Source organism: Triturus cristatus, chromosome 4_2 (assembly GCF_964204655.1).
Source record: "Triturus cristatus chromosome 4_2, aTriCri1.1, whole genome shotgun sequence".
Classification (NCBI taxonomy): Eukaryota; Metazoa; Chordata; class Amphibia; order Caudata; family Salamandridae; genus Triturus; species Triturus cristatus.
Window position 1 is genome coordinate 510,228,581 of NC_140586.1, and position 243,793 is coordinate 510,472,373.

The window sequence follows — 243,793 nt, forward strand, 5'->3', positions numbered from 1 at the left end:
GTTGGAGGAACTAATGGTCAGGGGGGGTCCACGCCACGAGGCCAGTCCCACACAACGCAAATTGGCACTCCCACAATGGATATGTGACACAACAAGACCAATCCATAGCCAAATAAGCATCCCAACACTCATTAGACAGGCCAAATAACCAGGAGTACATATCAATCTGACCCCCGCAACATACCCATCCACAAGTGCACTGTGAGAGGAATGCTAAACACATCCAACTACCCAGAGCAACTGTGCCAAATTGAATATGTATGAAACATGGATGACGCATGTAACACCATTACCATTGTCTCTCTCTCACACACAGGGCAACAACGTCGATCTCCCCCCAACACTGGGGGGGAAGACACACAGGACCAGGCTCGGCGTGGCAAGGATCCCACCGGCAGCGACGACTCTCACCACACCGTGGATGACTCCGACCAAGCTGGCCCCTCTGGTGCCCAAGCACCTGCAGCACCTGCGTCGGGTACAACTGTGCCAACCACCACCCCTATTCCTGCCACATCTGTGGTAAATAATTTAATTACCGGGACTTAATTTGATACAGAAACATAATAAAATAGCTCAGTAAATAAGAGGCAGAATCCGTGGTATTAGAGGTTCGGAATGGGCTTTATTCCAATGGTCGATTATAATCGGTTGCTCCAGGTTCCATCACCACGAAGGTTCAGGAAGTGAAGTACATACATTATTGATAATTATTCACTTTTATACAATAGGCATTACAGTGAGGCCAATGCAAGAGGCGTAACAATTGATAGCAAAGATAACATTTCACATGCGTAGCTGAAGGAGGCGTAATTGGGTGTAACAAGGAAAACGTCATTGGTTATGATGTCACATATGGGTGGACCTATGAAATAATTTCGCAATGTCAGCAGAAATACTTGGCAGAGATGCGCGCGCAGCAGTATGACGTGTGATTGACGTGCGACTAGGGGGTGAAGGGGACTTGACATTTAGCTCTACATGTGGCGACAGAAGTCTGGAGGGTCAAGTCAACCTAATCCACAAATCATATCTAACATCCTATGTTTAAAGAACCATGTTATCCAAAAGAGAGGTCTCTTAGAGTAGAATCTTATTCTATACTGACTATACTGACTGTTAGTGCGTGTACAAGCGTCTAAGTGTCTACACTAGATGCGAGGGCAGGAATCTTCCATAGTAACAGGGCTATGAATTACTTGCATGAAGACAGAGAAACCGGGCCTTTGCTCGGTAGCTGGAAGAATGTTTACTTAAACTACTAGACAGGAATGCATCGGGCAGGGAACGGAGCAGATAATTTCGAAGGTAAAATACAGTTTCTTGGCAGGCAACAGGCTGATGTCAGGCTTCGTGAGCCGCGCAGGGAATGAGACAAAGTTCATGGTCACAGATGCAGGCTCAGACTGGAGCTTCAGAGGCAGAAAGCAAGAAAAGCTTGATGACAGAATCCGGGCCTACTTGCCTGGACTGAAAAATGGCATAAGTGAACCATATAAAGCCGGTGGCCTTTCATACTTAGGAATGGAATATCCGGCCTATTCATGGCGGATCTGAAAGAGGACATGTTGACGGTGGACGCACATGGGTTTGCGTCTTCATAACTGGAACTGGAGGGAGCATACATGTACTTGTGATTCATACATGAAACCGTTGGGGTCCAAGATAGGGGACATAACTGATCAGAAAAATCCATATTTCCACATTCCCTCCTTGTCCCCTACTTGCCCGTCAAGAGATATCAATCTTTATCAATCCATTGATCTGTTCATATAGCATCATTTGTTCTTCTTTTTTCTTCTGGGACGAATGAAATCTTGGTGATGGGACACACGATGTGGCACACAGACCACAAATCGCTGGTCCACATTGTAGGCATAGACAGCAACTGAATAGTATGAGAAAGCCAATACCTAGGAAGGATAGGACCTTCCATCCAAAGGTAGATAATACATTCCAAAACCAACCGGACCAAGTCCAGGTGCCTGGATTCTGGTGTATCTGGCTTACAATCTTATGAAGGCGAGTTATGGCTTTATATACAGATGGCGAATTTTCTGGTATGAAAATGCAACAACTTGATCCGATGACCCTACAAGCTCCGCCCCTATCGGCCAGGATGACGTCAAGGACAAGACGATTTTGAAGCACAACAATCCGCATAGCAGACTGCTCTTCTGTTAAATTGCCTAAGGCGGAAATAGTTTCGTTCACTACTGCTTCAAGGGTTCTGGTTAATCTACGTATCAGCTTACTATTAGTAACTGTACCTATATAGGGAAAGAGACCTTTATTGAAATCTGTGTATTTTTCCCATGCTGTTTCAGTGTAATCGACTATCGGGAGATCTCTCCTTACTCTAGTATATACTAAATGAGTATTTCTGTGATAATCAGGAGGAGCTAGAAAAACAGGCGGCAAAAGAAATCCAATGTAGCAGGTACCATCCCAATCTAGAGGCAAACGTACATATGCCGTCTGACCACATATGAAATAGGAATGGCGGGAAGCTCTAAATGTAGACTTGCCTTGATCACTAAATTCTACTACAGTGGTGCATCTACTATGGCCCATATGTATGGAACCATTCTTTCTTACACATAATTCACCTTTTACTGGAAATATTGACATAGCGGGCAAAATTGGAGTAGCTTCGGATTCGACATTTAGGATCATAAGATTAAGCGTAAAATTACCTAATCCATACACTTCATTTTCGAGATCAGTTCCTGTTCTCTGGGGAAATCCCTCCTTGTTAGGATAGCAGACCTTAAGTAAAACTAAATTCAAATTTCCCCATACCCAGTTATCTTGATAAACTGCAGAATTCGAATCTAGGGAATTGATTAAGCTAAACCATGCTCCACAGGAGCCGTTGTGTGTGAACGGGTATGGAAAGAGAGGTAGAATTCCTTTATAATTCTGATAGGGAGGGAGTCGGCCACATATCCAACAATTTGTAGCATTGCTAACCTGATGGGAATGATGTAACATATTAATAAACGTGTTATTGCGCAGCGCAAATCTATAAGACAACTCAAGCGGAGGTAATTCACTAAAAGAATGTTCAGCAGTAACATTATAAACGTGTCTAAAAATAGGATAATATATATGCAACAATATACTTGCAGTAATTATTAAAAGACTTAAGGAAAACAAAATTAATAACGTCACTGTACAATGACTACGCAGTGATTTACAGTACGCCTGTCGTTTCAACATTTTTCGGGTGCATTCTCTATTCAGGTCCAAGGGATACATGTCAGAGACAATTCAACCGCTTCACCTCGGAGAGGACTTAAACAATCAAATTGCTTGACTGATTGGACCTGAGTTTTAGTTTATAAAGTTCGGAATTTCTCTTTTCAACAAAAGGAAGTTTTGAGTCAATGGGTGAAGACACACAAGGTGTGGTGTTTACGTCCGATGGTAGTCCATGAAATTTCTTGATATGACTTGAATGTATCCAGCCTTTTCTGCCCTCGATCTTCACGGCTGTCCTTGTGGTGAGCAAGACCAATTTCGGTGACTTCCACCTAGGATCCAGCTGAGTCTTTCGATCAAAGTTCCTCACTAAAACGAGATCCCCCGGAATTACGTCATGGGGTTTCACCTCAGTGTTGTCAGGAAAAGCTGCAGCTACCTGTGAACGACAAGATTGTAGTGCAGACATCAAGGAAGCCAAATAATCTGTCAGCATATTACAGTCAATATCAGTTATTTTGCGTGGTATAGGTGTCCCCCACATATTTGGTGGTCTGCCGAAGATCACTTCATACGGGGATAGCCCTGATCGAGAGTGTGCTACCATTCTTGTGTAAAAGAGTGCAACTGGTAACGCTACTACCCAGTCGACACCTTTCTCTCTGCATATTTTGGACAATCTAATTTTCAGGGTCTGATTATGTCTTTCTACGAGACCTGCTGCTTCGGGGTGTCGGACACAGTGGAATTTCCACTGATAGCCTAACAAAAGTGAAACGTGTTTCATTAATTCGGATGAGAACGGCTGGCCGTTATCTGAGTGAACAACACGTGGTAAACCGTATCGTGGGAAGAATTCTCGAACTAACTGTTTGGCAGTAGTCGGGGCCGTGTAATCTGAAACCGGGTATGCCTCCGTCCAACGGGAAAGAGCACAAACAACTACGAGAACATATTTGAATCCTCGACATCGTTCCATCTGGATATAATCCATCTGGAGGACTTCAAAAGGGTGATCAGGAGGCTGAAATCCACCCTGTTCTACGGGAACGCTTTTTCCTGGGTTGAACTGACAACAGATCATACAGGTACAAACTTTTTGTTTGGCTGCAGCTCGTAAATGTTTATTGAACCAAATGTGTTGAATGCTGTCTAGCATAGCTTTTTCTCCTAGATGTGCTGGACTATGTACAGTGTTAATTATAACCTGGACCATTGAATCAGGAAGGAACCACACAGACTTTTCCTTCATCAACCATCCTTGATCCGTTTGGATCCCTCCTAATTCAGTCCATTTCTTTATTTCTTCTGGTGTAGCATGTGTCTGTATATCAATTACGTCAAGAGTAGGATCTTTAACCGTCATACAATGTGTTGGCGTCGGGACTATTGTCTTTGTCATGTCGGATGTTTGAGTTTGAGCAGTCTGTTTAGCTGTTCTGTCAGCTAAATCATTGCCTTGAGAAATGATATCAGTAACTTTCGTATGAGCTTTACATTTCATAATTGATATTGCAGTGGGTAGATGTATTGCATCTAATAAAGCATGAATGAGGGGTCCGTGCTGAATGTGGGCACCGTGAGAAGTTAAATAACCTCTCTCTCGCCACAGCACGCCGAAGTCATGTACAACTCCGAATGCATAACGTGAATCAGTGTATATGTTGACTTTTTTATTTGTGGCTTGAATACAGGCTTGTGTCAGAGCGACGAGCTCTGCTGCTTGAGCGGACAAGGTATTTATGCAATTTGTTTCAATGATTTCAGTGTCTGTTGTGACTGCGTAAGCGGCCACTAGTTCTCCTGTACCTTTTCTCATACATGAACCATCTACATACAACGTCAGGTCTGGGTCTGACAATGGGACATCTGTCAAGTCTTGTCTGGGTTTCGTCGTGATTGTAATAACATCAATACAGTCATGAGCTAGTGGGTCTGTTCCATTTACAGGTAAAAGTGTGGCAGGATTCAATGTGTTACAACGTCTGATTTCTATATGTGGCTGAAACAGTGTTAGTTCGTACCCTGTAAGTCTTGCTATAGTCAAATGTTGTGTTTGCGTTCGATTCACAAGAACCTCCACTGCATGTGGTACTTGTACTGTCAATGGATGTCCTAACACTATGGCATCGCTTTGTCTGATTGCTAAAGCTGTCGCTGCCACTGATTTCAGGCACGCAGGCAGAGCCTGAGCTACGGGATCTAATGTACTAGAAAAATAAGCACACGGTTTGTGTGATCCTGCTTGTTCCTGTGTGAGTACTGACAAAGCAGTACCTTCCCGTTCTGTAACAAAGAGTGTAAAATGTTTTCTGTAACATGTGTTGCTAAAACAGGTGCTTGGCATAGAGCTTTCTTTAAGCTTTCAAAAGCTTGTGTATGTTCCTGAGTCCAAGGGAGAACAGTCGATGTGGCTGCCTCCTGTGTTGTCAACTGAATGAGTGGTTTTGCTAGAAATGCATACTGAGGGATCCACTGCCTACAATGTGAAGTGAGGCCTATAAAAGCCCGCACCTCCTTTTGTGTCTTGGGTATTGGCATGTTAGCTATTAACTGAATGCGGTCGGGTGTAAGCTGCCTTCCCTCCTTGGACAGCGAGTGTCCAAGATAAACAACTCGCTGGACACAGAATTGCAGCTTAGAAGGGGACACCTTGTGCCCCTTTTCGGCTAGAAATCGTAAAACTGTCAATGATGCTTTCTCACATTCGGGTTCGCTTCTAGCGGTGATCAGCAGATCATCGACATATTGAAGCAAGGCAGTGTTAACTGGCATGTGGATACTGTCGAGTTCTCGTTTCAGTGCTTGGCTATAGATGCTGGGGCTTTCTGTAAATCCTTGAGGTGCGCATGAGAATTTGAAGCTACGTCCATTTAAACTAAATCCGAACAAATATTGGCTTTCCGGATCTATTGGGACGCTGAAAAAGGCATTTTTGAGATCAATTACAGTAAAGAATGTTGCTTCGGAATCAATAGCTGTCAGTAATGACGAGATATCTGGGACCACAGGGAATTGTGGCACAATGCATTTGTTCAATTCGCGCAAATCAATAACCAATCGATATACTGGCGAGGCCTTCGGATCTGTTCGTTTAAGAATCGGAATTATCGGTGAATTACATACATTGGAGTCTGTTTCTACAACCACTCCTTGGGCAATGAGCTCGTCAATGATTTGTAGTAAAGCCACTACAGCATCTGGTGGTAACTTGTATTGTCGCATTCGTGGTAGTACCACTCCTGCCTTTAGTGTAACTCGATATGGTGTAATATTCATGCAACCAACATCAGTAGGGCCTTGTGCCCATAGATGTGTAGGTAAAGTCTGCAGTCAGGGATCCATGTCTCTAGACACATAGTGACCTTTGAAATCACGTAAAAACAATCTTACTCCTTCCGGAGAACAACATATTATAGCTCCTAGAGCTTTCAGTGTTTTTATACCTAACAAGTTTTCTGGACAGGATTTAGTGAGCAATAAATCTGTAGTTCGGGTCAAAGGTCCTATCGTAAGTGGAAGAGGCTGTGATACTTCATTAACAATAGGTTTTCCTGAAAAACCAAGGGAAATATTCTGTGAGCCTGAGAGGGGTGCCCCTGGAACTTCACTACGTTTTATGGTTGTTCGACTTGCCCCTGTATCAAGTAAAAATTTTCTATCTTGACCTAATAATTCACTATGTACATAAGGTCCTTCTTGGTCTACAGGGACCTCGATAAGGGGTAAGTCAACTTCCTTCTCTAGGCTGTTTCATGCATATCGTTGGTAATCAGGATAGTCATACTGTGCGGTCTGGTACAGCTGTCGTGTCGTGGTTTGCGTGGCAGCAACAGGCAGCGCAGGTGCAGCTGGCACAAACTGTATAGACTGTTGTGGAGCTGGCATGGACTGTGCATGCTGCAAGGCTCCTTGTTCATTCTGATCCTGTCTAAGTGGCCGTGGTCTTTCTTTTGTCATACCTGTGGCGATATTACGCTTCAGGACTGGACAATCGTGTACATAATGACCTGGTTGTTTACAATAGTTGCATGTCCCTTTTACAGGTCCTGCTGAATCACCGGAATGTGTCGTACCCTTTTTATGTCCTTCAGCTGGAACTGTCTGGGAGACTAGCATTTTCATTTTCGTGTCTTTCATGCGTCTTTGTTCATGATCTTGTTCCTCTCTAATTCTATTGTGATGATACTGTAACATTTGTAACATTTGTGATGGGGTGTTACCTTGCCAGGTACTCTCGAATTTTAATACTCTATTCTTCACTTGGGGCAAGGAATTTTCAACTAATTTTGTCACAAACAGATGTGGGTATGATTCGCTACTTGCTTTTATGCCACTATTTATACCAAAACATTTTTCAAATCGTGCATAGAAATCACTAGTGTCTTCATCTTGCTTTTGTTTACAGGCTGAAATTGCACCCCAGTCTTCCTTTTTCGTGGTTAATAAACGTGGCAGTACCTGTACTAGTAAACCTGGTAGTGCTTTAGTTTTGTCCCCAAGCCCCGAACCTGGACCTCGGGCCTTTTCTTCATTTTCTAATGCTGTCCAGTCTATCTTTTGGTCTCCCACCTGCCACTCTTTTTCCTTGAGTTTTTCATAAATGCCAGCAGGCATCAATACCTTTAATATGGTCATAATGTCGGGATAGGTATACTCTCCCATGAGTAACATGTCTTTAATTTCTCGGTGGAAACCCGCTGGGTCTTTGTCATGACTGGGTACCACTTTCTTCATTTCTAACAATTCTATTTTCGATATGGGCGTATATACAAATACACGTTTAAACTCATTGTCCTCGCCTTTTATTGGGTGTACTTCTCGTAAGGGATTCTGTCTGTCCATGTAATACGTGGTTCTTTCCTTAATGGGCAGTGAGACATGTTCTGGGCATATAAAAAGAATGTACTGCTTTCTTGATTCTAGTATTTCTTTAATTAGCTTAGTACCTGAACCTCTCCATCTATTCGTGAGTAATTCAGTCAATATATCAGGTAAGGGACCAGGATCTGAATGTTGGCTTTTATATAGTATAAGAAGTTGTTGAATCATATAAATCCCAGCTAAACGCTGTTCATCTGGGGTGAGATTCAAAATTGTGTGTGCTACTGTATCATCATCATACTTTCCGGGACTGTCAACCCAACGAACGGCTGACCTGGCTAATTCTTGTTCATCCATAGAATCGAGAAAATGATAACCCCTTCGTTCTCGCAGTAATTTGTCAGCGGCTTGGAACGAATGCTCGGGGGACCTTATATTTATTATAGGTGTTTGAAAATTCCTGTTATTTTCTAGACATATCGGACGTATCGGGTCAGTAAGACATCTAGTACTATTACAAGATCTTCCTCTACCTACATAGGCTATAGTTTCTGACTGTCCTGTGGGCAGTCCTGATCCTTCCTCCTCCTCATTTTGTTCAAACTGGTCTACCGCTAATCTTTCTTCGTGTAGGCGTTCTATTTCTTTACGGATCTTTCGGCACATGGCTATTATACAGTTTTGCTTATCATGTCTCCCTTCTGATATATTCTGGCTCCATCTGGTAAGAATTTGCATTGCTTCCGGGTCTACCCCCGGTCGGTCTTGATTTCTGATCACACAATTTATGAGGAAACGTAACAGTTCCCCCTGTATTTCCACTTTCTGGTATTCCATAGCTCTGTTAATACATTCAGAATCTCGCCCTGTTTGGACAAAATGGTATATATTATCTAGATGCATAGTCATTCCTGGTAACTTCCCTAAATACACCGCGGCTCGTCTGATACGTAATGATGCCAGGGTCATTTCGTCCTCTTTTCCGGGCACAGGGTCATATCTACAATCTATAAGAAGTTCCTTAAGCGTACGGGCATTTATGAGTTTGGGGGTACGTGAATGTGCAGACTCTTGAAAAGTAAGTTTATTTATTCTGGGTGGCGTAGAAAAAATGTTGGTAGCACCTCCCGTAGCCCCATCTGGGGTATCGGGCGTGAAAGGATTCGTTGAACGCGATACAGCAACTATAGGTGTGGACACAGCTATGGAAGTAGCTGTAGGAACAGATGTGGAAACAGATGTGCTTGCCGGAACTTGTGTCAGGATTTGGTGCTGTAGAGATACAGATACAGGATCTTGGCGTTGAACCTCCCCGGCCAACGGTCTATGTGGGGCGGGGTTAGCATACTCGGGAGCTGCGTCATCTAAATATGAGGAAAGAAAAACATCTTCTGCGGTTCTAGGATGCCCCTTGGGATGTATCTTTATTGGAAATAATGGGGGTGGCAAGTCTTTTGGTATCCCCGGAGTAGCCTTAGGTAATCCTTCGGCCAGAAGGGGATACATACCTTTCATAAGGGCATGTCTTTGTCTGTCTACTTGTTCTGATTTCACTCGTGCACCTTCTTCAATTAATAGATTTTCTCGGACTTCATTTGAATTCTCTTTACTCTTCTCTTCCTGTCTACGTGCTTTTTCTGTACGTCTATACGATTCTTTACGCCATAATTCAATGGCGTCTTTCTGTGATTGTCTAGCTTTCTTTTTCCATAATTCTTCCTCTACTTTCACGATGCACTCTGCATCCCAGGTCCCAGCCGCGGGCCACCTCTGACTTTCTGGTAATTCCTTAGTGTAGTCTACCCATAAATCAAGAAATAATATAGCGTCTAAGCCGTGTTTATGATACATGAAGTACCCTGGAGTGTCCCTAGGAGGAATAGGAACAGCTTCTTCGAGTACCCCTTTTCTAGTTGTGATCTGTCTTAATTTCGAAAAGAGCGGCATATTGAGAACTGATCTGATACTTGATCTTGAACAAACTTAATACAGTAATCACAATAATGAACAGTCATTCATACCACAATATGCAGAACGTACTAAAAACATTTAACATTTAACATTTAACTGAGCAACAATGATGATGACGATCTAAGGAAAACTTAATCACTAAACATAATACTCGACTTGAACTGAATTATTCTGAATTTATATACTTGATATACTAGATATACTGCTAAACAGTACAGATACACTGCTGAAACAGTGCAGACCGGATTTGTGTACCCAAACCCGTCTGGACCGGCACAACTTATGTGCACGCCAGAACGCCTCCCCAGTAATGGTACTCACCGGGTAGCTCGGAACGGAAGGCCTCGGAAACTGAACTGAACTTGAACCGGACTGGACTCGACTCGAACACTTCGGAAACTGGACTCGACTCGGGACTTCGGAAACTGGTGGGCCTCTGTATACCTCGGATCTTGCTCTCTCAGCTAGGCTCTGGTCGGGATACTTCGCACTTCTCACCGCCTCGTCTGGGTGTTGATCGCAGCCTCAGTCGCCCCCGCTTGACCGGAGGGAGATACAGGAAATCCTGCTGGTACGCGTTGTTGTCCGTCCAGCTGTGGCAGGAGACCGGGCCTGCAACGCACCACCGGCGCGTGAGATGAGAAAGAGTCCCTATTCGGGCGCCATTCATGTGGTAAATAATTTAATTACCGGGACTTAATTTGATACAGAAACATAATAAAATAGCTCAGTAAATAAGAGGCAGAATCCGTGGTATTAGAGGTTCGGAATGGGCTTTATTCCAATGGTCGATTATAATCGGTTGCTCCAGGTTCCATCACCACGAAGGTTCAGGAAGTGAAGTACATACATTATTGATAATTATTCACTTTTATACAATAGGCATTACAGTGAGGCCAATGCAAGAGGCGTAACAATTGATAGCAAAGATAACATTTCACATGCGTAGCTGAAGGAGGCGTAATTGGGTGTAACAAGGAAAACGTCATTGGTTATGATGTCACATATGGGTGGACCTATGAAATAATTTCGCAATGTCAGCAGAAATACTTGGCAGAGATGCGCGCGCAGCAGTATGACGTGTGATTGACGTGCGACTAGGGGGTGAAGGGGACTTGACATTTAGCTCTACATGTGGCGACAGAAGTCTGGAGGGTCAAGTCAACCTAATCCACAAATCATATCTAACATCCTATGTTTAAAGAACCATGTTATCCAAAAGAGAGGTCTCTTAGAGTAGAATCTTATTCTATACTGACTATACTGACTGTTAGTGCGTGTACAAGCGTCTAAGTGTCTACACTAGATGCGAGGGCAGGAATCTTCCATAGTAACAGGGCTATGAATTACTTGCATGAAGACAGAGAAACCGGGCCTTTGCTCGGTAGCTGGAAGAATGTTTACTTAAACTACTAGACAGGAATGCATCGGGCAGGGAACGGAGCAGATAATTTCGAAGGTAAAATACAGTTTCTTGGCAGGCAACAGGCTGATGTCAGGCTTCGTGAGCCGCGCAGGGAATGAGACAAAGTTCATGGTCACAGATGCAGGCTCAGACTGGAGCTTCAGAGGCAGAAAGCAAGAAAAGCTTGATGACAGAATCCGGGCCTACTTGCCTGGACTGAAAAATGGCATAAGTGAACCATATAAAGCCGGTGGCCTTTCATACTTAGGAATGGAATATCCGGCCTATTCATGGCGGATCTGAAAGAGGACATGTTGACGGTGGACGCACATGGGTTTGCGTCTTCATAACTGGAACTGGAGGGAGCATACATGTACTTGTGATTCATACATGAAACCGTTGGGGTCCAAGATAGGGGACATAACTGATCAGAAAAATCCATATTTCCACACATCCCAGGATACACACAGGAGCCCTGCTCGCACACAACGCAGCCAGTCTGACCAGGAGGGACGACGGACCCCGGGCACCCAGGAGGAGGCAGGCAACACCGCAAATGCCAATTCTCAGGGGTCCCGGAGACCCGACGTGCCCACAAGGGCAGGCCAGGCTCAAGTGGGCAGGGGTGGTGGGAGTGGAGGACGGCGGAGGCGCGAGCCTGACCAGGCAGCTGAGGAACCGGTTATGTCACACGTCCGCAACATCCTGGACTCATACCGGCGTGACACCAGAGGCATGGACCAGGTCGGGCCAGACTTTACGGGATGTAGGGGACCCTCGATGAGATCAAGAACCTGCAGATCGAGCATCATGCCAATCATCAACAACACCAAGGACGGATGGAGGCAAGACTGGCTGAGCTCCTGGCGGTGCACAGGGACGTGAGCCAATCACTCCGTCAGATCGCCCAAAGCCTGGCAAACCCTCCCTGTGCCACCAGGCGTAGACCAGCACCAGAAACAGGGAGGGAGGAGGAGGAGGTGGATTCATCTGACGGAGCGTCCCCAGCATCGTCAAGGCCTGCATCTGAGGGTCCCCGGAGGAAGGTGGGTCGTCCACGCAAAAGACCGTGAGAGTCAGCGGACCATCACCATCTCCCAGGTCACCTGGCCTGGCACCTGGCCCCCTGGCGCAACAGCAGCACCTCATCCAATGACTTTCTCTGCCACATGGACTTGCTGGTCACTGTCTGACCAATGTTGACAAAGACTGTGGCATGGACTCTGATGACTTCCAATAGCAAGGATACCATCTCCCCCTGTGAACTTTGGATTCCATACCCCCGGTACAGCACCTAATTGCATCCCCCCAAACACGTAGCCCACCACCAATAAAAATATTAGAAATCACGAGATGATGCCGTCATTTAGCATTATTCCATTACATGTGTGTGTTGGCAAGTCAAACCATGCCTGAGTTTTGAAGTAACCCCAACCATGCATATCCTGGGGTCTGAGTCTGGCACAGGACACACATGGGTCACAATGTATCATCCAATACAGACATGGAGCACCATACTCACCCGTGATGGGCCCAACCAGCTATGGGGATGCCTGCGCAACTGTGCGGACAGACCTATTTCGAAGAGCAACAGTCATGCGCAGAGGTCAGGGATCATGTGGAGTGTCCTAGGGTGGGAGTCCCAGGTATGTGTAGCCAGGTAGGAGAACTATGTCCTGCAAGCAGGAGTCAAGTGGATGTGGAGAATGGTGGCCAGGCCAAGATTGGATGCATGGAGATGGCACAATGGGGTCTTGGATGACAGTGCCACATGGTTGTGTTGGGGGCGTGGTCGTGGGCTGCATGCTGAGTGTGGACATGGATTGTGAAGGTCATCCTGCAGATGACAGTGATCCATTGCCGCTATCCCTGTTGGACGGTGATGTGGCTGGGTTGCCGGATGTTGAAGCAGAGCTGTGCAGATGCACCCTGGATGTGGACAAGTGTCATGGGAGTTGTAAGGTACTTCTCCCTAGAGTGCAGGGTAGGATTGGACATGGATGTCGAAGTTGACCTGGGGGATGGTCTGTCTTGCCTTGAGGTGGATCGAACAGTGGACCTTGTGCATAATGCAGAGTGTTCTGAGGCCTGAGGTACAGATGCTGGTGATCAGCATAGCACATGTGAGCAAGCTTTCCATGATGCACACCAGCTCGTGTGTGTGGACACTGTGTGCCTGTGGAGGGCCCTTGCGGGTGGGACACAAGCAGTTGACCCAGCTGTAAGGGGACAATCCGCAGATGAACACCTCAGTCGTGTACAAGTCCAGCATTAGGTGGCCAACGTGCAGCCATCTGACAATGGATACCATGAATTATTCAATATGGGAACTGGCAAGGACTGCGTCTTTGGGGAGGGTGAGGAGCACCTGCCTGACAATGGGACACCAGATGATGATGAGATGCAGTGCGCATGTCATGGTATAGAGGGGTATCCTGGACACATTGTAGACTGACACGCTGAGACATTATACCTGTGTCATGTGTCCCACAACGACACCATACTACATGCAGAGGCCTGGAGTACCACTCACATGGCCATGTTGGGGTACAGAGCCGGTGGGGAGTAGGAGGGACATGACCTGGTTGGTGTGACAGGGCCTGGAAGGCGTGCCAGCGCTGTGTAGGCAGTTGGAGTTGCACACTCATTATGCAAAGGTGTTGTGTGGGCGATGAGTGCATGCCTGAGTGCATGCAACAGATGTATTGGATGGACATTGCTTGGTGGGTGGCCTCAACATCATGGTGTAGCGTGATGTGGCACATGCAAGGACATGAGGCACGTGCAATGTGCACGTAGCATGTGCAGACGGTCCAGCCTTTGCCACCGCAACTGTGTCACACATAAGCAGATTACACCAAAATGAATGGGTGGAGGGAGGAAAGGGGTGCGTCTTAGAGGCGTGTGTGTGAGGGCAAATCTAGAAACTCTGTGTGCCCTTGCTGCAGGGCCTGCAGCAGCAGGCCCATGTCCTGGAAACCATGCCACAAGTTGCACACTAACACAAGCATGTCAGAAAGGACTACTGCAAAAGGTGTATGAGAAGGGAGGAGTGTCTGGTTCAACATGGCACACACACAGACCATGGATGCACATGCAGCAAAGTGGCCGTTGTGGGGACTGAGATGGCAAAATACCTACACAGCCATGTACATCGTGCACAATACATATCATAATCCCTGACAAACAGCTTGCATCTTGCTACTCTACACATAAACTCATATGCACAATCTGTGACAACTATGCCAGACATGCCGCATGCACAGTGGCAAGAGACCTGCATTGACAGAGATGAGGCACCTTGGAGGCTGAGGGACACCTTTATTAGTCATGTTTGCTGGAAGGCAAATGCATCTATATTAAAAGATGCACAGGTCATGTGGATGAACATGTGGAACCTACACTGGCACCCCCCTTTGCACCACAGATGCAGGAAACCCATAGAACTGGCACACAAGAGACAGGTTTGAGGCAAACACCCCGTGCTGCTCACGGAGAGGCTGCAATTCACCATTGAACCACTAATGGGGATGTCCCACACTATGCCAACCCGGTGCATCCCGTATGTGTCCGAGGGCAGTGTTACACACATTGATGCCTTCATCACAATCCACAATCACATTACTGATGATTGTCACCAAGTGTGACTATCAATTCAGGTGAATCCAGCTCCATGTCATGTGACCCATGGTGATTCTACATGTGTGCTAAGAAACCAAACATGAACAGGAGCAGTGCACACACATTCCAAACACATAGCACACCCAAAAAGCCGTGGCGCATCCCTTACCCTAAGGTGATTTTTTGACATGTCCGTGCATGTTACGCTGATTCAGCACACGTTGCTGTATTCATGAGGAATAGCAGGAGCACAACAATGCCACCAGCAGACAGCATGCGCAAATACCTGGGGATGAGAAACACGCAAGAAGTGAGCCAAAAGAAGCACATCCGCATGCATGGGCATGTACTCGACATGTATAAGGTTGTCAACATGCTAGCTGAAAATAGTGTCTCAGGTAAGAAATACTGTTATTACACCATCACTCGAGTGACACATCCAAACACACCTCTGACTCACTTGCCAAACATGCAGATGGACCCACACATTGCAACACATGCCACACAAGGCTCAATGCGTGCACACTCAGACACTGCAACTCACCACTAAGCATAGAAGTTGCGTATGAGCCGACTCCGGATGTCCTCCTCCTCCTCCTCAACATCACTTGCCTCGTCACCAAGCCCCTCGTCCTCCACGGGTGGATGTTCCTGCTCATCCGGATCCAGGATGAGTGGCACAGCTTTCTTCACTGCCATGTTGAGCAGCATGCAGTACACGAGGAAGATTTTGCAGACCTTCACCGGTGCATATGGGAGTGCGCCGCCGGTCTTGTCAAGGCACCGGAATCGGCTCTTCAGGAGGACAAAGGTCTTCTCTATCACTCGCCTGGTCTGCCCATGGGCGTTGTTGTACCGGTGATCGGCAGCCGTTCTGGGGTTGCGGAGAGGTGTGATCAGCCATGGCATGTTGGGATAGCCAGAGTCCCCTACATGGAAACATCATGGACAGAAGTGGGTCAGGAGAAGCAGTAAGACAGAAAGATGACGCTAAATATAGGAGTAACAGAGTATACCCACCAACAAGACATGCTCGTTCGTTGCGCAGCTGCAGCATCATTTCAGGCACCCTGCTACGCCTCATGATGTAGGCATCGTGTGCTGATAAGGAAAACGAGCAGACATGGGAAATCACCATGTTAGCAAGACACACCACAAGGGCATTAATGGAGTGGTAATGTTTCCTGTTCCTATAGGCTACCTCCTGTGCCTGTGGTGGTACCAAAGCCACATGTGTCCCATCAATAGACCCAATGACATGGGGCATCCCTCCCAGGGCATAGAAGTCACCCTTGACACCTGTCAACTGCTCAGGAGTTGGGAGATGTATAAACTCATCCAGGTGAACCAACATGGCCTCTAAAAAATCATGCAGGACATGGCTGAACATGGTCTGGGACATGCCACCAACATGAGCAACGGTATGTTGGAACTTACCCGTGGCAAAGAAATGTAGGGTGAAGTACTGGGTATTTTAAACCCAGCGGTGCAGGGGCACACACCCTATGACTTCTGGGTTCTCCCTGTTTCAGACCTACAGAAACACAGAGTCTTCTTGGTGAAGTCAAAGATTCATTTATTGGCTGCAGACCAATTACAGGTATCCTAGAAGTACAACAGCGTGTATGTTCTCAGGAGACTGCTAAAAATCATAGAAACGGACTTCTTCTTAAATACACTTTTTCCTGCTTCAGGCATACATTCCTAGGTTTATGATACGGCCATATACACGTGTACATTACAAACGAAAAGGCAGAGTCATGATGACCATCCCACATTCCAATTAAACCAGCCCACAATTATTCACACAGCAAGGTTCAGATCCCACATCAGATATCGATAGGCCCCAATAAAACACGGGCAGCTCCTGTTGATAGAAACAAGTCATAAAGCAGGAACAGTCAGGTGTGAAAGAGATTAGCCAGAGGCTTGTGTGGGATGAAAGGACTTTATGGTGTGTCAAGCCCTGATGCTAATCACAGGTGGCCGGAGGAAGGGGAGCTCGTGAGACCAGTTTGACCTGGGGCAGCAGAGCCAAGCTGCCCAGGTCACAGAAGAGTCATGGAAAGGCAAATGTGCTGTGAGGCCCGTATTTTCTTCATTATAGCCTATGTGAGGGCAATCACAAGATGGCCACCGCTTCCAAAATGGAACTCGCGTAGTGATGCAGAATAACGTGTACACAGTGCATTCATAGCTAGAACGGTATACAAAGCACTTGTACATACCGCATTAATCATTTGCGGTTCGCCAATACCAGGATAGACAGGGGTGGGGCCCTGTCCCCTACGCGGTTACAGAGATTAAAGTACGACAGACCCTCCTTTTGCCCTTACATAGGCAATCACTATACTCATCTTAATCCGAGTCTAGGTCAATGTTCACAAAGTCATGGAGATGTTGCTGTAGCATCATCCTATTACTTAGCTCGTCCCTCGATACAGGTTTCCTTACACATAAGGTAGCACAGAGGCCACATATCGCAGGAGCACACTGTATGCACAGACAGAACAGGAAAAGAATGGCTAAGATCATTCCAATGACCATCAGAACTTTCCAACCCCAGGCAGATATCAGTTCCCAGAACCACCCCACCAGTGACCAATCTCCTTTATCCACGTGTATGGACTCAGATATTTTATGGAGTCTGGAGATGGCTTGATAGACTGTTGGAGCGTTATCTGGTATGAAAATGCAACAACTGGACTGGATAACCTTGCATACCCCACCGCGGTCTGCAAGAATAACGTCTAGAACCATGCGGTTCTGCAAAGTCATAAGGCGATCCGCTTGGAGCTCAGCTGTCAAATTACCGAGGGCACCAGCCGTTACATTGACAGTGGATTCAACCACACGAGTCAGTTGTCTCAGGTTCCTACTATTTACCATAGGTCCCCAAAACGGCAGGAAACCCAAGAAGAAGTCTCCCGCTTCCTGACCGGCAGTATCCTCCTTACTAATTACGCCCCTCACAACTCTAGTCTTGTGATAGTCAGAGGCAGCAGTAAATGTTGGCGGTAGCAAGTTCGCAATATAACATGTGCCCGTGAAATCAGGGGGCAACCATGTATATGCTCGGTCTTTGCAGATGAAATATGTGCCCTTGGCAGCCAAAAACGCAGGAGAAAACTGTGATGGGAAAGTGTACGTTTCAGTACAGTCACTTTCCCCCAGTTGAGCCCAAGGATTCTGACCATTACCCTGTAAGCAGAACTGACCTATGTGGGGTACGACCCAGATTGGGGATGAGATTTTTCGCTGTCTTTCACCCAGACTAATACTATACCCCGTTGCGTTCCATCCTACATAAGGTCTCAATTCTTCCTTGGGTATGGACGAGTATGCATCGATATCTCTGCTCATATCGGCAACTCCTTGCATCAAAGCCTTATTATTGGTGATAGGTCTGATGGAACGCGGTTGTCGCGGGGAGTATGTATCTAGAGCATAAAGAAACATGGTCTGGAATGCCCATGACGATCCATTGTAACTAAATGGCAGCACCAAATAGGGAATACCCTTATTAATGGTATGTGGCATTAACCCACACACCCAGCAATTGGTTGTATTCATTACTAGTTGGTGTTGGTGCAAGAGCTGAATAAACGAGTTATTTACAAACTCTGATCGTCTGGTTTGTTCATGTTCAGGCAGAGGGTGAAAAGAGTGTGAGGAGGCAGTAGAAAGAGGTATAGGCTGTACAGTGGGTGCAATGGGCTCTTGAGAGGAGAAAAATACAAATCCAACGATGAACATTATTATACTACATAGTATAAATAGGCACAAAAATACAAAACATTTACTCTTTATAATTTTACACATCCTTGCTTTAAAGTTCATTTCCTCATCGGGTCTCTCCATCTTAAAAAACTCCATTCTCTAATCGGGCCGCTCGCGGCAGATGAGTTTCTTCTGCTAAGGAGTACGCCTGTCAGTCCAGGGAAACGCCCTAGACCAACCAGAACCGTTGACCTAACGTCTTCGGCCTGTCCCCCAAAGTCTTGGCACCGCGACCCTGCTGCTGAACCCGGATGGTGGTTCGAAAAACAAAAATCAAGAAAGTCCTTCAGATGGGAGAGCTTATAATGTCAAAAAAAGAAAAGATAGTAAGGAAATCTTTATTTGTCCATAGGCCTTGGTCTCAAATTATAGCGGAGACGGCCAGGTGCTGTTTGATCCTGGAACAAAAGTTCAGGCTCTGTGGTGTCCAATCGACTTGATGATGGCACAGCTTCTTGCAAAATATCGTTACTCTCTTGGTCTGAAACTGTGTCTTTTATGCGTGCATCACTGAATGGTACAAAACGAGGTACAGTGTCTGTTTCAGAGTCGGCGATACCCTCCTGGACCCACTGGTCATCTGGCAGGGGCAGGGGGACTACCTTGCAGTGGGTGCCATGGACCCAATTCTTTCTCCCTTTCACCCGGACCGCTGATCTCGTTGACAGGAGTACTAGGTGGGGGCCGATCCAACGAGGCTCGTCGTTGCTCTTGCGCTGGAAGTTTCTAATCAGCACCCATGTGCCAGGGTCGATAGGGTGTCCAGGAGTTTCAGAAGCTTGGGGAAGAGTATCATGCACCTGTTGATGTAAAACACGTAGTTTAACAGTCAAATCATACAAGTAATCGAGTAGTACTGGATGCTCGATCTCACTGAATTTCGTAGGCCTTGGTATACCCCATACGTTGGCCGGGCGGCCAAAAACCACTTCGTAAGGACTAAGTCCCACTCGTGAGTGTACGGTCATTCTGGTAGACAGGAGTGCTAAAGGCAGAGCGTCAGGCCATTTAAGACCGGTGCTCGCCTGGATTTTGGCCAGTTTAAGTTTTAGAGCGCCGTTGTAGCGCTCTACTAATCCAGCTGATTGGGGGTGATTTGCAGCGTGGAACTTCTGCCTAATACCTAGCCCCTCACACACATTCTTCATTACTTTACCCACAAACTCACTTCCGTTATCACACCACATCATTCTTGGCATTCCAAACCTAGGGAAGAACTCTTTCACAAGGGCTTTGGCTGTGGATAGGGCAGTGTTATCCTTTAGAGGATAGGCCTCTACCCATTTTGAAAAAGCGCAGACAACCACCAATACATATTTCAGGTTGTTGCACCTTTCCATGTGGATGAAGTCCAGCTGCAAAACTTCAAATGGATATGATGGGGGTGCAAAATGACCAGCTGGAGTTGGGGTTCCCCTACCAGGGTTATACTTCAGACATACCATACAATTCTTGACCACATTCTCTGCACACTTGGGAATTCCAGCATTCTGCCATACTGGAGCCAACAACTTACAAATTCCTTTCGTACTGATATGTGCCATTCCATGTGCCATTGTAACTACTGGAAGCACATATGCATCAGGCAACAACCATCGCCTATGTTCTGTCAGATCAATCCAACAACCATTCTCATCCAACTTACCCACACTTTCTCTCCACTTGCTTAATTCTTTCTCTGTAGCTTCAGCTTGAAGCGACTTCACACTCTCTATCGTGTTTTCACACATTCCAACATCATCAACCCATCTTGCGGGGCCTGCAACATACATTCTAGTCTTTACATTCTGTGCTGTTTCTTTCGCGATCTCATCAGCAAACGCATTCCCACGTCCAACATCATCTGTGATTTTCCTGTGCGCACTGCATTTCATAATCGCAACTTGCAACGGTAGGGTCAGTGACTCAAGGAGATCATTCACCAACTTGCCATTCTGAATTTTAGCTCCATGCGACGTCAGGAACCCACGTTCTTTCCACAATCGCCCAAAACTATGAGCCACGCCAAAGGCGTACTGGCTATCGGTGTATATATTCACTCTCATTCCTTCAGACAACACGCATGCTCTTGTGAGGGCGATTAATTCTGCTGCTTGGGCCGAATTATGTGGCACTCGTGCAGTTTCCACAACCGTGTGTAAAGTCGTGATAGCATATGCAGCAGTCGTGTCACCATTAGGGAGCTTGAAACACGAACCATCCACCCATAAAGTACCATCACACTCAGTCAGGGGAGTATCTTTTAGATCTACTCTCCCTTTCGTCTCTTCTTCTGTTCTGAACAGACAGTCATGTTGCTCATTCTCATCTAGGTCTGCTGGATTTGGCAATAACATAGCTGGATTCAGCGTGTTGCATCTCTTTATGTGTATGTGGTTTGCTAACAGTGTGAGCTCATAGCCTGATAATCGCGCACTAGTCAAGTGTTGTGTCTTGGTTCTGTTTAATAATGTGTCTACAGCATGTGGAACCATAACGATCAATGTGTTGTCCATTACCAAACCAGCAGATTGTCGGATAGACATAGCTGCAGCAGCTGTCGCTCTCAGACAGCTTGGCAATGCCCTCGCTACAGGGTCCAAGGTTGATGAAAAATATGCGCATGGGCGCGGTCTGTCACCAAAAGGCTGTGTTAACACTGATAATGCACAACCATCTTTCTCGTGAACATACAATGTAAAAGGCTTGCTGTAGTCAGGGGTACCCAACACAGGAGCTGAACATAATGCATTGCGCAATTCCACAAAACTTTTCTGGCACTCTTCAGACCATGGGATAGGATTCGGTGTGTCTTTGCATGTTAATGCTAACAAAGGTTTTGCCAACAGGGAAAAAATTTGGGATCCAGTGCCTACAGTATGAGGTAATGCGCAAGAAAGCACGCACTTCTCTCTGTGTTCTTGGCACACTCAACTGTGCAATGGCTTGAATTCTTTCTGGGGTCAGTTTCCTTCCCTCCTTCGACAAGAGATGACCTAAGTAGGTCACTTCTTGTCGACAATATTGCAGCTTTGAGAGAGACACTTTGTGATGGAAAGCAGATAAATGACGCAACAATGATAATGTGGCTTCTTTGCAGATCTTCTCAGTATCCGCGGCAATTAGTAAATCGTCAACGTACTGAATCAGGATAGCGCCACTAGGTAAAACAAGTGCATCAAGCTGCGCTTTCAAAGCTTGGCTGTATATTGATGGACTTTCACAGTAGCCCTGGGGAGCGCGTTTGAAGCGGAAGCTTCGGCCTCCCAGACTGAAGCCAAAAATGTCCCTGCTCTCCTCTGCAATTGGGATGCTAAAGAAAGCATTTTTTAAATCGATCACTGAAAACCATGCAGCAGAGGCTGGAATCATCGTTAACAAGGCAGTTATATCAGGGACAACTGGAAACTGTGGTACAACAATCTTATTAACCTCTCTAAGATCAATCACAAATCTGTAAACAGGTGGCTGTGAAGGGTCCGTTCGTTTTAAGACAGGTAAAATCGGACTATTGCAAACGTTGCCTCTTGTCTCTTCAATTACACCCTTATTAATCAAATCGCTGACAATGTCTAACAATGCTTTCTGGCCTTCATTAGAGATCTTGTACTGGGGAATACGTGGCAGTCTGACATTAGCCTTTAAAGTTACCACGTATGGCGGTATCTCCAAAAGGCCCACATCATTGGGACCAGTAGCCCAAAGGACATCCGGAAGGGATGACAATTCAGGCGGCATTGTATTTTTAGACAGGTACATCGGGGAAATAACTTTCCTGCCTAATGTAAGTTGTACTCCTGACGGTGAACAATACAGTGTAGCATGCAATCTTTTTAACAAATCTAACCCTAGCAAATTTTCATTACAACCTGTTGTTAGGATCAGGGGTGCTTTCAGCTCGCAAGGTCCAATAGAAAGTGACATGGGACTAGAAATCGGGTTTCTAACTGGGGCGCCAGAAAAACCTACTGAAACATTTATATCGCCAGACAAAGGTGCGCCAGGGAGTTTTGAATGCATGATTGAACTCTTTGCAGCACCAGTGTCTAGCAGAAAGGGCTCCGTTACATTTGCTGTAGTCACCTCAACATACGGTCCGCTCTGATCCACTGGCACTGAAACAACTCCCTCTCTCTATCTACGGCTGTCCTAGTAATCATTATTTTCTGCATCGCCGTCCTCTGCATAATAATCATTATTGTAGTACTGAGCTGTATTACTAATCGCGTTGGCTTGCTGATCAAAGCTATTGATGGTATTTTGAGGCGGAAGAGGACGCGCGTTCTGGGGAACATTCCCACGCCCTCTGCCTCTAGGAGCTTGCTGACCACCCCTCCCTCTTGCGCCATACATATTGCCGTTACGCTGCATCAATTTAGGGCAACTATATTTAAAATGACCTTCCTCTTTGCAGTATGAACATTGGTTGGGACCTACAGGGACACGTGGTTGATAATACCCGTTCATTTGCTGATTGCTCTGAAATTGTTGGGGTTGGTGATAGACACCTTGGGGTTGCCTATAATTATTCTGACCTCCACGTGGCGGATAGGCCTGCTGTAAAAGGACCTTTGTTTTTAGTTCTTTCGTTTTCCTTTCTGTTCTATCTTTCTTGTCTTTATCTCTGTTTTCATAATACTGTGCAGTAGCCAGTATTTGCGCTGAAGAAGAAACAGCCCAAGAACTTTCTGAATCTTTTAACTTTTTACACAGGTCAGGAAGTAAATTCTGCACAAATTTATCCACAAATAACCGTTGGCCACCCTCAGTACTCATATCTTGCCCACTGTGGTCAATAAACGTTTCTTCAAACCTGGTAAAGAAGTCTGACACTGTCTCATCTTTCTTCTGCTTGCATGCAGATAGCTTGTCCCAATTTACGCGCATCGCGGGCATTATAGTCTTCATATATGTGATGATTCTACCAGGGAGTTCTGCTATTAAAGGCTCTGATTTCGCGCCACCAATCTGTCTAGCGTCTGCAGCGATGATGTTAGCCCATGTGTCCCCTAGTTCTGCAGCATGATCCATATTACGAATGGATCCCCACAAAGGCTGTGGGACCACATTCCCAAACAGCATATCTATATCAGCCATATTCATTACACAGGATTCTGCAGTTTGTGACAACTCCTTATAATAACCGGTAGGGTTTTTACGGGGATCAGGCAACGTCTGCTTAAGTGCTAACACCTCAGATCTTTTCCATGGAACATGTACCCAAATACGCTGAAAATGTGCTAAGACAGGTGGATTAGCATTTGGTTCAGCAGGTCTCCAAACTGGGGGAACCTCACGCATCGGATATTGGCGTGCCTTTACCCTTTTTCCCACAGGGACATCAGGTTCAAACAACGACTGTTGACAATCATCATTCCTGAAGGATAATACAACCGCAACTGCTTTATCTACATCGCGATCCACGATGGTACCAGTTCCAAAATCAAATCTCACTCGACACAACTCCTGCGGGCTTGGGTCTTTACCACTATCATCCAATTCCTCACAGAGAATTTCGCACATTTTCTCAAAGACATACCTCTGTTTTGGGGCATCCCATTGATGGAAAACGTTGACAACTGATTCCACATCATATAGTGAAGGGAAAACAATCCATCTACGCGCCATGCGATCTATTACCTTTTTCTCATCGGGGTTAGGCAATTGACTGCGCAATTGCTTACGCTGTAAGCCAGGAGTCGCACCGGATGACTCAAAGAGAGGTGACATTAACGTAGTAACCACATTAGCTAAACGCTGTCGCGCTGAAGGAGAAGTTGAGGCGAAAACAGGGGGATAAACAGAGGGGAGAAAAGAGGATGCAGAAACAGGTACTGGAGTGGTGCAAGGAAGAGTGTCAGGGGAGGCAGCTGCTGAATTAGACAAAGTCGCAGGAAGCGCGGGGGCAGTTGGAAACACAACTGGCGGCCCTTGAGAGGGCTGCGCTATAGGGATTGGAGCCGGCTGCGAAGCAGCTGGCGGTAGCGGCAAAGCTTGCAGTATATTAACTGGAGGTGGCATATTCACAAGCTGGGGAGGCGCCGTGGCATTTTGAGCATACGGGGGTGGCGAACTCAACAAATGCGACATCAGGGGATCTTTCTCCTTTTCTTCGGACTCATTCTGTTTAGAGTGCGGTAAAGCTGGGTAACATTTGTCGATCCCTAACTTACGCTGTCTGTGCAATTGCTCATTCATCTGCTCCTCCTCATTGTCTTTGAATTGTACAGCTGCTTGCATTACCGTCATACCTTTTTCTCTCCTATCCTTTTTCGCTAGCTTAATTTCCTTCTGTTTGGCTTCCTTCCGCCATAAGCGGAAAGAATCAAACATCGCCGGCCGGGCTTTCTTTTTAAACAATTTAATTTCCAAATTATCTAAAATATCGGTATCGAAACTACCATTTTGGGGCCATTTTAAAACACCGTCTTTTCTGGTGTATTGGATCCATACTTCGTTATATGCAATGGGGCCTACGCCATGTTTTACATAGAGCTCATAAGTTGGAGTTCCAACCGGAGGAACCGGACATGATTCCTCCAGCTGGAAATCTCTTCCACAACCCAAACAAAACAATCTACCAAATATTCCAGAACCAGGCATCTTCGCTCACTAGTCTAGATCCAAACGTCAAAGGATTATCGATTATGATAGTCTCGTGAATACACGAGTCCTCTGGCTTTGGCGTTTGCAAACTCCAAATTTCCAAATCAAAACGATCCAGAGGGATACCAAACAAATGGGAGACGCTCAACTTATACTTAACTGAATATTGATGATCAATGGCGTCACCAGAAGACTCTCTCGATTGTTTCGCTCTATCAAAACTCGTCAAGGGTCCAAAACAGGTCGATTAATCAGGGCAGCAGTCCTTCGTAGCCGTCGGGACGCGGAGAACCTCGCAGAAAAGACTTTCGGACCACGTCGACATGCAGGGGTCGATGAAGTGGCGGCCTTCCTCCGGAATTTCCACACGAAGCTCCTCACGAACCTCTGGCTTGGACTGGTACCGCTGAAATCGTCCCGAGTTGGGCGCCAAACTGAAGTACTGGGTATTTTAAACCCAGCGGTGCAGGGGCACACACCCTATGACTTCTGGGTTCTCCCTGTTTCAGACCTACAGAAACACAGAGTCTTCTGGGTGAAGTCAAAGATTCATTTATTGGCTGCAGACCAATTACAGGTATCCTAGAAGTACAACAGCGTGTATGTTCTCAGGAGACTGCTAAAAATCATAGAAACGGACTTCTTCTTAAATACACTTTTTCCTGCTTCAGGCATACATTCCTAGGTTTATGATACGGCCATATACATGTGTACATTACAAACGAAAAGGCAGAGTCATGATGACCATCCCACATTCCAATTAAACCAGCCCACAATTATTTACACAGCAAGGTTCAGATCCCACATCAGATATCGATAGGCCCCAATAAAACACGGGCAGCTCCTGTTGATAGAAACAAGTCATAAAGCAGGAACAGTCAGGTGTGAAAGAGATTAGCCAGAGGCTTGTGTGGGATGAAAGGACTTTATGGCGTGTCAAGCCCTGATGCTAATCACAGGTGGCCGGAGGAAGGGGAGCTCGTGAGACCAGTTTGACCTGGGGCAGCAGAGCCAAGCTGCCCAGGTCACAGAAGAGTCATGGAAAGGCAAATGTGCTGTGAGGCCCGTATTTGCTTCATTATAGCCTATGTGAGGGCAATCACAAGATGGCCACCGCTTCCAAAATGGAACTCGCGTAGTGATGCAGAATAACGTGTACACAGTGCATTCATAGCAAGAACGGTATACAAAGCACTTGTACATACCGCATTAACCATTTGCGGTTCGCCAATACCAGGATAGACAGGGGTGGGGCCCTGTCCCCTACGCGGTTACAGAGATTAAAGTACGACAAGGGCTGCCATCACCTTCATCTTGGGTGTCAGTGCAGTAGGATACCTGTGTAGCGGTTGGAGGTGTGGTGCCAGCCTTGCTGTCAAGTTCAGAATCAACCGTTGGGTGAAGCGGTAGCGGCGTATACAGTCACGTTCCCTCAGGGCAGCCAAGTCTGGGATTGGTCGGGGGAGAGGTGGAGCCCTGCAGTAATTTGGAAGGGACAACGAAGAGTGATTACAGTACACCAACAATGTCAATGTACTGAGCACATGTTGAACAGCCAACACACATATGCTACATGCAGAGTCAGGTCTGTGCAATATATCCTGGACACGTATACCAGGCAGGTGACACTCCTACCAAGAGCCATCTACAAATGTGGATTCACAAGCTCAACATCACATGGCTTGAGACTAGCTGTGGGCCAGTGTAAGTGAACAGGCAGATGCATTACAGGAGTGACAGACATCCACATGTGTGCAGGAGAAGGATGTTTATCATACAGACAGGTTGCGGAACACTAGAGGCACAGGTCACATGTCCCTGAAAAAAGGACAGACCACACACCTTGCCATGAAGGGGTACATGTCAAAACTGATCACACATACATTGATACTACGCAGATATGTCCTTGTCTCGCAAGTCCATGTTTGATACATACATACACATGTTACGTCTGATTCCACATGTGTCCTGGTGTGCATAATAGTGTGCCATGCCCATCCACACACATGCACATGTTGGATGCAGCAACTGCAGATGCATTTGACGGAACACCAACAGCAAGCTTATGGGAACACATGACACACACATGACATACTCACATCGTACAAAGCCGGTTGTCACATGTCAGGTGTCATTATCCGTGTACCTGGCATCAGGGGACAGTTGCTGGTGTTGGCGACTGTGCCATGCCAGTGACGCAGTGCTCAACAAGTCTGTACTACATGCACACATGTCAAAGGTGTGAAGGGGATGTGTGGCACATAGTGCAGCTTGACACATGACATGTGTACACAGCTCATCACACATCTACTGGGTTCAAACATGAGGAGATTTGTGCCACATCACAGCCTGACACACCTAGGCCCGAGACATGTAGGACTGCACTGACAATGACTTGATGTCCAGCATCGGCCAAGTATGACAGCTCAATTCCTTTCTGTGTGTCGCCGGTCACCAGTGTAAGGTGTGAAACGCACCGTACACACGCTCTGAGGGCGTGTGTAGGGTCCTTATCACTATGGTTGTGTCGCCGTAGGCGTACGCCATAGGGATACGGTCCGTACACACGTGTGTAGGGTCCGTACCACTATAGTTGTGTCGCCGTAGGCGTACGCCATAGGGATACGGTCCGTACACGCGTGTGTAGGGTCCGTACCACTATGGTTGTGTCGCCGTAGGCGTACACCATACGGATACGGTCCGTACACGCGTGTGTAGGGTCCGTACCACTATGGTTGTGTCGCCGTAGGCGTACGCCAGAGGGATAAGGTCCATACACACGTGTGTAGGGTCCGTACCACTATGGTTGTGTCGCCGTAGGCGTACGCAATAGGGATACGGTCCGTACATGCGTGAGTAGGGTCCGTACCACTATGGTTGTGTCGCCGTAGGCGTACGCCATAGTGATACGGTCCGTACACGCGTGTGTAAGGTACACACTGGGGTAGGTTTAAAGGGATTGGAGGAAACGTAAGATGCAAATGAGATTGACCAATCACTCTGTACTCCTGTAAATGAAACAGGCCAGCAAGGCAAATATAAGGCAGCCAGGCCCCATGAGAGAGCACTTGCCTGCACAACCTTTCATTCCACACCACTGCTGCTGCTCGTGATTCCTCTGGCACCATGTCCAGGTCTGTGGAGAGGGCCCAGCCATTCACACAGGAGGAGAACCAGGCCCTGCTGGATGTGATCCTCCCACAGTACCCTTGCCTGTATGGGAGACCAGGGGAGCAGGTGAGTGCTGACTCCATTAGCTTAGACTGTGCCCCTTTTTTGTGACTGTCACTTCTGGCATTGTGTCCAGGTGTGACAGACATGCAATGTTCTTTAGAGTGGGTCCCAGGGGGGGAATGCCTCATGTCTCCCATGCAGAGCATGCTGTAGTGCATGTCTGCACTCCTCACTTGCATAGTGCTCACTGTGACAATCACTGCATGGTGCATGCCACATTCAGCCTGGCTAATCCTCTTGGGAATGTTGTTTCTACAGTCCTGATGTGATTCTGTGTTCCCCCCAGGGAGACAGGTGACTGTACCCACAGATGTGTGTGAGTTGAGTGTACCTGTGGTGAGAGTGTCCAAATCATGTGTTCGTCCCCTGGACATTGGTGGGTGTGTAAGTCCCCTGTCATGTGGGTGAGTGTCTATGTGGAGTGTTGCACCCCAGCTGCATGAGGGATGCATATACCCTACCCATCTGATGTGAGCAGGGAGCAGTGCTGTGTGTCTGACATGCTGAGCCTGCCCCACACCTGTGACACCCCCCGGTCTAGTGCCACATGTGCAGAGTGATGTTTGTACCTGCATTTGCCAATGGCAGGTGATTGTCCTGTGCCTGAGTGTGTCTGTGTACCCTGCTGAGGTTGCGCCAGAGGCATGGGGCATGTGACTGCTTTGAGGTGCTGTACATAATCATGGTGTAGCTTGTGATGCACAGTGTGAGCCGGGATCAGTGATTGTGTTGCACCCCTCATTCCACCTGTGTACTTTCAATGACACGTCGTGCATTTGGCCTTCCCCAGAGGATAATGTCCCTATGATGAAGGTGCAATGATTTTGCTGCATACTATGCCCTGTTCAAACCAGCCGAATTGTTCACATGTGTGTCTCTGTGACATGTAGCAGGTGTATTGATGTTGTCTCACTTTGTCATCCTCACAGGTAAGCGTCGATGCCAAGGGGGAGATCTGGAGGAGAGCCGTCAGTGCCGTGAGGTCGGTGGAGGGTCGGAGGCGGTGCCTGCCCCAGGTGAGGAAACGCTGGCAGGATATCCGGTGCTGGACCAGGAGGATCGCCCGGGTCCTGCTGGGGGACTCACCTGAGAGCCACAAGAACCGTGGGTGTCGGCGCCTGACCCACCAGATGAAGCGTGTGCTGGCGGTGGTCTTCCCTGACTTGGATAGGCGCCTAGCGGAGAAGCAGCAGCAGGAAGGGGGAAGGTACATGTGTGTTTGTTGTTTGTCACCAGCTTTTGGAAGTGCGCAGTTGCATGGATACACTGCCAGGGTTCATAGGTGCAGTACATATCCTGTTCCCCAAAGTAAACCGGTGCTGTTCTTCCTCCCTTCCCCTCCTTGACACGTGTTCCCTGGTCTGCGTGTAGTCACTCTTGCACAAGGTCATCTAGGCTGCCAGTTAATCCAAGTGCCCAATGCTTGCAGCATCATGTGTGGGGGTGGTGTGTAACATGTGTTGGGACCTTGCCTGTGCCCTAGCCAGTTCAGTCAATGTGGGGTCCATGTTAGTTGGCACTGATGCTGAGTCCCGACATAGGAGTGTGTCTGAAAAGTGTACTGCCTTACAGCATGCATGACCAATGTTGTGGCCTCAGACAGGATGTGCATGAGTGGGAGATATGCATAGTGCAGGGACGTTTACTTCTGTTGCAGTCATATCCATCCCGGACCATGGAGGAGTGTGGCCACTACAGTCCCCTGGGGCACCTTTTCCTAGGTATCATGTGTGTCATCCAACAATGTGGACATTCACTGTGTCTTCAGCATAGGTTGGGCTCTGTGGCATTGTACCCTGGCCTAATGTGTATATACGTAAAGTGTGCTACATGTGTCCATTGTACAGGGTGACCCAATTTGGCTTGTGCATACTCACAGTGGCCGGTGCCAGTGTGTTTTGGTACAACTATCTGATGATGGTTGTTAGTCAATTTTATGTGTGGACAGGCGCACAAGGGTTAGTTTGTGTACAATCAGGATTTATTGAAGGGCATTTTAGTAATCCCTGAGTAAGTACTTCTTCTGTGTCACTCAAATTGTCTCAGGTAGGGGGGGGTTTGTGCGGGAAAGGCCTACATGTCCAAACCGTATGTGTCCTTGCCAGGTCTGGCCTGTGTGTGATGATTGTCTGGACATACACTCAACATGCAGTGACCCAGTCATATTGGGCAGGGTTTAATGTATTTGTTAAGCTGCATGTGCCAAAAGTGACAAGACATGGTTCCTGCTCATCCCTTTTTTGGCTACGGTGTGTGGTCCAGATGCTGTACTCGACTGTCCCCAGAGACTTGCTCCTCTGTCTAATTTGATATCAAGTTATTTGCTGTTGTGTCATGCTCTCCATTGTTTCTCAGTGGCATGGTGGGTCAACCGACTGTGTGGTGCAGGGCCTACATATGTGCGTAGTATTGTAGATGTTACTCATGTTGCTTTTCATGCTATGCACTGTGACCTATGTAGTTTTGAATCATGTGTCATATGTATACAGGTGACTGATTATTTCCTGTCTCTTCACCTTGCCCACAGCATCGTCGGGGGAAACCGAGGGAGAAACTGGCACGGAAATTGAGGAGGGATCCAGCAGCGGTGCCACCAGTGCTGGTGAGTCTGTCTCAGCGAGTGGCACGGAGGTGGAGGGGAGTGCGGCGGAGGACCTGTCCAGTCCCACCACCGACTATGACGCTGACGGGTCAGGCTGAGCTCCCTGAGAGGGCGGACGCTGCTCCCAGAGCTGAGAGCAGCACTCCATCTGTCGCCGCCCCCTCCATTCCCATCACCCGCCTCCCACCTGCTCGGGTCCCTTCCCACCGTGCTAGGCGCCAACAGGTCTCCTTCGTGCCAGGCACCACACCCCCTGCCCCTGTCTCCCCTGCTGCCGTCAATGCTGAGTCTGTGGACATTCAGCGGCAGTTGCAGGTTGGTCAGGCATCGATGCTTACTGTCCTCCATGAGCACACCAGACTGCTGACACAGATGTTGTCATACATGGAGGGCATGTCAGCAGCGATGTCTGATCAACAGATTTTGCTGAAGTCCATAGACTCCTCACTGACTGCAGCAGTGGATCTCCAGCAGCGCTCTGTCCCCCCCCTACCCCAGTACCATCCACACTTCCTACTCCCATGCCTGTCCCATGCACACCCAGACGTCCCCATGCACGCACCCCACCAGACACAGGCAGCACACCACCAGGGAAGGCAAAGCGCACTCCTCCAGTCATGCACACACAGGGGGAAGTAGGCACATCCACTGGGTCTGGGGGCAAACGGCAGCCACGCAGCCACAGTGGGAGTCCACATTCCTCAAGACCCACTTCCTCCAAAACCACTCCCCTTAGCACTCTTGGCCAACTGTCACCGAATGAGTCCTTGGTGCCCAATGTGTCCCTCAGCCCCAGTGTGACACCACCCCGCAAGCGGTGGAGGCAGTGCCCGGCCACGGGAGTGGAGTCCCCCCCCCTGTCCACACCCCCCCCAGGAGCGCTGCAACCCATCCCTCCAACCCCCCCCCTCCTTGGGGCCTGTGGTTCATTCGGGTGCATGGGAGACGCTGGGCGACCTGGCAGTAGTGTGTAGCGCCGTGCTGGAATCCAGCTTTGGTGCTGCCCCACCCCCTGTGGTGGAGTCGTCCGTCCCTGCACCCACAACACCTACCCTTGCCCCTCCTGTCCCTGCGGTGCCTGGTCCTTCCCCCCCACATGATGCCCCCCCTTCTGTGGATGAAATGGACATGTGAACTGTGCAGGCAAGCTAGGGGACACACGTCCCAATGTGTACCCCCCCAGGACTTTGCTGATAGCCTGGCCCATGGGCCTTGTAAATAGTGGACATTTAAAACAATTTATTTTGAATGCTGAATAAAGCATTTGGTTTTCTTTTGCACACTTATGCTTTCCTGGACTTGCTGTTGGTGGTGCTGCTCCATGATTTGGGGTGGTGATAATGTGTTAGGTGTCTGGGAAATGTTGTAGTGTGCTGCTCCTGGGGTGGACCCTGGTATCTGTGTGCCACCACATGGGCTCTGCAAATAATCTTTGATCACGTGTGCTCTTACTGTATGGTGATATTGTCCCAAGGTGTGTTCCTTCCTCTGTGGACCCTGACATCTTCCCTGCAGGCTGTTTCCCAATTGTTGTGCTGAGCTGTGTCTACATATCCTGGATGTGTGACGGATCCCTTCAACTTTGGCCATGCCTGCTCAGCAATGTCTCCACCTGCATCATTTGTGGCATCCTTGGTGGTCACTGTACTAGTGTATGGAGTATATTGACATGACTTCATGTGGACATGTTCCCTTTTACGCCCTATGCATGTGTGTACTCCCAGACTTGCACACATGTGTTACGTGGTCTTCAGGGTCTTTGGTCACCTGACTGACAATTGTGGGCATTGTATCTGTGGGTACTCCACCCTTTTCCTTCCATGGGAGGCAACAACTTGTTGGCTGCCCCAGCACCTGTACATTCCTATCAGTCCTGGAATGTGCGTGACAGTGTGTGTTCCCTTTGGGTCTCTTAGTTTAGTAGGGTGGCACATGAGTATACAGTCTTGTTGCATGCTCTCATTGTGTGTATTGTGCTGCCAGCACCAGGGGCGGGTATGCATGTGACTCTGCACCCACCCCTCCTATGTCTGGGCACTGCTGGGAGGACTCTGCACCCACCCCTCCTATGTCTGGGCACTGCTGGGAGTGATAGACACACAGCCCTCCTGTGTCTGGGCACTGCTGGGAGTGATAGGCACCCACCCCTCCTATGTCTGGGCACTGCTGGGAGTGATAGGCACCCGCCCCTCCTATGTCTGGGTACTGCTGGGGGGGACTCTGCACCCCCACTCCTATGTCTGGGCACTGCTGAGAGGACTCTGCACCTACCCCTCCTATGTCTGGGCACTGCTGGGAGTGATAGGCACACACCCCTCCTGTGTCTGGGCACTGCTGGGAGGACTCTGCACCCACCCCTCATATGACTGGGCACTGCTGGGAGTGATAGGCACACACCCCTCCTGTGTCTGGGCACTGCTGGGAGGATTCTGCACCCACCACTCCTATGTCTGGGCACTGCTGGGAGTGATAGGCACCCACCCCTCCTATGTCTGGGCACTGCTGGGAGGACTCTGCACCCACCCCTCATATGTCTGGGCACTGCTGGGGGGACTCTGCACCCACCCCTCCTATGTCTGTGCACTGCTGGGAGGACTCTGCACCCACCCCTCCTATGTCTGGGCACTGCTGGGGGGACTCTGCACCCACCCCTCCTATGTCTGGGCACTGCTGAGAGTGATAGGCACACACCCCTCCTGTGTCTGGGCACTGCTGGAAGGACTCTGCACCCACCCCTCCTATGTCTGGGCAGTGCTGGGAGTGATAGGCACACACCCCTCCTGTGTCTGGGCACTGCTGGGAGGACTCTGCACCCACCCCTCCTATGTCTGGGCATTGCTGGGAGTGATAGGCACCCACCCCTCCTATGTCTGGGCACTGCTGGGGGGACTCTGCACCCACCCCTCCTATGTCTGGGCACTTCTGGGAGGACTCTGCACCCACCCCTCCTATGTCTGTGCATTGCTGGGGGGACTCTGCACCCACCCCTCCTATGTCTCGGCACTGCTGGGAGTGATAGGCACACACCCCTCCTGTGTATGGGCACTGCTGGGAGTAATAGGCACCCACCCCTCCTATGTCTGGGCACTGCTGGGAGTGATAGGCACCCACCCCTCCTATGTCTGGGCACTGCTGGGGGGACTCTGCACCCACCCCTCCTATGTCTGGGCACTGCTGGGAGGACTCTGCACCCACCCCTCCTATGTCTGGGCACTGCTGGGAGTGATAGGCACACACCCCTCCTGTGTCTGGGCACTGCTGGGAGGACTCTGCATCCACCCCTCATACGTCTGGGCACTGCTGGGAGTGATAGGCACACACCCCTCCTGTGTCTGGGCACTGCTGGGAGGACTCTGCACCCACCCCTCCTATGTCTGGGCACTGCTGGGAGTGATAGGCACCCACCCCTCCTATGTCTGGGCACTGCTGGGAGGACTCTGCACCCACCCCTCATATGTCTGGGCACTGCTGGGAGGACTCTGCACCCACCCCTCCTATGTCTGGGCCCTGCTGGGGGGACTCTGCACCCACCCCTCCTATGTCTGGGCACTGCTGGGGGGACTCTGCACCCACCCCTCCTATGTCTGGGCACTGCTGGGGGGACTCTGCACCCACCCCTCCTATGTTTGGGCACTGCTGGGGGGACTCTGCACCCACCCCTCCTATGTCTGGGCACTGCTGGGAGTGATAGGCACACACCCCTCCTGTGTCTGGGCACTGCTGGGAGGAATCTGCACCCATCCCTCCTATGTCTGGGCACTGCTAGGAGTGATAGGCACACACCCCTCCTGTGTCTGGGCACTGCTGGGAGGACTCTGCACCCACCCCTCCTATGTCTGGGCACTGCTGGGAGTGATAGGCACCCACCCCTCCTATGTCTGGGCACTGCTGGGGGGGACTCTGCACCCACCCCTCCTATGTCTGGGCACTGCTAGGAGGACTCTGCACCCACCCCTCCTATGTTTGGGCACTGCTGGGGGGACTCTGCACCCACCCCTTCTATGTCTGGGCACTGCTGGGAGGACTCGGCACCCACCCCTCCTATGTCTGGGCACTGCTGGGAGTGATAGGCACACACCCCTCTTGTGTCTGGGCACTGCTGGGAGGACTCTGCACCCACCCCTCCTATGTCTGGGCACTGGTGGGGAACTCTGCACCCACCCCTCCTATGTCTGGGCACTGCTGGGGGGACTCTGCACCCACCCCTCCTATGTCTGGGCACTGCTGGGAGTGATAGGCACACACCCCTCCTGTGTCTGGGCACTGCTGGGAGTGATAGGCACACACCCCTCCTATGTCTGGGCACTGCTGGGAGGACTCTGCACCCACCCCTCATATGTCTGGGCACTGCTGGGAGTGATAGGCACCCACCCCTCCTATGTCTGGGCACTGCTGGGAGGACTCTGCACCCACCCCTCCTATGTCTGGGCACTGCTGGGAGTGATAGGCACCCACCCCTCATATGTCTGAGCATTGCTGGGAGGACTCTGCACCCACCCCTCATATGTCTGGGCACTGCTAGGAGGACTCTGCACCCACCCCTCCTATGTCTGGGCACTGCTGGGAGTGATAGGCACCCACCCCTCCTATGTCTGGGCACTGCTGGGAGGACTCTGCACCCACCCCTCATATGTCTGGGCACCGCTGGGAGGACTCTGCACCCACCCCTCCTATGTCTGGGCACTGCTGGGAGTGATAGGCACACACCCCTCCTATGTCTGGGCACTGCTGGGAGTGATAGGCACCCACCCCTCCTATGTCTGGGCACTGCTGGGAGTGATAGGCACACACCCCTCCTATGTCTGGGCACTGTTGGGAGTGATAGGCACCCACCCCTCCTATGTCTGGGCACTGCTGGGAGGACTCTGCACCCACCCCTCCTATGTCTGGGCACTGCTGGGAGTGATAAGCACCCACCCCTCCTATGTCTGGGCACTGCTGGGAGGACTCTGCACCCACCCCTCATATGTCTGGGCACTGCTTGGAGGACTCTGCACCCACCCCTCCTATGTCTGGGCACTGCTGGGAGTGATAGGCACCCACCCCTCCTATGTCTGGGCACTGCTGGGAGTGACAGGCACACACCCCTCCTATGTCTGGGCACTGCTGGGAGTGATAGGCACCCACCCCTCCTATGTCTGGGCACTGCTGGGGCTGATGGCCACACACCCCTATGTGTCTGTCCACCGGCGTGGTACGACCCGTACCCACGTCCTCTGGCCTGGGTACGGCCCATACCACCATTGCAGTGGTGATGTAGGGGTACGCTTGGTATGAGCCGTACCCACGTCCTTGAGGCATGGGTACGGGTCATACCCCCATTGTTGGGGTGCCGTAGGGGTACGTACCGTACCCATGCCTTTAGGACGTGGGTACGGCCCGTACCAAACGTACCCCTACATCGCCACTGCAATGGTGGTATGGGCCGTACCCATGACTGTGGGATGTGGGTACGGCCCGTAACAAGCGTACCCCTACATCGCCACTGCAATGGTGGTACGGGCCGTACCCATGCCTGTGGGATGTGGGTACGGGCCGTACCAACATTGTGGCGGTGACGTAGGGGTACGCGTGGTATGGGCCGTACCCACGCTCTGGGGGCGTGGGTACGGGCCATACCACCATTGTTGGGGTGCCGTAGGGATACGCACCGTACCCACGCCTTAAGAGCGTGGGTACGGGTCGTACCACGCCCACCCCTACGTCACCCCAAGAATGGCGGTACGGCTCATACCCATGCCTTTGGGACGTGGGTAGGGGCCGTACCGCCATTGTTGGGGTTGAAGTAGTGGTGGGCGTGGTACGGCCCGTACCCACGCTCTTACGGCGCGGGTACGGTGCATACCACAATTGTTGAGTTGCCGGTTCGCGTCCATGTTGACTTCCGTTGTGGCGGACGCAGGCCTTGGTGGAGATGCCCCACCCCCGAAGTGACCAGGCCCTGGGGGTCAGGTATGTACAGGACATGTTTGATTTAGGACTTGGGTGGGGGTTATGTTTCCTGCCCCTGCCCCCCCCCTTTGACCCTGGGTGTTGTTCTGACCTTCTGCGGCGTCTGCGTCGGTTCCTGTACACCAGGTGGACTGCAATGAGGGCCGGGATGACACGTAGGTTTGGTTCCATGACTGTCCGTCACGTACAGGTGCTCCTTGTGCGCGTCGTCCTGATTTCCCGACCGTTTTTGGCTCCCGTAAAATATTGTCCGTGCGGAGTGACGTCGGTACGAATCGTACTTGTTGGTTCGTGAAACGCTGCCTGACTCCGTCTGGACGTCACGTCCGCGGTGTCCCGGATCGGAATTGTGGGTATTTTTTGTTCGGTCGGTGTTTTTTCCGATTTGTACGCAAATGGTGTTTGCGTACGAATCGTACTTGCATGTTTGTAAGGTATTTCGACCGGGTACGAGTCGGACTGAGAAAACGCTCCGTCCGACGGTTCGTACCCGGTTTATCCAGGATCGGAATCGGCCCCTAAATTAGACACATTCATGCCCCCCCTTCCGTGACAATCATAGGGCAAGTGAATTCTCATGTGCACCTACATGTTTATTATAACCAGTGCTTAATTAGAGCCGGTGGTTTCACACCACCACTTAATCATTGACACCAGTGCTTTTCATGAGAATCAGTTATGGACACATTCATTTATGGTAGGCACAGGGAAATGAAGTGATTTGCCCAGAATCACAGGATGTTGAGCCGATGCCAAGACCCGCACCTGGATTCCCAGCTCTGAAGTCGGCAGTAATAATCCACATTTGTAAAGCGCAAACCATCACCCGTAAGGGTCTCTAGGCGCTGGGGGCCGTCGGGAAGATTAAGCAAGCTATTGCCCAGACTCACATAGTGCTGGGCTAATCTGCCGCCGGTGCCGGGGTTCAAACCGTGATCCCCAGATTCCGGCGTCAGTCGCCCTGGCCGCGGTGCCACACCTCTTCCACTGTACTGCCCATTAGGCCACATCCTCTCCCCGCTTTCATGGTTAGTAGTTGGTTCTGTTTTAGGCGGCGCTAGCAGGAGAAATGGGCTGATGTGAGAGCCCGGCACTTCTTGTTTTACAAATTAACCACTGATTACACCTGGAGCAAGATTATAGTCTGATAAGTCAAATTCAAGAGGTTTGTGTATAGTGCACTTCCCAAGCTCACTATTTGAATACGTGATAGTTAGGAAAAAGCAGGTTCCATGAAATACAATATTTGTCAAAGATGGCATGATTTGATGAAGCACGGTTTTGTGGTTGCACTTTGTGCAGTTTAGCTATTAAATGCTTATCTGTGTTGTCTTTCTTTGCTCATGACGTTACACTGTCGACGGCATGGAGAAGCCATGTGAAAGCTCAGCTTCTTTTGAGCTTGAGAGTCCAAGAAGACCTCGACGTGAGCCAGAGACAGGCATCTGGCTTGAGCCTGTCTCAGTGTTTGAGGGGCTCACTCACCTCTACAAGCCACTGAAAACTCAAGCTAGATACTTGGCTCCGGCACCACTCGAGGTCCACTTTGACCCTCTAGCCCAAAATGAGACGAGATTTCATATGTTTTCTGCATCCCACCTACGCTCGTACATCATGTGGTATGAATTAAAAATAAAGCATAAACCTTTCATGTTAAAAAGCAGAGGAAGCAATACCTGATCAGTGGCTGAATTCCTTAAAGTGAATATAGAAATCCTGGGTCCAATCCTGGCTTCCCTGCTTGGCCAAATTGTGTGATCCAAGGCAAATATTTTATTTCACTGAGCCTCTTTTTTCTTCTTTATCACATATGTAAGCCCCTTCAAATTTGAGTTCAGGGCATGTGCTGTACAAAAACTTCTTTTGTCTGAGTTTATAGACTGTAATGTTCCAGTTATAATAAGAGACCAGGCCACAAACAGGGGAAAACTGACTATCCTCTTAGGTCACTAATGGCATTGTCGGCATGATGTTGGGCAGAAAAGACTATATATGCCCGTTCCCAACAGTCTTCTTTGTGAAACCTCTCAACAGTTGAATTCAACTTCCTAATTTGAGGGTGATTTTTCATACTTTTATCACTGGTTTGACAATTATCACAGTATTTTCCATTGGTAAGACAGCTGATAATAGAAATCCCTGCCACTAATGTGACAGGAGATTTGGGTTTGATCATAGACACAGGGGTGGAGATTGACTGAACGTCTTTCTGTTAAAATTCTAGCAGCAAAGCCTAAATAAAATACATGTAACATGGATGAATAAAAAGTAGTAAAAGAAGTAGAAACTGACATCAGAGTTCATTGTGCTGATAACCTCATGCCCTGTACACCAATCAGTGTCCATAGTGTACTATCATCAGCTCTGCAGGGAAGTAAATCTTCATCTTCTTGTGATAAAAGAAATAAACTATATGAACTGCATGGAGATGCAAACAAAAACAATTGTATCGTTGCCATATGATGAACCATGAAGCTGAAAATCCAGTCTTGAATTCGAAGATAATAAAAGGATGGAGGCAAAGAACAGATCTCCTGCAGAAGCGACTTGTACTGAAGTTAAACTGGAAGAAAAAGAATAATTGAAACACCTGGGAAAAGTGGGAGGAGATTTTCATTTGATTACAATACTGGAAGCTTAATTATGAGAAGTTTAAAGCTGTGCAATGGAATTTAAAAAGACATGATTGCTTGACTTGTAATAAAACGTTCTAAAAGTAGATTCTCTTGACCAATCTGCTGCTTCAAAAATGTCCTCCTAACTGCCAGCTGAAATATATGCTTTAGGCACTATTGCCCCTCTTACTGAGTGGGCCCTGAACAAAGAAGCATCTATTCCAGCTTCAGCCATAATCCATTTGACTCATCTAGCCAGAGAAGATGGAGAAACTGATGCAAAGGGTTTCTGGAATGAAATCAGTAATCAAGATCATGCAGAACGAAAAGCAGCAGTTTGGGCGTAATAACAATAGAGACATGAAACCACACATACCTTTTTACATTTGTGAAAAGCGTGATACATTATTGTGGGGGAATTGGATTTAGTGCGTTGTAGGAAAGAGCCCCTTTTTGCATGGTTACCCCCTAACTTTTTGCCAGCTGCCTGAAGCTAACTTGACAGAGTGTGTGCTGCTAACCAGGCTCCAACACCAGTGTTCTTTCCCAAAACTGTAATTTTGTTTCACAATTGCCATACCTCCGGACAACACATAAGTCCCTTGTAAACGGTACCCCTGGTACCAAGGGCCATGTGACCAGAGAAGCGCCCCTGAGGGCTGCAGCATGTGGTAAGCCAACCTCAGAAACCCCTCACCTTAACACCGAAACACTCCCATTGCAGGCTGCATGTTTGGTGCAGTCCAAACTGAGGAGTCAACAAGGCACTCATCCTTGTGTGTCATTCCCACCAACACTGCTTGTGGCATGGGTGAGTCACCCCTCTAGCAGACCTTACAGCCCTAAAGCAGAGTGATCCATACCACAAGTGAGGGCATACCTGCATGAGTAATATGCCCCTACAGTGTCTGTGCCATTCACAGACATTGTAAGTGCAGTGAAGCCATTTTGAGAACATGGCCTGGGAGGTTGTCATTACGAATGCCACAGCTCCATGATGGCTTTATTGAAAACTAGGAAGTTTGGTACCAAACTTCACAGTGTAATAAACCCACACTGATGCCAGTGTTGGATTTATTATAAAATGCACTCAGATGGTATCTCAGAGATACCCCCTGAAAAACTATAAACTTTTGGTCTATTGGCTGACTGGTCTTCGCCAGCCACCACCAGACAGGTTTCTCACCTCATGGGGTGAGAGCCTTTGTGCTATCGGAGGTCAAATACAAAGCCTGCTCTGAGTGAAGGTGCTTCACATCTCCCCCTGGAAGAAACAGACACACTTGGGGGTGAGCCTCAAAGGCTCTCACCTTGTGATGAGCTGATTTCGGCAGCGCCAACTAGTGGAGATGACCACCCCCTGTCCAGGCCCCACTTTTGGCAGCAGGACTGGCGGGAAAATTAGTAAGTAGAGTAGGAATTTCCACCTCAGCCTGGCACACCCCTAGGGTCGCCAGGAGCTGAGGTGAACCCCTCTCTTAGAAATTCTTCATCTTGAATTGGAGAATTAGGCCCAATAGGAACAGTGATGTGCCACTCTCCCCAAAGGGAGGGGGCACCCAAAGCATGTAGTCACCCTAGAGGACAGTAGCCATTGGCTACTGCACCGACCCCTAAACACCCTTAAATTTAGTATTTGAGGGCTCCCCTGAAGCTTGTTCCTCAGATTTGACAGACCAAAGAAGAAGACAGACCAGGACTGCAGCCTGACCAGGAACTGAACTGCTGCAGACTGAGCGTGCCAAAAACCCTACCACCTGCACCCGGTTCGACAACTGGAGCAGCTGTCCTTCTAGAAGCTCTGCCCAGCCTCCAAGAAATACCAGAGACCCTGCAACCTTGGCCAAAGTGCCAAGAACCTCCCTCCAGTCTAGAGGCTCTAATCTCCGGAGTCCACCGGTACAAGACCTACAAGAATCACCACAGGGAGGACCAACACTTGTGTTGATGCCACACCCTGCTACAAGAGAACTCCAAGAACCGCCGCAGTAGAGGCCTGACACACCTGTCAAATCTACTTACTGCTACCCGAGACCTCCAAAGGCGGCAGTGGTAGAGGACCAGCACTTGTGTCGACGCGACTGCCCTACCGGAAGAAAGCACCCCACCTGGATGGCCTCCAGGGCCTCGAGGGATCTTCCCAGCTCCACTATCTTAGCTGTTCACATCCCTATGCCTGAGAGCCATCACCCTCCTGCAAGTGGTCCTGGCAGCCTCCTCCTGCACCATCTGCCCCCGTGACCTCCCTAGGATGGTCCAACGATGGCAGAAACCCATCCGATCTGCAGAAACATACCACCAGCTTAGTCGGTCAACTTGAGCCACCCACAGCACCAGGAAACAAATTCATACTGGTAGTAGTAGATTATGCTACCAGGTATCCTGCAGCAATTTCCCTTGGTACTACTACAGCTCACACAGTAGCAAAAGCCCTCATTGGTAGCTTTACCAAAGAGGTTCCAACTTCATGTCTGCATACCTGAAGCACATTTGGTATGAGTGTGGAGTGAACCACAAACTTATCACCTACAAACCAATGGTCTTGCTGAAAGATTCAACAAGACATTCAAAGGCATGATCATGGGACTCACTGAGAAACTCAAAATGGGATGGGATGTTTATTTGCAATGCCTGCTTTTCGCTTACAGGGAAGTGCCTCAGAAGGGAGTAAGGTTTCCTCCTTTCGAACTTCTGTTTGGCCATCCTGTAAGCACTTCCTCTCCTTGAACCTAAACAAGATGTGGTGGACTATATACTAGATCTTTGCTCCAGGATAGCAGAGCACATGGAAAAGGCAACCAAAAATCTTGAGGCCAGCCAGCAGCTCTAGAAGCTGTGGTATGACCAGAAAGCTGTACTGGTAAAGTTCCAAACAAGGTAACAGGTGTGGTTTTGGAGTCTGTGGCACCAAGGGCCCTCCAGGACAAATGGAGTGGACCTCACCCTATCTTAGAGAAGAAAAGTGAGGTCACCTACTTGGTGGAATGAGGCCCTAGCAGGCATCCGAAGAGGGTGATCGATGTGAAGAGCCTGAAACTTTTCTGTGACAGGGCTCATGTGTCCATGCTGTGGGTCACTGATGAGGATCAGGAGTCAGAGAGGGAAGCTCTCCCTGACTTCCTCTCTTACAGTCCAAAAGATGGGCCACTTGATGGAGTTATCTACTCAGAAACCCAAGACTGGAACATGGTCTAAAATCCCTGGTACTATTGTACAGCAGAAGCTGTGTGAATTACAGTATTGATTGTGCCAAGGCTGATTCATCTTCATTGAAACATCTAATACTTGAAGAGTTAGGGAGATCTAAATACAGAGATACAGAATTGTATATTACATTGATTGGATTAGAATCTTACGATTTGCCTGACTTACAGGAGGTTGGGCAAATGACCGGATCTGTGCGAAAAAACGTAATTCGCAATACGCTTACTACTAAGCAATGGGCCCTAGACCTGCTACAAGCTGGAAAATACAATCATATGGATTTAGTGACTGATACTTATACCGTACAGTCAAGAATGCTTAGTAGTAAACCTACCTGGTCATATAAAAAGGACAATTTTAAGATTCAGACTATTTTATATAACGATTTGAGAGTTTGAAGGAAAATGGAACCAGGCATTTAAAGGCAGACCAACTTGCCGGCTTTGTGGAACTACTGTTGAATTTCTTGTACATTTAATATGTGCCTGTCCTAAACTGTTGCCCATATGGAGCATGTATTTACGTTCCTTGTTTAAAAATGCTAAAATAGGAACAAACACTGAGGCCGTTAGATACTGTTTTAGGCTCAAAGAAGACAGTGCAATAATAATGACTATAATATTTTTAGATCGTGCATATAAAGCACTAACAGTGTAAATGTCCCTTATAGTGGGAAGCAACACAGATTTTATCATCATAGAAATGAATTTTAAATTGTATAATTTTGCAAAAATTATGTATCTTGCACTTCTGGCACTTCAGCACTTCAGTATATTGCTGAAAGTAGTAAACTGATACAACAGAACATAACACAGAAGTAGATGGGTGAACAAATTTTGCACATCAGGCACATTAGCACTTTAATATATCTATGAAGTCATAGATTGAGCTAAAGAAGATTATAATACTGGCAAATGGTTAAATAATACATGTAAGTGGCTGTAGAAATAAGGAAAACAAATTGCATTCACACCTTGAAGGTGTACATATTGAATCTCTTATGGTAAACTAGATGCATATATTTTGCCTAATCAGCACATTAGCACTTTATCATTAAAAAAGGAATAGACTGAAGTAAATTATATTTTGATACAGTGGTAGATGGATGAATAATGAATGGAAGCCATTGTGGGAACTTATGGAATGGAATTTTGTATTAGGAAGTATTTGTACTGACCATGATAGAAAGTTTTAATCACTGTAATGTTAAACTATTGACAGTTTTTGTTTTAAATGTTTGCATTCTTATTGTAATTCACTGATTCATACAATAAAGTATTTTACTGCTACTACTACTACTCAGAAACCCTCACTGCACAACAACAGGTTGGCTGTAGCCATGTCCTGCAATAATTTGATAGGCTCTTTTCCTTAACCCCTGGACACACACACTGGTGTACCCATGTTGTGGACACTGTGGACAGCTTGCCTGTCAAAACAAAGATCTATGGGCAGTTTGACCAAATTAAGGAGAGCATCAAAGCTGAAATAAACAAGATTCTGGAGTTAGGGGTTATTGAACCCTCTGAAAGTCCCTGGGCCAGCTCAGTGGTCTTAGTATCCAAACCTCACCCCCAGGGTGCTAAAAGAGAGATGATGTTCTGTGTGTACTATAGAGGTCTCAATGCTGTCTCTAAGACAGATGCTTACCCCATACCCATGTCTGAAGAGCTGATGGATAAGCTAGGGGCTGCCAAACTTCTCAGCACCTTTGACTTAACTGTAGGGTAGTAGAAGATCGGCATGGCACCAGGAGTCAAAGAGAAAACCTTATTCTTCACACCTGATGGGCATTACCAATTTACTGTTATACCCTTTGATTTAAAGAATGCCCCTGCCACCTTCCAAAGGTTGGTGAATCAAGTCCCTTGCTGGGTTGGAGACCTTTAGTGCAGCCTATCTGGGTGATATTGTTGTCTTAGCTCCTCCTTGCGGGATCACCTGGTCCACCTGTGGAAGGTTTTACAGGCTCTGCAGTCTGCTGGCCTGGCTATCAAGGCATCCAGGTCCCAGATAGGGCAGGGTACTGTTGTATACTTGGGCCACCTTGGAGGTGGAGGCCAAGTGCAACCTTTCCAATCCAAGATCCAGACAATTCTGGACTGGGAAGCTCTAACAACCCAGACCCAACTCAGGGCATTCCTTGGCTTGACTGGATATTACAGGAGGTTTGTGAAGGGGTATTGATCCATTGTGACACCTCTCACAGAAATTACCTCCAAGAAAATGACAAAGAAAGTAAACTGGACAGTTGGTTGTCAAAAGGCTTTTTACACCCTGAAAGAGACAATGTGCTCAGCACCTATTCTCAAAGCTCCAGGCTACTCCAAGCAGTTCATTGTGCAGACTGATGCCTCTGAGCTAGGGATAGGAACAGCCCTATCCCAGACCATTGATGAGGGCCAGGACCAACCTGTTGCTTTTATGAGCAGGAGGCTACCCTTCCGCTTCCCACCAGGGATCAGCGTTGGAGTGTTATTGAGAGGCAGGACTTTGCTGTGGTTTGGTCCTCGAAGAAGCTGAGACCCTACCTGTTTGGGATTCATTTCCTAATCCAAACTGACCACAGACCTCTCCGATGGCTAATGCAAATGAAATGTGAAAATCCCAAACTGTTGAGGTGGTCCATCTCCCTACAGGGAATGGACTTTACAGTGGCACACAGTTTGGGACTGCCCCTGCCAATGCAGATGGACTTTCCAGGTGTTTCCACTTAGACAATGAAGACTTTCTTGGGAAAAGTTAGTCTCATCCTCTTTCATTCGGGGGGAGGGGTTGTTTAGGAAAGTGCCCCTTTTTGTATGGTTAGCCCCTAACATTTTGCCAGATACCTGTTGCCAACTTGACCGAGGGTGTGCTGGGACCCAGCTAACCAGGCCCAAGCACCAGTTTTCTTTCCCAAAACTGTACCTTTGTTTCCACAATTGGCACTCTTCTGGGCCACATGTAATTCCCTTCTAAAAGGTACACCTGGTACCAAGGGCTTGTGACCAGTGAAGTGCCTATGAGGGCTGCAGCATGTGGTATGCCACCCTCAGGGACCACTCACCTTAACACCCACACACTGACATTGCAGACTGTGTCTTTTGGTGCAGTCCAAACTAAAGGGTCGACATGACACACATGCCTGTGTGCCATGCCCACCAGCACTTCCTGTGGCAAGGGTAAGTAACCCCTCTAGCAAACCTAACAGCCCTAAGGCAGGGTGCACCATACCACAGGTGAGGGCATGGCTGCAGGAGCAGTATGCTCCTACAGTGTCTGTGCGATTGTTAGACTTGGCTTTTACAGCAGGTTTACCCCCAGACTTTTTGCTTTTTGGCCTCCTGTGTTTACCCTGTTTTTGTTGGTTTCAGAACTCTGGGCACTTTACCACTGCTATTCAGTGCTAAAGTGCATATGATCTCAATGTAAATTGTGTTCATGGATTGGTGATTCCATGATTGGTATATTTAATTTACTGGTAAATCAATAGTACAGTGCACTGTGTGTGCCCTGGGCCTGTAAATCAAAGGCTGCTAGTGGGCCTGCAGCACTGATTGTGCCACCCACATGAGCAGCCTGTAAATGTAACTCAGACCTGCCAATGTAGTGTATGTGCGTAATTTGGTACTGCCATGTCGAACTGGCAAGTACACCCACTTTCCCGGCCCTAACCTTCCCTTTTCTTATATGTAAGACATCCCTAAGGTAGGCCCAAGGTAGCCCCATGGGCAGGGTGCAGTGTATGTGAAAGGTAGGACATGTACTGAGATGTGTGACATGTCCTGATAGTGAAATACAGTGTATTTCATTTTTCACTATTGAAAGGCTATTTGTCCCATAGGATAGAATGGTAGTTTATTTATTACATCTTATAAATATAAATATAACTTCCTACTGGGACACGATAGAAAGATGGAGTTTAGTATGCCAGAACTCAGAATATAAAAATGCATCTTTTAGTAAAGATGATTCTTGTATTGTGTGTTTGAAAATACCACTTTTAGAAAGTGGGTTATTTTCTTGCTTAGCCATCCTGTGTGCCTCTGCTGGTTTGTGGATTGAATGTCTAGTTTTGGAGTGACAGGGGCTGCGGATGTGCATTCTCTCAGACGGACAGTGGGGGGGGGGGTGATGTGTATCCTGCCTTTCCTGAATGAGTCAGGGCTGGGCTGAATAGCCCTGGGCTGCATTCAGAGTAGTGGGAGGAGTTTTCACTAGCACCTGAATAGGTCTGGTCTGCATTTAGAGTGGTGGGAGGCGATTTCCTTTGCACCTGAATAGGCCATGTCTGCCTTGGACAATGCTGTCTCCGCCTCCTCCCGGGAAGCTAGGCCAGAGAGGACCAAACTGGTTTGGACTAAGCACAGACACTCTCTGCCTGAGAGAACAAAGGAATTTTGAGTATAAATATTGGGGCCCAGACCCCAGTACTTTAGAACTCTTTTCGAACTAATAAGACTGCCAAGAAGAAGAGCGTGGCCTGCAGTGGCTGCTTCTGCCTTGGGCAGTGAAAGGACTGGACTGAACTTTCTACAACTTCTTTGTGTGAGTGTCTCCAAGGGCTTGAGGTAGAGCTTGGCCCCTGTTCAAGAAGTCTCAGGAACAGCAAAGACTTCAAGTTCATCTGTTACCAGCACTAGCAACTGTGTGTTTTGTGCTGCAACAGAAGACAAAGCAACCCGACGTCGGCAGTGACGCCGTTGCCTACTCCATGTGCTTAAGGCACTGCAGAGGGCACCGCCGCACTTTGCACCGCAACCCTGCTCTCACCGACGATGCCACTCAACGCCGCCACCGAGCCGCTGCTTGCACTCGGACCTGTGGGCACCACACTCCGCACTGCCTTGCTTCATGCCACCACCCTGCAATCACCGACAACGTTGCTCCACGTCAACCTCGACGCCGCTGCTTGCACCGTGGTTCAAGGGCACCACTCGTAAGTTACACAACGCACCATCGTCATCCCGCACCGCAACCTTGGCCTACCGACACAGGCGCCATTGACTCCAGTTTGTCAGTCGACGACTACGCTGCTTGCGCCATGACCTGCCAGCACCACGACGAGCACCGTATCACTTCGCAATGCAGCCCTGGTCTCACTGACGCCACTAGATGACTGTCACCGTGCCGCTGCCTGCACTTCGACCTGAGGGCACCGCCCGCTGTACCTCTGCACTTTGCACCGCAGCCCGGACGCCTGCCGGCGCACCCAAATTCATCCACGACAAGATCGATCTGCCGCGGTCAGCCACAACTGTTTGGATTTGTTGTTCACAAGGCCATGATAGCCCTCGATGGAGGTATCAACTTCAATGAACTGTATTTTAAGTCTATTTTGATTAGTGAAGATTTCTGAGAACTGTATGGTGGATTTTTATCGTCTTGGTCTTGTTTTGGATATATAAAAATATTGGTTATGGTGTCCTTTTGTAGTATTTTCCTTGTATTACTGTTGGTTATATGCAAATGCTTTACACACTGCCTCTGAGATAAGCCTGACTGCTCATGCAAAGCTACCAAGGGGGTGAGCAGGGATTATTTTAGGAGTGTATTCCCCTTACCCTGACTAGGAAGAAGGGTCCCTACTTGGACAATGGTGCAAACCATTGCCAACTAGAGACCCCCATTTCTAACTGCCATTCACAGACATTGGAAATGCAATGAAGGCATTTTGAGTAAATGGGCTGGGAGGTTATAATTGCAAACTCCTCAGCTCCATGATGGCTTTACTGAAACCTGGGAAGTTTGGTATGGGCTCTCGGACACGGGGCTATGAGCAGCTACGGTCATGTGGCGGGTAGGATCCCTGAATGTCATGGAGACCATCCAGCTGCGGTGCTTTCTTCCGGCAGGGAAGAGTCACGTCAGCAAAAGTGCCGTTCCTCTACCACTGCGGCCTTTGGAGGTCTCGGGTAGCAGTGAGTCACGTCTTAGAGTCTCTGATGAACCTTAAGAATTGAATCATCTGGGAAGGAACTCAAATTGACTTCTTTTGATTAATCACAAAACTCAACCCTTGTGGAAGGGAAACCACCCATTGGGTCTGAGTGTGCAACACACCTTTAGATCTGGCCATTTATGACATGTTGTCTAAGCAGGTAAGTAATCAAACACCATGTAACCGAAGTAGTGGGACTTCTGGTTTAAAGATTTTGGTAAAGCAATAGGAAAAGGATGAGAGGTCGAAAGGTAACATTTTGAACTAGAACTTCTGTCCATTCCATAGAAACTATAAGTAATGAGTGTGAAAAGGATGTATTGGAAATGACAGATCTACATCTTTGAGCTCTGTCACCAACAGCCAATCCCTTCCATCTTGAAATGTCTGAATAGGATGAAACTATCCAGTGGTTTCAGATGTATCACAGAACAACACTCCTTGCCTACTTTCCTCACCAGGAAAAGGTTGCTGAGAGAACCGTTAGAATGTAGAGGTACTTTTTGAATTGCACCCTTGAAAAGCATCTCTTGGACCTCTTGTAATAACAGGTCTGTCTCTATTACATCGATTATCATTTGGTTGAGGAGGGATCAATTGCAGTGGAGGCGTGAAAAATGTATTTTGTACCCTTGCATTGCCTGTAAACCCCATTGATCCAATGTAATTTGTCTCCAATTGTTGTGAATGATGGCCAGTCTGCCACCAAACTTTTTTGGGTAAAACATTTACCTGTATTGACATGGTTCTACATCAGTCTTATTAAATTCTTCCTTTATTTTGAGTTCCCCTTTATGAAAGGTAAAGTGCATACCCCACTCTCTTGATGAACCTGGGGATATGCCCACCTCTGGGAGTATAGAACAATGGTTTAAATGAGTTTTTATGGGAAATGGCTGAAGCCACAAGTCAAGGATACCTTTTTTAGGTATTTTTTAGCCTTGTCCAGTCACTTAAATGTCTGTATATTTGAAGAGATGTCTTTCAATAAATCAATCAATCAGGGTTTTGTATAGTGCGGCTACTCACCCGTGAGGGTCTCAAGGCGCTATAACAAAATGATCTCCAAAAAGACGGCCCTCTGCAATTGAGTTTCTGATAGTTTAGGATTGATTCTCATAAGGTTGCTTTTCCTCCTTTCTTCTGATAACAATGCATAAGTATTACCTAGGAGGCAGATAACTCACTGGCTCCTACCTCTAGGTACTGAAAGGTTTACTGAAGAACCAGTAAGTGGTGCATTTTCAGTAATCTCCATTATTTGCACTATGTCCCGAGACATCTAAAAGCTTGTCCTGGCATAGTCATTGTGCTTTGTAGATTATGTTTTGGGCCCACTGCCTTTTGTGGAGGGAGAGGAAAGTCGCCACTGAAGGGCTCACATCTGGGGTGGATGAAAACCTAAGAGGGAGTAAAGGCCTGGGAAACTCGGCGCAAAGTTTGTTACGATTGGTCTTTTCCATTGATCTTATCCAATAAGATACACATGTGGAAATAGTTATTTAAGGGGCCCATTCATTTGACCTGTGATGAGTTATCACTTCAGGGTGAAAATAAGGGATATCTACAGAATCTAGGAGTGTTTGTGAGGAAGTAGGATTCTTGAAGAGTTTGCGGAACCCCCAAATTATCTTCATATGTGTGTTAAGGATTGGCAGTGTGGTTAGTGTCCAAATCAGACTGTTCTGGCTGGACCATCGAGTCATCTGACTGCTGTCTGTAAAAAAGAGATCGCCTGAAAAGGAAATTTTCCTCTATTTTATTAGGGAGATATTCACTAGAAGGGATGGAAAAAGAAGGGTATGGCACTTGTGCTTTAGCTGCCTTGCTCCTTTTTTCTATGAGGAAACCAGTTTTTGTTTTGCAGAATGGGAACTGTATCCCTAAGAGGTCTCTTGAGCAAAGATGAAGGTAATTAATTAATTTTAGAACAGCCTCAATGGACTGGCTTAGGACCTGAATCGATTGCATCAATTCTGTGACTGTTGATTGAATAACGTTCGTGACTGTAACTTGTGCCTCAGTGGCAGACTCCTGCTCAGTACGCCTTTCCCGTCACAAGGTTTTAAAACCAAGGCGGGCTTTGTAATGGCAAGCTTCTTTAGGCCCCGTTTGATGTACCCTCCAAACTACGCGTGTTTAGCATAAAATCTAATTGGTGAATAGAAAAAAAGTAGTATGAAAATATATCTATTTAAATAGGCTTCTTTACCCCTTTCTCTCTCTTTTTTATTAATGTTTAATATCCTCTTTGTCGCCTTCATCTTTATACTCATTTATTTAATATCCTTTTAAAAAAAGGATATGGTGTATTATCAACAATGCAAGTCTAAGAATGTAGAGAAAGCAGACACTAGCCAGCCACACTGTCCAAGGAATAAACGAGCTTGAGCACTCATCTGTTTAGTCAAAGAAAGTATAGGGCAACAATAAGCAATAATTTCCAGCAAATCAGCTTTGAGTGAATAGAAGTGCTTCTGCAAGGAAGCTTTCCCATAGCTTCTGAGAAGGAGCACCGCCTGAGGGGGGAATAAGCATTGAAATGATTGCCTGGTCCAGCTGTGACCAGAAAGACATGAACTTTCAAGAGCGAGCACTTGGCAAAAGCTGTGCACTGCCATTAGGCTTTCGGGGGCAGCCGACTGCAGGGAGGTTTGCCTCCCCCCCCAGCATATTGGTTGAATGGACCTTCCCAGGCTACAATTGGGCTATATTTGAGCTACAAGTATTTAGTAGGTAGCCCAATATTTATATATGGCCATTTTAAGGTTATTGTCAACACTTTAGGAAGGTGACACAGTGGCCAGAGCTCTAGTATTTTCAAGTTCACATTTCAAGTATATAGGCTGGGATGGAAGACGATGGAGTCTGTGAAGCCACCCGACTACTCACAGCGGCAGGTTACATGGACTTAATTGACTGGGCATTAGTGTCTTGACATGCCCAGGTTGTTGTGTGGCAGGCAGGTTTGCAGCAGCCGTTATGGCGTGTTCGCCATCCCACGGGTCATCATTGGAGGCTGTGCATGTAGGAACCAAGACCCTCTCGAGGAGACCCCAGGTCTGTGTGCACGGCACCCTAACTGTGGCACGTGTTGCAATTAATGGCCAGAAAGGGGGGCGGGTTTGAGTGTGACAGGAGCAGCCTGTCTGCAGTAGGCAGCGGGTTCCACTGAGAAAACAGCCCTTCTTGGAAAGAAAATAGCGGCATCAGTGCCAGTGGGCCCCAGGCCTATACATAAACTAAAAAGGGAGGCAAGTGGTGCTGGGGGCGTAGGTAGGGGCCACAAGGGGGCATGGGCGAGCGTGTTCATGGAGTCCCGGGCCACTCAAAAGGCAAATCCAGGCTTCAAGTGGCACTGGTGGAAAGGGGCAACAGTGGATTAATGGTCTAGGCGCCTCTTCAGGCCTTGGGCCCCTACAAAAGCTGATGAAGGCAGCAGGTGGTGACAGGGCAGGGGTCACAAGAACTACTTGCAACGATGGGACTGGAAGTCCCTGGCCCCTAAAAGGAGACACAGAAAGAGGAAATTGCCTCTGAGAATTGTTTTTGTGCAGGAAGGTGCACCTTTCTGCAAAAATCGATCCTGCTTAGAACACAGGCACCCTTGCACCACTGCATTGGCTATAGGCAGCACATTGTGCCCCAGCTCAAGGAAAAGACAGATGCACCATATAATGTTAAATACACCGCTTTCCTGCCCTTTCCCTGTCACACAGTGCAGAATGTTGCCCTGCTTGACAATTTCATAAATGTGCCCCCCAAGTATTTTCATTATGTGCGAATGGCACACTGGGGGCCTTGATTTTTGCACAGTAGTCAAGAACGCCATCTGCATTACACACTTTCAAACGAAGGTTGGCAATTTTTGTACAAATTTGTTAGATTTCTCTTGATAATTTTTTTAATTCTTAAAAGCTTCTACGTTTAGGAAGAGATAATAATATGGTCTCTTTATTTGACAGAAACGACAATATGTTAAATTGCGACTTCAGGACACACTCATATCACTTTGCTAGTTTCACGTTGTTTGCCAAAGGTCTGTTGGGGTCATCATCAGGTAGATAAGAAAAGAGCACGCTGCCAGGTCAGAATAACCAGACTAAAGTTATCATAACCTGTGACAAATACCGTATCTGTTAATGAGTCTTGTGGTTCAAACCCATTTTGCACGATCGTGTACAATGATGGCATTAATTGAACATTCTGCTTAGACGTCCCACATGAGCAGAGATACAGATTCTTTCTATCTTGGAAATCTATTTATCCAAGGTGAGAAGTAGATATGGGCATGAGTCTCGGAATAGGGGTGTTTTGTGATAAAGAGCAGAGCAAAAATCTACCAAAATGAAAAAAATAGCTGGAATGAGGTCTGTGAACTATGCAATGAAACATGTTGTAGTAATGTGGGCCCAGGATGGTCGTAATTCAGCCAGGACACACATAAATTATAAGGCCGTTGCTTTTCAACATACCCATATTTGATGCCATAGGAAAAAGAAAGGCAAGGTAATAAAATAACGAACTGAGCAATTAAAACAACCACAGGCCTTGGCATGTTCCAAGAAGACCCAGCACATGCGACTTGCCCATGTACTGTATTTGGTATGTCTTACACGCAGTACCCAGAAGGCATGGTGTCAAGTCATGGACTTCAATGCAGAGAAAGGGGCATGTCCTTTGGCCACATGCTCTGTTTAGTGTCTGCAGTACACATCCAAGGCTATGTCCTTTGAGTACATTCCAGATGGATATTGGGCATTCCCACAAGCCATGCCTCAGCGGGCAGGCGTACTGGGCACTGGTCATGTGAAGGGAGCCGTGACCAAATATCAGGGCTACCAACCAGGACCTGTGTGTTTCGTGGGCTGCTAACAATATATGCCATTACAAAACCCAAGGAGTTTACTGAACAAACTTTGGATATAGAATGTTCTCGCATTTTAATACCAACACTCACTAAACTAGAGCTAAACTTAAACATTCGCTGACAGGGTCATGTATCTAACATTGAGCCTTTGGCGTTTCTAGTAGATTTGTTTCAAGAGTGGCTAGATGTGGAAGGGTACCCAAACTTTTATTTCCAAGTCATTTTCCCATAGGTATTTGCTTCACATAAAGCACAGTGAGCACAATCGGGCGGCTTTAGACCGCACTCCAATCAGAAGGCAGCATTTGGTCCAATTTAGGTTACAGGTTTCTTTTTCTGTAAAGCTATATATTGAGTAAACATTTAGACATATGCTCATTTGGAAACTTCAACTAATAACCTATCCAAAATGTAAATGACAATAAAATATGGTTGCCAGAGATCTTGGGCAAGCACTTCTATTTTTAAATGTCGCTTTGGAAAATTATGCATATTTTGCTATTTACATATAACTCAGACCCACCTCAGCCTGGCTACCGCTCAGGAAGGGGGCACTGCTCTGAAAAGTGGTATAACGGTATAACATGCCATTAGCACAGACATGTTTGTGCTAATGGCATGTTATACCGTTTTTCAGAGGTGTGCCCCCTTCCTGAGCGGTAGCCAGGCTGAGGTGGGTCTGAGTACCCAGCAGTTGCGGATAAGATCTATTATGTTTATTATTTATTTTCTAAAGTATCACAGCAGACACTTATGTGTGCGATTTGGGGTTTTTTCACTGATTATTTTTCATTTTCATTGCTGTAGGTACACTCATCCTTGTTGTAACTGCCTTACAGAGGTTTGAGGATATATCCAAGAATACATTTATATCCTTTTTCGTTGCACTGATTTATTTTTATTTTCTCGCAGCAGCACCAATTTGAGGTCCTGAAGAAAGCCTAACTCACGTTTGGGTATGATGGCTGAAACATGTTGACCACTTTTTTGTTCCACCATAGCGGTTATAAACTCACACCGATGGTGCTCTGTTTTTAATCCTGGCAGTTTGGTGTCTAGGAATAAACTGAGTAGTTGATACCTCCTAGCTAGTTTTAAATGCACTTCTTTTCATCTCTTTTGCGCTGCGCCCTCACTCTTTAACAACTGTAGTGCTCTTCATAAGAGGATTTAGATTATCCTTTTTGATATAAAACATCCCTGAGCTCCTCTCTCCCTAAGAGAGGGTTGTAGCCCTCAAAGGAACTAGGTTTTTCCTTTGAGAGGAGAGTCCCTATGATGAAGCATGTCACCTTTTGGTGAGTGAGGGATTTTGTCCTAAAAAGGGAAATGCCCAACTTATTTTGGTGTTATCTGTGATGCTTTAGGTTTCCAATTTGCTATGTAGTTTTCACACATTTTTTGCACTAGTTTTTCGTTTAGACTCAGGGATTTCGTACTGTTAGGATAGTTGTGATTGGGGAATAAATCCCGGGTGGTCTTTAAAATTTCCTCAGGACCCTCTTGTTTTCCACTGTTGTTTGTTTGAGAGCACTTTTGGACTGTCATTGAATGTGTACTGGAAGTACAACACTTTATTCATTTTAACTTTTCAATTGTTGATTACTCACATACTGGGTTCCAGGTTCAATATGATCTGTTTGTAAACGTTTTGGAAAATTTTCCATAGACTGAAATGGATCTCAGTTCAAAACGTTTGCAAAATGCTATTCTGATGGACTTATCAATGAATACTGTATTTCTGCTGGCAATCGCAAACAGGCAGGCAGATGGACGGAGATAATGGGGAAAACCTATAGTCCCTCAGTTTTGCTTCATTTTAGTTTGTTCTCATATACATTCTGGAATTCTTAGTTTCCCACTTTCACTTCCACCAGAGAACTCAGTGATGTTGTTTTTAATGGATTTGAATAGTAATACTTCAATGTTAGATACAGCCTCTCAACTAAGGAAAGTAGCCTATGTAAGCAAATAGGTATGACGTTGCCCAAAAACTGTGAGATCAAAATTGAAGCCAAAATAATGTTTAACTAATGGACTATAAAGCTAATCATTGACCTGAGATATCTTTGCTGGCAATCACCTACCCTGCATCTGTGAACTATAAAAGCCGAAGCGTGCCCTTCGTTTTCATTCACCACCATCATGAGGGGGATCATCCTAGCCCTTGTGGTAGCCCTTGTGGGTAAGTTATTTCTTTACTTCTCTGGGATAGTTTTCTTTCCCCAAGATGTATCTCCAGTGGACTAGATGTTGTGTTGAGGAGGTGATGTGCTGTTTCTCACATATCCATTTCTTTTCTGTTCTGCAGGCAGTGAGCAGTACAACTATGGTAAGCCTACTTTGTGTGCACTTCTGTGAGGATATTAAAAACTGTGGGATTCACTATTTTGCCATTTTTCATGAATAGAGATTTTCAAATTTGCAAAAGTGAGACAGAGACTTTGGGCTGAAAGTAGCACAATGGGGCAGGTTGTGTGTTGTATGAAGAGGGAGTGACAAGCCACAATCACTAAAACCTATTTGTTTACTGTCTCTATTATGTTTTTTCTTACAAATGAAGCCATCTAGACTGTGAATTTAAAATTAACTTATTACTACAATGGATAGACGTAATGATTATATAGATTAAATCAAACGTGTATAAATATGCTGTAATTTACTCTCTTACGTGCCTAAGATTACGTTGCTTCTAATTTCTGTGGCCAGGTGTGTCAAATAGGGTGATTTTTTTCTTAATAGGATGAAGTTGGTAAAAGTAAGTCTAGAAATATTGGGGGGAAAGTGCTCTGAGTAAAGTTTAGCAAAGCCACAATGCAGGATCCAGTTAGTTGTCATCCTGAGTACATGGAAATATCATTTTCTTAAAGGCACATACATGAGTTGATGTTGCACAGAATTAATGCTGCTGGGTGCTGTGCCAGATACAGACATACTAGAGTATGTAATGAGTTTCTCTTCAGAGCTACTTGTAGAATTCAAGGTATATATTTATGTATGATATTCGGGAAACCGTGCCTCAAAAGGACCATGTGGTCCTAATATTAAAGCCAACTTCTTGGGAGACCACTTCATCCGACTCAAGCCTTCTTGAACGGGGTGAGACTCACTTGCTATGCCTATCAGTATATGCATAGTGGGAGTGGTGGTAAAACAATTTCCACAGCTGCTTTTAACGCCTCGTCTTGCCCCGCAGATAAGGAAGCATTGGAATAGACATGTCTCATCAGACGTGTGTGAAATTACATCTCAGTGGAGGTCATAGTAGGGAAGATTGGATATCCAAGCAATCTGGTTAGGATATGTTTGATTAATTAGCATATGGCATCAATCAGCCAATCCATCTTTCTTTTGGAATAGGCTCGAAAGCAAAACCTGCTGGGAAAGATGCCCCTAAGTGTCACCACTACTGGGAATCTCAGAAGAGAGCTTGAGTCTACATGTAAACCCAAGCATGCATTCCCTCTTTACAAGCCATTTGAAACGAAGTGGTTTGAAGGCCATGATCCTCCCCGCCGGCTTCAATTGGTCATTGGTGACAAGTCTACTGATCCTGCACATTTACACTAAAGTATATATTTGCAAAACCTGCTCTTTCTTTCTCGTTGTAGAGCCTACCTTCAGTGAAAGCAAGACCTATGTCTACAACTATGAGGCTCTGATTATGAACGGACTGCCCGAAAGTGGTTTCGCAAGAGCTGGGATAAAACTGAACTGCAAGGTCGAGATCAGCGGGTTTGCTCAGAAGGCCTATCTCCTCAAGGTAAGGGGCGCCCACCATTTTACAGGGTGATTCAGGAGCCCACAAAAAACAGAGCATCTCTGATGGAGATAGAAATTAACACTCATGATTTGAAACCAGGAACAGTAAAGAAGTCCTATTTCATGACAAACAAGTCACCTCTGCTTTAGGGATGTGCAACCTACTTGCACACGTGCAGATGACATTTGTTACTTTTATAGACTTATATTTCTGCAAACTACAAGCCTTTACATTATCCCTCAATAGAATGTGACCAATGGCCCATATGGGTATCAATTGACTGTTTGTGTGGGAACCTGTTCCTTTGGTTAATCAGAAGCAGGACTTAAAATCCTGAAGTCAAGTGACATCTGATGAACATTTGAACCTGAACTTCTTGTTTTGTAATTCACTGTACGTGAATATATGGTGACGTGTTACTTTCCATTCAATAACCGCGGGAAATAAGTACCTCGGGGTAGATAAACCGGAACAACTAAAATAACGCAAGTCTAAAGAAATATTGGCGAGGAAAATAAATAAACAGGGTTAAGGAGTAAAGTAAATAAATAGTGTAAATAATAAGGGATGGGAAAAGAGAGCAGGAAATAGTTTTAAATAAAAGGGTTGGTAAAACAGGTGATCCCTCCATCAAATGCATAAGTTAAATTAATAATCACACAGCATAAAATGGGCATTATACGTGGGTCATTCCTGTTTATAAAAAGATTAAATACAGGTTTGTAAAAAAAGAATATTATACTTGAAGCAGAAAAGCCCCACTTGAGGATGACTCAGTGCTGCCATCTCTCAGCACAAATGTAATAAACTCTGGATGAAGACGATTTAATTCGCCTGAATCACCAAAGCAGTTACAAATCAATAGAGATTAATTCCGATTAATACCGAAGTAATTCATGAAATGAATAATTGTAAACACGTCCTGCTGATTCTCTAGTTACTGGATATGCATACAACTGGGGTTAATTATTCGTAGCAAGTAACTGTTTAAAACGTCTTTGCACCGATAGGGCTATAAAAAATTATCTACAAAATCACGAAATGTAGAAATTAAAAATATGTAGTGAAGGGGCCCTTTGACTGAATTAACAGGTTTCTTTCGTAACGCAAGCAGATACCAATGCTGGCTCGAGGTGTGTTTCATTAACAGTAGCTCATCGCATGATTCCGTCATAAAGACAGCCTAACCAAAACTGAGAACTGTTTTTGGTACCTGAAATATTGCAAACCACCTAATTGGTAGATTGTCAGTCTCCATATTATCTGAAAAGATACTCTCATGTGAAGTCCTTTGTGTGAGGGAGCATCTCAGATCAGTGGCAACCAGTGGGCCATGCGGCTGCCGGCACTTTGTATTGACTGGTACACATAATCTCACCTCGAGAATGTAAACATTATGCATAGGCATACCATAAACCAACAATGCTACACGTCCTGCATGTGTCCTTATTTTATGAGGCTCAAGTAGTATTGATTATCAGACTTTGTGTACAAGGAAAAAAAACTACATGCAAAGTGAACGTATGGTTCGAATTGGTTAGAACACCTTACACTTAAAGTGGCAGATGCAATATAAGTGCCATATATAAATTAATAATCACAGACAAGAATACCCAACGCTTGCAAATTCAATATGTTTCTAGTATTAATTCATAAATATAACTGAAATTTAACTGTGTTTTTAAGTAACTACATGTTTGTATAAGTATACATATGAATATATATTTAGATATTTGTGTGTGTGTGTGTGTGTGTGCGCGTGTGTGCGTGCAATAAATATGTAATTGCATCTTTCACATCAAAGATTAAGGGTGTAAAATGCACATTTTACATGTTTGGGAGTGTTTATTGCATTAAATGTAGTTTACGAAAATCCAAATTTTAAAGGTACAGTAAAATACATAAAACAATTTACAGTTCAACTTGAAATATGAATTTCATCATCATAATATGAGCCCCCTAACCACTCTGCAGACATATACCATTGGTAGGGTTACTAGGAGTATGTGGCATGAAAGACGAAAATATTCAGCAAGGTTATTTAAATATTGTGGCCAACGGGTAGATTATGAAGCATATTCTTGGCAGTATTATTTACATCCATTTGGCACAGATTTTTTTTTAATGAAATCTGTAATTTATGTGGTAAATGCAAGATATCTACAATTAGCAAAACAAAAACAGTGATGGTAAAAATAGTTGAATTAATCTCAGCTACTGGTAATAAGTCGACCCCATGATAGTGCATATTTTTTTTGCCCACCATACTACCTTTCATAGGAACTAGCCATAAGCAACTCAACCTCGGTCTTGCTACAACAGGAACAGTCCAGCAATACTTCCCGACCAGGTCCACTGTGAAAGGGTACTAAGGCAGCCTCAGACCACTTTTTGACTATTTAGTCCTTGTTAGGTCTGCCCATCACTGGTCTTGTGCACACTGTGACACAAGACTAAAGCTACAACTCACAAATGAGGTCTGAGTAGGCAAAATTGGGTTTGGTGCTGCTTGTGATCACATCTAGAGGGTACCATGCCTGGCAGCTTGGGCGCAGGACCAAGGCTGATTTGTACATGACTAAGGTGTCATAATGGCGTGTCTTAAGTGGCATAGCGGGCACAAACCGATGGACAACAGCATGGCCTCGAATAATGACCAGTGGCTGAAATTAATTCAAGCATTCCTTCAATCAACTTGTTGTTTATTGCAGTAAACTCATAAATATGTGATAAACATTGCAGCCAAATTATCACATATGTCCTCTGCTCATCACCATTATTCATTAATTTATGAATAATTTATTTCTGATAGGTAAACAAAATCTAAATATTTTAATTTCAACCAGTGCCCTTCATTGGCTGCACTTTGAAGACAACAGCTTTTCAAATATAATTTGCCCAAATTAAATATTTGATATAAAAAATTCATAATCATCAACCTATGGTATGGTGACATTTACAAATCACCAGGCCTTTGACTTCATTGGTCATGATCTCACTACCCAGAGCCCCTAAACAATATTTGACCATATTTCACAGTTACTTGCTATGTATTCTCTCTTTCTTTTTTGTCTTTGTCTCTGTCTCTCTATTTGTCTTGCGCTCTCTCTCTCTCTCTCTCTCTCTTTCTCTCTGTCTCTGTGCTTGTTTGTGCATGTTTGTGTAATACCGCTACAATACCATCAAGTTTATTTATCATTACAATCCTTATTTTCTAAGTGTTTCTACAGCACTGTCATCTCCAAGCAATAGAAACCTTAATGCGATTTACATTTATTTGCAGATCACATCTCCTGAAATCAAAGAGTACAATGGCATCTTTCCCAAGGATCCATTCACTCGATCCTCAAAGCTGACCCAGGCTCTTGCAGCTCAGCTTACCAGACCGGTGAAGTTTGAGTACAGCAATGGGCGTGTTGGAACATTTTATGCCTCAGAAGATGTGTCTGAAACTGTGATCAACATTCAGAAAGGAATTGTCAACATGTTTCAACTCACCATCAAGAAGAACCAAAACGTCTATGACTTACAGGAGGTTTGCATCTACCAGTTTCTACTAAATCATAGGTTTAGTCCTAGTAGGAAGGAAATTATCTTTGTTATTTTTAACAATGGAAAACATTTTTGTAATCAAATGTACTGTTTTTCACAGGTCGGTGTCACTGGTGTTTGCCACACAAGGTATGTCATCCAGGAAGACAAGAAGGCTGATCGAATCATTGTCATCAAATCCAAGGATCTCAATAACTGTCAGGACAAAGTAGAGAAGAACATTGGCATGGCATACATGGAGACCTGCAGGACCTGCCAGCAGGTGGGCCTGTTTTAGTGTTTATTTATTAACATTCTAAATGCATTTTTTCAATGCTCACAACTTACCTTTTCTTGCCTTCCACAGAGAGGAAAGAACTTGAGGGGAACTGCTACCTTCACTTACAAGTTGAAGAACAAGGATATTGGTGCTCTTATCACTGAAGCTACCACTGAGCAGGTGTACCACTACTCCCCCTTCTATGAACTCTATGGTGCTGCAGTCATGAAAGCCAGGTAGGCATGCGGGGGCATTCGACCATCTTTTTAACATAAATTACATTCTTTAACCACAAGGTGAATAATTTGTATGGGAAATTAGCTTGAAGTAAATCAATAGTATGGATCAGTGTAAATCATAAACCGTTGTCAAAGAGTTGTAATTAATGCAACATCTGTGATGGAAGAACATGTTTTAGAAATGCTGTCAGAGTGGTAGGAAGTTCAGAATTGTGAACACACATGCTGGCAGGAACAGTACTTTTATAACTAAGATTGCAAGGGTGTTGAGGGAACCAAGACTGTAGTTAATATTCATTATTTCAAGAACTTTGGCATACTCAGTGGCCACTAATATATAGAAAGACACTAAAGCATGCCCCTAGGGTAACAACAGTTATGTATTACATTTCGATAGCAGTCACCTTGATCTTGCTTACTTCTTAATTTCTTTAATAACGTTCTGTGACGGTGTATCTTGACCCACTGGTCACTGGTATGGCCCTTCAGTGGTGCCATTCACTTCTCTCAAATCACAGCCATCAAGTCACCGTCGAAAGTAAAACATGTGGGGTCCTACTGTGATTTTTACTCGCTTCTCTTAATTTCAACTTTTTTATGAAACCACAATCCCAAGTTATTTTTCACCATCTCCTCCAGTTTTAAATGTATATGGAGAATATTTGGTCCTCTTTCATCTGGACATGCACAAATAAAAATTGGCAGTATAGCAATATCTGCCTGAAATACATACACCAATCAATCACTACCTCATTCTGAATTGTACTAAGATTGAAATCCTCTTTGTTGGTAACAGTCTACCATTCAATTGGCCGGTGAGATTAAGAAGTATCCCATTATCAAAAAAAGAAAACTTCTTTGAATCTGGCTGGATTCGAAATGCATTCCACACAAAATAACCCCACTGGTTAAAAATACCAACTTCTCCATCATGCTGCTGAAAAGAATTACCCTCCCCAACGAGTTATCACATTGCAATAGTTGTATCCTAGCCATCAATTCTCAAAAGAAAACTAAAGACTCTCCTTCCATCAATAAATCCTCTTAACCACTCATTCCCCATAAAAAGGAACATGGCCTCTCGGTATGCAGGTCTCATATCTTTGAAGCAAAATGTGTGAAGATCCAAAAGCAGTCACCTTTCCCTAAAGGCATACAATTGCCCAACATACTAGAATAGGGTTGCTAACATGACAGCGGCTATCAAAATATTCACCAGTTATACAGAGGCTCTCTATAACACTTTTACAAAACAATAAAAGCAATAAATAAACACAGAGAAAAGAGGGCCTGATTTAGAGTTTGGTGAATGGGATACTCTGTCACAAATGTGACGGATATGCCATCGGCCATAGTACAAGTGCATTATATCTCATGTCACTTGTAAAACTGCAGACAGGAGATTACATGTCAATAAATATGTAGAGTAAATACTCAATGAACTCTATGTTTTACAATAGGTTGTAAAAGGTCAAGGAAAGATAAACAAAATCCAGAGAGTCACCAGAACTCACCATTCAACAGGTTCATTTAATCATTCTCACATTTATGAGCAGAAGCAATTTAAACTCAGTCCTGCAATTCCTTTCCTCTGGTACCAGGAGGGCTGTGGCTCGGTAACTCCCTGGAGAATCTGCACGTGACTCTTTATGAGGTTAATATCAAACATGTCACGTGTTTGATTTTAATCAAATTCAGAATGTGAATACATACATTTAAAGGACTATGATTTATAGGTAGCTCATCAATCTATTGAAAATAGTAATATTTTAATTGGTACTTACTTCATTTATTCCTCATTGCTTTCTAGACAAGTGCTCACCCTGGTGGAGAGTAAAAGCAATAATGTGAAAGAGCCTCAGACTCAGCTGCAGAATCGTGGAGACCTTCAATACAACTTTGCTTCGGAACTGCTGCAGATGCCCATCCACTTGATAAAAAGCCAAAGCTCTGAAGCCCAGGTACACATAGTTTTTTGTATTCATCCTGAATGGGCTAGTATCCTAGGCTAACAAATCATGCTAATATTTTGGGTAACGTCTTTGTGTCAACTGTAGATTGTGGAGACTCTGCAGCATCTAGTGCAGAGCAACCAACAAGAGGTCCACCAAGATTCACCGGCCAGGTTCCTTCAACTCACCCAGTTTCTGCGCAGAGCAAGCACTGAAAATATCAATGCACTTTGGAAACAGTATGCTTCAAGACCCCAGTACAGGTGAGAACGTCTTTCTAAGTAATTGTCCTTCAACACATGTCTATGGTCGACACAGCCAATATAATGTCAAATCCTTCTCTTACCTTCAGGCGTTGGCTGCTGAATGCAATCCCTGTGGCGGGAACAGCTGAGTCCCTGAAGTTTATTAGGCAGTGCATTCACAACGAGGACATGACTCTTTATGAAGGCATTCAGGCCATTATGCTCGCCATGCAGTACACACAGGCCGATCACCGCACCCTTCAGACAGCTGCGGTAAGTACCTCATTTTGGGACTCCTTGCTCTAGCATTAATTGACATGCTGTATCTTGCACTTAGTATGTTTAGTCATATAGAATGTTCACCAAATAAGCAGATTTTTTAGCATGGGGACGTTTAACTTGGATTGGCTTTGCTTTGGGGGGTGATGAGTCAGGATCCCCATCTGTGAATGTCCTGGTCCCCCTTGTGCCCCAACAATGGCGACAGCAGCAGCCAGCAAAAATAGACACTGTCCTCTCAACCTGGGAACAGTGTTGCAGTTCCTGTTTCCATTTAACGTACTACTTACACTTGGATTCCCTGAGAGTATTTGCTATTTCCAGGAAGGGCTGTTTCTGTAGGTTTGTCAAGCAACATATTACTCATGTATAGTGTGTAGTGTGAAAAGTATATGAGTTCAGGAAGTGGAAGGGCCACAATTAAGAGCCGCAGACTGCAAGCAGAACACTGCAAATTTGTCTCAGTGCTAGTCAATGCATTATAAAGGGGTTCTTAATAAATGCTCATCCAATCCTTGGCCTCTCTGCAGAGCACACAGAGCAATGGTCAGGTGTGGCAATTATAATTGTGATTATATGTGAAAGCGTGTGAGGGAGGTACACAGCTGTCAAAATACTGACAGGCTGAAAGTTATAGGAAATGCAGTGTGTACAGGTGAGTGGGTGCATTGTGTAAAAGGGCACACTTTATGATGTGAAGGAGATGCAAGGAAGTATTAGCAGAAGAGAGTTAAAAGAGGGTGCTCAAGAGAAAAGATATGCAGAGTGAGTGTTTCTGAAAGATATTATGAGAAAAAGAATGTCAAATTCTAAGAAAGAGATTCCAGAAAAGAGTAGTGTGAAAAGTACAACAGGAGTGATTGAGACACTCAAAAGATCATGCACTTCCACAGACCATAGTAATGTTGAACTCACAGTCCGCTTCAACGCTTAAACTACTTGGTATGTGTGTGTGTATGGATGTAAAAATAACCCATGCACAAAATCTTCATGATCACCTGTTGTACGTGAAACCGCCAGTTTTATATGTGGCCTCTCTATTGTCCGTCTAAAATCACATCTAGAGACGTCACTGTGGATTTCTTTAGGGAGATTCTGATTCTTTGTCCATATACTTAAAGATTGTGAACAGGTGAGAATTACTTACAAATGTCAAATGAAATAAAGTTGTCATAAAAGTGAATATTATTTATATATTAAGGTCTCTGATGAAGAAACCCTCTGCTGTTGTGGAACAGTATTTTCTACCACAAATATGGGAAGTGTCAGTTGAGCAGATTTATAAATAATTTTCCTTTCTAGTGCCAGGGAGAAACAAGTGGCTCACGAAACCTTCCCCAATCATTAACACTGATACTCATTAGTTATATAATTACTTGTTTATGATATGATATGAGATTGTGAATAGTGAACTGTTAAGAATGGTTTAGATCAGAGCAAGACAACAGTCCTCTGAGATGCCATAGATCCAGGTTTTAAGTTCCTTCCTGAATGTAAGTTCAGTGTTACTAAGTTTGATCTGAGCTGGGAGTTTATTCCAGGCTCTGGCACCCAAGAAGGCCAGGGTTATTGCTCCTTTTGACTTGTATTTAAAGTGCGGCACTTTAAGAAGGTTAGCCGAAGATGATCTGAGCACTCTGGAAGTGGTATATGGGGTGAAACGTGCAGACAAGAATTTAGGCCCAATCGTCATCTTTGCCCTGTATGTGACAAGAAGAATCTTGAAAAGGATTCTTTTAGGAATCGGGAGCCAATAGAGTGCATTCAAAGCTGCCGAGGCTGAGGACTTTCTAGGGAGCTTAAGCACCAGGCGGGCTGCAGCGTGCTGCACCACCTGGAGCTTCTTGAGAGCTGATCTATTGACTCCAGCCAAGAGGCCGTTGCAGTAATCGATACAAGAGAGTATCAAGGCTACTGCTACGGACTTTCTTGCGGACAGGGGAAGAAACTTAAACATTTTTTTTAGAGATTTAATTAGAGTAAAACATGTGCCTGCAACTATTTTGACATGGGGAAGGAAACAGAGGGAATTGTCAAATTGAACTCCTAGGTTCCTGACAAACCTTCGCAACCTCAGGAGGGGGGGTTGCTCCCTCAGGGCACCATTTAGACAGCTGAAAAGAGACATCCGACCCTATCAGGAGAATCTCTGTTTTGTCCGTGTTACACTTCAAATGATTATTTCACATCCATTGGAGGACAGCAGTCAAACATAGTTTGAAATTTATTTCCGCCTGCATAGAGTCATTCTCCAAGGAGATAATCATTTGGGTGTCATCTGCATATGACATAACCTCAATCCCAAAAGAGTTGATCAAGGTGATGAGGAGAGCCATATACACATTGAAGAGTAACGGGCTAAGGAAAGATGACTCAAAAGAATGTCATGGGAGATCGTGTCGAATGCAGCCGACAGATCCAACAAAATCAGGACCGCTCTCCTACCTCCATCTGTGATCATTTTCAAAGAGTCAGAGACTTCAATGAGGGCTGACTCTGTCGAGTGTTTGGGCCGGAATCCGGTTTGACACGGATGGAGAGTATGTTGCTCTTCAAGAAATTTAGTTAACTCCTTTAGGACGAAAGTTTCCATGATTTTACCCAAGATTGGGAGAAGAGAGATAGGGCGAAGGTTAGAGAGTACAGTCGCGTCAATATATTGTTTTTTTTTTAGTGGTTTAACCAGTGCCAGCTTCCACTCCACTGGCACCACCCCCGTCTTGAGAGATGAGTTGACGATCTGGTTGATCATGGGGTTTACTACCACTAACAACTTCTGTAGGACTGACGGGGGGAAGGCATCCAATGGTGAACCAGATTTGCATTTTTCAATGGCTGATAGAGTCATGTCCAATGAGACAGGTTCAAATGTAGAGATGGAGGCCGAACTGTCCTTCCAAAGAGGATCGGAAATGAATTTACCTGCTGGAAAGTCTCTCTGAATCTTGAGGATCTTTTCCTGAAAGAACAGGGAGATCTGGTCACACAGTGACTGGGAAGCAGGAAGCCCGCTTGTTCTGCCATGGGTTTAAGAAAGGACCTCACAATTTGAGAGATAGTTTTCTGATTATCCTGTGCTATGTTAATTTTATTGGTAAAAAATTCCCTTTTTGCCAACTTTATGTGTTCATTTTTATTTATTTATTCGTATTTGCTTAAAAAGTGCCAAGTGCAGTCTAGAGAGACTTTGACTGCGGCACATAAAATAGGCAAAATAAATAGATAATAACTATACATATCACATAGACAGTATGAAGTTATAACACCAACAAGATCAGGCCAAACTGAAAATGCTAGACCGTGGTCAAGAGTATCAAATCACACAGTAAAACCACTGTGCAATATGAAGTGGTCCGGATACAAAACTATCGATCAGTGAAAGGTCTATCAATTCCCCAACAAGTGGTTGTCAAAAATTGCTTCCCCATAGACATCTGATTCAGGGGCAATTTGTATGAATTGGAAGTAGTGTGAAGTGACCTACCCTGCACCATTCCCACAATTGTCCTGTGCACCCACATATGTAATGTGCATCCAGGATGTGCACCCGCCCTGGTGCTTTGCTTCATCTGGTGCAAATACACAGATGGCTGCCTCAGAGATTTTGAGGAGGGACAATTTGACTGAGGTTTGAGGATCCGAGGAAAGATTGATGCAGTCATGGCGCAGTTTATGACTGCAACTTCCCTTACTGAGATACTCAGGCCCAAGGCCCTATCGTGAACCGATGCTCCCGTGAACCAGGTCTTGCTTAGGAAGAGGGGAGCAGAGATAGCACACAAAGCCACTCTGAGGAACAGCGAGTCCCCAAGGCAGGTTTGTAAAGTCAAATGTTGCAGGAGAAATGAGGGAACAACTAAACTAAACTGAGATTGGCATGAGGTGGATGAGGGATTCACCTTGTCGTGAGCACATATCGAGGATTTCTGTCAGCACCTTTTGAAAGAGCTACACAAATCTTTGCTCATAGTCCATTATTAAACAGAATTTAGTTCAAAACCTACTCAGCTGTCAGTTACGATCCAGCTTTTATTCAACCACAGTGTCAGCGTTCGAGTGTCCAGCCATTGCTTTTGTTTACAAACCTAATGCTTGTTTAAGAGAGGTGTTCTTGACTTCATTTCTCTGGACTAATGTGGCTAATCATTGCCTCCCTGTCTCCAGGAGTTTGTGACTGATGCCAGGATTCGGAAGTCTCCAGAACTTTACAAGATGGCAGTGCTCCATTACGGTTCCATGGTCAACAAGTACTGCGCATCCCGATCAGTGTGTCCTGAAGAAGCTCTTGAGGTGAGTGTCGGTAGCTCAGTGAAACGTATCTGCGTTTGGCAAAATGCAGCATTCTCTCATTCAGCACAGTTGTATCACTGTTTGGGGGAGAGGAGATTGGGGACAAGGGAAAGTGCTTGACAAATCAGTATATACGGGATGTCATATCCCCCAGTGGTGTGTAACCCAAAATGATAGGGCCCTCCTACAGAATGTGAAGAGGGGGCCCCGTACCCCCCTTCACGTTCACAGATATTCATTGACTGTTGGCTGAAAGCCCCTTTCAGAAGCTCTGGTAGGCCCCTGAACGAGTGGGGTCCCCCTGAACTGCAGGAGCTATGGGGGCCTGCTTTACGCCCCTTTTCTTCATCCTTGTGTTCTAAAAATTGGCATTATGGCCCAACTCACAAACGTTTTTGCACACCCACTAACATAGTAATTGTGCACAAAACATAATTTGTGAAAGCAAAATCCCATTCTAGTAGTCGCCTAATCAGAAATGTTAAGATTTTGCCATCACAAATGGGATTTGCTCACAAAACAATCCTGCCAGAGAGGTAGAAATTCATTGCCTGGAATTATAGTGTGTTGACATTTATTAGCAACTTACGGGTAGTGTCCTACCAGAAACATGCTCTGAAATTATTTTTGTCTAGAGCAGAAATAACTACAATTCAATGTGAATGAATCGTGAACTCTACCATCAATCATTAGGTTTGCTCCACAGAAAGGAAAATAGTTTCAACAGAAATGTTTTTGCTTCATACGTTTGGGTTCAGAAATGTACACCTGATACATTCCTCCATGTAAAAATTGTTATGTGTTTGAGCATTTAAATAGATCTAAAACTGTCATTAATATTCACAAGATTTCTTTCTTTCAAAATTCCGAAATGTCACTGTAAATATAGGACTAATCCTAGTAGAGAAAAATTCAGATTGTTTTTTTCAAAGTAGTTTTGCTAGTTGAACTCTAAATTAGAAGTGGAAATTAGTTTCCACCTTACCATTCCATACACATATATACCATAGCATTCCTCATTAGTCTGAAAATGTGTTAAATGCATCGTGTATTCTGTTACAGCCTCTGCATACTCTCGCTAATGAGGCAGCCAACAAGGCCCATGAAGAGGACATCTCCTTGGCTCTAAAGGCTCTTGCAAATGCGGGTCAGCCGGCCAGTATCAAGCGCATCCAGAAGTTCCTGCCAGTGTTCTCCTCCAGCGCGTTCCAGCTCCCGGTCAGGGTCCAGACTGATGCAGTGATGGCCCTCAGGAACATCGGCAAGGAGGATCCAAGGAGGGTAAGAAAGTACACGCTCCAGCCAGACCAGAACCTGGAGGGTCACCTCAATAGCCTACTTAGATGCTGAATGCGGTTGGAAGGTCCTGTTTGTGCTTTTTGGTGAACACCGTTAGCAACTGAAAATTAACTGAGGAAGTCTGTTTGCTGGTTCAATGACGTTTTCCATCCGCTAATACATTAATTATTACATCACTGGGACTTCCTTTGCTCTTGGATATGCATGTGTATGCTCAGATATGAGCAAGCTCCTTCAGGCACAGGGCCCTCACTTCTGCTAATTATTCTGTGTCTAAAGGTACATCAATTCACCACAACCACTTTTATAAGTCTGCACTGTTCCAAGTAGAAATTTGGGCCCTCATTGTGATTGACAAATTTCTATGTATACCGGAATTATGAGTCTGGCTGCTAACACCACTCTTCTGCTGAATTTTGCTTCTGATAAGGTTCGGCAGCTCAAGTTTGCTGAACTTTATCAGGGTAATAATGCCCAGTAATTTGGATTTTAGTGCAGTAAGCAGCAAAATGTGGTTAATATTCCCCATCACCAGGGACAGGGTGTTCTATATTTGCCCTGATGAATTCTGACCCCTACGGTGTCGGATTTCATTTCGTACAATAAATTTTGGCCAAACACTGTGGCAATCTTCATAGCAAAGTGGTGCAGTGCAGCATAGCACGTCACCTTGCTACTCTGCGTCACTGAGAAGGGGCAGGAATGTACCGTATTTAAGGCAAACAGCACATTCCTGTCCTTTACCCTAGCGCTGCCACACAGTGGGCTTCTTAGTGTCAATGCAGGCACCGTTGCAATATGGTGCAAGAGTGCCTAGGTTCATGCAGTATAGTTTTGTGCAGGAAGTGACATCGGCACAAAAACAATCCTTAGAGGCATATTCCTCTAGCTATGTGTGCCGCTGAATGCAGCACACCTAGAAAGAGGAAGTAACGGAGAGAAACACATTTCTCCTCGTTACGGCTCTAACTGGGAGGCGTATCTTTTTGGCACATTCTAAGGTTTACCACGGAACACCCATGGATTGCCTCCCTTACGCAGAGTAATGCTAAGCAGCGATTTTCACTGCATTGCATTACACCAGATTTTTTAAGCTGTTCAAAGCCACGCCAAGTGGTGTGGCTTCCCCACGATTTATGGTTTGCGTCACTCGGCACCATGTTGTGTGGTGCAAGAGCGATGCAAACGGGGTCATACATATAGCCCTGGGTCACTTGTATAATGCAAGCCAACTCCTTCAAAATTATACATTACAACAAAAATCTGAAATATAGCGTACAAAACTGAAGACCATAAAAACTTACCTGCCCCAAAATAGGGAACTGTTTAAAATTCGCAGATACAGCCTAGGACAAGGTACATTTTTGTCCTAATCTCAGCCCAAACATGTTTACTGGCAGTAGGATAGAATGCATTTCAGTATTTTATAAAGTATATACTGAAAGTGTTTATTTTTGAAACCAACATTGTTGAGTAGTCTATTTAGCTATAATTTCCCATAGAACACTGTGCACGGCTAGCTGTTGAAATCATATTTTATTTTTAAATCCATATTGCCAATTCTAAGCGGATTTTACCCTACCTACCTCACTGTTTATTAACTGTATTTTTTAATTTAGGGGACATGGCTGGACTGGAAATAAAAACAAACCCAGGCGAAAATGTTCCCACCACCCTCATACTCCTGGATGTCTCGTCCAGTGCGGGGCAACGGGGGCATGCTTGGGTCATGGCAGCCAATCTTGCTGAGAAAGCAGCCTTCTAGCAAACAGCCTATTGGCAAAGGGCAGAGTAGCAGAATGGCTAGCCCACCCCTATGGGAGGCCTTGAATTGCCTGTAATTGTTCGTCCTGATCACTCAAGCATGAGCAGGCCCCATTCATTAGTGGTCATGACAGGTGCCAGGAAGGATTCCTTTCAGGTCCAGAGGAGTCACAGTGTGTCGAAAGCATCATGAAGGGTGTGTCCTCAGTCTCCTTTGCTCTATGCATCTGGTTTAGTCTGTGTTGGAAAGTAAACAGCGGTGGTCAAAGGTTCCAGACCATTTTGGATAAGAGTGGTCCAATGAGATTTCAGGGCCGCTGTCCACTGAGGGTCATCCCTTTGTACCTCTTCATGTGGACCACAAATGGTAAACTCGAGCGTAATCCCACCTAACAGCTGGAGATTAAACCAAGCTGTCATCTACATTAAATTCCATATTTGTTGCTGAATATTTATGAGCAGCCGCAGTCCGTGCAGGTAACAGCGGTGGGGCGGTGGGGCTGCGTAAGGGGGGATTTCGAGGGACGATGCAGATGGAAAACTAAATAAATAATTTAAGAAGAAACAGGTCAAAGTATAAAATATGTCTCCATTGTCAAGATGTTTTTACAGCGTACTTGCTAGTAGCTATCCCTCTCTAATGGAAGTAACTACGTTGCAAGCTTTAGTTAAAACCTCTACTGAGCGTTAGTAGATCCGTAAGGCATGTTATAGCAGCAGCCCTAGGCTAAACCACTGTGTGGCACCAAAGTACAAGAGAAGCCTAAACAATTGCTTTTATGTTGGGGAACATACTCTCTCCTCTTGCAAAATATAATCTTGCCTTAAGCACTGAAAATCTTTACATGTTCCTGGCATGACATATTTGAGTGCCCACATTCTTTGATTTGCAAAAATATCTACTCATGGGTACAAGCATTTTAAATCAAACCCATTATGTCTGCTTTTTTGTGTTACTAATTAACCATCTTGTTCATCCAAAGACAACCAGGGCACTAACGACAGCTTCACCTTCTGAATTAAAGTCAATCTCTAGATGATACAATGCTTTCTGTCTACAGGTCCAGGACATTCTGCTCCAAATCTTCATGGACCGCAGGGTTCGTTCTGAAGTCCGCATGGTCGCCTGCGTGGTCCTGTTTGAAACTAAGCCTAGCCTTGCCTTGGTATCAACCATTGCTAGCGTTGCACTGAAGGAGAGCAAACTCAACCTGCAGCTCGCGAGTTTCACCTACTCACACATGAAGTCATTGTCCAAAAGCCGATCTCCAGAACTCCACCAACTGTAAGTTCGGCCAGATCTCTGCCTCTAAATTGGCTACTTATACTACACAGTATGTTACTGTGGCTGGCAAATCTGTTCCTGTAGTGACTAATTTGATGCTCCTTCTTTTAGGGCTGCTGCCTGTAATGTTGCTATTAAGATGCTCAACCCGGCGCTTGATCGCCTGAGCTATCGTTACAGCAAAGCTCTCTACACCGACACTTTCAAATGTGAGTAAACAAAAGGATTTGTTTTTTTAATGGATTATATATTTGCTTATGCATTTAGAATCAGTTTTGTTCATTGTGCCGTCACTAAAATAACATCAGTGTCACATCTGTTAATGTTTTTATGATATGTAACTTCACCTGATGGGGAATGAGCGGTTAGAGCACCGGTTACATACTGGCGCATGGATAGAATTTAGGACAATGTTAAGTGAAGCCTTGGGTGAGTTACAACAGGTTCCTACCTACTTCACTCTTTCACTAAACTGACAAACCTTATTTGGCAGCGTTTAGCATCTCTAATTATATGCAAGTGAAAGCATAGATGTGCGACATGGTTTGGAGGTAAACTTACTGCTTTAGGGAAAATATGTCATCAGGCTGTCTAACTGGTGTGTTACTTGGTATTCCATGGCATTTGTTGTCTGTAAATCTGCCCTAACCTCTAAAAGCATTGTTTAAAGCAAAAGGATTTTTTATGTCCATCAAGATTTCTTCTTCCGTGAACAAACCTTGTGCCCAATTATCGTTTACCATCAGGACTGCGAGAAAAATTGACTGCCTTGCCAGAAAAGGCAGAGCCTAGCAATGTCTTTTTTGATCCAGAAAATTACAGAATTCCAACTTTCCCGCTTCAGACTCCCCTTTATCTAAGGATTTAATTTCAAAGATTCTGGAAAGCGTAAGTCTTCTTTAATCTGTGAAGCCTAATTATAAATCTGGAACGTCCCTTTCAGCCAGACCAGCCAAAGCCCATTTTGAGATCCTTACCACAATTCTTCAAAAGCTGGACTATTGTTCTTTAGCTTCAGGCATACTTCTTAATAACCTGAGGATGGCTACAGTAGTAGATCTTTTAAATAAGCCACTTGGATCCAAAAGGTTTGGGAAACTTCATCCTTTAGTCAGTATCCCATGGCTGTATGAAGGAATCTTATACAAAACAACTTTTGGCTTTTGGAAGAAGATTGCATTATAGATCACTTCCACTTCAGTTTTTGACCCACCAATGCACTGAAGCAGCTTCTGAGGATCTTTGGGATGGCTTAGCTTGATGCTGCTGATCAGCGATGCATCTCTTCTCACATTGTTGTACTTCTTAGCACTTTCCAGCCTTGTTATTCACTTGCCTTTTTGAGGGCATTTGAGACACATGATTGAAGCCTCAGATTTAGCCAGTTCTATGATCTGAGGAGCCAGCTGTAAAACCATAAACATAGTAACTAAAGTGCCCAATGCCAATAAATTCATCCTTTAAATCACATTTTACAGCACACCAATAAGTAATGAAGCAATTCTAAAGATATCTATTAGGCTGAAGTGGTGGCCAATGAGTTCCAGTATTATTTAAAGGTAATATAAGAATATTTAATGATCAAAAAAGCTTAAGAAGCTGTTTACAATTAACAAATGAATCCACCAACCATGTTGATGATAAACCTGTGAACATTAGCATTCTAGCAGATGCCAACATTCTCTGGAACAGTCACTGGAGAATTATTGCTGCATAGCAGCCGCTCCGCTGTGTCCATAAATTTAATAAACCTAACAGTTACAGTTCGGAAATCATGCCTCATGGAGAAAATGTGCTTTTCGACAGGCCCTAATGCTGAATTGAATAAAGATCAGTCAAAACCAACATCTGCATTAGTTTAGAAGAGTGGAACAAATGCAGAGTACATGCAATATTCATTCTTTGTAAGGTAAGCACAGTCTTGCACAGTCTTGCTTAAATCTTGGGATGTGCTCAACCCAAATCATAGTTGCAACATTCTTAGTTTAAAATGCATTTATGACTTTCAGCCAGATAGGTCTGTATTGATTGTCATCCAAGCATTGCCAGTGGCATGCCATTGGTCCGCTGAGTCCCCTCTGTGTGGAGGGGGGCTAGCTCCAGGGGGCAACCTCAGAGCAGTACACTGCGTCTGGGACCAAAGTGGTAGGTGGTGGGCTGGGGGTATCGGAGGGGACCTCATGTACTTTGCAGGGGGTCCCCTCAAGTTTCATTACACCGCTGAGTATGGGTTCTTTTTCTTATTTTTTCCTTATCCTTGAGAAAGGTATTCCGATTCACTTGTTTATTCAACATTTTTTTAAAGATGGTATATGGGAGATTTCCCATAGAGTTTATGCCTACAAATCTCAGAGTAAATCATGTGCACTCACAGGTATCATTTAAAACACATATAAAGGATATATGTGGTAAAATACCACACATCATTTAATGCTATCTTCTTATAAATCTCAGCCCACCATAACAATTGTAATAATTTTTCTCAAGTTCATTCAAAAGGAGAAAATGGCAAAAGACATTTTAATCATATCATTGTGCATAAAAGCAAGTGCACACTGTCCCCATGAGCTTAAGAACCACAAAAATATACATCCAACAAATACACGTGTTTCTTTTAACAAACAACACAAATTTTTAAAAAACATTATAGTCCATAAGCCCGCTCAAGGCCATTATTTGTGTATGTTTGTTGGTTAATTGCATCAATGGCCTTTCAATCCAGAAAGGTAGCCAGGTCTGATCAGGACAAGAACAATGGGGGTAGACCTTGCGGCTGAGGAATCTTTTGCCGCCTTCTTTGGAGGAAGGAATGTAAAAAAGCATGACACCACCCCTGCCATTAGGAAAGTGTTAAAGGCTTTACCATGAATTATGAATAACAATGCCTTACCCAGGGACAGGATTTGAACCACTGGAAACACATCTCAATGGTCGAAGCCTGCCTTTAGCGGTGCTGTGTCTCTAGATGCAGCCAGCAGCAGGCTGAATAGTAAACAAAGCATAAAGCATTGCAAGTGCCACTGTTCAGTTTTGCAATTACTCCAAGGCCTCATGGGTTTATGGGTTGCTCGTGTAGCTTAGTGTCTGCAAATCTCAGCGGGCTGAGGCCATTGCTAACTCTCATACGTTCCTGCATCTCCTTCCAGATGTGAGATTTTAATGTCACCGCTTCTGCATGCCTCAAGGAGGATAAGCATTTGATCAGTGATGCCTTCTGGATCAAAAGTGCATCTTTATGTTGAGATACATTTAAAAAAGACCCACGTTTACCTGGGAAGGCTATAGAGCTAAATGATAGCACTGGAAAGAGCTTTGTCACACACACCAAGTCCAAATCATGGGTTACAGGAGTTTTTGTGATTGCTAGTCTATCTCCTTAAAGCAGAGGTGTTGCTGTCCTTCTGCAACGACTGGGAGTCCTGGCTTTTCAATTACCTGTTATCATGATCTTCTGATTGACTAATATATCCACAGCCATAATGAATCATGGGGTCTAGACACCACTTTTTTCATTTATCTGCACACTGTAATCGAACAAATGCAAAAATGCATATAGTCAGTACCCAGTGTCGTAAACATATCTGAAGGCACCTAATACAATCAAACCCAAACCTTAAGAATGCAAATATTTCGGAGTGGATACAAATCTAAGCAGATGAGCATTGAGACAAATTTGTTGAAAAACTGTACAAATCTCTAGGTGCATATCACAGGTGTTTGCCTGCTTGTTAACACTGCACAATCACAAATTAGAGGCAGCACCCAATTTTAATGGGCAATCATGAAAGGCCCTTAGTGATTTATTTTACTTTTCTGATTTAAATCTACATTAGCGGTCATTACTAGATCCATAAAATTAGACTGTTTCTCACAATAATCCCTATCAGCTATGTGCACTTAAAACCCCTTAGATATGTTTTGCGCAGCGCTGGCTACAAAACAAGGCTGGCAAGAGAGTTTAGTGAGTTAAACCCATGCCGTTATGAAAAGGGATCATCTGCAGGTGATAAGATTGAATCTGGAAAAGCCTGCTGAGCTTTCGAACCTTGTGAGGTTGGTATATTTAGTACCATTATGATGGGTACTACTAAAACTATTTGCAGTGCTTATAAGCAGCAGCAGCTTGGCATGAAGCACTACATGTAATGCAAGCCACGATTATTCAACTGAATTCTAGTGTTAGAAGCAACCTTTCTATGCTTGGCTGCTGAGATCTTACACAAGACCGATCAAGGGGCTTTTGGCTTTTTAGTGATGCATGCTTCTAGTATTGAATTAGCCCACAATTTTCTACAGGCTCATCCAAATTGATGAGCTTGGAATATTCATCTATCTAAGGCTTAACCTTGTAAGGGGAGTTGTTACACCTCAGAAAATGGTGTTCCTTTTAGATTTGTGCTTGAAATATTTGACTGTGGAAGATGCAGAACCATGATCAATCTGCTAAGACTATGTATGGTGGCTCAAAGTACTACCATTAACCTATTGGAGTAGCATTAAAAGGATAAATATTTTTCAATTATGTGACTTTGTTGTAGAGCAGCACTGTTAAGACAGTGCGCCAAGATTTCTTTGGATTTCTTTTCTCATGTTTCTAATAAGACTGGATGCTGCATTTTATAAGTCAGAGTATTGCGAGTGTGGGTCTTGCCACCTCGATGAACATGACCATGGGGTCAATCTCACCAACTTCCCAGTTCCAAGACATCATGGTAGAACGGGTAATCATTGTATAAGCGGAGCGGTATCAATGCAAAAGGAGCATGACCTAGAGAGGATGCACAGAGGAAGAGGTTCTACAGCATGAGTCCACCGTGGAAAGGTAGGCCCTTTATGGGTAGTATATGGGCGTTCCATGCAGTCACCCACGGACTTTGAAGCAAACCCATATTTACATAGGCTCAGATTTACAAAGATATTGAGTCTATGTACAGCTCCTTATGTTCATTTGATCTTCTTCTTCTTGCAAATGCACACCATTGTTGCAATTACCCATCAGCACATTCAGGCCCTGGTCATAGACTTGTAACCACAAACATATTTTAGTAGACCACAAGCAGTGAGACTATAGCAATTTGTAGCACTGAGAATGTCAGTCCATACAAACTAGTTACAGCTTTATCAACTCATCTTCTCCACTAAAGAAGTTGTTTTCATAGAGTAGCCATGGAAAAACCATGTCAATGAGCAAGTCCCAAGAAGATCTTTTGTGGGCCATTATTTATTATTTTATTGGATCTTCACCTGCATAATTATCTTTGAATTGTACTTTTAAAATGTCCCTAAGATTATGAATCTGTTACTTAAGATGCTTGAAAAATGTTTTCCAGTTGTATGTATGTATGTATGCAGTATTTGTCTATTGATACCCTAGCCAAATGGCTGCAAAGCGTCATCCTGAGTTTAGTTTTTTAATTTGCAGGAAATAATCTGTTGAATGTTACAAAGGCTGCTTTGCATTTATTTGACATACACTTGAAGTCAATATTCTCTGTAAGCATCAGAGGTTTAGTTTTATAGAAAAGTTGCATTTTTACCTGCAGATCCTCTAATGGCAGGAATTGGTGCTAATGCCTTCATGATCAACAGTGCAAGTACAATGTTGCCCGTACTTCTACTTGGGAAATTGAGAGGATACTTTTCTGGTGCAGAGGCCGATCTTCTTGAGGTATGGTAAAAACAAATCATTGTTCACTCACAAGACTTACAAAAATAAGGGGCTGTAGCACCATGTCACCCTGCTTTGCTTATCTCCACTGTGTTTGACCTTCATCTTCCCAAATCTATCCTACAGAACTATGCTAAACTAGTATTACCATCACTATCACTCTATCCTCAATCTTAACATGTAATAGGCAATAGTAGTCTCTTCTACATATCAATTCTTACTTATGAAATTCTGATCTAGCTAAACCTACTTCAGTGGATCCCACCCTACAAGGTCCTACCTTGACCTACAATTCTCTACTTCATTCTGTCTTTCAAATTATACACTATTCTCGACTCTACCCATTCCGGCAAAACCTTACAACAAGCTGCATGATCACCCCACCATCCAACCTCCCCAGTCTTAAGCGATCTGATTTATCCCTAGCCAACCCATCCCTATGTGTCCTAAACTCTATCTAAAGCGATCCCTAATGCAATCAAAATAGATTATACTCAACTCAGCTCTGGCCTTCCAAAACCTCTCCTCTTAAATCCATCCCTATCCAATTCAAGTTTACCAAATCCCACTTACTTGGTGCTATTTTATCACATTACAACATACCTAGTTTATATAATATCTGGCACACCTCTATGCTGTCCTTCTACATAGAATGCCATCCTACATGGCATTATACAATTCAAACATAAATGAGCCTACTATACCAGATATACTTTACCCATTTGTGCTTACCAAATCTGACTGACCATGAGCTAACATTTATTCTACCTGTTCTATTCCATCCAATCCCACCCTACACTACACAATCCTACTCTATCTTACAATGTTTTTGCTGCCTGATGTAACCTTCTTAGAGTATGCCCTATCAGAATCCACTAAGCCCAGTCCTAGGCTGCCAATTGTACGGTTTAAGATTCACCACTATAGAGCCTTCTCTGCATAATTCCACTCTATGCTACTCTGTACAATCATTAATCACCAAATTTTCCTCCGCAAGCCTCCCCTTAATTATTCCACACAAACCCAATCAACCAGTACCTGATTCCACCTATCACTACCATTATCGACCCAATTTACCCAACTTGATCTGACCATATCAGATCTACACCTATATCTACTGTTATCAGCTCACATTAAGTCAATCCAGTCAGACCATATCGGATATGACTCCTTACTAACATCTGGGGACCCATCCATTTGATGCCACTCTTTAAAATCCTAATGTACCCAATAATCATATATTGATTCTCTCTGTAACTAATCAAACCCAATCAAATTGTACACTACTTAAACCTACACAACCAGATCATTTAATACACAATTTAGCGCTTTTCAGATATAATGTACACAACCATTCACCCACCCATACCTTACCTTATTTAGTTCAACTCTTTCTAAACCTTTCCTATACAATTCTACATTGTCTTACACTACATGATCTCAGACTACCAGAACTTCATCTTAACAGATCCCTCCAGGGCTATCCTTCCCTCCTGCCCATGTCTTGTGTGAGATATTTCTCACAACCCAATAAGATGCAAATGTTGTTAGATAAGTTTCAGTCCCATCATTGAAGCCTCTTCAGTGTGTGCTAGTCTTTCAATAGCACAGACATTTTAATAAAACATGAGACATTTCTAATAGCATGCCTTGTACTTTCCAACATTTTATATTTTTAAAACTGTTCCATATGATATAGCCTTGGTAAATATATCGCTGATAAAGACTGCTTACATAACATCTCTGTATCTCAGTATGAATAATTTAACATAAACTTTATAAACATTTTTGCATTTATTTTCATATGTTTTCATAGATTGTTGTCAGAGCTGAAGGTCTGGAGGAAACGCTGAGAAAACAAAACATCCCATTTGCTGAATATCCCATGCACAAAAAGATAGGACAGATTGCAAAAACGGTAATTCATATTTTTGAAGTTTTCACTGAATATAAATCATACTATATACATTGTTATAGGTTCAGCCTAATTGTAAAGAGCGTGTGTGAATGGTCCAGTTATTCTTGAGCCAATAAACTGTGCACTGCATGTAGACAGACACCTGCTCTCAGATAGTCTATGCTAGGGCATATGAATATGGGATAATCAACCTTTCATGTAAATAGTCTTTGGTTATATGCATTAGGTAGAATTAAGTGTCATCTTAAACAAGCCAACTTGTAGAGACTGTCGCATTATTGTTGATTACCAGTGTAGCCGGTATTGAGTACAATGTTTCTCGCAGTAATGTGGGTACCTTTATTTGAAATTGTCCACTTACAAGTATGTGGCTCTTTTCTTCGCCTAATCGTCTTGCAATTTCAGGCTTGGCTGTCGTTCCTACTGGTCCAGTATTTGGGGGCAATAATACACCCAATAAATGACAGATCCCCTTGACACAGCCAAATAGCTTGTAAAGAAGCACTGCATGAGTATTTTTTATAAGGTATGGGAAACTGCAGGCAGTTGTGATTGCTACAGGCAAGCTATGTGATCATATCAGGGAAATCAATAGTAAACACCAGTCCACATGGTCATAAAACAGGCCCAAAAAACTGCTAGAAAAGTAGCTCACAGACTGATTTGTGAGACCAGCACATCAGGCACTGCCTGGTTGCCCCATAGACCAGTCCAACCCTGTAGATCCAGTAGGGTGTTTTTTTCTCCTCTACAGGACTATCCTTCTTTCTGAGCTTTTCAGGTTGGAATGGGGGATACCTTTTCAATATTACACCTTTTCCCACATGCTGAGCTCCAACATTCAGTATGGCGCAGTATACCTGCACAAATCTTGCCAGGTTGGTTTAAAATTTGGGAATGTTTTGTAATGTTGATTCAGATACAAAAACTTGTGCCCCAGTCAGTCCTACTGGCCAACTCAGACTCAAGCCCTAAGTAGTAATTCAGAGGCTCCTGAGAATCCCATTTTCAAAACTGCAACACCATAATAATTGCAGAGGTAATACTAGGATGTGCACCCATTAATACCATTAATAGTTCAATTAATGGTATTAAGGGTAGCTCCTGTAGATGACGTTTATTGACCCTTGTCAAATGCTAAAAGAAGAGGTTTCGATATCAAAATCACTGGAAGATCTCGCCAGAGACCCAGTAGTGCCAGGTTATGAGTGGTCCGGCGTTGGATCGCTATTTAGCGATTCCAATGGGGGACGTTAGCTGTTGGAGCAATAATTACTCTGATTACAAGATTCACTCAATAATGAAGCATCATAAGGGGTTTTCGGGCAAATGCACCAAAGTCCACACGTCCTTTCTGTGTCCCAGGTTATTTTCCCCCAGCAAACATTGGCAGGGTTGACTTGACAATATTTATCTGCTGAAAATGTTGAGAGTGCAGCCTTTGCCACCAAACTCTTAATTGGGATATGTTGGGTACCAGGAGGTACAGCACATATCACAAATAACCAGGATACTCCTAATCCGGCCTGTATAGTGCAGTGCAGAACTTTCTTGCAAATCAGCAAGAAATTGTGTGGTGGTATATTTATATCAACCAATATATACATGCCGGAAAAATACAAACATTGAGTTATGCACCTTTGTGACATGTTGCGAAAGTTAGCTCGCTGCCCAGATCATTTTCAGTTAAAAAATGCAACATTCAAGACATTTGTAAAGTTCTATTTATGAAAAATAACATCAAGATGGGGAATGTAGTCTCCACACGTATAAAAAACAGGTTGATATAGTTCTACATGATGGGTGTCCAAAATAGTTTCAGGTGGGCCTGATCCGCGCCAGAATAACAAATTCCCCAGTTACAATGTTCTATATTCCCTATAGATTAACTAAATCTACTTGTTGCCTACGTGGTTACCCGGAAAATCTAGAAAATGATTAAGGTCCGCATTACGATGAGATCCCCAGACTTACATGCGGGGATAGTGGGTGGCTGAAATATTTGATTCCATCCAGTATCCTTAAAATAAAATTCAGGTATTACAAGTTAATTTTACCCCGGAAAAGAAATTAACACATGGACCCAAGAATACAGAGTACCAATCTATGCCTTTTTTTCCCAGATCTGTATTTATTTACCACCTGGTTGGCGCAGGTGCAAAATGGATGCAGCTATTTTGGCTCACACTGTGCAGTTGAGCAGTTGGGATGGGAACGTGGGTAGCATGTTTAGCTCCTCCTGTTGTGCAGGTTGGGCAGGGGCCGGCACAGTAGTTACAAGCAGCCCCCAGGGATCCGCTTCCAATTCTGGTTTAGTGTTTTCATGTCTGGGGTAACTGGGGTAACTGGGCCCAGTATTTTCAGAAACAGTAATTCCAAGCCTGGAAATATCAGCTTCTCAGAAAAGTTCAAAGTGGTATCCCCCTACCCCTACCCTTCCCCCAGAACTCCATGATGGCCCATGTTGCAACCGAGAGCGACTTTCAGGGTTCTGAATAACAAGTCCACAAAGTTCACACAACAGAAAAAAGAAAAGGTGAAAGGTTAGTTACTAATTGAACTATACGTTTCAATCAGATAACAATTGATGAAAACAGGGAATGTTGACGGAAAATATTTTTCAGCTGACAGGTTGAAGCTTGTGAATACATTTGATTGATAAAATGCAATGTTTCCACAGTTGCTGGGCTGGAAGGCACTGCCATCAGAGGTCCCCTTGATATCAGGCAACATCAAGTTATTTGGCCAGGAGGTCGCCTATCTTGACATCAATAAGGAAGTGATCCAAAGTGCCATCAAGGTAAAATAAATGAAGTAGCTGGTTTTTCTCAACATCGTTTGCTTTCTCTTTGCTAACCCTCCAATCTGTTTGCCCCATCTTAGGCTCTGAATGAACCAGCAGAAAGGCATAGTATTGTGAAGAATGCCGTACACAAACTTCTGAATGGCGTCGCCGGACAATTCGCACAACCAGTGCTGGCCGCAGAAGTTCGACAACTTCTTCCCACCTGTGTTGGTTTGCCCATGGAGTTCAGCTTGTACTCCACGGCTGTGGCTAACGCGGTCATCAACAGTATGTCTCAATCTTTCTTACAGAGCTCTTAGCCCCAAATAATGCATTCACATTCATTAAATATATATTGTTTCTTTGACAGCTGATGTGAAAGTGACTCCAACTCCATCTTCAGATTTTAGTGTTGCACAGTTACTAGAATCAACTATTCAACTTCATGCGGATGTGGCACCAAGGTAAAGATACTTCCTTAATGTTGTCGGCATTCCACCAGAATAATGTTGTTGTTATCGGTATTCCACCAGAATATCAATTACAGACCATCGTGGGGTCAAAATATCATGGCAAAAATATCGATGACCAAAATATTGTGATGGTAAAGCTGCAAAGGTAAGAGCAGGTGTACTCTAATTCTCAACACAAAATCACACATATGTATATATAGATCTTCCATGTGCGTAGTTGTTGAGCTAAGAGTAATACAAATATTTTGTCTGACAATATTTTTGTCCTCGATATTCTGTTATATAATCAACCAGAAGCGGCCCGTACAGGTAAGAGTGGTGGGGCCGAGTGGGAGGGGGGGTTTCGACAGATGACGACGTGGTAAAATTAATTAGATAATTAATTTTCCCTCGTTGTCATCTGTCTAATCCCCACCACTGTTACCTGCATGGGCCGCTCCTGTAACCATCTATGATGTGTGCGCATGCATTTTTGCATGAGAAAAGTAGATGCAGAAACATATGCACTTTTATAAGTATTGGATGAGGAAACAAATTGTTGAACAAGACATCTTTTTTAATTTTAGGAGATCTATCTGCATAAGCCCATGAATTTTTAGCTTCTTGTTCCTTCATGTTGGAAACAAGCAATGATAATGTCTCGTTGCTCATTTACAAATTCTGTGTCCCTTATGCAAATGACAATCCTTGATAAATCTCGAACACTTCATCTTTGAGTCTAGTGCAAAGTTTGTAATCGACGACGTTTGCAGGCAGCCTGTTCCATTGTGATTAAGAAGGTAGGGTTCTGTTTCCAGCAGTGTGGATATTCTGATGTTTTGAAAGCCATTCATCACACAAAAGACCAAAGCTGCTAAATGTTTGCACGGGTGCTCAAGTGACGCAACTCCATGCAAAAGATAGCATCTTTTAACTTACCTTTGCACAGGCACGGTGTGCTGTGCTTAACTGTTTGCATGTGCAAACTTTATTAGATGTAGACCACATTGATAATTGAAAGTTAGCTGTATGCAGCTAAAGATAACCCCTCTGAATTTAGTACAAAGTTTGGAATTGTAAATACAATTTTAATTTCTTTTGAAGCTTTACAAGGCCATTATTGATAGCAGGTACTTGATGTTAGTATTTTGTTAACCTTTTTTCATTAAGTCCTCACTTTTCATCCAGATTCAGTGTTCGACTGACCTATAGGGCTTTCAGGCAGTGCTCGATGGGCTGGTTTTAACTGTTTGTGGCCTGTTTTATTGTCTGCTGGGCCGGTTTATACTGTGGATTTCCATGATATTATATACAAACATTGCCTGCAGCAAGCTCAAATCCATGCAGTGTTCCAAACCTTGCAGAACACTTCTAAAGTGTGTCTTCACTAATTCAAAAGTGCGCCAATTTAAAAACATCGTCTACTTTTTTGTTTACTAATTCATTAATGGTGGCCACTTTTAATTTGGTGCCTAGGCATATTTTCTGTCCCAGTCCGACCCTGTCTAGATCTGCACTTTGGCTCACTATAAAGCAGGCGTCCATCAGACTTAATGAAACGGGGAGTATCCGGACCCATAGGGTCCACCAGAGATTCCCGATGGATCAAGCTTTTGCTCGTTTTGCTCATTCCGGTTGACGCAATGGGACAATATCAGTCCCATGTCCAAGGAGTCATGACGCCTCCATATCAGGTGTCAACAATTATACAGAGAACACCTTGCATTGACAGGTACACATTGAAACACCAGCGATCATTCTGATGTCTTTCACTTTTCACAGGAATTTCCTGAGTGAAAAGATAACTGTCCAGTGGGCCAACCTCTGTGTGTAAAAATAAGGGTACCCCTGACACAATTTCCTAAATCAGGGTGTATTACTCGAATGTAAACAAAACACATTAGGAAAATTGAAGATAAACGTGAACCTAAACATCACATGTCCTAAACATACATATGCAACCTCTGTTAATCAGTATCAAAAATATTTTTTATTATTATTCATAAAAATGTTTTACTCTATGTACACATTAAGAGAAAACATATAGTCCGCTATAATCAATATTGCACTGTGGTATGGCACTAAGAATTCATGAAATAGTTATACTTCATATCTTGCATATGGCCACTACAAAAAACATTTCACAGTGTCAACAATAAATGTCTTTGAGGTTGAAAATATTTCCAATAATTCAATATTTGTCAAGACATATAAATGGTGCAAAAGTACACTTCAGTTTGTGTAGAGAACATTCATTTCTGGCATGACTCTTGAAAATCTGTGTTCTACGCGCGTTTAGGCTGTACGCCGTCATCAGGAAGCCATGTACATGAACAATGAAACCTAAACAGGGTGCATGTAAACAAAAAACATGTATCAATAATGAACAATGGTCCTAATATATTTTTTAATGCCCATGAAAAAACGGGGCTGAAGACATGATAAAACAGCAAGATTAAAAACACTAATCACAAATTCAGCATAGATACATTAGAGATGAAAGCATGTAAGCCAAAAATGAGTTACTCACCTGTGCTCAGATCCAATCACCAAGTGTCAAAAAGACTTGAGAATACAAGCATTTTTGTTGGGAAATAGAGTGTGATAAAAGACTAGAAAGGTGATGTCCAGAGTGAAAAGAAACTCAGATGCAGTTATAGAACACCAGGCTTGCAAGTGAGTGGAAGGTTTAAGATATTTACAAACATGGTCTCCCAGAACTATCTAACTCTCCCCAAGTGGGCTACTGTTGTATAGTGCTATAGAATGAAGGAGTTACCTCGTAAGGTGTAGCAGAAGATCTAACTTTTAAAATTGTGAGAGTGTGGAACTCAAACCTGATACGGAATGGTGAGTTCTATCAAGAGATGAAAAATAAATGTGTAAAGATGAAACAATGCGACTGCTCCGGCGATGTGTGCGTGGTAGTATCTGGATTACAACTATTAGGGGTATATTACCTCTCTTTTGATGCAACCAAGACTTGTATGGTCCTAAGCTGTAGGATTGATACGGTCCAAAATAGGCAACAAGATAATGGATGTTAAAAGTGCCAGGCCGGGCAGCGTATTAAATGTGATCCACTGCAATCAGAAACAGCATTAAGGAGTTGTGAGTATCATAGCTATACATATATATTAAGCAGATGATATGGCAAGTTTGATATCTATCTGAATCTACAAATCGCTACCATCAACTAAATAAGTGTGAATAGGTCAGGGGTTATTAATAACTAAATGAGTATGGTCGGGTATATTGCTATAGAACTGAAATGGTCGCATGCAATGAAAAAATACTCAAGATCGTGTGTAAAATAACATTGATTAATGCACACTAGCATACATCGTATACGGGTGTCTGTCATCGAATTACGAATAGAAATGCAGGTCCTTTAAAGTTGATACATAGATGGTAAATTGTATAAGAAAACAATGTACCTGCTTAGTTAAGCTGAAACATTTGCAGGTAACGGGTGTTCAACCAGGATGAGGGGAACAGGGTAAACTCACGATGTTACTAAGCGTAAAAAAATATATAGAGATGACTGGTTTCTAAAGGTATAACAATGGCACCATGTAAAGAAACCGGACTTGGCTAGGGTAGCAATGCATGTCGGTCAGTCAGTCAATAGGCTTTATTTCGATAAAATCTTATCTTAAAAAGCAGTACATACAATATGGTGAAAAAACAAACAAAAACAAAATAACAAAGCCATAACAATACAGTACAGTCGATAAAATATACCATAAACAAATGACATTAATAAGTTACCTTGAACACACAGATTTAAAATCCTCCAATTAAACAATTAATTTAAGCCTTCTTGATCTGATCACCCACGCCCAACTTAAAAACTTTGCCATGGCACACACAATTAGGGGCCGTGAATCTGACTTCAGTATTCTCAAGGCTACCATATAGTGCCTAGTACAATGCATGCAGGAATACTTACCGTGTATAATAGCAGGGCTGGAGAAAAAGTATTCTCACTGGGAAACCTGGGGACTCGAGAGCGGTTAGACGTTCCTCACCAGGCCTCTGGTTCGAAGAGCCGGTGGTAAACAGGGTCCCATGATCGTCGTATTTCGTTGCACAACAGGGAACAGGGTTTAGCCGATAATGGACACTTTCAAAACTAATGGGGCGCTCTGCTCAGCTCCTACTATATATACTATAACTCGCGCGACCGCCACTCTATCACAAGGATGATGTCATCAGTGATGTCATGAGTGATGCCACTGACCATGTCATGAGTGATGTAATATGTGACGTCATGAGCAGGATTGCGGGCGCGCGAGTTATAGTTATCTGAACTAACTATAACGGGGGAATTTCATTGGTTTTTTACGAGTGAAATATCCACCTAACTATAACATGTGTGAAACCTATGGTTTTTTAAGTGAATATAGATATATATATATATCCCTCCAAATTGCCCACAGTCGAGGGAGCACTCGGACTAAAGAAATCCCCAGTAGACCAAACACAGGGCAGGAGCAGCCTGACGCGTTTCGGAATGATCCTTATTCATAGGCTTAGTTCACCAAGTGCACAGCGTTTCTGACCGCACCCTTTATTTAAATATTACACTGCCTTCGGATAGGCTAATTAAGTAAGCATTTGACTCACGCCCCCCCCCCGGGATTATGGAACCTGTAGTGCAGCAATTCCACCCAAATGGGTGCCATGTACTCAGAGTTCCTGATGCATGCCCTTAGATGAGCCCCACAGTGTGCAGAGTATGGCGTTCTCTGGCGCTGTGTGTCCCATCTAGAGCTGAGCACGATTCACAGCTTCATGGCCCGCTTCCTTCCTCGCGGTGGTGACCCTCCACGGCCGGGCCGCCGTGTAAATATGTCGCGACAAATTGCCCACAGGCGAGGGAGCACTCGGACTACAGCAATCCCCAGTAGACCAAACACAGGGCAGGAGCAGCCTGAAACTCTAAGTCGAGCCTCTGAACACAAGCGAAGGCTCAGAAACGCGTCAGGCTTTTAATCGAGACATGAGAGCTGCAGACCCGTTTGAAACTACAGTGCTGCTGGATGAGTGCAACCTTGCCTGTGGGCACCTTGGAGCTTCTATTTACACGCGGCAGCCCAGACGCGAAGGTTTGCACCCCCTAAGAATTATGGGGGTCACGGGGGCCGGAATTCACCGAGCCTCTGAAGTGAAGAAGCAGCCGAGGGATTTATGGACACCTGCATCCCGGGGCCCATCCAGGGCTGTGAAATGGCAGAATGAGACGCACCCTTACAGGGAAGTGACATGGACTATCAGTCCCATAAAGCAGTGCGTTTAAACTCATAGGAGTTTGCCCATCTGAGGGCAGTTAATTGTTTAACCAGTGCTGCTGGGTGAGTGCAAATAGACAACACAAGAATATACGGTGTATCATGTTATCATGTAGAAACACTGGCATGTGTTACGGGGTGATGCAATCTTGGGCAAGAAATTAGGCAACAGACCTGTATCACCTTCCGTAAAGCAAGACCACTGCGACAGGCCCTAGTCACTAATACCCCAGGCAATGCACCCCAAAAAACTTGGCTTGGAGAGAGTAGAGGCTTCAGGAAGTGCCAGAAATGCAAGGTGTGCAAATATGGAGAAAACAACATGGAAGTGCCCTTGCCATTTTCTAATAATAAAAGCCAATTTGTGGTGTACATCCTGAGATGCAGTTGTTCTAAGATTTACATTGGCAGTACAATTCTACCGGTACACCAACGGAGTTTACAGCATATCCGAGCGATCAATAGCAATGATCAGGCATACCCCATGGCTAGGCATTTCCATGAATTTCAGAATGGCAAGTTGGAAGGTCTTAATATTTTGTGATCGATCAAGTCCATCAGAGACTACGAGGGGGTAGCAGAGAAAAATGCTTGAGACAACTTGAATCGCGTTATATTCTTAGATTCATATATTCTTAGATTCAACAGTAAGAGTTAATTTGGTCACAACACAGAATAAGATTTACATGTACATCTGTGACCAAGATAGGGCTCTTAAGAGACAAAGTACCCGTTTTGTATTCACCAGCATTAAGCTGTTATATTGCTCCTTTGCTTTGTAGATCTTTTAAGACCTTTTAAGATTTTGACGGGATTTTACAAAGATTGGTTTTAAGATGGCTTTTGAGCACTAATTAAATTTTCTTAACCTTGTTTTATCCTGTAATTTTGTAATACCCAGTAGTCTTTTGGTTTAAATTGAATCATGAATTGGTGCCACTCCAAGCCAATTTTTAATCACACAGTCGCACTCAGGCACATAAGCACAAGCATGTTTAGTTAGTAAGTGGAATAGCCTTAGCAATAGTTGTGAATACAAGGGCACTTGCCCGGTATTACCCAGAGGGGAGTCAGTGATGAAGGCTTTTAGTTGAGTATCTATACTCATAAAGTATGCGTAATGGATTTGCACATTAGCATACTTTGCATAAAGCACTTTACATTTTCCTCATAAACTGGGGACAGTTGTGTGGTAGAATGAATGGCAGATGATTAGTACATATATCATCACGTATGAACATTCTTGGTGATACTGTACTGTCATGTATTTAGCTGTTTGAGGTGTTTTATCGCTATTGTATGCGCAAAACTGGTAATATTTTATTATTGATTTTAAATACTTAAGCTTTTAAAATGCCATATTAAGAACACAAATGTTGTTGTTTTTTCACATGTTAACACAATTGCAGAGTTTGGAGATAATCTATTTGCACTGACACTTTGGCTTATATCAAATTGGTATTGCTTGTTGTTTTAAGATTTGCACTGTCACTTTAAATTTTTCACTAGTATAAAAAGAGAGAAAAATGGCAGCGACTCTAGGTTTGAAAAATACAGCGGAGGCTGTTGAAATGCGTCACCTACCAGATTTGTAGCCTTAAATAAACACACTTTGAAGTATCCCCGAGCGTGCTGGAGTCTGTATCAAATTTATGTACATATATATATTTATATATACCTATATACACACACACATATATACATATACATATATATATATATATATATAGTCAGGGTACATAGATGTGGAGTTGGCTATAGAAAATGAATACATACTAACCTTTAAATATGTTGTCCCACAATATTTTGTCCATGATATTAGTGTCCCATGCTATCCTGAGCTCGATGTTTAGGAGCCACCCCACTGCGATGCTACTCCTTTTTCCTTGCACCTCCACGAGCAGGAGCTTCACTCACTGGGCAACTAATGCAGGAAGAAGCAAACAATAATCACCCCTAGGCACAAGTTAAGGGTGCCAGCTGCTACACTTGGCATTCCCTTTGGTAATCCTTGCTCTCCTATTGCTACAACAGGTTACAGAGGTCATGAAGGCAGCAACAGGAGCAGAAAGTAAACGTCCATGAGATCCCTATTAACTGCATATAGACTCTGCTTTTTATGCAGCCTTGAGTCTCTCAGCAGGAAAAAGTCCCCTGCTGAAGAGGTAAAGGCATGACAAAGTGTCAACCTGCTAATGTCATGGGGGTCAAATGTTAAAAGCCATTCTCCACAGTTTTGGTTGCACACTAGACAATAATACGTTTGGAAAGCTGTTCTCCAATGGCATGAGCTCAATACTGCAGAAAGCACCTTAAGTGATCATTTACTATGTATGTGTAAAATGCTGACCAGATTATTCTCTCTGGGGATACATTTGAACTGATTGCTACTGATTGTATATGGCCCTGCTAACACAAGGCTTCTCTTTCAGCATGTCCATGCACACGGTGGCTGTGATGGGAATTAACACCCACCTCATCCAGGCTGGCATTGAATTCCATGCTAAGCTCCGCACAAACGCCCCGATGAAACTGACTGCCAAGATTGACATGAAAGAGAAGAACTTCAAGATAGAGACAACCCCATGCCAGCAGGAGAATGAACTCATTGTTGCCAGGTACAAGGCCTAGTGCTGAGAAAGGAATGAAAAGAGTTGTGGGTACTGCCATGGGGTTTGATTCTAAGGGTTCCAGTGACTGTAAAAAAAATATTGGCCAGATATATGATCAGTGAAGTGTCTTTGTTGAGCAGAGAATGACATAGATGTAGCTATTTTAGCCAGGGGGTTGACATTGGGAGCAAGGAGACCCGGACATCTTAAGGATTTTGGGGGCCCTGGGCTAACTGTATTTTGGGGCCTCCAGTTCGGAACAGCTTTGGATTTATGATCCAATTTCAGCTCTTTCATGCCCTCTTTGGTCAGGTCATTACAGTGCACAAGAAATCAGGCCAAATTCTAGATGTTATAGTGACTGGTGTTTCTACTATTGCAACACAGCCGCAGCTCACTAATATTACTGCAAATAATCTATGTGACACCCTACTGCCATTTATCATATGCTAGATCCTGTTTTGATCCAAAAGAAACTTTTTATGGATGTTGCATGGAACATAAAAACAACATTTGCCTGCAAAATGTCTGTAATAGATTCTCACACTTGACCCACATTAAAAATACATTGAAGGAAAACTGTACTTAAAATAATATGCTTAAGACATAGTCATGGCAATCAGGAAAATACTCTGCAGAACAAAACTGGCTCCATCAGGGCCCCCCCGAAAGGCTGAGGCCCTGGGCCATAGCCCACTTTGCCCATGCCTTAAAACATCTCTGACTGTAGGTCAAATTGTCAAAACATTGCTCTAGTGGAAGTGCGAGCAGGCAGCTTCTGTTTAGGAGGTACTTCTTAGCCATGTCAATAATACCTAACAATGTGACTGTAAATTGCTGAGGGATATTCTTTCATGTGTATAAAGGAGAGCACTTGGACATAAGGAACAGCCGGCTATAGCCAGCACAGGCCCCATTACAGATGATGGGCCAGTGACTGGGTGTCTCCCTCAAACAACTAGGCAACAAAATGCGATCACTTTTAGTTACCATCACATTAAAGACCCATGAATTGTGGATAACAGTGAGAATTGTACTGTATTGTATCGCCGTTAAGATAACATTGCCCTATTTCTTGAGGCGCTCAAAGAATTTAATGTAGGGCAGACAAATTCTTGCCAGTAAAGAGTCCGAGACACATTGTCCTTAGCTATGTTAGTAACACAATCATTCCCATACAGTATGGTTAACTGGCACATACCGTCAGTGACTGCAACTGCAATGCTTGATCAAACTACTTTTGAAGCACAAACCATTTGATTTGCTAATAAATTTGGTAAACAAACAGCAGCCCCTCTAATAATTTGAAACTGCTAATTTCATCCCAGTGTTTTGGGAGTGTTTCCTTCAGAACGTTTCAACAGTTTGGCCTTCTGGTTCAAAACACAGGCTTGTTAAACTGATTAAAACAGTGGTTTTGTCACCTCACACACCAATAATATTCATGCCAATCCCTTCCTTGTAAATACCCATCAGGCCTTGACCCTGGGTGCGTATGCATGATTGTTATGCTTTTACAAAGGTTTGAATAAATAATGCGTTGTGATCATGTTGCTAGGAAAAGTAAATTACAAGCAGTTTTTGTGTAATTGGCTGCTTCTCCATAGCTGGATCCGTAAATAGGACATCCAGTAAAGACTTACGTTTTTCATCTCACCTAGAAAACAAGAAAGGACATAAAACATGTAAAACAGGTTTCCAGAGTTGGGTAGGTACAGGGTGAGGGAAACTCAACAATGGCAGTTTGTTTTAAAATCTGAGCAAGTATACCAGGCAAAGGAATCAGATGATGGTGGACTGTGATGTGAGGGAAAGGGGACTGTGAGCATTGATACCATGGAAAGGTATATTTCGAATGCTGAGATTTTCTCAACTCGTTGTCGCCTTAATGACATGTAACGCAACACTGGAAGTATATTGACTCGCTGATTGTTGTGTGCTTTTTTTGTTTAAATAAAATTGTTTAAAGAAAACAATTTTAGAAAGTGACAAGAGAACTTGTGGTATACGCATTCCAGCTTTCAGTGTTGCGAGAATGGTAGAAAAGGATTTACATTTGATACGAATATAAACTGACAATCAGCGGTGCGTCTTCTTTAGCTGAGGGAGAATAAATGTTAGTTTGGGTGATACATGTGCCTGGTTACCAAGTGGCAACATATCAACATAAACCCCTTGCTCCATTCCAATGCTGCTTTACACGAACACAGTACCCTATAACTTTATTTTAATTGAGATGAACAACATTGCAACTCCCCCATTCCAATATGCTTTTCAGTGACTGCCCAGAGCTGTAAAGCAGTGTCCCTGGTGCTGTAAGTCAGAATAGAGCTGTGTCATATGCATAAGACCCAAAAACATCGTCCTTTGGTGTAAGTGTTCTGTTATTAATTCCAATGGGGACATATTTGTCATATTTATGACACAATATTTATGTTACACAATATTCTGACAATTTTAATGTGATACCATCAGCCACGGCCTGTGCAGTTAAGTGTGGTGGGGCGGTGGGATCCGGGGAAGGGGGGGGGGTCTCAACAGACGACGTGGGAAAAATAACTTTTTATTTAATCTTCCCTCATGGTCGTCTGTTGTATCCCCCCAACCCAGCCCCACCACCCCACACCTCTTTTTCTTGCACGGGCCGCGGCTGGGTACCATACTGTGTCCGGTGCCATGGAACCACCTGGCAGCCATACGTTTTAGGAAAAGTCCTACAAACCGAAAGAGTTGGTGGAAAACTATTTTTTTAAATCCCTTTCTGTGTGTTTGCTTAGGGCACAAGCATTTGCTGTAACAAGAAATATTGAAGAGCTGGAGGCAGCGAGGAAAACTCCAATTCTGCCCCGAGGAGCTGCGGCTAATATTCTAAAGAAGCATTTCGAGACAACAGGAAAGACTTCAGCTGAAGGCGCCAGCCTGATGGTAAATTGATAGCAAACATTTTAATTTTTGGATTACTTTACAGCTCAAAATAAGATCACACCCCTTGTGAGATATAGTAGTATGACAGCCGCGTGTTCTCACAATGCATTGCTAGCATGGTAGTTGCTTTATTGAAGGTATCACACAATTGAATAATCAACAGTAATAATGGCCTTTTTGCTCACAAAGGACATTAGTAGATTCTAGAATGCTTGCACAAATAAATGCCCCAAGTGGAAAGCAATATAAGATTCTTAGAATTCCTAATGCTTATATGGTTAAATATCATGTCTCTTGCACTTCACTAACTCCGCTGTGGATGATGCCATCTCCTTTTCCACCCTCAACAGTACGATATTTTTGTAAACAATGTTTATGACACTCTATTTCAGGAATACAGTATTTATGTACAGAATATTTTGACATCCAACCAAAATGATGCAGTGGGTTCCCCATTTTCAATTCTACTTCACAAGTTGCCATCTTTGTTTCTGTACAACAGCTACAATAAAGCTTTACAGAAAAGCTACCCGATTAGGTATAAGGTGGAGGCTGGATAGAATTTTTTAGTAATTCATCATCTGCAACACAAATCGTGCTTTGGTGAGATGACCCCTACTACATTCTTCCCTAGCCAAAATCACGCTGTGACTCACAAAATTAAGAAACAGGAGATCAAAAAGAAACCCAATATCCATTTAGCCTGCTGCAACAATGTGTGAAAATGGAAGTAGCATGAAAAATCTTTCCAAGTTTCAATCCTAAGGTTTTCTTTAACAAACATGTTTCAACAAATTTTAATGTGTTTCAATGAAGTGGACTGAATTGGTCCCCTCCCCATCTAGCAGCACTTCAAATCCATTGTTCCCTGCCAAATCTTCAACGTAGCTACCTGCTTTTGAACTACCTCAACAATACCATATCCTAGTATCCTAATCTCAAACAGCGATAGTTTGCAACTTGACAACTCTGTGGATTTTCGCCTTCTTGAAGACCAATCTACCAAGCTCCACAAACCCACAGCTCCATGGGTACCACACATCCTATATTGCTAGTCTTCTTGTTTCCACACTTCCTTATAATTCTACAGAAACTTTACCTGAACAATTCATTTGTACGTCTGGACACCAATGCTGAGGATCTCTCCCTCGATAGCTTCAAATCCCTAAGCTGGTTGACTTCCTGAACCTTAAAACAATCACAGCAGAGTTATAAATGTGTATTTGCATCCTCCCATACCTCATGAGTCCAATTCCCTCATCCACTAGCCACAAACCACCACAATTGATCACAATGCCAACAGTTTTTGTAAGTTCTAGACCTTTGCATCGAATCTGCCCCTGGATCCTGGACCCAAACAAGAACCCATAGTTCCAGAACAGCTCAACCTCTCGCTTACCCTAGGATTTTAGAATGGCAGGCACCAAGCCTTAGTCTGACAGATATCATAATCCATAAAAATAAATATATTCGTTAAAGATCTTTCAGAAGAGTTGATTGATAAAATGTGCATGTTTTGACATACTTTTAATATAGTTCCTGTCAAAGGACAAGGTGAATAAATGAAACCTGATTCAGACTAGCTGAAAATTTTCTCTAGGAATTTCTGACATGGAAAGTTTAGTCATCACATTGGATTGAGAGCAATAAAACAGGGTTCTATTTTTAGATTGATTGATTGATTGATGTACTTATAGAGCGCAGCTATCACCCTACGGGCATCTTGGCGCTTGCATTGGGAACCCGTCCTGGTTTTTCCCTGTAAGATAACCCGTACTGGGCATCCCCAAGGTGAAAGCCAGGCATCCCGCCGCGGGGGGCCGTTGTGGAGATTAAGCAGGCTTGTTGCCCAGAGCTGCATAGTGTGAACTCGTGCTTAGAGTGGGCACCGAAGCGAGAATTATCGAGTCCGTGGACAATTGGGCTCTGGACCCTGCCGCGTCGGGAATCGAACCCAGGTCCCGGGTCTGATCTCTGCTTCAGGGTATGCCTCCTCTAACCAGTGAGCTACACTTCTCAGATTGCTGGGGAGCCAACTTTTTTTACTTGTTTATCCCCTTATTTTTTGTTTACTTATCAACTTATCAACGTTGAATGTGATCCAATGGGCACGGATAACCATATGAAGGACGTACAGGATGCTAAATGCAGCTTCCATCTCCTTTCTTCTGTGCGCCTTCTCCATGAAAATCTATTACTTGGCACACTCTTATTCTACCAAAACAGAAATAAATTACAGTTGTAGTGACCAAGCCTTTTCAAAGAGAAAAAGAGAGAAGATGAAATGAAGGTGTTATGGGTGACAGTTTGCATTAATAGTGTTGATTCATTGATCATCCAAGACCGCTTGTCTTCCTTTAATTTAATTTGATCATCCAGAATTTGTCAAAAGTCAATCAGGTCAATGCTAGCCTCCAGAGCAACAATCTTAACTGTCTGCTCTGACTATTGAACCACACATCGCAGAGCATCATGGTATCCCTTTGTTTCTCTGCTCTATTCCCCAATCACCTGGGAGATGCATTACCATTTCTCATCTTCAACTTCCAACTCAGCATCTCAGAGTCATCCTTCCCTCCTCTAGATTCAATTATTATGTGCAAACTTAAAACAATGTCTTGCTATGGTTTCCCTTTTCTTGGGACAGTGATCAACTTGATGTGTACCAATAAGGTGAAACTGAATCCTTGCTCCTTAAAGTGAAGGGAATGACTGTAGCTCCATCTATGGGTACTTCCCTACTTTTTCCAAATGTTTGGAATATCTAGTTTTTATCATTGATTGAATATTTATCTGACACCCCAGGTGAGCAGTGTTAACAACTCCAGTTTATGCCAACTCACGTTTCTCCACCAGATATTTCAGTACCTCTAATTTGCAAGCAATTTAACATTCTTGTTTACCTCAATCTCTCCACACTACAACTATAGCAACATTCTATTCACAGTCCTTCACTGGGTGATTTCCAGCATCACTACCATCCCCAAATACTGTAGCAAGGCTTCCAATGCACATTGATTGTAAATAATATATCTTGATTGTCCTATCTGACTTTCAGTAACCCCACCAACAATGTGATCCAGTTTACGGCCATGTGCATTGTCTCTGAATAGGTCCTAAATCCCAGATCTCAAAAGTCCAACCCACACACCCCACCAAACTGTGTTTACAGGTGAGTCAAGACTCCTGTGCAACACTGCAAACCTCTTCAAACTCAGAGATAGATTAAAGACTGGAGGGCATATTATCAAGCATGGCGTTAACATTATCGCCGCCTTAGCGGCAGAAAACTGTCACTAAAGCAGCATTAATGGGCTTGATAATATGCCCTTGAGAATTCCAATAGAAGCCCATGTTGACACCAGAACATGGGCTTCTATTGAAATTCTCAGCAGCATATTATTGCAGCTTTAGCGGCAGATTTCTGCTGCTAAAGCGGCAATAATTTTAACGTCGTTTATTGATAATATGCCCCTTGGTTTTTGCAAACCCAAATCTCCAATCTGTCCTCCCTGCTCCCTCTTGATCTCTGTCCTTGTGGCTCAGTACAAGGAAATCTCTTGTGACATGTAGCATGTTATAAAAATAAAAATATGTTAACAATTAAATATGTACACAAAATGCAAATTCAACTATTGTGGGGAGAATATCAGAAGTGCAGGAGGTACCCAAACAGAAGAATGATCCATTGTTGTTTAAGATAACACTAGCATGACAAATCAGCAGGTGGAAAGATGGAATGTGAAGATGGAAGATCACAGGCTGACAAATAATTAAAATGTACTTTAGGTCACTGTAAGAAATTGGGGGTATTTACTAAGGGAGTAGTGACCCACCTTAAGTAATATGCACAATTCTTGTCAGGGTGAAACCCTTAACACTACATTAACCTGAGCTCAACCCTCTGTTAACTATGACTCAGAGCACACAGGCTTTACTTAGAAGCAATGTGTAAAGTATTTATTCAGTGCCAAAACAGTAATAAAGTCAAACCACTACATGAGACAAATCCTGCACTGATTGAGGTAAATAGAGTACATTTATTTTAACAAATAAAATGACACCAGAATTACAAAAATCAAATAAGGGAGACCATACTTATGATGTTTTAAGTTTAAGGGTCAAAATAGCACCAAAAAGAATTAAGCACCAACCAAGGCCATCTGGTTGCGTTTGACCAGTACCAAGGTGCAAGTGAAGAATGATCATAATAGATTGTTGGTTGAATATAGAAACTTGGTACGACCTGATCAGAAGCTGTTTCTATCGGACTTAGTTTCTGGAATGGAACGCAAAAATCCTCAGCACAGCAGGCTGTGGTTGAGGAGGGTTCCACGTCATCGGCTAGCCATTGGATGACCCGAATCAGATTTGGCAACGGTCTAGGACCTTGAGGATAGCACTTGGGAGACAAGACATTCTCCGGTAGAGGCCAGCAACAGGTTCAAGGGCTGATCCAGCTGGAACTGGTCAGCTTGATATTTGCAGAAAAGGCCTTTTGTAGTGTGTTGTGTCTCTGTAGCTTGAACAGGTGGCCAGCCTTAAGCCCAGTATTTTAGGCTCTTCTAAGGTCAGAGAGAGCAGGTCCACCCCCCTTCTGTTCTTCCACAGGTAAGTCCAGAATGTCTTCTGAGGTGGGTACTGTGGGTGCCACATTGATGCCTGGCACCAGCCTGTGTGAGGGGATAACACTTGGCCCCTCTTTAATCAATATGGTGAGATTTCCCAGGTCAACCCTACCCACTTTTGCAGCACTTCCAGTGTGCCCTACTTAAAACAATCCCCAAGTGGCCCTCTCCACCTAAACCCAAGATGATATTCCTTTGTCCCCTTCTGCAGAGCCTCTGTGCCCATCCCAGACGTGTAGACAAGGAAATGAGAAACCTTTTTCCTTTGGTCATTTCCCTGCAGCTCCTCTTCCACTGGGGCTGACTAGAGGAGCAAAAAAAAGCTGTGTCAAGGTTTCAGCTAACAACAGGTTAGACCTCTTTGAAGTTAATCAAGATCCTGGGCACATCCCGGAAGGTCATTCTGCCAGAGGAACAGAACACTGTCCACACCAAAGTCCTTTGTCTTAGCTCTATGAGCATTTCACACCTCATCAAGGGGGCTATTTAGCTGCCAGGTTACATCTTGGACTCATGCAAATGGTGCGCCTGATGCGTTAGATAGAGAAAAGGAAACTTTCTAAAAATGTTTTTTAGATATCCAACAGTGAATTGGTCTTGTAATAAATATTTCACAAAGTCCAAGAATAGAAATTGTAGCTGCTTCCTAGTCGGAGGTAACATAATTCAATTTAATAATGCCTCTCAGTGATTTCCTATGTAGCAGCTACCCTGCCACAGTGAAAATTGATTTAAGTGCATTTTCAAGGTAAGGACATATTTAACACTGAAATTTCACATGCCCTGCTTTTAAATTGTTTCCCTAATGCACACTTCCTTATGGGCAGTAAGGCCTACTTGGGGTGAGTTGTTAATATTCAAAATGAGGGTTTAGGCCTGCCAAATGCTTTGCCGGACAATTTTCAGTTCACAATTGCACAGTTAGGCTTCACATGGCAAGCTTGATGTTATGTTTAAATTGTCGCTGTAGTGGATGGGACAATGGGTGCTACAGTCCACTTGTAGCATTAAACTTGCATACCCTGGAGCACTTTTGGTAATAGGGACTTATAAGTAATTTACATATGGCAATCATTGCTATGCCAATTTCATCATGTTGAAAAGAGGAACCGAAGCATCTAACTACTGGTTAGCAGGGGTAAAGTGCACAGAAAATATTTAATTCCCAGCAAAGGCGAAACAAATCTGTAATGGCCCTGCAGAATGGACAGATTTTCAAATCATATTGTACAATTCATTGCTTATACATCAGCTGGAAGATTGTGTGTAGTTAGGGCATCAAGTCAGATGGGCACATTAAAGTGTGTGACAGTCTACAAGACCCACCTCAAGAGATGATACTCAAAGACAGAAATATCACAACATGGTAGATTTGTTCAAGAATATATATTGTTGACAAGAATTTACAGTTTGCATATATCACGCTTAACCTCACGTTCTATGTTTTGTTTATACAGGAAGTTTCCTCTGAACTGGTCTCCAAGAAATATTCAGAACAGTTTGACCATGGAGCAGCAGCAGAAAGCCAATTTACATATCAATCATGTGTCAAAGCAAGAAACTTTGGTTTCCAAGTCTGCTTTGAATCTCATTCACAAAATGCAGCATTTGTGAAAAATTCACCACTATACCAAGTCGTTGGAGAGCATGAAGCTAAAGTGGTGATGAAGCCAGGTACAGTGATGAGCGCAAATATTGTGGTTTCATAGGTAGGGAGTAGGAATGGATTTGGGATCAATGCACTTGAGCACTGATTTCTGAAGCCTTTCATGGTGAATGCATATCTGAGTGTGGTCATCATTGTCCAAAGCAGGCATCTTTTGTGATTTGATAAACATTCTTCCACAGGGTTCTCCATGATGATGTCACAAACCATGTCCCCATTTTGCCATCCTCTCACAACACTATTTCTGCTTCAGATCATCCACTCATTTCTGCTCTCTGATTTCCCTTCCCTTATTAGAGTCAGGATTAGAGCTGGTATGCACTTTATGTCACAACCGGAATAGTGGGAGCAGAATTTGCGGTTGGAAAATGTATTGGTGCATTTATGCAGGTGCTATTGTAAGGCAACAAATACCTCAAAGATCGTGAATCATCATAGTAATATAGTGGTATTGTGCCAGTTGAAATCAGGGGAGTAGTCAATACATAGTTCATCTTTGGACATGTGATGGTGCAGCTAATGTACAGACTGTACATTCTATTCCTGGGTCTTATTTGTGAATCCTTTCACCACGTGTTCATATTTGATGCCTATACAAAAAGCCAAAATGCCCTTATAATCACCGAAACATATACATGGTGTGTGGTGATCAGTGTGCACCTCACACATCTTTAGTTGCTCACTAGAGTGTCTCCAGTAAGTTGCCACAGTCACATAGAGGGCATGGGCATGCTGCCTAAGAAGGCTACAACCTACTACAATCTCCCTGATTGAGACATTTTTAAATTGTTGGTCAGGTTTGATGACCGGGATCTATCCTTCTACAAACATTTAAATCCATGTTATTCTTTGCTTAAAAGTAACTGTGCATCCTTTCAATGTGAAGGTTTCCTATATGAACCATAAAAGAAAGAAAACAACTGCAATGGGATCAAGATTTTCCTTCCAATCACTACTATGTTTTTATCGGTGTGGTAGTGTCAGAAGCAGCATATCCACTCCTTCAGTAGTATGCCCTTCCTGAGGTATTCTAACAACCTCAACTAACATCGGTTTCATGTGCTTGCAGCTCATACTGATGTGGCCATTGAAAAACTGCTTCTTGAGATCCAGGCTGGGCCAAAAGCAGCTTCAAAGATAATCGCCTTGGTAGCTCTGGAGGAAAATGAGGAACACGAAGACTCTATGGTGCAAATGAGACTGAAGAAAATTCTGGGAATAGACAAGCTATGGGTAATATACCTTATTGTGAAAATAACCGTGTGAATGTCTTCTGGTCTTTATATAAAAATCATCTTTTGAACGGAATTACTGTGCATTGTCTGATAAAGTTCTGCAAGATGTGGAACTTCACATCAGAGAATGATTCCACTGTTTACATTGTGGTCTCTTGAATATAACAAAAACTAGTGTCTAAAGACAGTGTCTAATTGCCAATATCAGATCATATTTTGTTTAAACTAAGTATCGCAGCCACTGCATTTCAAAATATCTAAACATGTCTTAAGTAAAGTTGCTTTTAAATGTACTTCCCTCTATTATTTACACACCCTATGGCAAGACTGGTTCTCTTGGTTAGACTAGTGATCTCTACTTATTGCATTTGTCCCTACTGTGAGGTTCTCATTGAGTTAATCTGGTCTTGCAACCTTCCCGAACAGCCTTATTGGCTCTTGCATGTCATTAGTTCTCATCTACAGACAGTTTCAGCTGTCTGTTGTGGAAGAAATACAGTCTCTAATAAATTAAAATACATATAGTGCATTTTGGACCCATGTTCATTATTAGGTGCCTATCTTATCTATCTCATTCCCCTGTTTCTTATTTGATGGCTTCCCCCCTGTTCTTTGATTGTTCTTGCCCTCTTGTGTTGTTTCTGATCTTAAATCTTACTCCAGGCTAGCATTTACTCCCTGACCCCTCCCCTTCCCTGTTCCAGATATGAGTTTACTCCTCAACCCACTCCTCCTTTGCTGTCCCACCTCTCCCTATCGCATTTTTACTTTTGTTTTTTTTTTGTGGACAGCCCAGCTGCTTCAATTAGCTGCCAGACCACTTCTTTTAATTGACAGTTCAAGGTTTGGTCATCCACTATTTTGGAATGGCAAATAAAAAAATGAAATGGCGGCCACAAAATGCTGCATGTGTGCACATGCATGATCATCATCCTAACCGCTGTCACATCATGAAACATATGTCCGTGATTATGCAGGCATACTTACATATCATTGTGGTTTTATTTCCATTGATGCAATTGAAACCTCAGCAAGCAAGCTTTTTTACTTTCTGCCGAAGCAGAACAGAATTGGTAAAAACATTGACAAAACCAATACACCTGCATTGCTTTAAAATGCAAGACAAATTGGCTTAGCCAGAGGGTGTTCTCTGTAGTTGTGCTATTAGTCACCTTATCCTTCCTCTAACTCATGAGTCCACTACCACCAGAACCAACTTCACCAACTGTATGATTAAGGTAGCAGACAGGATGAGATCTAACTGCCTGAAACTCAACTCCAACAAGACAAAAGTGATGATCTTTGGGAACAAGAACTCTCCTTGGGTCCTGGTGACAATCAGAGCTCAGACCCACACCTACATAAAAATGGCCACTCCAGAAATTTGAGAATCATTCTGGACAACAAGCTCAACATGGCAGCACAAGTCAATGCAGTCATCTCCCCCTGCTTCAATGTTCTCTGCTTGTTCTGCAAGATTTTTGAATGGCTACCCCTGTACACCAGACGTGCCATCATGCAATCCCTCTTCACAAGCAGATTAGACTGCGGCAACACACTCTATGCCGGGATCTTGAACCATCTCCTCCACCAACTCCAGATCACCCAAAATTCCCCAGCCAGACTCATCCTTGACCTCCCATGATGCCCTCACATCTCACCACACCTCAGAGAGCTCCACTGACACCCCATCTACAAACGCATTAAATTCAAACTCCTCACACACGCATACAAGACACAATATCAGACCAACTTACTTGAACAACTGCCTTCACTTTTACCAACCCACCAGAAACCTACGCTCAGCCTCACTTGAACAAACCACATGCCTCCAGAAAAGAAAGATGGGAAGTCGAGCATTCTCCTACATCACACCCAAAACCTGGAACGTCCTCCTTCAACACATCGGGGCATCCTCCTCATTACTTGAATTCCGCAAGAAGCTGAAGACCTGGCTCTTCAACTAACTCTGTGGGTCAGACACCCAACACCTTTTGTTGTATGCCTACACGCCTGCTCCAGCGCTTGGAGCCCCTCAAGAGTGATTAGTTGCACTATACTAATCCACATAACAAAAAATATTGCGTGTCTAAATCATGAGTCATGTTATCTGTAGTTGAAAGTGTCCTTATGATGGGGAAAACTACAAGGGTGTGTTTTTTTTAGCTACATATACTTAGAGTTTGGATGTGTGTCTAGATCATGAGTAGCCTTATGATTGGTACTTGGTGGTGGGGGGGGACTTGTGACTGATACACACTTTGTGTGTGTGTGCGTGTGTGTTTGACTGTTGGTGGGTGTGTGTGTGTGTGAGAGAGAGATGGAGAGCAAGGCAACCATGGGTTATGTATGTTGTATTTGTTTGTTCCCCCACCCTTTAAAGAAGGTTTTGTTAAGCCATTCAGCATTCCATAATGTTGCATATATGTTCGTTTCAGGCAATTTTTTACAATTCTTTCCTTTCTAAACATGAATCAAGTTAGAATTTAATGTTCTCTACATGTAAGTGCACATTTTTATGGCTCAGGTTTATTCTTTCATCTTATTGTGTATTGTAGACACATTCACACCGTGATGACAGCTCAAACTCAAGCTCCAGCTCCAGCTCCAGCTCCCGCTCACGCTCAAGGTCCAGCTCCAGCTCCAGATCTAGTTCCAGTTCCAGTTCCAGTTCCAGTTCCAGCTCCAGCAGCCGACGCAGCAAAAGCACTGACCAAGATAGGGGGAAAGTTACTGAAGCTCTGAAGAGCAGGGAGCACAAGCAGCCCAAGTCTGGCCAGAGGGCACATGATCTCAAACACCATGCCAAAAAGAGTTACTCTTCTTCTTCTTCATCTGCTCAGAATGCACATGGCCACAACAAGCACCATGCCAAGGAAAGCTCCTCTTCTTCTTCATCCTCTGCTCAGAGTGCAAAGGATCACAAGCATCGAGATCAAGACAAGGAGAAGGATCGCAAAGGAAACAAGAACAGGCACCAGAAGCAAAGTAGTAGCAGCAGCATCAGTTCAAGCAGTGGTAGCAGCAGCAGCAGTGCCCAACAATCCAAACATCATGGTGACAAGAAACGCAATCAGCACCATGCCTCGGGTCATGTACACAGGAAGAGTAGCAGCAGCAGTTCCAGCACCAGCCGTTCCAGCAGCTCCAGCAGCAGCAGCCAGGCGAGCCGCAAACATGCTAACCAACACCAGCATGAAAATAAGAACCAACACAAAACGCCAGGCCAGCAACACAGAAAGAGCAGCAGTAGCAGCAGCAGCAGCATCAGCAGCAGCAGTAGCAGCAGCCAGGATTCCAGACATCAGGTGACCCCCCCTTATGTTATGGTTTTTTTATGAATGTAGGGCTCAGGTTGGGACTGCATACACATCATAATTGTAGCACAACATAAATGCTATGATAATGCACAGTTTAACAACAAGCATTACAGCGTAGTAATATACCAGTATAATCATACCAAAGTATGGGTCGCTTTCTACATACACTACCTCTGCAATAGTCATGTGACATTAGTTTAAACACACAAGCTAGTCACAAAAGTAGGTATTATTTCCCTGTGGCCATGATCAGAATACTACCTATCATTAAAAGATTGTTAGGTGCACGCTGTGTTATTTATAAGTCATCCAAAAATGTAGCAGATTTGTGAGGGTTAAAATTAATCCTCGAAGTTGGCAAAAACTTGGGACCCCGTAAAGCCCCCCAAGATTCCCAAGTTCACCCATTTTCATTTTGGAAAACATTTTTGTGAGGCAATTCTCCTAATAATGTTTTTGCATACTTTTCCATCACCAAATCCACTTTTAGTGGAAGTCTTTTTTTCACTGTCTGTTTGAAAAGTAGAAAAAACTTTCTGAATTTGGAATAAGAAACCTTCACAACTCTGAAGTTGTGTATTTATCTATTTGATAAATATAAAAATGTTGAATGGGTAACTATGATATATATCAATGTCATGGTTGTTGTTCCTATTCAAGGGACATGCTCTAATCCAGATGTTAAATGATAAACACTGTGGCAGGGTTTGGAAGACAGCTCAGCTGGTTAAGGCAGCAACTGTCCCTGGGCCGTGGTCTGAATCCCGGCAACATTTAAATGGCTTTTTATTCTTCGTATGTTGTAGGCAAGCTAATTGTGGTTGGTATTACATTCATATTTGAGCCACAGTGATAAGGCCTTTGGGATGTCTCAATAGAAATTATAATCTGGAGACAAACAGTAGAGTTGGATCAAAGAAAGAATTAAAAAAAAACAACACAAAGAAACTCATGCCAAAACATACCGACCTGCAGGTGAAAGGCGATAGGCAGGAAGTGAAGATGGGGAGATACGGTGAGGAACATGGGGAGGAAACTGAGACGGGATTCGCAGGGCTTTTATCTAAGGTTTGTGAGAAGAAAGCGAGACAGGAGTTAAAAAGAGTACTCTCACAAAAAGAAGAACAGGTAGGCAGAGACACACGAGGGTATCCGAAAGGCTTGAATCACAAGATATACAGCTAATGCCCATTTTCACAGTATCAAAGTACCATCTTTAAAAAACAACGTAAAACATGACTCTCTTATCTTTTTTTCACCTTGCAGAGTCCAGCGATTTTTGAATATCGATTCAAACCAGCAAACAGGCGATCAGTAAGTATTTTAATCTATGCTTCTATGGCAGAGTTTTGTCAGATGTGCTCCGGCCCATTTTAGTATCTGGCAATTATCTACTAGAACCCACTCTGGTCGGATGGAACTTTTTACTTGCCCAATAGTGTAGAGGGAATAAACACAATTATCAAAATTACTGTCCACAAATTGCCATAATCAAGGACTCGAGACTTAATCTCTTGGCTCTCTGGTTTTTATTATCAGCATAAAGATTTGGAGATACAGAGTCCTCAGTACGAGGCACAACAAGTACATAGGCACTAACACAAATGCTACTCTACGAAGAATCCGCATACGGCTAAAAATAACTAAAAGCACAATCTCTAAAAGCATGAGGTAGAAAACCACCAAGCAAATGTCGATACTAGGGACACTGAACCATACAATCTCTGTCCCTACTCTGCACTAGATGACATCCCTACTTAGCAATCCCATGAGACCCTCAATCGAATAAAAGGTGTCAGAGTGAAACTTCCTAAGAAGTCTTCACTTAGAGAGCTTGGTCTAATTTGCCCCCTCTATCTCTTCGCCTAGCCTTCCTCTGCCCTGGGCTGCTCTGATCTGCCTCCACCCTCGGGGCGCTGTCCCTAATACAGAACCCCAAATCTCAGAACACGCCCTTTGCGCCTCCTCTTCTGCGGGGTCGACTTTCAGTAATTTTCCACAGAGCGCTGTCCAGTTCCATCGTCCATCGCTTGGCCTTGAGTCCCAGACGCCATCCGCACTAGGAGTTACGATTGGCACATTCCAATGCACTCCCATGTCTGGCTTTTACTACATAAGTCAATTTGTGAACAAAGAGCTTCTCTACTAACGAGCAACTGTCCTTGCACCTGGGGTGAGATCATGCAAGGCAGACATACTTCACATCTTTTAACTTGCAATTTACTACAGCCTAAAACCTCTACTGGAATAAATCCTTTTTGGCCTATTGCCCTTGGCTAACATAAGAAAATACCAGGCCTTTCGCCTCAACGATATATGCGAATTCTGGCCACTACTTCGGTTACACAAGCAGGTTTAAATCACAGTATTGACATTTACGTCTTTCTTTCATGTGTGGTCAAACTAAACAGTCTACAGACACGAATTCTAATCTACACGTTTAACATCACATTGTTCAAAAGGACTAAGCTCTATGCATTGCTTCAATATATACACAATATGCTTGTACATGGCTAACACTTCTATTGAAATCGACATAGGTTATACAATTCTTAATACATTGCACACAAAAATACCTGAGTACACATTTGATTATATGCGGGTGCCGACTAACAGTGAATATAACGCACCCCTACGATTTTCAACCTTCTAAGCGCTACATCAGTTCCCCCCTTTGATGACATCTGTCATCACACCATTACAATCCCCTCTTTCTGAACTGATTTAAACCGTACTAGTCATGGCTCCGCCATGTCGAATTCCCTCCATTCTTTTAAGACTCTCATATTGCTGCTCCTGGAGCTTCGCCACCCTCTTCTCGTTTGCCCTAAGAGCTCTCTCAACCTTGCCTCCTTGATACCACTTCCATGCTTTCACGCATCCCCACAAACAAATCACGCAAACTACAGCAATGATAATTGGCTTCAGCACTGATCCAAGAAATCCTCTTCCCAAATTCGCAAACCACGTTCCCACTCTTCCAAATCCTTTTCCAATCTTCTCCCATACATTCTCCTCCGTCAAGTCCATAATCTCCTTGTGAATAGTTATGATGTTATCTATGTACTTCCCTATCTCCTTCGTGTTGTCTGGAATATATGTGCAGCATTCTTGAACCTTCAATAATTTGCAGACTCCGCCTTCCTTGGCTAATAACACGTCTAATGCAAGGCGATTCTGCATAACCATATTTCGTATCGACAACATCTCTCCAGCCACCAACAACAAGGACCTCGCCGTGTTCATAGACAACTCATCAACTACAGTCGCCAACCTCCTGATCTTCACATCATTCAACACCACACCCATACTAGGTATCATTGCTCCGTATATGTCCCCAATCACTGCACCTGCGTTTGCAGCCCTCCGTCTTCTAGAATGTCGCTTCGTCTCTAACAACTCCAAGTCTTCTGTGTGATAAATCTTCGGGAATATGATAGCCAAATAGCATATGCCATACCAATTCGCGGGTAGCCTGACATAAGCATTCTTCCCACAGACATAATACACTGTCGGAATCACTTCTACTGGACCTTGCATAAAGCCCTTAACATAAGCGTCTAAAGTGAAAGTCTGTGAACAGGTACTATGTCCTACTGCGACCTTCTCCGTGGCCGATTGAGGCCGCCCAATGCACAAATTCCCTCTTTGCACTTCATCTAACGCTATTGGTCCATAACTTCCTTTTGACCTGTGAGCCCTCTCCTCGTCTTTCCAATCAACTGGACTATCTCCGGTGTGTCGTGTCTGGGTCAACTTTCTATACCTGTCCTCTACTTGATCAATGAATTTCTTCTCCGTCTCAGATAACGCACATGTCAGGTTATTCCTGTGAGCATGCGCCGTATCCAACTTCACAGTCGGTCTAAAATACTTCAGGAGTCTGTCCTCTTTCTTATAATAATCGTATTTGTTCAAATGCTTTATTGCTGGAACTTCAGGAAGTACTGTGTCAAAATTTGAAAAGAAGTACTCGAACTGTCTCCTGTCGTAAAATAAACTAAGCAATAAACTACAAGAAATCCCATATGTCAATGGGAGATGATGATACTTGATACCTTCATCCACTGAAGCAGGCAACTGCATACACACATAGCAATCCTTCACATCCATCGCATCAACATACTCATACAGCAGCTTTGCATACGCGTTAAGCTTAAAATCACCCCTCGACAAATCCATGTGGAGTCTACGATCATCCCTCAACTTCGATATTCCCTGCTCTCTGATACTGACACCTCCCTGTTCTGGGGTAATAGGTGTGGGTGCTCCCTGAACCTTTCCCTCTTGCCTGTGAGCCACCATGTACGAACTTATCACTACTGCAAATATGGTGACTATCACAACTCCTATCAATGTGCCTATTATCAATTTAGCCCTACGATGTGGGTTTGCAGGATCTGCCATCTTCGGAATATACTCAGTGTCCAATACAGTCTCTGGAAAGGTAAGTCTCTTTCTCATTAATGTCTCTTTCGTGAACTTAGGCAAACCTCCCTAACTTCTCTTCGTTCTATAACGGAAAAATCCCTAAATTTGTTCTTCTTCCGCTCGGGTCTAGGTTATCTTCTTCTCTGCTTGCAACCCTCTCAAATCAATCCAACATAACCGCTGGTCCCAACAGCTCCAGGACTCCCTGCAATATTTCGAGCTTAAGAATGATCAGTTCTTGTGGGTCTGGCACAGTCGTGAACGTCGGGAACTCCAAATTGTCCAAAATCATACCTCGAATGACACTCAGGAAGGGTGGACTCGGAATATGAATTGTCAGAATTCCTTCGATCTCCAATCCCGGAACTTTCAACAACACTTCCACTCTCTGGAGCGGGACACTGTTGACCAATGTCATCGACCTCAATCTTCCCGTGCTCGGTAACCCTGGCATCAGTCACTTGATATGCCCACTCTGGTGAAGCGTACTTCCGACTTGGCACTCTTGTTCTCTTTGATCTTCTCACACCTTGAGGATTCTCCTCGTCGCCTGATTCTTCTTCTGGCTCCTCCGAAACTGGTGCAAGATCTGTGTCCGGTACCGACCTCAGGTTTACCCGGTTCTGTCTTGTGGGCCAAACCCTTTCTGCTTCGGTGGCACCCCCAGTCTTCCCCTCGATACCCTGTGCACTGATCTCCTCCTCTTCGGCAGAACTCGATTCTGTACTACCCACTGCACCTCTTGCTCCTTCGCCTGTTTCTGGGTCAGTACTCCTTTCACGTCCTCCCCCAACTCGATTCAGTGCACCATCAGCCGCTTCAGCAACCCTTACAGCTTGACTGGCCCTCTCAGGTGATTCTATCGGCTCAGCTGGACTTTCGATCTCGAGAGGGGCTGTATCTTCTAAGGGTGCTGGGACTCGGCGGGTATGGGAAGCATGCACCCAGTTCGGTAAACCTCCACACTTGACAGCTGTGTTCGTAATGAGGATCACTTGAAATGGGCCGCGCCACCTTGCATCCAAGCAACTCTTCCTCACGTGCTTGCGAACTAGGACTCAGTCCCCTGGACACAGGTCGTGGCACATGTCACTCGCAGCTGGAACCGTTGCTGTCTGCACCTGCTGAGACACAGAACGGACCACGTCAGCAAGGCCTTTACAATAGTCCAGGATCATATCATCAGTGATATTTATCAGAGCAGTAGCAGGTATTGCAGGCAAACGCATCGCTCTTCCCATGAGGATTTCATGGGGTGACAACCCAGTCCTTCTATCAGGCACACTTCGAAGGCTCATGAGGACCAAGGGTAAGGCATCAGGCCATTTCAAAGACGTAGACGAACACACTTTCGCCATTCGAGCCTTCAGAGTTCCATTCACCTGCTCCACTATCCCTAAAGCTTCGGGCCTATAACTACAATGTAACCTCTGATCTATATTTAAGGCAGCACAAAGCAACTTCATAACTTCGCTGTGGAAGTGAGTTCCTCTGTCCGATTCAAAGGACGTCGGGAACCCGTACCTTGGAATGAGTTCTCTCAAGAGTAGTTTTGCTACCGTGAGTGTGTCACATCTGCGTGTAGGGTATGCCTCCACCCACCTGGAAAAGACACATACTATCACTAATATGTACCTCAACCCATTACACTTCGGCATTTCGACAAAATCCAGCTGCATCCTATTAAAAGGTCCCCCTGACCTCCCTATGTGACTCAATGTCACAGCTGTCCTCTTCCCTACATTCATCTGTTGGCAAGTGACACACCTCTGGCACACGGTTTCAGCCACTGACCGAAACTTCGGGTTATACCAAGTCTGACGAAACACTCTCATCATTGCGTCTCTCCCAAGGTGCACAGCACCATGTATCAGCTTTGCCATGGGGTTCAACAAACTCTCCGGCAACACTGCTCGTCCATCACTCGAAACCCATATATCCACCTCTCCTTTCTCACATCCAGCTCGTATCCAACTGTCTCGCTCCTGATCAGAAACTCCTTCCTGAAGCTGTTTCAGTTCCTCCCAAGAGTCTGCCATTGCTAACATTTGATCATACACCAATTCCTTCTCAGTTTCTTCAACGTGAGTCCCCGTAAAATTGCATCCCTGCTCTGCACAAAACCGAGCTACTTCATCAGCATAGTTGTTACCCAATGAAACAAAATCATTCCCCTTCGTATGTGCAGCACATTTAACAACGGCAATTTCATCAGGGCCTTGCAATGCTTCAAGCAATTTTCGTACGTGGTCACCATTTCTTATAGGTGATCCTGACGACGTCATAAACCCTCTCTGGGACCATAGCTGTCCGAAGTCATGAACCACACCAAACCCATACTGGCTGTCCGTGTAAATCGTTACACGGATCTTCTCAGCTGCCAAACAGGCACGAGTCAAAGCAATGAGCTCGGCCACCTGCGCGGAGTGTACTCCTTCTAGACAAGCGGCCTCAACCACACCCGTGATGGTGCATACAGCAAACGCTGCTCTCAGTCGACCGACACTGTCTCTTAAACATGAACCGTCCACAAAGAAAATCTCATCTGAAACTGGGAGTGGTTCATCGACAATGTCAGGTCTCGGTTTGGTGCATAGTTCCGTAACGTCGAGACAATCATGGTCCTCACAATCTTCATTATCATCTACTTTGGGAACAGGTAACAGTGTAGCAGGATTTAAAACAGCACACCTCTTCAATGTCACATTATCAGCTGCAAGGATGACTTGCTCATACCGAGTCAGCCTATTATTCGTGAGGTGCTGCGTTTTAGTCCTAGTCATTAACAATTCAACAGAATGTGGCACATGTACAGTAAGAGGATGACCCATCACAATGCTCTCACATCTCTCGATGCTGACACCTGTTGCTGCAACGGATCTGAGACATCCGGGCAACGCAGAAGCTACTGGATCTAAAGTAGCTGAGAAATAGGCAACTGGTCTACGGACACCTCCATGATTCTGAGTTAACACTGCTAATGCGCAACCTTCTCTTTCGCAGCAGAACAATGCAAATGCCTTGTTGTAATCCGGCATTCCCAACACAGGAGCGCTACATAAGGCTTCTCTCAGCCTCAGAAATGATTTCAAACAGTCGTCGTCCCATGGTACCGGATCACTTACATCCTTTCGCGTCAGCCGCTGTAAAGGCTTCGCTTCAAAGGAAAAGTTTGGGATCCACTGGCGGCAATAGCCCACCATTCCCAAAAACATTCTAACTTCCCTCTGGGTCGAGGGAACTGGCATTCTTAGGATCGCATCAATGCGATCCGGAGACACCTTCCTTTTACCCTTTTCAATTCTGTGCCCCAAATACTGTACCTCAGGTAAACAGTATTGCAACTTGCTTGGAGACACCTTGTGACCATTTTCTCCCAAGAAGTTCAGCAACGCAATTGTATCAGTCCTGCAAGCGTCTTCTGTTTCTGACGCAACAAGCAGGTCGTCAATGTATTGCACCAAAACAGAATTTCGCGGCAACACAAGACTTTCGAGATTCTTCTTTAAGAGCTGATTAAAAATCGATGGGCTCTCCGTATACCCCTGTGGGATACGACACCACGTTAATATCCGATTTTCTAGTCTAAATGCAAAAAGAAATCTGCTCTCTTCGTGTAGGGGAATCGAAAAAAATGCTTGACACAAGTCAATCACCGTGAACCATCCAGCTTCACATGGGATCTGAAACAGTATCACAGATGGATTCGGTACCACTGGACAACATGGAACGACTATGTCGTTTATTTTCCGCAGGTCCTGCACTATCCTGAACTTCCCACTTGGTTTCTGCAATCCCATAATGGGCGAATTACATGGACTACCCATAATCTCCACCAGTATTCCCTGCCTAATCATAGACTCGATCACAGGTTTGATCCCAGCAATCGTTTCAGGGGATAATTTATACTGAGGTGTTCTCGGGAATTCCGCGTTTGGCTTAACCTGAATCTTCACTGGTTCCACTCCCCTGACTAAGCCAATCTCCTCTCCACTTAGGTCCCACACGTCAGCCGATACTGACTCCCTCAAATCCTGTGGAAGCTCCTCCACCGTCAAAGCTGGGTACACTTCCACGCACACCTGCTGATTTGCAACCTTAAAGGTCGCATCCTCATCTCTTGTCTGCACCTCTACTCCTTTCGGGGTACAGTAAATTGTGCAATTGAGCTTGCACAATAAGTCTCTTCCCAACAAACAAACAGGGCTAGAATCGCACACCACGAACTGATGTCGATCCCTAAAGTTTCCTATCCTGACTGGAATTGGTTCTGTCAAAGGGCTAACTAGCCTTTTGTTCGCTACTCCAACCACTTGTATGCTTTCTCCAGAAAGGGCTACCCCCGGAACTACTGCTGATCTTATAGTTGACCTGGTAGCCCCCGTATCTACCAAAAAGGTAGTAGGGTGTCCATTAAGTTCTGCTTCCACAAAGGGTCCTCTCTGATCCACCTCTAGAATGGCCCTAAGTATGCAATCATCATCCTGGCCTAAACTTAACTGGGCCAGCAAATCCACATCTTTCTCCTCGCTTACTTCAAACATGGGCATCTGTAAATAAGTTCGAGCTCCCTGCTGTATGTTCTGTATTCTGGGTGGCTGGGGAACCTGCACTTGCGAGATGCCGGTCCCCCCTTGCATCATTCTCGGTACAGTCACCGTCTGTACCTGTTCCGCCCCAGGGACCTGACCCATTCCTCCCTCCATCTGTGGCTGATTATAGGGGTTCAAGGGACACTCGCGCCTCCAGTGCCCCACCTGATGACACTGGTGACAAGCTGTCGTCTTTTTCAATATTGCTACATCTATGCCTGTCCTAGGGTCTACGGGCCTCGGCCTTCCTTGACCCTGCACGTTCTGATTCCCTGTCTGATAGTTTCCCTGTCTCCTCACCACTGGACCCCCATTCGGCGGTCCCTGAGCAGCTTGCATCTGAATGAGCAATAGGTTATCCTTCATCTTCTTGTGTTTCGACTCAATCTCATCCGTGCAGTACCTGGCGTACCGCAAGATTTCATCTACGGGCTTATTCTGCCAACAAATTAAGTGCTGCTGTATCATGAGACTAACCTCGGGCTTCAAACCCAACACGAACTTAGACACAAACTGTCCCATATCTTTCGTTTCCAGCTCATCTAGGCCACTGTACTGCTTAAAAGCCTTCAAAAGTCTCTCATAAAACTCATGTACTGTCTCCTTAGACTCCTGCACCGTCCTGTCTATTTTCACCCAATCAATGTCTTGGGGTGAAACCTTTGATTTCAACCAGGTAATTACTTTCTCATACAGCCTCATCACCGCAGGCGACGGACCATTTGTAATCATATTCCTCTCAGGCTCATAGTCCGGCCAATCAACAGCAATTTTACATGCGTTCCACAGATCTCCTGGAACCACAATATCAAATAAGGTGTTCAGGTCTATCCACAATACCTTCGAAATCTTAACAAAACGCTCAACTTGCTTGTACCACTCTGCAGGCTTCTCCCTGAGCCTGGGAAAATCATTCGTAAATGATGCCAAATCCCCCCTGCTCCATGGTACATGCACATACCCTCCATTCGCCACTTCCCTCAGGGGAAAGGTCTTTGCTAGTAACAATCCTTCAGCCGGGGTCCCTCCTTCCGCTCCCCTAGAGGTCTTTTTCTTAGACCATTTCTCTTCCCATTTATCCAGCGTCAACCATGGCCGCATGGCTAGGACCAGTTCTCTGGCATGTGACCTCAATCCAACAACCCTCTTCTCCTCCAACTCTCGTTCAGTATAATGCATCCTATGACTTCCTTGCAACACCCTAGTCCGGGATAGATCCACATCATATTCCTTCGCCAATCCCCTCAATTTCTCGTGTGCCATTCGTGCTTTCCGCGCCACATCTTTCGCCACGAAAAACAGCTCATCCGGATTGTAAGATACTATCCTCTCAAGAGGTAGACTTCCATATATAATTTCATCCACCTCTGCCTTGAGCCTTACTATGTCTATCATCCCTGCCTTCAAGGCTCCTTTCAACACCTGACAACTTGCTCCACGTCCCTCATCATATTCGCATTCTGGTTCCTTCTCTCTCCTCTCTTCTGGTGTTTCTATGGGAGCAGAACGACTCTTAAAGCCGTCTTGAGCTTTCCCCGCTTGGCCCATATTCCAGCTCCGGTGCCTCTCTGGCGGTACCCATGACCTTAAATCTGATCTCGACTCCATCAGAGTCCTCGGCCTCTCCGATCTCTGGTCCTCTTCGCCCCTAGATGTATCTGACACTGCTGCCAATGGCGTACTCCATTGGACAGGGCTTGGAGGTCGGGCCGTTGCCCCTTCCAACCCACTTTCCCCGCTTTCTCTCCTCGTTCTTTCTGCCACTCGTTCTGACCTCTCTCTTTCCTCTGATTCCGGACTGTATATCGACACAATCGGTCCAATGGTGACCGGTACCCTTAATGCATCCGGTAACCTCATCTCTCTTTCAATCCTCCCACTAGCCTCAGACTGACCCTGTGACCTCGCTGTTTCAAACGAAACCAACCCTTCTACTCGGGTCTCGGGTTGGATCGTTACCCTTCTAGTTTCTCCCCTCTCACCCCACCTATCATCCCCTTCATCTGGATTATAAGGAGGTGGTCTCTCGTCTAACAGTCTTTGCAATACCCCATCATCGGAGTCACTCTCCTCTTCCTGTGCTTTCACATGCCTTATCCCGGTCGAGTCTATCAGCAAGGGATACAATTTCTCTTCCTCAATTGTCTGCACTCTCCATCTTTTCTCCGCTGCATCCCACTTGGCATCCTGAAATGCTCTAATCGACTTCCTCATCCTCTCCTGACTTCTTCCCTTTTCCTTATCATGCGCTGCTCTAATCCACGCATGTAATGCTTCGAACTGCGCCGGTCTTGGCAAGGCTCTTAAGGACCCCATCACCATCTTCAGTTGGTACAGCACTGCTAGTCTAAATGAGCCATACCTCGGGAAAGCTAATTCCCCTTCACCTTGTGTAATCTTGTGCCAATTCTCAATCCAAACTATAGTATGTAACCCCACATTCTTTGCCATATAATGTGCTGGGGTGTCCTCGGGAGGGGCTTCTTCTCCCTCTCGCACAACCACATGTTTATCGCCTCTACACAATTCTCGCAAAACCCTGAGACACTTCATGATGCGCGAATTCGATCTCACGCTCTGTTTACTTCTTATTCCTAAATCCTCCAATAACAGCGCGACTCACACCAACCGGCCTATCACAGCGCGACACCCTCTGACGTCACCTTCCTCTGTTCGCAGCAGTTCCCTTCCCCAAACACGTTTCACGCTTGCTCTCGTCCCATTCATACACTGAAATAACCAATTAAGTTACTTCTCTGGCTGTCCGTCCACAGCCTCTGACTGTTCGTCCACAGTCTCTCGACCTTGTTGACCTCGTTTGGCGCCCGTCTGCCCCCGTCCGGCCAGACAGATCGCCACTGATAGGTTACTAACACTCCGATCCGCACACAGCAGCCCACGACCAGCGTTAAGTTGCCATACACACACACGTTCGCTCCCCCTATCTCGGTCCAGGTGATCGATGGTACCTCACGATCTCCTTTGAGTGGTCAACAAAAATCTATCTCAGGTGTCTTCTACACCACAATTCCCGGGCTGCGCGCGCTCACAGCCTGATCTCACAATCACACGACATACACATCAACTCCGCAAGACATCACACAACAAATCAACACCGCAATCTACAACATCTCATTTTCATACTCACTCCTGGAACTGCTGCTTTCGGCCGCGCTGCTACTCGCCGTCGATGCTCATCTGCTGCCGTCTGCTGCTCGCCATCTGATGATTCGGCATCACTTATCGTCTTTTGGGCCTCGAGGATCACTTATCCTTATCTAATCTAATCGTCCCTCGCTATCGGAAGTAACCATCCGTTTCTGCTACCAACTGCTCCGGCCCATTTTAGTATCTGGCAATTATCTACTAGAACCCACTCTGGTCGGATGGAACTTTTTACTTGCCCAATAGCGTAGAGGGAATAAACACAATTATCAAAATTACTGTCCACAAATTGCCATAATCAAGGACTCGAGACTTAATCTCTTGGCTCTCTGGTTTTTATTATCAGCATAAAGATTTGGAGATACAGAGTCCTCAGTACGAGGCACAACAAGTACATAGGCACTAACACAAATGCTACTCTACGAAGAATCCGCATACGGCTAAAAATAACTAAAAGCACAATCTCTAAAAGCATGAGGTAGAAAACCACCAAGCAAATGTCGATACTAGGGACACTGAACCATACCATCTCTGTCCCTACTCTGCACTAGATGACATCCCTACTTAGCAATCCCATGAGACCCTCAATCGAATAAAAGGTGTCAGAGTGAAACTTCCTAAGAAGTCTTCACTTAGAGAGCTTGGTCTAATTTGCCCCCTCTATCTCTTCGCCTAGCCTTCCTCTGCCCTGGGCTGCTCTGATCTGCCTCCACCCTCGGGGCGCTGTCCCTAATACAGAACCCCAAATCTCAGAACACGCCCTTTGCGCCTCCTCTTCTGCGGGGTCGACTTTCAGTAATTTTCCACAGAGCGCTGTCCAGTTCCATCGTCCATCGCTTGGCCTTGAGTCCCAGACGCCATCCGCACTAGGAGTTACGATTGGCACATTCCAATGCACTCCCATGTCTGGCTTTTACTACATAAGTCAATTTGTGAACAAAGAGCTTCTCTACTAACGAGCAACTGTCCTTGCACCTGGGGTGAGATCATGCAAGGCAGACATACTTCACATCTTTTAACTTGCAATTTACTACAGCCTAAAACCTCTACTGGAATAAATCCTTTTTGGCCTATTGCCCTTGGCTAACATAAGAAAATACCAGGCCTTTCGCCTCAACGATATATGCGAATTCTGGCCACTACTTCGGTTACACAAGCAGGTTTAAATCACAGTATTGACATTTACGTCTTTCTTTCATGTGTGGTCAAACTAAACAGTCTACAGACACGAATTCTAATCTACACGTTTAACATCACATTGTTCAAAAGGACTAAGCTCTATGCATTGCTTCAATATATACACAATATGCTTGTACATGGCTAACACTTCTATTGAAATCGACATAGGTTATACAATTCTTAATACATTGCACACAAAAATACCTGAGTACACATTTGATTATATGCGGGTGCCGACTAACAGTGAATATAACGCACCCCTACGATTTTCAACCTTCTAAGCGCTACATCAGATGCACACTTTTATTTTCACCCTGGCCAGCAGTGAGCTGAAAAAGCAAAGACTCATACACACCAAGAAGCCTATCCCTTCATTTAAAAATGACTAAAATCATCATGCCATTCTGTGCATGATAGAATCATAACTTAATGGAAATACCTGATGGCCACTCCCATTTATTGCATCCAGGTGTAGGTTTAGGGTTTTAGACTATAAGCCTTGCATGTCTAGGGCAAATCCAACTGATTAAATACAAATAGCAACTGAACCTAAAGGGCTCACCAAGCACCAGTTATTAGTCTCAAGATGCATTTAGAATTGTCCACAGTACAGTTCATTAGATGCCCAAAACCCGTATGCAAACGATCAGATCCAGAAGAAATCATTAGGGTCTCATCTATATGAATTTCCACTTGGGTGTATATCTTAATCACCAATAACATATGTTAAATGCAGCATCCCATTATTATAAGAACTGCCTGGTAATGGTTGTAGAAATATCAAGAAAAATATTATTAAAAATAATGACTATAGAACGGCTGAATGTGTAGTGATGATTAGATATAGTTAGTATAGTTTTAGTTAAAGATGCAGACACTTGAAAACAGCAGAGCAGAAAGAGACGAGGTGAGTATAAAACAAATGTAAGTTTAGAGAGGCACGAATAACTTTCAGAGGGCGAGAAAAGAAAACATATCTTTCACCCTTGGGAAGAGGGGTGCTGGGGCATATGGAGATATGATTTTAACGTGATTATAAAGTTACACCAACCTCGCAAGCCCTTTTCTACTTCACTGTTTAATATAGTGATATGTCCACTTAAGGACTGGAAGGAGGGGCTTGCCATACGAAGTGGAATTTTCCATCTATACAAACAATCTCAGCACCCTCCTCTGAACAAAATTGAAACATATCTAGCTCGTGCATGTATCATGCATAAGCAGTGTGTTGGAGTCTATTTATCATGAAGATAGCAATGTCCTATATTGCTTCTAGCCGTGTAGCCAACGCGTTTCATTAAAAAAAAATCTTCAGGACACAGTAGGGGTAGTCATGTGTTCCTGTTTGAGTTCTTGTTGTATATAAGACAGTCTCTCCTACTTTTTTTACATTGATGTTGATCATGAAATAATTTACAGTTTTTTCGTAAGTCTAGTGCTTTATGTTTCATTTCTCATCTAATTATCTCGAAGTACTTTTATATCATTTTAAGTACATATTCTCATGAAAGTCTTTAGAAAACCAGATGGTTTCTGACATAATATTTCGAACTATCCTGCAACACCAAGCAACAATTCTGCTTTGGAAGAGTGGGATTTTCCCTACTAAAACACGTGCTCTAAGGGGATAAGCAGAAATAGCTCCAGGGTTCTATATCATAATTGTTAATATGTGGACCACTGTATTCTAAAGTGTACAATCCTCAGACAGCCTACAGATTTAGGGACATGCTCTAGATGGCAGAAGAGATTTGAAAACTTAGGGGCTGATTACGAGTTTGGCAGTAAGGGAACCTTTTTAGCAGTTTGACAGCCCGCTTCCCTGGAAGTCTGACCGCTGGATTTCGATCAGAGCAGGGAGACTGCCTCAAGACTGCCGCCACCGCCGACATGTCTGCGGCTGCGGCGGCGAGTCAGAGGTGGCCCATAGAAGTGGCCCAGGCATTGTTTCTGCCGGGCTTTTCACACACTACCTATCCGTTGACTTTTTAATGGTGGGCACACGGGCATGCAAGAGTTGGCGGAAAGGCATTTTAAGTAGCACGTTAATTTAGCGGAGGATGATGGTGCCCATGTGAAATGTCACTGGTTCACATGGAATACGCTACAGTACCTTTATGTCGGGCAACGCAATGCCAAAAAGCAGGCGGAATTGAAAAGCACACATACGCTCGACTGGTTGGTATCACGTTCCGGATGTGTCCAGCAGTCAGCAGTGCATGCAACATAAATATCCTCCGGCTCGTTTCCTGCATGAAGGGTACCACCGTCATTACTCTGCTGCCGTTCACCCACCAGCCTGATGGGAAACTCCTAATACAGCAGGCAGGGAGGCCAGCTGCTCAGCGGAGTGCTTGGTCCCGCTGCCGCAGCGGGATGTCTGTAAAATCGCCGAACTCGTAATCAGGCTCACAATAATGCAATGGGATTGGTCAGATTCTTCTGACCTCAGGTTTATCAGCACATCTAAGCTGCCTTTCCATATTTTCCATGCGATTCAAGAGGAAGGCTTAAGCTGACTGACTGCAACATTTGTTCGCAATAGAAGCAACATTGATAAAGCTGCCTAGCGCAGGTCTACAGACATTTGGCATTTTCTAATCTGTGCCCCCAATTTGAATGTTTTTCCTTCTTCCATTTTCATGCAAGAAGTATCTACTCACCACCATCCTTCAATTTTACAGATTCCTAACAGAAAATCTTCCAGCAGCAGTTCTTCCTCAAAATCGAGCTCTTCAAGCAGCAGAAGTGCTTCCTCTGCACATAAAACTCAGCACATGGTAAGTGCAACATTCACACAGAAATGCTTCCTTTGAGGAGCCCCAGATTAGTAGAATTTGAACTTCTCTTACCTAATGAGGACTAGTGTGTGATTTTCCTGCTAGGGTAACCACCTCTAAGGTGTTTCTTTTGTGCTCTCCTGTTTATCATTGTACTAACATTGCAACCTGCTCCTGCTCCTATGATTGCATGAACTGCAAGACCATACTCAAGCCTACACTATGTTATAGACATTTCTGTAGTCACAATATATGGATTCTTGACCCATACCTAGATGTATCTGCTATAGGATTGGCAAAAGAATGTGTATTGTCAAGCATGAGTAAATGTCTCGACATACTTTACACAAAGATGTAAAAACATTTATAAAAATGTGCATTAAGTGCTTCAAATCTTTAGATGTTCGATATTACAGAAGGATTTAGAAATATGTAGGAATAAGGAAAAGATGATCTTAGATAATGACTCTAACTACAATTAATACATTGCAATGCCAGGTGCATTAAACCCAAGTAAGGGGCTATCTGAGAACAAAGAATGGCAGCTAGGCACACACTACTGCACCACCCAGTATAGTCAAATACAAGTCACCACAAATTATGTATTGCCCACCTCTAATGGATAGCCGCCACAAGGCCATGAATTAAATACAAATTTAGGAACAGGATGAGAGGCAATATAATAATACTACAGTTAAGAAATTTCAAATTAAAAAAATTCCAATTTCCATGGTTCCCAATGTAAACAGGAAATTATTTATTCATTTTCTTCTGGAATAAATAAACAGGCGCAGTGAATGTGTTTCGCCCATCACAAAGGGCTTCTTCAGGGCCCTATAAATGATGTCTAATGAAAACTATTTACAATGACACACGCCATATCCCTAGGCCCACTCCAAAGATCCGTTTAATGTTTCCACCTCAATTATTACTCAAAAGCTGCAAGTATATTTATGAAATCGTCACAGTCCATGTCCATTCGAAATTGAATATTAATCAGCAGTCATTACGTAATGTAGATGAAGGAGCCACCATAATCCATGTGTCCATTGACCTGTGGACCTAGTTCACATATTCCTCAAACGTCGGAGATATTTTACTCCAGCATCTCTTCATAGGGGCTATCTCCCTGGGTGTAGATATAAAGGACTTTTCTGCAGGTCATTGCAAGCAGCTTCTCAGTCATCAGATTTTGATATAACAGCAACAAACTAAGTCGGTACAGCGGTACTCAACACAAACCCACTTGTCTTTGGTATGTTAATGTGAAAACAAATCCTCCTAAGTTTTTGATTTTGAATCCATTGACAGCAGAAAAAAGTTAGAGGATTTCAATTCAAAATCTCTTTTTTCTTAATGACATAGTTGGGCGGCAAAAGCACTAATCGAATTGAGCAGATGCCACCAAGGTGTGGCACATCAGCTTCCTCTTACTGTCTAAAAGAGAGACAATATAGACCCCCATGCACCTAAAAATATGGGTACACTCCAGGCAAACACTATCACCACTCTCCTACATTGACAGGTAAACTAGCAAAGACAGGATCTTTTCTATAAAAGCTTTTCTCCTGGGCATATCACGCTGATGTTAAAATATATCCAACAACTACAGCAATGCAGAATCTTCTGCAACAGATGCTGTTTTTCTTTGGTTTCCAGTGACTTAAGTTAAGCTTAATTTTAACTATATTTTGCCATGTTTTCCCCTTTGTTCTAGCCACACTTTATGGGAGACAACAAGCCCCCATGTCTGGCAGTTACTGCTCAAGCTGTGAGAAACGACAACAAGAAACAAGGATACCAGGTGATCGTGTATGCTGACTACCATGCCTCTAAGCCCCAGATCCAGGCCTATGCAGTCGAAATCACCGGCTCCAGCAGATGGCGCGCTTGTGCAAATGCTGTCATTGTCAACTCTCATGAGGCACAGGTGAGGCACAACAAACTCAGGTGAAAAGGCAAAGCCACTTTAAGCATGATTTCACTAAGCTTTATATACTGTGTTATAATGTCATGCCACTACTTGAGGCGATTGAACAGGGAAAGTAAAAAATGGTTATTCTTAGAAACTGAAACCCCATTAAAAACCTTACAAATCCAATACTGAACATTTTGAATAAAGGAATCGTGACACAAATTAATGTGCAAATGGACTCTTGAGCTACTGATGCAAAGCCAAAGAGTTTAGAAATCCATTCTGAGGATATACTGCAGTCTCTGACCAAAATATTTGTTATGAGTTTGTGTGTTTCCAACAGAAGCTGAATAGGTAGGTGATCTCGACCCTTATTGGACCCTTTTTAAATGTAAAGCAGAAGGCTTTGAAGACCATTATCTAACTTAGATATACAAAGCTTATTTTCTAATCCAAAAACATGACTGTGACAATCATTTATGGCTTGTCCAGTGAATTTTATAAGCTTTCGAGAGTACACTTCTTGCAGTATTGTATCTGTCGGATAAAGAAATTTGGAAAAACAATTGAAACTCCCAATAGCAGAGATATGGCAAATTTACATTCTTTCTAAAATAGGGCAAGGAACTAAAATTAAGAAACTCTTACTTTCAAATATCATTCTTAAAAGCATGAGCACAGAGATATTTATCCTCCATTACGACATATTTAATCAAAGCAAATTCTGTGCTTATTCTATGATGTTGCTTTCTGGGAATATGTCAGATTCATTGAAGTTAGTTTAATAGGGTAAAAAAAGGGTTCGCAGACTGGAGGGGGCCTTTCTCTGAGAGTCAATGAGAATGATGGGTTATAGCCAAATAAAACACAAGAATGAGGATGTTTAATAAGCAACCAAGTACCCTTGTTGACTGCACCACAATGCATTGTTACAAAACAGCGATAATGTGCGATCAAGGCAAGGTTTACCCCTGTTCTTGATTTTATTTAATAGTGGCCCAAGTTCTTCGATCGAGCGGGTTCTCTATTAACTTGACTCTATACACAGATAACCCAACAACGTAGTTTCACAGGTATCCCTAAGTTCAAATGCACTAAGCAACATATGGTTATGACAAATAGTGTACAAGAGTAAGCGCAAACCAGCAAGAATGGAATAAAATCGGGAGAGAGATTCAATGTAAACACGTTCTTTGGGTATTTGGGGTTAGGTCACTTCAAGCCTTTAAGAAAACTATGAGAAAATACTATTAAAAGTGAAAGTTGACTTAAAGAAGTGGGAAAACCTTCAAATGTCTCCTTTTGGAATGTGTTTATTTGCATACCTACAACAACTTCTAAGGACTAAATTACCTCCTTCTGAAAAGAACTTAAGCCACTTTGGGTTCGAAAGTGATGAGCACAAACCATCTTGCAATTTTTTGAAGATTATAAATGTTGTAAAAGACTGAATTAAATTTCTAATAATAAGTCCCGCTTTCGTAAGTACTAGTATCATATTTCTCTCTGATGCAATCAGTATTATGCAGGTTTACATAGGGTCTTCGCAAGTAAAACAACAAATTTGCAAGTCCTTATGTAAGGGATGATGGATCTTCGTGATCTAACTTTAGGCTTCACATTTGAGCATCATAGAAAAATCATCAGAGGTCATTCATCAGCCCTGCACTGGAACCAAGTGTATAATTTAACTCAATAAATGTCTAAGATTTATACAGATGTGCACCCTTGTAATTTCTTGTGATCTTCCCATTCTAAGTGGTTAAAAAGGTTTGTTACAAGATATTTTTGATCATCCACAGTGTCTGGTAGTAAGTTTCCATGAAATTTCTTTGTCTTCATATTTACACACAAGTTTGGAAAAATCCAAGTGTCCTCACGATTTTTATGGAGCTATGTCACAAAGAATTACCAGCACTCTGTGAAGCATATTACCCCTCAGCCTTGAATTACTTTTGAGGGTGCTCAATAACTAAGCTAATCTCCTAGAGGATCGGGATATGTTGGGGTCACTCTCAAAAACAGAACAACTTTGAAGTACTGACACTGATTTATAAATGGGTAATTCAGTCATAAAAAGAGGCGAGGCTTACTTTTTCAAGTATTAAGAAAGATTAGAGATCTAAATATTATTGGTAAATGGTGCAGTGATTTCAGGTCTAGGTCTCACGCCACAATACTGGACTGTTAAAAATAGCATAATTTAACAGATACTCCATCTTGCAAATTTAAAGAGGGTATATTGCTTTGTTAAGCCATACGATTAATTTGCTATGACAGGATAGCAATCATGAAAAGATGGGAGAAGCATTACTTGTTCATTTGCCCAATGCCAAGTACGCAGGTTCATTTGTAGCATGATGTCCATTCTCAACAGAGGTTATCAAAGGAAGTCTGCAGACATCCCAATCTTGCACTACTAGTCTGGAGCTCAAAATCAAATGAAATCAGCTCTCAAATTCATAAACTACTTGATAACAATTTCAAAGGAAGTAATAATGTGTTGGAAGAGACCAAAACCTCACATAAAGGAGCAATGGTGGAACGAGGTGAAGAAATATATATAACTATGCAAAGTATTAAAAACAAAGTAAGCATAAATAGGCTGTTTGGTACATGAGTACCTAAAAATGTACCTTACATAATAATACATTAAAATACCATGAGTTCAGCTGATTTAGATATTAACCACCAGTGCAATAATTTACCAAACGTCAAGCACATCAGCAATGCAAGACAGGTGTGGGCACTTAAGTATTTTCCTATTGGATTCAGCATGTTAAAAAGTTAAACTATGCGTACAGAATGATTTGATGAATTACTACAAAAAATAATCCAATTGCCATGGACTTATTTTCTGTCTGTTTCAGGCTCATTTGAAATGGGGGCGCAATTGTCAAGATTACAAAGTAACAGCTAAGGCTGAAATGGGTCACTTTGGTAGCCAGCCTGGCCTGAGGATAAAGCTAGAGTGGCCACGAATTCCTTCAAAGCTCAGAGATGCTCAGCAGTGGTAAGACTTCATTGCTTGCTTTAATCATTTATAATTAAATGCGGCAAAAATGTGCTCGTTTACTAAGTAATTAGTGTAGGAAGAGTATAGTCTGAACATAATTCTGACTCAAACATGAGAAACTTAATCATTGTGCAGATCAGATAAAATATTTTGTAGTGCTTGGTATTGGACAATAAAGAGTATACAGAAATAATGATGTGTGTTAGAATTCAAAGCTGAAATTAGATTGTCAAAGTTACAGTGAATTCAAAAGACATTATGTTTATGGTCTTAATTCTTTAGAAAAAGGACATTAATTTGTACACAAAGATTTACTCCTACATAAAACTCTAGTACTCCAGCAGTACTGCACCCGTGTTCTCCTTCGTAGACATTTGTGCATGCCTAAATGTAATATGTGTACTTCTACACGTGTAAATAAGCAGCAGAAGCTTATTTGCATTTTAAACCATGTTTTTCTTTCATTATGCTCATGGAGGACTGCCTTCCCTTGCACAGCCATCAGTTTTGTTGGTGTTCCCTCCATATTCCCATTCCATATGGAGATTTACTCCTGAGAACGACAGGATCAATTTTCAAACTATAAACAGGAAAGAATGTGCCTTACAAATGTCAGTCTGTGTTGTGAAAACACACAAGCTCACAAGTTCCCACTCCTCGTGTGAGAACATATGCTCCTGTATAGACTTTCACGATACAGCGGTGTATTCATCTGCAAGTGTAAATTCACATTTTGTAAAAGCAAACTAAATTACAGTCGTAAACGGGCCACTTTCTCACCATTCGTTCAACCAATGTGTTTGCATGTCTTCTAGACTCAGGCTCTACAACCCAGAGAAAGTGCCTTTGTGGAAGAGCAGATATAGAGTGGAAAGTAATGTTTTAAAGACATAACACCTTCATTTAGGTAACACAAAATATTTCAGATTGCAAGTTTTCAAGATTTCTATAATTCCCATACCTAGTTGCTATTTTAGAAAACATAACTATGGCCACATTTTACAGGCAGTGAGGTGAAGCTTTGGTCTTGCACTGTTGAGGTAGGCTTAAACATGTAGCCCATCTCAGCTGGACAAAAGAACTAGAACCAAATCTGAAAGCCAGGTAAATCATATGTACGTTCAGTAAGGTAAGATCAGCTATAAGTACTCCAGCATCCAACTTTTCACAAGTGGATAAAGTATGCAAGGGAGGAGAATATTGAGGGGTGCATTTAGTTTTATGTGGGGCATTTTCCTGATGGCAATTTCTCACTTAGCATCTTGACTAAACTTTCTTCCAAAGTTTTGTCACTAGTGGGATTTTTCTGTGTGAGGAAAACCCAGTATAAGTTCAAATTTAAATTTGGTGCACTAATACTTTTAAAATTGGTTCTTACACCTTGTACCAGTATGATTTCGTAGCCATCTAATTTTAAAGTTCCTGTCATGGGATTCTTACATTTCTCACAAATTGTGTGAGTTGTGTTAATACCGCCCCTCAGACCTGTTTTCATATCACCCACGTCACTGCCATTAAAGATAGCTGTTGGCTGACCAAAGAGGCATCTGAATGATTTATTGCTGTCTATTGCATTCTATGGTTTTCTTCAGCACTTTTCGCTGTTTTTTTCTAAGTCTAAAAGTGCCTACGTCTAAGTGTACAAATGAAGAAAACAGGACAATAATACGAAACATAGAAATAGGACTTTGTGAATAATACTAAAGTACTATAGTGTTGTCATGAAAGAAACACTGCTTCAGCTTTTGATACAGTGGGGCGATATTGCAGCACTGCTGCAAAACCGGCCCCCTGTACCAAAAACGACCCCCACCTGTCCAAAACCGGCCCCCACCCTTCCTGCCCACCGGCAAAACACCCGGTGCTGCTACAGCTAGTCCGACCCTGGAGCAACCCAGCCTCAAGGCACTCGACCCGAAGTGAGTCTAGTTTTCATATTCTGAAGCAGATGGAACGTAGCCAAGAAACGTTTGCCAGCACGAGCTGGAGCACACTGCTGTCATCCAGGCAGGAACAGATCACCTCCTGGATTGCTGTTTTGCAGCAATCAGTAGGTAAGACTGGATGATTTTGCAGAGTGTTCTAAGGCATGGAAAGCAGGCAAAGTTATGTTTGTTGACCTGCACCATCAGAGAAAGATTGCAATAAAAAAGAAGACCTGATGAAGCTCTGTTGGGGTAGGTTCAGGTTAGGAGGCCATCTCAGCAGGCCACCAAGTGTCGAACCAAGTGGAGGTGGAGACTCACTGGCACCTCTGTCTTGTTAGTGTTTAGATCCCTGAGCGCATTCACACATCAATAGGGAAAAATAATCTCATTATGTAGCCTGATAATGAGTTGGGTATCATACAGGTAACAGGAGAATATACATCTGGAAGAACTGATGAACTTCACCAAAGGAGGACAAGAAGAAGGATACACATTAAATAAAGTAGGGGTTATCAATGAAATTGATCAATATAATGATGATGATAAATCTTGCATACCTCACAGAGAAACTAATGGTGCACCAAATAAGGCATAACCGAATGTAGTTTGACATTCAATTGAATTACTTGTCAAACTATAACTAGTAACACATGCATGTTTTAACTAGCTAAAATCTATCTGCGGCGGACCATGTGATTCGTGTTGGTGATTGTCTTGCAGGGCTGCACAGTTTGTTCCAGGAGCTGCATATATGGCAGGATTTTCTGAAAGACATCAAAAGAATCCTTACCGGCAGGCAAAGATAATTCTGTCTCTAAGCTCTTCCAGGACCATTGATGCGGTTATACAAATACCCAGGGTAAAATGACTATAATAACATATAAGTAAAATGATCTTATATATTTTGCAAATGTAGGTATCCATGTAATATGACTTTGTGTCCCCTTGCACAGCTCACACTCTACTATAGAGCCATTCAGCTCCCGTTGGCGATCCCGGCTGCTCGACCTGCGCAGTCTACAGACCTTCAGGCCCCCGGGTGGAACATCTTTACTGAAGTCCCAACAATGCTCATGGACTCCCTCAAAGGTGAAGCATGTCTTTTATGGGTGCCACAGGAAGAGTTATCATTTTCTGGACTACATGCTAATGAAAATGAGTTCCTTGCTTATTTTCTTTTAAATATAAATGTTGTTTTCTCTTAGGTCATTGCACTGTTTCACACAATAGAGTCACCACCTTCAATGGTGTTACTTTTAACTATTCAATGCCTGCAAGTTGCTACCACGTCCTCGCCCAGGATTGTAGCCCTGAGCTGAAGTTTCTGGTGACGATGAAGAAAGAAGAAGGATCTCCTGAACAGAAGGCTATCAACGTCAAACTGGGCAGCTAGTAAGTAACTGCAGTAATACCAGTAGGCCTCAGTATAGGGGAATGCACACTGAGCAGCGAAGTGTTTGTAGTCCTAGACAGGCCCTCACCACAATGTGTTTACTGACCCATAAGTTGAGATCCCACTGTAGATACATCTAAATTTATACCTATTCCATTTCAATCCTTCCATTCTTCCCCCACTGGGCCTGTGTATCATTGCAACAGCTTCACTGCTATGTGCACATTTCCCATTTAAGCTTTTACTAAAGTTATTGTTTCTTTTAATGATTTGTTTTTTTTGCACTAATCTCACTTCCATCTTGCATCCAACACAGTAGAGTCTTGGTTCCCTAGATCTTTTGTTCATCTTGAGGGAGATTTTCAGTTTTGTGAGAATTTAAGAATAAAAGCTCATGTTGTGTCAAACTGGGATTCACCATACAGGGTTAGTCAAAATTCCTTCTACAAAAGAAAAGTGAGCTTCGTGAACCACAGATCTTGGGAGCACGGATTTTTCCAACAATGGTTACAGAGGAGGCTGTTGTGAGACATCAGATAATATGGGCATGGGATGTAAGAAGCATAATAAGACTCTTATAGCGTACAATGTTGTGGGGCAAAATCAGGATGACACCGCTTTCCTACAACTAAAGGGGCAAAAATACCTATAATAATCACAAACAATGACAGCTCTCTGAAAAGAAAAAGTGTTAAATGCTTAAACTTTGTAGGTACAAAAATAGATGTTTGTATTTTTTGACCAAAATTCTACCGTTGAAAGTATAATTTAGTGATGCTACTCAAATATGGAAATTTTCCCTTACAAGGAATTCTACGACGGACCCAAGGTTGTCAATGCGTGACTAAGACGTTGCATTGCAAGGTCACCATGGGCTAGAAAAATGGGCGGGAAAAATCTGCCCACACGCCTCTTGCTGGTTTTTAAAAAAAACATTAAAAACCCGTGTGATTTTGCAGCTATGACTGAAAACTGGTGCATTGACTCGTTAGAACCATGAGCGCTAATGCCAGTGCACCTGCTGCACTGATGATAGCCACACCCTCAGTGAACGAATGAGCTACAAATACGATTCAATATTCCACCAAAATAGCAGAGCCTATAATATCAGAGGAATCTTTCGAAGGGTGGCCTGGCAATGTATCCTGAAATATTCAACTAGCAACAGAACTGGTTGTAAATGATTATCTGGACTTTCAACGTTTGAGCGATTTAATTAAGGATTGTCCATGGTTTAAGACCATTTAAAGACTTTATTAAGTGAGCAAGGATACTGATAACATTGTCTTAAATCAGTATTAAACCTTCATAAATCAGGGCTTTTGGTTAAGGGCCTCAGGTACGTGAACTGTTATTACATAAGGAGATGCAAATACAGTGCAAAATTCGTCACTGTTCCTTATTTGTTTTTAAATTATAGAGAAAATTCACGTTATTAGATCATTGTAAATCTGACGAGTGATAAATTTGCCCTTTTGCCAGAATAAAATTATGACACTCTGGGGCACATCAGCAAGGGCCTGCGATAATTATCACTCAGCGCTTTTAGCGCGAGGATAATTATCACAGGCTAACGCTGGATTCTATCGCGGAGATAGTGTGCTATCAACAACGCTTATCTCCCAAGCGATAGGAATCCATGCGTTAGCTGGAAAACAGTGTGATTATCGTTGGAAATCCAGCGATAATCGCACTGCGACCTGCGATACCTTGCTGATAGGGCAGGGTGGTTTTAGCCATGTAATCCACCTCCCATTGGATTACATGGCTAAATCAGATTACAAGCAGGCGTAAGGAAAGTAGCGATAACATTGTATTGGCTCCTCCTAAACAAAAGAAGCCCATACAAAACACCTGCTGCACTAATGATAGCCACACCTTCAGTGAAGTAATGAGCTAAAAATGTATTGCACATGCCACCAAAATTGCAGAAAATATATTACCAGAGGAATCTTTGGAAGGGCGGCCTGGCAATGTATCCAGAAATATTCAACTAACAGCAGAACTGTAGCAAATGATTTTCAGGACGTTCGATGTTTGAGCCCATTTATTAAGGATTGTCTATGGTGTAAGACCGTTTAAAGACTGTATTAAGCGAGGAAGGATATTTATAACATTATCTTAAATCAGTTTCACACCTTCATCAATCAGGGATTTTAGTTTAAGGTATGAGGTGCGTGAACTGTTCTTACATAACTGGTTGCAAATACAGTACAATTCTTGTCACTGTTCCTTATTTGTATTAAATGATAGAGTTAATTGAGGTTATTAGATCATTGTAAATCTAAAGAGGGATACATTTGTCCTTTTGCCAGTGTAAAATTATGACACTCTATTCTTTGGTGACGTAAGTGATCCAGAAGCTGCAAATTGTTCAGGATTCGTCAGCTAGGCTGGCTCTGGGTCTGAGCCAAAGAACGAGCATGTCAGATCGGCTACGTACATTGTATGGGCACCTCCAAGAGTCCTAAACAAAAAAAGCCCAAGCAAAACTCTGAATTTGTCGCAATGCAATCTACAGTGATAAGACTGACAACTGCATCAGTGGCACAACGATAATTGAGGGTGCCCCATTGCAAGGTACGTGGAGGAGCCCCCTCCGGACTCTTATCAGGAGCTCCCCGGCCGAAGTGCAGTGCTGAGGGGACCCCTGGAGCTTGGGGACCCCCATGCACTGAGGGGGATGCGGGGGACTGTGTTACGCCTCTGAACTGCATGAAGGACACATTCCCCCCAGAACTCTGAGATCCGCATCTCAATCCTGCGTGAAGCCCCCGACTTTAAAAAGACCAGAATTGGTGAACGAATGCTCCTGGTGATATGTAACCAGCTTGGATCAAAGGTCCTATCCATTTGTGCTTTCAACCAGAGCTCCGGCACCTCAAAAAGAGCGTACAATATATCTGTTGTCGCCCATCTTGTCTAGTCTTGGTATTAAAAGAGCCATTTAAAAATCACAGTATCAGCGCTGAGATAGCTCTTTTTGAGGTCTAGTTTTGCGTTAATTATAATGAATAAATCGCTAAATCACTGCATTTTTATGCCATGCCTCTATATGATGTATGCAAAAAGAACAACTGATGGACAGAATGCAGAACAATGTCATACACTCACCCCAGTACAGAGATTTGGCCCTAAATCCATCGTTTTTTTTGCTCACCATGCCATTCCAGTTTGGACCCAGCAATATGCAAATCAATCTTGATCCCGCGCCCAATGGGAACAGTCCAGCCCGAACTGCCAGGCCATGATGTATGGCAAATGACATCAAAGGACTACCACACAGTATTTTGTATTAAACATTGAAGTAATATTTATAGCCTTGACTAATGCACAAAGAAATAGTTTTCACTGTGTTTTAAGGAAGCACACTGTCTTTAATTTGAACGGGTGGTCTCCAGTGCTGGCACCGGCACTTAATTGGTTTCCAGTGCTCGGCAGGGCACTCAATTGTCATCACTGCACTTATGGCACTCTGCCACATGGTGGCGCTGTCAATCTAATTTACAGATGAGTAGAACAAGTCTGTTTATGAATACAGATATACATTAAAAATACTAATATCTGCCTCCGGAGCCAATCCTTTAGCTTTGGGGACCTGGAATCATCTGAACTGTCGCACTTGCAGGGGAGAGAAATGGTTAGCAGTTGTTTTGATACTGTTATTGGCAGCGATGACGGGGAATTGGGTGGTGCAAGCTGCTGTGGCCTCCTGGCCAGAGCCCTGGCGCTTGTTATTTACAAATTAACTGCTGTGAAGCAGGCATTAATCCTTGTACATGCAGAACGCAGTACACAGCCTTAATCATGAGCGGCATGTGCTTCACTAGCCTGCCAAACCATTTATTTTCTAAGCACTGTAACAAAAGCGGCGAGGTCACCCTACCAAGACAACATGGCCACCTTAAAACCCTTCTCTTTCTTCCTTCCAGTGATATCGACATGTCTCCTTCCTCTGAGTTCCCGACAGTTACGATCAATGGAATAAAGGTGGACAATCTCCCTTATCATTCCCATTCTGGTAAGTCAAATAATTAAGCGAAATCAGTTGTGTATAACGATGGAAAAAAGGGCGGGGCTCCTTGACCCTGTTGAAAGGAAAACGGAGTCAGGTTTTCACAATATTCACAATGAGTATGCATGAGACAAATGTACAGAGAAAAGAAATAAGCAGAAAGTTACGATAATTTAAAGACCAAATGGAATGTTTTCACTTTTTGGGAATACTGTTTATGCACATAAATAGTCCACTTTTTCAAATCGGACAAATGAGTTGAATGAGAATTTCCTGGGGTAGTTTTATCAGTTTTTGAGTTGAGATGTTACTGTGGTATGCAGTAGGTTGCTCTGTCAGGCATAATGAGTTGTTTAACCCCTGAGTCAGAGCATACCCTGGTGTTATCATTCGGGATGGACATTTCTGAATGTATGATGTTGTGACAGTGGATTGTAAGAAGAGACTGTAAGAAGGGACAACTATCATACAATGAAGTAATCAGCACTGCAGTATACTGAAAAGTACAAGCTGTGTTACTTGTGATCAGAGGCAATGGGCTGTGCAGTATTCAATTAATATGGTAGTATTAACAATAGGTAGTAGAGTGTGTGCTTTATGTTTTACTGTAGGCAGGGGATGTGGGCATTTGCATAGTCTAGCCTAAACTGGATGTCTGCAACTCCATGGAGGGCCATGGAACAGTCCCACACCCTACAATAGATGCTATGGATGCCCTACCTCCCTTCCACCACCAACCCACAGTCGTCACCCCTCTCAAACTTTCCACCTAAAAGGAAGCAGGGGAGTGCCCGTCATGTGGCCTGAAATAGGACTGGGATTTCAGTTTTTGACTACGACGGCCTGATTTTGATCTCCGGTGGCGGGTCACTCCGTCACAATGGTGATGGATATCCCGTCTGCCGAAATATAAATCCCATTACATACTATGGGATTGATATTTCGGAGGGCAGGATATCTGTCACCTTTGTGGCAGAGTAACCCGTCCGCCAAGATCTAAATCAGGCCCAGGGGTCTGGGTGTTATTCACTACTCTCAGTGGAATCATCGCAGTAGCTGGGTTTGGGTACAGGAATGCCACCCGAAACTGGAAATTCGACCTCCTGGCATCTGTGCAACTGAATATTTTTTTTAATGGTGCCCTTGGAAAACGTTTTGATTAGATAATCTGAACACTTAGGGCCTAATTACAATGTCAGTCAGAAAGGCCTCGAATGACAGTCGGATTCTCCTAAACCGTGTCTTGAACCTATGTTTTCCAACTGGCTTGGAAACATTTCCGACCGATCGATTATGATGGAAAGGTAACTGTTCGGTCATTCCGAATTGGTTCTGACTGGCATTCGGAGACTCAGAGTCGGTCGCAGCCGAATCGGACAGCTCTATGGACCGCGTTTCCGACCAACGTATTATGATGTTGGATTCGGACAGCCTTTCCAAATCAGTCTGTCCAACACAGAACTGCTGTCGGAGACTGACTTTGGGGGCCCGTAGCATGCCCCCTTTCACCCATAGGCCTCCAGTTGGGGCCCGAGGGTGTACCCAAGGGAACCCCCTTTTAAACCATGCTCACTGTGGCACGCACCGTGCAACAGGGTGCAAGGGTTTCCGCAACCATCCCTTTTTCAATGGGAGCTTGTGTTGTCAGTCAGAACACAGGCTTCCATTGAAGTCAATGAGAGACTTACCGAACGGTGTTCGGAACCATCATAACCGGTCAGTCGGACTCGGCGGACATGAGTGTGTCAGAACTGATTCCGACAAGAAGTCGGTCGGATTGCTTGCCGACCAACATCGTAATGAGGCCCTAAACACAATGCCTTTAGTAATCCGGGTAATAACATCCGCACAGATGTATAGTGGTTAGCTCAAGAGATATAATTTAGTTGCAATGTATGTTTTCACCTCTGCTATTGGGTTTTATGTTTTGAAACTTCATGTAAAAGCTGCTGATCCAGCCTAGAATTGTATAATTTTAATAAAATATAAGAGAGCGAATTTGCAGCCCTATTTCTATCCCTCAACACAGAACCTTCGGTGCTGATTGAAAAGCACAGAGATGGACTGTCCCTGAGTGCACCAGACTATGGCATTGAAAGACTCTTCTATAATGGAATCACAAGCCAGGTACTCTTTTCTACTTCCGATTTAATCTGTTTATTCGGATGACGTTACCTACCTGCTGCATAGTTAACTTTATTTCTGTCCCACAAAGGTTGAGAAAGCGTTGTGGATGAAGGGGAAGATGTGTGGCATCTGTGGCCGCCATGATGATGAGCTGGAACAGGAATATCAGATGCCAGATGGAAATGTGGCTAAAGATGAGGAGAGCTTTGGACACTCGTGGATGTTGTCAGGAGAGGGGTGCTCTGAAGGTATCACATATTAAACAATAGCGAGCTATTGGAGGCTGACACTAAAATCATTCACATTTAAAAAAATTAAATACAGAGTTTTCAGACAAGTATTATTTTTTTCAGCCTGCAAACTGCAGCGCACACTTGTGAAACTTGAGAAACCGATACGTATTGATGGGGAGGAGTCAAAATGCTTCTCGCGAACACCAGTTTTACGATGTGCGAAAGGATGTTCACCAACCAGAACAGCTCCAGTTTCCATTGGCTTCCACTGTCTGCCAGCCGGTAAGATGCAATTACGTATTGTAAGACAACAACCCCTAGTGTCTGAAATAAGAGAGAAACAAAGAAGTGAGTGATGTGCAGTGCCTCCAGTGTGTGAGAGTTCATGGGGGTGTCGTCAGTGGTGTCTCCAGAAATGAATTTTCGGAGGGAGACACACACCGGTCACAGATTAAACTGGGGGAGCCACCTACAAAATTTTATATCTATCACTATGTATATATACACACACACACATATATATGTATATATATATACACGCTGACATTGTATGTATGTGTATATGTGTGTGTTATGATATAGTTACATACACACATATATACAAAGTTAGATTATAATATTTTAATCAACCATCAGTGATTTACAATTAAAGGTGGTTGGATAAATTAATGTGTGTGGTAACAGGAAGTATCTTAGTTTTTTCAGTGTCACTTCCTGGTACATTTAGCAGCTGTGGTGGGGACGGGAGGTCAGAATAAATACAGCGGGGCACGGGTCCCATCTGCCTCCCTTTAGAGACATCACTGGATGTTGTATGTGACTGTATGGATAGAAATAAAGAAGAATGATCGCAAGGTGAAGCATGTCGACATTGGTGGGGATATTGCAGAATAAAGCATGATGGTGGCGTTGTAGCAAGCTGGAATCAATGTGTACAGTGGACATTCACTTTCAATGATATTATAGACAGCACTAGTTGATATTTTGGAGGTCAAAGGACTCTGGATAATAGAAAAAGTTAATATGTACATGTAATATGTCGCACTTTGGTGGGTGAATACATAAATAAATAGAGCAGTGCACCCCCAGAATTACTGAGCACCAGGAGCAGCTTCTTGTATTTCAAGGTGGTAGGGTGATCAGGCGAACATTTTGACACTCTTTCAGGCACTGTATGAAACCAGAAATGCCCTTAGGCGCAACCTTAAAGCTCTCAATCGTGGTCCATTATAAATAGTGTTTATAACGGGCCATGACTAAATGCCCTGGAGTTGAGGCCGAAGGCAGTGCAAGTTTCTCACACTGCCTGATAGTGGGCAAAATAGTAACATTTTAAATTTTTAAAAAATAAAGTACTTACCTATTCCTGTCCGGTCCCACAGTCCAGACTCCAAGGCAGCAAGGGGTCTTAGAGACAACTCCCCTAACCAACCAAGACGCTCTTCTGATGTTGTCAACCAGCATGAGATAATCACCAGGATTGTTTGGAGCGGGCTGGCTCAGTGCTCTTACAGGCACTGCAGACCTGTGCCCGCTCTTCACCCAGTTGTCTAAGACAGCTCAGGTTGGAGAGTTTTAAAGTGTGCATGCCATTGCAAGACAGCCAGCCAAAGTGACATGTACACTTTAAATTGGAGTATGCACCACTCCTCCACTGCTGCCAATCAGCAGCAATGGCCCTGCCCCAACACTTGGCTGGGGCTGCCAGGACTGAAAGATAAAATGGTAATAAAATAATTTTATTGCATTTTATTTCTCATGGTCGCTGTGCTGGCACCAGGGTAGGTGATGCTCCTTCGCCCTCATGGAGGAACCCCCGCTGCTGAGGACTTGTAAATTATTCAAAATAAATAATTAAACCATATTTGCATTTGATATTGGTATTCCACCTTAGCAGAATATCATTGTAAAGGGATATTTTGAAAAAAATATTGAGGACCAAAATATTGACAACAAAAGTATAGAAAGATAAGTATAGAATTACATTACTTAGCTATATATATATATATATATATATATATATATATATATATATATATATATATATATATATATTACCTACTGGCGGTCGCCAGTAGGTAGTTATAGTTAGGACCACGTTTCCATAGGAAATCCGCAACATTCTATTTTGAATAACTTTTGCGCCGGTAGACGAATCCTTGCGAATTTTTCAAAATAGGTGGGGCGCTACGCTCCGCTCCTACCCTGAAAGTCTCGGGGGGATTCGTCAAGCGGGGGCTGAGATAAAAGGGGGGTCCCAAAACACGTTTTTCCCATGCATTTTTCCATAGGACCTTTAGACACAGCTACAGCCCGAACGGCTGAACAGAATTACTTGAAATTTGGCAGAGAGGTAGTCCTCAGGTCAAGGAAGTGCCTTTTGTAGGTTTGGTGTAAATCTGTTCAGTAGATTCTGAGAAAATAGCCTTTAAATCAATATATATATCTGAGCCAGCTTACGGTGCGCTTACGGTGCGCTTACCGTACGCGTACGGTGGCGTGCGCGAGCGCGATTCTGATTGGCCCTTAGATCTTAGTGAACATTCGAATCGGTCGAAACCAGGAAGCGGCGGCCGCCATTTTCTCTCTCGCACTCTGAGGGGGGAGCTGATAAACAAATGCCAAAAACATATAAAGGGGCTGTTTAGACAGCGCCCATGCACATAACCATGTTAGTTGAGTCTTCAAAGATCCCCCAAGGCAAAAAACGGTAATTTTTTATTTTTCGAAAATTTCGCCGATTACGCTTACCGTACGCTTACCGTACGCGTACGGTAAAAAATTATTAAAAAAAAAAAACCACTCTCTCCACCCCGTGCGCAAATGGTGGCCGTAGGCCACCATTTGTGCATGGCATATAAGAGCACAGCATTTCCCCAAAAAATTTCAACAGATTACCTATCACAAGGAAGCGCATAATATGTCCTCCATGTGCGCACGGTGCGCGAAGCGCATCGTGCGTACATGGCCCATCTAGCGTAACGTGGGCACGCGGTGCGCTACGCGCACCGCGTGCCCACGTGCGTGCACAGCACTAACTGCGTAAAGTGGGCGCGCGGTGCGCGAAGCGCACTGCGTGCTCACTGTGCGCGCACGGTGCGCAAAGCGCACCGTGCGCGCATGGAACGAACTGCGTTAAGTGGGCGCGCACGCCACGAATGGCGTAAAGTAACTTAGCATTTAAAAAACCGTACAAATTCACTGAAAAAACCATAGGTTTCACACACGTTATAGTTAGGAATTAGCATTTAAAAAACCTTGCAAATTCACTGAAAAAACCATAGGTTTCACACATGTTATAGTTAGCGGAAATTTTACTGATAAAAAACCAATGAAATTCCCCCGTTATAGTTAGTGCAGGAAACTATAACTCACGCGACCGCAATCTTCTGCTGATGACATATGTGTCTTTATGAAAAAAAAATATTTGTAATATATGTATAGCTAAAAATTTATGGAAGAAGACATGGGCAAATAAGTGTCTAAATACAGTATTAGCATCAGCAGAGGATTGCGGTCGCGTGAGTTATAGTTTCCTGCACTAACTATAACGGGGGAATTTCATTGGTTTTTTATCAGTAAAATTTCCGCTAACTATAACATGTGTGAAACCTATGGTTTTTTCAGTGAATTTGCAAGGTTTTTTAAATGCTAATTCCTAACTATAACGTGTGTGAAACCTATGGTTTTTTCAGTGAATATATATATATATATATATATATATATATATATATATATATATATATGTAGATACCTATCTGGGCAAGTTTTATATATATATATATATATATGTATTATACACATATATATATATAATATATATGTATGTATATATATCTATATATATATTCACTGAAAAAACCATAGGTTTCAGGGGCGTTATAGTTAGTTGGACATTTCACTGGTACAAAACCATAGAAATTCCCCCATTATAGTTAGTTCAGCTAACTATAACTCGCGCTCCCGCAATGCACTGCTGATGACGTCACATATTACATCACTCATGACATGGTCAGTGACATCACTCATGACATCACTGATGACATCTCAAATGACATCACTGATGACATCATCCTTGTGATAGAGTGGCAGACCTCCTCTCACCCTAATATAACCTTTGATACACACACTCAAAAATACAAACTAACATTTTCAAAACAATGGACATACCAATACCAGTTACAACTCACCTATTCAGTCAGTCAGTCAGTAGGCTTTATTTCGATAAAATCTTATCTTAAAAAGCAATACATACAATATGGTGAAAAAAACCAAAAACAAAAAAAACAAAGCCATAACAATACAGTACAGTCGATAAAATATACCATAAACAAATGACATTAATAAGTTACCTTGAACACATAGATTTAAAATCCTCCAATTAAACAATTAATTTAAGCCTTCTTGATCTGATCACCCACGCCCAACTTAAAAACTTTGCAATGGCACACACAATTAGGGGCCGTGAATCTGACTTCAATATTCTCAAGGCTACCATATAGTGCCTAGTACCCAACTCCTTACATAATGGTTTTAACCATCTAGATCTAGGTGCTTTGTAGGCAGGGCACTCAAACAATAGATGGGCAACCGGCTCAGTCCTCTGCGAACAAAAAACACACAAGGGACTAGTTTGAGCCGGGATTTTCCAGCGGGCAGTCAATTCTCCCACAGGTAGAACCCAATTTCTAAATTTGATATACAAGGCCCTGTCTCTGGATTTTGAGATTATGTCGAGATAGGGTTCCCGAGACGACACATCCTTAACCAAGAAGAATTCACTGGAAGATCTACATAAATTTGGGTTAGAATTGTTTCTACCCACTACCCAATTCCAAAAAATCTTCTTCAAGGCGGATTTGGGAGGGGCAGACCTGGAATACCATGACTTCCAGAGACCCAATTCCCCCAGCAAAAATGTAACATCCCTTAACCACCCAATTTTTGACCAGCCAGGCAGCGATAAAATCTCCCTCAGCCCATCTGCATAACTCACTAATTCAGGGACTCTCCATAGGCGAGCCCAGAGGAGCAAGGGGCGAAGCCTGGCCTGATCACTAATAGAGCGGCAGCCCATATCCATAAATAGAGGTAAGGACGGGGTACTATATGGGAGGGACAACAAATCTTTCAGAAATTTACTCTCTGAACATGCTAGCAGGTCAGTGTTCTGCAAACCCCAAAGCTCAGCACCATACAAGGCCGCACTAACCCCTCTGGCTGTGTAGATGTCCAACACAGGAGCGATGGGTTTTGAGGTGGATAATCGTTGCTCTTTAAGAAGAACCCCTATCACCATTTTATGACTCAGCAACATCTTCTGTAGATGGGAAGTCCACCGCATAGTATCAGTGAGACGGATACCAAGGTAATCAAACTCCTTGACCATTTCCAAAGGTACCCCATTTAAAATTGGAAATGTTCCAAGTTTCTTCGAGGGATTAAGGATCAGATATTTAGTTTTATCTGTATTAATTTGAAGACCCCTTTTCTCACAAAAAGTTTGGAAACTGTCAAGGAGGCTTTGTAAGCCCATCAGGGATTTGGAGATGAGCAGGGTGTCATCGGCGAATAGTAAGGTAGGTATACTCCTGCCCGCCAGGGATGGTGAATCGGTAGGATTTTCCAAAAGATGCTCCACCACACCGTTCACATACAGAGTGAACAGAGTGGGAGCAAGCACACACCCCTGTCGGACACCCCTATTCACCGGTATTCTAGTGGTCTTCTCCCCCTGCTTGCCCCACCTCACCTGTGCAAAATTTCCTGTGTGGAGCTTCATTACCAAGGATAATAAATATGCGGCTATTCCCATTTCCGACAGAACCTTCCACAAACAGCCCCGAGGGACAAGGTCAAATGCGGAACGTAAATCAATAAAGGCAAGATACAAACTGCCTTTACCCAGGACAACCACTTTCCAATACAAGAGCATCAATCTAAATGTCTGCTCAATAGTCCCGGTGCCTGATCTAAACCCAGCCTGTAGGTCTGAGAGAATTTTCATGTCATCCACCCACTGAAGCACTCTCCCCAGAACCACCTTCCCCACCACTTTCTGGGAAGAGTCAATTAGGCTTATGGGCCGGTAATTAGCTGGGTCGTCCCGGCCCCCCTTCTTGAAGATCAGAACGACCTCGGCACCCATCCAAGAATCAGGAAGTGCTGCACCACAATACGAAGCATTTAATAGTGAAGAGATAAGTAACCCCCATTCCGTTAAGTTAAGACGGAACAGATCCCCTGGTATCCCATCTGGGCCTGAAGCTTTGTTGGAGGCAAGAGAGTTAATAACCTTCTCCACCTCCTTAGGCGTAAAAGAAACATCTTCGCTCGAACCAGGAGGGCTCAGAGAAGGTAAGACAATCATCCCACTGGTATCATCCTGCGAGGGAGAGTAAAGTTTGGAGAAATGATTAAACCACAACTCCTCAGAGATTTTACAAGTTAACAGAGAGTCAACCGGCCTGTTCCTCGACTCACCTATTCAGTAATTCCAAGATCTACACACATCCACTCATTCACCAACAGTCCCTATACAGTCACTCATACTCATACATGTACTCACTCATCATATGTACTCATACACCTATACATCCTGTTACACACCGCCACTCATCCATAGAGTTACTCACACACATAGTCACACATGCAAACAAAGTATACAGTTATACACACACTACCACACTTACTTCTACAGAAAGTTACACATACTTACTCTCTTAAACAATCACTTATAGAAACACCTACTTATTCGTACAGGAACTCTTTCAATCTCTCACTCTCACATATACTCACTTATATACACCAATAATCACATATACTGGTTTAAAACATATGTAGTTACTCATAAAGACACTACTGAGACAGTTATTCACTCACTAACACACCCATATACACACTCATCCACCTATACAGTCCTGCACACATGCTGTCTTCAACACATACAGTGAGTCAATCATTCATGCATCTATGCACTAAGTAATACACCCCACCAAACCATACAGACACTCAGACACTCATACTGATACTCAAAAAAACAACTAATAACCCATATAGACACTCATGTAGCTACTCACCAACCCATTCAGCCACTTGTACACAAAGTGAGAGACTGAAACAGATATTTACATATTTAAACATTACTCACTAACCCATGTATTCACTAAGATACACTTAATCAGTCAGTTATACAATCAATTTTACACAAAAAAAATCATCCATTTAGACACTTATATACCCATTTATTCTTCCATCGACCTTGAGATATACATATATAAAACATATTTAATTTTCAGAAAAACACTCATTCACTGGATGATGTCATCAGTGATGTCATTTGAGATGTCATCAGTGATGTCATGAGTGATGTAATATGTGACGTCATCAGCAGTGCATTGTGGGGGCGTGAGTTATAGTTAGCTGAACTAACTATAACGGGGGAATTTCTATGGTTTTGTACGTGTAAAATGTCCAACTAACTATAACGCCCCTGAAACCTACGGTTTTTCAGTGAATTTCTAGGGTTTTTTAAATGCTAATTTCTAACTATAACGTGCCTGAAACCTATGGTTTTTTCAGTGAATATATATATATTTATTATACTATGTATACATGTGAAAATGTCTCAGTCTGCCTGTTTGCCTCGGTGGCACAGACAAAATTGGTGGAACTGATGTCAGCATGCCGACGAAGTCCTCTTATGGCTCCGATGACGTCATACGGTGTCACGAGCGGAGCCGTGCTATTATGATGTCCTCATTGACGTGGGAGAGGTAGGAAAGAATCTCCGTGGAATGCTGGTGCATGGGATATTCACCTAAGTGTTCAGGCTAGTCCTTTGGGAGCAACTGTTTATGTTGCCACTCCAGAAACCGAAGCCAGTGATCCGAGGGCAGAGGCCCTGCAGATGGCACACGAGGTGGAGTGCCCAGTCGTGTGCACCGGCGGGGCAGTGAAGTGACAAGCACCACAACCCACAAAAAAGGTAACGAGGGCACTGAATAACACAGGATCTTCTCTTTGTATCTGGCAGGAACAACAAAGTTAAAATGCCCTAGTACCAAAATGTAGAATTATTGCTACAACGGTCTTCAAGAGGACCTGCGATGCTGCTTCTGCCTCCCGTACCCCGGAGGAGGCACATGGGTCACGCGGTTCGGTCATACTGCGGTGGGACGCACACTCGTTCACCTCTCATGGCACTGCGCCACACTTCAGGGAGGACGTTTTCCATTAGCCATGTTTTCTAATGACGTGTCGCGCCGGCCCCATCCAACAACTGAACTCCTTTAGATCCAAACAGACTCTTCCACTTTCTCATCGGAAGTGAAACCAGGCCACGCGGACACTTTCACAATACAACAGGTAAACAGGTAAAAAAAACACATTCCTTCCTCCTAATTAATCAAATAAACATCTCACTGAAGGGCAGGGGCCAGCTTTGATCTGTAAACAGCCGTTACAATGACTTTTTTACTTCGTGATACCATTACAACGCAGGCATTACCACGCATACGTTGTACATGTACAAGTCATTACTACACATTTTTTTAGAATGCATGTTCATTTCCCATGCATGCCTTTACAACAAATTTTGCTGTAAAGGTATGTATGGTAAATGACCATGCGTTCTAAAAAACATGTGGATGATCCACATTGTTGTAAGGAAACAGAGACTGTTCCATTTCCTCACAACGACGTGCACCGCCCCTCAGAGACGACGTGAAGCAGGAACCACGAGGAGTGAGAGGTAAGGGGGATTGGGCATGGGGTGTTTTTTTTTTCTAGGGTTTAGGGTAGTGCAGTGGTGTATGGGTAGTGTAGGGGGTCGTGCTGGGGTAGTGTTTTAGGGTTTAGGGTAGTGCAGTGGTGTTTGAGTAGTGTAGGGGGTCATGCAGGTGGTAGTGTTTTAGGGTTTAGGGTAGTGGATTGGTGTTTGTGTAGTGGAGGGGGTCGTGCTGGGGGTAGATTTAGGGTTTAGGGTAGTGCAGTAGTGTTTGGGTAGTGTAGGGAGTCGTGCTGGGAGTAGTGTTTTAGGGTTTATGGTAGTGCAGTGGTGTTTGGGTAGTGTAGGGGGTAGTGTTGGGGTAGTGTTTTAGGGTTACGGTAGTGCAGTGGTGTTTGTGTAGTGTAGGGGGTAGTGTTTTAAGGTTTAGGGTAGTGCAGTGGTGTTTGTGTACTGTAGGGTGTTGTGCTGGGTTCTAGTGTTTAAGGGTTTACGGTAGTGCAGTGGTGTTTGTGTAGTGTAGGGGGTCATGTTTTAGGGTTTAGGGTCGTGCAGTGGTGTTTGGGTAGTGACGGGGGTCATGCTGGGGTAGTGTTTTAGGGTTTAGGGTAATGTAGTTGTGTTTAGGTAGTGAAGGGGGTCATGCTGGGGGTAGTGTTTTAGGATGTAGGGTAGTGCAGTGGTGTTTGTGTAGTGTAGGGGGTCATGCTGGGGGTAGATTTAGTGTTTAGGGTAGTGCAGTGGTATTTGTGTAATGTAGGGGGTCATTCTGGGGTAGTGTTTTAGGGTTTATGGCAATGCAGTGGTGTTTGTGTAGTGAAGGGGTCATACTGGGGGTAGTGTTTTAGGGTTTAGGGTAGCGCAGTGGTGTTTGTGTAGTGTAGGGGGTTGTGCTGGGGTAGATTTAGGGTTTAGGGTAGTGCAGTGGTGTTTGGGTAGTGTAGGGAGTTGTGCTGGTGGTAGTGTTTTAGGGTTTAGGGTAGTGCAGTTAAGTTTGGGTAGTATAGGGTGTCCTGCTGGGGTAGTGTTGTAGGGTTTACGGTATTGCAGTGGTGTTTGGGTAGTGGAGGGGGTAGTGTTTTAGGGTTTGGGTAGTGCACCCAACCAGCCACAATATCCATGGACAAAGGGGAGCCTGACTCTTTTGAACGCTCCGCCAATTGAATAATTTGGGTCAAGGGCCCTACCACGTCCAAGACCTATCAATTCCTTTCTTGGGATCCCTCATATACTTGCAGAAAAAGGTACATAGTTTCTCATCAATTTCAGGCATGTGTGCCACCTTCCCCTTCAGTGAGGGCTTGGGGCATTCTCCCCTCATCCTATTCCTGACCTCCCTTTCAAGGGGTTGATGGATTTTCCCCACCACATACTCTGCCACTTTGGTGTCAGGGGTCCACTCCACCGATCTAGGATGGTAAATGTGGGTAGGCTCGAACATGTCCGAGTGGACCCCATCCCCAACCCGGGACTGAGAGGAGTGGGACTCTGGATGCCAGGGACGCCCGAGTCCTTATCCTCATCGGAGGAGAAATTGTCCTCCGATACACCCTCTCCCTCTAAGGGATACCCGCCGTCGGGGTCTACAATAGTGGTGACAGCGTCTCAAATTTCTCCGGACTCCTCCTCCTCCCGGCAGGGTGCATGTTTTAGCTTTCCCGCATTCTTGAGGAAGGTCTCTGTAAGTTTATCAAATCCTTCCAAGTGACACGCGTTATGCTTAACAGCCCTTTAATTCCCAATCTCGGAGCTACTGGGGCCTGCCACCACCAGATCTGAGACACTGAACACCCCAGGGATGCTTTTCGCCAGCTTATCAACCTGATCCCTAAGAGGAGCCAGCGCCCGAGAAATAGCCAGTTAGAGGCCTTGGTCCACTGCTGGAGGGAGAAGTTGGGGGGCCATTCCTCCTCCACTTCCTATTAGGAGGAATAAAAATGGTCTTCTGGAGAAGACATGATAGCAGAGGGTGTGAGAACAGAACAAATGCCCTTAAAATCCTTAAGGCAGCCCCCTTGCCGGTGCTCCAACAGCTGGGCTTTCCACTAAGCTGTTGTAAGAATAGACTGAGGTGCAATATCCAATTACCACCATCAAGCGGCGCTGGTCACCAACGTGGCCATGTGGGGAAATCACCGCGTAGCGGTGTCAAAATTAGGCGAGGGTGGGTCAGGAATCAAGCGGACACTAAAGGAGTGACCGGATTCCCAAACACGCATAAAGACCAGCAGGAGCGCTCGACGGAGCTGCCTCACTCGGACCAGACGCGCCTGACAGGATCTCACCGCGCACAGAGCGCACAGCGGGAGAAACTGCGAGTTGGAGAACGCTCTCAGGCAAGAACCTGCTGTGCAGGGAATATGAAACAATACCAAGGCAATAATGCTAATAACGTGCACAAGCAACAGCTATACAAACAGCAGCAACGTCAGATTAAGTCAAGAATGTAAGGAATGCAGTTAACTGACGAGCGGTGAAGAAAGAGGAAGCAGAAGGGACGTCACGATATTATATACGATGGACTGTGATATGATTGGACTATAGTTGCCTTGGAGACTACCCCCCTAATCGTTCATGGGTTGTGTAGTCTTTTGTTTAATGATTGTTGTATTACGTTTTCTTTGAACTGCTATGCAAATAAAGTGAGGAAAGATATGCATAATCCTCGCCTCCGTCCTGCCATAGAATTCATTAAACTTTATTCGATCTGATTTAGAAACATAGATCATAAAAGTGTACATAAAAACAGTAAATCCTCTTTCCTTATACAATACAGTGAGAATTAATTAAAACCAGTAGGTAAAAACAGGTGTTTCAAAGCCTGGTTCAGAGCAACTTCAGGTTAACAGAATCGTAAAGTTCAATGTTTCGCAAGATCAATCTCATGTACTTCGTGCAAAATATGCAATAAGGGGTCCAAGTAAGATGTAACGCTCCAATAAATGACCAGTCTGCACTATATAAAACTGCAGAAAAACTAACAATAAAAAGTGTTTTGCACACTTCTGTCATTGGGCTATATGTGGGCTACATCTGGGTGATATTTGTGCTACATTTGGGCTCTTTATTTCTCTGGTGGCCATCTTGGGAGACTTATTTGTTATGAAGTTTCGTATTTCCTCATTTACTGCAGTCTCCTCAGAAGGAAATGCTTTCAGTTTTTTACTTTGATTCCATTAAGAAGGCAGTCAGATGTGTCACACATTTGCCAGAAATTCAGAATGTTAGCACTCTAGTTGTTCATTAGATCACTGTAGTAAAGCTACTGCTCACCAGGGAGTTAACTGGAAGTCTACTGCTGGTATTGAAAGTGATTGTTTCAGTCTGCATGTCAGAAATTTCTAATGAAATGGAAGAGGATTTCAGATCTCACTTAAAACATGCCCTAAATTTTGTTTCTGCAGCACTAACCATAATTTCTATGGCAAAATGAACCCCCTCATGTTGATCCTTTTTAAATTAAATGTTTTAAGTATTACCAGTCTATTCCAATCAAGATGGCTTCAGGTGTGTCATAATGTTGTCATAAGTAAGACTGTTAGCTTTCTAGTTGTTCTTTAGAACACTCTGGGAAGCTGCTGAAGAACACAAAGACATCAACTGACAGGCTGATCCTGTTGAAATATAACAGGAAGATATTTGAGATCACACTTGAAACATGTCCTAATTTTTCTTTCTGCAGCACTAACCATAATTTCTATGACAAAATGAACCCCCTCATTTTGTTCCTTTTTAAATTAAATGTATTAAGAGTTACCAGTTTATTCCAATCAAGATGGCTTCAGGTGTGCCATAATGTTGTCATAAGTAAGACTGTTAGTGCTCCAGTTGTTCTTTAGAACACTCTGGGAAGCTGCAGTAGAACACAAAGGCATCAATTGACAGGCTGCTCCTGTTGAAATATAACATGAAGACATTTGAGATCACACTTGAAACATGTCCTAATTTTTCTTTCTACAGCACTAACCATAATTTCTATGAAAAAATGAACCCCATCATTTTGTTCCTTTTTAAATTAAATGTTTTAAGTGTTACCAGTTTATTCCAATCAAGATGGCTTCAGGTGAGCCATACTTTTTTCATAAGTAAGGCTGTTAGCGCTCTAGTTGTTCTTTAGGACACTCTGGGAAGCTGCATTAGAACACAAAGGCATCAACTGACAGGCTGCTCCTGTTGAAATATAACAGGAGGATATTTGAGATCTCACTTAAAACATGTCCTAATTTTTCTTTCTACAGCACTAACCATAATTTCTATGACAAAATGAACCCCCTCATTTTGTTCCTTTTTAAATTGAATGTTTTAAGAATTACCAGTTTATTCCAATCAAGATGGCTTCAGGTGTGCCATCATTTTGTCATAAGTAAGACTGTTAGCACTGTAGTTGTTCTTTAGAACACTCTGGGAAGCTACAGTAGAACACAAAGGCATCAACTGACAGGCTGCTCCTGTTGAAATATAACAGGAAGATATTTGAGATCACACTTAAAACATGTCCTAATTTTTCTATCTACAGCACTAACCATAATTTCTATGACAAAATGAACCCCATCATTTTTTTCCTTTTTAAGTTAAATGTTTTAAGTGTTACCAGTTTTTTCCACTCAAGATGGCTTCAGGTGTGCCATACTTTTATCACAAGTAAGGCTGTTAGCACTCTAGTTGTTCTTTAGAACACTCTGGGAAGCTGCAGTAGAACACAAAGGCATCAACTGACAGGCTGCTCCCGTTGAAATATAACAGGAAGATATTTGAGATCTCTCTTAAAACATGTCCTAATTTTTCTCTCTACAGCACTAACCATAATTCCAATGACAAAATGAACCCCCTCATTTTGTTTTAAATTAAATGTTTTAAGAGTTACCAGTTTATTCCAATCAAGATGGCTTCAGGTGTGCCATAATTTTGTCATACGTAAGGCTGTTAGCGCTCTAGTTGTTCTTTCTCTGGGAAGCTGCAGTAGAACACAAAGGAATCAACTGACAGTCTATGCCCTTGTTGGATGTACATGATTTACTGAGAATAACAGACTTCATTCTCACATGACTGAGAAAGATAATGTGAAATTACAGAAAATATGCTCTCATTTTAGCTTCAGTTTTCTCCCAAACATGATATCCCAGCAGAAGGTTTTTCACAGGGTAAAATCACCTTAGAAAACACAATTCCTGAAATTAGTATGGTACCATCAACAAATGAATTCTAATGTAACTAAAGTCTGTTATCACCTTTTGGTAACCCTCAAAATCTTCACTACAATGCGTTTCAATGGGGTACTATCATGTATATTGGTCCCAAGATGGCTGCCAGGAATTCCAGGATGAAATGCCGACAGCCAATCAGATCTCACGATGAGATGTGTCATTAGGCTCCGCCCAGATATTGAAACTTTTTCTTTTTCTAATTTCTCATGAACTACTGAACGGATTTACACCATTTAACAAAAAGGGATCTTCCTATGGGAATTAACATGGAGAAAACACGTTTTGGGACCCCCCTTATTTCTCGGCCCCCGCTTGCCAAATCACCCCGAAACTTTTAAGATAGGAGCTGACCGGAGCACCCCACGAGTTTTGAAAATTTTGTGAAGATTCGTCAACCGACGCCAAAGTTATTGGGAAAAGAATGTTATATATATATATATATATATATATATATATATATATATATATATATATATATATACACATACATACATATATATATATATATACATATATAACATCCACAAGTACCGGTCCAACGAGTTACGGTCTGTCAGCGGCGGTCCGAGTCCGGAAACCGGTGTTCCGTAATTAATTCACACCCCAAATTCTCCTTATACTGAGAAAATACTCGGACTCCAAAGTCGAATGCAAAGAAGATTTAATCACAAGTGCAGAACGACGCGTTTCGCCATTACGGCTTGTTCACGCTCAAACTCGTAATACACTACTCCATGTTTAAAGTACATAAATTAAAAGATGGACTAAACACACCGAAGTGGGGAAGATGTTTGTCAAATTGGCGGCCATATTGTAACAGTAAAATACCGATACACAATAAGAAAATTAATTCAGCCTGTACATTGTATATGAATGTGGAGTATAAAGCAACTCGTCATTTGTTTATGATAATGCGCAGGATATCGTATAACACTTTTAAACAAAAATCGATAAACCTGAAATGTACTAAACAAATCATTGACATTATAGCCCAAGTGGGCCGAAATTCATAGATAATGCAAACTCCAAATCAGTACATAGGTTATAATACACCATAAAGTCACCAGGCTGTGCATGCTCAGGGTATAATAAAGTTTTCAAAATGTCAATGTTTTTTCAAATCGGCAACGTACGAGATAGCTAATGTTCGTAGTCTCGTGTGAATATCAAAAGACTAATGGAATCCATTAATCACAAACATCATCAAGCATCTTGCCCAAGTGGGCTTAGGTATATAAACACACCCAAAAAGCACACCTCTAAACAGGTTCTATTCTGCTTGCAATAGCCATCAACAGTGCCTGTATCTGGTATCCGATGAGGTTATCGGTTACCATGATACATCAACATTGTGTATACCCCAAAATTAGCAACCTCAGTGAGAATAAAAATTATATATTCATATACACGTATGAATTGCACATCACTCTTGGAATTCTGTCAGTACATTTGCAGCCACAGATAAGAAACATTACATCCTGAATTGTGCTTTTTGGGTGTGTTTATATACCTAAGCCCACTTGGGCAAGATGCTTGATGATGTTTGTGATTAATGGATTCCATTAGTCTTTTGATATTCACACGAGACTACGAACATTAGCTATCTCGTACGTTGCCGATTTGAAAAAACATTGACATTTTGAAAACTTTATTATACCCTGAGCATGCACAGCCTGGTGACTTTATGGTGTATTATAACCTATGTACTGATTTGGAGTTTGCATTATCTATGAATTTCGGCCCACTTGGGCTATAATGTCAATGATTTGTTTAGTACATTTCAGGTTTATCGATTTTTGTTTAAAAGTGTTATACGATATCCTGCGCATTATCATAAACAAATGACGAGTTGCTTTATACTCCACATTCATATACAATGTACAGGCTGAATTAATTTTCTTATTGTGTATCGGTATTTTACTGTTACAATATGGCCGCCAATTTGACAAACATCTTCCCCACTTCGGTGTGTTTAGTCCATCTTTTAATTTATGTACTTTAAACATGGAGTAGTGTATTACGAGTTTGAGCGTGAACAAGCCGTAATGGCGAAACACGTCGTTCTGCACTTGTGATTAAATCTTCTTTGCATTCGACTTTGGAGTCCGAGTATTTTCTCAGTATAAGGAGAATTTGGGGAGTGAATATATACATATATATATATATATATATATATACCTTGACAATTGACAATATATATATATATATATATATATATATATACACAGCAGATAGATGTTGAGTTAAGAATAAAAAATGTATACTTAAACCCATATGCACTTACCTTCTCAATATTTAGACCATTAATATTTTGACCAAAATATTTTTGTAACTCAATGTTTCTGTATTCAACATTTTAGTATGCAAGTTTTACACTTAGTGCTGTTCACTAAATGGCTATAGGCAAATGTACTCTCTGTAGGACAGCTCTGTGTTTTGAATTTAGGCTTTGCTGCTCAGTTTAAGTGGTTATTGACTGCGCTAACTCACAGTAGTTCTATAAACTTCCAGTCCCTTTATCTCACGTTTGCAGATTAGGATTTATTATTTCATCCCCGTTATCTTCCATTGCTATCGTTTTTTTATCGTTCGCTCCCTCTTATTTCTCCCTTGCCAAGGCACAAATTTGAATTAATGAAAAATAGGGCCGCGCAAAAAAATGAGTGCCTGTGCCCACCCCCTACAACCACTGACACAAATTAAGCACTGCCCGGAGGTATTCCAGGAAGAGTTCTTCTATTTAAAGACAGTTGCATCTATTTTCCCTTTCAACATCGCTTCCAAGTGTTTCTGGCTTTGGTTCAATTAATTGGACAATACTAGCAGTGTGCACCAAGGCTAAGAAACCACGATTTCTAGCCTCTAAAGGTTGGAGAATGAAGCCGCTCATAGTCTGAGCAAATCAAGAGAGGCCATTTCTCATCCAGCTCTGGCGAGGCTTCACTGGCTGCCAGTGATAAACATTATATTCCTTAATGGCCTATTCATTAACCAATGGTGAATTTATCGGAAGATAGGAAGGTTCAATGTTACATCACAGAAAATGTAAGATTTCGTGCACCAAAAGGAACCTTGAGAGCATGGAATATTGCAGTGTTAATTATGTCAACATAAAAAGAATCTAGCTGTTGGAGGTGCACCTTTTTGGATCTACCGCAAAAGCATGGTATGATCTATCCTGGGGTGTAAGAATAGAAGATAGCCACCTCAAGTTCGTAAAACACCACACATCTTGTTGTTTTGTGGCTAGGTATAGTCTTCCTGCTGTTGAGAGAAAGCTTATGTCTGCTTGATGAGCTGGCTTGAGCGCCAGTATGCCGCATGAATCTACACGGTCTGCTTTAAAAACATTGCATAACATAGAAGAGGTGGGATACATGGACAATACCAGAAAGGGCACCAGATCCTGCATTTTTTGGTAACTGTGACTGTAGATACTTAACATGAAATATTCACAATATTGAGAAAGTTGTTATAGACTGTGTACTCGGATAACTGAAGTACTCATGCTATTTAATTTATGTGAATCCATTTACCCTGCTGATAACAGCTGTTTCTTTCTTGCAGACTCTACCCTGGACCTGGCTAATGGACAGATTAAGATGGATAAGTCTGAAGATTTAGTTGACACAGTCGATGCCCATACATCTTGCTCCTGTGCAAGTCAGCTGTGTTGAGTGTGGCACAACTTCACATATGAAAACATTAGTGATTGACCTATAGTATTAAGTGACATGCTAAATTAGATGTCTACTACCAAATACTTAATCAAACTGCAGTGATCAATTTTTCAAATGTAGTTTGTTATAAACTATAAAAATATCACTGCACACTTTTGTAAATGCATAAACTGCTAATAAAACTTTGCATTCAAAACGTTTTCGTTGATGTCAAAATATTTTGTAAAGTGGTGAAACTTAGTCACAGGCACAACTGATTATTACACTCCCTCAACTGAGTCTCCCTTCATCCCTACGCTAAGTGTTGTGCTGGGCATGGATGGCATTGACCTACTCCTTCATAGCCACATCCATGGAATGGAGGACCCAGCATCATGGAGTCTCAACCAGAACAACCACATCTCTTTCCTACTGGAGAGTGACTGTACCAGCGCCTTGTGAAACTAGTCCACTGGTGATCCTGCATGGGTCTCTATGCAGGGTGAGGCTATGGGCAGGTTAAAGAGGCTGGTAACATTAAGTTGTTGTTATGTTTGGCCCACAAATGCACATCAAGGTATCCTATAAACCTATTGCCTAAAGACTCAGAATGTAGGTCACAACAAAGCATCTGATAATTGACACATATAAACCAAAAACGCTCTGTTTTTTTTTATTTTATGACCCTCACCTACTCTAGTTGTGGCATGCTTTAACATTGGGTTGCATCCTGGTCCTAAAAACCAGGATGGGCTCAACCATATTCCAGTGAGCACTTTGTCATATATGCCCAGCGGGATCTTCAAAAGGATAAAAATACTTCAAAACACCCAGGTATCCCTTCTTAATCATGGATGTATGTGGTGTGATGCAGGGGTATTATGGCCCTACAGGCTAATTTGCATTACCTTGTTTTAGCACCGGCTAGAAAAGAAACCGTAGGTGTTCTGGGCTTTCATCAGGAGGAAGTGTGTGCCATGGACATAGCTGGCCTGTTGTCTACTCTAATCTGTCAGTTGACCTAACTCAGTCCGTCTAGACATACAAAATAAATCATTGCAAATGCAAATGTGTACTCGCCCCAGTGTTGAGTTCCCCATGAGTAATAGGAGACAACATTTTAGTAGCCAATCCCTATCTGTTGCCACCATTTCCTCCATCCTCCTACCTATTATTGCCTGTCACTCTGTTGGGAGGGCCACTGCAAGCTGTCATCCTATCTTTTAGTGGAATGGGTACATCTTATCCATTAGCCTTTGCTACAACATCACTAGGGGCTCTCTAAGGAGGGCAATTATGTATGCCCTGTCTATTACATCCAATACCTCTTTCCAATATCTGTCCAATTTGTGGCAGCTCGAAAAGATGCAAAGAAGTGTTTCCTCACCAGTACAGCGGTGGCAGCATCTTTTGGGTTTTCTGCCCATTATACATCTTGCCAATGTATTGGCCACTGACCATCTGTCATCTCCGATTTGAGCTCTTTTTCCTGTCCTCTTTGTAGAGAGGTCGTATGCACAAACCATATGTCCTTCAACAAAACAGCTCAGACAGATTAGATGTTAAATCCATGTGCCCTTCCTTGAACTATATTAATTTCTCAAAATATGTAAGGGCCCTTGTATCCTGTTTCCATATATCCATATATCCATATATCCAGCTGCAGAACCAAAAGTCATATCTGGGTATATCAAAATGTCTCAGTTTCCAGATATCTGAAATCCTTTTAAACTGATCAAAGGGCTTGACATTTCCAGTATTAAACATTCTCCAAACTATGCGCGTTTATTTACCCTCCAATTCTTAACACTTGTACTAATCTAGCTGGGGTAAAGAAAATTAAACTGAAGAGTTAACTTTATGTTCATATGAATTCCATAAAACTCATAATTTCAATTTTCTGCAATTTCAAAGTGTCACATTTACAAACAGCAGGCAACTTGCGTCCAGTGGCCAGTAGAGACAGAGCCATAACAATAAGAGAAAAATACTGGCATTTGTTTCATGGTAGAAATTTAAAGTGATGAAACATGCTTCATAAAACTCTAAGATGTAATTGGCTTAATTAAAAGTGGAGAATAACATTGGGTGAATTAATCTTTCGTAGAAATATGTTTCACTTTAAATTTCTCCCATTTAAAAGCAAATGATTGTATTTTGCAGTTATGAATATGGCACAGTCTATTTGCCACTGGGAGCAAGAGGCCAGCTGTTTGTAAATATGAAACTTTGAAATGGGAGAAAATTAAAACGAAGAGTTAACTTATTCATTAATGTAACTTTGCATTTTAATTTTCTCTCATTTAAAAGAATTCAGAAACATCACTATATTTTCACATTCAAATATTGATTTGACAAAGTCTTTATTTTAAGATTGAACTACCTCAGTGCTTCAGTTCTTCAGTTCTTCACAACTGTGTCCGAGCCTTGGTCATAAATCTGACTGAGCACTGCTCAGTATCATGCCCTGCTAACTGTGGCCTGATGAGAATGATGTAATATAAAGACAGCCTTCAATGGGATCCTGTGCTTATTCAAAAATGAACACAAGGCTGGAAGCTACTCTGAAGCGGTCTGCAAGAAAAAGGTAGCTCACGGTCAACTAGTTGGAGACACCTGATCTAAACGTTTTGGTGCCCATTTTCAATGCATTTGTGATATCTATACAGTTAACAGCCAGACCTAGCATACCGGCCAATTTCAGGAGAGTATTCTCCAAATCATATCTTCCATATTCTGTAAAGATTTTATAAAAATCTCCAATCTTGACATTATATTGATCGGAATACAATAGAGTTAGCAATTTGTTTGGTTCCAGTTGAAGAGTAGACCAAAACTTCATTAAGTAATCCCAAACCTGCAAATATTTTAAAAACTTTTCTTTTCAAATATGATACATGTCCTGCATTTCTGTAAATGACCACAGTGTCCCCTTACAAAATAATTGTCCCATAATTACAAGTCGTAATTCAGCCCAGTTCTTTATAATCTAATCAGAAAAATGCTATGGAGAAGAGGATGACAACAGATAAAATACTGATTTAATTGCAAATGACCTAACCCACTGATTCCATACATCTATAGTACAAGTTATAGTCTTAAAACAGACCATTTTGTGATAGTTTGGATCAAAGCTAGCCATAAGGGTTTCCTAAAATTCTGACCTAACCCTATATGAAACATCATGTCAAACTTATTGTTTACTTCTGTACAATAATTTGAAATCTGCCGTACCATTATAGCCTAATGACATAGCTGAAAGTCTGGTAAGGCTAATCCACCCCTCACAATATGCAGGGTGATAAATCTAAATGCTCTTCTAGCCTTATTATACACCATATAAAACTATTAATTGGTGATTCAAGTTGTCGAAAAAATGTATTAGGAATATGAGGGAGAAACAACCTTGAAAGGCAGCTAAATGTAGAGCTGTTGTCTTTGTGTTTGTTTACTCCAATATTGAACTTCAAAAATGTAACAGCCTATTTTTGTAACCTTTTCGTTAACATAATTTAGCATTAATAAAGCCTTTCATTAAGTTGCAATGTTTAGCAAAAATACATGCAAAACAAGTCACAGAGCATCGACCAACATTTATCTGAAGCCGTTGTCAAATCGCACAATGAATGTGAGTCCAGTTCTCAGTAGCTCAAAGGTTGCATTAATTACTCTCCAATGATAAAGGCAGACTTTAATTTGGTCCGCTGGGAGTGTTCAGACAGTTTGGTTGCTAAGGTGATTGAGAGAGTTCAGTGCTGTGAAACTTCATCTCCTGAGGATATATAAACAATGCACAAATCTAAACCGTTCCATATACATACAATCATGGTATTATTTAGGAGCATTCAAATATACCAGCTAATAATAGGGTTTTAGTCAGACCTGTCTGCCCGCCTGATTCAGAAACAATGCTGTTCATATCTTGACTGTATACTGTATATATATATATATTTATATATATATATATATATATAATTTTTTTTTTCACTAAAAAAAACAAAGGTTACAGTGACGTTATAGTTAGGCTCAGATTTCACTTGTACAAAACCAGTGAAATTTAGCAGTTATAGTTACCTGAGCTATAACTTATGTCCCCGCAATGCACTGCTTATGACCTCACATATTATATCACTCATGACATGGTCAGTGACATCACTGAACACATACCAAATGACAACAATGGTGACATCATCAAGTGAGTGTAAGTGTTTTTAAGACTTAATGGATGTTAAACATAAATAACCTACTACAAAAGCTAAATTAGTATACTAGGTGCACTACTATTGAGTAATACTACTTCTAAGATATATTAGCTGAGTAGCTGTGTGACTATGTATCCTTGTGTTTATGGGTGTGTAAGTGCCCGTATGGGTGTATAAGGGTGTGTGTGAGTAGCTGTCTGGGTGAGTGAGATGCTGTGTGAGTGACGATAATGGTAAGTGAGTGAGTGAGTGAGAGAGTTAGTGAGTGAGTGGGTGTGTCAGTGGCTTAATGGGTGAGTGAGTGGTGGTGTGAGTGGTTCTATTGGTGGGTACGTGGGTATGTAGTGACTGCATGGGTGAGAGTGTGTGTCTGAATGTCTGTGTGAGTGAGTGACTGTGTGTAAGTGGCTGCATGAGTGAAAGAGTGGCTGTTTGAGTGGGTGTTTGGTTAAGTAGTATGAATGTGAGTAGCTGTAATGGAGAATAACTGTCTGTGTGAATGGCTGTATGGGTGACTGAGTGGATATGTGAGTACTTGTATGTATGTATGTGTGAATGGGTATGGAAGTGGTTGTGTGAGTGAGTGTGGTGGTGCTTGTATGGGTGAGTGGCTGTGTTGAGAGGCTGCATGGATGAGTGAGTGGAATGTGAGTGACTGTGTAGGCAAATAAGTGAGCGTCTTTGAGTAGCTGTATGGGTGAATGTATGGATATGTGAGTGGCTGTATGCATGGGTGACTGGTTGTTTGAGTGAGTGAATGGTTATGTGAGTGGCTGTACAAGTGAGGGAGTGGGTGTGTAAGTGCCACTACAGAGGAGTGAGGGGGGTGTTAGTACTGGTATGGGTATGTGAATGGGTATGTGAGTAGTTGTGTAGGAGTGGGCATATGAGAGGCTGTATGGGGTATAAATGGTTGTGTGAGTGGTGCAGTGGATGATGTCATGAGTGATGCCATGAGTGATGTCATCAGTAGCATCATCAGTGGCATCATCAGTGGTGTCATGAGTGATGTTATAGTTCAGGTGACTGCTGAATTTCACTGGTTTTGCATGAATGAAATCTGAGACTAACTATAACGTCCTTTTTTTCAGTGAATCGCCACGTTTTTAGAAAATCTACTTCCTAACTATATTGCCCTGAAACCTTTGGATTTTTCAGTGAATTTCTAAGGTTTTATAATTAGTAGTCGTGTTTGCAGAGTGATGGAGAAAGGGGGGGCCTCCAGACAGCTTTCAGGAATCCTGTGGTGTTGGACTTACTGGACGTAACAGGAGGGCTTCTGAATCCCAAGAACCTTCAACATCCAAGAGGACCTAATCCCCCAACCAGCAGCATGCCAGGAGGCGCATTTGGAGAGTGGTCGGCAGAGGGGGTGTGGCCTCCAAAGACCTCAGAGCAATCCATTGTGTGGGAGTTACTGGAGGTAACAGGAGGCCTTGCTGGCCCCTAAGTACACTCTAGAGCCAAGGGGACTTTATCCCCCAACCAGCATTGCGCCAGGAGGTGCATTTGCAGAGTGCTTGAGAAAGAGGGCATGGCTTGTAAAGTCCTCTCAGCAATCAAGCAAATACAAGTATCTCTTACTGTAGGTAACAGGAGGGCTTGTTGTTGCCCTAGGAGCCTCAGCATCCAAGGGGGCTTCATTCTCCAACCAGCAGTGTGCCAGGAGGCATGTTTGCAGAGTGGTGAAGAAAGGGGGCGTGGCCTACGAAGACCTTGCAGCAATCCCGTTGTGTGGAGCTTCCTCGAGGTAATAGGAGGGGTTGTTGTTCCCAAAGGACCCCCTGCAGCCAAGGGGGCATCTTCCAGCAGTGTGCTGAGAGGTGCATTTGCAGAGTGGTAAGAAAAGGGGCAGGGCCTTCGGTGACTTACCGGTCCCACAACTTCTTAAACCTTTATTAAGGGATGGGGGCGCGTGGCCCTCCTTCCCTGGGCCAAATTGGACCCTGGGGACCCAATCGCCCAGGCCGATTACAGCCCAAGAGACCCCATCCCCCGGGGCCCAGCCTTTTCTTTTTTACAAATAATTATTTTAATAAAGGAAGGGGGCCGCGTGGCCTGCCCTTTATCTTTTTTCAATGTCTTATTTTAAAACATGGCACAGCCCTCCCTGGACCATTTTGGCCATCGGGACCCCATCCCCTGGGGCCTGCCCACAGTACTGGCTATCCTGGTCCCACCCAGGGCACCCAGTTTTTCACATTTGGGACTGCGTTGGAGCTGAAGGACACCATGGTCCCTGGAGGCTCCCCGCATCCTACAGGAGCCGGCATTGCTTTTGGACAGAGGGAGCTGCTGAACATGCAGCTCCCTCTGTCCACTTTCAGCAAGCAAGAGCATATTTGATGCCCTTGCTTGCTGAAAGCGGAGCAGCGTTTGCTATGGCTTAGTTGGAGCAGTTAAGCTCCTGCCAAGCCATAGCAAACAGCTACTGCCTGAGGGTGGGCACATTGGGAGGTAGCAGGAGCCAGCCCTAGGGGGTGGCAGTCCCAGGAACATCTATGGCTCCAGGAAGGGGACTGCGTGGCCTCCTTCCTTTGCAGATGACAGCCCAGGGGAGGTTGTGGTTGCCAGGGATGTGGGGGCCATGTGGCCCCAACTTTCATTTTTACCAGTTGCCCAGGGAAGGAGGCAGGCCCCAGGGCTGTAGGGGAGACTGACCCTCCCCAGCATTAATATTACATTTTGCCCGAGGGAGGTGGCAGTCCTCTGGGCTGCAGGGGCTGCATGGCCCATGGCACCCCACATTTCTATTATCTTTTGCCTCAGGGAGGTGGCAATCCCTGGGGCTGTGGGGTGGCACACGGTTCTCCCCACATTAATAAAAACATTTCCTTTGGGGTCCCAGGGGCTTTAGGGATCTTAGGAGGGGTAGCCCATGCACACCCTCCTACATATTCGGATATGCCCCAGGACATGGCCCACCCGGGGGCCGATTAGAAATGAAGCGCAGTAGACCATGCTTCATTATTTTGTTTTTTGTCCTGATTCACAGATCCAGTATGACTCCCGCTGAACTAGTTTTTTAATGATGTTTTGACGCTGCCCCCTTTTCTTTTTTTTTACTCTTTTTTCTGTGACTAAGAAAAAAATTTCACATAGTTTAATACTGCAAATTAGTGCCATCTTAGAGTGGCCTTCCATGCATGGATTTCTTTGGCTTTACTAGCAATCGTTCAAAAGTGTGCATGTAACAAAATAGCATTCCACTTTTGTTATTCACAATATTCATTTTTTATACTATATAAATTCAAATTCGGGCCTCATTTGAACACATTTAATAGTTCCGCCCCAGTGGGGTTATGTAAACCTAATAAAAAATAATAAAAAGACTGCCCCTGGCAATATCAATCATCTTCTCACTGTGACCTTCAGTACAAGATTCAATAAAAATTCATAGTTTTACATAAAACTATTTCCGTCATTGTATAATAGTTTTCACACTGGTATTAACAGATTGCTACTGTATTGGCCACCGTAATCATTTAAAATCTTAGGTATTCTACATGGATACACACTGTATCGTTTCACCCAAGTGGGCTTTTCTCTTATAAACCATAATATAGTACTTTTGTTACTCAGTTTTATCATAGTATTAAAACTATTCAATTATTATCCATATATAATCAAAGCAGTATTGCTGGTTTGATTATATATGGATACTAGTTGATTGGTTTTAATACTATGGTAAAATTGAGGTAACGAAACTGACACTCCAGTAGAAGTAGTCTCTATGTGTGGCTATTAAATAGTATTCCATGCTGCCAAAATACTTTATAATACACAGCGTGCTGTAAACATGCACCACCGGCGATAGAGTCGCTCGTGAATAACTCGACGAACACAGAGGAATATATATATCAAGGGGAGAGAGGAGGCAATACGTAATGCCTGAGTAAAGGAATCCACGAAAGGCTTTTAAACACTCTTCAGGGCACCCGAGCTGGCATGTGGCCCGTGTCCATACAGTTGGGACATCACTGGATGTTTGGAGTGTGTCTATCACAGTATAGACCCCCAACTGGACCACAACTACCAGCATGCATCTGCTCAGGACAGAGACTGCGTAAGGACAGTATACCGTTCATTGGAGGAGGGGCGTAACAGCATTTAACCAGGGACGGAATTCACATCACCTGTACCCTGTCTGACCCCCTGAAGGAGCGTGGAACCCGTGAAATCCGGCACTGATGAAAGCCAATGAAGGCTGAAATACGTATGCCAATCGTTTCATGGACTGCCAGCACCACGCAAGATACTATCATTAAAGCCTTTCAAAAGATCCCGGAGGTGTCGTGCCTTTTCTTCATTTGGGTACAGGCGTTGGTTCAAGATATATATATATATATATATATATATATATATATATATATATTATCTACTGGCGGTCGCCAGTAGATAGTTATAGTTAGGACCGTGTTTCCATAGGAAATCCGCAACATTCTATTTGGAATAACTTTGGCGCCGGTTGACGAATCCTCGCGAAATTTTCAAAATAGGTGGGGCGCTCCGCTCCGCTCCTACCCTGAAAGTCTCGGGGGGATTCGTCAAGCGGGGGCTGAGAAAAAAGGGGGGTCCCAAAACGCATTTTTCCCATGCAATTTTCCATAGGGACCTTTAGTCCGAGGTACAGCCCGAACGGCTGAACAGAATTACTTGAAATTTGGCAGAGAGGTAGTCCTCAGCTCAGGGATGGGCCTTTTGCATATATGGTGTCAATCTGTTCAGTAGTTCCTGAGAAAATCAAAAGTAAAATCACATATATATCTGGGCGGAGCCTAATGACACATCTCATCGTGAGATCTGATTGGCTGTCAGTACTTCATCCAAGAAGTGTTGGCAGCCATCTTGGGACCAATATACATGATAGCACCTCATTAAAAAGCATTGCAGTTAATAGAAGGTTTTAAGACTTTAGTTACATTATAAATCATTTGGTGATGGTACCATACTCATTTTAGGAATTGTGGTGTCTTCTAAGGTGATTTTACCATGTGAAAAAGCCTTCTGCTGTGATATCATGAACCATGTTTGAGAGAAAACTATTTTCTCATGCTTTTCCCACAGAGGTTTGGAAGGTGATCTATAAGCTAAACTGAGAGCATATTTTCTGTAAATTCACATTATCTTTCTCAGTCATGTAAGAATGAAGTCTGACATTCTCAGTAAAACATGTACATCCAACAAGGGCAGAGACTGTCAGTTGATTCCTTTGTGTTCTACTGCAGCTTCCCAGAGTGCTCCAAAGAACAACTAGAGCGCTAACAGTCTTACTTATGACAAAAGTATGGCACACCTGAAGCCATCTTGATTGGAATAAAGTGGTAACACTTAAAACATTTAATTTACAAAGGAACAAAATGAGGGGGTTCATTTTGCCATATAAATTATGATTAGTGCTGCAGAAAGAAAAACTAGGGCACATTTTGACTTCTGAACTCCTCTTTTATTTCATAAAAAAATTCTGACATGCAGACTGAAACATGCACTTTGAATACCAGCAGCAGACTTGCCTGGTGAGCAGTAGCTTTACTACAGTGATCTAATGAGCAACTAGAGTGCTAACATTCAGAATTTATGGAAAATGTGTGACACATCTGAATGTCTTCTTGATGGAATCAAAGTAAAAAACTGAAAGTATTTCCTACTGAGGAGACTGTAGTAAATGAGGAAATTAGGAAACTTCATAACAAATAAATCTCCCAAGATGGCCCCCAGAGACAAAAGAGCCCAAATGTAGCCCAAATATCACCCAGAAGTATAGCCCAATGACAGAATGTCCCAGAGTGTTCTTAAGAACAACTAGAGCGCTTACTGTCTTACTTATGACAAAAGTATGGCACACCTGAAGCCATCTTGATTGGAATAAACTGGTAACACTTAAAACATTTAATGTAAAAAGGAACACAATGAGGGGGTTCATTTTGCCATAGAAATGATGATTAGTGCTGAAGAAAGAAAAATTAGGGCACATTTTGAGTGACTTCTCAAATCCTCTTCTATTTCATTAAAAAATTCTGATATGCAGACTGAAACATGCACTTCTAATACTAGCAGCAGACTTCCGTTGTGAGCAGTAGCTTTACTACAGTGATCTAATGAGCAACTAGAGTGCTAACATTCAGATTTTATGGCAAATGTGTGACATATCTGAATACCTTCTTGATGGAATCAAAGTAAAAAACTGAAAGCATTTCCTACTGAGGAGACTGCAGTAAATGAGGAAATTAGGAAACTTCATAACAAATAAATCTCCTAAAATGGCCACCAGAGACAAAAGAGCCCAAATGTAGCCCAAATATCACCCAGATGTAGCCCAAATGTAGCCCAATGACAGAAGTGTGCAAAACCCTTATTTGTTGTGTATTTGCAGTTTTATATAGTGCAGACTTGTCAGGTATTGGAGTGCTTTACATGAGCATCGGTTACATCACACAAGATCAAATTCATTTTGGTTGTAGACATGGGGAGCTTAACTGTTTTGACCAGAATCACAGAATGTTGAGCTGAAGCAGAAACTCCAACCTGGTTCCCCATTTGCAAAGTCTGCAGCTCTGGAAGTAACACCACACCCTCTCCCCTTGGATGCAACATTTAATCAAGTGGTCAACTGGATAAAAAAACTAAGATTACAAATAATTTAAAAGTTCTTTGTCGCTATTTGAAAACTCAGAAAATATGTCCTCATTTTAGTTTTTTAGAGCACTAACCATAATTTTGATGCAAATAAGACCCTCTCATATATGTAATTTCTAAAGGAAATGCTCTAGGCATTACAGTTTTGATTACATCAAGATGACGTCAGGCGTTCCACACTTTTGTAATAAATATAGAATGTTAGCAATCTAGTTGTTCATTGGGATACTGTTGAGAGGCAGAGGCCAGGGGCACGGACTCTGAAAATTGAAGGAAGGTAGGAGAGTGCAGAGGCAACAATTTGACCACACCGGGCAGGCAGGAAGGGCAGTGGCAGCACAACAGACTATGGAGGGCAGTGGAAAGGGGGGCAGGGGCAACAAACCAACAATACAGGACTGGCAAGAGAGGCTGTGGCAATATAATAGACCATTGTGGGCAGAAGGAAGAGGCAGCGGTCATACAACCATACATGCCAACAGACCCGTTTCAGCCAGGAAACGTCCAATGTGGTTAAGCTCAAATGGGCTTTACTTGATCTGTTTCCTGTCTACAATCTTCTCTTTTTCAATGTAACTCAAAGGGGAAAATCAATACCCGAGTTTTATTTCAAAATCTCCCTCTTACCAAGTTCAAAATGTTCGCAAGTATGGTACATTGGATCATGGTAGGCAGGAGGAATTGGGGTAGGGACATGGACTTGGATAACAGAGGACAGGAGGGACATTGAGAGGTGCACCAAACTGACCCTACAGGGCAGGCATCAGGGTTTGCAGCAGCACAATACACCACACAGGGCATGCGGGACGGGAGTGCAGCACAACAATCCATAGAAAGCAATAAAGAGGGGACAGGACCATGCACATGGACAACAGACAACAGAGGGGAAAGAGGCAATGGTAGCTAGCTGACCATAATGGACAGACAGGAGAGAAAGCAGCAGCATAACAGACCATAAAGGGCAGGAGGGACGGATCAGGGGCATTACAATGGAATCGACAAGCCAGGAGGGAGGGAATAGGGGTCTGCACATGGAAACAGAGGGCTGGGGGCAAGGGGGCAGGGCAGGAGCAGCAAGATGACCATGGAGGTCAGGCAGGATGGGCACTAGAAACAAGACACACCATGGAGAGCAACAGTGAGACTATGATGGCATACACACAGACCATGGAGGGAAGGTGGGAGGGGGTCAGGAGCAGCTAGCTGACCACACAGGGAAGGTGGGAGGGGCCATGGCAGCACAGACGACCATGCATGGCAAGCGGGAGGGTAAGTGGCAGCACAATGGCTATGATGGGCAAGAAGGAGGGTGCAGGGGCATGCACAAAGGACCATGGAGGATAGAAAGGAGGGTCAGGACCTGGGCACAGACAAGAGAGTTCAGGGGAAGGGGCCTCACAACAGACTGCGCTGGGCAGGCAGGAGGAGCAGTTGCAGCACAACAGACCAGGGAAGGCAGAAGGGTGTGGCAGTAAAATGGACAATGGAGGACAGGAGGAAGGGGATAGGGGCATGGCATGTGGACAGGCAGGGTGGAGGTGGCAGGGACAGGTTACAGTCATCTGACAATGCTAGGCAGGTGGGAGGGGAGCTCAACAGAACACTCAGAGTAGATAGGAGTGGCAGGTCCATGGAACATGGTAGTCAAAAAGGATGGAGCAGGGGCATGCACAAAGACATCGGAGGGCAGGGGGAAGGGGAATGGGGGCAGCAAGCTAAGCACAGAGGCTAAGCAGGAGGTCAATGATGGGCCATAGAATTGGGCAATGGAGGGCAGGAGGAGTGGACTGGTACATCATGCTAAATGGAGGGCAGTGGCAGCTCATCAGACCATGCATGGCAGGAGGGAGGAGGCTAGTCCATGGATTCAGACAACAGAGGATAGGGAGGAGGTGGATGGGGCAGCAAGCTAACTGTTCATAGAAGGTGGCTATTAGGAACTTTATTGTTTTTAAAATGTGTGTCTGTGCGAACTACTTAAAATATGAACAAGTATGCAGCATAATCTCACTTTCATTCAGGAAGAAGAGGACGTTTGGGACTGTGACTCCAGGCTCACTTGGAAGAAACATCCCCTGACCCTCCACCCCCCATCGCAAAATCTAATGCCCGTGAATAGGGTAGGTGGACGCAGTGTTATATAGAACATGGTCCTGAGAGCACGATTGAAAATGAAACTAGATATAGTATATGGTATAAACTATGCACCAAAAAGTGTGATATAAGATGAACCGGGCCTTGAAATATAATATGCAATACATTGAGCGCAATGACAGATTCATTGGAGAGCGTGAGATAGCACAGGCACTAGCGCTTGCTATATGATATGCGCCTTGGAGTGTAATATGCACAGGGCAGTGTTGTGTAACCTAAGTAGTCTTTAAAGTTGTAATATAAAATATGTGCTGGGTAGTGTAACATTGCATATGCACTGTGACAAAGATATGGATCCCAGATTATAATATGTATGGCATAGCGCTGTGCTTTTAACATAGGCATCGAGGAAGGCACGTTAGATGGGGCAATATAACCCGTGCGAAGGCAAGTGTGGCATGACATATTCACGGGGTGGTGTTACAGTGCACATGGGCTAGAGAGTGTCATAGCATACGCACTAGCTGGTGGAATACAACACAGAGGTGTGTGGCACTCGGCGGGCACTGGTGGGTGTAACACAGCATTGGGCTCAGCCAGGAGCACGCTGTGACTCTCAAGTGAGGTTTGTCTCCTTTCCAGAGAGTAAAATAAAAAGTATTACACATCCGGCGGTGGATGTGTGTTTTATTAACCGTGAGGGGGTTTCTTGCATAGTTTGGTCAAATTTTTGTCGAATCCCCTTTGAATGGCTTGGTGTGCATGTGTATTAAATGTGCCCGTCAATAGCTACCCATATTTGTATAAATAAACAACAAGGGTGTCTACTTGGAGAGTACCCACCAGCGGGTGCGCCGGGATTAGGCACGGTAGGGTGTCAGACATGTCGGAGCTTCACTAGCGGTGTGAATACATTCTACGTGGATTAATTGTATGCATAGTCGCCTTTTTTTAATGAATATCACGCAAATCGTCATGGTGATAGGTACATACGGTTTGTCCAGCATGTCCTAGGTGTTTCTATAAATATATATTTTTTTAAAATAATAAAAATCAAAGGCCGGCCCCGGGGCCATAAGTGGCCTGAGGAGGGGGGCAGCACAGCCCCCCTCCTAAAGAATAAAAAACAAAAAATAGGCCATGACCCAGGGGTTGGGGGTCCGATTAAGGCCTTGGGAGGGCCAAATTAATTTTTTTCAATAAAAAAAATTAGGGTGCAGGCCCTGGGGGATGGGGTCCCCAGGGCTAATAAATTAGAAAAAGAAAGGGGGCCACACAGCCCTCCTTCTAAAAAAATAAATAAATAAAAGACCGGCATCACGCCGGAGGCCACGCCCCCTCCTTGCAGCACTCTGCAAACGCGCCCCCTGGCCAGTTGTAAGTTGAGGAATTAATTCCGTTCAATACTGAGGGTCCCTGAGGGCCAACTAGCCCAACAGGTATCTCCAGTATGCGCCAGGGAGCTGCGTTGCAGACAGGTGTTCTGAGGCCATGCCCCTTTTTACACCTCCATGCAACGCAGCTCTGTGGCGCTTACTGGAGGTACCTAGTGGGCTAGTTTGACCCTAGGGACCCTTAGGATTCAAGGGGACTTAATCTCTCAACTCAGAACGGCCACAGGGCGTGTTTACACAGTGGTGAAGGGAGGGGACGGGGCCTGAGGTGACGTGTGCAAACACGCCCTGTGGCACATTTTTAAGTTGGGGAAATAATTCCCTTCCAATCCTGAGGGATCCTGGGGTCCAACTAGCCCACCAGGTGCTTCCAGTAAGCACCACTGCTCTGCGTTGCAGAGAGGTGGTGCAGGCCGTGCCACTTTTTATACCTCTCTGCAACGCAGCTCTGTGGCGCTTACTGGACGTACCTAGTGGTCTAGTTGGACCCTAGGGACCCTCAGGATTCAAGGGGACTTAATCTCCCAACTTAAAACGGCTACAGGGCGTGTTTACACAGTGGGGAAGGGAGGGGACGGGGCATGAGGTGACATGTTCGAACACGCCCTGTGGTGCGTTTTAAGAGGTAGTTTTAATCCCCTGCCCTATTATATACTAGGGGCTTACAGAGGAGGTCATGTTAATCACAGGGGGACCCCAACGCATAGTGTGCCCTAGTGTATTGTGGTGTTTTCACTGTATTCTGAGGGTCTTTTAACATAGCACTGGCTCTAGGACTGGTTAGTCAGACTCAGTTACCACCAGTATCCGTCTGAATAAGTTGAGGGTACAGGATGATTGTGCAACAAGGCTTGTTTCTGCTCTTCTTTTTGTTCTTTCTGCACGTTATACTTCTTCCTGCACTTTTCTTCGTCTTTGATGACTTCTGTTGCTTCTTTCTGCATTTCTTTTTTTTCTTTCTGTGCGTTTTTCCTTCTTTCTTCACATGTCCTATCTCTGTAGGCATAGCTAGAAATTAGCATTTAAAAAACCTTTGAAATTCACTGAAAAAAACATAGGTTTCAGGCACGTTATAGCTAGGAATTAGCATTTAAAAAACCTTAGAAATTCACTGAAAAAACCGATTAAGGCCTTGGGAGGGCCAAATTAATTTTTTTCAATAAAAAAAATTAGGGTGCAGGCCCTGGGGGATGGGGTCCCCAGGGCTAATAAATTAGAAAAAGAAAGGGGGCCACACAGCCCTCCTTCTAAAAAAATAAATAAATAAAAGACCGGCATCACGCCGGAGGCCACGCCCCCTCCTTGCAGCACTCTGCAAACGCGCCCCCTGGCCAGTTGTAAGTTGAGGAATTAATTCCGTTCAATACTGAGGGTCCCTGAGGGCCAACTAGCCCAACAGGTATCTCCAGTATGCGCCAGGGAGCTGCGTTGCAGACAGGTGTTCTGAGGCCATGCCCCTTTTTACACCTCCATGCAACGCAGCTCTGTGGCGCTTACTGGAGGTACCTAGTGGGCTAGTTTGACCCTAGGGACCCTTAGGATTCAAGGGGACTTAATCTCTCAACTCAGAACGGCCACAGGGCGTGTTTACACAGTGGTGAAGGGAGGGGACGGGGCCTGAGGTGACGTGTGCAAACACGCCCTGTGGCACATTTTTAAGTTGGGGAAATAATTCCCTTCCAATCCTGAGGGATCCTGGGGTCCAACTAGCCCACCAGGTGCTTCCAGTAAGCACCACTGCTCTGCGTTGCAGAGAGGTGGTGCAGGCCGTGCCACTTTTTATACCTCTCTGCAACGCAGCTCTGTGGCGCTTACTGGACGTACCTAGTGGTCTAGTTGGACCCTAGGGACCCTCAGGATTCAAGGGGACTTAATCTCCCAACTTAAAACGGCTACAGGGCGTGTTTACACAGTGGGGAAGGGAGGGGACGGGGCATGAGGTGACATGTTCGAACACGCCCTGTGGTGCGTTTTAAGAGGTAGTTTTAATCCCCTGCCCTATTATATACGAGGGGCTTACAGAGGAGGTCATGTTAATCACAGGGGGACCCCAACGCATAGTGTGCCCTAGTGTATTGTGGTGTTTTCACTGTATTCTGAGGGTCTTTTAACATAGCACTGGCTCTAGGACTGGTTAGTCAGACTCAGTTACCACCAGTATCCGTCTGAATAAGTTGAGGGTACAGGATGATTGTGCAACAAGGCTTGTTTCTGCTCTTCTTTTTGTTCTTTCTGCACGTTATACTTCTTCCTGCACTTTTCTTCGTCTTTGATGACTTCTGTTGCTTCTTTCTGCATTTCTTTTTTTTCTTTCTGTGCGTTTTTCCTTCTTTCTTCACATGTCCTATCTCTGTAGGCATAGCTAGAAATTAGCATTTAAAAAACCTTTGAAATTCACTGAAAAAAACATAGGTTTCAGGCACGTTATAGCTAGGAATTAGCATTTAAAAAACCTTAGAAATTCACTGAAAAAACCATAGGTTTCAGGGGCGTTATAGTTAGCTGGACTTTTCACTCATACAAAACCATAGAAATTCCCCCGTTATAGTTAGTTCAGCTAACTATAACTCGAGCGCCCGCAATGCACTGCTGATGACGTCACATATTACATCACTCATGACATGGTCAGTGACATCACTCATGACATCACTCATGACATCACTGATGACATCATCCTTGTGATAGAGTGGCAGACCTCCTCTCCCCCTAATATAACCTTTGATACACACATTCAAAAATAGAAATTAAAAATTTCAAAACAATGGACATACCAATACCAGTTACAACAACCTACTCAGTAATTATAAGATCCACATCCACATCCACTCATTCACCAACAGTCCTATACACTCACTCATACATGTACTCACTCATCATATGTACTCATACACCTATACATCCTGTTACACAACGCCACTCATCCATAAAGTTACTCACACACATAGTCACTCATGCTAATAAAGAATCAAACATCTGTTTACCTGCATATACAGTTAGACACACACCACCACACTTGCTTGTACAGAAACTTACACATACTTAGTCTTTTAAACAATCACTTATAGAAACACATACTTATTCATACAGTAACTCTTTCAATCTCTCACTCTCACATATACTCACTTATATACACCAATAGTCACATATACTAGTTTAAAACATATGTAGTTACTCATAGAGACACTATTTAGACAGTCATTCACTCACTAACACACCCATGCACACACTCATCCACCCATACAGTCCTGCACACATGCTGTCTTCAACACATACAAACAGTGAGTCACTCATTCATGCACCTATGCACTATGTAATACCCCCCACCGAACCATACAGACATCAGGCACTTATACTGATACTCAAAAACCAACTAATAACCTATATAGACACTCATGTAGCTACTCACCAACCCATGCAGCCACTTATACACAAAGTGAGAGACTGATACAGATATTTACATATTTAAACATTACTCACTAAACCATGTATTCAATAAGATACACTTAATCAGTCAGTTATACAATCAATTTTTCAAAAACAAATCATCCATTTAGACACTTATATACCCATTTATTCTTCCATCGACCTTGAGATATACATATATAAAACATATGTAATTTTCAGAAATACACATTCACTGGATGATGACATCAGTGATGTCATCAGTGATGTCATTTGAGATGTCATCAGTGATGTCATGAGTGATGTCACTGACCATGTCATGAGTGATGTAATATGTGACGTCATCAGCAGTGCATTGCGGGCGCGCGAGTTATAGTTAGCTGAACTAACTATAACGGGGGAATTTCTATGGTTTTGTACGAGTGAAAATTCAAGCTAACTATAACGCCCCTGAAACCTATGGTTTTTTCAGTGAATTACTAAGGTTTTTTAAATGCTAATTCCTAGCTATAACGTGCCTGAAACCTATGTTTTTTTCAGTGAATATATATATATATATATATATAGTACCTACTGGCAGTCGCCAGTAGGTAGTTATAGTTAGGACCGTGTTTCCATAGGAAATCTCAAAATTCTATTTTGAATAACTTTGGCGCCGGTTGACGAATCCTCGCAAAAGTTTCAAAACTAATGGAGCGCTCCGCTCAGCTCCTACCCTGAAAGTTTCGGGGTGATTCGTCAAGCGGGGGCAGAGAAAAAGGGGGGGTCCCAAAACGCGTTTTCCCCATGGATTTTTCCATAGGGACTTTAGTCGCAGCTACAGTCCGAACGGCTGAACAGAATTATGTGAAATTTGGCAGAGAGGTAGCTATAAGGTCCATGAAGTGCCTTTTGCAGGTTTGGTGTAAATCTGTTCAGTATTTCCTGAGAAATTAGCATTTAAATCAATATATATATCTATATGCGTGCAGCGTGCGCGCAATGAGCAAGTCCTGTGCGCGCACCCTGCCGTGCGCGAGCGCACTTCTGATTGGTTGTTAGATGTCAGTAAACAATCGAATCGGTGGAAATCAGGAAGCGGCGGCCGCCATTTTGTCTCTCGCATAAAGAGGGGGTGAAAAACAAAGGGGGAAAACGTGAAAAGGGGGCAGAGTGGGGAGATATTGACCCACTAGGCATTGTAAGGGGGTCACAGTAGGACCTTGTAGGGCAAAAAAAAAGATTTATATTTTTTTTTTAAATATCGCCGAGTGCGCGCACCCAGCGCGCACCCGAAAAAAAACTTTAAAAGAAAAAGAATAAAAAATCGCATTTAAGTGTTTAGATATAAGGTGGCTCTAAAAAGAGCCCTTCTGTTCATTGTGTGTTTTTTGGTACCTACAAGTAAGTACCGATGCAGAGTCTAAAGTTCAAGAGGAAGACTCTGTTGCCTTCATCAGTGAAGTGTACACCATCTCCTCTATAAATGTCTTGCATGTTGTAACGCAAGTTGTTGTGGTATATAGAACCCATACCATAGTCTCTGAGGAAAGCAGAAATAGATTTGTTGACGTGCTTCCTTGCTTTGTCAATCTGTGGACAAAATTGGTTGGACCAGTTCCACTTTTGCCTTTGGCATATGTTAGAATATACAAAGGCAGTTTGTGGAAAAAGCGACATCAATTGCACAAAGGTGTCCTTAATAAGCATTTCCAGACCTACCCCAGTTAAAGTGCCTAGGTCATTACCACCACAGTGCACAATAAAAAGGTTAGGCCGTGGGAGATGTAGAAAGGTTTTCACCAAAGGCATTAATTGGTGCCACTTTAACCCTCTCTGACCAATCCATTTAATGTCTACATTTGGCAAAGCAAGGTCTCTCACCATACCTCTTTTTTCTGCAAACTTTTCACTCCAGAAGACATAGCTGTGACCTACAATCCACACTGTGAACATCTTCCAAGGAGATCTGGATGCACTCAGGAGGTGTCTTTCAGTAGAAAGGCAATATGAAATAAAAGACAGTTGAAATATGGAGGCACACATACTTTTTTTTATAAAAAGAACTCATTGGCAGATTCAAACCATTTTACAGTTAAAACTAGGCTGTATGTTTAAATTTTTAGAAGCATGTTTTGTATTGGTTCAGAAAAATGTGTTACCACAGAACATTAATATGGATTTGCTGTTAGGTTTGAAAAGTCAAGCACTCTTGCTCTTTGGATATGAAACATTGTCTGCTGAACTTCTGACCTCTCTCCTCACAGCAGTGTTCCATGAGCTGTTGCTATGGAAGCAGGCAGAAGTCAAGTTGGGGGAAGGGTACATTTGGAAAGGGGTTGAAGTTTTCAACCAATAGAAATGTGTGATTTCATTTGAAAAAAAGTGGGAAGCAGTGAGATTTGAAATTAACATGTATATGTGTGAAAAAAGAGAGGGAAACATTGCCATTTACTGGTTCTGGAGAGAGGAGAGAGGTGTGAAACTCTGATATTCTGACTCTGATAGTCTGCTGTTTGAGTGGCACATTTCTTTCTCAACTAACTATTTTTAAAGGTGAGTTATGAGTTTGAGAGGGGATGTATGTGGTGATTTTTGAGATAAATATTAGAATTGTGAATCTTCTTCAAAAGTTATGTTTTATATTTTGAGGTTTGGGAGATATTTAACTGTTTTGAACTTGTAAGATATTATGGAGTATGTTTTCACCATAAGTTAATGTGTACTGGTAACAATGAGGAATACTGTTTTGTGCCTACCATCAAACCATGAGTCTGTGTGCAGAGAAGAATTGTTGACAGAGATTTAATTTGTGTTGCTGTTGAAAAGTAAGACTTGCAGTTGAAAGGAAAGGACAGCTTCTTTTTAATTGTGATGGTTAGGATTTATCAGAAATCACTTTGAAAGAAAAGAGAGGAAAATGGCAACACATTTGAAATTAGCATTAGTTCTGTCCGAATTGCAGACCCAGGAAAGGGGCAGCCTGTGTTTTGTGCCTACCAACACAGCATGAGTCTGTGTGCATATAGGAATTGTTGTCTGAGATGTAATTTGTGTTGCAGTTGTTCTGTAAAACATGCACTTGCAGGAAAGGGACAGCTTGTTTTCTTCAAATGTGGTGGTTAGCACTCAGCAGAAAACACTAAAACGCAAATGAGAGGTAAAAGCTAAAACATTTGAAACCAACAGGGTAGATTTCCCTTTCAAAATAGCAAAGGCACAGGTAGTTGCCATATGTTCTGGTAACAATGAGGAATACTGTTTTGTGCCTACCATTAAACCATGAGTCTGTGTGCAGAGAAGAATTGTTGACAGAGATGTTTCAAAGGTATGCTGAAACTATGCACTGTTACATACATCCCAGCAGTCTTCATGCATTTCTCTTGCACCAGACAAAAAACAGTCTCTGTGTGCTGTTTCAGATAGCACTGTGTAACGCAAACACATTCAACGTCACCATGGCACATTTCCTTTGCTCTAGTGTAGTCACTCACCCAGATTGCACATGCTCATGGTATGAAGTAGCTGTTAGAACATGTGCTCTTTTCTGCCTCTGTGATCTACAAGGAAAATGTGTCAGGCTGTAACAGTAATTATCACTTGCTCTACCACAGTAGTAAATGTGCTTTGAAATTGCAAATCAAATTCTGTTTTCTGCTTGGAAGCACACCATGAGGCTGTGTGCGCACAGGAATTGTGGCCAGAGATGTAAGTTGTGTTGCAGTTGTTCTGTAAAACATGCACTTGCAGGAAAGGGACAGCTTGTTTTCTTCAAATGTGGTGGTTAGCACTCAGCAGAAATCACTTAATCTGAAATGAGAGGCAAAAGCTAAAACATTTGAAACCAACAGGGTAGATTTTCCTTTAAAAATAGCAAAGGCACAGGTAGTTGCCATATGTTCAAAACAGAAAATAACCCTTAGCACACATGCACTGTTACATACATCCCAGCAGTCTTCATGCAGTTTTGGAAGTCTCTTTGCTCATCTGTCTTGCACCAGACAATACACAGTCTCCAGAAACACACTCTTGGCACACACGCAGCAGCTTCTCCAACACTCCCATGTGTAGTACTCAGGTCTGTGTGGTGTTTCAGATAGCACTGTGTAACGCAAACACATTCAACGTCACCAAGGCTCATTTCCTTTGCTCTAGTGTAGTCACTCACCCAGATTGCACATGCTCATGGTATGAAGTAGCTGTTAGGACATGTGCTCTTTTCTGCCTCTGTGATCTACAAGGAAAATGCGTCAGGCTGTAACAGTAATTATCACTTGCTCTACCACAGTAGTAAATGTGCTTTGAAATTGCAAATCAAATTCTGTTTTCTGCTTAGAAGCACACCATGAGGCTGTGTGCGCACAGGAATTGTGGCCAGAGATGTAATTTGTGTTGCAGTTGTTCTGTAAAACATGCACTTGCAGGAAAGGGACAGCTTGTTTTCTTCAAATGTGGTGGTTAGCAGTCAGCAGAAATCACTAAATCGCAAATGAGAGGCAAAAGAAAAAACATTTGAAACCAACAGGGTAGATTTCCCTTTCAAAATAGCAAAGGCACAGGTAGTTGCCATAAGTTCAAAACTGAAAATAACCTTTAGCACACATGCACTGTTACATACATCCCAGCAGTCTTCATGCAGTTTTGGAAGTTTCTTTGCTCATCTGTCTTGCACCAGACAATACACAGTCTCCAGAAACACACTCTTGGCACACACGCAGCAGCTTCTCCAACACTCCCATGCGTAGTACTCAGCTCTGTGTGATGTTTCAGATAGCAGTGTGTAACGCAAACACATTCAACGTCACCAAGGCCTCATTTTCTTTGATCTAGTCTAATCACTCACCCTGTAACACATGGTCATGGTCTCAAGGAGCTGTTAGGACATGTGCTGTTTTCTGCCTCTGTAAATGATAAGGAAAATGTGTCAGGCTGTAACAGTAATTTGGTACTATCCAGGAACACTGTTTTGTGCCGAAAAACCAGCATGAGTCTGTGTGTATACAGGAATTGTGGGCAGAGATTTAATTTGTGAAGTTGTTGTTCTGAAAGAATTGCAGTCCCAGGAAAGGGGCAGCCTGTGTTATGTGCCTAAAATGACGATATGAGTCTGTGTGCGCACAGGAATTGTGGGCAGAGATTTAATTTATGATGTTGTTGTTCAGTAAGAATTGCAGTCCCAGGAAAGGGGCAGCCTGTGTTATGTGCCTAAAATGATGGCATGAGTCTGTGTGCGCACAGGAATTGTGGGCAGAGATTTAATTTGTCAAGTTGTTGTTCAGTAAGAATTGCAGTCCCAGGAAAGGGGCAGCCTGTTTTCTTTACACAAATTATCCCTTAGCACACATGCACTGTTACATACATCCCTGCAGTCTTCATGCAGTTCTGGAAGTCTCCTTGCTCATCTCTCTAGCACCAGAGAATACACAGTGTCCAGAAACACACTCTTGGCCCACACGCAGCAGCTTCTCCAACACTCCCATGCGTAGTACTCAGTTCTGTGTGATGTTTCAGATAGCAGTGTGTAATGCAAACACATAAAAACATCATCAAGGCCTCATTTTCTTTGCTCTAGTCTAATCACTCACCCAGGTTGCACATGCTCATGATATGAAGTAGCTGTTAGGAAATGTGCTCTTTTCTGCCTCTCTAAATGATAAGAAAAATGTGTCAGGCTGTGACAGTAATTTGGTACTATCCAGGAACACTGTTTTGTGCCTAAAATCACAGCATGAGTCTGTGTGTATACAGGAATTGTGGGCAGAGATTTAATTTGTGAAGTTGTTGTTGTGAAAGAATTGCAGTCCCAGGAAAGGGGCAGCCTGTTTTCTAAACTCAAATTATCCCTTAGCACACATGCACTGTTACATACATCCCTGCAGTCTTCATGCAGTTTTGGAAGTCTCTTTGCTCATCTCTCTTGCACCAGAGAATACACAGTCTCAAGAAACACACTCTTGGCACACATGCAGCAGCTTCTCCAACACTCCCATGCGTAGTACTTAGCTCTGTGTGATGTTTCAGATAGCACTGTATAACGCAAACACATAAAAACATCATCAAGGCCTCATTTTCTTTGCTCTAGTCTAATCACTCACCCAGGTTGCAGATGCTCATGGTATGAAGTAGCTGTTAGGAAATGTGCTCTTTTCTGTCTCTGTAAACTATAAGGAAAATGTGTCAGGCTGTAAAAGCAATTATCACTTGCTCTACCACAGTAGTAAATGTGCATTTAAATTGCCAATCAAATATTGTTTTCTGCCTAGAATCACACCATGAGGCTGTGTGCGCACAGGAATTGTGGGCAGAGATTTAAAGTGTGTTGCAGTTGTTCTAAAAGACTTGCACTTGCAGGAAAGGGGCAGCTTGTTTTTTTCAACTGTGGTGGTTGGCACTCTGCACAAATTAGTAAATCACAAATGAGAGGCAAATGGTAAAACATTTGAAATTAATGAAAAGCTTAAAAAATATTTTAATGAATTATAATTACAAAAAAGATTTTTTTTTAAGTTTCTTGCAGGTATTGCTGAGCAACAGTGAAAAAGTAAAAAAATGCCTTTAAGGACAAGAAAGAGGAAAGAAAAGCAACAACAAGTATATCTGGACAAAACTGGGAAAAAAACAATAGGAGGAGAAGCTTGTGATGGAAAAAAGAAAAACTCTACTGGTAAGAAAACTAAAGTTTTCTTTAAAAATATCTTTAAAAAAAAGAAAATGGCAAAAATAAATGTAAAACAAACAGTGTTTTATGCACAAAGCAACAACAGAGTCAACAGCAAAAAACAAAAGTTAATGTACAATCAGAAGTGTGTAAAACTGATTTAACATGAAAATTAGATTTTAAAAACATTCGTCGAAAAATGTTTCAGAGAAGAGTGATGTTAAATTTGCTAAAGGATGTGAAAAAATATAAGAAAAAATCAAAATTTATTACGAAAAAAAAATTTGTAGAAAATATTGTAAGTAAGGCTTTGGAAATAAAAAGAAAACTTTTTATTCTAATTTTGAATAGGATGCGTAGATTAGATAAATTAGTCAATGCAATGAAGTCACAAAGCAAAAGGAAAAGAGAAGTGAAAAAAAGTAACTTTTGTAAAGTGTTCTTGGGAGAATGGAAGCACAGTTCAAGTACTGAACCATTTTTTAATGAAGAGAGTTATCTTCAAAGTAATAGTTTGTTGCATGCAGTTGACACCAATGGTAGAGCATATGAAGTTAAGGATGGTTGTGTGATGGAAAAAGAGAAAATGGTCCCAAGAAATGAGGAAGAAGTAATGGCTGCTGAGGCTATGGGGAGACGTCCAAAAGCCCCAGTGTACACTTGGAACTGTAGTAGTATTTGTACTGTGCGTCAGGAATCTATTGATAAATAACGTGACTTTCTAAGAGAATATAGTAAAAAGAGTGTAAAACAGAAGATGAAGGTGCTTCAAACACTAGATCCATGCAGAGTGAGAGAGAATACTGGTTTGCAAGGACATTCTCTGGCTTGTCTATCTAGAAAAGTGTGTAAAAGTGTTTTTCATCATTTTAGGATGCTGGCTGTTCATCATACTGAAATGAGAAAGTTTGTGAGAACATTGTATTTTGCTAAAAGTCCAGCAGTAAAGTTAAATGAGTTAAATAATGCTCTGTTCCGTGGATCTGTATCAGATGTAGTGAAGGTTACCGATGAGATTCAGTTTTGTTACTTCGGTCCAGAACAAGAAAGTGCAGAAAAAGACACAGTTAATGAGGAAAATGAGGAACAGAATGTAGAACTCATTATTACTAAAAATTTTGAGGATGAAATGACAAAATTTACTATCATCTCTAATGAAAGACCAAATATTACTTGTATTTGTTGCCGCAGAAGCCATTATAAAATTCAAACAAGGAATGTTGATCTGTATAAAAAAAGTGAAAATGAAGATAATTATAAGTGGAAGGATTTTGCAACATATATATTTCTGGAAAATTGTTTTGAATTGGGTGAAGATCAGCGTATTTGTAAATACTGTTACAATAAGTTAGAAGAAAATAGAATGCCGACCAGAGCTGTACATAATAATTTAGAATTGGATGCTATTCCTGCCGAACTTTCTGATTTAAATACATATGAGTCTATACTCATTCAATGTGTTCATCCGTTCCAGACCATAGTACGTATGGAGCCCAAAACTGGTAAATTACCTCCTTCAGATTTACTGAGAGGTTTAAAAGGAAGAGTGGTGTATTTGCCCTTGGATTTGAAAAAAAATATGGAAACTATTGATGCAGATACTTTGGAAACTGAACCATTAGTTATTCTGGTTAATGGTGTACCTACAAAGAATAAGAAGATTTGGCAGGAGCTGGTAGATGTACGGAAAGTACAAAGAGCAAATTTATATTTGAAAAGGAATAATAAATGGTATGAATCAATTTATATAGATGAAGTAGAAGAAGATTTACAAGAAGACACAGAAACACCAACTGGACAAATTGAAAAAGTGGACAAGTCAAAAGAAGAAGAAATTTATGAACATTTTAGCATACATCCTCTTCATTCAAAAGAAGTTATGGGAGACACTATTGATCTGTTTCAGATGAAGAAAGCAAAAGGAACTCCCGTTAGTGTATGGGAGAAGAGCTTGGAAGCTCGATGTTTTCCTCAGCTGTTTCCTACAGGAAAAGGTGGATGATACGATGAACGCCCAGAACAGATTCCAGCTTCTGAGTATCGGACTACAAGACTATATGCTGAAGATTCAAGATTTCATCAAAGTATTCCTTATTTGTTTCATCTTTTATTTGAAAGCGACTTGTCTGCATTATCTTATGCAGTAAATCACATTTTAAAAAGTGGAGTACATCTACATAATGTGTCTGCTAAGGATTTTATGGAGAAAGTGCAGCACCGAGATGATCATTTGGAAACACAATTGATCAATCTGATGGCTTGTCAGCGTGGGACAAATGAATATTGGTACCGACGCCATGGAGAATTAAAATGCATGTTACGGAATTTAGGAACTCCTACATGGTTTGTAACCCTAAGCTGTGCTGAGTACGCTTGGGATGATTTATTGGATTTTCTACGAGAGGCAAATTCAAACATTAAAAACATTGAATACAAGACAGCAGGAGAACTGTGCTCATTGGATCCGGTTAATGTTTGCAGATATTTCAATCATAGATTTGAGGCTATGATGTCCTTCATCTGCAATAAAAAAAATCCACCTCTTGGAGAAGTAGTGGATTTCTTTTGGAGAAAAGAGTACCAAGCAAGAGGTGCTCCTCATATTCATATGCTGTTGTGGATCAAGGATGCCCCAAAATTTGGAACAGATGCTGATGAAGCAGTGTTATCTTTCATTGAAGAATATGCAACATGTGCTATACCTAAAAGCACAGAAGAGAAAAAGTTAAAAAAACAAGTTTTACGCTTCCAAAGTCATCGGTGTGGAAAATACTGTCGACGGAAGTACAAGACCAAAGATAAATTCTACACAAAGTGTCGATTTGGATTTCCTAGACCTGTTCTTTCAAAAGGAAGAGTCAACAGTTTTATGTCAGCTGTGCGACATACTATGACCAGAAAATCTCCCAAAAATACATACAACCTAAGAAGAAAAGAAGAGTCAAAATTTATAAATGACTACAACCCAGTCATTTTAACCATGTGGAATGCTAACATGGATATTCAGTATGTGGCAGACAATTCTATTGCTGTTGCTCGGTATGTCACATCTTACATCACTAAATCTGAGAAAACAGAATTGAAGGAAATGTGGGAAGAGATTTCTCACGAGAAGACTGTCAGTAAGAAGCTGTACAGTTTCAGTTTAAAGATGTTATCGCATCGAGAAATTGGGTCAGTTTAGGCCTTGCCGGAATGCGAAATCGGGTACTGAAATCTGTTGGAGAAATTGAATATTTGGCCGAGAATGACCCAGAAAGTACAGATATTTTGAAAACAAACATGTTGGACACATATTACCCAAAAAGAAGTCATCATCTTGAGAACATGTGTCTCTATGAAGTGCTGCAGAACTACATTTTTTCACGGAAAGCCACAGAAGACATCAACAATGGAAAATATAAAGTCATTGGTGAGGAAGGATGTTTGGTGAAGCAAACAAAAGGAAGTTTGATAAATCACAGGAAGCTGAGTTGCGACACTACTGACAAAAAGGAATTTTACTACTTGGCTCTTTTACAGCTGTTTAAACCATGGTGTTCAGATGACGAACTACTGGGAGAATTTCAAAGCTATGAAGATTCTTTTAATGCTAGCAAAGACAGCATAGAATGCACTACTTTCACAACTTATGTCCAAATGTTAAATGAAGAAAATGAACAGGAAGCAAAAATTGCAGCTGAAGTAGCTAGAGACAGTTCTCAAGACAGCCAAAGTTCAGGAACACTTAGTCAAGATCCCCTAGGACAACCAATCGTAGAAAATGAAGCTGCAGTAGCCATGACTGAAGTAGAAACGGCTATGAATCAAGCACAGGAAGATTCAATAGACTTACTAAATCTGGAACAACAACTGAATGAAGAACAAAAACAAATTTATGAAGAAGTCACCAAAAAAATTGATCATGGATTACTACATGAAAAAAAACAGTGCTCATGCACATCATTTGAACCAATCAGGATGTATGTGAGTGGACAAGCTGGAACTGGTAAAAGTTTCTTAATAAAAGTCATCAGAAGCTACCTACAGCAAAAAACAGCTTCAAATTTGTCTTGTGTGGTAACTGCTCCAACTGGGTTAGCAGCCTATAATATAAAAGGAATTACCTTACATCGCTTGCTAATGTTACCAGTGGAGCATGAGAACAAAATAGAATACCACAAGCTAACTGGAGAAGCATGTTTCGAAGTTTCAAGAGTGTTGAAGAAGATGCAAGTTCTCATTATTGATGAGGTGAGCATGGTTTCAAACTTAATGCTTGCCTTTGTGCATTTAAGAATGCAACAAATTCTTAAGAGAGACTATGACGTGTTATTTGGAGGTAAACACGTCATAGTTTTTGGAGATCTTTTACAGCTCACTCCAGTTAAAGGACAACCAGTGTTTAATACTGTGACACATGAAGACACGAAGAAGTCATTAGGAAGCATTGGTAATGCGAATATTTGGTCGTTCTTTGAGTACAAAGAACTCACTACCAATATGAGACAAGCAAACGATGAAGATTATGCAAGTATTCTGAAAGATATCAGAATTGGACTACTCACAGAAGTTGGCAAAAAAGCATTACAGAGTAGGATGCTACATAATTTATTTCCAAATGAAGAAATAGTTGCAGAGAAAATATACAAGAACATTGCTGAAAAAAATACTGTAATCTACTTAATGCCAACACTACGTGAGTGCTCAATATTCAATGAGGAACTTTTGAAATTGGAAAAGGAAGAGATTAAGAAAATGGAAGCAGAGGACAAAATTCAGCATGAAAGAATTATTTTTACATTAACAGGCAAACTGAAAAATAAATTGGATTCACTAGAGAAGAACATTTCCAAAACAGCTGGATTAGAAAAAAATCTATATGTTTGCATGAATTGTCGAGTGATTTTAAGGAGAAATTTGGATGTAGAAAAAGGTTTAGTGAATGGAGCTATGGGAAGAGTTGTGGGTTTTATTAATTACCAGAAAAAAGATGGAATTGAATGTTTAAAAATAAAATTTGATCAGATAGAAGAAGTTAAAGACATTTATTTATTTATTTATTTATTTATTTCTTGTGACTTATATAGCGCACTATAACCCAGGGGTCTCTAAGCGCTTTGTTAGGATCAGCTACACAATAAAAAGATGCATCAAATTAAAAATTTAGCGGCCACCCCACGCTTGCTGAAAAAGCACAGTTTTTAATTGCTTGCGGAAGGGCATTAGTTTCTTTTCATTGCGGAGTTTCAGCGGTAGTTTATTCCACATAGCTGGCAAAGTATGTGAGAAAGCACGTCCACCCACAGTGGTCAGTCTACAGCGTGGCTGAACCAGATATATGGAATCAGCAGATCTAAGCACCCTCCCTGGTTTGTAAAGGGACAGGCGAGATTTCAGATAGGTGGGTGCTCTGCCATGAAGCGCTTTGTGTACAATGCAGAGCCCCTTGAACATTAGCCTCTGCCTGACTGGCAACCAATGGAGTTCCCGCAGGAGGGGGGATGCCTGGGTACTCCTCGGATTCTTAAAAATAAGCCTGGCAGCATCGTTCATGACCGTCTGCATTCTGTTTAAAAGGCCCTGTGGGAGGCCTATATACAATGAATTGCCATAGTCCAGCCTAGCCAAAATCATTGCAGAGACCGCGCTCCTTAGGGTGGAAAAAGAGAGCAGCGGGGAAACTTTCCTGAGTTGGCGAAGGAGGCCGACGCAACAGCCCACCACAGCTGTGACTTGCTTTTTCATGGACAGCTTGCTGTCCACCTGGATGCCCAGGCTCTTAACCACCTCAGCCGGTTCTGGAGGCGTGCCCAACTCCCCAGGCCAGAAACGGTCACACCAAGGGTTGCCAGCGATGGTAATCGGCAACACCTCGGTTTTGTCCGGATTGATTTTTAGGGAGTTGCCGGACATCCAGTTAGCTGTACTTCTCAGGATATTTTGCAATCTGGTAAAAGCATTCTGGCTATCCTCCAGCTGGATGATAATCTGGGTGTCGTCTGCGTAGTTATATACCTGACAGTCCATTTGATTAAGCATTCGAATCAAAGGCTGTAGGTATATGTTGAACAATAGGGGTGACAGAGCGGACCCTTGTGGGACTCCGCAAGTGATCGAGGTTGCGGTAGAGAGCATGTCACCTAATTGCACTTTCTGCACCCTCCCTTGAAGGAAGGATGTGAACCATGCCAGTGCTATGCCCTGAATGCCGAAGTCCCTCATCCGCGACAGTAGTTGTTCATGACACACGGTATCAAATGCCGCGGAGAGGTCCAACAGCACCAGGGCCCCCGGGATTTTCTTGTCCGCTCTGTTCCTAAGTTCGTCTACGATTGACAACATAACCAGCTCCGTGCTGTGATTCGCACGGAAGCCTGCTTGATTCGGCTCTAGCAGCGTGTTGCTTTCCAGATGTTCTGAAAGGGTGATAAGGACATGCTGCTCCAGGACCTTCGCCAGGAATGGTAACTGGGAAATTGGTCTGAAGTTCTTCAGGCATTTTGCGTCTGCATTTGTCGTTGTTCAGTTCGTTTCATGCTTGTGAAAGACTTATATGTGCGTAGAAAGCAGTTTCCATTTTCTCTAGCATATGCTGTAACTATTCACAAGTCTCAAGGATTGACTGTAGATAGTGCTTTTGTAAACATTGGTTCTACTGTGTTCAAAGAAGGTATGGCATATGTTGCTCTGTCACGAGTAAAAACATTATCTGGTTTATTTATGATAGACTTTGATGACTCAAACGTTAGTGCTGATACAAACTGTGTAAAGGAGTATAATAGATTAAGAAGAACCTATGCTCCTCATTTAGGACAGTATCCTGTGATTGAAAAACATGTTATTTCTCGGAAAAGGAGATTTGAAAATATCTGTAATGTGGATGAACAGAACAAAAAAAAAAGGACAGTGATGTGATAGCAAGGAAAAAGAAAAAGGACAGTGTTGAAGAGGTTGTTGGTTGCCATTTTGAAAATAGCTCTGGTGTCAACTGCTATGCAAATGTAGTGCTGAATGTTGTATTTTATCTTGAAAAGTTGCAAGAACAGATAATAGTAAATCATGGAAAAAGATTGTGTTCTCTACTGAGTCTCCTTTATGAGAAGCTGAGTAATGATAAAACTAAAATAGAAAGTGCTTCTGATGTTAGAAATCTTTTAGATGTATGTTCTGGATCTACACAGTTTAAAGAAAATGTCCAGCAAGATGCACAGGAATTCTTAATATATATACTGAGCGTACTTGAAGATGAAGGAGTAGAAGTAGAAAACTTATTTGGTGTCTCTTACAAATGGGAACATTGCTGTGAAAACTGTATGAACACATGCAGTAGTAATGTTGATTCAGAAAGGTTCATATTTTTACCATTACCACAAAGTAAATCAGTGACTTTTAGTAAATTAGTTAAAGATGCCAATCACAACATGGAATGTTCTGAATGTAAATCTGACATGTTTTCCACGTTATTTTTACAGAAATATGGTCAGTATGTAATTTTAATGATGCAACGTTGTAGAGCTGATGGTTCAAAATTCGATACTTTAATAAAGAAGTTTATAGGACAACAATTATCAATTTCTGGAAAAACTTTTGTTACAGTTGCAATAATTTTTCATGAAGGACCTACTGTAACTTCTGGACATTACACAGTTTATCTTAAATGTGAAAAAGGCTGGACACTGTGTAATGATTCCCAATTCATTTTCAAGCAACGTTTGCCTTATGATTTACCCAATTCTTACTTAATTTTTCTGAAACCTAAATTTTGAAAACTAAAAACTGCATCTGAAGAAAGCATTTTTTGTAATTTTAACGGATTATAATTGAAGCTATCACTTAAAAAGGATTTTGAAATTACTATTTGGCCTAAAGGAAAAGTAATAAAAACAATTGTGGACTCCTTTGACAGAAATTATTTTGGCATGTGTGCTTTTGCGACAAGGTTTAAAGACGGTTTAGCTAGAAATTGTATATTCATCTAGAAAAGTACTTGTAATATATATGTAATATTTCTAACAAGGTATATTTTAGTGAGGATAGTTTTTGGGCTTTTTTTAAACAATCTTTCAGATTGTTTTTTTTTTGCCCGCTGTTAAATGATGAATACAATTGTTTTCACTATTTTAAAAAAGGGCAAAGAATTGCTTTGTAAAATATGTAAAAACATGTAATGCTTTTTGAAATGTATGATTGAATATTAATACTTTTTTTCTTTTTTTGCAGAACTAGAAAGAAAAATTAAAAAAAGAAATTCTGTTCCCTTGCAAAATACTAAAAATTTATTTTTTCAAAAAAAGTTATTTTTTTAAAAAAATAAGTGAAAAATATTTGTATTTCTCAATCCTCCCTTTTCATGCTTCCATTTCTTCACCTCTCTTTGTACATTAAATTTAAAAAAATAATAATAATTTAAAAAACATCACCGCCCCCAAAAAAATAAATAAATAAATCCCCACAAAATTTTTGGGGGTTTAGTTTTTAAGTGGCTCTTAAAAGAGCCCTTGAGTTAATGTAGGAAAACAGGAAGAGAAAAACGAAAAAAATGAAAAAACATCTATGGCCTACTGCACTCATGCGCATCAAATTTTCTCTGGATGAGATCAAGACTGGTCTCACCCACAGAAATAAGTTGACCGCAATCAGTGCAGCGTGTGGACAACCTCGCCAAACAAGGTGGTCCAAAAAGAGGTGTGGAAGAAGGCAAAGGCACCACTGCAGAAGAAGTGCTCGTCTGAGCTGCCGAAGATGTGCTCGGCTGAGCTGCTGCAGATGTCGTCGGTTGAGCAGGTGGAGGGTTTGCTCCAGAAGCTCGACGAAAAGATACTGGATGCATTGCCTCAACATGCCTCATCATTGTGTGTATGCTAAAAGAATATTTCTTGTTAGCATTCCCACGTGATAAGACTTTTTGACACAATGTACAAGTAACTTTCGGTGCATTTACCTTTTTTTGTCCCTCTGGGAAAGTAAAAAACTGCCATATAAAGCTGTCTTTCTGCTTCCTGTTCCTCTGCCTCTCAAGAGTGTCCTGCTCAGTGTCTGAAGATGGTTGCTGTTCAGCCATTGTCTCTCAACAACAGAATAACTCCTTCTCCAAAGGAATCAGAACTAATAATGAGGGGAGTAGGTGTGGTTTGGGAAGAATCTGGAACTGAAAGTACTTCAAACCAATCAAAAGTGATGATTCTTGATCACATGACTTGCCATGAGGGGATTGGGTGTGGTGTTGAAACAATCAGAAACTGAAAGTAATGTTAACCATTTAGAAGTGTTGTTTTATTATGCATATAACCCGAGGTGCGCGCACTGAGCAAGCTCCGAGCGCGCACCTTGTGTTTACACATGCGAGAACGCGTAGGAGCGCATGTGCATACGTCATATGCGCGTACGTAACGCGCATACGTTGCACACGCGTATACGCGAACGTTAACGCGCGTAATTTAAGCGTATGCGGAAGTGAACCGCGTGGAGCGCATACGACGCACGCACGCATGCGTACGTACGCATACGTACGTACGCATGCGTACTGGGTGCGCGCTCCCAGCGCGCACTATAACGTATGTATGCGTACGTAAATAACGTACGACGGTATTCATAAAAAACTTACGAAAACGTACTAGGTGCGCGCTCTGAGCACGCACCCCAAGAATTTATATAAAAAAAAAAATGTGGAGAAAAATTAATTGCAAAAATTAAATAAACTGTTCAACTTTATCCTAATTGAAAGTTAAAAAAAGAGCAAAAACAAATAAAAGGATACAGATAATATATCAATGAATACATAGGAATTTTTTTTTTATAAAAAAAAATATATATATAATTTAATAATTCAAAAATTAGCATTTAAAAAACCGTACAAATTCAATGAAAAAACCATAGGTTTCACACACGTTATAGTTAGGAATTAGCATTTAAAAAACCTTGCAAATTCACTGAAAAAACCATAGGTTTCACACACGTTATAGTTAGCTGGACATTTCTCTCATAAAAAACCAATGAAATTCCCCCGTTATAGTTAGTACAGCTAACTATAACTCGCGCGCCCGCAATCCACTGCTGATGACATCACATATTACATCACTCATGACATGGTCAGTGACAGCACTGATGACATCTCAAATGACATCACTGATGACATCACTGATGACATCATCCTTGTGATAGTGTAGCACATCTTCTCACACTCTAATATAACCTTTGATACACCGACTAAAAATTTAAGAGTTCCATTCTCAAAACCGTACATACTCCAATACCAATAACTACATACCCAATTATTAACTCTTAGGTCTACATACACCTCCACTCATTCACCTGTACAGTCACTCATACTTACAGTCACTCCATACAAATCTATCATATGCATTTATACACTTATACAGACACTCACACACCACCAATCATCCATAGAGGTACTCTCACACCTAGTCAGTCATGCAAATAATCACACTCCAATTTACTCACCTAGGCAGTGAAACACACTCAAGTTCACTTACTCATAAAAATAGTATCACATTCTTACGCTCTTATAGAATCATTGATACAAGCACACACTCATCCATACAGTCACTCTCACAATCACACACTCTCACATCTACCCACTTATATACTCTTACACGCATATATACTGCCTTTCACATATGTAGTTAATCACAAATGTACCACTGACATATACATTCAATCCCTAACACACCCATACATTCACTCACTCAACCATACAGTCCATCACAGATGCAGTCTTAATACCATGCACCCATAGAATCACCCACTCACACATCTATGCATAGAGTGACACACACCCTACCCACACAAACACTCATGAACCCATACAGATACTTAGACAACCAATCAATTACCCATATAGAGACTCATATAGCTGTTCTCAAAACCATGCAGCCACTTATACACCAACATACAGACACATACACACATTTACACAGTTTAGTCACTAGTCTGCAGTAAGATACATTTAATGACTAACTTAAAGAATCATGTTATGCACCACAGAAAATCATCAATTTACCCACTCATTCTTAAACAGGCCTTTCCCTATATATATTAAACAAATTGAAATTTTTCAAAAACACATACTCACTGGATGATGTCATCAGTGATGTCATCAGTGATGTCATTTGAGATGTCATCAGTGATGTCATCAGTGATGTCACTGACCATGTCATGAGTGATGTAATATGTGACGTCATCAGCAGTGGATTGCGGGCGCGCGAGTTATAGTTAGCTGTACTAACTATAACGGGGGAATTTCATTGGTTTTTTATGAGAGAAATGTCCAGCTAACTATAACGTGTGTGAAACCTATGGTTTTTTCAATGGATATATATATATATGTATATATATATATTACCTACTGGCAGTCGCCAGTATGTAGTTATAGTTAGGACCTATTTTTCATAGGAAATCTGCAACATTCTATTTGGAATAACGTTGGCGTCGATTGATGAATCTTCACGAAAGCTTCCAAACTTTTGGCCAGCTCCGGTCCGCTCCTATCCTGAAAATTTCACGGTGATTCGTCAAGCAGGGGCCGGGAAAAAAGGGGGGTCCCAAAACGCCTTTTCCCGAAGCATTTTCCCATAGGACCTGTTGACGCAGCTAAAGCCCGAAGTGCTGAACGGAATTACACCAAATTTGGCAAAGAGGTAGTCCTCAGTTCAGACTCGTGCCTTTTGCTTAAATGGTGTAAATCCGTTCAGTAGTTCCTGAGAAAATCAAAAGTAAAATCACATATATATCTGGGCGGAGCCTAACCACACATCTCATCGTGAGATCTGATTGGATGTCAGCACTTCATCCAAGAAGTGTTGGCAGCCATCTTGGGACCAATATACATGATAGCACCTCATTAAAAAGCATTGCAGTTAATAGAAGGTTTTAAGACTTTAGTTACATTATAAATCATTTGTTGATGGTACCATACTCATTTTAGGAATTGTGGTGTGTTCTAAGGTGATTTTACCATGTGAAAAAGCATTCTGCTGTGATATCATGAATCATGTTTGAGAGAAAACTATTTTCTCATGTTTTTCCCACAGAGGTTTGGAAGGTGATCTATAAGCTAAACTGAGAGCATATTTTCTGTAAATTCACATTATCTATCTCAGTCATGTGAGAATGAAGTCTGACATTCTCAGCAAAACATGTGCATCCAACAAGGGCAGAGACTGTCAGTTGATTCCTTTGTGTTCTACTGCAGCTCCCTAGAGGGTTCTAAAGAACAACTAGAGCGCTAACAGTCCTACTTATGACAAACGTATGGCACACCTGAAGCCATCTTGGTTGGAATAAAGTGGTAACTCTTAAAACATTTAATTTAAAAAGGAACAAAATGAGGGGGTTCATTTTGCCATAGAAAGTATGATTAGTGCTGTAGAAAGAAAAATTAGGGCATATTTTGAGTGACTTCTCAAATCCTCTTCTCTTTCATTAAAAAATTCTGACATGCATACTGAAACATGCACTTTCAATACCAGCAGCAGACTTCCCTGGTGAGCAGTAGCTTTACTTCAGTGATCTAAAAGCAACTAGAGTGCTAACATTCTGAATTTATGGCAAATGTGTGACACATCTGAATGCCTTCTTGATGGAATCAAAGTAAAAAACTGAAAGTATTTCCTACTGAGGAGACTGTACTAAATGAGGAAATTAGGAAGCATCATAAGAAATAAGTCTCCCAAAATGGCCACCAGAGACAAAAGAGCCCAAATGTAGCCCAAATATCACCCAGATGTAGCCCAAGTATAGCCCAATGACAGAATGTCCCAGAGTGTTCTAACAAACAACTAGAGCGCTAACAGTCTTACTTATGACAAAAGTATGGCACACCTGAAGTCATCTTGATTGGAATAAAGTGGTAACACTTAAAACATTTAATTTACAAAGGAACAAAATGAGGGGGTTCATTTTGCCATAGAAATTATGATTAGTTCTGCAGAAAGAAAAATTAGGGCACATTTTGACTTCTCAAATCCTCTTCTATTTCACAAACAAATTCTGACATGCAGACTGAAAGATGCAATTTGAATACCAGCAGCAGACTTCCCTGGTGAGCAGTAGCTTTACTACAGTGATCTAATGAGCAACTAGAGTGCTAACATTCAGAATTTATGGCAAATGTGTGACACATCTGAATGCCTTCTTGATGGAACCAAAATAAAAAACTGAAAGTATTCCCACTGAGGAGACTGCAGTAAATGAAGAAATTAGGAAACTTCATAACAAATAAATCTCCCAAGATGGCCACCAGAGACAAAAGAGCCTAAATGTAGCCCAAATATCACCCAGATGTAGCCCAAGTATAGCCCAATGACAGAATGTCCCAGAGTGTTCTTAAGAACAACTAGAGAGCTTACTGTCTTACTTATGACAAAAGTATGGCACACCTGAAGCCATCTTGATTGGAATAAACTGGTAACACTTAAAACATTTAATTTAAAAAGGAACACAATGAGGGGGTTCATTTTGCCATAGAAATTATGATTAGTGCTGAAAAGAAAAAGTAGGGCACATTTTGAGTGACTTCTCAAATCCTCTTCTATTTCATTAAAAAATTCTGATTTGCAGACTAAAACATGCACTTTTAATACCAGCAGCAGACTTCCGTTGTGAGCAATAGCTTTACTACAATGATCTAATGACCAACTAGAGTGCTAACATTCAGAATTTATGGCAAATGTGTGACATATCTGAATACCTTCTTGATGGAATCAAAGTAAAAAATTGAAAGCATTTCCTACTGAGGAGACTGCAGTAAATTAGGAAATTAGGAAACTTCATAACAAATAAATCTCCCAAGATGGCCACCAGAGACAAAAGAGCCCAAATGCAGCAGAAATATCACCCAGATGTAGCCCACATGTAGCCCAATGACAGAAGTATGCAAAACACTTATTTCTTGTGTATTTGCAGTTTTATATAGTGCAGACTTGTCAGGTATTGGAGTGCTTTACATGAGCACTGGTTACATCACACAAGATCAAATTCATTTTGGTTGTAGACATGGGGAGATTAAGTGATTTGAAGAGAATCACAGAATGTTGAGCTGAAGCAGAAACTCCAACCTGGTTCCCCAGTTGCAAAGTCTGCAGCTCTGGAAGTAACACCACATCCTCTCCCCTAGGTGCAACATTTAATCAAGTGGTCAACTGGATAAAAAAACATAAAGATTACAAATAATTTAAAAGTTCTTTGTCGCTATTTGAAAACTCAGAAAATATGTCCTCATTTTAGTTTTTTAGAGCACTAACCATAATTTTGATGCAAATAAGACCCTCTCATATATGTAATTTCTAAAGGAAATACTCTAGGTATTACAGTTTTGATTACATCAAGATGATGTCAGGCGTTCCACACTTTTGTAATAAATATAGAGTGTTAGCAATCTAGTTGTTCATTGGGATACTGTTGAGAGGCAGAGGCCAGGGGCACGGACTCTGAAAATTGAAGGCAGGTAGGAGAGTGCAGAGGCAACAATTTGACCACAATTGGCGGGCAGGAAGGGCAGTGGCAGCACAACAGACTATGGAGGGCAGTGGAAAGGGGGGCAGGGGCAACAAACCAACAATACAAGACTGGCAAGAGAGGATGTGGGAATATAATAGACCATTGTGGGCATAAGGAAGAGGCAGTGGTGGTACAACCATACATGCCAACAGACCCGTTTCAGCCAGGAAACGTCCAATGTTTTTAAGCTCAAATGGGCTTTATTTGATCTGTCTCCTGTCTACAATCTCCTCTTTTTCAATGTAACTCAAAGGGGAAAATCAATACCCCAGTTTCTTTTCAAAATCTCCCTCTTACCAAGTTTAAAATGTTACAATGGAACAGACAAGCCAGGAAGGAGGGAATAGGGGTCTGCACATGGAAACAGAGGGCTGGGGGCAAGGAGGCAGGGCAGGAGCAGCAAGATGACCATGGAGGTCAGGCAGGATGGGCACTAGAAACAAGACACACCATGGAGAGCAACAATGAGACTATGATGGCATACACACATTACCAATCCCAAAAAAAGCACACCCTAAAAGAGTCAATTTTCAGTTCCACATTCATGTAAATAGGTCGCTATATTCAAGCCACATATGCTTGTCAAGGGAAACGATGAAGAAGAACAGTTCCATTGGTCGATTGTCCTTTTTAATAACGAATCCAAGACCCCTTCAAGTTCAGTTGCTTGTCATCTGTATTATTTAGAATTAAAAATTCCAATACACGAACCAGCCGACACGTGCTTCGTCTTACAAAGACTTTTTCAAGGCTATTTTTTCTCCAAGATTGTTATATTCATGTTAATCTGTCAAACGTCATAAACAGGATGTCCAATATGTCCAAGATCCCTCTTACTCGAAAATTATCATAAATCTATGCTTGTCAACACGATGTCTAATCCAATACCACGAAGGGGTGAGCCTCAATCCTGCTCTTGATGCTGTAGCATGCTAACTCCTTGATACGAGTGCACCCACGGAGGGCAGAAGGGTGTGGCAGTAAAATGGACCATGGAGGACAGGAGGAAGGGAATATGGGCATGGCATGTAGACAGGCAGGGTGGAGGTGGCAGGGACAGGTTACAGTCATCTGACAATGCTAGGCAGGTGGGAGGGGAGTGGCAGCTCAACAGAACACTCAGAGTAGATAGGAGTGGCAGGTCCATGGAACATGGTGGGCAAAAAGGATGGAGCAGGGGCATGCACAAAGACATTGGAGGGCAGGGGGAAGGAGAATAGGGGCAGCAATCTTAGCACAGAGGCTAAGCAGGAGGTCAATGATGGGCCATAGAATTGGGCAATGGAGGGCAGGAGGAGTGGACAGGTACATCATGCTAAATGGAGGGCAGTGGCAGCACATCAGACTATGCATGGCAGGAGGGAGGAGGCTAGTCCATGGATTCAGACAACAGAGGATAGGGAGGAGGTGGATGGGGCAACAAGCTAACTGTTCAGGGAAGGTGGGTATAAGGAACTTAATTGTTTTTAAAATGTGTGTCTGTGCGTGCGAACTACTTAAAATATGAACAAGTATGCAGCATAATCTCACTTTTATTCAGGAAGAAGAGGATGTTTATGACTGTGACTCTGGGCTCACTTGGCAGAAACACCCCCTGAACCTCCACCCCCATTGCAAAATGTAATGCCCGTGAAAATGGTAGGTGGACGCAGTGTTATATAGAACATAGTCCTGAGAGCACGATTGAAAATAAAAACTAGATATAGTATATGGTATAAACTATGCACCAAAAAGTGTGATATAAGATGAACCGGGCGTGAAATATAATATGCAATACATTGTGCGCAATGACAGATTCATTTGAGAGCGCGAGATAGCACAGGCACTAGCGCGTGCTATGCGATATGCGCCTTGGAGTGTAATATGCACAGGGCAGTGTTGTGTAACCTAACTAGTCTCTAAAGTTGTAATATAAAATATGTGCTGGGGAGTGTAAAGTTGCATATGCACTGTGACAAAGATATGGATCCCAGATTGTAATATGTATGGCATAGCGCTGTGCGTTATAACATAGGCATCGAGGAAGGCACGTTAGATGGGGCAATATAACCTGTGCGAAGGCAAGTGTGGCATGACATATTCACAGGGTGGTGTTACAGTGCACATGGGCTAGAGAGTGTCATAGCATACGCACTAGCTGGTGGAATACAACACAGAGGTGTGAGGCACTCGGCGGGCACTGGTGGGTGTAACACAGCATTGGGCTCAGCCAGGAGCACGCTGTGACTCTCAAGTGAGGTTCGTCTCCTTTCCAGAGAGTAAAATAAAAAGTATTACACATCCGGCGGTGGATGTGTATTTTATTAACCGTGAGGGGGGTTTCTTGCATAGTTTCTTGCATTTTTGTCGAATCCCCTTTGAATGTCTTGGTGTGCGTGTATATTAAATGTGCCCGTCAATAGCTACCCATGTTTGTATAAATAAACGACAAGGGTGTCTACTTGGAGAGTACCCACCGGCGGGGGCGCCGGGATTAGGCAAGGTAGGGCGTCAGACACGTCAGAGCTTCACTAGCGGTGTAAATACATTCCGTATGGATTCAGTCTATGCATAGTCGCCTTTTAATGAATATCACGCAAATCGTCATGGTGATAGGTACGTACGGTTTGTCCAGCATGTCCTAGGTGTTTCTATAAATATATATATTTAAAAAATAATAAAAAACAAAGGCCGGCCCCGGGGGATGGGGTCCCAGGGCCATATGTGGCCTGAGGAGGGGGGCAACGCAGCCCCCTCCTAAAGAATTACAAAAAAAAGAAAGGCCATGACCCGGGGGTTGGAGTCCCCGGGGCAGATTAAGGCCTTGGGAGGGCCAAATTAAGTTTTTTACAACAAAAAAAATTAGGGTGCAGGCCCTGGGGGATGGGGTCCCCAGGGCCAGTAAATTAGAAAAAGAAGGGGGGCCACACAGCCCTCCTTCTTAAAAAAATAAAATAAATAAAAGACCGGCATCGCGCCGGAGGCCATGCCCCCTCCTTGCAGCACTCATAGTGTTCCCTAGTGTATGTAGGTGTTTTCACTGTATTCTGAGTGTCTTTTAACATAGCACTGGCTCTAGGACTGGTTAGTCAGACTCAGTTACCACCAGTATCCGTCTGAAAAACTTGAGGGTACAGGATGATTTTGCAACAAGGCTTCTTTCTGCTCCTCTGTTTGTTCTTTCTGCACGTTATCCTTCTTCCTGCACTTTTCTTCGTGTTTGAGGACTTCTGTTGCTTCTTTCTGCATTTCTTTTTTTTCTTTCTGTGCGTTTTTTCTTCTTTCTTCACGTGTCCTATCTCTGTAGGCATAGTTAGAAATTAGCATTTAAAAAACCTTTGAAATACACTGAAAAAACCATAGGTTTCAGGTATGTTATAGTTAGGAATTAGCATGTAAAAATCCTTAGAAATTCACTGAAAAAACCATAGGTTTCAGGGGCGTTATAGTTAACTGGACATTTCCCTCGTACAAAACCATTGAAATTCCCCCGTTATAGTTAGTTCAGCTAACTATAACTCGCGCCCCCGCAATGCACTGCTGATGACGTCACATATTACATCACTCATGACATGGTCAGTGACATCACTGATGACATCACTGATGACATCTCAAATGACATCACTGATGACATCACTGATGATGTCATTCATGTGATCATTTGATGCATCTTCTCATAATTTAATATAACATTTGGTACACCCACTCTAAATTACATACTGCCACTCTCAAAACCATAGACACTCCAACACCAATAAGTACATACCCCCTCACAGAGTCTTAGGTCTAAACACCCATCCACTCACTCACCCGTACCGTCACTCATATTTATGGTCACTCAGTACAGGACTATCATTTGCACTCATACATCTGTATAGATACTCACACACCATTTCTCATCCATAGAGGTACTCACACACGTACTCAGTCATGCAAATAATTAATCACACTGCCATTTACTCACCTATACAGTTATACATACACTAGCTCAATTACTCATACAAATACTAGCACATTCTTATGGTCTTATACAATCAATGATACAAGCACACACTCATCCATACAGCCACTCATACTATCACACACTCTCAGTTATAGTCATTTCTGTACTCCAACATAAATATATACTGCCATTCACATATGTAGTAAATTACACATGTACTAGTGAAATATATATTCACTCAATAATACAACCGTACACATATTTACCCACCCATACAGTTCATCACAGACCTAGTGTTGAAACCATGCACCCAGTGAATCACCCACTGACACATCTATGCACAGAGTCACACATATCCCACCCACACAAACACTCAGGCACCCATACAGATACTCAGACAACCAATCAATAACTTATATAGACACTCATGTACATATTCACAAAACCATGCATCAGCTTACACACCAACAGACAGACGCATACAGACATTCACACAGTTTAGTCACTAACCCATACAACCAGTAAGATACGTTTAATCACTCACTTATACAGTCAGTCACGCACCTACTAAATCCTCCATAAAGACACTTATACACCCACTCATTCCCCAATACAGCTTGGCATATATATAAAACAAAATTATACTTTACAGAAACACACAGACACTAAATGATGTCAACTGCTTTCCTATTTGGAAGAGAGAGCTGCAAACCTGCTCTCTCTTCCAAATAGGAAAGCAGATTGCTTTTCCACAGGGGGAGCAGCATGTTAGCTGCTCCCCATGTGGAAAATCAATGCCGGCTCCCGCAGGATGCGGGGAGCTGGCTGGGACCGTGAGGGGATTGGGGACCCCCCCACGGCCCCCAACAAAGAGGGCCAGCCCCGGGGGATGTGGTCCCCGGGATATAAGTGGCCACAGGAAGGGGGCAAGGCAGCCCCCCTCCAAAATATTTTTTTTTTAAAAGGGCCCGGGGATGGGGTCCCCGGGGCAAATTATGGCCTCAGGAGGGGGGCGTGTTTCTAGAGGGTGAACTAATTCCCCTTGAATACTGGGGGTCCCTGGGAGCCAACTAGCCCACCAGGAACCTCCAGTATGCTCCAGGGGGCTGCGTTGCAGACATGTGTAATGAGGCCACGCCCCTTTTTACACCTCTCTGCAACGCAGCTCCGTGGCGCTTACTGGAGGTACCTGGTGGGCTAGTTGGCTGCCAGGGGACCTCAGGATTCAAGGGGACTTAATCCCCCAACTTAAAACATGCCATGGGCCGCGTTTGCACAGTGGTAAAGGTAGGGGGCGGGGCCGGAGGTGATATGTGTGCAAACACGCCCTGTGGCACGTTTTAAGTTGGGGAATTCATTCCTCTTCAATCCAGAGGTCCCCTAGGGTCTAAGTAGCCCACCAGGTACCTCTGCAGCGCCACGGAGCTGCGCTGCAGAGTGTTGTAAAAAGGGGCGTGGCCTCTGAACACCTCTCTGCAACGCAGCTCCCTGGCGCATACTGGAGGTACCTGGTGGGCCAGTTGAACCCCAGGGGACCGCAGGATTGAAGAGGAATTAATTCCCCAACTTAAAACGCGCCACAGGGCGTGTTTGCACACGTCACCTCAGGTCCCGCCCCCTTCCTTCACCACTGTACAAATATTCCTCTAAAATCAGCCGAACTACGAATTTCGATTTACTGACCTGTTATCAGGAGAGAACCCAGTGCTGCATCTTTTAGCCCAGCACTGACCCTGAAAAGTAATTCTAAGCGTACTTACCAGTAACTTGTATTTCCTTCCATAGGAATCCATTGTCTGGTTTTCAGCAGAAAAGTTTCGAAGTGTCTATTTTCACAAACTAAAAATATTCCTAAAAAATCGTTTGTATGACTTAAACACATTCTTTCAACTGTTTACAGGAGATGCACCAGTGCTGGATCCAGGATCCACCACTGAGTAAGAAAAACTATCGATAACACTACTTACCTGCTAAGTAAATTTTCTGCCATAGGATAACATTGGTGATTCTATGTGAAAAAATTTCTGTGTCAACTTTTAAAATACAATAATATTCCTTAAGAATCACTACTGTAACCAAAACGCTTTTACTCAACTGTTCACAGGAGATGTCCAAGGACTAAATCTAGGATCCAGTCCTGTGGTTAGAAAAGTAATCCATAAAGTAACTAATTGCATTTGACTAGAAATTCACATTGACCTCAGTGTTGCATTGTGTTTGACATTGTGTTGCCCATTGCAACAACTGTAACTACTGTAATTAAAATTCTATTGCCTATTTGCAAAGTATTTAAACTAAAGTAATTCATTCTGAGAAAGTATATTTTGTATTGTTATGTATAATGTAATTATAATGCAATTAAAAAAATAAAATATCTAAAAATAAATAGTTTAAAAAATGTAGTAAATCAGTATCAAAAAAATCAGTATAACAATGAATACATTAAAAATTGTCATTTACAAAAGCTTTGAAAATCACTGAAAAAACCATAGGTTTTAGGCCTTATATAGTTAGGAATTAGCATTTAAAAAACCTTTGAAATTCACTGAAAAAAACATAGGTTTCAGGCTTGATATAGTTAGGAATTAGCATGTAAAAAACCTTTGAAATTCACTGAAAAACCCATGGGTTTCAGGCCTGATATAGTCAGGAATTAGCATTTAAAAAACCTTAGAAATTCACTGAAAAAATCATAGGTTTTAGGGGTGTTCTAGTTAGCTGGACATTTCACTCGTACAAAACCTTTGAAATTCCTCCGATATAGTTAGTTGTACTAACTACATCTCGCGCTTCCACAATGCACTGCTGATGATGTCACATATTACATCATTCAGTGACATCACTGATAAGATACTACAGACTTTTTGAACAAGAATGGGAATGTTGTTTGGTGTTCGGATTACTTGTTAGTAGTAATGGATATTGAATCCCTGCACACTAGCATAAATCATTGTGATGGAATTAATGCTACCAAACACTTCCTTGATAATCGGGACTTGAATATGAGAGAACACAATACTATGCTGTTAGAAATTATTGATCTGTGTCTTCCTACCAATTTTTTTCAATTTCTGAATAGGATTTACCAGCAGGTGCGTGGGGTGGCGATGGGTTTGTGCTTCTCCCCAAGCTAATTATGTTTACATGTTGGCTGGTGGGAGGGGCACGTCCTCACTGCCGCCCACCGCCTCTGGTGGAGTCATGTAGTCCATTATTGGCGCTACATTGACGACGTTTGTCTCATCTGGAAAGGATCCAAGGATGATGCTCTTAAATTCATAGAAGATATCAATGTTAATGATTTAAACTTGAGATTTACAGCTTCTATTGATAACTCTGTGGTGGAATTTTGGGATGTACTACTATATGTAGACAAAGGTGTCCTTCATACTAAGTTGCACAGAAAGATCGCTGCTGGCAATTTGATACTCCATGCTGACAGTGCACATCCTCGACACCTTATCAACAGCATACCGTATGGAGAGTTCATACGTATCCGTAGAATATGCAGTTCCGAGTTAGTCTCTGTACAGGGTCAAATAGATGCATTTCAGCGATTCCTCGAGAGAGGGTATAGTAGGCAACAACTGACCCTAGCTTTAAATAAAGCTAATGATAAGCAAAGGGAAGCTCTACTCCAGCCACGTTCCAGTGGGAGCATTGACACTGATCTTTCAGATAAAACTGGGCACCCAATTCGACTTATTACCAGTTTTAGTACACAAGAACAGGCTATTCATAGGATTATTTATTCAGAATGGCCTATCATTTTGACCGATAATATTCTTGGTCCTATTCTGCCAACTCTGCCAGCTATCACCTTCAGAAGAGCACCCTCTATGAGGGACGCTCTTGTTAAATCAATGCCTGAGGTGAAACCCGTTAAGACCTGGCTTACTAAAACTGGCTTTTTCAAGTGTAGTTCTTGCAGAGCGTGCACGTTTGCTAAAAGCAGTACACACTATAAAACAGCTTTTAGTGATAAACTGTTCGCTATTCAACAACATTTAACGTGCCGTTCTGATTATGCCATTTACATATTGAGGTGCACTTGTAATCTAGATTATATCGGCAGCACTAAGCTTCCGGTACATAGGCGTATTCTCCAGCATGTTAGAGCCATAGTGAATTCTGACCCCAACTATCCCGTGGCCAGGCACTTCAAGTCTGTACATGATAACCAACTGAAAGACTTGGAGTACACTGTTTTAGGATCTGTTCCCAACCCCGGCCGGGGTGGGAATTGAGACAAACTCTTGAGACAAAGTGAATCTCATTGTATTCCAGCTCTCAATACACGTGCCCCGAATGGCCTTAACATGAATAAGGACCTTCACAATTTTCTCTAGAGCTTCTTCCCCAACTTTTGAAAATAATTCCTGTATTTATAATATTTTTACAAAAATGTTCTGTTCTTGTTCATCAGTGTTTAGATGCCACTGAGATGTTTATGATTTTCTAAACTGTGTGAATGTATTTATATAAATTATTTTTTACATTCACACCGATTTGCGACTCTGCTCTGCACTTGCACCTTGTAATCATCTAGGCTTAGGTGATTCGGGGTTTCTCCCCCTTGCTGCTAGTGTGTTGATTCGTTCATTTGCACAATATCACTTTGCACAGCACTATTTTGCGCATGTTAGGCATATGGCACTTTTTTCTCTCTTTTTTCACCATTATTTGTAATATTAAGCAATGTATTTATCTATTATCAACAGATATACTGTCTCTATATATAAAGATGTAGATTTTGTGAATCATCACGTTAACAGCTGTTATATGGTACAAGAGTATCTTTCTCGCTTGGTTGGCTCCATGATACTATCTAGTGATTTTTTAGTCAACAAAAAAATTTGCACATGCACTTTAGTATAGAGAATTTTTGTTGCTATTTCTTGTACCCTATTTTAATAGCCTGCATATTAGTTGTATATAATTTTGATGATTTTTATGTTCTCATAATTTTTTGGGGGCAGTATGAAATTTTGCTTTTAAAACAAATATTGATATTAATTATGATATAACTGCTGCTGATTTTATGCATAAGAGATGGTCGAGTTTAAGAGCTGTAGTATTTTTCTGACACTCGGTATGTTCAGTTGTTTTGTAAAAACGTAGATATGGCTTTGGTATGTGTTATAGGAGGAAAATTATTGCACTATGTATTTATTTATTGTACTTACAACTTTTCCTCCTGTGACAATGTCTTGATTTGAGATTCGTACACAATTATCTGTTTTTAGTGTGGAAAATAATTTTTTCATATGATTCAAAATTTTGGGGATTACCATTAGCCGTTAAGTGAACAATAATTCTTGTTCGTATCGCAAACTGCACTATGCAGACTTTTTGCCAGCTGCTAAACTTTATATCTACATTTTTACTCTGTGTATGAAATATGTGAATTTCAGCGGTTGTGGTTCACGTAAATGATCATGTTAAAGTGCTATAGTCTATCAGTTTTGTTGTTCACAGATAATCAGTTAGGCTGTTTTCTACAATTGATTTTGCACATACTTCACTTTAAAAATTGTCAGGAATTGGAGGCGCATCATGTGATCAAGCTCCCAAGAGGAGCGAAACACGTCATGGAGGACACTGGTCCTAGCACTTAATCATGCTACAATAAACTGCACCGCATTATTTGCTATTCCGGAGTGAGAGTCCGTCATTTTCTTCAATAAGGAGTCGGGAGATCCGTGCCTACGTTTTCCACCTTTCAATTAGGTGGAACAGGACGTTGTCAGTATATATATATATTTATATATATCCAGAAAAGGGTCGCTAGTAGTGCGCTCTCAGTCAACAAATCACAGGACACTCCAGAGAATCCAAAGGAGTTTAATCACAACGCGTTTCAGCTTCCAGAGAAGCCTTGTTCACGTAATCCAACAGTGCAAAGCAAAACCATGACTAATAAAGCTTCAAATGCTGAGCATAAACAAAGGACAAAGGTTACCACACTGTGGTTATCACGGCAGACATCTTGAAATGATGTTAATCGCCAGAATAAATGGCTAAAATGGTACACATCGTGTGGCTGTGCATTCATAACGGCATTAAAGTGACACTGCAATAAGTCATATCATGTAGTTGAACATAATTGCTGTACAGAATAAAGGAAATACAGGGTGGCATGTATCCGGGACGTACATTGTCAAGCCGAAGCATATTGGCAGACATCTTGGAATGGCAAAATACTGACAAGAGTCTAAATACATTCATCTGTTCGCGCCCAGACAATGCAAATAGTGACTACCTGAGTCTGCAAGCCATCACACTGAAATAGTGCTAGTCGCATAGTAAAAATCAGTAAAAATCAAAATTGTGGCAGGCTCTATGTATGTAAGGAACCCTTTCAATCGCAAGAGTACTGAACATATAGATGCACACAGTGTGCATTTATCGTTCATTGATTATGCCATTCCACTGTCGACCTTCACCCTGGTAGACCATAGTGTCATGGGCAAGTGCACCCATGTGTAGTCAAATACTAATGGAAGAACAGTGTTTGCAATAGAATGCTAGTATATAAAAAATATACTTGATCATTGCTAGAAAATCTAACAAGTGCGGGTCATGAAATGAAATATTAAGGTTAAGCTCCACGGCAGGTGCCAATGCATACTTCATACGTGCTTACAGAAGATAACCAGTCATGGTGCTATGTGAAGAAAGGGGGGGGAAAGGGTAGGTTGCCCGTGAAGTGTACGTGCCAGTTTCTGGGCCCCTTCCTTTCCTCCTGTGAAAAAGAGAGAAAAAAGAGAAATGTAAGACTGAAATTTAAAACACATATAACTTGCTAATAATCTCAAATGCACAGATCTGCCACATAGGAGAGGGAAGAATCATGAATTACACATTAAAAATATACATTGCAGATATATAGAGACCCTCTTACACTGAGAGGACCTAAATGGATTTAAAGACGGCTGGTCCCGGTCGTAGGAGAAGCCCTGCCGCGTTGTGAGCGGACCGAGTTGGAGTCAAACGGCTGTTAATTCTATGGACAGGAGGTCGTTGTCACAGGCGTGGTAAAGTGCAGCATTGCAGGAGGAGGACGCTTTCCTGACCCACTGGGGTTTTTGATGTTTTTTACGTTTGTCAGCGCGGAGCAGCTCACTGTAGCAATACAAGGCACTACAAATACCATCAGGCTCAGCGCGAGCCGAAGCCCACTGGGGCAGGTGGGTGTTAAGATAATTGGACTGCCATTGTTTGCACGCTGATAAATGTTTGCCTCTGATGAAATGCCTCACAGCATGAAACGCGTCAGGCGATGAACTTTGGCGAGCTTTCACTCCACAATGCTGTAGCTCCTGTGAAATAAAAACGGAAGATTTAAGCTACCTGAGTGTGGCTATCCTGAATGGGAAACTTTGAGATGTGGATATATATATATATCATCCTTGTGATAGAGTGGCAGACCTCCTCTTCCCCTAATATAACCTTTGATACACACATTCAAAAATAGAGACTAAAATTTTCAAAACAATGGACATACCAATACCAGTTACAACAACCTCTTCAGTAATTCTAAGAACCACATACACATCCACTCATTCACCAACAGTCATATACAGTCACTCATACATGTACTCACTCATCATATGTACTCATACACCTATACATCCTGTTACACAATGCCACTCATCCATAGAGTTACTCACACATACTCACTCATGCTAATAAAGAAACAAACATACATTTATTTGCATATACAGTTATACACACACCACCACACTTACTTCTACGGAAACTTACACATACTTAGTCTTATAAACAGTCACTTATAGAAACACATACTTATTCATACAGGAACTCTTTCAATCTCTCACTCTCACATATACTCACTTATATACACCAATAGTCACATATATTAGTTTAATAGATATGTAGTTACTCATAAAGACACTATTGAGACAGTCATTCACTCACTAACACACCCATACACACACTCATCCACCCATACAGTCCTGCACACATGCTGTCTTCAACACATACAAAGAGTGAATCACTCATTCATGCACCTATGCACTACGTAATACCCCCCACCAAACCATGCAGACACTCAGACTGATACTCAAAAAAACAACTAATAACCTATATAGACACCCATGAAGCTAATCACCAACCCATGCAGCCACTTATACACAAAGTGAGAGACTGATACAGATATTTTCATATTTAAACATTACTCAGTAAGCCATGTATTCACTATGATACACTTAATCAGTCAGTTACACAATAAATTTTTCAAAAAAAAAGCATCCATTTAGACACTTATATACCCATTTATTCTTCCATTGACCTTGAGATATACATATTTAAAACATATTTAATTTTCAGAAAAACACACATTCACTGGATGATGTCATCAGTGATGTCATCAGTGATGTCATTTGAGATGTCATCAGTGATGTCATGAGTGATGTCAGTGACCATGTCATGAGTGATGTAATATGTGACGTCATCAGTAGTGCATTGCGGGCGCGCGAGTTATAGTTAGCTGAACTAACTATAACGGGGGAATTTCATTGGTTTTTTACGAGTGAAATGTCCAGCTAACTATAACATGTGTGAAACCTTTGGTTTTTTCATTGAATTTCTAAGGTTTTTTAAATGCTAATTCCTAACTATAACGTGTGTGAAACCCATGGTTTTTTCAGTGAATTTGCAAGGTTTTTTAAATGCTAATTCTTATATTTACCTTTTCTTTTTTTTTTTTTTTCCAATTTTTTTTACATATTTTTATTTTAATTTTCTATCCTTTTTTAAAGACTATGGTTAAATTTTAAAAATTCTACACTATATTTTTTATTTTTACCATTTTTTTAAACTAAACAGGTAAGATTTATTAATATAACATATTGGGTTTTTTTTCCCCTTTTTTTTTTTTTTTTTTAGTATTTTTTTAACGTGCGCATACGGTAAGCGCACGTCTTGCGTTTATAACGTTAGATTTCTACGCTGTTTGCGTTCATTTACGCAATTTGCGTAGACGTACGTCACGCGTGCGCAGCGCGTAACGCATACGCTGCACGCGCATGTTACGCGGAAGTGAAGGGGCGTGCCTGTTTTGCGCATCTGCGCATGCGCGTGTCTTTTTTACGCGCATGCGTACTTTTGCCGTAAGCGCTCCGTAAGCGCACCGTAAGCGTAACGTACGCGCACGGTAGGTCATGTGATCAAGAAACAAAACTTTTGATTGGTTTAAAGTAATTTCAGTTCTAGAACTCTCCTACACCACACCCATTCCCCTCATTTCTGCTTGTGATCCCTTAGGAGAAGGAGCTGAGTTGTCTTTGTGATACGATGGCAGAACAGCAGACCTCTTCTGAGAGTGAGGCTAGCAGCACTACCTTGAGGCAGAGAAGGAGGAAACAAAAGAGCTCTTTCATATGGGAGTATTTTTCTTTTCCAGAGGGCAAGAAAAAGGTAAATGCACCCTTAGTGACTTGTAAGCTTTGTGACCGTGTACTTTCAAGAGGGAATCCCAACAAGAAGTATTCCTTCGGGAATCACACCATGTTGAGACACCTTCATGATGTACACGGTAGGACATATGCTCGACATACTGAAGGTAACCCTTCAGTAAGTCAACCAAGCACATCCACAGCAGCTCAGCCTGGTCCATCATCTGCAGGGCCGAGTCCATCTTCGGCAGGTCAGCTGAGCCCTTCATCTGTGGGGGGAGCATCTCCTTTTTCTGGTCCTCTGGAAACCAACCATCGGTTTGCGAGGGTTTTAATTCGGTGCGCCACTTGTCATGATCTAATTTGTCATAGGGAGACCAGTGTTGCCCTAGTGAACAATTTAATAGATCAGCACATTTGTCGTACCGACTAATATTCCCATTCTTTCTTTCCTCTGTCCCTGCATGAACACAACGGCTCTTTTAAGAGCCAACCTTACCTTTCAACTTTTTTTTATATATTTTTTTAAACTTTTTTTATTTATTTTTTTACCGTACGCGTACGGTACGCGTAATTTTTTTTTTTTAAAAACACTAAAAATCAATTATCACATTACAAGGTCCTTGAGAGACTACAATGAAAAACTGAAAATGTGATTGTGGAGAAGTGGAAAAAAGGGACCATGAAATTTTTGACTTACCATACCCACTCAAAAAATTATTTATTAATTAAAATTTAATTTTGATTGCTTTAAAAATGGTTCAAGTTTTCAAAAATTTTCTATGTCAATCTGAAAAAAAAGAAAAAAGTATTAATATTTAATAAAACATTTTATAATACAGTACACATATTTACATATTTTCCCAAAAAATGTTTTGCCTTTTTTTTGCTGTTTTCAGAATATATTGCATTTTACTATAAATTGTGAAAGCAATTGCATTTATCATTTAACAGCGGGCAAAAAAAAAATAACAATCTCAAAGATTGTTTTAAAAAAGCCCAGAATCTCTTTTTACTTAAACATAATATTATAGAAATGCATAATATTCTAAAAAAATATCATCTAATATCAATACTTATTTCTTTAAAATACCATCTGACATTTTTGTTTCAGAAGTATAATCACAAAAATATATCTCAAATAACTCCACAATACATCTGGTTCCATTTCCTTTAGGCCAAATAGTAATTTTAAAATTCTTTTTTGATTAAATTTCCAATGGTAATCCAATAAAATTCTAAAGTTTAAATTGTACAGATCTCACCGATTCTCTGTAACATTTTGGTTTCCGAAAGATTAATTAATAATTAAATAAGTCCACAATACAATTGTTTACCTTTCCTCATGGCCAAATAGTAATTTTAAAAATCTTTTTTGAATAAATTTCCAATGGCAATCCAATAACATTCCAAAATTTAAATTGTGCAGATGTTACCGATTTTGTCTAAATTTTTGGTTTTCCAAAGTTTCATTAAAAATTTAAAAAGTCCACATTACAATTGGTTACCTTTCCATTAGGCCAAATGGTAATTTGAAAAATCATTTTTTTTGAAAATTCCAATGGTAATCCAATAAAATGGTAAAATTGTTTTGTACAGATCTTGCCAAGTCTCTCTAAAATTTAGGTTTCAGGAAGATCAGATAGGAATTTGCTAAATAAAAAGGCAAACGTTGCTTGAAAATCAATTGGGAATCATTACACAGTGTCCAGCCTTTTTCACATTTAAAATAAACTGTGTAATGTCCAGAAGTAACAGTAGGTCCTTCATGGAAAATTATTGAAACTGTTACAAAAGTTTTTCCTGAAATTGATAATTGCTGTCCTGTAAACTTCTTTATTAAAGTATCCAATTTTGAACAATCAGCTTTACATCGTTGCATCATTAAAATTTCATATTGTCTGTATTCCTTTAAAATTAACGTTGAAAACATTTCAGATTGACACTCACTGCATTCCATGCTATGATTAGCATCTTTAACTAATTTAGCAAAAGTGACTGTTTTACATGTATTGTAACAGTTTTCACAACTATGTTCCCATTTATAAGAGACACCAAACATATTTTCAATGGGAACCCCTTCTTCTTCCAGTACCTGAAGAAAAAACATCAAGAATTCCTGTGCGTCTTGCTGTACATTTTGAGAAAACTGTGTTCGTCCTGAACATACATCTAAAAGTTTTCTAATTTCAGTAGCACTTTCTATTTGAGTTTTATCATTACTCAGCTTTTGAAAAAGGAGACTAAACTCAGAACAGAATCTTTTTCTCTGATTTACTATTATCTGCTCTTGCACACTTTCCAGATAAAATGCAACATTCAGCACTACATTAGCGTAGCAGTTGACACCAGAGCTATTTTCAAAATGACATCCTACAACCTCTTCTTCATTTTCCTTTTTCCTTTTGCTTGCAATTACATCACTCCTCTTTTTTTTCCTCCTCTCTACATCCTCATTACAGATATTCTCATTTCTCCTTTTATGAGAAACTACACGTTTCTCAAACACAGGATACTGACCTAAATGAGGAGCATAGGTTCTTCTTAATCTATTATACTCCTTTACACAATTTGTATCAGCACTAACTTTTGAGTCATCAAAGTCTATCATGAATAAACCAGATAATGTTTTCACTCGTGACAAAGCTACATAAGCCATACCTTCTTTGAACACAGTTGAACCAATGTTCACAAAAGCACAATCTACAGTCAATCCTTGAGACTTTTGAATAGTTACAGCATATGCTAGAGAAAACGGAAACTGCTTCCTACGTACATATAAGTCTTTCACAAGCATGAAACGAACTGAACAACGACAAATGTCTTTAACTTCTTCTATCTGATCAAATTTTATTTTTAAACATTCAATTCCATCTTTTTTCTGATAATTAATAAAACCCACAACTCTTCCCATAGCTCCATTAACTAAACCTTTTTCAACATCCAAATTTCTCCTTAAAAATACTCTACAGTTCATGCAAACATATAGATTTTTTTCTAATCCAGCTGTTTTGGAAATGTTCTTCTCTAGTGAATCCAATTTATTTTTCAGTGTGCCTGTTAATGTGATAGTAATTCTTCCATCCTCAATTTTGTCCACTGCTTCCAATTTCCTGATATCTTCCTTTTCCAATTTTAAAAGCTCCTCATTGAATATTGAGCATTCACGTAGAGTTGGCATTAAGCAGATGACACTTTTCTTTTCTGCAATGTTCTTGTATATCTTCTCTGCAACTATTTCTTCCTTTGGAAATAAATTATGTAGCAGCCGACTCTGTAATGCTTTTTTGCCAACTTCTGTGAGTAGTCCAATTCTGATATCTTTCAGAATACTTCCATATTCTTCATCGTTTGCTTGCCTCATATTAGTAGTAAGTTCCTTGTACTCAAAGAAGGACCAAATATTTGCATTACCGATGCTTCCCAATGACTTCTTTGTGTCTTCATGTGTCATAGTATTAAACACTGGTTGTCCTTTAACTGGAGTAAGTTGTAGAAGATCCCCAAAAACTATGACATGTTTTCCACCAAATAACACGTCATAGTCTGTCCTTAGAATTTGCTGCATTCTTAAATGCACAAAGGCAAGCATTAAGTTTGATACCATGCTCACCTCATCAATAATGAGAACTTGCATCTTCTTCAATACTCTTGAAACTTCCAAGCATGCTTCTCCAGTTAGCTTGTTGTATTGTATTTTGTTCTCATGCTCCACTGGTAACATTAGCAAACGATGTAAGGTGATTCCTTTTATATTATATGCTGCTAACCCAGTTGGAGCAGTAACCACACAAGACAAAGTAGAATCCGTTTTTTGATGTAGGTAGCTTCTGATGACTTTTATTAAGAAACTTTTTCCAGTTCCAGCTTGTCCGCTTACATACATCCTGATTGGATGAAATGATGTGCATGAGCACTCTTTTTTTTCATGTAGAAATCCGTGATCAATTTTGCTTCTGATCTCTTCATAAATTTGTTGCTGCTCTTCATTCAGTTGTCTTTCCAAATTTTGTAAGTCTATAAATTCTTCTTGAGCTTGATTCATAGCCGTTTCCACTTCATTCATGGCTATTGATGCTTCATTTTCAACGATTGGTTGTCCTAGGGGATCTTGACTGAGTGTTCCTGAACTTTGGCTGTCTTGAGAACTGTCTCTAGCTACTTCAGCTGCAATTGTAGTTTCCTGTTCAATTTCTTCATTTAACATTTGCAGATAAGTTGAGAATGTACTGCATTGTATGCTGTCTTTGCAAGCATTAAAAGAATCTTCATAGCTTTGAAATTCTCCCAGTAGTTCATCCTCTGTATGCCATGGTTTAAACAGCTGTAAAAGAGCCAAGTAGTAAAATTCCTTTTTGTCAGTAGTGTCGCAACTCAGCTTCCTGTGATTTATCAAACTTCCTCTTGTTTGCTTCACCAAACATCCTTCCTCACCAATGACTTTATATTTTCCATTGTTGATGTCTTCTGCGGCTTTCCGTGAATAAATGTAGTTCTGCAGCACTTCATAGAGACACATGTTCTCCAGATGATGACTTCTTTTTGGATAATATGTGTCCAACATGTTTGATTTCAAAATATCTGTACTTTCTGGGTCATTCTCGGCCAAATATTCAATTTCTCCAACAGATTTCAGTACCCGATTTCTCATTGCTGCAAGGCCTAAACTTGCCCAAATTATTCTTCTTGATTTCGAGTAGAGACTTGCAGAAGATAACCTATCTGAACATTCGTAGGATCCAATTTCTCGATGCGATAACATCTTTAAACTGAAACTGTACAGCTTCTTACTGACAGTCTTCTCGTGAGAAATCTCTTCCCACATTTCTTTCAATTCAGTTTTTTAAGATTTAGTAATGTAAGACGTTACATATCGAGCAACAGCAATGGAATTGTCAGCTACATACTGTATATCCATGTTAGCATTCCACATGGATAAAATGACTGGGTTGTAGTCATTTATATTTTTTGATTCTTCTTTTCTTTTTAGGTTGTAGGTATTCTTAGGTGATTTTCTTGTGATAGTATGTCTCACAGATGACATAAAACTGTTTACTCTTCCAGTTGAAAGAACAGGTCTAGGAAATCCAAATCGACATTTAGTGTAGTATTTATCTTTGCTCTTGTATTTCCGTCGACAGTATTTTCCACACCGATGACTTTGGAAACGTATAACTTGCTCCTTTAACTTTTTCTCTTCTGTGCTTTTTGGTATAGCACATGTTGCATATTCTTCAATGTAAGATAACACTGCTTCATCAGTATCTGTTCCAAACTTTGGGTCATCCTTGATCCACAACAGCATATGAATATGAGGAGCACCTCTTGCCTGGTACTCTTTTCTCCAAAAGAAATCCACTACTTCTCCAAGGGGGGGATTTTTTTTATTGCAGATGAAGGACATGATAGCCTCAAATCTATGATTGAAATATCTGCAAACATTAACCGGATCCAATGAGCACAGTTCTCCTGCTGTCTTGTATTCAATGTTTTTAATGTTTGAATTTGCCTCTCGTAGAAAATCCAGTAAATCATCCCAAGCGTACTCAGCACAGCTTAGGGTAAGGAACCATGTTGGTGTTCCTAAATTCCGTAACATGCATTTTAATTCACCATGGCGTCGGTACCAATATTCATTTGTCCCACGCTGACAAGCCATCAGATTGATCAGTTGTGTTTCCAAATGATCATCTCGGTGCTGCACTTTCTCCATAAAATCCTTAGCAGACACATTTTGTAAATGTACTCCACTTTTTAAAATATGATTTACTGCATAAGATAGTGCAGACAAGTCGCGTTCAAATAAAAGATGGAACAAATAAGGAATACTTTGTCGAAATCTGGGATCTTCTGCATATAGTCTTGTAGTCCGATACTCAGAAGCTGGAATCTGTTCTGGACGTTCATCGTATCGTCCTCCTTTTCCTGTAGGAAACAGCTGGGGAAAACATCGAGCTTCCAAGCTCTCCTCCCATACACTCACGGGAGTTCCTTTTGCTTTCTTCATCTGAAACAGATCAATATTGTCTCCCATAACTTCTTTTGAATGTAGAGGATGTATGCTAAAATGTTCATAAATTTCTTCTTCCTTTGACTTGTCCACTTTTTCAATTTGTCCAGTTGGTGTTTCTGTGTCTTCTTGTAAATCTTCTTCTTCTTCTATATAAATTGATTCATACCATTTGTTATTCCTTTTCAAATACAAATTTGCTCTTTGTACTTTCCGTACATCTACCAGCTCCTGCCAAATCTTCTTATTCTTTGTAGGTACACCATTAACCAGAATAACTAATGGTTCAGTTTCCAAAGTATCTGCATCAATAGTTTCCATATTTTTTTTCAAATCCAAGGGCAAATACACCACTCTACCTTTTAAACCTCTCAGTAAATCTGAAGGAGGTAATTTACCAGTTTTGGGCTCCATACGTACTATGGTCTGGAAGGGATGAACACATTGAATAAGTATAGACTCATATGTATTTAATTCAGAAAGTTCGGCAGGGATAGCATCCAATTCTAAATTATTATGTACAGCTCTGGTCGGCATTCTATTTTCCTCTAACTTGTTGTAACAGTATTTACAAATACGCTGATCTTCACCCAATTCAAAACAATTTTCAAGAAATATATATGTGGCAAAATCCTTCCACTTATAATTATCTTCATTTTCACTCTTTCTGTAGAGATCAACATTCCTAGTTTGTTTTCTATAATGAGTTCTGCGGCAACAAATACAAGTTATATTTGGTCTTTCATGAGAGATTATTGCAAATTTTGTTATGTGATCATTAAATGTTTTACTTACAGAGGGTTCTACATTCTCTTCCACTTCTTCCTCATTTACTGTGTCCTTTTCTGCACTGTCTTGTTCAGGACCAAAGTAACAAAACTGAATTTCATCAACAAACTTCTCTACATCTGATACCGATCCACGGAACAGAGCCCTATTCAATTCATCTAACTTTATTGCTGGACTTTTAGCAAAATACAACCGTCTCACAAACTTTCTCATTTCAGTATGATGAACAGCCAGCATCCTAAAATGATGGAAAACACTATTACACACTTTTCTAGATAGACAAGCCAGAGAATGACCCTGCAAACCAGTATTCTCTCTCACTCTGCATGGATCTAGACTTTGAAGCACCTTAATCTTCTGTTTTACACTTTTTTTACTATATTCTCTTAGAAACTCACAAAATTTATCAATAGATTCCTGACGCACAGTGCAAATACTACTACAATTCCAAGTGTACACTGGGGCTTTAGGACGTCTCCCCATAGCCTCATCCGCCATCACTTGTACCTCATCTCTTGGAACCATTTTCTCCTTCTCCATTATACAACCATTTTTCACTTCGTAAGCACGACCTCTGGTGTCAACTGCATGCAGCAAACTATTACTTTGAAAATAACTCTCTTCATTAAAAAAAGGTTCACTACTTGAACTATGCATCCATTCTCCTAAAAACACTTTACAAAAGTTTGTTCTTTTCACTACTCTTTTCCTTTTGCTTTGTGATTTCAGTACATTGACCATTTTATCTAATGTACGCATCCTATTCAAAATTAAAATGAATAGTTTTCTTTTTAATTCTAATGCCTTTGCTGCAATGGCTTCAATTTCTTTTTTTCTCTTGTAATATTTTGCCTTTTTCTTATATTTCTTTACATTCTTTATCAAATTGGACATAACTCTTCTCTGAAACATTTTTCTACGTATCTCTTTAAACGCTGTTTTTCTGTTTAAGTTAATCTTTGTTATTGCAGAAGGTATATTTGCATTAACTAAATTCTCAATTTTTTCCTGTTCTTTTCTATTGAAAAGATTCTTTCCAGTACAGACATTTTGTACATTTGTCCTTTTTTTGAAGATGTTCTTTAAAAAATGTTTTGTCTGCTTACCAGAAGACTTTCTCTTTTTCCCAACATGAGCATCTCCAGCTAACTTAGGTCCTCCAGTTGTCTTCAAATATAGATTTTTTTTGTGGTTTTTCCTTTGTCTGGATTTTGTAGGCATCTTAAATTTTGTTCACTGCTCTTCAGCAATACCTGAAAAAAACTAACAAAAAATTCCTTTATTTTATTTAAATATATTACTACATTTTTTATGATCTTTTCAAATCTTAAAATACTATGTACCCCTTTCCTACAAGTGAAAATCACAATAACACCATCACAAATTAAATATCTAAAAACAATTCCTGTGTGCACACAGAGTCATGGTTTGAAATTAGGCAGAAAACGAAATTTCTTTGCCATTTTGAAAGCACACTTACTACTCTTTTTTTTGGCAAGTAATAAGTACTTTTACAGTCTGACACATTTTGAATCCACTTTTCAGATTCTGATAAAAGCACATGTCCAAACTGCTTTTTGAGACCAGCACCATGTGTAACCTGGGTGACTGACTACACTCCAGCAAGGGCAACCAGCCTTAGTGATGCTGAATGTATTTGCATTACTGACTGCAACCTCAAACCCAACTCGGTTGTGAATACTGTGCATGATTCCACAGGATAAGCAGCTGGGTGTGTGCTAAGAGTCTGCTTCTGCATAAAAAAATAGCTCCCCCTTTCCATCTAATGCAAATGTAAAATCACCAGAGCAATACCAAACAGATTTCTGAGACCAGCAACATGTGTAACCTGGGTGACTGACTACACTCCAGCAAGGGCAACCAGCCTTACTGATGCTCAATGTATTTGCATTACTGACTGCAACCTCAAACCCTAAAAGTATTCCTCATTTATACCACTACACCTTAATTTATGGTGAAAACATAGTCCATATTATTTTACATGTTTTTATTTGCATTATTAAGTGCAACCTCAAACCCCACTCAGTTGTGAATACTGTGCATAATTCCACAGGATAAGCAGCTGGGTGTGTGCTAAAAATCTGCTTCTGCATAAAAAAATAGCTCCCCCTTTCCTACTAATGCAACTGTAAAATTACCAGAGCATAACGCAATAAATCTCTGCCTGTAATTCCTCTTTGCACACAGAGTCATGTTTTCATATTAGTCTGAAAACGTAATTTCTTTGCCAATTTGAAACCACACTTACTACTCTTTTTTTTGGCAAGTGATAAATACTTTTACAGTCTGACACATTTTAAATCCACTTTTCTGATTCTTAAAAAAGCACATGTCCAAACTGCTTTTTCAGACCAGCAACATGTGTAACCTGGGTGACTGACTACACTCCAGCAAGGGCAACCAGCCTTAGTGATGCTGAATGTATTTGCATTACTGACTGCAATCTCAAACCCCACTCGGTTGTGAATACTGTGCATGATTCCACAGGATAAGCAGCTGGCTGTGTGCTAAGAGTCTGCTTCTGCACCAAAAAATAGCTCCCCCTTTACATCTAATGCAACTGTAAAATTACCAGAGTAATACGCAATAAATCTCTGCCTGTAATTCCTCTTTGCACACAGAGTCATGTTTTCATATTAGTCTGAAAACAAAATTTCTTTGCCAATTTGAAAGCACACTTACTACTCTTTTTTTTGGCAAATGATAAGTACTTTTACAGTCTGACACATTATGAATCCACTTTTTAGATTTTTAAAAAAGCACATGTCCAAACAACATTTTCAGACCAGCAACATGTGTAACCTGGGTGACTGAGTACACTCCAGCAAGGGCAACCAGCCTTAGTGAAGCTGAATGTATTTGCATTACTGACTGCAACCTCAAACCCCACTCGGTTCTGAATACTGTGCATGATTCCATAGGATAAGCAGCTGGTTGTGTGCTAAGAGTCTGCTTCTGCATAAAAAAATAACACCCCCTTTCCATCTAATGCAAATGTAAAATCACCAGAGCAATACCAAACAGCTTTATGAGACCAGCAACATGTGTAACCTGGGTGACTGACTACACTCCAGCAAGGGCAACCAGCATTAGTGATGCTGAATGTATTTGCATTACTAAGTGCAACCTCAAACCCCACTCGGTTGTGAATACTGTGCATGATTCCACAGGATAAGCAGCTGGGTGTGTGCTAAGAGTCTGCTTCTGCATAAAAAAAAAGCTCCCACCTTTACATCTAATGCAACTGTAAAATTACCAGAGCATAACGCAATAAATCTCTGCCTGTAATTCCTCTTTGCTCACAGAGTCATGTTTTCATCTTAGTCTGAAAACGTAATTTCTTTGCCAATTTGAAACCACACTTACTACTCTTTTTTTGGCAAGTGATAAATACTTTTACAGTCTGACACATTTTAAATCCACTTTTCAGATTCTTAAAAAAGCACATGTCCAAACTACTTTTTCAGACCAGCAACATGTGTAACCTGGATGACTGACTACACTCCAGCAAGGGCAACCAGCCTTAGTGATGCTGAATGTATTTGCATTACAAAGTGCAACCTCAAACCCCACTCGGTTGTGAATACTGTGCATGATTCCACAGGATAAGCAGCTGGGTGTGTGCTAAGAGTCTGCTTCTGCATAAAAAAAATGCTCCCCCTTTACATCTAATGCAAATGTAAAATCACCAGAGCATAACGTAATAAATCTCTGCCTGTAATTCCTATTTGCACACAGAGTCATGTTTTCATATTAGTCTGAAAACGTAATTTCTTTGCCAATTTGAAACCACACTTACTACTCTTTTTTTTGGCAAGTGATAAATACTTTTACAGTCTGACACATTTTAAAACCACTTTTCAGATTCTTAAAAAAGCACATGTCCAAACTGCTTTTTCAGACCAGCAACATGTGTAACCTGGGTGACTGACTACACTCCAGCAAGGGCAACCAGCCTTAGTGATGCTGAATGTATTTGCATTACTAAGTGCAACCTCAAACCCCACTCGGTTGTGAATACTGTGCATGATTCCACAGGATAAGCAGCTGGGTGTGTGCTAAGAGTCTGCTTCTGCATAAAAAAAATGCTCCCCCTTTACATCTAATGCAAATGTAAAATCACCAGAGCAATACGCAATAAATCTCTGCCTGTAATTCCTATTTGCACACAAGGTCATGTTTTCATATTAGTCTGAAAACGTAATTTCTTTGCCAATTTGAAACCACACTTACTACTCTTTTTTTTGGCAAGTGATAAATACTTTTACAGTCTGACACATTTTAAATCCACTTTTCAGATTCTTAAAAAAGCACATGTCCAAACAACATTTTCAGACCAGCAACATGTGTAACCTGGGTGACTGAGTACACTCCAGCAAGGGCAACCAGCCTTAGTGATGCTGAATGTATTTGCATTACTGACTGCAACCTCAAACCCCACTCGGTTGTGAATACTGTGCATGATTCCACAGGATAAGCAGCTGGCTGTGTGCTAAGAGTCTGCTTCTGCACAAAAAAATAGCTCCCCCTTTACATCTAATGCAAATGTAAAATCACCAGAGCAATACGCAATAAATCTCTGCCTGTAATTCCTATTTGCACACAGAGTCATGTTTTCATATTAGTCACAAAACGAAATTTCTTTGCCAATTTGAAAGCTCACTTACTACTCTTTTTTTTGGCAAGTGATAAGTACTTTTACAGTCTGACACATTATGAATCCACTTTTCAGATTATTAAAAAAGCACATGTCCAAACAAAATTTTCAGACCAGCAAAATGTGTAACCTGGGTGACTGACTACACTCCAGCAAGGGCAACCAGACTTAGTGATGCTGAATGTATTTGCATTACTGACTGAAACCTCAAACCCCACTCGGTTGTGAATACTATGCATGATTCCACATGATATGCAGCTGGCTGTGTGCTAAGAGTCTGCTTCTGCAGAAAAAAATACCTCCCCCTTTCCATCTAATGCAAATGTAAAATCACCAGAGCAATACCAAACAGCTTTCTGAGACCAACAACATGTGTAGCCTGGGTGACTGACTACACTCCAGCAAGGGCAACCAGCCTTACTGATGCTGAATGTATTTGCATTACTGAGTGCAACCTCAAACCCTTAAAGTATTCCTTATTTATACCAGTACACCTTATTTTATGGTGAAAACATAGTCCATATTATTTTACATGTTCCTCACATTTAAATTTCTCCCAAAACAGAAAATGATAAACACAACTTCAACACAAGGAATTCCAATTCTATTATTCATTTCTTAATTTACCATATACATCCCCTCTCAAACTCTAAACTCACCTTTAAAATTAGTTAGTTGTGAAAGAAATGTGGCACTCAAACAGCAGATTATCAGAGCCAGGATCTCTGTTCTGCACACCTCTCTCCTCTCAGCAGAACCAGATAATGGCAAATTTTCCCTCTCTTTTTCCACACATATACATGTAAGTTTCAAATCTCAGTGCTTCCCCCTTTTTTTCAAATGTAATCACACATTTCTATTGGTTGAAAACCAACCCTTTTCCAAAAGTACCCTTCCCCCAACTTGACTTCTGCCTAGTACCCTTACCCCAACTTGACTTCTGCCTGCTACCATAGCAACAGCTCTTGAAACACTGCTGTGCAGAGTTAGGTCAGAAGTTCACCAAACAATGTTTCATTTCCAAAGAGCAGGAGTGCTTGACTTTTCAAACCTAACAGCAAATCCATAGTACTGTTCTTTGGTAACACATTTTTCTGTACCAATACAAAACATGCTTCTATAAATTTACAGATACAGCCTAGTTTTTATTGTAGAATGGTATGAAACAGCCAATCATTTAAAAAAAAATATATATATGTATGCCTCCATTTCCAAACTGTCTTTCATTTCTTTTTACCATTCTACTGAATTACACCTCCTGAGTGCATCCAGTTCTCCTGTGAAGATGTTCACAGTGTGGATTGTAGGGCACAGCTATGTCTTCTGGAGTGAAAAGTATGCAGAGAAAACAGGTATGGTGAGAGACCTTGCTTTGCCAAATGTAGACATTAAATGGATTGGTCAGAGAGGGTTAAAGTGGCACCAATTGATGCCATTGGTGAAATCCTTCATACAAATCCAACATCCTGACCTCATAATAGTGCACTGTGGTGGCAATGACCTAGGCACTTTGACTGGGGTAGGTCTGGAAATGCTTATGAAGGAGACCTTTGCACAACTGTTTTCACTTTTCCCTAAAACTGCCTTTGTGTTTTCTAACATATGCCAAAGGCAAAAATGGAACTGGTCCAATCATTTCTGTCCACAGATTGACAAAGCAAGAAAGCACGTCAACAAATCTGTTTCTGCTTTCCTCCGAGACTATGGTATGGGTTCCATTTACCACAACAACTTGCGTTACGACATGTAAGACATTTATAGAGGAGATGGTGTGAACTTCAATGATGAAGGGAACAGAGTCTTCCTCTTGAACCTTAGACTCTGCATCGGTACTTACTTGTAGGTACCACTAAAAAATCACTTCATAAACACAACGGCTCTTTTTAGAGCCCCCTAATATCTAAACACTTAAATCTGCATTTCAGTTCATTTTTTATTTATTTTTTCTACCTTACGCGTACGGTTAGCTTACCGTACGCGTACCCCGTGATTTTTAAAAAAATTAATAAATGTTTTTTTTGTACTTTTCTGTCCTTCTTTGTCCCCCTTTCAAATGTCAGGGGGTCTGTAACTCTCTTCCTTGCCCCCTTTTCAAGTTATCTCCCTTTTTTTTTCTGACTGAAACACACGAAATGGCGGCCGCCGCTTTCTGGTTTCGACCGATTCGAATGTTTACTAAGATCTATGAGCCAATCAGAATCGCGCTCGCGCACGTCACCGTACACGTACGGTAAGCGCACCGTAAGCGCACCGTAAGCTGGCTCAGATATATATATTGATTTAAAGGCTATTTTCTCAGAATCTACTGAACAGATTTACACCAAACCTACAAAAGGCACTTCCTTGACCTGAGGACTACCTCTCTGCCAAATTTCATTTAACTCTGTTCAGCCGTTCGGGCTGTAGCTGTGTCTAAAGGTCCTATGGAAAAATGCATGGGAAAAACGCGTTTTGGGACCCCCTTTTATCTCAGCCGCCGCTTGACGAATCCCCCCGAGACTTTCAGGGTAGGAGCGGAGCGCAGCGCCCCACCTATTTTGAAAATTTGGCGAGGATTCGTCGACCGGCGCCAAAGTTATTCAAAATAGAATGTTGCGGATTTCCTATGGTAAGAGGGTCCTAACTATAACTACCTACTGGCGACCGCCAGTAGGTAATATATATATATATATATATATATATATATATATATACTGCTCATGGGGAGGTCCAACTAGAGAATCGCACTTGAACACAGGTGAGCTGTTATCCCCAAACATACTTCATTAAAGCTACAGGCAGTCATACTCTGCAGTTAATTAAAAGCATATGGCCACAGTCCCAACGCGTTTCGAGTTTGCCTCTTCTTCCCGGGGCACTGCAGTCATCAGGCGCATATTCAACTTCAGCTCCTAATTGAGCTATAATTTATTCCACGAATTGGCGAATCTGCTGCTTTCTGGGAGATGGAGTTTCAAATTAAGTCCTGGATGGATGCGCGCTGAAATGAAATGGCGGATAAAGTCCCTCATGGGCCCCAGAGAACAGGCTGCCTTTATCCAACACCTGGGCCCCACATAGTGGCCCCCTTCTTCTGAGGAGGTGCGAAGTCAGCGGCAGGACGGCCGCTAACATGTACTGCTCAAGGGGAGGTCCAACTAGAGAATCGCACTCGAACACAGGTGAGCTGTTATCCCCAAACAGACTTCATTAAAGGTACAGGCAGTCATGAGCAGTATATATATATATACTCTACGTCCGACGCATTTCGGAGTTAAACACACTCCTTCTTCACGGGCAATTAGACTGTGTGTTTGTGAATACTAATAAAGTGCAACAATGACGATCATGTGATATAAACATAGAAGAAATCCTCGATGTTTTTCAACCATCTCAATAAAGTATTTTAACATGATAATTCTAATAAATCATATAATTCATCAATAAACCAATTTGGATTAATGAATAAAAACAGGAAGAGCAGTTTGTGTTCATTAAAGAACATACCAAATAGCAGACGTTGATACTGCCGGTAATGCGAACTAAACAGTAAATCAATGTAGAATGAAACAAGCAACATCAGTGCATAATAACACTCAAAGTAAAACTTAAAATTAAATTATAATGCCTCAAAAAGGAACAAAGACATTTTTGAGAGCGGCAGTATCGCTCAGATTGCAGCCGCAAACTCGTATTATTACTAACAAATTCAAAATGATTAAGAGTGCAGCTATCATGAGCTATAACTCAACATGGTCAAACTGCATGCTATCAACGAATATAATAGTGCCTTTTTGTAAACGATCAAATCAAGATTAATGAACATGGCTAACATATGAAAGCCGAAAGTCATGTATATTTAGATAATCCCATATAACCCAAGTGGGTAAAAATACCTTCATAGTATCTAGCATACATTATTGCTGCAAATATGGCGACCAATGAAATGTGGCTAATCGGTCATATCAATTTGTAAATCATCTCATCCTAATAAAATATTGCGCCCCAGTGGGCATACGTATTACAGCAAAAAGAAATCCTGGACAACAATATTTACATAAACAGTTGATCGTTTTCTTAAAATACTTCTCAATCATATAACAAACATCTATGCTTCTCATTCCTGTATATGAATCTATAAAAAAGATAGATGGTGTATTTAAAACCAAAAAAAGTGCATAAACAAAATGTAATAAAACACAAAAATCTAAAAACACAGCAATACTGATAACTTGATTATGGTAGAAGATAAAAACAATTCACAGATGTACAGACAATTCTTCATCAAGATTAAGTCCATTAGGGGCCATTGTATGGAATCTAATAATAAGTCTAGATTCAAGTCTCCTGAGTTCAGCTATTCTATTCCCACCTCTAACTCTCGGAGGAATACAATCAATGACAGCAAATCTCACAAGATTGGGGTTACTTTTATGGAATTCATGAAAATGTCTAGCAACAGGATAAGTTTTGTTGTTTTTGTTAATAGCTCTCAGATGCTCAAAGACACGTTTTTTCCCTTTGTGGATGGTACTGCCTATATAATATTTACCACAAGAGCATTTCAATGTATAGACAGCATATTCGGTATTACAATTTACATGTTTTTGTATGATAAATGGTGCCATACTATCGCAAATTCTAATGGATTTTAGATTGCAACTGAATTTACATGCTTTACATTGATTGCATGTGAAGAATCCACTTATCTCACTAATCTTTTTACGGCTTGGGATCATATTATTACAGAGATAGTCTCGTAATGATCGTGGTTTATGAAATGTCAACGATGGATATTCGCCTACATACTCACGTAGGTCATCATCTTTTCTTAAGACCTACCAGAATTTTTTGAGGCTTCTTCTTATCTCCCAAGCATGGGTATTATATTTGGTTATAAATCTTATGGGTTCCTTTTTCTCAATTATATTAGCAAGAGTAGTAGGGAAAATTAACTCATCACGTTTAAGTTTGTCTACTTTTGGAATGGTGTCTTTGATGAGTGTCTTACTATATCCTCGTGCCAAAAATCTCTCAGTCATTTGTCCCTTTTCTGCCTGGTATCCATCATCGGTACTGAAGTTCCTTCAGGCCCTTAACAGTTCTCCAAAAGGATTACTGTGAATTAAACTCTTCGGATGGAAACTATTTGCATGCAGCAAACTATTACCAGTCGTGGTTTTCCTAAATAGTTTACTACAAATTTCAGTATTGTTGATTTCAAGTTTAAGATCAAGAAATTCAATAGTTGTTTTATCAGTCTGACTGGTGAACTGAAGGTTCAGATCATTAACATTGAGCATATCAACAAATTCACGTGCCTCATTTTCTGTTCCATTCCACATGCAGAAAATATCATCAATGTATCTTAACCAGAGAATGGCGTGGTCTTCAAATTGTCTGGTCTTATAGACAACCTGCTCCTCCTACCAGCCGAGGTACAAGCCTGCAAAGCTGGGGACGAAGCAGGTTCCCATCGCCGTTCCCTGGATTTGTTTGTAAATACAATTGTTGAAAAGAAAGAAATTGTTACTTAGACATAATTGTATCATGTCTAAGAGCATCTCAGTATGGAAGAGTAGTGAAAGTGGTCTTTCTTTTAAAAATTGTCCTGCATGCCTGAATCCCTAATTCCTGTGGGATACAAGTATAAAGACTGTTTATATCCAAACTCATCAGTAAATAATTGTCATTCCACTGAACATTTTTAATCTGTCTTAAGAAATCACTAGTATCTTTGACAAAAGATGGAATAGACTGAACAAGGGGTTGTAAAAAGAAATCAACATATTTCGAAGTGTTCACAAGAAGAAACAATAGGTCTCTCTGGTGGTTTCGTGGCATTCTTATTGAGTTTTGGAAGAAGATAGAGCACAGGAATTTTGGGGTATTTGCATGCTAAAAATGAAAATTCATCTTCACTTATCAAGCCATCATCTTTCCATCCAGTAATTTTGCTAGTAATTATTTTAATAGCTTTTTCATATTCAATTTTTGAGGAGATACAATACCTATTAGTGTCTGATAACTGTTCAATCCCTTCTTTGAGATACATCTCTAAGGGCCAGATCACTGCGTTACCACCCTTATCTGATTTTTTAATAACAAAATGTTTGTTAGATTCTAACTCTTTCAGGGCATCTCTATGGGTCTTTTTCAGATTATGTCTATCATGTGTTTTATGTAAGTCCAATTTTCTGAGTTCATTAGTAACACCTTTCTCAAAGCAATTTATCGCCTCACTGTTAATCTGTGGCAGAAACACCGATTTAGGTTTAAAATTAGTTCTTGCCATTTTATCAAGTTCAATATCCACATCAGCTAAGTTCAAATATGGGTCAGTGGAATATCCAATGATATCTGCTAATTTATGTACAATTTGCAAAGTTTCAATATCACTTATTGCGAGAGTGGGTTGACTAGCAATGCAAACATTTGAAACTTTAGCTCTTTTGTTAGCAAACCATTTTTTAAGTTTAAGCTTTCTAACAAAGTGGAATAGATCAATACGTGCTTCTGTGTAACTAAATTCAGATGTAGGACAAAACCACAAGCTCAAAGATAATACTTCAAATTGATCTTTTGTAAGTTCAAAATCAGAAAGGTTTACCACAGTCAATGTATTCATTGTTTCTTTGCGAATCTTCCCCTCGTACGAGTTCCCCACTGGGCTGTCGATTGAAGTTGTATACTTTGGCCTGTTTCCTCCTCTTCCACCTCGTCCACGACCTCTTACTGGGCTGTCGTTGTGTGCCTGTACGTTTATTCTCTCTTTGGCCATCAACGTGTATTCTTTTAAAAAACGGGCTTTTACCAATCCTGATTCATCAATGCCTCCAATGGCACTGTCATCTTTATCACTGTCAAGTATATCTGCTGTGACTGATGAAATTGCATCTTGCCCAGATCTAATTGGTTGTTGTTGTAACTTGATTGGTTTGCTTCGTTCACTGGTTTCATTACGTAATTTATCAAATTTCTTGCCAAAAGTAAGCATCTGACCCTTTCTATAGTCTATTTCATCACGTTCAAATTTACTTAATTTTTTCATTTTTATGTCATCCTCAATTATTTCCAATTATTTCTCCATTTTCTCCATTTCAGCATCATAATTCCTTAAGTCGCACAATAATTTGTTCACTCTCTTCAGTAAGTTTTAAACTTTCTTTTTCAGCAAATTTAATTAATATTTTCAGCATGTTCATAGAGCATGAGTGATTATTCTCCATCCACTCTTCAATCATATCTGGGTCAGGTTCTTGTAATGTGGGAGTAATAAGGATGTGTAATCCTCGTGGTACTCTATTACAGTCTACATATTGTTGTAGAGCTGTGGCTTCCCACCACATAGACTGTTCTTTTTTAAGAACTTTCCATAAGGTATCCCACAACTTTCTCTTATCTGTATCCATGCTGGCAGCTCGGGATTGTCCACTCGTGCAGTTTCCAGGTTCTAACGTTTTAATAAACAGCTTCGATGCTGCCTCCCTCCGTTTGCTGTGTCTAGTGTCTGACATTGTTCTATACTTCACTCCGTCCGAGCAGAAGTATAATAGCAAAACCTTTGCTATTAATAAAGCACGTGAATATGAACGGGAGATAGTTATTTCGTACTCCCGTTAGTTACCGTAAGCTCCCCAAAATAATTATTGCCAGGTACAGAGAACTCAGCCTATATGCTGTGACCTTACTGCCACTCCGGCGAGGTCTGGAAACTGAAGGCGTCGGGATGACACTGCTTCTTTCCTTGCTCAAACTGGACAGCTCAAGGCGTCCGTTACACCTGAGCGCTTGGGTTGGGCAGGGGCTTTTCAAATTAATCCAAACTCCAACGTTGGCTTTATCCCGAGCCTCTTACACAGTGGGCTCAAGGCAGGGGTAGCCACCCCCACAATATCCAACAAAATCACCAATGCGTGTCTCCTACAATCCAGGAATACAAAAACACCGGAGCCGTGGCCTCTATCCAAAGTGTGATTTATTTGGTCGACACTACGTCCGACGCGATTTGGAGTTAAACACACTTCTTCTTCACGGGCAATTAGACTGTGTGTTTGTGAATACTAATAAAGTGCAACAATGACGATCATGTGATATAAACATAGAAGAAATCCTCAATGTTTTTCAACCATCTCAATAAAGTATTTTAACATGATAATTCTAATAAATCATATAATTCATCAATAAACCAATTTGGATTAATGAATAAAAACAGGAAGAGCAGGTTGTGTTCATTAAAGAACATACCAAATAGCAGACGTTGGTACTGCCGGTAATGCGTACTAAACAGTAAATCAATGTAGAATGAAACAATCAACATCAGTGCATAATAACACTTAAAGTAAAACTTAAAATAAAATTATAATGCCTCAAAAAGGAACAAAGACATTTTTTAGAGCGGCGGTATCGCTCAGATTGCAGCCGCGAACTCGTATTATTACTAACAAATTCAAAATGATTAAGAGTGCAGCTATCGTGAGCTATAACTCAACATGGTCAAACTGCATGCTATCAACGAAAATAATAGTGCCTTTTTGTCAACGATCAAATCAAGACTAATGAACATGGCTAACATATGAAAGCCGAAAGTCATGTATATTTAGATAATCCCATATAACCTAAGTGGGTAAAAATAACTTCATAGTATCTAGCATACATTATTGCTGCAAATATGGCAACCAATGAAATGTGGCTAATCGGTAATATTAAGCCCTCAATTTACAACGTGCCAGGGGGCACATTTGCACACTTATTTTGTTAGGCCCCTCCCCCTCCCTGCACCACTGTGCAAACGAGCCCCCTGGCGTGTTATAAATTGAGGGATTAATTCCCCTTCAGTCCTGAGAGTCCCTGGGGGCCAACTAGCCCACCAGGTACCTCCAGTAAGCGCCACAGAGCTGCATTGCAGAGAGGTGTAAAAAGGGGCATGTCCTCGGAACATCTCTCTGCAACGCAGGTCGGCGGCGCATACTGGAGGTACCTGGTGGGCTAGTTGACCACCAAGGACCGTCAGTATTCAAGAGGAATTAATTCCCTAACTTACAACGTGCCAGGGGGCGCGTTTGCTGAGTGCTGCAGGGAGAGGGCTGGCCCTCCGGCGCGATGTTGGCTTTAAAAAAAAAAAGTTTTTTTAGACGGGGGGGCTGTGTGGCTCCCCTTCTTTTACATTATTTGGGGCCCTGGGGATCCCATCCCCCAGGACCTGACCTGTTTTTACAATTTAAAACAAAAAACGGGAGGGGGCCGTGGTCCCCCCCCCTTCCGAAGCCAATTTCAGCCCCGGGGGCCCCATCCTTCGGGACATGGCTACATATTTCTTTTGTTTTTTTAAATATAGTTTTTAAGGAGGGGGGCTGTGTGCCCCCCCCTCCTTAGGCCTCTATTGGCTCCAGGGAACCCATCCCCCGGGGTTGTGCCTCTTTTTTCATTTATTTTTTATTTACTTTTATTGCGGGAGGGGGGCCGTGTGGCACCCCTCCTGTGTTACTTCTGGCCCCGAGGACTCCATCCCCTGGGGCCGGCCCTTTGCGTTGGGGACCGTGGGGGAGCCCTAATGCCCCCATGGTCCCGCCGGCTCCCTGCCTCCTGCGGGAGCCGGCATTGCTTTTGAGCAAGGGGAGCTGCTGACATGCAAAGCAGCATTTGCTATGACAGGGCAAACAGCAGTGTCCAGGGGTGGGACACTGCAGGAGCCGGCCCTGGGGGTGGCGGTCCCAGGGGCCATGAAGGGCTCCAGGAGGGGGGCCGTACGGCCCCACTCCCAATGTTTAAAGCCCCAGGGAGGTGGTGGTCCCTGGGGGTCCATAACGGACCCCTGCATTTACATAAAGATTGACCCCGGGAGGTGGTGGTCCCTGGGGTGTGTGGGGGCTCTTGCCCCCACGCTTCTATTTTTTTTTTACAAATAAACAAAGCTGCGTGCCCCCCCGCATACATTGCAAAAAGCCCCAGGGAGGTGGCGGTCCCCGGGGCAGCATGAGAGTGGGACCCTCCACGCATTCTTTTATAAAAAAAGACCCAGGGAGGTGGCAGTCCCAGCCCCCACACACATATTCAGCTTAGCCCTGGGGAGGTGGCAGTCCCTGGGGTTGCAGGGCCCCGTTATTAGTTTTTGTCAATGCCCCGGGTCCTGGCCCACCCGGGGGCCTCATTTAAATGAGCCCACGCATCATTTTTGAAAACTATTCAGTGGGATTCATGACCCCAACGCGAATTCTGCAATTTTTAAAAAAATATGCTTTTTTGGCACTGGGGGTCCTTGTGGGAGCCCCTGAGCAGGCTTAGGGGGTCAGGGTGTTTCTACCTAGCCCCCATTTCTTCATTTTAACCTCTTTTTCACAGTAGAACCGAGTCACAAGATGGCTGCCAACTCTTCCTGGTTTGGAGTGTTGGTAGCCAATCAGAGTGACGCTCGTGTCCGGGAGGGTTCGCCAACCCTCCTTGGTGCTCAGATATATACATTTTTTCTTTCTTTAATTTCTCAGCAACTACTGAACGGATTTATGCCATTTAACAAAAAGGACTCTTTCTGAACCAAGGGCTACCTTTTTGCCAAATTTTGTGTAATTCCATTCAGCAGTTCAGGCTATAGCTTTGTCTAAAGTTTCCTATGGAAATTAACATGGGGAAAAAGCGTTTTGGGCCCCCCTTTTTTCTCCGTTCACGCTTGACGAATCACCCCGAAACTTTCAAGACAGGAGCTGACTGGAGCGGGCCCCTAGTTTTGAAACTTTAGTGAAGATTCATCAAACGATGCCAAAGTTATTGTGAAAATAAAAAAAACTTTTTGAATAGACACAAGGTCCTAACTATAACTACCTCTGGTGTTGTACGAGTGAAATGTCCAACTAACTATAACGTCCCTGAAACCTGTGGTTTTTTCAGTGAATTTCTAATGCTTTTTAAATGCTAATTTCTAACTATAACGTCCCTGAAACCTATGTTTTTTCCAGTGAATTTCATAGGATTTTTAAATGCTAATTTCCAACTATGCCTACAGAGGTAGGACATGTGCAGAAAGAGGAAGAAAAGCACAGAAAGAAGCAAGAGAAATGCAGAAAGAGGCAACAGAAATCCAGAAAGATGAAGAAAGGTGCAGAAAAAAGCAAAAGATGTGCAGAACCAACAGAGGAGCAGAAAGAAGCCTTGTTGCAAAGTCATCCTGTGCCCCCAACTTTTTGCTGACGGGTACTGGTGGTAACTAACTCTGACTAACCAGGTCTAGAGCCAGTGCTATGCTAAAAGACACTTAGAATACAGTGAAAACACATACATACACTAGGGAACACTATGCATTGGGGTACCTCTGTGATTGGCATGACCTCTTCTGTAAGGCCCTAGTACATATTAGGGCAGGGGGATTAAAACTACCTCTAAGTCAGAGGTGCAGAAAGAGGCTTCTTTATGCAGTAGTCACGTCTGCAGAGTGGTGGGGAAAGGGTGCTGGGCCTCCGGCCAGCGCTCAGGAATTCCACTGCATAGGACTTCAAGAAGGTAACAAGAGGGCTTCTTGGCCCCCAAAGTCCTTCAGGAGTAAATTGGACTTCATCCCCAATCCCGTAGTCTGCCAGGAGGCGCATTTGCAGAGGGGTGGAGAAAGGGGTGCATGTCCTCCTTAGACGTCTTAGCAATCCCACTGTGTGGAACTTACTGCAGGTAACAAGAGCGGTAGTTGGCCCCCAATGACAACCTTGGGGGCCAACTACCCCTCCTATTACCTCCAGTAAGTCCCACACAGCAGGATTGCTAATTTCTAATAGCAGGCCAAGCCCTCTTTGCACACCACTCTGCAAAGGCGCTCCCTGGAGCGCTCCTTAATGAGGATTGAAGTCCCCTTCGCTTCTGGGGGTCCTTTTGGGGCCAACTAGCCTAGTCTTAACTGCAGTAAGCCCCACACAGTGTGATTGCTGAGAGGTGGACAAAGGCAACACCCCCTTTCCCCACCATTCTGCAAATGCGCCTCCTGGCGTGTTCTGAGTTGGGGTATTAAGTCCCCTTCATTCCTGAGGGTACCTGGGGGCCAACTAGCCCACCGGGTACCTCCAGTAAGTTCCACATGGCGGGATTGCTGAGACTGCTCCAAGGCCACGCCCCCTTTTTAGTAATCCCCACACAGTGTGATTGCTGAGAGGTGGACAAAGGCAACACCCCCTTTCCCCACCACTCTGCAAATGCAGCTCCTGGCGTGTTCTGAGTTGGGGTATTAATTCCCCTTCATTCCTGAGGGTACCTGGGGGCCAACTAGCCCACCAGGTACCTCCAGAAAGTTCCACACAGCTGGATTGCTGAGAGTGCTCCAAGGCCACGCCCCCTTTTTACACCACTCTGCAAACGCGGCTTTTGGTGCACTGCTGCTCAAGGGATGAAATCCACTTGTGTCCTGAGGTCCTCCGGACATAAGTGGACCTCATCGCCCCACCAGCAGTGCACCAACAGGGGCGCTTGCAGAGTGGTGTAAAAAGGGGCATGCCTCAGACCACTGTCAGCAATCCAGCTGTGTGGTGTGGTGGTCCCCAGGGCCATCAAGGGCTCTAGGAGGTGGGCCGCGTGGCCCCCTCCAAGCATTTTTAAAGCCCTGTGGAGGTGGTGGTCCCCGGGGCCCGGGGGTCTGTAACTGACCCCCTTTGTAAATAGTGCCCCGGGTGGTGGTGGTCTTGGCAGTGTGGGGGGCTCGAGCTGCCCCACACTTTAACTTTCAATATAGCCCCGGGGAGGTAGCAGTCCCTGGGGCTGCGGGCCGTGTAGCCCAACCGCATTTAAATCAGGTAGCCCCGGGGAGGTGGTGGTCCCTGGGGCTTGGGGAGACCCACCCAGCCCCCCACATAATTAGGATTGCCCCAGGAAGGTGGTGGTCCTCGCGGGCCCCCCCAAATAATTGAATGCCCCCAAGAGGTAGCGGTCCCCAGGGCTTGGGCGGCCCATGTGGCTCCCCGCATAATTAGGATTGCCCCGGGGAGGTGGTGGTCCCTGGGGCAGTGTGAAGGGGCAAGAGCCCCCACGCATTTTTTTATGAAAAAGCCCCAGGGTGGTGGCGGTCCCTGGGGCTGTGGGGTGTGCATGCCCTCGCATATGATAAACAAAGCCCCGGGGAGGTGGCAGTCCCCGCGGCCCCCACACCATAATTAACAATTGCCCCGGGACCTGGCTGCCAACAGTTCCTGGTTTGGAGTGTTGGCAGCCAATCAGAACTCAGCTCATGTTCGGGAGGAGTCGCGACTCCTCCTCGGTGCTCAGATATCAAAAGTTTTCTGTTTTAATTTCTCACAAACTACTGAACGGATTTACACCATTTAAAAAAAAGGCACTTTCTGAACCAAGAGCTACCTTTCTGCCAAATTTGGTGTAATTCCATTCAGCAGTTTGGGCTGTAGCCGTGTCTAAAGTTTCCTATGGAATTAACATGGGGAAGACGCGTTTTGGGACCCCCCTTTTTTCTCAGCCCCTGCTTGACGAACCACCTCAAAACTTTCAAGACAGGAGCTGACCAAATCACCTTATTAGTTTTGAAAATTTCGCAATTTCTGCAGAAAGACTCTTGCGAGTCAATCCTTCCTCAACTCACCTCCACCGACTCAGAGCAGAACTTGACAATGCAATAAATTGTCCAAAAAACCTTTTCAACATCATAAAAAAACAGACTTTGAAACCTCCCGCTAAAACCCCACAGGGCTCTAAAGAACGCTGCAACCATTTCGCTAAATTCTTTGATGAGAAAATCATGTTGATCGAGTCCTCCCTTGATAGCCACATACAAGCGCCGAAGTAGGAATCCCCCTCCTGGAGACAAAGGAGGGCAACCAAACCCCAAGGTCCCCCTCTACCCTTAATTGCTGGAAAGCATTTAACCCACTCTCAGAAATGGACCTCTCCAAACTAATTGCAATCTCAAAACCCTCCTCCCACTTCGCATACCCCTCCCGGACTCCATGGCAAAAAACCTCAGTCACGTCATTTCACCCCTCTGGACGATGATAATCAACAGCTCGCTAAACACGGGGGTCATGCCAGACTGCCTAAAACTTGGCCAAGTCTCTCCACTACTAAAAAAACCAGGCTTAGACCCTGAGGACCTTAACAACTTCAGGCCAATCTCAAACCTGCCCTTCCTGGCCAAAATCCTCGAGAAATGTGTCCTACTCCAACTCAACCAGCACATCAACATCAACAATCTCTTGGACTCTCACCAATCAGGCTTTAGAAAGGGCTGCAGCACAGAAACAGCCTTAATAAAAATAGCAGTGTAACGCCCTGAACGTCTCAGGATCGTTTAACAGACACGACAATGAGGACGCAACCACTAGTGAAGGGTTAGTTGTTTTAATGAAGGCAAATATAATACAAAGAATAAACAAAAGTTATAGTCACTGGAATCCTCCAGGCTAAGTACGTTACCAGCCCACAGCACGGATGGTCCTAACCGTCCTCTGCATATACGCCGGTCCCGGCGTATGCCAACAGAGGGCAGAAATGAAATGGCCAACAATGCCAATCGGTAGGCTGTGAGGGGCACGAAGAGTGTTGGGGAGAATCGAGGAGTCAGGGAAACACCCAGCCGGGGTCTCTACCTGAAGGGAGCAGCCGCTCAACCTCTTCCTCAGACTGCACCGGGACGCGGAGTCACCTCCTGGTGATGCGTCACCGATACCCCAATCACAAGCAAGAAGACTGAACCGAGAGCAGCCGCTCGATCGATCCTGTGGACTTCCGAGTCTGTAACGCGGCAAACACCTCCTGGTGTGCGTTACAGCTGGCAGTCCCTGTGTCTCTGGTCGGGCTGGGAGTTACGACTCCAACCAGCAAAAGCGCCACTGCGCTTGGACTCAGCCGAGTCAAAAAGCGAAGCTCAATGGTTGACCGGTAGAGCTTCCGGGTCCTTCACAGGTGACGATGGGGCAAGACACGGCCCAGGGAGTAACGACTCGACCTACCTCCGTTCTTGCCTTACTGGAGCACCACTCCGGAACACTGCTCTTCACGAAGCAGGTACGTCGGTGTGAACACAATATCCGACAGCGTTGTACCTCCCGGTTCCTCCCTTTATAGGGAGTGTTTTCCTTGAGTTATGTAACAGCTCTCCTGTTTACATAAGGGCGTGTTTCCTTGAGTTATGTAACAGCTCTCCTGTTTACATAAGGGCGTGTCTCCCTTGAGTTATGTAACAGCTCTCCTGTTTACATAAGGGCGTGTTTTCCTTGAGTTATGTAACAGCTCTCCTGTTTACATAAGGGCGTGTTTCCCTTGAGTTATGTAACAGCTCTCCTGTTTACATAAGGGCGTGTTTCCCTTGAGTTATGTAACAGCTCTCCTGTTTACATAACCTCTCAACCGCTAAGCATCCTGGGAGATGTAGTCCGTTTTTGCCGGTTACCGTTTTCCTCCCCTCGTATGACAGGAATTCTTGACAGTACATCCTCCCTCTCAGCGGCTCCCCACGGGTCCAGCGCTGGCAGGAAAACGCCGATGGAACAAGGAGACCAAGCGCGGAGCATGAACCCCTTCAGCCGGTTCCCATGAATGCTCCTCCGGGCCATAGCCTTTCCACGCAACCAGGTACCACAGCTTCCCCCTGCGCCATTTGGACGCCCGTATGCCCGACACTTCATACTCCACCTCCGACTCCACGCATACCGGCCGAGGTGTCCCAGACGGCTTGGAGGGTGCTGGTTTGAGCAATGATACATGAAAGACAGGGTGTATCCGCAATGACTGGGGCAAGCACACCTTCACGTTCACGGGACCCATACACTTGGTAATTCGATAGGGGCCCATATACTTGGGATGGAACACACTGCTCTTTCGAAACCTCATGTTTCTTGAGGATATCCAGACGTAGTCTCCAGTGCGGTACAGTGGCCCGGGCCTTCTCTTCCTGTCTGCCGCAGCCTTGTATCTTCTCTTGGCCTCTATTAGGACAGCCCTTGAGCGCATCAATGTGTCTTTTATGTGTGCCACCCTGTCCGCTGTGGCGGGAATCCTGTCCTCTCTGAACGGATGTAGAAATGGCAAGAACCTGGGATGTTGGCCATAGTTGCTATAGAACGGAGATGACTGTGTGGAGCTGTGAGTGGCGTTGTTATAGGGTATCTCTGCAACCCATAGCAAGTCGACCCATTCTTCCCTGCCCTGGTCCACAAAACATCGCAGATACTGTTTGAGCGTTTGGTTCAGGCGCTCGGTTTGGCCGTCCGTTTGAGGGTGGTAGCTGGTGGACAGGGCGGTCTTAACATGCAGCGCAGTGCACCAAGTCTTCCAGAATTGCGCAGTAAACTGCGACCCCCGGTCCGACACGATCACCCCAGGTAATCCATGCAGTCGTACCACATTCTTTAGGAGTAGTGACGCCAATTCCCCGGCCGTAGGGACTCTCTTGCAGGGGATGAAGTGCCCCATTTTCGTCAAGTAATCCACCACCACCAGTATCGCCGTCATCCCCTGGTCTACCGGTAGGCCCACCACGAAGTCCAGTGATATGCTATCCCATGGTCTATCCGGGGTTGGAAGTGGATGTAAGAGCCCTTGGGTTCGGCCATGGTCGGCCTTCATGGTAGCACACGTAGGACACTCCTGTCCCCACCTCCTGACATCCACTCTCATGGTTGGCCACCAGAAATGCCGTCCCATGCTAGCCACCATTTTTTCAAAGCCCAAATGACCTGCGCATGGAGAGTCATGGCACCAGATGAATGCTTGTTTCCTTAGCCTAGGCGTGGGTATCAATAGGCACCTGCCCTTCAGGGGTATCCCGTCATTCAGCTGCCATTCTCTGTGACTGAGGAGCCACCTCCGCCATGCGAATGACCTGATCCCTCTCTTTATTCCCCTCAGGAAAGTATCCGGTTGGATAACCCCCAATACCATCCTCGGGGAAATGATGGAACGCTCGGTCGCAGGCAATGGTTCCTTAACTGCAGATTGACGGGACAGGGCGTCCGCCTTTCGGTTTTCCGTCCCCGGCCGATATGTGATGCGGAAGTTGAACCCCGCAAAGAAGATCATCCACCGCAGCTGCCTGGGAGAAAGGTGTCTAGTGGCCGTCATGAACTGTAGGTTCCGATGGTCCGTGTACACCGATACCACATGTCTTGCCCCCATAAACCAATGCCTCCATTCGGTGAAGGCGTCCTTGATTGCGAGAAGCTCCTTCTCCGCAATATGGTAGTTGCGTTCGGCGTCGTTGAGTTTGCGGGACATGTACGCAACGGGATGAAGCACCCCTGTGTCGTGGTTGCGTTGGGACAAGATAGCCCCCAGCGCCACATCCGATGCGTCCGCTTCCACCACGTAGGGGAGATCCGGATCGGGGTGAGCCAACACCGGTGCCTTACCAAAGGCGCTTTTCAGGGCCTCAAAGGCTTTGTTCGCTTCAGGGGACCAGACAAACTCCTTGGACTTCCTCAGTAGCTGTGTGATTGGGGCCACCACTCCTGAAAATCCATCTATAAACCGCCTGTAAAAGTTGGCGAAGCCAATGAAACTTTGGACGTCCTTCACGCTTTGGGGCACCGGCCATTCTTTCACCGCCTTGATCTTTCGTTCTGCCATCTCCTGTCCCTCTGGACTCAGCATCACTCCGAGGAATTCCACGGATGTGACGTGGAAGTCACACTTGCTGAGTTTACAAAACAGCATGTTTTCCCTCAGCTTTTGGAGCACAGCTTTGACGTGGTGTACGTGCTCCTCCACACTGGACGAATAGATGAGGATGTCGTCGATATATACGACCACGTAGATATCCAACTCCTCTCTGAATACCTCATTCAAAAAGTACTGAAAGGCTGCCGGGGCGTTGCACAGACCGAACGGCATGACGAGGTACTCAAAAAGGCCGAACCTGGTCTTAAAGGCGGTCTTCCACTCGTCTCCGTCCCTCATGCGCACCAGATGGTATGCCCCTTTCAAATCCAACTTGGTGTAGATACGAGCTTTCTTGACCTGTTCCAGAAGTACACTGATGAGAGGCAAGGGGTACCGATTTTTTATGGTTATCGCATTCAATGCCCTAAAGTCCACACAGGCTCTCAGCTCCCCATTAGCCTTCGGGATGAAGAAGAGTGGCGAGGCGGCCGGAGACTTGGACGGGCGGATGAATCCTAGCTTGAGGAGTTTATCCAGGTACCCCCGGAGATGCACGTTTTCAGGCTCCGTCAGGGCATACAGCCTGCCGCTGGGAACGCTGGCCCCTGGCACCAGGTCGATCTGGCAGTCAAACTGTCTATGTGGTGGTAGCACTTCCGCCTTCACCTCATCAAATACATCCTCAAAACTGTGATAAGCCTGGGGGAGAGCCACATCTTTTTCTGCCGCTGTAGCCACCGTCTGACTCCCGCTCTCATCTGCGTCAAGGGATTCCGTTCTTATTCCACAATGCAGGATGCAATACGGTGACGTCATTTCGATGCGATGTGTTGGCCAATCCACAAAGGGGTTGTGTTTCTGTAGCCACGGCAATCCCAATATGACGCCATATTGGGGCGCTCGGATGATGTTAAAATCGATTTGTTCCAAATGGTTCCACCCATATCTCATCGGAAGGACCCCCGTGTGCTGCCCGATGGGCCCCGTCACCAATCGCCTTCCGTCTACAGCATAGACGTCTTCGGGTACAGCTTTGGGAAGAAGCACAAGCCCTAGCCTGCATGCCTCGTTGTGGTCCATAAACATGCCAGTGGCCCCTGAATCCACCATGGCCACAACGGGTATCCACTGGTCATGCACTCCCACGTGCACCGTGATAAACAGGTGTCGTTGTCCTTTAGTGACCGAGTTGGAAAGTGAAGGGATGGATGAGTGACTCCGAGATGCCCCTTCTCTGGTCTTGGAGTCCTCTAGTTTTCCGCCGGTATGTCCACCACGGCTGTTACCGACCGGTTGGCCCGATAACGTGACGTCTTCGGTTTGGCAGGGCATTCACGTACGTAGTGGCCTTTTTTGCCACAATATAGGCACAATCCTTGTTTACGGCATGACTCTTTCTCCGTGGCTGTGAGGCTCGCTCGTATTGCGCCGATGTCCATGGGTTCTCCCTTGGATGCGGTGGAAGTTTCAGGACTTCCCACCGTCACATAGGATGGAAGGGATTTTCCTTTTCTCCCATGATCCCCCTTTCTTTCACTTAGCCTATGTTCCAGCCGTAATACCAGGTTGATAAGGCCCTCACATGTCTTGGGTTGAGGGTCAATATGAGCCACGGCGTCCTTGAGCTCATCGCACAGCCCTTGATGGAAGAGCGCCGTCTGTTTAGCAACAGGCCACTTGGTTTCCGCAACCAGCCTTCGGAACGCGTTGAGATACTGCACCAGGTCGTTGGATCCCTGTCTCAACTCAAGCATTTCACGGTCCGCCGTGTACGAGTCAGCCCTTCGGTCGAATACCTTCAGGAATTCCTCGCGAAAAGCACCCCAATCACATAAGAGGGGGTCGTCCCTGCTCACCAGAGGTACGGCCCATTGTGCCGCGTTTCCCGCCAAATAGGATATAAGGAAAGCCACACGAGCCTGACTCGTGGGGAACGCCCTTGGTTTGCACGATAAATGTAGCGTCACTTGTGTGAGGAATACCTGCACTGTGTTAGGATCCCCACTGTACCTCTCTGGTGTCGCCAAGGGGATGGCTACCGGCATTTCCACTACTACCGCAGGGGTCTGATTCGTGAGGGAGGTGCTGGGCGTGAGCGGGTCCAATTGGATAGCATCCAGTCTGGCTTTTACATCGGCTGTTTCTTGCCTAGAGGCAGCCACTTCAACTTGCATGGCCGCTAAAGCAGCCAGCACATCATCAAGTGTTGCCATGTCTGTTATCGACCGGGAGACAGTTAGTGTTATTAAGGTCGGATATTTTGTAACGCCCTGAACGTCTCAGGATCGTTTAACAGACACGACAATGAGGACGCAACCACTAGTGAAGGGTTAGTTGTTTTAATGAAGGCAAATATAATACAAAGAATAAACAAAAGTTATAGTCACTGGAATCCTCCAGACTAAGTACGTTACCAGCCCACAGCACGGATGGTCCTAACCGTCCTCTGCATATACGCCGGTCCCGGCGTATGCCAACAGAGGGCAGAAATGAAATGGCCGACAATGCCAATCGGTAGGCTGTGAGGGGCACGAAGAGTGTTGGGGAGAATCGAGGAGTCAGGGAAACACCCAGCCGGGGTCTCTACCTGAAGGGAGCAGCCGCTCAACCTCTTCCTCAGACTGCACCGGGACGCGGAGTCACCTCCTGGTGATGCGTCACCGATACCCCAATCACAAGCAAGAAGACTGAACCGAGAGCAGCCGCTCGATCGATCCTGTGGACTTCCGAGTCTGTAACGCGGCAAACACCTCCTGGTGTGCGTTACAGCTGGCAGTCCCTGTGTCTCTGGTCGGGCTGGGAGTTACGACTCCAACCAGCAAAAGCGCCACTGCGCTTGGACTCAGCCGAGTCAAAAAGCGAAGCTCAATGGTTGACCGGTAGAGCTTCCGGGTCCTTCACAGGTGACGATGGGGCAAGACACGGCCCAGGGAGTAACGACTCGACCTACCTCCGTTCTTGCCTTACTGGAGCACCACTCCGGAACACTGCTCTTCACGAAGCAGGTACGTCGGTGTGAACACAATATCCGACAGCGTTGTACCTCCTGGTTCCTCCCTTTATAGGGAGTGTTTTCCTTGAGTTATGTAACAGCTCTCCTGTTTACATAAGGGCGTGTTTCCTTGAGTTATGTAACAGCTCTCCTGTTTACATAAGGGCGTGTTTCCCTTGAGTTATGTAACAGCTCTCCTGTTTACATAAGGGCGTGTTTTCCTTGAGTTATGTAACAGCTCTCCTGTTTACATAAGGGCGTGTTTCCCTTGAGTTATGTAACAGCTCTCCTGTTTACATAAGGGCGTGTTTCCCTTGAGTTATGTAACAGCTCTCCTGTTTACATAACCTCTCAACCGCTAAGCATCCTGGGAGATGTAGTCCGTTTTCGCCGGTTACCGTTTTCCTCCCCTCGTATGACAGGAATTCTTGACAAGCAGATGACATCCACAAATGTATGGATTCCGGTCGCTGCTGCCTGCTCATCCTCCTAGACCTACAAGCGGCATTCGACAAGGTGGACCATAAACTTCTTCTCAACACCCTAAAACAATGGATTGGAGCAGACAGCATGGTGCTGAAATGGTTCACCTCTTACTTTCACAACCATTCTCAACAAATCAAAATAAATAATGCAATTTCCGATACCTCCACTATAACCAGAGGTGTCCCTCAGGGCTCAGTCCTCTCACCTACTCTCTTCAATATCTACATGGAGGCCCTCACTACCATAATCAATCAAGCCAACATCACCTCCCACCTATCCGCAGATGACATCCATCTCTACCTGGAAGTCTCCTCCCCAGATGACATACGCAGTCTAAACGATACCCTAAAAATTCAAAACTGGCTATCACACAACCACCTAAAACTTAACAAAGATAAGACGGAAATCCTTCTCTTCTCTAATGACGGACAAACCCACCAGGTCCAAGAATGGATTAAGATTATGGACTCCCTAAACTTCGACTGTACCCTGACCGGCTCCGCCAAGTCGTTAGGCATCTTACTGGACCCTTACCTGAACATGAGCTCACACATAAAGGCTACCACAAGGAGTGCCCACTACAAATTAAAACTACTCAACAAAATCAAGCCCTTCCTCCCGCCTAATGATCTCAAGACCGCAACACAAGCCCTAGTTCTATCCAGACTAGAATACGAAAATGCTACCCTCACAGGCACAGCAAATTCTCACCTAGCCCCAATGAGAACAACTCTAAACGCAGCAGCAAGGATGGTCACTGGAGCAAAAAAGCACGATCATATCTCACCCTCCCTAAAATACCTCAAATGGCTCCCCATTGAAGCTCGCTGCCAGTTCAAAACTGCTTGTCTCACCCACATAGTCCTTCACACTGGCAAACCAGTCTACCTTGCAGCCAAGCTCACCAAGGCAGGCCAGGCAAGAAACCTCAAGATGCACCAACAACATACTTCTCATTCTCCAAAGAGACACAAACAAAAACCCTGGCGTGCTCCTATTCGGGAAATGCCCCCAAAATCTGGAACTCCCTACCAGCAGATCTCAGAACTAAGCCCTCCTTCGTGACCTTCAAAAAAAACCTTAAGGATCTCCTCCTCGCTCGACACTTTTAACCTTCGGATCAATACGCCGTAGTGCCTTCCCAAAGACTCTCCATTTTGCTCTGTCTGTCTGCTCTTTCTTATTTACCTGTGTATATGTTGTAAAGCGCTCTGACACCATCGGGGCTTGTCAGCGCTATATAAAACTCTCTAAATAAAATACACCTCTCACCCTGGTAAGATGTGTTAGCAGACAGGTTGCTCCCTTCCCAGACACCACTGTGAATCACTGTTAGTCTAGGGAGATTTGTCAGCAGAGAGGCCACTCCTTGCCATCACCGTACTGCACATCCATGTTGTCTTGGAGATATGTGTTAGTGGAGAGGAGAATGTTTCCCTACACACTGCTATAAAAGTCTGTCATCCTAGAGAGAGCTGTGACTGGACAGTGAAATCCATTCCTGCACCCTAATATATATGGTTGTTAATTTACTGGGGAGACGTCTCAGTGTAGAGGCCAGAACTTCTTACACTTACTATGGAACAGTAAGGTCTTACATGTGAGGTGTGTACCTTCCCCACCCTACTATGTATACTGCTGAGCCTGGGGAAAGGTGTGAGTAGAGAGGCAGTATCTCTTTATACCCTACTTAACACACTGGTTACCTTCATACAAGGTGTCACTGGAGAAGCCAATCTCTCCCCATAGTCTACTATACAATGTTGTTGGGCTGTGGGGAGGTGTCAGTGAGATACAAGTGTCTTTTTAAACCCTACTATGCACTGTTGCTGTAATGTGGTATGGTCTCATTTGAGAATCTACTTTCTCCTCATGCCCTACTAATGGGGATTTTAAAGCATAAGTACTGTAATAAAGGAAAGTGTAAATTTTTCATAGAAAAAAGGGTTTACGATCTTGTAAAACTCTTGTGGGATTGTAAAAAAAAAATAGTGATTATACTTTTTCTAATAATAATAAATGGACTTAAAGTAAATAAATGAGTATCAATGTGTGCTGTGTACCAATGTTCATCTTATGGAGATAAAACAAGTAGGGGTTTTCAATAAATCTATTTGATTTATAATTCTCCACAATTATATACTGGATTGCATTTCATTAAACTAAACACACTGTTACTATTCTGGTGTATCCAAATCATGCATACCACATCAGGGAATATTCAGTGTAATTGCAAAGTTCACTATAAAAAGTGGGATCTCGCAAGAGCCTCATGAGAGCAAACCAGGAAGCACTGCTCACATCGACTGCATGTGAAGGTTTGCCTACCCTGTCTCCTGCAAGAGTCTTGCAAGAGCTTCGGAGAAGGGAAGAAAGGGAAACATAATACAAACAACATAGATCATGAAACTATAGGTTACTCTGAAAAGAGATGTTTTTGTAAACAATTTTCAAAAATTATAATAAGAAATCGTGTTTTCAAACAGGTTAAAAAAGTTTAGGGTATTTTACATTTTTTTTAAGGGGTGCCATTAAAACATACAACTTAAACAAACACCAACAGTATCCATTTAAAAACAAAAAGGAGAAAAACGTACAAACAAATTGTGAAAAAAGACTACTGCCTAGGGGGGCACTTGTCCTCTTGGGCAAGCTTGTCCTGAGTAGACCTGCTTGACTCTGATGAAAAAATGACCTGCGTGTGCAAGCAGCAAAATAGCGCTTTCATTTTAAGAGAACAGGGTTATTGTCCGCCTGTGCTGTTAGAACCTGCGGTTGCACAGTATCTCCTGGGGCAAATGACGTTGAAGCCCCTGCAGAGTTGTCTAGCTCTGCAGTACAAGCCAACTCTACCGGTACAAGCCTTTGTGGACGCATAGACCTCAGGTGTCTCCACAACCCTGTGGTGCTCATAGTCTATCGTTTTCTGCTCCCCCAGGTGAACACTCTGCTGCAAAGTTTACAGGTGACGTACTTCGCAAACACTTTCTTGGAATCTGGCCTCAGTTAGAAGAATTGCCACACCAAGGATTCCTTGGGTAGCTGTGGTGGCTGACGTGGTGCAGAAGCCCCTGGTTGTTCATCTGAATCAGATGAAGACATCTTTCTGCTCAAAGGGAAACAGGATAGGAGAGTAAGCCAAATATGTCTACTCTCATCAAAGTCCAACAGTAAAATAAAGTAAAAAGGATGGAATTTTCTTCTTCTAAATGAAGACATCCATGGAAACCAATCAGAATACTTCTTTAGGGTGTGTTTCCTCTCCAGAACCTCTTGCGAGTGTCTCACGGGCATTTCGCAAGACCGTAAAAAGGGTATTGTGCATTGGGCTACCATGAGCATCTTGCAAGAGCCATCACTTTAAAAATATATATATATAGCCAACCATCTTTTATTTACTACTGTATTATAGATCAGCATTAAATAGTAACTGAAAACATAATAAAGAACCATATAGAATAGATGACAATGACATTTCAGTCTTTGCGAGCTCGCGATTGTCCGGCGAGTGTCTCTCACAAGAGTAATGACACCTCAAAATAAGATTGTTGGTGCCGTCTCAATATCAGGGTTCAAATAACTGAGCAAATAAACAATTTCTATTTAAATATTAATCTGTTTAATTCTCACTTAACTTTGAAAAAGATTTTGCAAACTGTCAACCATATCCTGTTTTGCTTTAATAAAAAAACATTCTTTTAGTAAATAATGTCTGAATACAATATATATTCGGTAGTCATTCTATCATACATATACTCACAAAAATAATGAATTTATTGAAAAAAATACCCTAGCAATTCACTGGAAAACCCAAAGGTTAAAGTGACATTATAGTAAGGTATTATACAAGTATCTCTTTATGTTTAAAAAAAACCTAAGAAATTCCCTGAAAAAAACAAAGGTTAAGGTAATGTGAGCATTAGGTGAATTTCTCAGTGTCAACGTTAATGTTTTAAAAGGTAAAAACAGAAATTCAGCAGTTATGGATAGTAGCACTATCTATAACTTGCACACCCGCAAAGCACTGCTTGTAACCTCACATGACATCATTCATGACATGTTATATGGCATCATTTTGTCATGACCTGTAATCTTCTTGCCAGTTCTGGCGTGATGGAGAGGTTCTCGACTTCGGTTCTTGAGGGTTCTGGTCTGTCCGAGGTAATGAGCGACGCTTTCTGGTATCCACGGTGCTGCCGACAATGAAAAGCAATGAGAAATGTGCCTTCAAAAGGAGTCTCAAGAGGAAAAAACCTCATAGGGAAAATCCTCTGATGAAGGCGGAGAACCCAGGAACGAAAAGGAAGGAAAGAACCCACAAATAAGAGCAAACACCAGCAAGGAGTGGAGAAAAGAAGGAAAGAATTCTAAATAGGAGTGGAAGGTTAAAGGAATCCAAACTGGAAAAGGAAGCGCCAACCGGAGACAAAAGTGCTCAACAGGAAGCAAAGATACACCAAGCAGGAGCAAAGGTCACCAACAGAAGCGAGGACCCACCAACAGGAGCAAGGATTCAGCTCCTCAAAAACCCATAGGCAGGAAGTAATGTAACAGGAAGTGATGTAACAGGAAATAAGCAGTTGCCATCTTGGATAGGGAAAAGGAAACGTAAGGAATAGGAAAGGTCGCCATCTTGCAAAGGGTAAAACAAAGAAACTTCGCAAGGCCCTCTGCGAAACAGGACTGAGGACTCATGGGAAGAAGAAGTAACAAGATGTCACCAGGAGAATGTACTTGAAGCCACAGTGAAAAGTGCAAAACCAAAGGTGAGTGAAAATATACCTCATAGACTACTAGAAGCCCCAGTCTTCCTACTGTGTATTAATGACGGGCCGCCACGTGGTGCTGTGGCATGCCCGACTAGACGTAAGCATTGCGAAGTGTAAACGTGATGCTGAAAAAACAGGCAGCCATGCAGCACAAAGACAAGCACGAGAAGAAGGAAGCACCGCCGTGGGGGGCATTACTGGCTGCACCGCGGCCCGTGATGATGGAAAGAACAGCGCCATGGGCAGAGCCATGGCCCGCAGCGCACCAGTAGGTCCTCCTCCCAAAGCCCCAGGTTTGTTGGGAAAAAGCTGAAAAAATCTGCAGACAAGAACAGGAGCGTGCACTGAGAGAGCATCCTCCCAAGACCTATCACTGGGAGGCTAATCTTCCCAATGAATTAGGAACTGCAAGCGGTTCCTAAAGACCCGGAAATCACAGATTTCCTGGACCTCATATTCAGGAATATTATTAACCAAAACAGAAGGAGGTTGAGAAAAAACCCTCTTATAAGGATCTGTAACATAGGGTTTCAATTGGGAAGTATTGAAAACAGGGAGTATTTTCCAAGAACGTAGTAGTTATGGACTGAGATTTTCGATCGTGATCGAATTGACCCGCCATTTTGTGCTCCGCCGCCATTTTGTGTTGCCCTCACTCAGGCAGCACGACGATCGAAGTCTTTTCTGCTTTTCCTGCAATATTGTGTCGAAATAGCCTTGTGCCTC

General features: G+C 43.0%; 1 protein-coding gene and 1 long non-coding RNA gene across 4 annotated transcripts; one reads left to right on the forward strand and one right to left on the reverse strand.

The window, feature by feature from the left end:
• Window positions 1-55,867: 55,867 nt before the first annotated feature.
• LOC146834637 (vitellogenin-A2-like) lies at window positions 55,868-153,802 on the forward strand. Of its 2 annotated transcripts, none has more exons than XM_085602106.1 (35): window positions 55,868-55,975; window positions 56,102-56,122; window positions 57,402-57,553; window positions 60,837-61,088; window positions 61,206-61,367; window positions 61,452-61,600; window positions 63,414-63,564; window positions 63,661-63,818; window positions 63,908-64,073; window positions 68,244-68,369; window positions 69,432-69,650; window positions 72,494-72,717; window positions 72,829-72,926; window positions 78,261-78,385; window positions 80,202-80,303; window positions 82,984-83,103; window positions 83,187-83,376; window positions 83,459-83,552; window positions 91,267-91,452; window positions 94,224-94,371; window positions 100,457-100,673; window positions 101,735-101,898; window positions 104,459-105,208; window positions 106,487-106,534; window positions 121,272-121,367; window positions 123,085-123,297; window positions 126,153-126,295; window positions 128,947-129,085; window positions 129,180-129,315; window positions 129,432-129,618; window positions 133,552-133,640; window positions 135,640-135,761; window positions 135,850-136,009; window positions 136,115-136,276; window positions 153,494-153,802. In XM_085602106.1, exons 1-35 carry the CDS (start codon window positions 55,936-55,938, stop codon window positions 153,601-153,603), a joined length of 5,619 nt encoding a protein of 1,872 aa, XP_085458232.1. In that variant the 5' UTR covers window positions 55,868-55,935; the 3' UTR covers window positions 153,604-153,802. The 2 variants fall into 2 exon arrangements, with proteins under 2 accessions (XP_085458232.1, XP_085458233.1); XM_085602107.1 differs by having other exon boundaries at window positions 135,664-135,761.
• LOC146834638 (uncharacterized) lies at window positions 85,515-221,382 on the reverse strand. 2 transcript variants are annotated; one of them, XR_014960646.1, is made up of 5 exons: window positions 221,304-221,382; window positions 106,190-106,283; window positions 86,978-87,056; window positions 86,501-86,623; window positions 85,515-85,883 (listed from the first exon to the last, which is right to left on the reverse strand). It is a non-coding gene; the product is annotated as an uncharacterized LOC146834638 (long non-coding RNA). The 2 variants fall into 2 exon arrangements; XR_014960647.1 differs by lacking the exons at window positions 106,190-106,283; window positions 221,304-221,382 and adding an exon at window positions 90,615-91,310.
• Between the last annotated feature and the right edge of the window lie 22,411 nt (window positions 221,383-243,793).

Bases quoted from the DNA above. Each gene is read 5' to 3' on its own strand.
- LOC146834637 (XM_085602106.1), top strand. From the start codon at position 55,936: ATGAGGGGGATCATCCTAGCCCTTGTGGTAGCCCTTGTGG. The intron at 61,601-63,413 runs GTAGGCATGCGG...ATTGCTTTCTAG, and splicing joins GCTGCAGTCATGAAAGCCAG to ACAAGTGCTCACCCTGGTGG. The intron at 129,316-129,431 runs GTGAAGCATGTC...GTTTTCTCTTAG, and splicing joins GCTCATGGACTCCCTCAAAG to GTCATTGCACTGTTTCACAC.